Genomic DNA, 287,128 nt, shown 5'->3' with positions numbered 1-287,128 from the left:
TTGCTGTCTCACACTAATTTTCATTTCCTCTTCCTCCCAGTATAGCTATATCATGGTTTGGGTTAAATCAATATTCATGCCTCATGGGATCATGATCATGTAAGTAAAACATAACACTGAGCCAGGTAGTGCATTCTAATGGTATTTCTTTCTGAGCACATTTTTATTTTCCTGGAGTTAGTTATTGCCTTGCTTTTATTTAAAAACAAAAAGTTAGCTTTCTACGTGCCTATTTATATTCCAAATGTTTTAACAGAATTCTCAAATGTCAGCAATACATTTTCAAATGCTGAAATACACCAGATAATCCATTGTTTCCATTTTCCTTTTCTCCTGGCAATTTCCCTCTTCAGACCTTTGCACCTTCCTCTGGAGTCTTGATTCTCTGGACCTGAGTTGTACCTGCCACTCTGGGGGACTCCCTTCACCTTTCACCTGAGTTGTGCAACCTGTTTTCTGTATTGTATAGTTTCTCTGTACACTATGTCACCCAAACACAGTTCTAGTAGAGTCTTAAGAAAGGGAACATGGGAAATAAAATGTTGAGTCCCAGTAGGTCTGAAAATACCCTTTTCAATCCTAACGGTGGACTGGTCACTTTTTAGGTGTGATATTCTAGGTTCTCTCTGAAGTACTCAGGGCATCTTGCCATATGTCCCAGCTTCCAATGTGACCATGGAGGGACCTGATGCTTTTTGAGTTCCTGCCCTTTTTATGTGATCTGCCCTTGCAGGTTGGATACCTGTAAGCTTTTATTTGGTTTCCAGTGTCCTGAAATGTCCAAAGCTGTGCCTTCTTGTGGGTTTTTTCCTCTTCTGGCCTCTCCCAGAGTGAGGGTTCTGACTTCAGAGACAGAGCAAGAGAAAAAGGAAGAGAAGAAAAGGGCAGAGAGTGAGCCTGGTCATCAGAGATGCTATTCTCCTTCGCCGGAAGGAGACTTGCTATATTTTCCTGATCGCTGTGGACAGTGGCTCTGCTGAGTTGAGCCTCTAATGTTTCTACTTTTCTCAGCTATTTTCCATATTTTGTCTTTTTGTTCTATTTTAGGAGAGACTTTTGCTGTCTTCTTACCTTTCTGCTAATTTTTAAAATTTAGATTATTGCATTTTCAATGGCCAGTAATGTTCCTTGTTTCAGAATGCAGCTTTCATTGTGGCCTCCCATTTTGTTTCATGGACAGAACGTCTGTCTAACCCCAGTGCTGTCTCAGCCGATGCTGTCTAATGCCAATGCTTTCTAACCCCGATCCTGCCACCGTGTTTCCCCCATCCTCCCTAAATGCAGGCTTGTACCTTGAACCTTGTGGATATTACTGAGAGCTGACGCCACATGCCAGGAGCTTCCTGGACACAATCCTATCGTTTTACTCTTCTCAGATATGGAAGCTGAGGTATGGAGATGGTGAGTGTCCTGCCCAGTCACATAGCCTGTCACAGCCTGGGCCAGACTCACCGGTAGGGATCCCTTCCAAGCCTGGGGCATCAGCCTAGGAGGCTCAGCCCCTCCCTCCCTGCACGTCCGCCTGGTGTCTCTCACACGTCTTCTTGGTGGGGTGGAAGAACCGTCGCATTTCTCCCTGCAAGGATCCTTCTGAGGCCCCCTCTCCTCGAGGCTCACGCCCCACCCCATCGGAGTACAAGTCACAAGTCCTTCTACCCACCCCAGCTAGGGGCAGACCCCGAGCTGTGACCAAGTGGAGTGTCCCCTGCCTCTGAGAGGTGGCAGTGACTCCTCTCAGAAGCATCATAGGGCTGGGAAGACCCCCGAGTCCCAGTCTCCACTGGCCACTGCAGGGCCTCGTGTGTCACTGCCTGGGAGGTGGAGGTGATATGAGCTGCAGAAGGTGAGCTCTGACAACAACGAGGCGTATCTTTGTTGAGGGCTTCTTGTGTGCCAGGGACCCCTCTTCTTTAGTTTCCTTCACAACCCAGGGTCACCACCATTTAACAGATGGGGAAACTGAGGCACAGAGGTGTTAAGTAACTTGCCCAGGGTCCCACAGCTAGTAAGAGGCAGACCCAGAAGCCAAGATACTCCCACATGAGACACCTGTGACCTCAGCGCAGCTCAGGGGCTGAAGTGGCAGCAGCTGGGAAGGAGCTGGCCAGAGGTGGGAGGGTGCTCTGGCAAAGTCCCAGCCCAGGGCTCCTTCCACCCCTGCATTTCGGGACCTCAGAGGCAGGTGCAGAGGGCTCCTACCACCCCTGTGTTCTGGGGACTCAGAGGCAGGTGCGGTTTTCCAGGGTGTGGGCTCTGGGTGGGCAGGAGTGATGCAGCCTGGGTGGGGTGAACCTGGCCATTTGTCACCCGCTTGCCAGACCCCAGGAACTGGCCTGAGATCTCACAAGAAACCAGGACACTCCAAGATCCTGAACTGGAAATGGTTTAGAGCACTTCTTTGGGTCTGGCTGAGTTACCCCAGTGGGAAAACGGCCTGGGAAGGCTGGGCTTGAGGGGCTGGGGTCAAAGTTGGAGAGTGCCTCTCCCAGAGGAGGGACCTAACTGGGGGGACCCCCAGAGCTCTCGTCCATCGGGTTTTCACCCCTCTGAGCCTCCATTCTCATCTGCAAGGTGGGACCAGTCAGTGCATAGCCCTAGGAGCTGGGCAACAGACCTGGATAGGGACGCCTGGACCCCCACCCTTACCTGCAGGCAGCGCAGCACCACGAATGCCCCAGGGAGCTTGCAGCCTCCCCTCCCCACCTCACCTGCCCACCCACTGGGACCTGTGGCCTTGGGCAGAGGCTGCCTGCGCAGGGCTGCCCTCTCCTGGTTCTGGTGTGCCAGTGCACTTCCATCCCCATTCAGGACTTTCTGTTTCCTGAAAGCCCAGATAATCAGAACCTGGAAAGACCTTAGCAAGGGTCTGACCCAGCCCCTCCTTCCCCCAGGGGAGACAGGGAGGGGTGGAGGAGGTCTCGTTCTGTCCAGGTATCTGCTGACTGCGAGTCCGCTGAGCTCTCTCCAAAGGCAGAGATGGATGTCACCAGGCAGGGGCCAACCTCCCCTGCACACCCTGATTTTCTGTGTCTCCAGGCATCCTGCCCTGGACTGGGACCCACATCGGCAGGTTCAGGAAGGGATGGCAAGAGCCAGTGGGCACACAGGGTGACTGTGGGGATGGGCAGGGGACGCATGTCTAGTGACAGAGGATGACAGTGTCCTTCTTGGCTGGGTCTGGAACTAGCCCTTCCTCACCTGTGTTCCTTGGGAATCTTTTTCCAGGTGGTAAACTAACGCAGTGAGAAAAGTTTATCTTAGACAAATCCTTATGGGTTGTGCAATAGGAATTTCTTCTTTTTTGGAGATCGCAAATGCCCATTTGCTAAATGTCCAGGGGTGGGTGGTCCCACCCCAAGGGCTGCCCATGAGTCTCAGCCTTGTGCTTGGCCAGCTGTGAAGGAGGCAAGGAGCTGGGACAAGAGCACCTCCCTTCCCTTCCAACCGAGTCCTTATGGGCTCCTCTGCCTTCTCCTCTTCCTGGAAGCTGGCGTCCTGGCCCCATGGTCGAGGACCCAGAGTGTAAGCAAATTTAGAATCGAGTACCCCTGGTAAGCTGCTGCAGTTTTCTTGCCACTGTTTATCTTTGAGAGCCATGGCTTAGAGAGCCCCCTGGGCATTCTTATGGACAGACACCTGGACGGACGGAGCCCCAGACCCCTGCACCGCAGTGAGGAAGCAGCAGCACTCGCAGAGTTGGCCTCACAGGATGGGCTACACAGTTCTGTCTGGGAGGCCTCGGGAGACATCAGCAACCTGCACTCCCAGGGCTTTCAGAGGACCAGGGCATCTGTGCAGAAGCTCAGGCCCTGCTCAGGGTTCTTGGAGGACCAGGGCATCCATGCAGAGGCTCAGGCCCTGCCCAGGCCTTCTGAGTGGGCCTCTGTGCAGGTGACAGAGGAATGTCCTGGAAGAGGCAGGAAGGGTGGTCTGACCCTTACCTGCTGGGGCTGCCCTGAGACTGGGCTTATTATCCCACTCCAGTCTTGGCTGTGCACTCTGGGCAGGTACCTTCCCTTGTAGAGCCTGTTTCCTCTCCAGGGAGATGCAGACGATAAGAACAGCGCTGACCCTGCTGGGAGCCAAGGATTTCAGGGGACAGTCTATGGAGGGGTCTGGCACAGAGCAGCTGCTGGGGACATGAGCTGGAATGGCGCAGACCTTTCTCACCAAGCGGTGATGCTGTTGTGGGAAGAGACCCACCTCCCCACTCCCGCCCAGGGACGGGTCACCTGAAGCAAGTATCTACCTATCTGATCAAACAAGGAGGTAACTGATGGCCTTCCGAGGGTCACGCTGTGCCTTCTGGCAGGCAGGTCTCTTGTGCTCTATCTTTGGCTTGGCTCTGGGTCCCCCTTGGAGCTGGCCCCTGTGTCCCCAGAGACCCGTATGTCAGGAGGACTAAGGGATGCACGGATCGGGGTACCTCCCCGTCCACCTCACTCCTCATGGTCCCTCTAACTCCAGCCTCAGCTACAACAATGCGCTCTGCCCAGGCCTCAGCTGCCCTGCGGCACAGTCCTCACCTCACCTGCAGCTCCTGCTCCTACTTTATGCTTCCTCCCTGACCTCTCTGAGATCACTGCTCTGGAAGCCTGCAGCAGCCCAGTGGGCACCCCAAACAAGAAGTGGGGGAGTTTATCCCATGGGGCAGCCCCCAGCCAGTGGAGATGGGAGACAGTGGAGTGGATACACATGCCTCCTTCTAGGCTGAGGATCAGAAGCCCCGGGGCATGCCCCCGCTGCCCGCAGCAGCACCAAGCCTGCGACTCACCCTGTTTCTCCTTCCCTGCTGTCTTGCTCCCAGTACTACATTCCCACTGCCTGGGTCACTTCCCAGGTAGAGCACATGCCCATGCAACAAAACACACATGTCACACACACACATGGGTACACACATGCACACGGACACACACATGCACACACACACCACACACATAGCACACACCACACATATGCACATGGACACACACACACACATACCCCACACACATAGCACACACCACACATATGCACATGGACACACACACACACACCCCCCACACACACACAACCTACACCCCACCGACAGAGCACACACCACACACATGCACACGGACACACACACACACACCACACACACATAGCACACACCACACACATGCACACGGACACACACACAGCACACACCACACACATGCACACGGACACACACATGCACAAGAACAGAGTACACACACACCCCACACCCCACACCAACCCGCTTAACACACACCACACACATGCACACACACAGTACACACACACCCCCCACACACACACAACCTACACCCCACCGACAGAGCACACAGCACACACATGCTCATGGACACAGTACACATGCATGCACACATACACACACCCCACTGACAGAGCACACAGCACACACATGCAGGCCCCCCCACACAATACACAGACATGCACACATACAAGTACACATCCCAGACCCCACCCACATAGCACACAGCACACTCATGCAGGCCCCCACACACACAATACACAGACATACACCCACGTACATGCCACACCCACACATCCCACACATGCATCCAAGCACACAAACACAAATACACATGCACATACGCGTGCACAGACATACACACACCACCTCACACATGGACATGCACACGCTCACACACACACACACATTCTTCAGGCTAAGACAACACTGGCTAAATGTTGATGCAGTGTCTGGGTGTGGCTGTTGGAGGCTCTGGGTCCTCTGGAAAGAGGAAGATGAGTGGGCGTCTCCTGCCTTCTCTTGCTCCAAGGGTGTGGGGGCCATGGGCCCTTCCCTTTCCCAGGTCCCTTTCCTTCCGCGCAGCCAGGCCAGGCCACCCCAGCCCAGCCTTGTGCCCGTGGAGATTCTTCCTGCTTCACCAAGGCGCTGGGGCCCTGGCTGGCCTCTCGGTGATGTTTCCACCAAGCAGCGCAGGGTCCTCAGGTGCCTGTGTCATGGCATGTGGAGTGTGGGTCCTTTCGTGGGATTCAGGCACCTGTCACAGCCCACCTGGAAAGCTGGTGCTTCTCTCCCCGAGTCATGGGAGGGCTCCCTCTGCCCTGTGTCCCCATCCCTGGCTCCAAGTCTGAGAGAAGGAGGCTCTGCCAGCAGTGACCTGCCCGCCTCTCTGGCTCTATCAGCTTCTCTCTGTGATGAGCCCAGCCCGGGCCAGCTCCAGACAGCCATAAGTCCCTGGGCCAGGGGCCTCAGCTGACAGGGAGGTTCAGGGCTGTAGCCCATCTGCTCACATCGTGTAATGACCATGACCCTAGAGTTCCAGGAGGAAGCATCTCAGAAAAGACCCTCGTGGGCGTGGGGAGCTGCCTGCCTTGCCCCCAGGGCTAGGGCCACGCTGGTGGTCGGGGGCCTGGAGCCCCTTCTCCCCGCCAGCCTGTGCTCAAAGCCTTGGCTTTTGGCCAGACCTGGGCATGGAGCCAGGGGCCAGGCGGGTCCACATGCTTCTGTCCTGCACAGGGTTACCGGATTTGGCAGAAAAAGAAAAAGAAAGAAAAACAGGTAAAATTGGAATTTCAGTTAAACAAGGATGCTTATCAGTATAAATATGTCCCTGGCAATATTTGGGACACACTTATACTAAAAAAAGTATTCATTAATTATTTGAAATTTACATCTAACATGGCATCTTGTATTTTTTTCAGGACAGCCAGGGTCCCAAGGGACCCCCACAACCCCAGCCCCACTTGACCCCAGGCCAGATTCCCCTTTGTTTCAGGAGAAGCCTCTCAGGCCCTGAACCGGGACCCGGTCAGGAATTCTGAGTTGGTTAAAGGAAGGAATTATATCTTTTTTTAAAAGAAGAAGCAAATGGGCCTTAAACAGTTTAGCTTTCAAATCTGCCATCTTTATGGGACAGTCTTGTAACATGCGGGGGGCTTTTCTCTGACCATCTCCTGCCATGCATGGTACCCCAGGAGGCCCAGCTGTGCAGAATCCGGTGAGAACAGCGCCCCTGGGGTGTGCCTCCGCCACGCCCCCTCCTCATTCCCAGCTTGGTTTCCTGAGAACGGAGCCTTCGGACGCCCGTGATCTGCAATCCAAAGTCAGGTCCAGCTGGATTTTCACTACTTTGGTTCTAATCTTTTAAAGCTGTCACACCCACATCTAATTAGACAGTTTTTTGTGATTTTTACTGTAAGTAGGCCTCTCCAAGTCAACTTAGTTTTAATCCAAAAAGCTCTTTCTTTTCATGTTCATTAGAAATCAAGACATTTCTTGATTTTATTAAAATAACAAGGACAATCGGCACCGGTGGGGTTGGGAACCCACGTAGGTGACTATCAGAGGGCGCCCTTATCCTCACTCCTTGGGTACCTGGGCTCTGTCCTCAGGTTTATGGAGGGGGCAGAAGACAGCAGCTGAGAAGCAAGTGGGCAGTGAGGGTGGGGAGGGCCGCGTTCCCTGTGGCTCAGCGAGGACAGCAGTGTGGCCGGCCTGCAGGCACGGTGGGCTCTGACACTGACTGGCTGGGTGGACCTGGACCAGGCACTAACACAGGTTCGGAGAGGAGGCAGGCAGGACACAGCCAGGCAGGAGGCAGGCAGGACACAGCCAGGCAGGAGGCAGCATCCGTTGCTGAGACCTAGGACACCAAGGACGTGGGCCAGGGGGATGGGGGTGGGGTGGGCTGTAAGGAGAAGGCCATGTCCCCCATTGAGACCGAGGATGCCAAGGACACAGGACAGGGTGACAGGGGCTGGGATGGGCTGCGAGAAGGCCGCGTCCCCTGCTGGGACCGAGGACATGGGACAGGGTGATGGGGGCGGGGGAGGGCTGCAAGGAGGCTGTGTCACCTGCTGGGACCGAGGACAACGAGGACAGGGGACAGAAGGATGGGGGCTGGGGTGGGTGTGGAGGAGGCTGCCTGAGGGTCCTGGGAGGAGGCTGTACTTATGGGAGAGACAGGTGAGCAGAGGAACCGATGTGGTCAGTGGGGCTGCTGGGAGGGGTGGACAGGTTCCAGGCAGCGAGCAGAGCCCCAATGCCGAAGCAGGGGGCACGTTCCTGGGGCCCTGATGGCGGGCTGGCGAGAGAGGAGCTGGGAAGTGAGTCAGCAGCAGGACCCTGGGCTCTGAGGCCAGACGTGGGAGCAGCGTGGACTTTCCAGAAGCCTCCCTGGCAGCCGAGGGGAGAGTGGTTTGAATATGGCCTGTCTGCTCCGGAACACAGGTCCAAATCTGGTCACCATGATGGCGGTGTCGTGACGGGGCCTTTGGGAGGGGTTTGTCAGTAAAGAGGGGCTGGTGCTTCCTGTCGGGAGTGGGTCGACCCTCTCGGGAGCACGGTTGTTATAAAGGCAAGCTCAGCTGCCTCTCGCCAGGGGACCCCTTTGATTCCCAGCCATGCTGTGGAGCAGCACGAGGCCCTCCCCCGAGGTGGCTGCCCAGGCTTGTACTCTCCAGCATCCAGAAGCGTGAGCTGAACAAACCCCTGTCCTTTATAAATGCCCAGTCTGTGGCATTCAGTGAAGACCAAGACAAGGGGACAGGGAGGAGCACGCAGGAGGCACAGCCCTCCAGAGCCCATGTCCGGGGGGACTGTGTCTTTAGGACTTTAAATCATGAACAAGTGTCTGTGCTTGGCCTGTTCCTCCAGGAAACAGAGGTGGGCTGGGCACAGGCCTGGCCACCCCAGGCTCAGTGACATCCGCAATAGCCCAGGCTTGGTGTTCCCGAGCTGGACAGCAGGGGACACCAGAGACCACCCGATCTCTGCACTGCCAGCGGCGCCCACAGCCCGGCTCTGCCTGGTTGGCTTGGGACCCACCAGTGCCCACCAAGACCGTCTTGTGTGTGTGAGCATGTTCTCGCCCCAGCTAGACGAGACTTCCAGAGGCCTCCGATGCATCCACGATGGGTGGGGACTGTGCGGGGCAGGGGCAGGAGCTGGGGCCGGGGAGCAGAAACCCTGCAGAGTCACCTGGAGAAATTTCAAAACCGCCGAGACCTGGACCCCTTAAATCAGAATCTCACGTTAGGAGGCTGGAAATCCTGATGATTCAAAAGCTCCCACGTGGTCCCAATGTGCCGCCAAGGTTAAGAGCCACTGCTTGAGATGGTGGCCCTGGACCTGCCCAGCACCACCGAGAGACGTGCTGGAAATGCAGATTCCCAGGTCCCTCAAGCGCGTGAATCAGAACTCTGAGTGGGAGGGGGCCAGAAAGAGACCTGCATTTTAACAAGCACTCCAGGGACTCTGAGGTCAGGCCCCCAGGGGACTCTGACCCCCAGGCTGAGAACTGCTGCCCGTGCCTCGCTGCCCAAAGTGTGCTGGGGGACCAGTAGTATCCTCAGCTCTTGGGAGCTGCTTAGGGATGCAGAGCCCCAGGCCCCCCACCTGTTGAATTAAACCTGCATTTTAACAGGACCCCTGGGGAATTCTTACAGTTTGAGAACCATTGCTGTAGAGGCTGTCACTGAACAAGAACAATATACACAATATACACAGCTTGGTGTGCAAACCCCTACAGAGGGCATTCCGGGTGGGCTGCAAGAGAGCAGGTGAGAGAGGAATGATGAGTGAGTGGCCAGGGTGGCGCCCTCCAGGGTGCAGGGGAGCCGGGGCCCTCTGGGTAGGGCCAGGGAAGGCTGTGTCCAGGCCAGCGAGGGACAGGGACCCTGCAGGACCCAGGAAGCATCTTCTCAAGAGAGTGGCCCTGCAGGACCCAGGAAGCGGGACAGTGCATGGCGGTGGGGCAGTGCAAGTGGCAAGATGGACCAGGACAGCCCGAGTGAGCAGCAGAATACAGCTACTGGTGATGCTGGGTGGTTTCTTTTTAAGATTTTTTTCCTTACATAAAAATAATAAATTAAGGAACATACATATACCCAGAATGAAGAAAAACCACATATATACGCCCATAGGTCCACTGTCCAACACCATCACTGCTTACTACTTCTAGAGTTTTTCCACGTATAGTCTTTTATTCAGTCATTATAAAGATACGGTACATGCTATCGTACCTCATCTTTCCTAACACCATAGGCGTATTTTCACATCATCTTCAGACGTGTGGTTATTAACAGAAGGATGATAGGCCCATCCTCTCTGGCAGCCCCATCACGGTCAGAGGTTGCGGCAGGGCCCGGCCCACCCTCACCCTCCTCCCCTCTGCATCTAGCTCCCACCTTCCCTGCTAGACACGGAGGTCCTGGGCCCACCGCCGATGCTGGGCTGTGCATTTTCAGACAGGGCCTCCCAGACTGTTTCCTGGCTCGCCCTCCCAGGCCCTCCCTTCTTCAGCACCTTCCACAGTCGCAGAAGGCCCATTCCTGTAGCAAGCTCACTCCGTGTCTGGCCACACTCCCCCCAACCCAGCTGGACACAGTATTGGCGCTCGAGAGGGGCCCAAGGATGGGAATGCTCAGGGTGGAATCTGGAATTGGATCTCTGGCTTGACTAGATCGAAGACTGGTTCCATTTCCCATGGAAAAGAGGGCACTGTCACCCACCCAGTGCAAAACAGAGCTATAGAGGGCAGGACTTTGGGTGACCAAGCAGCTGAAGCCACGGAAATAAGGACCGTGGGCTTGGTTGGTAACTGGAAAGTGTGCTGCCGAATCTGGGAAAAGACAATGACGAGCGCAGAGCTTAAATTCCCAGCTCAGGGGGCAGGTAAGGAACCAGAAATCTTCTGAGCTGTGCAGGGAAGGGCGACCAGCAGGCCTGGGTCCTCGCCTCGGCACCTGGATTTCAGAGGGGCCACTGCCCCTAAGCTCTATGTGCCAACAAATGGTTGTGCTGAGCACCTGCTTCCTCCTGGGGGTCGGAGATCTGCACATGCACGAGGCAGAGGGGGCTGCACGACCAGCCCTGGGCTCTGAGGTTCTGAAGGGCTCCCCTCGTGGGGAGATTTCACAGGTGACACCACAGCGTGGTGCTGGGGAATGGAGGGCATCCCGTGGGGTCCTCGAGAGGATGCTGAGTCCTACGAGTCCTCCTAGGGCATCTTCCTCGTGAATCATTGACCTGGGTGCTCTTGGGGACCCCGAATACAACTGCCCTGAAAGAATCCATTGCCTCCTGTAGCCACAGGCTCCAGATTTCTGAAAAGGAAACCCAAAATCTAATCTGTGGATGGCTGCCTTACCGTCTGAATTAAATTAACCACCTCTCTGGGTATCTTTGGTTAAATGTATGGCATTGTGTGGGAAAAAATGAGCCCTTAATCATTTGGATGGGGACATGTGGGCAGACTGTGATGAACTCCAGAACCATGGGACACATGGGTGAGGAGCTTCCCAGAGTCCTTAAACAGCCCCCAGCGTGACCAGGAATGACAGGGGAGACCACCACAGCAAATTCGGCCCCTGATTCAGTGGGGGTGGTGGGACCCCAAGGAGCAGGACCAGGAGAGTCTCTATGTACTGGAAAGACAGGTCAGCACAGGGACCGATGTAGTCAGTGGGGCAGCTGTGTAGTCAGAATGGCCCTGCCCACAGAGACCCTTGGTGCTGGCTGCTGGTGTCCCAGGGTGGGGACAGCCTCCTGCCCACCTACAGACTGACACTTTGGATCGCAGGGAAGCTCCCACCTGGAGGTGGAAGTCCATCTTGACCCCACACTTTCTGCTGTGGCTCTGCTCGGTGGATGTCCTGCAGGCAGGTCCCGCTGACCGGGGCTCCTCCTGCCTGCTGGTTTAAGTGGGAGCAGCGCTGGAATTATTCAGCTCCTCCTCACGAGGGAGGAAATCTCAGCCAGCCCCGGTATTGGACGTAGGATCGCTCCTTGCAGAGAGGAAACTGGGTTTGTTTCAAGTACCAATGCTGAATTCAGTCCTAACAATTTCAGAAATGGCCGAGCCAAGATGTTTTTCTCTCAGTTTGAACTTTGGATCAGATTCCCAGAAGTTGACACTCTGATTGTGCCTGCCAGCAGGGCGACAGGAGCCCACGGTCCTCCGGTGGGGATGAAATATTCAGTTTGACTGTTCAGGCAGGTGACGTGTCCTTCCTCATCTGCAGCCCTTCTATAAAGAGGACCCTTGACCTGGCAGCAGAGCCCATCCAGGAGCACGGCCGGCTGAGCAGAGACAAGGTAAGCTCTGGAGAGGCCAGGCAGAGTGGAGGGGGGTGCAATTTCTTAAGTCATGGAAATTAAGGCCAATTGAGGCAGGGATTTCACCTCCAAATAGTGGTTTGAAACCACTGAAATGGAAATTGCTAGGAAAACAGTAAGAATTTTTTTTTAAATCCATGCCATTTTCCCCAGGGCTGCCCACACTGGGACTGGTAGAGGAAGCCAGCCCTGACGGATGGGTGGTCTTGCCCTTCCTGGGTTCATCCTGCTGCAGGTGGGCCTGAGTCGCAGATCAGGAAGCACCGGGAAGATGCAGGCCTGCATGGTGCCGGGGCTGGCCCTCTGCCTCCTACTGGGGCCTCTTGCAGGTGAGGGGCCGCTCTGGAGGGAGGCAGCCACCAGGACCCCCGACAGCCCTCCTGTTCTCTCCCCTCCCGCACGCATCCCCAGGCTGCTGGGAAACCTCAGAGCCCTGCAGTTGGTGTCGGGTGGGCCCAACCGGCACCTGGGTGGTCCTCCTGGGTGACAGCTCTTCTCTTCCTTTGCAGGGGCCAAGCCTGTGCAGGAGGAAGGAGGTACGGTTCTCCAATTTCTTTCCGTTCATTTGCATAAGTAACTGGTATGCAGCGGGGAGAAACTGCTGGGGAGGGCAGCAGCTTCTTATCCCAAGCAGACGCATCAGGGGCCCTGGCTCAGCTCAGGCCCAAGCATGGAAAACACGGCCCTCGAGAGCCAGCTTGGAGCTGTGCAAGCAGAGGGTCTATGAGCTCCTTCCAGCTGGGACCCTGCCCTCCAGCCACCAGGGAACACACTGGGCAGGGGGAGCCAGGGCCCCATGACCCCTGACATTCCCACCCTCAGACCTGGGTTCCAGCCCCCAGGCCCTCCCAACTCTGAGCCCTAGCTCAGTCCAGTATCTTCAGGGCTGCCCTTGCCCAAGCTTTAGGACAGGTTATACGGGGGGTAGCGGAGTGGGGTGTCTGTGCTCCATTCTGAAATCCCAGCAGGTGGCTGCTGGTGCCCCACACCCTCCCCACACAACTCCTTCCTCAAACAGGACAGGCCTTCCCCTCCCTCTCTTCCCCTTCTTCTTCCTCTGTCTCCCAGACCAGATATCCCCAAGGATCTGAGAGGGGACGGGCTCAGGCCCCCACTCTGGGAAGGTTGTATCACTGTGGTAGAGCTGGGAACCATCCACTTGCCTTGAGACCTCCGAGGATGGTGTCTCCAGGCAGGACCATGGGGACAGCCCCCAAGGCAGGTGTTATGTGTCTTTCAGACCCTTACGCGGAGCTGCCGGCCATGCCCTACTGGCCTTTCTCCACCTCTGACTTCTGGAACTATGTGCAGCACTTCCAGGCCCTGGGGGCCTACCCCCAGATCGAGGACATGGCCCGAACCTTCTTTGCGCACTTCCCCCTGGGGAGCACGCTGGGCTTCCATGTTCCCTATCAGGAGGACTGAATGGTGTCCAGCCTGGTGCCCGCCCACCCCGCCAGGCTGCACTCGGTCGGGCCTCCGCAGGCATGGAGTTCCCACAAAAACCTGGCCCCTGCAGGAGTCAGGCCTGGTCTCACGCTCAATAAACTCCGGACTGAAGATGCACAACCAGCGTTGTGGGTTGTCTTTCAAGGACAGCTGTGCTCAGGCCCCACTTACATTATTTCACAAATGAAGCTGGTTTTATTTTGATTCCTGGGGAGCACTTTCATAAACTCTTTCATAAATGTGCAACATTTCCATCCACATTGGCATCAACAAGGGATCTTATATCCTGGGCAGGTTCAGGACTGGCTTTCTGTGTCTCTCACTCATCCATTTCCCACAATGATCCCGGGGGGCGCTGCAGTTCCCCCAGATTACGGGTGAGGAAACTGAGGCAGAGACATGAGGTCACAGCCTGACTTGTTAAGGTCACACAGCCGGTTAGGGGGTAGCTAGATTCTAGTCCAGGCACCCCCGCTCTGGGCCACTAAGCTGGGCAGCACGCAAACCCACAGTCAGGGCTAGGCAGACTCCACACCATGACACACCCCTGGGAGCAGTGCCCAGGAGGCAGCAGGAAACAGAACTGAGAAACCCCACCTGTATCTGTCATCCGTCAGGGACAGCGGGGCCTGGGCAGGCTCTGTCTTTCAGGGACGGCTCTAGGCTTTGAGGATGCTGGGAGGAAGGGGGCTTCACCTGGGGCACCCTGGGGCACTGGAAGACTGGGCAGGCAGCACGATGGTGTCTCAGGGATGGGCCTCCAGCAATAGGATGGCCTCTGCACAGGTGGTGAGCCCCCCATCCCTGTAGGGTGTACAAGCAGACCGTGGAGACCCACAGCTCCACCCCTTAGCTAGTAAAGACCTTGACTTAATGGGTCACTCTTCTTAGTCACTGCCAAGCCCCTGTTCCATCGGACTGACTTTCACTTGGGTCCTTCAGGGTGGCGCACATTGGCATGGCATGAGGCTCACCCAGTATCCACTGCCAGCTTCTCCCTGCATCCCACACTGTCCACTCAGGCCAGGCGGCCCCTTTTCAGGCCACACACACCCCTCACATTTCAGCTCAATTCCTGTCCCTGGAACTACCCTCATCCATGCCGCCCCCCACTCCCCTTCTCTACAGCCTAACCCCCAAACCCACCTCCTCTAAGGCCTGTTAAAGGAAAACATTATTGGAAATTTTCAGAAGTTGTTCTGAACCCTGGAGACGGGTGTGGGGACCACTGCAACGGGATCTTGCAGTGGGGGAGGGAGACCAGGCTCAGCTCCGAACAGCACAGGCAGTGGGGGTTTGCGGCTGAGGAGCAGGTGGGGTCGTGCGGGACGGGACGGGATGCTGGCTCGGCCGACCCCGCAGGGCTTTCGCTGAAGACAGGCCTGGGCCATCAGACATCCTGGGGATGCTGGAGGACCAGGAACCCGATCCAATATCCAGGGTGGGGGGCTCAGGCTAAACCAACTAAGCAGGGCTTTCGCTGAAGACAGGCCTGGGCCATCAGACATCCTGGGGATGCTGGAGGACCAGGAACCCGATCCAATATCCAGGGTGGGGGGCTCAGGCTAAACCAACTTAGCAGGGCTCTCTGCGAAAACTGAACCTGACAATGCAGTGCACAGATGGGCCTGGGAGGAGGTTAGGAGGCCACCGAAGTCTGGCTGAGCAAGGAATCTTTGGCAAAGTCTAGTTCCAGGACCTCTTGCTCTCTCTCCTTCCCTCCCCTGTTCTTCCTCTCTCCCTCTCTTCCTCCAACCTTCTCCCTCCTCTTACCCCTTTCCTTCTCCTTTCCCTCGCATTTCTGTCACATTCTTTTTTTTTTCATTACGGTAAAACTTCACAAATTGTTTCCATCTTAACCACATTTCAGTGACGTTAAGCACATTCACGGAACTGTGCAGCCATCACCAGCAGCCCTCTACAGATCCTTTTCACCTTTCAAGGCTGAAACTCTGTCCCCACTAAACACGAACTCCCCATTTCCCCTTCCCCAGACCCTGATAACCCCCTTCTACTTTCTGTCTCTATGACTCTGACTCCTCTAGGGGCCTCGGCTGAGTGGAATCATGCGGTGTTTGTCTTAGGACTGGCCCGTTTCCCTCGGCAGAGCGTCCTCAATGTTCCTGCGCCTGGCAGCAGGTGTCGGCATTCCCTTCCTTTTAAAGGCTGAGTAATGTTCCACGGTGTGCATGGACCACATTTGCTTATGCACGTATCCATCGATGGGCAGGGACAGCGGGGGACGCTTCCCTTTTTCATTTATTATAAATAGCGCTGCTGTGAACGTGGGGTAAAGACGCCCCTTGGAGCCTCGGCTTTCGGTCCTCTGGGCTTGTGCCCGGAAGGGGAGTGCTGGGCCACGTGGGTGTCCGTGTTTGATTTTCTGGGACCTGCCCCCCTGTCTCCCGCCCCGGCTGCCGCGTCTCACTCCCCGCCGCGGTGCGAGGGGCCCCGTGCCGCGCACCCTTCCACCCGTGTTTTGCTGTTTTTTTTTTGACTCTGGGCGTCCCAGGGGTGCAGCGGCCGTGGGGCCCTGGTTTGCTTTCACCTCTTCATCTGCTCACTGGCCGCGAGTGTGTCTTCTTCAGACAAACGTCTGAAGGTCAAGCCCCGGGCTCCTGTGAACCCGGCCGTCTTTGCGGCAGTCTGAGGCTCCTTCTTTACTCTGGATCTGGCCCCTGGTCGGAGGCGTGCTCGGCAGGCACTGCTCCCATTGCTGGCGGCCCTTTCTCTCCGTGGCCGCCCGGCCGCCCATCAGAGGCGTTGCAGACGCCCGCCCTCGCCAGCGCAAAGACAAACGCCGGTGGCCGCGGACGCGCCAGCGGCCTGGAGCATCACGGCGGGCGGGCACCACAGAGGCGCGGTCCTCCGGCGTCTAGATCTGCCATGTGGCGCGCGCCGGAAGCGGCCCTGAGGCCGGAAGTGGGCCTAGAGCGCCGCGGCCCCGAGATGAAGCCGGCGGTAGACGAGATGTTCCCCGAGGGCGCCGGGCCCTACGTGGACCTGGACGAGGTGGCACGGGCCCGGCGGGAGTCTCCGAGCGTGGGGAGCGGGGAAGGGGGAGCGGAAGGGCGGCGTCCTGGTGCGCGGGTCCCGGGGAGGGGAGGCCGGGCGGGTGGGCGATGGGCGCGGCTCCCGGGCTCCCTGCCCCGCGGAGAGCAAATCCCGGTTTCTCCGAGCACCTGGTGAAAGGCGGCGACCGACCGCGGCGGGAAGCGTGTGCCCTAGCCCGGGGGACCAGGAGGCGCAGCCTGAGGGTTGAGTGCCTGCTGGGTGCCCCCAAGGCCCCCGGGAACACACCCGTGGTCCGAGGAGTTGCGTTTGCTGCTCTTCGATGGCTGCAGCACCCCATGGGGGCCCGCGGTGCGTCTCCATAACGCGGGTGGGAAATCAACCTCGTGTGGGATTTGAGCTCGTGTTAGGGGATTTGGGGGAAGAGAGTGGGCTTTGCTGTGCCTTGGAAGCGAGGATAATTCTCCGACTGGGCCTCTTAATCTTAACTAGAATGAGGGAAGACTGGAGCAGCCGTCATTCCTGTCGGAGCGGAAAAGGAGACGTCTGGCATTTATGTGCTTTGCGTAGTGGCCTCGTTCTTCTTTTTAATTATACAGGATTATACAGTCGTCTTGGGGTTTTGTTGGTCTCTATTGTGTTCACAGAGTGACCTTGTCTGATGTGAGCGTTCTGAGATGGTTTATGGTCATCAGGAGAGCACCACAGCCTAGCTCAGAGTGGCAGGCCAGCTCCTGCATGTCAGGGCCTTATGTGCTCTTTCTCAAAGCTTAGGGGGTACAGAGGTGGTCAGAGGCAGCCCTTGTGCCTGTGGAAGTAATAGCATGGCAGAGCGGCTGATTGCAAATACCAGGTGTCATAGAAAGCCGAAGGCGCACCGACGGATGGACCCTCAGGGCTTTGAGGGGGCTCAGCAAAGGTACAGCTGAGGAGTCGACTCTGTGGCCAAATGCTGGGGGACACATTGGTGTTTGCCAGGTAGGGGGGGGATGAAGGCCCGGCAGGAGCAGAGCCCTGGGTTGGGGGATGCCGACTGGCTCACCAAGGGAAGGGAATGTTGTGTCGTTTAACATGGCTGAGCGTGCAGTGCCAGAGAGAGGGGAGACAGTGGGTAGGGACTCTCTCCCTACCCAGATCATGAAACCATCTGGAACCATGCTAAAGAGGGTGGCTCTGTGCACCCCACTCCCGAAGCACTTCCATTAAACCCAGGCTTCTCAGTCCTGTTTTACAGTCACAGTCCTAGGCGATGTGGAGCCACCGGAGGGCTTTACAGTGGGGAGTGAGAGGCTCCGACTTGCTCTGTAGGGTGGCAGCATTTACGGGTGAGAGGGTAGAAAAATGGGAGCAAGGAGAACAGGAGAGTTGAAGAGGGTGTGAATGAGGCAGATGGAGGTAGGGACAAGCTCAGCCCAGTGTTTAAGTGGTAGAATGCGCGTGGCTTACTGTGGTGATGGGGACAGGGAGGGAGGCTGAGAAGCCAGGGGAGGAGGTTGAGCGTCCTGGTTTTTCTGAGAGTGTCTGAAAGGGAACAAGGGCATGCAGCTACGTGGGGATCAGGGCAGGTCTGAGCAAGCGGCCTTGTGAATGCTGGGGCCAGGGCAGCAGCAGGACCTGTGGCCAGCTGTCCAGGGTGCTGCTGTCAGAGGAATCTGCTCCCTCTGTCGCCGGTTGACTCTAAACAGGATCCAAAATCCTGAGGGCTTCAGATTGCCCAGCTTGGGTTGTGACATGGTTTTTCCACTGCCGTGGAGTTGTGGCAGTGGACGGTCCATAATAGCAGCCGGGCACCAGAACCTCAGAGGCAGAGCAGGTCAGTTTCCTCGGGGAAGTGGTTTCATTCCCAGAAGAGAGAGGGAAGGGATCCTGAGCGGAGGTGATGGGCTCAATTTCGCATGTTTGTGGCCTCTGGCGATGTCCGGCGAGGGATCGGTAAGCTCTCCTTGAGGGGCACAGAGAAGTAGTGGTGCTTAGGTCAGTGGTAGGTTTCTTTTTTAAAGGCAGACAGGAATGAAGGAACAGAAGCCCTTGAGAGACCTTAAAAGTCATTCCTTTGAATTCCTCCCCCTCCCCCCAATACACATTCCTGTGTCTGGAACTAAAATGTTGACTCCAACTTGAGCCTGTTTCCCCTCACCCATCTTCTTTTTTTGTGGGGGTAGCGGCCCCGCAATGCACTTATCACCTGTTCTTTCGGAAAACGCACCTGACATAACCTTGCCTTTCCATTCCCCAGGCGGGAGGCAGCACCGGGCTCTTGATGGACTTGGCAGCCAATGAAAAGGCCGTTCATGCAGACTTTTTTAATGGTAAGGATGCTTGGAATGGGATGCCAGATTTAATCTGAATATTTCTTCTCTAGGTGAAGGCAGTGAAGCAACTTGGTGACATGAATAATTTGGATCATAAGGTGGCAGAGCCCCTGCGCTCCTCTCAGAATGCAGTGCAGCCTCTGTGGAGCGATGACACGGGCTGCGGCCACTGGCAGGCAGCCTTATTTTTCAGAAGAAAAGTAGCATGAGATTGTTCCCTGCTTGCAGCCCAGTAGTTGAGTTTGAGCTCTGGCATGCGTGTTACATGTGCCTGCGGACACCTCAGACTGTAGCCAGGTCTGGCCCCTCACCCCACACACGGCCATAGGAACCCCGTCTGGCCCCCTGTCTCCGCCCTCTCCGGGTAGCCGGTTTCCTTTCCTCTCCCAGCCCACCTGTGTTTGCCTGCCTGGGTTCTCATGCCCTCAGCTGCCTTTGCAGAGGGACGGCCATACTCCAGCTCTTGCCCAGCTCTGAAATCAGGACGCAGGATGCGTTTCCCTCTTGATTTAAGGGCTTCAGTGCCAGTTACCAAAAACATGGGTAAACCAAATAAACAGTGAAAAGCAAATTTTCTGTAACATCTTCAGACCTGCTAGAGGGAATATTTCTCATTCTCTTCTGATTTCTTCAGGCCTTATTACTATAGATGATATTAACCTTTACTAAGGGTTCAAATAATAAGTAAATAAGATAGGTTTCTTACTCCAGAGAGTGAGGTGGCATTTTTCATCCTGGTTTAATCCATGGTGCTTGCCTCTACAGAAAGCTCTTGTTACTAGTTAACAGCTAGGACGTGAGCTTGCCACATCGGTTTCTAACTTAGCAGAGACCCCCTGCCATCCTGAGTCCCTGCTGCTTCATCAGGCTTACTGTCAGCCAGCCATTGCCTGAGGGGAGCAGCCAAGCTGCTGAGTTGGGGTGCAGGCTTTCCCAGGGTGCCTGGCCATGCCCCTGAGGCAGCATTCTTGCTGCTACCAACTGGAGTCAGAACTGGGGCAGGTGACATTTGAGATGAGCCTGGAGAACTGAATAGCATTTATTTCAATTCTTTATGCCAGAGCGAGGTGGGAGAAGGGTGTTGCCTTCAGAGGGAACAAATTGTACAAAGCTGCAGAGCGCTCTCCAAAGCTGCTTTGCGAAAACACCAGCTCACCAGGGCGACTTTGAAGCTTCTTCACGTGGGCAGGATTGGGCAGTTGCTAATGCTGGCACCACACGCTTGCATTTTGATGATCTCCTTCAAAGTCCCATTTATCCTCTGCCAGCCCATTGGTTAGAGGCGATTGCTGTGTTCTAGTGTTTGAGTTCACATGACTTCCAGAGTCAGCCCTTGAATCCTGATGGGAAAGCATCTCTGAGAGGGACCCAGGCCCTGCCCGTCAGGTGAGCGCCCAGCAACCTGAGCATTGTGGGCGCGTGTCTGCCTTTGAGCCACGGCCGGTCAGGGGGGGAACGCGGGAGAGCTCTGTGTCCCCTGCCTGCCCACCCACTAAGTTCACAGAGCACTCACTGTCCCATCAGGCTGTGACAGCACCATGTGTTCAAGAAGCCATTTACTTTGAGGGACCTCTGTGGGCTGTGGATGGGGCTTCTGCTAGGTCCTTTGTACTTGTCTAACAGATGGGTTTTGCTGGGCTGTTACACCCTGGGCACCAGGGTTCTAGCCACGAAAGAGACTCACTCTCTTCCCTCGCCATGTCTTACAAAATTGTGGGTCCAGACAAGTCAGCAGGCAGGGGCTGGACTGTGACAAGAGCCTTGGCAAAGCGTGGACGGCATAGTTTCCGGGAGCACAGCAGAGGGAGGTTTCTCCAGAGGGGGCAGCAGAGCAGAGGTTGGAAGGTGTGGAGTCAGCCAGGCCCAGGACTGCGCAAAAGTGCTCCTAGCCCAGAACCACAACCAGCAGTCGGGAGGCAGTGAGGATGTGGGGGTGCATCAGTGTGGCTGGGGAGCGTCGGGACCCTCTGCAGTATCCAGAGATGCCTCAGGGACGCCACCCTCCCCAGGAAGGCTGGATGCTCTGGTGCCAGCAGGCTCCTGGCTCTTCGCTCTGACCCTCCAGGAGTTGAACCTCCTCTTTCTAGTTCATAATTCATACTGTACATTTTCAGTGCACAGTACATGTGGGTGGGCTTTTAGTTGTATTTTCACCTCCCATTGTGAAAGTGATGATTGCGTGAAGTAGGGAATTTGAAAAACACAGAAGACTAAACAGAAGGACAAAATCTTTCCTGGGGGGCCTGATTTTGATCACCCAAAGCAGGGCACTACATGTTTGCTGTGTTTCTTCCAGTGAGAATGGGCCTTAGCAGATGTTTCTCAGGCTTGAGTATCATTCACGCTCCCTTACTGGAGGCTTCACCTTTCTGCAGCCTAGCCCGGCTTTCTCATGCTCACAGCGGCAGCCGGTTGGTTTCCCTCTGCTCTCAAGGACCCAGCACGTGCCTCCCAGCTTCATCTCTCCCTGGCCCCGGCAGCGAGGGCAGCATCTTGGGTGCCCGTGCACTCGTGGGTGCAGACATGGCACTGGCGTGTCCTGAGTGCTGAGTTGTGGCTGTGCGGTGGTGTCCGTGGGACTCAGAACAGCCCTGCATGCATTTTCTTAGGATTGTCTTTTAAATGAAAGCAAGAAAGCACTCTAGCCAACACTCTCCCCTTGGACTACATGTACGAGCCCTGGTTGGCTGAAACAGAGTCTGTTACGGGAAAAGTCTTTTATTTCATTGGATCATTGACGATTATCTCTGTATTTTGGACTACTATATAATTCATTCTGAAGTGATTTCTTCAGCCCTTACCCTTGTATGTGTAACTACGTGGTTTTGCTTATTTCCCTAGATTTTGAAGATCTTTTTGATGATGATGACATCCAGTGAGATGCCCTCTGGCTGCAGGCGGGGCCAAGCCCTTGGTACAGAGCCGCAGTGTGAGCCTGCGCAGGACAGTTTCAGGTGGTTTTAAAGAACACGTGGAAATCCCTTGAATTTAGGACCTGGTTAACCAGAAAGAAAAGACTGTTCTTAACGACCTAGATGAGGCTGTTCGTCTCTGAACGGGATCAGGTTTTGTCCTCACTCCAATTAAAAGAAAGCAGTGTCACATGCGGAGTGATCTCTTTCTTGCACTTATGAGTGAATGTTGCAGTCCCTAAAAGTCTCTGTGTGTTTGTGTGTGCATGCATGTGCGTGCATCTGTCAGCACGCTGAGAGAACCACATTTGTCTGGTAGCAGATACCTTGTGTTAAGGTGCTGTATGTGCTGGAGCAGGAGGCAGTGTGGCCCGTGCACAGCTGGGCCTGCTGACAGCACTTGGAGGACCTTGCCACGGGGCCGCCCCTCCGCTGTGTGGGCAGGTTCGCACTGTGTGTGTCTGTCAGCACAGTCGTCCTTATGCTGTCCTCTGGCCTTCACGTCAGGGCAGCTGCCCCACAAACGTGAGGCTTAAGAACTAGGATGACAGGATGCGACTGCAGGAGACGCCTTCTACGTGGAAATGCACATTGGTCCATTTCAAAGGAGAGTGTAACACCCATGTGGGAAGAGGGGTCTTGTTTCCTGTAGGCCCAGCTCAGTAGTCGATACTGGCTGTAAAGCAGTGAAGTTGCTGTTTGACATCCATCTCAAAGTGAAGAGTGTTTCTCAGGCCAGGAGACGCCCAGGCCCAGGACTTCAGCAGTTCCCATTTTCAGAGTTAAAGCCCCTCAGTGGAGGGACCTGCTGCCCCCGCTATGGAGAACCTGCTGAAGGGTGTCACCTTGTCATGTTTACAGAAGAGACATTTGTACTGGAGGCCAGGTGAGATTTTAAGCAGAACCGAATGTCAGCTCTGCCTCTTTTTCTCGTGAGTGGTGAGTGGATTTCCACCCTGTCATCCTGATGGAGCTCCTGTCCTTTGTTGGGGCTCAGCAGCTCAGGACTGCCCAGGACAAGCCAGAAGTCCTCCATGGGGCCCGCGCTGCAGCGAGGGCAGTCGGAGCACGGGGTCCGTGGGAAGGCAGGAGAGCGGCCTGTGGTGTCGGAAGAGCCTCTGTCGGGAGGTCTGCACTGGGCTGCACATTGAGGCTGCCGCTTTGTTTCTGAGACCCACATGGCTTATCTGCAGGCAAGGAGCAGGGTTTCCAGCGGCCAGGCGTGCACACCGTCTGCACTTGGAGAGGGTGGGGTTTTTCAGTGCTATGTTCTTGCAATTCATTTCGTGAGAGTTGTTTTTACAGTTTCATGAGTGGATTCCTCAAAGCAAGCATAGAGGGCTCTGTGGGGAACAACTAGGTATTTGGGTGAATTCTGTCGTGATCAGGTGGTTACCCTGCAGTTCCCCCTCAGCTGAGGTTTATCGCAGTCCCACAGGGCCTGCAGTACACAGTGGTAAGGGCTGTGGCTACACTCAGACTGGCCAGTGGCAAACACCACTGCCAGCGAGCTGCAGGCTCCTGCTGAATCCGTTCCTTTCTTTGGAGGGCTGGGCACAGTGGCTCACTCCTGTAATCCCAGCTCTTGGGGAGGGTGAGGCGGGAGGATCACTTGAGGCCAAGAGTTTGAGACCAACCTGGGCAACAGAACGAGACCCCCCTCTCTATACAAAAATTAAAAAAATTAGCTGAGCATGGTGGCACGTGCCTATAGTCCTAGCTATTTGGGAGGCTAGGGCAGGAGCATCACTTCAGCCCAGGAGTTCAAGATTGCAGTGAGCGATGATCGCACCACTGCACTCCAGCCTGGGCCACAGAAACCCTGTCTCTAAACAAAACCAAAAATGTTTCTTTGAGCCTCTGTTTCCTCCTTGGTGAATGGGGATGTCAGCCTCTGGCCTTCAGCAGGAAGGAATGATCCCAGATGAAGAAGAGAGCTGCTGCAGAGGAACTCAGGCAGAGTGCAGATGGGCACACCCCTTCTAGACCAAGGCCTGTGAGCCCGAGAAGCTCGTGTGTGGGCCGTAGAATTTCAGGTTCGCCTTGTCTAAGCTGCTTTGTGAATAGCAGTCTGCACGTGTGTGCATGTCAGTGTCTTCTGCACATGTTGAGACCTGTGTGGGCTCTAGGAGACCTCCCTTTGCCTTCACAGAATCCTTGCAGCTTCTTCAATACCATGAGGCCACGAGCATTGCCACCTGTTTTTCTTCCTCATCTCCCTGTGACTCGGCTGTCACCGTGAGGCTGTCAGGAAGGGTGATCACCCGGGTGATCGCACTGCAGCTGACGGACCCAGCCATGCCCACTCCCGTGGCAAAACTCCAGCCATTGTCAGTGATGTGTCTTCACCTACACTGACAAAGAGGTATTTTCTCGGTTTTTATACCTGATCGCCTTCATCACAGAGACCTCTATACCGATCCCTGCCACATTTAGAAAGCTGCTAGGGGACCGCAGGCTCAGCTGCTGGCCAGATAATGAACCTCAGCAAGGCAGCACAGCTCTGCGGGGAATGCCTGCCTGCGTCTTGGAGCAGAATCGGCCGAGGGCGAGGGAGCCTTCTGGGGTCCTGGAGAAGACGCTTCTGTGAGAAAAGAAGGAAGCACTGTCCATTAAAATCCACGCAAGAGAGGAATTTGTTGGAAGGCTCACAGAAGGACAGCTGGCCCCAGGGCTCAAAGATCCCTGGACTCAACTACTTCCTGTTTCTGCCTGCCCACTGGCTTCTTGGGCCTAGAAAATCTTTCTCCACAACAGTTTCTTTCTCCACCGTGGTTCCAGCAGTTTCCATACTATATCTCTGGTAACACGCCTCCCGGGGTGGCAAAGGGGATTGTGTCCCAAGGGAAAGGCTTGAGGAAGGTCTGTGATTCGCCCACCTTCCGCGAGCTGTGCGCTTTGCCTGCGTCCAGCCCCGGATCAGCACCCGGACTCTCAGCACACCTTGGTGGCATCGTCTTGGCCACACAGCGCAGGTTTTGTGTGAATAATCATTGCCTCCAATTAGTCCCAAAATACTACTCTCAAGTATGTCTTGAATGGTTTTAATGGTTCCTGGGTGATTTTTGAGGGGGTGTGAGTGGCCTGCCATCAGAGATGGCTGTCACTTGGGGGGCAGTGAACCCAGGGAGGGTTGCTCAGCTGGCTGAGCAAGGCAGAGCAACCCTGATCAAGGGATGCCTGGTCCCTTTGTCAAGGTGCTCAGCAGGCATTTCTTTTTTTTTTTTATTTTTATTTTTTAAAATTTTTTATTATACTTTAAGTTTTAGGGTACATTGTGCAGGTTAGTTACATATGTATACATGTGCCATGCTGGTGCACTGCACCCACTAACTCGTCATCTAGCATTAGGTATATCTCCCAATGCTATCCCTCCCCCCTCCCCCCACCCCACCACAGTCCCCAGAGTGTGATATTCCCCTTCCTGTGTCCATGTGATCTCATTGTTCAATTCCCACCTATGAGTGAGAATATGCGGTGTTTGGTTTTTTGTTCTTGCGATAGTTTACTGAGAATGATGGTTTCCAATTTCATCCATGTCTCTACAAAGGACATGAACTCATCATTTTTTATGGCTGCATAGTATTCCATGGTGTATATGTGCCACATTTTCTTAATCCAGTCTATCATTGTTGGACATTTGGGTTGGTTCCAAGTCTTTGCTATTGTGAATAATGCCGCAATAAACATACGTGTGCATGTGTCTTTATAGCAGCATGATTTATAGTCCTTTGGGTATATACCCAGTAATGGGATGGCTGGGTCAAATGGTATTTCTAGTTCTAGATCCCTGAGGAATCGCCACACTGACTTCCACAATGGTTGAACTAGTTTACAGTCCCACCAACAGTGTAAAAGTGTTCCTATTTCTCCACATCCTCTCCAGCACCTGTTGTTTCCTGACTTTTTAATGATTGCCATTCTAACTGGTGTGAGATGATATCTCATAGTGGTTTTGATTTGCATTTCTCTGATGGCCAGTGATGATGAGCATTTTTTCATGTGTTTTTTGGCTTCAGCAGGCATTTCTTAAGTGTAAACAAGCAACAACAGAGGGACTTTGAAAATGACAGAATCCTGGGATCTTTTGGAGAGAAGAGAAAGCCACCCCAAGGGCACTGAGCCTGGTGACTCTTAGGTGGTGCCTTGCTGTGGAAGAGGCATGGGGCCTCTCTCAGATCTCTCCTGTACAGACGCTGATCCCACTCATGAGGGCTCGGCCACCATGACCTAATCACCCTCCAGAGGTCCCACCTCCTAACACCGTCACCTGGGGGTTGGGGGTGAGGATTCGATGTGAATTTTGAGGGGACACAAGTTTCTGAACAGTAGCACCTTGCAATTGGAGGGTGAGCAGACATGGCCCGATGTGGGCAGTGCCACGCCACCCAAAGGCAGGAGCTTGAACACATCTGGGATGCACTACCTGGTCAGGAAGTGTGTGTTTGAGAGAGAGAGAGAGAGACTGGTTAACAGGGGCCCTGGGACTCGACCTAAGCCTAACTGCCTCTGGGTTGTTTGGAATTTCCCTGTGCCTGAGCTGTAAGGTGGGGTCATAATGATGCCTTGTGGGGCTTCCTGGTAGGGGTGGGGGTGGGGGTCAGCGAGCTCCTGTGGGAAATGCTCGGAAATGCTCTGGCAGTGCCCTGCACAGTAGTCCAAGCGCTGCCTGAGTATTCGCCGTTGATTATTATTAGCAAGCCTGTGGGTCCCAGGAACCCTGTGTCCTCGTACTTAGCCTTCCGCTCTCTGTCCTAAGTTCCTGTACCTTGTAGAAATACTTGTCTTCTCATTGGACAGAGTGACTTGTCCCAGGTCACTCAGAATTCCAGAGGCAAACCTACCAGACCTCATTCTAGTGTCATGAGCTTCCTTGTCTCTTCCCAGAGATGTGAACTGAACGGGAGAGAAGTGGCAGCTTTGGACAGAGCGTTTGGGAGCACAGGCCATGGGCAGGGGGCGGAAGCGCTGATGTTTACCAGAGGCAGAGAACATCCGCTATGTGGCACCAACAAAGCAACAAGTGAGGGGAAAATGGGCACAGGACGCTTAAGAGACAGTTTACGGAAGAACCAATCCAAGTGGCTGGGAAGTTATCTAGAGGTGCTCACAACCACAAGAAGCAGGCGAGATGTCAGCGAAGACAGCAAAATATCAGTTTCTGCTCACTGGAGGGGTAAATGTTTTCGGAGTGATGAAACACCATCCATTGCTGATGGAGAAGAAGGGAAGAAGACCACACAGCCATGTATAGATGTGAGGCAGGATGCAGAGAGGTGTGTGTTTCTGACATTATCTATTTATATACACGTCAAATAGCCGTTGTGTTCCTGTGTGTGCAGAGACACATGCTTTTTAGGTGAGTGTCAATGTGGCGTGTGCCCGTGTCTATATGCCCCAATGTCAGAACACCTACCTAGAGTCCTGTGTCGCTTAGTGACGGTGTTCCCTTCTGAGAAATGCCTCATTAGGTGATTCTGTCATTCTTCCAACATCACGGAGTGACTGACACAAACCTAGATGGCTTAGCCGGCCACACACCCAGGCTGGAGGCTGGAGCCTGTTGCTCCTAGGCCACACACCTGCACAGCTTGTGACTACTGAATCCTGGAGACAACCGGAACACAATGCTGAGCATTTGTGTGTCGTGAGACAAAGCGTCAAACCTAAGGATCCCTGTTTGCTCATTTCTGCTTGCCAGCGTCATTTCGCAAAGTCCCTGTGTGCAGTGCTCCAAAGATGCTTTGAAGACAAAACAGGGCAGAGCACACGCCATGCCCACATCTCCCGCCCGAGTCACTGCCTTCCATGTCTTTCCAGCACAAGGTAACGCCTGTGAGTTAGTGATTGTGCCTGTGCGATCTACAACCTGATGTCCTCCTGCACAAACGCCGATGCGATTCTGCTCTCAGGGAACTTCTGAGCAGGTTCATTGTGACTGTGTCCTGAACCCCACCACCTGCATCTCCGCAGTGCACTGGCACCCTGTGCGGGGCAGTTGGACAGGACCTTGTGAAGGGGCCGCTCCCAGCCTGGAGGACTCGGTCTGGAGTCCTCAGAAAGACTTCTGAATAACACTGGTTTAAATGCCTTCAAAGCTTGACTTCTTTTCTTCCATCAACAGTATCTAAACATATCTAAGCCTAGAAAAGGAATGGTTAAAATGTGCTGTTATAATCTGATGAAGCCACTGGTGCATATGCCGTGTATTTTTGCCCAAAATGGCATTATGTGGTACATGACTGTAAAGCAAACATGGACAGATCCAGAGGCAGAAATAGAATACGAAAATATAGGAGACTCCAGAACTCCTATACGAAAATATAGGAGACTCCAGAACTGTACAGTCACGGGCAGACCATCCAGAGAAAGTCAATGAGGAAAAAGCCGACTTAAACACCGCTACAGACCCAGCGGACCTGACAAACATTCTTCCCCCAACCTGTGTGCTCTGCCACCAGCTCCTTGATGGCAATATGGTAATGGCAATGAAACTGAAGATACACAAGAAAGTGGGGTTTGCAGCATGTTTTCCATACGACAAAAAACATGGAAACAAAATGAATGCTCATTCTTGAAAGAGGAAATTATGGTGTGTCCCTACCATGGGGTCCTGCACGTCCTTACTGTGGGGTCCTGCACCCACCAGGCAGAGCGTCCCTATCATGGAGTCCCGCACCCACCAGGCAGAGCATCCCTGCTGTGGGGTCCTGCATCCACCAGGCAGAGCGTCCCTACTGTGGGGTCCTGCACCCACCAGGTAGAGCATCCCTACTGTGGGGTCCTGCATCCACCAGGCAGAGTGTCCCTACTGTGGGGTCCTGCACCCACCAGGTAGAGCATCCCTACTGTGGGGTCCTGCACCCACCAGGCACAGGATCCCTATCATGGGGTCCTGCACCCACCAGGCAGAGCGTCCCTACTGTGGGGTCCTGCACCCACCAGGCAGAGCGTCCCTACTGTGGGGTCCTGCATCTACCAGGCAGAGCGTCCCTATCATGGGGTCCCACACCCACTGGACAGAACATCCCTAACGTGGGGTCCCGCACCTACTGGGGAGAATGTCCCTACTATCGGGTCCTGCACCACTGGGTGGAGTGTCCCTACCACGGGGGTCCTGCACCCACCGGGCAGAGTGTCCCTACCATGGGGGTCTTGCACCCACTGGGCAGAGGGGCTGGAGTTTCAACCACTGGTGTGGAAGGGATTCCACAAAGCCATGTGGCTGGGAAATGTGGGATGCAGAGAGGTAGGTGTTATCTCACATATTCATACCGATTTACGTATACATCGACATTTTGTGTGTGTGCATAGGTGTACACTTTTTAGATGAGTGTAAATGTGGCGTGTGCATCAATCTGTATAAAACGCCACACGCTTGCACTGTGCAGCTCACCTAGGCCCACGGGCCATGGTCACACCCCGTGCATATGATCATACAGGTGTGTGTGTGTATGTGAATGTTTCATGAAAGACTGTGCTTACAGCCCTGTGGGGAAGGATGAACACTAAGGCTGCTGTGAGAACCCACTGTAAAGCACGAGGGCAGGGCAGGTGTTCAGGGGGTGGGTGCAGGTCCCGGACCCCACTCTGGAGGGGCCTGGGGGAGTACGGATGGAGAACCTTGGGAGAGGATGCACAGTCCCGAGGGAAGGGAGGGGCCATTTGGGGTGGGCAGGGGGCCTGAGCATCAGCGAGGGGCTGGGCAGAGGGTGACGTTCAGATGGCTTTTCTCCCCAGACCCAGGGGCTGCCCCCAGCGGGGGTCCCTCTCTATTTCCTTAGATTCCCTGTTTGCAGCTGAAGCAGAGAAGGAAAGCCTGGCCTTCAGGGTCCAGGGCTGTTCATCAGCACAGGGCTGAAAAGAGGGGCCGACTGCAGGGCTCAGTCCTCTGGACTGGAGGAAACCTTGCTGGTGTCAGGGCCCTGGTGGCGCCTGCAGAGGGGCTGTTTGCCTAGAGAATGAGTGCGCCTTCTGGACTGGAAACAGGCAGGTCTCAGCTGGAATCTGCCCCGGACATCAGTGATTTCTGCTCAAGTGAGAATTACGTACATCATGGCAATACAGAAATGAATTTATACATATCCTTCGCCCACTTTTTGATGGGGTTGTTTGATGTTTTCTTGTAAATATGTTTAAGTTCTTTGTAGATTCTGGATATTAGCCCTTTGTCAGATGGGTAGATTGCAAAAATTTTCTCCCATTCTGTAAGTTGCATGTTCACTCTGATGGTAGTTTCTTTTGCTGTGCAGAAGCTCTTGAGTTTAATCAGATCCCATTTGTCAATTTTGGTTTCTGTGGCCATTGCTTTTGGTGGTTTAGACATGAAGTCATTGCCCATGCCTATGTCCTGAATGGTAATGCCTAGGTTTTCTTCTAGGGTTTTTATGGTTTTAGGTCTAACATTTAAGTCTTTAATCCATCTTGAGTTAATTTTTGTATAAGGTGTAGGGAAGGGATCCAGTTTCATCTTTCTGCATATGGCTAGCCAGTTTTCCCAGCACCATTTATTAAACAGGGAATCCTTTCCCCATTGCTTGTTTTTGTCAGGTTTGTCAAAGATTAGATGGTTGTAGATGTGTGGTATTATTTCTGAGGTCTCTGTTCTGTTCCATTGGTCTATATCTCTGTTTTGGTACCAGTATCATGCTGTTTTGGTTACTGTAGAAGGATATGAACAGACACTTCTCAAGACATTTATGCAGCCAAGAGATATATGAAAAAAATGCTCATTATCACTGGCCTCAGGGAAATGCAAATCCAAACCACCATGAGATACCATCTCACACCAGTTAGAATGGCAATCATTAAAAAGTCAGGAAACAACAGGTGCTGGAGAGGATGTGGAGAAATAGGAACACTTTTTCACTGTTGCTGGGACTGTAAAGTAGTTCAACCATTGTGGAAGTCAGTGTGGCAATTCCTCAAGGATCTAGAACTAGAAATACCATTTGACCCAGCCATCCCATTACTGGGTAAATAACCAAAGGATTTTAAATCATGCTGCTATAAAGACACATGCACATGTATGTTTATTGCAGCACTATTCACAATAACAAAGACTTGGAACCAACCCAAATGTCCATCAATGATAGACTGGATTAAGAAAATGTGGCACATATACACCATGGAATACTATGCAGCCATAAAAAAGGATGAATTCATGTCCTTTGCAGGGACATGGATGAAGCTGGAAAACATCATTCTCAGCAAACTTTCTCAAGGACAGAAAACCAAACGCTGCATGTTCTCACTCATAGGTGGGAATTGAACCATGAGAACACTTGGACACAGGGCAGGGAACATCACACACCAGGGCCTGTCATGGGGTGGGGAGAGGGGGGAGGGATAGAATTAGGAGATATACCTAATGTAAATGACGAATTAACAGGTGCAGCACACCAACATGGCACATGTATACGTATGTAACAAACCCGCACATTGTGCACATGTACCCTAGAACTTAAAGTATAATAATTAAAAATAAAATAAAATAAAATAAAACAAACTACCTTTAGTCATTCAGGTCACATAAAAAAAAGAAAGAAATGAATTTATACAATTTGGAGGTCTCTTGTGGATCTGCAGATTGAAGCTTCCTGCAGGGCAGGAGGCCTGGATGATTTTTCCAGCCAGCAGTCCTCGGGTGGTGTCGTGGTGTTTGTGTTTTTCCCCCCCCTTTGGCCATTTTAACTTTAAAATTTATTTTGCTGAGATTCCATTTATCCTGTCACTTGGCAGGCTCACCTCCATGTCCCCAACTGCGTCCAGTATAGCTAAGGAAATGTTGAAAGCACCTGCTAGCCCTCTTGCTGAGGCAGGAAAACCACCAACCCTGCCATGAAAATAACATTTAGAACAGTTAGTTATGTTTTTTATTTATTTAGCATCTTGCCAGTGATCATAACAATCTCAAAAGATCCATTCATTGAAAGCCAGCATTGAGCCCAGCATTCATATTCTATCATTTGATCCTCCGAAAGTTCCCAAGATGGACGTGGCACGCTGGCTTTGCTGATAAACAAACCAAAGCTCCCTGCAGCACAGTGACTCATGCAGCCTGGTCTGGCCGTGTGAGGAAGGACGGGGTGAGGCTGAGAGCAGCAGAGCAGTGCGGGCCCCGTGCAGGAAGGTCAGGCTCAGCTCCCAGGTCTACCCTCTCGAGGTGTGACCTGGAGCAAGTTACCACACTTTTTTGCCTGGGTTTTCCATTTGCATAAATGAGGATTATGACAACACCTACCTCAAAAAATTAAAAATATCTGCTTAGCAAAAAATACTGGAGTGAAGGAACAGACTGTGGTGGGATCTGCACAGTACAGGAATCTGACAGGGGACTCACTTTGTCCAGAACACGTTGCCTATAGCAGGAATTCCCATAAATCAACAATAAAAGCATGCACAGGCTAATGAAAAAGTGGGCAAAATGCATTTGATTGATAACTCATTCAGAAATGAATGTATGCAAATGATCAGTAAGCACCTTCAAAGGATGGCAACACCCTCACTCATCAGAGAAATGCAAATCAAAACCACGGTGAGGCATCACTTCACATTTCTGTCTGCAGTGAAAGTCTAAGATGAAGAATACAGCACTGAAAGTCATCAGGGGTGTGGAGCCTCTCCTGGAACGGTGGCCATAGGTGGGGGTGTAAAAGGATCTGACCACACCGGGGAAAAGTTTGGCAGTTTCCTAAGTGAAACCTGTATCTAACCTATGGAACACCCCTCCCCAGTGAAACCTGTATCTATCCTATGGAACACCTCTCCCCAGCTTCCACTTTTAGGTACCTGCCTAAGAAAAATGGATGCATATGTGCGTGCGCGCGCACACACACACACACACACACACACAGACACAGAGATGTGTCCAGTAATGCCCAGCAGCTTTATTCATCGTAGCTCCACACTGGACACCAGAATATAGAGTCCAGCAATAAACCCACACACGCTTGGTCAGATGAATTGTGACAAAGGGGCTAAGGAAATTCAATAGGGAGAGTCTTCAACAAATGGTATTGGAAGAACTAGATATCCATGTGGAAATATAAAATGATCCAGTGCTGACCTTACACTGTACATACATGTTAATTTGAAATGGATCAAGATGTGAAGCTACATAACTTCTAGAAAAAAAATCGTAGGAGCAAATCTTCAGAGCCTTGCAGAAAGCAAAGACTTCAGGAACCAACAATGTGAACACCAAAAAGAAAGGGAGAAAAACAAACTAGATTCCATCAAAATTAAAAACTTCTCTTCAAAAAGCACTTAATAGAATGGAAAGGCAAACCACAGATTGGGAGAATATATTTTAATACATATATGTGACCATATAAAGAACTCTCAAAACTCTGTAAGAAGACAAACATCTCCCCTTCAAATTGGTCAAACATTGAACAGACACTGTACCAAAGAAGATGTACCGATGACCAGTCAACACATAACAAGACACGCCACATCAAAACTCATCACAGAAATACAAAAGTAACACTGCAATGTGACACCTACTATTATACACCCACTAGGCTAGCTAAAATTTTAAAAGTCCGACAATCCTAAATGCTGAGGAGTACATGAAGCTGTTGTAACTGACACACTACTGGTGGAAGTGTATATTGCACAGCCACTTTGGAAAAGCATTTACCAGGTTCTTATAAAGTCAAACATACACTTCCAGTATGACCTAACAATTTCACTTCGTGACATTTATTTAAGAGAAATAAAAACATATGTCACAAAAAATCTTGTACACAATGTTCATAGCAACTTTATCCATAATATACAGAAACTGAAAAAAAACTGATGTTCAAATGTCCATCAGCAGATAGAATGTGTAAAAAGTATAGTATATCCATCCAATGGAATAGTACACAGCAATAAAAAAGTTAACTACTGATGCAAATATCAACATGGATGATTCTCAGAAACATGATCTCAGCAAAATATGCCAGACGCAGTGGGCCCAGAGGTCAGGGAATGGAGTCAAAGAGAATTATTCTTGAGTCTTAAAAGTCTAATGATTTTTTTTTTTCTTTGGCTAGGCTTCAGACTTGGTTGAGACCTGTCACTTCTTTCTCCTTTCTGCTTTGTCCCTTTTGGAATGGGGATGTTTGTCCTATGCTTATCCAACCATGGTATTTTTGGAAGCAGATAATGTGTCTGGTTTTATAGCAGGAGAGGAATTTTGCTTCATAGTAAATTATACTTTGATTCTTACCTATACCTGGCATAGATTATATTTACATACACTTTTGGACTTCGAGTTGATGTTAGAATTGGTTAAGCTTTTGAGACTGTTTGGATGGGGTTCATACGTTTTGAATATAAGAAGGACATCAGTTTCGGAGTGGCAAGAATACAGTGTTATGGACTGAATTGTCTTCCCTCCAAATTTATTATTTCGAAGTCTTAATCCCCAGTACCTCAGAGAGGACTGTATTTGGAGCTAGAACCTTAAAGAAGCAATTAAGGTAAAATGAGCTTGGGCACGGTGGCTCACGCCTATAATCCCAGGACTACGGGAGGCCAAGGAGGGTGGATCACCTGAGGTCAGGAGTTCAAGACCAGCCTGGCCAACATGGTGAAACCCTGTCTCTACTAAAAATACAAAAAATTAGCTGGGCATGGTGGCACACACCTGTAATCCCAGCTACTCAGGAGACTGAGGCAGGAGAATCTCTGAACCTGGGAGGCGGAGGTTGCAGTGAGCCGAGATTTTGCCACTGTGCTCCAGCTTGGGCAACAAGAGCGAAACTCCATCTCAAAAAAAAAAAAAAAAAAAAAAAAAAGGTAAAATGAGGTTATATGGATGGGCTGATGTTTTTATATGAAGAGGTGATTAGGACACAAACAACACACAAACTGGGGGGTAGCCATCTGCAAGCCGAGGAGAGAAGCGTCAGAAGAAACCAACTCCACTGACCCCTTGATCTTAGACGTCTAGCCTCCAGAACTGTGAGAAAATAAAAGTGTGTTGTGTAAGCCACCCAGTCCCTGAACCTACTTTGTTATTATGGCAGCCCTGGCAAACGAATGCAGGTTGCCAGGGCTTTGGTTGCTGCCAGTTTGGGGCTATTACAATTACAAACGCTATGACCATTCATGTACAAGTCTTTGTATGGACATACACTTTCATTTCTCTTGGGTAAATATCCAGGAATGGATTGGCTGGGTCACATGGTAGATTTATAACTTTTTAAATGGGCTGTTTCCCAAAGAAGCTGTACCACTTTACATTCTCATCAGCAGTCTATGAGAGTTCCAGTTGCTCTCTGTGATCAGACTTTTATATCTTAACCACTTTAGTTAGCATGTTATGGTATCTTATTAGGGTTTTAATTTGTATTTCCTAATTACTAATAATGTTAATAGTTTGTTACATGCTTATTTGCTGTCTATATTCCTTCTTTGATTAAGTAAATGTATGTTAAAATTATTTGTCCATTTGTTTATTTGGTTGTTTTCTTATTTCAAATTATATATATATGTATTATATATATGATGTTAGTCCTTTGTCAAATATAAAATTTACAAATTTACAAATATTTTCTTCCAGTCTGTGACTTGTGCAATAGGTGGACAGCTTCCAATACAGCCCCCGAAGATCCCTGCCTCCTGGTATTCCCACTGTTGTTTAGCCCACTTTCCTCAAAGGTGACCTGGAGTTAGTTATTTTCCTGTAATAAGTAGAATATGGCAAAGGAGATGGTATGTCTCTCCCAGGATTAGGTTGGCTATGTAAAGACTGAGGCTTCTGATTTGAGTACTCTTTCAAAATTATGTCTTGAGGCCTTGAGACATAAGGAATGTTCAACTTTTTCTAGCTGAATTTTGAAATTACTGTGGTCCAGTGGCCCCTCTGTGCCTCCCATTCTCCCCACCATCTACACTTTCTGAACAGGAATGCCTATAGATGTTATCCTGTGCCCGTCTAACCATTGTAATGTTGGATGTTGGGATCAGATAACTTGTCTCTTTGGTTTCACCGTTCTACAGATTGAGAAAAACTGTAATCAGGAAGCTGTAATTAAGAAACTACACCAGAGGAGCCTCATCCACACCTGGACCTAATATATATAATAAGCTTTTAGACTTTGAGTTGGTGTAATAATGAGATAAAATTTTGGAGAATCTTGGTATGGAGTGAATACATTCTTTATGGGGGAGAGAAATAAATCAAATGAATAAAATACAGCAGAAATTATGTATGGTTACTTCTGTTTTTGGACTATTAAAAGGACTGTAGCTTCTGTCTTGAGGTTCTCTCTCTCTCTCTCTCTCTCTCTCTGTCACTGCTTATTCTGGAACAAGTTAACTTCAATGTCATGGGTCAGTCCTTATATGCTGCATAAGTGACCTTGGAAGTAGATTTTCTGAGGCTCGACCACGGCCAATGTGTGAGTTTAGAAGTGGATTCTCCCACAACTGAACCTTGATATGACTGCAGTCTGTGCTGACACTCCAATCAAGAAATACCTTGAGTCAGAACAAAGCTGCTAAGTTTCTCCTATGTTCTTGACACTCTGTTCAACCCCAAAGTTTTGGAGGTAATTTTTTAGTAACAATAGATAACTAATAGCACTATCCTAGTTCCTTCTTCTTTCCATGTAAATGTTATAATCAGCTCATCAATACCCACAAAAAATGCCTGCTAGGACTTTTATTGGGATTGCACTGAATCTGTAGATCAAATTTGAAATAATTGATATCTTAATATTGTAGAATATTCCAATTCATGAACATAGTTTATCTCTCCATTTATGTACGCCTTTTTTAATTTTTTTATTGTTGTTTTATAATTTTCCATAAACTAAACATCCTTTGTTTATTCTGAGGCATTCCACTTCTTTGATTTTATTGTAATTGATACTTCTAAAATATTCAAATTGCAATTGTTTATTGCTAGTATATATAAATATTATTGATTTTGCATGCTGATTTTCAATCCTGAGATTCTGTTAAATTACTTATTTTTCTAGGAGTTTTTTTTAGATTTTTTAAGAGATTTTCTATGTAAAAAATTATGCAGTCTTCCTATTTGAAATTATCTACTAAAGCGAAACATATGTCTCAGTGACCCACCTATTGTTCAGATTTCTTTACATATTTGCAATAGAAATAGTTGCATATGACCATCAAAATACATGCAAAAGATTGCTTATAACAGTCCTTTCAAAAATCAGAACAGCTCAAATGTCCATCAACGACACAAGGAATACATAACCTGTGGTATATTTTTGCAGTGGAATAATACACAGCAGTGGGGAGGAATAAATGACTGCTACCTGCAACAGAATGGGTCACTTTCAAAGGCACTATGCTGAGCCAAATAAGACTGACAAGAGTACACATTATATGATTCCATTTTTACGATGTTTAAAGACAGACTAAACTAGTTTATGCCACAAGAGATCAGAATAGTTGTTAACCCTAGAAGCAAAGTATTAATTGGGAAGGAACATAAAGAAGTCCTTTTTGGTTCTGAAAATGTTTTCTACCTTGAAGAGGGTGGTAGTTTTATGAGGATCTTTATATGTGAAGACACTGAGCTGCATGCTTAGTATATGTGCACTATGAATGGGAATAGATGAGATCAGAGGATCTCATATGAAGACAGTGGCCTTGGATGTCATTGAGGGAGGGAAAATAGATTACAGACACATTTAGGACAAGAACATCCCCTTAGGGGCATCTACATTTAAAGGGCATGAAAAAGAGGGCTCAGCAAAGACGTGTGGGCAGGAATAATCAATGGTGTTTGAAAAGAGCAGGGATTGCCAAAGATCCCACCCACCAAGGGAGGAGGATTGTCAAAGAATAATGGATTAACACACCCAAATCCACTCAGAATCGCTGTCTAGGGTTCATTCATCATCCAAACTGGTGTACCCTTTATCGTTCAAGTGTTCCAGGTAGGCAGGGATATTTCTTCTTAATTTTTTAGGGCTTCTTTTTAAAGTTGGTTCCTCCATAGAAATTTTAGAATTAATTTGTCCAGTTCTATATAAAAATTATGTTAGGGGCCAGGCACGGTGGCTCACACTTGTAATCCTAGCAGTTTGAGAGGCCAAGGCGGGTGGATCACCTGAGGTCAGGAGTTTGCGACCAACCTGGCCAACATGGTGAAACCCCATCTCTACTAAAAATATTAAAAATTAGCTGGGTGTGGTGATGGGCACCTGTAATCCCAGCTACTCAGGAGGCTGAGGCGGGAGAATCACTTGAACCTGGGAGGCGGAGGTTGCCGTGAGCCGAGATTGTGCCATTGCACTCCAGCCTGGGCAACAGGAGTGAAACTCCAACTTAAAAAAAAAAAAAATTATGTTAGGATTAAGATAGTATCAATTGTATTGGCCATGTATAATAGCATAATCAAGGTCTTTATAATGTTGAATAATGTTGAAATCTCCCATCCTTGAACATGGTATAGCTCTCCATCTATTCAATTCTTTCATAGCTTTCAGTAACATTTAAATTTCACACATCATTTGTTATATTTATTCATAAATGTTGAAGAGTTTATATTACAATATTTTACCTTTAAAAAATCTAATATTATGAAATAGTAGAAGAATGGACAAATAGCTCAATAGGACAGAATATAGACTCTAGAAATCGATCTACATATAGAGACACTTGGTTTATGACAAGGTGACACTGTATAACACTGGAATAAAAATGTTTAAAATGTGGTCAGCAGGATAACCATATGGAAAACATGAAGCTGTTAATCCCCTCTATCACAGAAACAAAAAATAATAATTTTATGTGACTTATAAATACTAATATGAAAGACTTAGTGAAAAGACCTCACCAAACTATAAGATAAAGAAGAATATATTTTTGGATCTAATGCAGGCAAATATTCTTTAAACATGCCAAAAAATGAAGTACCTATGAAGGAAATGACTCATAAGCTTATCTTATTGAGCAAGTTTAAGAAATTATGTTAATCAAACTTAAAATCGACATGAGTATAAATATGGAAGCTTCAAAGTGGGAGAAATATTTGCAAGCCATATAACCAAAAACAGGCTCATATTCAGAATATGTGAATAATTTTATGATCAATATGGAAAAGCAAAGCAACACAGTACAAATAAAGGGCAAAACACATATACGTCCTGAAAAAGAATATCCAAACGACTGCTAACTATATGAAAAGCTGATTAAGCTCTACAGCCACTGTAGAAATGAACATGAAAATCGCAATGATCTATGGCCACAGATCCACCAGAACTGCTAAAATTTATACAATGAACAACACGGATTATCCCTGATGATGTGCAGCAACGGCAACTCTCATTCACTGTGCGTGGGAACAAAAATGGCTATAACATTTTAGGAAAACCATTTGGAATTATTCAAAAAACATGAACAATTCCACTTCTAAGAATATTCAGGAGAAATTCATTCACAGCTGGAGACATGTAAAACAATGCAAAATTATTTTAAAAGCCAGTGATGAAAAACAACCTAAATGTCCCACAGTAAGATGGATAAGTGAATTACATTATAAATACTGTGTGGTGAAGCCTTGTCCTGGAATCATATACTGCAGTCTTACTGCGGCAGTGAAAAGCAAAGAACAACTGGAAGAGGTGTTCACATGGATTAATCTCAAAAAGATATAATTGAGCAAAAAAGTGAGTCGAACAAAAAGACAAACTATGTTTCTATTCGTAGAATGTTCTATGAAGAGAAAGTAGGACTAATCTGTGTGTTAGAGTTGGAATAGGAGTTAGTCTTGGAGGTCAGTAACTGGAAGGAGGCATGGCAGAATTACAGATGTGGGCAGGTTTCTGTCTCTTGACCTGGATGATGTTGAATTACCTGAATTGTGAATATGATTTGAATATTTTCCTTAGATATGTAAAAATTTATATATAAATATATATATATGTAAACTTATATATAAAGTGAATGTTGACACTTCTTCACATCTCCATCTGCAGGTAGAAGGGTGGATGCCGTGTCTGGAGCTCTGAGGCAGGACGGCGTTGTTCATGTTCGCGGTGTGACAGGGCGGGAGGCTGGGGGAGAGCCCACATTTGCTTCAGACCTCTGGCCTACCTCTGTGAAAGCAGCACTGTGTGTCAGATCTGAGCCACTCAGAGCCAAGCCTATTCCTGCTGACACCTAAGCCACTTTGGGAGGATGCCTTGGCTATGTGTTTAAATTATTATTATTTTTTGCATGGCACATGTATTGTTCATTCACTGTTCAGAATTTTCATGCCATCTTTCTGGATTCACCCAGAGCCATTGGGTAGCTCCCCACTGGCATTCTGTTGTGTTTCTAACAGCCTCCTCTGTCCCTGTCCTCATTTGTAGGATGCACTGCCAGTGTCCGAGGAGCTCCCGGGGTTGTCCTTATGAGGGAGGGAGAAGGAACGTGTGCAGAGCCGGCCTCAGCAGAGTGATGAGCTTTGCATCCTGCACCCCAGGGGTCTTTCCTGTGACTTTCTCTCCTCTCCACCTCCTCCCTTGCCCAGCAGCCTCTGGGCCCCCAAGGGCTAAGGAATCAGATCGGGTTTGAATCCTGACTCTGCCAGTAGCCATGTGATCTCAGGGAAATTTCCTGATCTCTCTCAGCCCTTTTATCTCCTTCTACTATGTGGGGAAGAGACCCCCCTCTCTCAAGGCTTACTATGAGAATTCAATGACTTCAGGTATCTAAAGCAGTGGGCACAGTGCCTGGCATACAGTATGCCCTAAATACACCAGGGAAGAGAAGACATCTATCTAATAAATCAAAGTCAGAGCCAGCTGCCTAGGGGAATTTGCTTTATAAGAGTCTGGTCCCTTTAACAGAGCCCAAAAAATGACTCTCTAATGGTGGAATTTCAGACAACATAGCACAGAGAAGGGGAAGATCTGGAGGCATAGGCCTCCTCAGCATCATTTGAGTCCAACCAGGAAGACTGATACTTCTTCTGCCCAGGGGCAAGGCTGGTACTGTCAGAAGGTATACTGACCCTCTCTTTAAGGCCATGCCATTGTAACCAGGCAGAGGCCCATTTCAGGGAGCTGGAAGAACACGTCTAATGTGTATTTATTTAATCATCCCTGCCAGAGAGGAAGCAGCTTCCTCTGTGTGGGTGTAAACCAGGGGCTTTAAGAAGCACAACAGTCTTTTAGGACACTAAATCCCTTCCTAGTGCCCCTGAAAAGTCACTTGTCACAGCCCAAACCACCATGAGCTCTCACAGTGGGGAGTTCATGTGTCACTTACCCTCAAAACCCACTTTTGAAGAGGATCCCAGGTGTCTGGCTAAGGAAGAAATTATGCACCTAATATGAGCTTTACCCCTTGTTCTTGGCAGCCCTCATAGTGGGTGACCATTAAAATAAAAATCTGATAAATGGCCACAAGACTGAAATAACGGGACCAGTAAGAAGCTGAATATTCCATCCAATAGTTGATACGCAAATAGAGCCACGTTCTTCTCCCTTGATAGTAATCCTTTTAATTTAAAGCTGATCTGTCAGTCAGCTCTGTGCATGCATAATTCTCAGTAAAGATACGGGACAGCTAAGGTGTGTGTGCCTTTGATTGTTTTAGGTTTCCAATGAAACAACAAAATGCCACTCAATGGATAATTTTAAAACATGCAATGGCTGGGTGTGGTGGCTCACACCTGTAATCCCAGCACTATGGGAGGCCGAGGCGGGCAGATCACAAGGTCAGGAGATTGAGGCCATCCTGGCTAAAACGGTGAAACCTTGTCTCTACTAAAAATACAAAAAAAAAATAGCTGGGCGTGGTGGTGGGCACCTGTAGTACCAGCTACTCAGGAGGCTAAGGAAGGAGAATCGTTTAAATCCGGGAGACAGAGGTTGCAGTGAGCTGAGATCACACCACTGCACTCCGGCCTGGGTGACAGAGCAAGACTCTGTCTCAAAGACACACACACACGCACACACACGCACACAACGTGCACCAACCTAAACTGTGGCTGATACTATGGAAAAATGTCTTCCAGACCAGAGAAAGAGAGAGAGAGAGAGAGAGAGAGAGAGAGAGAGAGAGAGAGAGAGAGAGAGAGAGAGGGAGAGAATGAGCACAGAGTTAAAAGATTAATGAGACAAGAGGACTAGAATGGCTCTACAAGAAAACATCGGCCAGTCGGAGCTGGGGGCAAAGCAGATGAAACCAAGGAAAGCTCTATGGATCTGGGAGCGTCTCTCCAAGTATTTGGTTCATGCTAAAAAATAGAGCACATTTATTAAAAATATTTGCTTATAAACCTTGATCTGAACAGATACACACATCAAGCCAATGAAAAAAGAAAAATAGGTTATCTCCCTGGTATCAGATAGACACTCCTGATGAATGGGATGCCCGTGAAAGGGCTGCCTCTGTGATGCTTCCACTGAACAGCCTGCAGAGTTCAGATGCCACACTTGTCCTGGAGACGCACATCTGAGCCGTGTCTGCCCTGTTCATCTGTGGGAACAGGTGGTCTCCATCAGCCATCTGGGATCATGAGCTTCTGCACGCATGCGCTCCACATGGTGTCAAAGGCTGGCCTTCCAAGCGTTCCTCTGGCACCCTGCCAAAGACATTGAGTTCCTTGTGGTGCGAATCAGTTTTATGGGATTCTTTGTGTTTTCATATCTGTCCCTCGGCAGCAGGATCAGTTTATTTTTGTGGCCTTTTATAAAGTTCAGAGGTGTGTTTGATCCAGCGGTGTGTGGAGGTCAAGCCTGCTTGTTCTCGCAGGGTCTGGTCCTGATCCGTCCACGCACAGGACTCCCATCTTTGGCCATCCCGAGGCTTCTGAGGATGCTGGGGCCACGGCAGTGTGGTGTGTGCGGATGGATATGATCACCATCGGGTTCAGAGTCAACCTCGTAATCCCCAGCCTCGCCAAGACTCTCTCCCCTTCCTCTCTTTTCCTTGAGGTCCTCTGCCTTCCTCATTTCTACACGCCGTTACCATCTTAGTTGCAAACCTCTTCGTCTTCCTTGCCAGGTAAGCCAAGAAGTACATCTAGAGGTGGTCAGTGGGGCACAGCGGCATGCAGCAGAGCCACAGCCTGGCCTGGAGCCTGAGGAAGGTGAGGAGGAGAAGAGAGGAGGAGGGGAGGAGGAGAGGAGAGGAGGAGGGGAGGAGGAGAGGAGAGGAGGAGGGGAGGAGGAGAGGAGAGGAGGAGGGGAGGAGGAGAGGAGAGGAGGAGGGGAGGAGGAGAGGAGAGGAGGAGGGGAGGAGGAAGAGAGGAGGATGGGAGGAGGAAGAGAGGAGGAGAGTGGGGAGGAGGGGGAGGTGTGTATTCAGCCAGGTGGTTTCCAGATGGCACCCGGGGGCTTGTTGGGAGAACCTTGGGGGTGGGGGGCAGCATGGAGGGAAAGAGAGAGGTAAGTTACTATTTTAAACAGACCTATTTGAGGATGCTGTGGAAGATGAGCTGAAAAGAGGCAAAAGCGCAGGCAGGAGGCCCTTTCAGTTCGTGCTCTCAAGAGGCCACCGGGCATGGCAGGCCCTGCCTGGAGTGGGGGAGCAGGGGTTTGGAGGGTTGGGGATAAATTGCACGTCGACATTTTTTTCTCTGACAAGTTTGATCAGGATGCACAAATACCTAACCTCTCTCCCACGAAAACACATGGAATGGCCCAGAAGCCATGCCGGGTGGGAGGTAGAAGGCTTGCCCTGCCTTGGACCCTTCCTTTTGCTGTGCTGGGTCTTCACATGACTGGGACCATTGCACCCTGTCTGACCCTTTAGAGCCCTGGACGCAGAACATGCCTGTCCATCTCTGCATCACACACTTAGTCACTGCCTGCTCATAGCATGCTTTGCAGGGGGATTAGAGGGATGTGAATACATTCCCCAGTGCATCCAATTCCATGTGCAACTGGGGAAGGGTGGGGGCTCCTCACCACCCAGGGTCTCCCTCCCGCCCTCCCTCCAGCCCCCAGGGCACCCTGTCTTTCTCAGGCCACCATCCTTCTCATGACTGCGTGTCTCTGGCCCAGCCTCCACAGGGCCTCCTTCATGTCCTTGTTTCGCAGGCTGTAGATGAAGGGGCCAAGCATAGGGATGACCAGGCTGTAGAAGACAGACACCACCTTGCCCTGCTCCATGGACTCCATAGTCCCTGGCTGGGCATATGTGACAAACACAGTCCCATCAAACAGGGACACGGTCATCACGTGGGAGCTACAGGTGAAGACCTTATGTCACTGGCTGCGGAGGGTCTCCTCAGGATGGTCACTATGACACAGCCAAAGGAGACGAGGACCACAAGAGTGGCGCCCCCATGATGGGCCCACAAAGGCTGAACTTGGTCAGCTCATTGAGGGCCAGGCATGCACAGGCCAGCCGGAGCAGCTGGGGCATGTCACAGAGTGGTCAGTGTGGTTGGTCCCTGCAGAAGGGAGCTGGAACATGAGGCCGGTCTGCATGATGGAGCTGAGGCAGACCCTGCAGTAGGGGCCTGGTCCCAGGATGATGCAGATCGAGAGGCACGTGGTCACTGGGCACCACACCAGACTACAGATGGCCACGAAGCAGTCATAGGCCATCACGGCCAGCAGGAAAGTCTCAGTGGTAGCCAGCAAGGAGAAAAAGAACCGGGCAGCACAGCCTGCAAAGGTGACGACCTTGGACAAGGAAGAGAAGTTAACCAGGGCATTGGGGTGATGGAGGTGTGGCCAAGGTCCAGGAAGGGGAGGTTCCTGAGGAAGAAGTTCATTGGGAAGTGCAGGTGGGTGTCCAGGAGGATGACCATGGTCATGGTGAGGTTTCCCGGGATGGTCACCATGTATAGACCCGGGAACACAGCAAAGAGCAGGGCCTGGTTCTCCAGGCCACCCTCAAGCCCCTTCAGCATGCTCTCCCACAAAGGAACCACTGAGAGATTTCCATTTCTGCGGGTTGACATAACCCCTGAGCAGGGACACGGTGGGGCAAAGAGAAAGTAAGAGGCCATGAGAGGAAGTAGGTCACAGTCTCAGGATCACATGTCCCATGGAGCACAGGGACCAGCCGGTGCATTGCTGGCCACTGTGCAAGAGGCCACCAGCTGCCCTGTTCAGCTTCTGGATGAGCTCACACTGGCCCATAAGGGGGATATTCCCTTCTGTTGATGCAGCTCCCATGCAGGCATGGAGCACTCCCTATGTGGGGAATGTTTCCTCCTTTTGATGCAGCCCCCACACAGGTGTGGAGCACTCCTTGTGTGAGGACATTCCCTCCTGTTGATGCAGCTCCCATGCAGGTGTGGAGCACTCCCTGTGCAGGGACGTTCCCTCCTGTTGATGCAGCTCCCATGCAGGTGTGGAGCACTCCCTGTGCAGGGACGTTCCCTCCTGTTGATGCAGCTCCCATGCAGATGTGGAGCACTCCCTGTGCAGGGACGTTCCCTCCTGTTGATGCAGCTCCTATGCAGGCGGAGCAGTCCCTGTGTGGGGACGTTCCCTTCTGTTGATGCAGCTCCCATGCAGGTGTGGAGCACTCCCTGTGTGGGGACGTCCCCTCCTGTTGATGCAGCTCCCATGCAGGTGTGGAGCACTCCCTGTGTGGGGACGTTCCCTCCTGTTGATGCAGCTCCCATGCAGGTGTGGAGCACTCCCTGTGTGGGGACGTTCCCTCCTGTTGATGCAGCTCCCATGCAGGTGTGGAGCACTCCCTGTGCAGGGACGTTCCCTCCTGTTGATGCAGCTCCCATGCAGATGTGGAGCACTCCCTGTGCAGGGACGTTCCCTCCTGTTGATGCAGCTCCTATGCAGGCGGAGCAGTCCCTGTGTGGGGACGTTCCCTTCTGTTGATGCAGCTCCCATGCAGGTGTGGAGCACTCCCTGTGTGGGGACGTCCCCTCCTGTTGATGCAGCTCCCATGCAGGTGTGGAGCACTCCCTGTGTGGGGACGTTCCCTCCTGTTGATGCAGCTCCCATGCAGGTGTGGAGCACTCCCTGTGTGGGGACGTTCCCTCCTGTTGATGCAGCTCCCATGCAGGTGTGGAGCACTCCCTGTGTGGGGACGTTCCCTCCTGTTGATGCAGCTCCCGTGCAGATGTGGAGCACTCCCTGTGCAGGACATGCGGAGCTGCTGCCATGGGGATGCAAAGAGGCTTCCAGAGCTGAGTGACTCTGGTGTAAGAGCAGTGCTGCAGCCTCCCTGACCCTCCACCCAGGTGCATGCCCTCCCGCCCCCAAGGGATAGCCCACACCTACCATTTCAGCTCACTCATGTATCCAGTCCTGCCCTTTCTGTGCCTCATTTTCCTAACTCACTGATTCAAGAAATGCTCATTGAGAGCCTCCTGCCCACCAGGCCCAGGGCAGAGTGGCCACTCCATCTCCTGGACTCAGAAGAGAGCCCTACACTCCCCAGGCTGATGGGGGCTCTCTCTCCACTGCAGGACCCTGAGCCCCACCTCAGTAGAGTCAACTCTGAGCCTGGACCGCACTGGCATTTAATCAGCTGAGCTTCCTGCATCCTTGAGGATATCAGGAGCTTTCTGTCCATGTGCAGATATTCATGAAGCCAGCCCATAGTCTGAGGACCAGCAGGGCGGCAGCCGTGACACATTCCAGAGATGGCCGTGGTCCCCCTTTGTTCTCACTGCAGCCCTTTTTCTCTGTCCTTGGCTTCTCTGGGCTTGGCTTGTTTGAGCAATAAGAAGCACTGGGCGCCCTCACTTCTGCACCTTCCCGGACTGGGTGCTGTCATGGCCAGACCACACAGGGCTGGGCACTGCACCCCAGAGTGACATTGGTAACCAGTGGGGTTCCATGAAGTCCAGAGGAATGGGGAGAGGTTGGGTGGCTCCCCCTGGCAAGGGAGGAGCAGGAATGTGGGCACGGAGCTGCTTGTGCGTCCCAGGCAGAGGAGCGAGACCTGGGTGGAGATAGATGGTGATTTCACAGCAGACTGCACGTTCTCTAGAGGTCAGGTCTGGGGCTTCATGGCGGGGCTGCCTTGGGAGGGAGTGAGGTCACTGAGAATGGCGGTGTGCAAGCACAGGCGGGCGGGCAATGCTGTCAATGCAGGCGGGACTCTCCCCCGAGTCCCTCTTAGCCCACGTCCTCCTGGGTGGTGCTCTATGACAGCCCAGATACTCTAACAAAAAGTGAGTCAGGTGAAACGATAATAGTGTCATTTTCCTCTCCTGGGACAGCAGAGAGGGCAGGCAGAGCGGTGATGCCCAGGCGGGGTCCCAGGGAGCATGGGGGTGACAGTAGGTGGGACTGGACACCGAGCGGAGCGGGGCCTGCCCTGCACACCTTGAACGGTGGCTCAGGTGACTCCCCGGCTGTAGCCACTGCCCAGGGCCTCCCTCCCCCTCTCGCCCACCCCAGGCCACCTACACTGTCACTCACCCACACAGGAGCAACCACAGTGACCAGAGGGACCTATCTTCCCACAGGCACCTGCAAGTCAGCAGAGTTTACACCTCTCCCCCATGAGGGCCTCAGCTTAGCATCTCTGCGGCTATTTCCCAGGACAGGGAAGCCCCTCCAGGGCCTTGGGTCAGCACCCCCGAGGTGGCCTGGAAGACTGTGGCACCTGAGGAGCTATTGCAGGCGTTATCTGCAAAGCCAGATGCCGTTTCATGTTAGAAGAACAAGCATATACAGTGCCTCCTGCTTGCCTATGAGGCTTAAGGGTTACAGCAGGGACACCAAAAAAAAAAAAAAAAAAACTGGCCATTAACTCGAGCCTGGGCAATGTCATTCTGGGTAATGCAGAGGCACCAGTGTTCTCTGTGACCCACGGTTTATGATGATTTGGCTGGCCCCTGTGTCCCTTCACCGTAAATGCTTGCTACTCAAGTGCGGTTGGGGCTGCAGCACCCACGTCACCTGTCACTATCTAGAATGCAGAATCTCAGGCCCACTGCGTTAAACTCACATTCATGTGGGTCTCCCTGCTTATTCCTCTTCACATTCAGTTTGAAGTGACCCTGGAGCCCAGGCAATGCTCTGCTGAGGCACAGGGAGTGCTCCACGCCTGCACGGGAGCTGCATCAACGGGAGGAACGTCCTCTCACAGGGAGTGCTCCACGCCTGCACGGGAGCTGCATCAACGGGAAGAAACGTCCTCACACAGGGAGTGCTCCACGCCTGCATGGGAGCTGCATCAACTGGAGGAAACGTCCTCACACAGGGAGTGCTCCACGCCTGCACGGGAGCTGCATCAACAGAGCAGCCGGGGCCATGCTCAGGGTTCCATCCCCCGAGAGTGGCCAGGCAGGGCCCACTGTGCCTCACACCCTGGGGACCACACTGTCTCCTGCAATCATCATGACAGAACATGACTCACCAGAGCCTGGGAGCTCCCAGGTGCTCCGTGCCCTGGCCTGCACTGGAGTAATGAGGTGGGCACCAAAGACTCAGAGTTTCTGTTATCACTGAGGATGACAATGAGGTGCCCCCAAGGACTACTGCCCCCTCACACTTCAGCTGTGACTTCCTGTGCAGGGAAGTGACAGTGGGAGGGGCAGAGGTGGCACCTGGGGTCTTAGTGAGCATCACCCTGGTGCTCCACATCCTGGCTACAGGAGGTCCAGGTTTCTGGTGAAAGGAGGGAGGGATGGGCTCATGCACCTCCCCATCCTCACCCCTTTCCCATCTGCTTGGCTCTGTGTAAGGCACTTGGGGTCACTGTGCTGGGGAAGATTCTCTGGCAGGGCTGGGACTCGGGGCCTCCCGTGGCCAATTAGGTGAGACTCTGCCTCTGTAGGGCACCAGGACTCCAAGTTCTCCTGGGTCCTCTGTCACCACCCTGTCTGATCCTCCTTACCCACAGGGCAGGACCAAAGACCAGAAGTCCCTCAGGGGGCCCAGAGGAGCAAACAGGAGACAAGCAGAGGATCTAGGAGCAGACCCAGTGGCCTCAGCAAACTGTCTTCCAGGCACGGATGTGAACTCCTGGGTGCAGAGCTCCTCTCTTGAACCAACCCCTCCTGACCCAGCCCCAACATTCTGGCTGAGGAAAAGTGACCTAATGGGACAATTCTTGATTTGGGGAACTGGATCCCTTGGCTCCACCCCAAGTTCTCCATCCAAGAGCCCGTGACCTTGGGCAAGTCACTCTTTCATTGTCATATATCCAGTAATTAAATAAGGTCATCTCTAAATTCCTCTCTGCATTTTTTATTGCCAGCAAACATGCTTAAAATTCTCTATTTTTTTTTTTTTCGAGACAGAGTTTCGCTCTCGTCACCCAGGCTGGAGTGCAATGGTGCTATCTCAGCTCACTGCAACCTCTGCCGCCTGGGTTCCAGCGATGCACCCGCCTCAGCCTCCCGAGTAGCTGGGATTACAGGCATGCATCACCACACCTGGCTAATTTTTGTATTTTTAGTAGAGACGGGGTTTCACCATGTTGGCCAGGCTGGTCTAGAACTCCTGACCTTAGGTGATCCACCTGCCTTGGCCTCCCAAAGTGCTGGGATTACAGGCGTGAGCCACTGCGCCCGGCCAAATTCTCTATTTCTAAAAAATTCAAAATAAGCACCTGCTTGAAAAAACCCAAGCTATAAAGAAGTGAGTAAGTGGAAAGGGACCTTCCCACCTTTCCCTACAAAAAGTTAGCCCTCTTAACAATTAGTTTGACTCTGCAGGGGTGTGTGTGCGTGTGTGTGTGTGTGTGCGCATGCATGAGTTTTACTTTTGTCATTTAAAAAAACTAGATCACGATACTCATTAGATCTTCAGTTTGATTCTTTTTTCACTTAACTCAATGCCATGCACATCTTAGTTTTTTTCTGCCTCTGAATGGTCTATTGTAATTTGTTTATATATCATATTTATGGGCCTTGGGGTTATTTTTTCCCCTGTCATAAATGATATTGCAAAGCATGTTCATGATGTCCTCATGGTAACATTACCATAGGCCAGCAATTGACTGTCATGCCAATTCTCTATTGTACTCCAAATAATTAGTGCAACTTCTGCCACTGGCACATCAAAACATGGATTTGTCTCCCCTCACTAGTACTTACTATCATCAGTTTAAGAAATTTGTACGTATTGGGAGGCTGGGGTGGGAGGATCAATTGAGCCCAGAAGTTTGAGACCATCTCTACAAAAAATTTAAAAACTTAGCCAGGTGTGGTGGCATATGCCTTGTAGTCCCAGATACTTGGGACGCTGAGGCAGGAGGATTGCTTGAGCCTTGGAGTTCAAGGCTGCAATGCTCTATGATTGTGACACTGCACTCCAGCCTGGGCAACAGCAAGACCCCAACTCTCAGGAAAAAAATGTATGCATCTCACATAGTGTGATGGTTAATTTTGTGTATCAACATGACTGGGCTACTGAGTGCCCAGATACTTGGTCAAGCATTATTCTGAATGTTTCTGTGAAGGGGCGTCAGATGTGTTTAACAATTAAATCCGGCCGGGCGCGGTGGCTCACGCCTGTAATCCCAGCACTTTGGGAGGCTGAGGCGGGCGGACCACGAGGTCAGGAGATCGAGACCATCCTGGCTAACATGGTGAAACCCCGTCTCTACTAAAAAAATACAAAAAAATTAGCTGGGCGCGGTGGCGGGCGCCTGTAGTCCCAGCTGCTCGGGAGGCTGAGGCAGGAGAATGGCGTGAACCCGGGAGGCGGAGCTTGCAGTGAGCCGAGATCACACCACTGCACCCCAGCCTGGGCGGCAGAGCGAGACTCGTCTCAACAACAACAACAATAACAACGACAACAACAACAAACAACTAAATCCATGGACTAAGTAAAGTAGATTGATCTCCATAATGTGGGTGAGCCTCATTCAATTAACTGAAGGCCTAAATAGAACAAAAACGTTGACCCTTCTCCATGTAAGAGGGAATTTCTCCTGCCCAGCTACCTTTGAGCGGGGACATCTGGTTTTTTTACTGCCTTCAAACTTAAATGGAAACTGCAGCTCTTCCTGAATCTCCAGCTTGCTGACTGCCAACCTGCAAACTCGTCAGCTCCAAAACTCTGTGAGTCAATGTCTGACAATACATCTATGTATGTGTGTACATAAATACATGGACATATGCACATATGTACACCATAAGATATACCCATATATTCTGTTTCTCTGGAGAACACTGATATGCATGGCACCTCATTTTAATGAACATAACTGTATTCGTTAGTGTGGCTGGTTGTCTTTTCTATACTTGTGGGCCATTTGTGTTTCTACTTCTGTAATTTGCTCCTGTACATTCACACATTCTGTCTGATGGTGATGCAGTCCTGCTTGGGGACCATGACTGGAATCAGATGGGAACTGGAGGCTACGCCCAGGGAATGCCTCCTTCCCTGCAGACCCTAGCCCCAGGCCCAGGCACACCAGCCACGTCACTGGGGTCAACAACTTGGCAGAGTTGCTTTCTCACCCTGAGGCAGAGTTGTTTCCATTTGTTTTGGTTTGGGGCTTTAAAAGTTCTACCCAGTCTTATGTAGGAGTAAATCCTGGACTCCACACTGGGTCCAGTTCCCTGCTGGGCAAGAGCACTTTCCACATAGTGCTCCATCTTTGCTGTTCCATTGTCTACTTTCTCTTTTGCAATAATGTTTCACTTTCCCACTGGATTGCTGAGTTTCTTCTTATTGAATTTTATGAGCTCTTTACATAAAAGAGCTTTATGGACGCTTTATACTCCTCAGAGTAAATATGCAAGGATATTTTTCACTTCCGCAAATAAAAATGGAGGCTCTCATTTTTCTTGAACCAAGGGTAAGAGAAATACGGCATTTCACTTAACCACATGAAACACTTCAATACAACTTTAATGGCAAGTGCTAATTGACATGAGTTTAGAGTTGGAAAGACAAGAGAGAGAGGTGGAGACTGCGGTAAACGTCAAATAAAGGCTGTAACTACAACTCGCCTCCAGCCAACTATTGCTGAGTATCAACACAGGCTCTGTGTTACCAGGTCTTCTGAATTTCCAAACGAAACAGAAGTCTAGATTTTATATTTTTTAGATACTGGAAACCAATTGAAGATTTTATTTTTATTTCAATAGCATTTGGGGTACAAGTGGTTTTTGGTTACATGGATGAATTATATATTGGTGAATTCTGAGATTTTAGTGTGCCCATCACCTCAGTAGTGTATGACGTACCTAATGTGTAGTTTTTTCCCTGGCCCCTCTCCCACCCTCCCCTTTCTTAGTCTCTAAAGTCCATTATGTCACTCTGTATGCCTTTGCATACTCATAGCTTAGCTCCAATTGATAAGTGAGAAAATATGGTTCTTGGTTTTCCACTCCTGTGTTACTTCTGGCCTCCAGCTCCACCCCAGTTGCTGCAAAAGACATTATTTTGTTCCTTTTAGTGGCTGAGTAGTATTCCATGGTGTACATATGCTACATTTTCTTTATCATAAGTCAATGGACACTTAGGTTGGTTTCACATCTTTGCAATTGAGAATTGTGCTGTTATAAACATGTGTGCACAAATGTCTTTTTCATATAATGGCTTCTTTTTCTTTGGGTAGATACCCAGTAATGGAATTGCTGGATCAAATGGCAGATCTACTTTTAGCTCTTTAAGGAATCTCAATACTGTTTTCCATAGAGGTTGTACTAATTCATATTCCCACCAGCAATGTATAAGCATTCCCTTTCTCCTACATCTGTGCCAACATCTATTGTCTTTTGACTTTTTAATGAAGGCCATCCTTGCAGGAGTAAGGTGGTATCTCATAGTGGTTTTAATTTGCATTTCCCTGATGATTAGTAATGTTGAGTATTTGTCTATATGTTTCTTGGCCATTTGTATATCTTCTTTTGAGAAACGTCTATCCATATCTTTGCCCACTTTTTAGTGGAATTATTTGTTCCTTCTTGCTGATTTGTTTGAGTTCGTTATAGATTCTGGATAGTTCTTTATTGGATGTGTAGTTTGCAAATATTTTCTCCTATTCTGTGGGTTGTCCGTTTCCTCTGATGATGATGATTATTATTATTATTTGCTGTGCAGAAGCTTTTTAGTTTAATCAGGTCCCATTTATTTATTTTTGTTTTTATCACATTTGCTTTTGGGGTCTTAGTCATGAATTCTTTGCCTAGGACAATGTCTGGAAGAGTTTTTCCAACATTGTCTTCTAGAATTTTTATGGTTTCAGGCCTTATATTTAAGTCTTTGTTCCATATTGAGTTGATTTTTGTGTATGGTGAGAGATAGATAGGGATCCAGTTTCATTCTTCTACGTGTGGCATGTCAGTTTTCCCAGCTCCATTTATTAAATAGGGTGTCCATTCCCCAATTTATGTTTTTGGGTGCTTTGTTGAGGATCAGTTGTCTGTATGTATTTGGCTTTATTTCTGGCTTCTCTATTCTGTTAAATTGGTATAAGTACCTACTTACCTACTTTTATACCAGTACCATGCTGTTTTAGTAACTATAGTCTTGTAGTGTAATTTGAAGTCTGGTAATGTGATGCCTCCAGATTTGTTCTTTTTGCTTAGGATTGCTTTGGCTATTTGGGCTCTCTTATGGTTCCATATGAATTTTTGGATTGTTTTTTCTAATTCTGTGAAGAATGATGATGATATTTTGATGAGAATTGCATTGAATCTGTGCGTTGCTTTGGGCAGTTTGGTCATTTTCACAATACTCATTCTTCCAATCCATGAGCATGGGATGCGTTCCCTTTTGTTTGTGTGATCTATGATTTCTTTCAGCAGTGTTTTGTAGTTCTCCTTGTCGAGGTCTTTCACCTCCTCAGTTAGGATATTCCTATGTATTTTATTTTATGTTATTTTATTTTATTTTTTGCAGCTGTTATAAAAGGGATTATGTTCTTGATTTGATTCTCAGGTTGGTCACGGTTAGTGTATAGCAATGCTACTGATTTGTGTACATTGATTTTGTAACCTGAGACTTTACTGAATTTGTTCATCAAATCTACAAGTCTTTTGGTGGAGTCTTCGGGATTTTCTAGATATACAATCATATCATCTACAAACAGTGATAGTTTGACTTCTGCTTTTCCAATTTAAATTCCCTTTGTTTTTTTCTCTTGTCTGATTGCTGTGGCTAGTACTTCCAGAACTATGTTGAATAGAAGTGGTGAAAGTGGGCATCCTTGTCCCTGTTCTCAGGCAGGGAGATGCTTTCAACTTTTCCCCATTCAGTATGATGTTGATTGTGGGTTTGTCACATATGGTTTTCATTATTTTGAGGTAGGTCCCTTCTACACCTAGTTTGTGGAGACTTTTTATCATAAAGGGGTGCTGGATTTTGCCAAATGCTTTTTCCATATTTATTGAGATGATCTTATAGTTTTTGTTTTTAATTCTGTTTATATGATGTGTCACATTTATTGACTTGCATATGTTAAAGCATCCCTGCATCCTGGGGATGAAACCCACTCGATCATGATGAGTTATCTTTTTGATGTGCCTTTGGATTCAGTTAGATAATATTTTATTGAGGATTTTTATATTTATGTACATCAGGGTCTATAGTTTTCTTTTTTGTTGTTGTTGTTATGTCCTTTCCTTGTTTGGGCATCAGCATGATACTAGCTTCATAGAATGATTTAGGGAGGATTCCTTCTTTCTCAATCTTTTGGAATAATTTCGGTAGGATTGGTACTTTTTCTTTGAATGTCTGGTAGAAAGCCGTGAATCCATCTGGTCATGGGCTTTTTTTTGTTGGCAAAGTCTTAAATTACTGATTTATTCTCGCTGCTTGTTTTCAGTCTGTTTAAGGTTTCTATTTCTTCCTTATTTAATCTAGCAGGGTTGTATGTTTTCAGGAATTTGTTGATCCCTTCTGGGTTTTCTTATTTATGTGCATAAGGATCTTCATAGTAGTCTCAAATGCTCAAATGATCTTTTGAATTTCTGTTGTGTTGGTTGTAATGTCTCTAGTTTCATTTCTAATTGAGCTTATTCGGGTCTTCTCTCTTCTTTTCTTGATTAATCTAGTTAATGGTCTATCAATTTTGTTTATTGTTTCAAAGAACCAGATTTTTGTTTCGTTGATCTTTTGTATTTTTTTTTGTTTGAATTTCATTTAGTTCTGCTCTGATCTTTGTTATTTCTTTTCTTCTTCTAGCTGTAGGTTTCGTTTGTTCTTTTTTCTCCGGTTCCTTGAGATGTGACATTAGGTTGTCAATTTCTGCTCTTTCAGACTTTTTGATGTAGGCATTTAGTGCTATAAACTTTTCTTTTAGCACTGCTTTTGTTGTATCCCAGAGGTTTTGATAACTTGTCTCAGTATTATCATTTAATTCAAAGAATTTTAAAATTTTTGTCTTTATTCCATTGTCAACTCATTCAAGAGCAGATTACTTAATTTCCATGTATTTGTATAGTTTTGAGGGTTTCTTTTGGAGCTGATTTCTATTTTTATTGCACTGTGTTCTCAGAAGATATTTGATATGATTTTGATTTTTTAAAATATATTGAGACTTGGCTGGGCATGGTGGCCCATGCCTATAATCCCAACACTTTGGGAGGCCAAGGCGGGTGGATTGCTTGTGCTCAAGAGGTCAAGACCAGCATGGGCAACATAGTGAAACCCCATGTCTACTAAAAAAAAACATTAGCCAGATGTGGTGGCTCATGTCTGTGGTCCCAGCTACTCAGGAGGCTGAGGTGGGAGAATTGCTTGAGTCTGGGAGGTGGAGGTTGCAGTGAGCCAAGATCTCACTACTGCACTCCAGCCTGGCTGACAGAGTGAAATTCTTTCTCAAAAAAAAAAAATGAGATTTGTTTTATGGCCTATCATATGGTCTATCTTGAAGAATGTTCCATGTGTTAATGAGAGAAATGTGTATTCTGCAGATCTTGGGTAGAATGTTCTGTAAATACTGTGGAATCTATTTGTTCTAGCATGTCATTTAGGTCCATTGTTTCTCTATTGACTTTCTGTCCTGAAGATCTGTGTAATGTTGTAGTGGTGTACTGAAGTCTCCCACTGTTATTGTTTTGCTGTCTATCTCATTTCTTAGGTCTAGTAGTAATTGTTTTATGAATCTAGGAGCTCCGGGGTTAGATGCATATAAATTTAGAATTGTAACATCTTCTTATTGAATTGATCCTTTTATCATTACATAGTGACCATCTTTGTCTTTTTGTTCTGTTATTGTTACTTTGAAGTCTGTTTTGTCTGATATAAGAATAGCTACTCCTGCTCACTTTTGATTTCCATTTGTGTGGAATACCTTTTTTTCACCCTTTTACTTTGAGTTTGTTTGAGTCATTCTGTTGTTAAGTGAGTCTTTTAAAGACAGCAGATATTTGGATTGTGATTTGTTATGCATTCTGCCATTCTGTATCTTTTTTTTTTTTTTCACTCTGTTGCCCAGGCTGGAGTGCAGTGATGCAATCTCGGCTCGCTGCAACCTCCTCCTCCCAGGTTCAAATGATTTCTCCTGCCTCAGCCTCCCAGACCATTTACATTCAATGTTAATATTGAGATGTGAGGTACTGTTCTCTTCATCATGTTAATTGTTATCTACATGGTTTGTGTGTGTGTGTGTATGTGTGTGTGTTATTGTTTTATAGGAACTGTGAGTTTTAAGCTTTCAAGAGGTTCTATTTTGGTGTATTTTAGGCTTTTGTTTCAAGAGTTAGAACTCCTTTTAGCATTTCTTGTGGTGCTGGTTTGGTAGTGACAAATTCCATCAGGATTTGTTTGTCTGAAAATGACTTCATTTCTCCTTCATTTGTGAAACTTAATTTTGTGGGATACAAAATTCTTGGCTGACAATTGTTCTGTTTAAGGAGGTTGAAGATAAGACCCCAATCCCTTCTGGCTTGTAAGGTTTCTGCTGAGAAGTCTGATGTTAGTCTGATAGGTTTTCCTTTGTAGGTTATCTGTGGCTTTGTCATACAGCTCTTAGAATTCTTTCCTTCATGTTAACTTTAGGTAGCCTGATGACTATATGCCTTGGTGAAGATTTTTTTTGCAATAAATTTCCCAAGAGTTATTTGAGCTTCTTAAATTTGGATATCCAGATCTCTTGCTAAGCCAGGGAACTTTTCTTCAATTAGTCCCTCAAATAAGTTTTCCAGACTTATTATTTTCTCTTCTTCCTCAGGAACACCAATTATTCTTGGGTTTGGCCACTTTACATAAACCCATATTTCTTAGAGACTTTGTTAATTTCTTTTGGTTTTTCTTCTTTGTCTGATTGGGTTAATCCAAAAGCCTTGTCTTCGAGCTCTGAAATTCTTTCTTCTATTTGTTGTAGTCTATTTTTAAAACTTCCCACTGCATTTTGTAATTCCCTCAGTGTGTCTTTCATTTCCAGAAGTTCTGATTGTGTTTTCTTGATGATATCTATCTCTCTAGAAAATGTTTATTCATATCCTGAACTGCTTTTTAAATTTCCTTATGATGGTTTTCACTTTTCTCTGATATTTTGAGTAGCTTAATAACCTTCTGAACTCCTTATCTGGTATTTCAAAAATTTCATCTTGGTTTGAGTCCGTTGCTGGAGAGCTAGTGTGATCTTTTGGATGTATTATGTCACCCTGTTTTGTTATATTACCAGAGTTATTTTTCTGGCTTCATCTCATTTGGGTAGACTATTTCTTCTAATTATTCTTGAATTTATGTTTGGTTTGACTGTATTTCTTTGTTTTTAAATTTCTTTTTTCCCCCTTAAGGATGAGACTTTAATGCTTATAATTAATTATAGCCTGATTCAGTTCTTGGTACATTCAGGAGTGAGGCAGACTCTGAAATTCCTTGGTTACGGACGGCCTCAGTGTCTTGGCCTTCTTGAACGTGGGTTATAGTAGTAATGAACTGGTCGTGTAGACAGACTCAGGACCTCCTGGTTAGCTAGAGTGGTGCAGGCAGAGGTGATAGCTGAGATTGCACAGCGGTTTTCTCCTTCCTGGGTGAAGTGTTATTCTACCAGGAGATGCTGTCCTGGACTGTGTTGATTGGCCTTCAGCCATGAGGTGGTGCTTGCAAAAGAGCAGCAGTGGGATTTGTGCTCGCCTTAGGTTTGCCCAGGGAGATACTCTGGTTTCTTAGGCAATGGGCGGGGTCATGTAGCTCCCAAGAGATTCTGTCCCTTGTGTGAAGCTACCAGGGCAGGTGGTGGGGCAAAGCCGGGGGGTGGGGGGCTGGACGGGGCGGGTTTGCGCTGATGCTCCCTGTGCAGGGTAAGCAGTAGCCCCTGTGCGTGTCGGGGCACGGGAGCGGTCCTCAGGCCGCGGGTTTGACATTCCAGGGGGAGCGCTGCTGTCTCTGCAGCACAGAAAAGTTTGTGCAGGGAGTGGGGAGTGGCAGGCGGTGGCCAGCCCCACAGTTCCCACGCACTTGGAGAGTCGGATCCACTCCCACAGTGTTCGCTGGCAGCAGCGAACTGAGTTCCAGTCAGCCTGTAATCAGACCTTCCACTGCCTGGAGTCATAAGCTTTCCCCATGGAGATAGCAACCGCCGCCTTCAAGCCACGCCCCTCCCTGTCTGCTGCAAAGGTGGGCGTCCAGCCCCTGCACCCGCGGGCCCTGCGCCCGAGGCTCCTGCACCGGCCGTCCCTGCACCCTGGCCCCTGCACCCTGGCCCCTGCACCCAAGGCTCCCGCACCCGTGGTCCCTGCACTCGAGACTCCAGCACCCACAGCTCCTGCACCTGGGGCCCCTGCACCCAAGGTTCCTGCACCCAAGGCGCCCGCACCCGTGGCCCCTGCACCCCAGACTCCCGCATCCGCAACTCCCGCACCTGGGGCCCCTGAACCCAAGGCTTTTGCACCTGGGGCTCCTGCATCCGCGGCACCTGCACCCAAGGCTCCTGCACAGGGGTTCCTGCACCCGGGGCCCCTGAACCCAAGACTCCTGCACCCGCAGCTCCTGCACCAGGGGCCCCTACACCCGGGATGCCTGCACCCACGGCCCCTGAACCAAAAGCTCCTGCACCCGGGACCCCTGCACCAAAGGCTCCCGAACCTTGAAACCTGCTTTTTACCCTCTCCCACCTGGGGTTATGTCGTGAAACGCCACCATTGGGAGCTTCTTTCAACCTGAGACCACGCCTGAAGTTCTTGGCTGTCCGCAGGGTCCCCTGTGAGGAAAGTAGGAAACGACTGATCTTGGTCTGCCTGGGCTCTGGGAGTGCAGGAGAGGTCTTCCCAACGCAGCTCCTGCTTTTATATCCCACCACCCTTCCCAAGTCAGTTCCTGCTCCGGGTGGGGTTAGGGCCTTCCTTCTTGTCCTCCTGGACTTTCGGGGTCCCCAGGGGTGTTGTGTATCCCAGAGGCAAACTCCCCCCTCACACTCGGACTCGCAGCCCCTGCCTGACTCACAGGGTGGGCTGCAGCCTCACGCTTCCTTCAAAGGTCCCTAGAATCCTGCGGTTTTCCCGTTCAGCGATGGCATCTCTTGTTGAAAAACATTTCACAAGGTGAATCTCTACACACTTTTGTCCTTCCAAGCGGGAGAGATGTGCTAGCGATGCCCCTAATCCGCCATGTTGGGGTGAAGATTTTATTTTAAATACTGTGTGGCCAAAGAAAATACGTCTTTGACCCAGACTCAGCCTGCAGGCTGCTGGTTTTCTGTTCATATCAGAGAGTATGTTGGCCCATGATGTACCAGCTCACAGACAAGGTCTGGATGAGCTGCCGGTGACATCAGTGAGCACAACATAAAGGAATTTTAAAAGGTATCAGCAGGTCATTTGCACCACACAGGATAAATATTGTGTAAAATACAGATAAATGTGTTAAGTACGCTTAGCATTGCAGGAAATTAGACCATCACTTTTTATAAGATAGGAGTTCTGTAACAATAGGGAGAAATAGAAAGAAAATTCATAGAACTAAGAGGATTTCAGAGCCAAAATAGGTATTTAAAAGTTTTGCAATGGAAACAGCATGGTGTGGAAAGGGATTCCTGGCATAGAGAAAAGTCCTGAGTCCATCCTGGTGAGTGTACAGAATAAAGAAAGAGAGACTTCTTAGAGCAAAGTAAGTAGAATTGGAGGACAGATACATAAAATTCAATGTGAAGTTAACAAATTTTGAAACAGAGAAACCAACAATGGAAAAAAATATTTTCAGAAAGATAGTAGAAGAGAATTTTATAGCATTGAAGAAAGAGCCACACTGAGAATTGAGTTTTGGGAAAAAATTGATGCAGAAGCCAACTCTGACATGCACCCTAACAGCATGATGGTGATGATGAAGATAGAAAATTTAAACATATGCAAAAGTAGAGAGTGCAGTATAATGCACCTCAAGCAGCCACCACCCAGCTTTCATGGCAACCAACTCCTGGCCAATCTTGCATCCTCCCTACCCTACACCCACAGTCTCTGTAGTATTTTGAAGTAAATATTAGACAAATAGAGTTTTATCTATAAATATTTAGCATGCATTTCTTTAAAAAGACCATTTCTCCTAAAAATATCTACCATACCTAAAGAAATATAATTTCTTAATATCAAATATTCATCAGTGCTCAAATGTTCATTTTCTCATTAATTAAATGTAATAGATTTTAAAAATAGAGCTTGTTTTACTCAGTCAAAAATGGTTCACACTCTGTGACTTGTATAAGGCCCTTTTAATATGGGCTGACTTCTCTCTCTCTCTCTCTCTCCCTTCCTCCCTCATTCTTTCTTCCATTTTCCATCCTCTCTCCCCCTTTACCTCCCCCCCTCCCCCCTTCATCCGTGTACGTCTGTGTCTTGCTTTAATGTATTTCCTTAAGAAACTGGAGTTTCATTGATAAGCAACTTCGGCAAAGTCTAAGGATATAAAATGAATGTGCAAAAGTCACAAGCATTCCTATACACCAACAACAGGCAAGCAGAGAGCCAAATCATGAATGAATTCCCATCCACAATTGCTACAAAGAGAATAAAATACCTAGCAATAGAGCTAACAAGGGAAGGGAAGGACCTCTTCAAGGAGAACTACAAACCATTGTTCAAGGAAATCAGAGAGGTCACAAACAAATGGAACATATTCCATGCTTATAGATAAGAGGAATAAATATTGTGAAAATCGCCATACTGCCCAAAGTAATTTATAGATTCAATGCTATTCCCATTAAACTACCATTGACATTCTTCACAGAATTTAAAATTCATATGGAACCAAAAATGAACTTGTATAGCAAGACAATCCTAAGCAAAAAGAACAAAGCTGGAGACATCAACAGGCCTTAAACTATACCACAAGGCTATAGTAACCAAAACAGCATGGTATTGGTACAAAAAGAGACACATAGGCCAATGGAACAGAAAAGAGAATTCAGCAATAAGACCACACGTCTACAACCATAGGATCTTCGACAAACCTGACAAAAATGAGCAACAGGAAAAGGATCCCCTATTTAATAAATGATGCTGGGAGAGCTGGCTAGCCATATACAGAAAACTGAAACTGGACCCTTTCCTTACACCTTATACAAAAATTACTCAAGATGGATTAAAGACTTACATGTAAAATCCAAAACTATAAAAACCCTAGAAGAAAATCTAGGCAACGCCATTCAGGACATAGGCACAGGCAGAGATTTCATAATGAAATTGCCAAAAGCAATTGCAACAAAAGAAAAAAGTGACAAATGGGATCTAATTAAACTAAAGAACTTCTGCACAGCAAAAGAAACTATCAACTGAGTGAACAGGAAACTTACAGAGTGGGAGAACATTTTTGCAATCTATCCATTTGACAAAGGTCTACTATCCAGAATCTACAAGGAACTTAAACAAATTTACAAGAAAAAAACAAACAACCCAAATGCCCATCAATGATAGACCGGATAAAGAAAATGTGGAACAGAATAGAGAATTCAGAAATAAGAGCTTCTGCATAGCAAAAGAAACTATCATCAGAGCGAACAGGCATGAAAAACTATGCAGCCATAAAAAGGAACAAGAACATGTCCTTTGCAGGGACATGGATGGAGCTGGAAGCCATTATTCTCAGCAAACTAACACAAGAACAGAACACCAAACAGCACAAGTTCTCACTTATAAGTGGGAGCTGAACAATGAGAACACATGGATACAGGGAGGGGAATAACACACACTGGGGCCTGCTGGGTGGTGGGGTGGGGGAGGGAGAGCATTAGGAAAAATAGCTAATGCATGCTGGGCTTAATACCTAGGTGATGGGTTGATAGGTGCAGCAAACCACCATGGCACATGTACACCTGTATAACAAAGCTGCACATCCTGCACATGTACTCTGGAACTTAAAATAAAAATAAAAATGAAAAACGAAAAAAAGAAAAACTGGAGCTTTGTTATATAGATTTTCCAACAGTTTAAGCTTGCCAGTTGTCATTCACCATGTTCCTCTGCTGGGCGTATTTCCTGTAAGTTGCTAGTTGGATCTGGAGTCTTAACGGGATTCGAGTTAGTGCTGTTGTTTATTCATTTGTTTTTATTTTATTTTATTTTATTTTTTGAGACAGTGTCCTTTTCTATCACCCAGGCTGGAGTGCAGTGGCACAATCTTGGCTCACTGCAACCTCCATCTCCCAGGTTCAAGCAATTCTCCTGCCTCAGCCTCTGGAGTAGCTAGGATTACAGGTGTGCACCATAACGCCTGGCTAATTTTTGTATTTTTAGTAGAGACGGGGTTTTGCCATGTTAGTTAGGCTGGTCTCAAACTCCTGACCTCAAGTGATCCACCCACCTTGGCCTCCCAAAGTGCTGGGATTACAGGCATGAGTCACCATGCCTGGCTGTGTTGTTGTTACTATTATTATTCGCTGATTACTTTATGGGTGGCAGGGGGCTCTTCGGTTCTGTTTTTGTGGTGTTATTGGTCATTACGATCACTATCTATTTTCATTAAGTCACCATGGCCTGTAAATGATGACAGCCTAATTCTTTTTTAAAAAATATTTTTAACTTTTATTTTAGATTCATGGGGTACATGTGCAGTTTTGTTACCTGGGTATACTGCATGATGCTGATGTTTGGGGTATGATGGATCCCATCACCCAGGTACTTAGCATCGTACCCAGTATTTTTTCAGGCCTTTTTCTCCTCCCTTGCTCCCCCTTCTAGTAGCCCCCAGGGTCTATTGTTGGCATCTTTGTATCCATGAGTACTCATTGTTTAGCTCCCACTTATAAGTGAGAAGATGCAGTAGCTGGTTTTCTCTTTGTGCATTAATTCTCTTAGAATAATGGCCTTTAGCTGCATCCATGTTGCTGCAACAGACATGATTTCATTCATTTTTATGGCTGCATAATATTTCACGGTGTATATTTACCACATTTTCTTCATCCTATCTAACACTGATGGGCACCTAGGTTAATTCCATGTCTTTGCTATAGTGAATAGCACTGCGATAAACATGAGTGCATATGTCTTTTTGGGAGAATGACTTATTTTCTTTTGGATATATACCCAGCAATGGGATTGATGGGTCGAATGATAGTTGTTAAGTTCTTCAAGAAATCTCCAAACTGCTTTCTACAGTGGCTGAACTAATCTACATTCCCACCAACAGTATATAAATGTTGCCTTTTATCCACACCCTTGCTAGCATCTATTATTTTTTGACTTTTAATAATAGCCGTTCTGACTGGTGTGAGATCGTGGTAAGATGCTATTTCTATCATTGCCTCTTCACTGGAGTACCTATTTCTCAACTCAACGCCTCTGTGAACATAAACTACCCTCATTGGTGATCTGGTTCCTCAGTGATAGGAAAAGCAGGATGCTTGAGTCTTGCTCTCTGGGTACAATTTCTAAGACATTGAATTGTTGCATTAGCATCTTCCAATGGTGATTAAGTTTTTTGTATTGTTATGAACTCAGATTCAACATACTTGATGTATTTCAGTCTATTGCAGTTATTATTATTATTATTTTTAGACAGAGTCTCGCTCTGTCACCAGGCTGGAGTGCAGTGGCATGATCTCAGCTCACTGCAACCTCCGCCTCCCGGGTTCAAGCGATTCTCCTGCCTTAGCCTCTCGAGTAGCTGGGACTACAGGCACGTGCCACCATGCCCAGCTAATTTTTGTATTTTTAGTAGAGATGCAGTTTCACCATGTTGTCCAGGATGGTCTTGTTGTCTTTACCTCATGATCCTCCTGCCTTGGCCTCCCAAAGTGCTGGGATTACAGGCGTGAGCCACCGTGCCTGGCCTGCAGTTATTACTCTTGCGTATGTTAAAACAGTTCAATTTTTAGCCAGCGTTAGAACAGTTCAATTTTTAGCCAGTGGGCACCTCTTCAAATTGGTCTGAATCCTTTTGACATGGCCTACTGGTCTGTGATAACTCTTTTGCTTCTAGGAGGGCATGCTGTCCTTACTTGTAAATTCCTCTGAGGATCCAGATAACTTTTAGTGTGCTTGCAAATCACAACTGCCTGGCTGAATGAGCTATTGAACTTACTTCACTGGCTTATCTGTCTCAGATTCCTTACTGGATCCTCCTTTTCCTGCCTTCTGTTTGTGGCAGTGCCCAGAACTTAGTCATCTGTTGTTTCCTCTTTGCTGTCTTGGTGACATCAAGTAACTTCATGGCCTTATAATCTCATTCTACACCAACACTTCCCAAATGTATACCTTCAGAGTGGACTTCTCCCCCCAACTCCAGAATCCTATAGATCCAGCTGGCTACTCAGTGTCTCCTCTTGCATGTACAAGACTGGCATGGCCAAATTGAGCCTGTGATTCTCCTCACCACCACTAACAGCCCTCCCCAAACCTGCTCTTGCCATCACATCAGTGATAACCCCATCCCTCCAGAGACTCAGGCCAGTATCTCTGGGGCCGCCTTTGGCCCTTGATTTGCCTTCGCCCCTCTTCTGTTCTGTCAACAAAACCTATCAGCTCCAGCAGCCCCATGTCCTTTGGCTACTGCCCCAGTTCAAGCGCTATTATCTTTCCGTTGGATTCCTGCAATGGCTTCCAGCTGGGGTCAGTAACAAACAGATAAAACCTGCTAACCTGAAGTCAGACAATGTCCCTTTTCTACTCAAAACCCTCATAAGGCTTAATGTCTCACTCCGGGTGACAAACCGTCTAGGGAGTGGGGGTGGGGAGTGCAGAGTGTAGGATGCCTTGGAGCTACACCACACCCTAACCTGCCTGGCCTCTTCTCTGCAGCATTCCTTCTCCCTGGCACAGGCACACCGGATTCTGGAACATCCCTCAGACAAGCCTGTCCTGCTCTCCTTAGGGACTTTGTATCTGTGCTCTGTCTTCCTGGAACGTCTGCTCGGCTGTTCTCTCACCGTCTCTGTTCTTCTCACCTTAGACTGCTCAGCACCAGGAACTGATGTTCAAGGCTGCAGGCATTTGTGATGATAAGAGGAAAGCCACGGAAGCTGGCCAGACCCTAGCACTGGAGACTTGAATTGGCTTCTGATATGTTTTAAGCGTCCCTGTGGTCTAAGCCATTGTTGGCTATTTTACAGATCTGTTTGTATACACTACATTTCCAAATGTACGTACATTTCTTACTAGACTCTCCACACTTAGATTATTTCTTTTTAAAAGTATTCTAGTTTCTGAATGTAGACATCTTTTAATTTCTTTATATGTACACAGATATGAAGGTTCATGTACATGAATACATTTTTAAAGACATACTAAATTCTTACAGTTGTTTTTAATTGTAGTGATGTTTTGTGCAGTCTTTTTAAAATTTTTATCTTTTTAATTGGATCATTTCCTTCTCCAGTAACAGTCCCTGACTTGTGATCTCAGATCACCCATATTAACAATCCAGCTTACATTATTATGTATAATATGTCTGTACCTAATTACATGATTATTTAGAAAACATTATTTGTGTATATATCTAATCTCAATATGTATATATTTGGAGGTTTTGGGTCTTTTGAGGTGCAGATTCAGTGCTTTTACCAAAATGGGATCATATTAGAAACACTTCTGCACTTCAGATTTTTTTTCGTTTCCATTCAATTATAATTTATGAAAATCCTTCTAAGTTGACTAGAAGAGAGGCAATTCATTCTTACCAGTAGCTAATGAATTTTAATATGGTGTTCCTATGCTATAATTTATTAAATAATTCTCTTAATTGTGGGTCACTAATTTTATTTTCAGTTTATTTGCCACTATAAACAATGCTACAGCAAACATCCTTGTCCACAGATTATTTAATGGGATAAGAATATATACATTTTTTTCATCAAAGTTGGTTTTGATTTATTGTTTTAATCATGGTACTTTATCTACTTAGACAAAAACGTTTAAGCTAATTTTCCTCCTTCTTGAAGTGGATCTTATATGAGTACTTTTAGAGGATGTCTGTTAATAGCAAACTTTATTTTTTCTTTTCTTTCTTTCTTTTTTTTTTTTTTTGAGACAGAGTCTCCATCCATTGCTCAGTCCGGAGTGCAGTGGCATGATCTCGGCTCACTGCAACCTCCACCTCCTGGGTGCAAGTGATTCTCCTGCCTCAGCCTCCTCAGTAGCTGGGATTACAGGCACATGCCACCATGCCCAGCTAATTTTTTTTTTTTTTGGTATTTTTAATAGAGATGGGCTTTCACAATGTTGGCCAGGCTGGTCTCGAACTCCTGACCTCAGGTAAAGACAGAGCAGGAGCTCTGTCATCTTGGACAAATACCGCCACTTTAAGTTCCAGCTCCCTTCTAGCCTCATGTACTTCAAGCAAATCACTTCTCTTCTAACTACAAGCAGCCAGAAAGAGCAGACAGTAAAACACAGATAAGACAGCTAGGGCACAGGGGGAGGTGAGGGGAAAGTCTCTTGGGTAACTGCCAAACTTCATCCTCATACAATGGGCCCCAGTAAAACAGTGGGCCTTAATAAGCGTATTTCTTTCCTTTCAGGCACACTAAGATAGGGAAGCTAAAAGCAGACTCACTGCAGAAAGATGTATGGGAACAGACACACAACTCTCCCTCCCAGATAAGCACAACAAAGAGACACAGAAACAGTCCAAGCCTCTGATAAATGCTCCCACCCTGAATCCTTAAAAACTCTTATCCTGTAAGAAAGTATTCCTCTAACCTAACTCGGCAGAAGGCACCTCTCATGTGTGTTTTCTCTAAAATAAATCTGTCTTGACTGGTGAGCTGCCTTTTGTGTTTCTTTCCTCTTTCTTTAATTCTTTCAGGTAATCTGCCCACCTCAGCCTCCCAAAGTGCTGGAATTAGAGGTGTGAGCCACCATGCCTGGCCTATTTTTTCTATTTTGGAAAAAAGTGTTCATATTAACATGTTTTACTGAAATATATTTCAGATATACAATTGTTGGTTGAAAAGTGTTTTCAAGTAGCACTGTGAATACAATTTCCCTCTATTTACTGGCTCCCATTGACGCTTGAGAAAGTAGTGTCATTTCAAGTGATATTACTTAGGAAGGTTGCCTGTATTTTCTCTTTGGTTGTTTTTCTCTCTAGTCTCTGTTCTGCAGTGTGTGTTCTATGGTGTATGCCAATATGTGCTTTTAAAAAATATTTCTTTCTTGAAATTTTCTGGGATTTCTGATGCTGAGTCTTAGTGTCTACGATAAATTATTGACCATTAATTCTCTTTAAATATTGATTTTCACTCATTTTCTCTCTTTTGTAACTTCTGTTAAGTGTATGCTTGGCATTCTCACTTCATATTTCAGTTCCATAATACATATTTACGTTATCCATTTCTTTGTTCTTCTGCCCTGAATGCTCTGTAATTCCTCTAGATAGATCATCCATTTTACTAATTCTACATTCAATGCTGTCTACTCTGCCATATAACTTATCTATTGAGTTTCTAATTTTAATAATTGTATTTTTAATTTCTAGAACTCTTTTTGGCATTTCCCCCCTAATCTTCTGGATCATTTTTGAGCGTCTCTTGCTCTTTACACAAACTTTTGACCCCTTTTTGCCTATCTTCCTGCTTAACGTCCTTCCTTCTTTTTTCTTTTTTTAAATTTGTACTTCTGGCACAAAGGCATGGATTAATTAAACTATTTGGCTCAGGACACACTTTCAATATTTGCATAGCTTTCTGTTTTGTGGTTTTAAAACAATATTATAATGAATACTTGTGAACTTACCATTTAACTTATAAATCAGAAAATTATCCTTCTCCATTGGTATCCTGTATTCTGAATTTCAGGCTTATAATTCCCTTGCTTGTTTTTCTTTTGTTTTCTCCACCCCACCCCCACCCCACCCCTTGCTGCACCTAGCCCCATCTCATACACACACATACATTCACACACTTAGTATTGCTTATATTCTAGCTTTCTAACTTTGTAACAATGCATTATGCTTTCTGTAATCTTCTGGTGCTTGCTATTTTCACATTGCATATGTCACTAAGATTCGTTCTTTTTTTGCCTAAAATGGAAGTCTACTGATGCTCAGAGCTGAGAAATAGTTTATTGCTTAGGAAATATTGTTGGAGAACACAACGTATTCACTTCTTTGTTGATGGATACTTGGGTTACTTCAGGCTTTTTCTTCTTTTTGTTTTAATTTTTGCTAGTACAAGCTGTGATGTAATGAGCACTCTTTTAAATCTAGAGGAATTTCTGCATTGTAAGGTAGGCAAAAATATAACTTTAAAGGTAATGCTAAATTGCTCTTAAAGTGTTATATCAATTTATATTTTTACCAACAATGCATACAAAATCCCATTGATCAACATAATCTTTAATACTTGCTCAAGTTTAATTCTTTATTTTTGGCTAATTAAAGAAGTATAAAATACTTTTTCATTGTGGCTTTCGTTTTCATTGACCAATTTTTATTTCCCTTCTTACTCTTCTCCTTCATGGTTTTTTTTGGGGGTATTCTTGTCTCCTTGATTTTGTAACCAATTTGACAATTTCCATTCAAAAGCCTACTAAAATGTTGATTAGATTTGTACTAAATCTATAGGTTTTGAGATAATTGATTTCATTGTCATGTTAACTCTTCCTGCCCATGAACATGGAATGCCTGTCTTTTCATTTAGGTCGAAGTTCAAAGCCTTCAGTAAAGATATAGAATTTTTGAGTCATAGGACTCATATGTATTTTATTAGATTTACATTTCCACTATAAATATTATTTTCCAAAGTGGCTACAACGCTTTGCATTTACACCTGTAATGTATCTGGAGGCTGAGGCAGGAGAATGGCGTGAACCCAGGAGGCAGAGCTTGCAGTGAGCTGAGATCGTGACACTGCATTCCAGCCTGGGTGACAGAGCAAGACTCCATCTAAAAAAAAAAAAAAGAATCCTCACCAACACATGGTGTTACCTATCACTTTAATTTTAGCCATTTTACTGTGCCTGGAGTGGTGTATCATTGTAACTTGCATTTCCATAATGACTAATGATGCTGAGAATCTTTTCATATGCCTATTTGCCATTCTTATGTTTTCTATTGTGAAATATCTGTTCAAAGCTTTTGCCCATTTTTAACTAGGTTGTTTGTCTTCTTGCTATTGAGTTGAAAAGTTCTTTATATATACTAGATATAAGTCCTTTATTAAATATGTCTTCTGCAAGTATTTTCTCTTCATGGCTGGACTTTTAAAATGTATTTTGTAAAGCAAATATTTTTAATTTTAAAAGTCCAAATAATCAAACTCTCCCTCTCTGTAGCTTCTACTCTGTGGTCCTATCAAGACATCTTTGCCTAACCTAACGTCTCAAAGATTTTCTCTTTTACTTTTTCTAGATGTTTTAAAGTTTAGCTCTTATACTTAGGGATTTTATCCATTTGAGTTAATTATTGTTAAGGTTGATGTTCTTATTGTTTTGTATGTTGATATCCAAGTGTTTCAGCACAAATTTTTGAAAAAACTATCCTTTTCCTCATTGATTTACTCTGCCAGTTTTGTCAAAAATCAATTGACCAGGCCGGGCACAGTGGCTTACGCCCATAATCCCAGCACTTTGGGAGGCTGAGGTGGGCCTATCACCTGAGGTTGGGAGTTTGAGATCAGCCTGACCAACGTGGAGAAACCCCATCTCTACTAAAAATACAAAATTAGCTGGATGTGGTGGCACATGCCTGTAATCCCAGCTACTTGGGAGGCTGAGGCAGGAGAATCGCTTGAACCTGGGAGACAGAGGTTGAGGTAAGCTGAGATCATGCCATTGGACTACAGCCTGGGCAACAAGAGCAAAACTCCATCTCAAAAAAATAAATAAATAAATAAAAAATCAATTGACCATACCTGTGTAGGTCTATTCTGTAACCTTGATTCTGTTCCAGGTACCCAAACAACATTGTTGTGATTATGTTAGTTTTTACAGTAAGGACTTAAATCAAGTGGTTTAAGTCCTCCAAATTTTTAATTTCTCTTCAAAACTATTTTGGCCACTCCATGTTCTCTGTATTTCCACAAAAATTACAAATTCACTTGCTAACTTCTATTAAAATGTCAGGTGTTATTTTGACTGTAAGTGCAATTAATCTATTGGTAATTTGGGAGGAAATTTGACATTTTAATACTATTGAGTCTTTTGCTTATTGAATACAAGATACATCTCAATCTATTTCGGTAGTCTTTAAATTTTCTCAGCCCATATGAAAACTTTAGGCCCAGATAGATTCTCTTGTAAATTCTGCCAAACATCTAAGGAAGAAATAATGCCAGTTCCACATACATGCTCCCAGAAAATTGGAAAGGAGAGAACATTTTGCTAATCATTTTTTTATGTCAGCATTACCCCACTTGTAAAACTAGAAGTGGGGTAATGCTTTTGACAAGTGTGTTAATTTCCAAATATTTGTGACTTCTAAAACTATTTTTCTGTTTGACTTCTCATGTAATTTTATTATATCTGAGATCATGTTTTGTATGATTTCAATCTTTTAAGTTGTATTTAAACATTTTTTGACCCAGAATATACCCTGTCTTGGTGACTGTTTCACATGTACTTTAAAAAATTTTGTATTCTAGTATTGTGGGTAGAATGTTTTATAAATGTTGGGTTGGTTTATAATGTCATTCAAGTTTTCTACATCCTTGCTGATTTACTGTGTATTTGTCTTCTTGAATTCTGAGATAGAGATTGCTGATGTCTCCAACTGTAATGGAAGATTTGCTTATTTTTCCTTTCAGTTCTATATGTATTCATGTATTAGGATATTCTGTTATTAGATGTATGCATATTTAATTTGTTATGTCCTCTGGAAAAATTGGCCTAAGTGGTTATAACATTCCCTCTCTATCCAGGGTAATATTCTCCATTTGACATTCTAATACTAATGTACCCACTTCATGTGTTGTTTTTATTGTCACTTGCATGGTACACTTGTCTGTCCTTTTACTTTTAGCCACTATGTGTCTTTACATTTAAAGTAGATTTTTTAAATGGCATACCATTTGATATTACTTTATTTATCCATTCTAATAATCTCTGCCTTTTAATTCTAGTGTTTCTATATATGTACTTAGTGTAGTTGTCAATATGTTTTAATTTAAATCAACTGTCTTACCATTTGTTACTATTTATCCATCTGATTTTCCCCCTTTCCTGTTATTTATTTTATTTTATTTTTTATTTTTATTTTTATTTTTATTTTTTTGAGACGGAGGAGTCTCACTCTGTCGCCCAGGTTGGAGTGCAGTGGCACTATCTCGGCTCAGTTCAAGCTCCGCCTCCCAGGTTCACGCCATTCTCCTGCCTCAGCCTCCTGAATAGCTGGGAGTACAGGTGCCTGCAACCATGCCTAGTTAATTTTTTTTTTTGTATTTTTAGTAGGGACGGGGTTTCACTGTGTTAGCCAGGATGGTCTCGATCTCCTGACCTCGTGATCTGCCCACCTCGACCTCCCAAAGTGCTGGGATTACAGGCGTGAGCCACCATGCCCGGCCTCCTGTTTTTTTTTTGGATTGAGAATTTCTTAAAAACTTATTTCATATACCCTACTGGGTTATCGATACCACTTTGTTTTAGCTTTTGGTGATTGCTCTGGAGTTTACAATGTAAATACCTTTAATGTATCAAAGACTACTGTCAGATTATATTAGATTCTCTTCCAGACTTTTTGTTATTATTGTCACATATTTATGTCTTCATATGTTATAAACAATACAATACAATTAATTATTTTCACTCTATTAGGCTATTAATTATCAGAGGACAAAGACATTGCCATATGCATCTTTCCCAAGCCTTTGGAAAATGCCTAGAACACAGTGTGCTTTAAATAAATGTTGATTTAATGAAGGGAGAAAGAAATCACCTTCCCGACCCACATTCACAACAAAACGCTGTCCCCCTGCTGGGTCCTCAGGGTGCTCTGTCCCTCTCCGCTACTCTCCTTCACATGGCTGTGTGTTTCTGGCCCAACCTCTTCAGGGCTATTTTCACATCATTTTTCGCAGACTGTACATGAGGGGTTGAGCGTTGGGATGAGCAGGGTGTAGAAGATGGAGATTGCCTTGCCCTGCTCCATGGACTCCACAGGCCCCAGCTGGGCATACATGACAAACACAGTCCCGGGAAAGACAGTCACTGTAGTAATGTGAGAACCACAGGTAGAGAAGATTTTGTGTCCCCTAACTGCAGAGTACATCCTCAGGATAGTAGCTGGGGTGTAGCCACAGGAGACGAGGACCACAAACATCACACCCACCATAATGACCTAGCAATCCCATTACTAGGTATATACCCAAAAGATTATAAATCATTCTACTATAAAGACACATGTACACGTATGTTTATTGGGGCACTGTTCACAATAGCAAAGACTTGGAACCTACCCAAATGCCCATCAATGATAGACTGGTTAAAGAAAATGTGGCACATAAACACCATGGTATACTATGCAGCCATAAAAAAGGATGAGTTCATGTCCTTCGCAGGGACATGAATGAAGCTGGAAACCATCACTCAGCAAACTAACACAGGAACAGTAAACCAAACACCACATGTTCTCACTCATAAGTGGGAGTTGAACAATGAGAACACATGGACATAGGGAGGGGAACATCACCCACTGTGTGTGTGGGCCTCTTGTGGGGTGGGGGACTCCGGGAGGGATAGAATTAGGAGAAATACCTAATGTAGATGATGGGTTGATGGATGCAGCAAACCACCATGGCACATGTATACCTATGTAACAAACCTGCATGTTCTCCACATCTATTCCAGAACTTAGAGTATAATAAAAAATAGAAATACAAATAAAATAAAATATTATACTTTAATATATTACTTTTTTCTAATCTATGAACATGATCATGTTGTCTGCAAATAATGGTCATTTTGATTATTTTCTGAGTCCTATTTTTGCTATCCCTGGGCCTTTAATTTACATTGTAGTTAGTTTTTAACTTGGTGCACTTGCTGGGAACTCCAACACAATGTTGCATTTAAGTGGCAATAGAAGATGTTGCATCCTTGACTTGTTTTCAATTTTAAGGAAAATACTTTCAATATTTCAAAGTAGAAGTTTTGGAAAACTCCTATTCCTGGTTTGCTAAGAGTTTTTTTCAAAATGAATGTTGAATTTCCCCAGATGCTTTTACTGCAGCTATTGAGATGATCATATGAATTTTCTTTTTTCATTCTGCTGATAATTTAAGGTACAAAAATTGATTTTTAAGTATTTAACAACCTTGCATTTCTGATGTAAACACAAGTTGGTTGTAATATATGATATTTGTCTATATGTATATGTGTGCATGTAAGTACACACACACACACACACACACACACACACACACACACACACACACACGCAGGGTGAGACTTTTAAGACTTTTGTTTTTTCCTTTCTTTGTTTCTTTTTTGAGACTGGGTCTTGCTCTGTCACCCAGGCTGGAATGCAGTGGTGCAGTCACAGCTCATTGCAGCCTCAACCTCCCAGGCTCAAGTGATCCTCAGCCTGCCAAATAGCTGAGACACAGATGTGCGCCACCATGCCCAGCTTTTTTTTTTTTTTGAGAGAGAGAGACAGGGTCTCCCAATATTGCCTAGGCTAGTCTCAAACCTCTAGGCTCACGTGATCCTTTCGTCTCAGCCTCCCAAAGCATAAGAGATTTTTTTGTTTGTTTATTTGAAAAATTTTCCATCTGTATTCATGAGAGAGGAGGGCCTGCAATTCTATAATGTCTTTGGCAAATTCAGAAATCAAGATAATGCTGGCCTTATAAAATGAATTCATTAGTGTTCTTTCTATTTCTAATCTTGGGAATGCCATGGTCATGTTTCTTTCTTAAAAGTTCAGGAAACTCATTGGCAGAGTTTTCTGGGTCCGGAATTAATACACATGCAAAAGTTATAATTGTGAATTCAGGGTCTTTGCTTTCTGTATAATCGCTCAGCTTTTTAATTTCATCTTATGTTGGCTTTGTTAAGGTTGCATTGCTGTAGAAATATTTGTCCTTTGCATCTAAATTTTTGGTTGATCTGATGTTGCTCATAACATCCTCTCACCACTGTTTTAATATCTGTAGTCTCTGTGTGATGCCCTGTTTCATTCCTGACGTTGGTCACTGATGCTGTTTTCTTTTTGCTTAATCCACCTGGCCATGTGTTTATCACTCTCATTAACCTTTAAAAAGAATAAATTTTAACTTGGTTGATCCTCTATATTGTGTGTTTATTTCTTATCTTATTAATTTATACTCATCATTATTTCTTCCTTTCTACATTCTTTGGGTTACATTTGCCCTTTTACTAATTTCTTGATATGGAATGTCATTGAAAGAGATAGTTGTCTTTCATAAGAAGATATGAATTTTTTTCTGTTGTGCCTTTTAGATTTTCCATAAAAATTTGGTTTTCATAATCTTAACTGACATATCCAACTATCATTTTTTGGTAATAAATATCTTACTTGAGGTTTCATCAATTTTGGAAAACTCTCGCCTATTGTTTTTTCAAACATTGCTTCCAGCTCATTCTCTCACTCCTGCACTCAAGGACTGCACTCTTACATATGTTAAGCCTTATTACCATATTATTCCCTATGTCTTTTCTACTTTTTCAGCATTTTAAAGTTCTTTTGTCTCTTCATGCTTAAGTGTGGATATTTTCTTTTGATCTATATTCCAGTTAACTAATTCTCTCTACAGCTACATCTAATCTGTTGTTAAAATGATTCATTGAGTTCTTAATTACAATTATTTTATTTTTTAATTCCTGAAACATACTAATCATACTTATTTTGAAGTACATGTCTGATGGATTCTGTGAATCTGCTTCTAATGGTTACTGTTTCTCCTTGTTTTTTGTCATTTTCCTGTGAGACTGGTTACTTTTGATTACTTACCAAATATTGTATATCTTAAAATGTGTGGATAATTTCAGGCTCTGGATGATGTCATCATCCAGACAAGCAATCTCTGACCACACTAATTCAATCAGAAATTGATAAGATTTGAATTTGGGAGATAGCGTGAAACCTTGTGAAAGCTAGTCTGCTTTTAGTTTACTGCTACTTCTAGGATATTGCTCTTCAAATGCCCCTCTATTAGGTGCCAATTTTTGTCCAATAAACCCATGAATGCTAGTTACTTTTCAGCATCTCAGTAGCAACTTTAGCCGTTGCCAATCTTCACAAAGGAAAAAGCCCCAATACATTTTATCTCACCTATCTTGGTTTAATCTACATTTCTATCTCAGTCCCCTAATCATTGCTATCCTAGTCACTAATTATTTTAAACAATGTAAAAATATTTTTAAATATTTCATATTTCATCAGGAGGATTTGTGTAGTTTTTCCCTTCCATTGCTAGGAACAGAATTCCCGTTTTATCATTTTCCATTCTTTTCTTTTTGAACTTTCTGTGTCATTTTGTTTTAAATATATATCATCAAAAAACAAGGAGTTGTTTGTTTGTTTTACCATTCTGGGAGCCATTTCCTCTGAATAGGCTAATTTACTACATTTATCTTTGTTGGGCTTCTGATATTTTTAAACTTATAACTCATATATTTTCTTGTATTTTGTGTTGGCCATCTTACTTACTTATTTTCTTACTAATTTTTGTACAAATCATTGAGTTTTTTCTTCCACTTTTTATTCTCAGTATTTGTATATTACACATTTATTTCTATTTTTCCAGTAGTTACTCTTACATTTTTAATATATATGTTGAATATATACTTTGTATTGATGTCTGGAGTGAACCAGAATCTCCATTCCTCAAGAAACCCAGAACATTAACACGATCTTCCCCTTAGACCACCTCCCTAATATTAACATCCTTCAGCAGCTTAGATTTAAAAATATAAACATTGTATTACATTCTGTATCAAAAGTCATGAGGCTTAAAATATATTTTACTTTTTTGTTTTTCACCATGATCTCTTTTACCTGTCTTCATCTTTCTTGAAAACATTTACTTTTCTGGAATACACCATGTACAAGTGTCTCATTGTTTATTTGATAAAGGGGATGGGCCAGAATCTTGTCTTGTGATGTCTGTGCACACATCTGGGGACATACCTTTCTCTGTCTCCAGTTCCTGCAAAGCACCACTCTTTAAACCTGTGGATAGGCACCTTCCTATACCCTATGAGAAAACTGGGGAGGAGCTGGCTGATCTAGATTGGTCCAAAAGTAGCTCCCAAGAGCATCACCTGGTGGATGGCCCAGAGTCTCTTCCTGTGTCCTGCATCTGTTCATACAGCCCCGCCATGCCCACCCCTTAGCAATCTTCTGTATACATTTGGGGCTTTGTACTGTATCGCTTACTCCACAGATTTTTTTTCCTTTCTGAAGAATTCTTCAAAATGCCTTCTTGCTGATGACATTTTTTCTTGATTTTCCAAATGATTATGGATTTATTACATTCAGAAACTATCTTTTGTATTATCTACTGGGATCTGGTGTGGGAGAGAGAAAAGAAAATATGCGTATTCAGCCATCTTGATACAATACGGCTTTAATTTGTATAATGACATAATCAATGACACTTATGTCAGCCAAGTATTTTGATATTTATTATGAATTTTTTATTACCTTTCAAATGAATTAAAGCTGTCCTTTGCTATCTGTCTCTATTCTAGTCCTATAAGAAGTGAGTCAGCCATCATTTTGAACTGTTTACTAAGAATCCCAGTGCTTGTTTTTCGCAACCTGAAAGTAACATACTCCCCTGGGGTTCTACCTTCAAACTAACTCTGTGCAGACTAACAGGCAAACTAACAAGCTTGAAACTCTTGCCTCATTAAGGAGTTTCTAATGAGCTAATCAAACATGGGTAGAGTTTGGCCAAAGAAAGGCCCTTAGAGAATCTGGATTCTGAGACAGAAAGGAGAGGGAAGTAAACCCTGGAGACCTCAGCCTAGACAACATGAAGATCCTAATGAGCTGGGCCTGGCTGGCAGCCGGCTCAGTAAGCACATGCAGTCAGACAGCAGATCATAAGGAGCCTGGGCTTTTGGCCCCAGCCTCTAGTGAGATAGCTTGGCCAGCTGCATCTTCTAAGGGATTCAAGTTGCCAAACCACCCGCATCTGCAAAGGCAGGCCTCACCATCCATAGGCCCAGATGAGCAACCCATCCCCACGCAAAGCTCCCCCTTTGTCTAAGCCATCAAAGCACTGGGGTCCACATAGCTCAATATCTCATGGGACTAGAATCAGAGAACCTGGAAATATTCGGAAGTTCACTTAGTCCAATCCCATCATAAAATGAAGCCTAGACAAACTAAAATTTTACAAGCTGCTTGCATTTTACAAGCCACATAAATTCCAATGTCACTCATAAAGAGAAAAGGTGCAAAAATGACAAACGTTTGAAAAAGAACAATGAGGCGGGATTTTTTTTCAACCAGATGTTGACATTTATTATAAAAGTAGTGATTTCTGGTGCTGTTGGCTGCCTAGAAAGTCAGCCATTTCGTCTGTTATCAGGTGATTAGCATCGCCACCCTTCCATGACAGAGACCAGACATGCAGATGCCAGCGCTCTGTCCCCCTTGCAGCTGGAGTATCCATATTTGATGCAGTTGTGATTCATCATTTGGAAATCATCTGGGAAATACTTTCCTCCTGATCAAAAGCGACAGTAGGGCAAGATAGACTCTGTAGAAGAGATTAATGCTGTCCTTTAACACTGATTTCCTTGTGTGATGTTGTAATAGAATCCTTGTTGATAGCTGTTGCATATTCACCCAGAATAAAGACAGGAGCTTTCATCCTCCTGCAAAACACTGTGGTCATGTAACCAAGTTGCGGTTAAAGTAGTATAGCCAAAGTGTCACACAACAGCGTCCCAGAACCTTCCAAAGACGCAGCACGATATGTCTGCTGCCCTCTCGTTTTTCTCTTCCTTTAGCCTGCTATTTATTAGGCAGATGTCACCATGTGGAGCCAGGACTTCAAGTTCAACATTGGTGGAGCAAAAAGGCAGAAAGAATGTGAGTTACCATCATGCACCAGTGCTGCACCACCTGCCAGGAACTTCACATAAAAATAAACAACCCTGGCCGGGCGTGGTGGCTCACACCTGTAATTCCAGCACTTTGGGAAGCTGAGGCGGGCAGATCATGAGGTCAAGAGATTGAGATGATTCTGGCCAACATGATGAAATCCCGTCTTTACTAAAAATACAAAAATTAGCTGGGCGTGGTGTCACGTCCCAGCTACTCAGGAGGCTGAGGCAGGAGAATCACTTGAACCCAGGAGGCAGAGGTTGCAGTGACCCAGATTGCGCCACTGCACTCCAACCTGGGCAACAGATTGAGACTCCGTCTCAAAAAAAATGACCCTTTCTTTTATTTAAGCCACTGTTGTTTGGGTTTTCCATCAATCACAGCTACTTGAACCATAAGTAACAGGACTTTTCTCCATGTGCCCTTCCTTTCTGTCTGTGACTTTGTGGGAGTGAGGTATGATGTCTGGAGCTACAGTAGCCATCTTCATGCCATGAGTCAACCACCCTGAGCATGAAAGTCAACACTCTGAGGAGGGGGGAGGAGGAGGAAGAAAAAACCTGCACCTCTGAGCACTTGAAACAACCTTCAGACCAACTAGTCCTGGGCTTGTTATGCATGGTAATAGCACTATTAATTTTAAACTACTTTTAGTCAAATATTGGTTACTTTCAGCCAAAAACATCCTAAATAAGTCAGATATGTTAATTGAAACTAAATTGTTAGTGGAGAAATAGACAAACAGATCAGTAGAACAACCTCTAGAGTCCAAAACAGATGTTTGTAAACATGGGATTTCAGACCAGTGGAGTTTGGGGCAATAGGCTTTTTACTTGGGGGAAAAGTGAGAATCCTACCTCAAATAATACAAAGAATAAACTCCAGATGGATTGAAATCAAAATATAAAAGTAATACAAATAAATAGAAGAATATTTTTATGGTCTTGGAGTAGAGAAGTTTTTTTTATAAAGCTACAAATCTTAGAGGAAATAAAAAAAATTTAAGCTTCTCCATAATGAAGGACACTACAGATGAAGTGGGTAGATAAATAGAAAAACCTGGAAACAATATCCAAAACATGGTAGGTGAGTGAAAAATAATTATTGGGATATATCGAGAATTCTTACACATCAATAAGAAAAAGATTTTTAAAAAACTAACTGGAAGGCCAGGCGTGGTGGCTCACACCTGTAATTCCAGCACTTTGGGAGGCCGAGGCAGGTGGATTATGAGGTCAGGAGATCGAGACCATCCTGGCCAACACGGTGAAACCCCATCTATACTATAAAATACAAAAAATTAGCTGGGCGTGGTGGTGGCCACCTGTAGTCCCATGTACTCGGGAGGCTGAGGCAGGAGAATTGCTTGAACCCGGGAGGTGGAGGTTGCAGTGAGCCGGGATCGTACCACTGCACTCCAGCCTGGTGACAGAGCAACTCCATCTCAAAAAAAGAAAACAAAACAAAACTAACTGGAGACGGACAAAGGTTAGAAATGCACAAATATAGGAGAGGAAATACAAATGAACGATCAACATGAAAAGATTGTAAGTCTCAATGATAAACATCAATTTTCCGTGAACAAAGTAAACTATGAGGTTAAATATGCTCAACCTCAATGAAGAGACATTAAATTTCAATGATTGGGGAAAATAAAACCTGAAATAGTTATGTTTTGTTCATAAGTTTGTCAAACATTAAAAGGATCACTGGGACCTGGTTTTTGATAAGAATGTCATCTTCACTTGGTTATCTCAGAGATCTCTCATAATGGACCTATCCAAAAAAAATCCTCTCTTAATCTTTCCTTCCCAATCTCTTCTTTATTTCATTTCTGGATCTTCCACTCATCACTCAAGCCAAACATCTGAAATTCTTAAAAAAATCTTTTTCTTTCTCTTATAATATCTAACTTATTTCCAGTAATAACCTGCATCATTAAGACATTTAAAAGTGGAAACAAGGCCCAGCACAGTGGCTCATGCCTGTAATCTCAGCACTTTGGGAAGCCGAGGTGGGCGGATTGCTTGAGCTTAGGAGTTCGAGACCAGCCTGAGCAACATGGCAAAACCCCACCTCTACAAAACATACGAAAATTAGCCGGGCATGGTGGTGCACACCTGTAGACCCAGCTACTTGGGAGAATGAGGTGGGAGGATCACTTGAGCCCAGGAGGTTGAGGCTGCAGTGAGCTGTGACCATGCCACTGCACTTCGGCCTGGACAACAGAGTGAGAACCTAACTCAAAGAAAAGAAAAGAAAAGCGAAAACAATAACACAAGTTTTAACATATGTAGGATAACTTCATTCATGTTAGAAATATTCAATACATACCCATGTGAAAATCAATGTATATAAATGCAAAGGCAAATAACTGGGTGATGTAAGTCTATTTACATCACTTACTTCTGCCAAGGATAATGGGGAAGGAAAAGGGAGATTGGAAAGTAAGAGGGGGCTTCAGTGTCTTATTTCTTATTCTTATAAATTTATAGACTTCTTTCCATGTGACTGTGTCTCCAAGAAATAAGATAGCTGAATCAATAAACTTATTGTTTTAAAAAATATGAACTACACAGACAGTTACAGCTGTTATGACAATTCCCCATAAATACCCAAACCCATTTTCCATTTTTTATTTATATGTTCTAAACACTTTGTTGCATATTCCTCCAGATTTTATATTTCTGGGTGCCTATCTCTGTGTCTGTCTGTTATTTTCTCCCTCTTTTTCTGACAGAGTCACAGTTTTTCTCTATATGGGTGGACTACAGTTTATATGCTTTATTTAACCAATGTCCTATTGAAAGATTTTTTTTTTTTTTTTTGGCAGGGTCTCACTCTGTCACCCAGGCTGGAATGCAGTGGCCCGATCTCAGTTCACTGCAACCTCTGCCTCCCGGGTTCAAGTGATTCTCCTGCCTCGGCCTCCCGAGTAGCTGGGATTACAGGTGCACATCACTACGCCCGGCTAATTTTTGTATTTTTAGTAGAGATGGGGTTTCACCATGTTGGCCAGGCTGGTCTCGAACTCCTGACCTCAGGTGATCTGCCTGCCTTGGCCTCCCAAAGTGCTGGGATTCTAGGCCTGAGCCTCCATGCCCGGCCGCTACTGAAAGATTTATAAGTTGTTTCTTATATATTTATAATTTGTTTCTTATATTTCCATTGTTTCCTAAGGGACTGCAACAAAAGTCTGTCTGCACCAGAACAATGATTTTTGGAGGCGAGATTCATAATAATAGATGAAGAGTGTCAGAAGGTAGGTTCCTTTTACAAGGGCTGATAAATTATCCTCCAAACATGAAATGCTAATTAACACTTCAAAGTGCTGAGTTGGCCTATTTCCCCACAACCTGTGATGATTAAATTTAATTAGTATTTTTGAATTTCAGCCACTCTGACAGGCCCGAAGAAAAAATAATACTTCAATGTTATTTGTCAAACCGTATTCACTTAATTTTAAGTGATGTCAATCATATTTTCTTACATTTATTGGCCACTGATAATTCTTTTTTTGAAGTTTTAAATCATATTCCGTGTTTATCTTGGAATATAGAAGCTGTTGGAAAGTTTACCTCTCATGAATCAATTTTTTAAAATTACTAGAAATTTGAACAAATGATGCTTGACTTGGGATAAAACATCAATTTAAGAAAAATAAATGTTCAAGAAACACAGCAGTGAATAATGAATTCAGAGGCAGGACTTCCAAAATGGTGGCATGAGGGTTTCTATAAATCTGATCCTCCAGGCCAGGTGCAGTGGTTCATGCCTGTAATCCCAGCACTTTGGGAGGCCTAGGCGGGCAGATCACTTGAGGTCAGGAGTCTGGCCTGGCCAACTTGGTGAAACCCCCATCTCTACAAAATATACAAAAAAAATTAGCTGGGCATGGTGACAAATACCTGTAATCCCAGCTACTCGGGAGGCTGAGGCAGGAGAATTGCTTGAATCCAGAGGTAGAGGTTTCAGTGAGTCAAGATTGTGCCATTGCACTCCAGCCTGTGGGACAGAGACAGATTTGTCTCAAAAAAAAAAAAATTTCTCCATTAAAGTAACAAGAATACTGGCAAAATTATCAAAGTCAACTTTTTCAAAATTCCAGAAATTAGCCAAAGTTCATGACACTCTGAAAAGTGTTTACAAAAGAAAAATGACTGAAACTTGGTTAGAATAGCAAGGGCTATGGCATTTTAACTTGGTATCTCTCATCTCATCTTTCCCACCACCATGGTGTGGTAGCCTGGAAAACCAGCAGCCTTGCAGCCACCAAAAGGGAAAGGCTGGTTTTGAAACTTCTCAAGAAGACAACCCTAGAGCATTGTCACTGTGACCTGCAGTTCCCCAAGAAATCCGTATTTATGTCATGGCTATTGGATCTGACCCAGAGAGCTCAGTTATACCCCTAGGGCATTGTTGAAGAGTCAGCAGCAATTGTTTACCTTTGCAATTGCCTAATACTGCAATATCATTATTTCTAGGGCAAATAAGAACTCAATTAAAAATTTAAAAGAAAGACATGGGGTGTCAGATATCCAGAGGCTTTGAAAAGCTCCTATATATTCCTGGGGATCTAGAAGTCTGCATACAAGCATATGTCTGCATACCTGCCCAGGAAAGACTAGAGGAGCCCAGTCAGTCACCTCTGGCTGACCTTGAGGCCCTGTATAAGCAGAAAGTAAAGGTTAAGACAGATTTGAAGGAGTGACTCTAACACACACAGATACCCTTAGGAAAGGGTGGAAGACTTACTGGCTGATGGCATTTAAGAAAATCTAAATGAACATTGACTGACAATTATGTCAAGGTAAGTCAAGGGTGACTCTTAGAAAGCCAAGCTTAAAAATAAAAACCAAAATTTAAAAAATACCCAGAGGCTTCAGTGGCCATAAACTGTAGAGAAAACAGACTCTACAGAATAATCTGAGGAAGGTCATCAAACAAACAAACAGCAACAAAACCACCTACAACAAACCAAGGGTGGGCTTATACCAGAGTTGTCACATTATATTATTTAAAATGTCAATGTATCAATGAAAAATGATGAGACACAAAGAAACAGGATAGTATGTCTCACACAGAAAAATAAAGTTGTCACTTAAAACTGTTCTTAATGGTACTTAGATGGTGGTTTGTCTAAAACTTATTAGACAAACACATGAAATCAGCCACTGCAAACATGTTCAAAGAACTGAGGAAAATCATGTTTAAATAATTCAAGGAAAGTATGTACAATGATGTCTTATCAAATGGAAAATACCAACACAGAGATAGAAATTACCCATCATATTATTATATATAATATACATATATATATAAAGATATATATATATATATAAAGATATATATATATATATATAAAGATATATATATATATATATATATGTATATCCCCAGATAGAAATTTTTGGGACAAAAAGTACTATAACTGAAATAAAAGAATTTACTAGAGGTGCTCAACTATAGAAAAAAGAATCAGCAGACTTGTAAATGGGTCAATAGAGATTATTCAGAGTAAGAAACAGAAAGACTATAGAATGATTAAAAATAATCAAAGCATCAGAGACTTACAGGATACCATCAAGTGTACCAACCCATACATACTAGGAGTCCCAGAAGGAGAGGAGCAAATTAAGCATAAAAAGGATTTGAATAAATAATGGTGGAAAACTTCCCAAACTTGATGAAAAACATTAATCTATAAATAGAAGAAGCTTAATGAATTTCAGTTACAATAAATCCAAAGGGATCCACTCCTAAACATATCATAGTCAAACTTTCAAAAGCCCAAGACAATAAGAGAAAGCAGCAAGGCAAAAAATGGCTCCTCGTATATCTAATACTCAATCAGATTAATGCTTAACATCATCAGAAATGATGAAGCCAGAAGGTAGTGGAATAACATATTCAAACTGCCAAAAGAAAAATTATGTAACACTGGAATAACCTAATATAACACTGGAAAAACCTAACATAACACTGGAATAACATGAAAAATGGCATCTGACTTTTCCTTGTACACAATGGAGGCTAACAATGGAACAACATTTTTAAGGTATTGAAAGGAAAACACCGTCAGCATAGAATTCTATGTCCAGCAAAAACAGTCTTCAAAATGAATGCTAAATGAAGACATTATCAGGCACAGAGAAGCTGAGATCATTTGGAACCTTCAGACCTGCACTAAGAGAAATTCTAAAGGAAAATCTCCCAGCGTAAAGAAGTTGATATTAATTGGAGCCCCGAATCTTCAATGAAGGAATACACAGGACTTGAAAGGGTAAGAGTGAACATATGAGCAAAGACAAAATAATTTTTTTAGAAAGCAAAAAACAAACAAACAAAAAGTTCAGGAGGGGAGTACATGAAATTATACAAATGTAACATTCCCATATAGTTCATCTTATAGCATAGTATTAATTGAAGATAGACTGTAATATGTTAAAGGTACGTATTTCAACTTCTAGAATAACCCCTGAAACTAACTGTATTAACTTCCTATTGTTGCTGTAACAAACTCTATTATCTTACAATTCTAGAGGTCATAGTCTAAAATGGGTCTTATGGAACTAAAATCAAGGTGTGAAAAGAGCTGCATTTCTTCTGGAGTCAATTCAGAAGAGTCTGAATTTTCCTGTGTCCAGAAGTTGCCCACGTATCTTGGCTCTTGGCTGCATCACACTGGCTTGGGTTTCCACCATTATAACTCCTTCTGTGACTCTTGCCTTCCTCTTCCATATTTTAAGGACTCTGCCATCACATTGAACCCACGAAGATAATCCAGGGTAGTTTTCCTATCTAAGGATCCTTGTCTTAATCACATCTGCAAAGTCTTTTTGCCATGTAGGGTAACATCAGCAGATTCTGGAGATTAAAATGTGGACATCATTAGGGGAATATTATTCTGTCTACCACACTAACAAAAGAAATGTAGCTAAAATATCAATATGGAATATAAAGCAGAACATTTTAGAAGTGCATAATTTATCCAAAAGAGGAGAGTAAAAGAGAAACAAAGAAACAATGAACAAAGGAAATAGAAAGACATTAAAATGGGAAACTTAAGACATGTCATTTATTGTATTAAGTGTAAATTGAGTAAATACTCTACATAAAAGAGTTAACTTTATTTTTAAAAAGCATTTAAAAATTTTAAAATACATAACTTTGCTTAAAAGAGGCAAATTGTTTTGAAACAATGAAGTTGAGTGCTGTTGACTCAACTACTCTGTGCTGAATTCAAAGAGATCTGTCTCATTTCCTTAGCAGTTTCCTGAGCTCTAATAGATAGGAACAAGCATCTTTCTCCTCAAATATCCATTGCAAAGGCTGAAAAGTATTAAATTAGCATTTTCCCTTTCCCAGGAAGAATGGGGGATGTAGGCCAAGCAAAGCAGAAGAATTTTCCAAAAATGCTTGACTGTGAAATTCTCAGCCCAACACAGGTTGACCAGTCAAAATAATTTTCATCCTATAATTAGCTCCAAAACTCCAAGACTAAATAGACAAACTAAAGTAATCCTTGTGGTTAATATTGCTATTGCATTGCTTAGAAGGAAAGCTGTTCCAATAGAATTCTCTCTTTTTCTGAGAGCAGGAACCTAACAGAGATCCAAGGAACATTTAAGTTTAGCAAAAGGTTATTTCAGAAAGCTAGCAGAAAGGAAAGTTAGTGGAAAGCAAATCGGCTCAGACATTTTGTGGTGCTTATCCATATGTTCGCCTGCATGGAATGCCTTACCTTTCTGAAAAATGCCCTCCCGCAACACTGTGTGGTTTGAATGGATGCTGCCATCTTCTGACACGTTTGGAATCTTTGTCACTTGTGTTTTGCCAGAAGAAGGTACCTAACAGCAAGTGGGGCCTAGAGGACTTCCTTGAGATTTTTTGAAGCTCATAACCAGAAGAGCAACCCCCCGAGGAGGTGAAGTAGGATAAACGAAGCATGGAAACTGTTGGCAACTTTTTTGCTGTACAAAGAAAGATCATCCGGGACAAAAAAGGCCAACTGATTAACAGACTGTATGAAAGTCGAACATCCCTTGAGCCTTGCACCCAGGTACCCTTGAGACCAGCTGGTCACCTGCTCTGCCTGCCGTTCCACAAACCTTCCAGCAAATTCCTATTCTTCAATGTCTTAGTTGCAGTTGGACTCCCTTCCTTTCCAAGGCAGAATATATGATATTTTTCTCATGAGCGACTCTTCCCCAAGACACCAAATATTTCTCTCCACCTCAGAGGTGACTCTTTTGCAAGTAGTTAAGTCATTCCAATTAGAGCTGAAGACCTCATACTATGATTTGCCTTTCTGATGTAATGTTTACTTTCTAGCTTCTGAGCTCATAATTGACAATGACATTACTTTTATTTGCAGCAGGATTTCTAGATGTTGCAAAAATCATTAATGGGTTTCTTTGATTTAGGTAGTTATAAAAAGTGAGAAAAACTAAAATGGCCTTTTTTGTCTGTGTCAAAGACTGCCAGTATTGAAGATGACTGGAATTGTAATAATAGTATGCCAATAAATTCAACAACATATTATTTTTAAGATAGAGACAGTGTCTCACTCTCTCACCTAGGCTGCAGTGGCGCAGTCATTACTCACTGCCACTTTGAACTCCTGGGCTCAAGCAATCCTCCTGCCTCAGCCTCCTGAGTAGCTGGGACTACAGGTGCGTGCCACCAGGCCCAACCGAAATTCAAAAACTTCAATGAAAAGTCCAAATATTTTAAAAATGTACCTAATCAAAACAGAAACAAGCAGAATAGAAAACCTGAAACAGCCACGCATCTATTAAATACATGGAATTTGTAAAGAAAACCTTACCAAGAAAACGCCAGGACCATGTGGTTTCACTGAAATTGTTAACACAAAATTTAATGACAAATAACACCAATCTTACAGAAATTGTTTCAGACAATAAACGAGGTGCTGTTTTCCAACTCATGGTTGAAGCTGGTAAAACCCTGCTATCAAAACATGAAGAAGACGCTACAAGAGAAGGAGACTTCAGACCAAGCCTTCATTAACATAGACAGAGGCACAAGAGTCTCTAAAAATATTAGCAAACAAATCCAGCAATACAAAACAGGGCATCTCATCATGACCAAGTAGGGTTTCTTCCATGAATTCACCATTAGAATACCCATAATTTACCATATCAACAGAATGAAAGAGAAACACCATACCCCTATCATCTCAATAAATTCAGAAGAAAAAAGGCCTTTGACAAAAATTCAACACACATTCAAAGTAAATATTTCAGAAAATAGGAACAGAAGAATTGAATAAAACTGTCTCAAGCCAGAAAAAGAGCATTGACAAAAACTTAAAGCTGACATCATGCATGATGTTGAAAAACTGAATGTTTTTCCGCTAAGATCAGCAATAAGGCAAGGATATCTGCTTTTACTACCTGTAGTTAACATTGTGCTGAAGCCTTCAGCAAATGCAGAAGGCAAGGGAAAAAAACGCATAGAGATTGGACCAAAAAAAAAAGAATTTAAATGTTGTTTATTCACGACACAATTTTCTACATATAAAATACTCGAGAATCTATAATTCAACTATTAAATCTAGTAAGTAAATTTGGTAAGGCCATGAGCCATGATTATACAAAAATGAACTGTTTTTCTGTATATTAGCAACAAACAAATAGGAAAAATAAAAATTTTAAAAGGTATGGAAGATGCCTACCCTAAGAACTGCAAAACATTGGTAAGATAAATTAAAGAAGTCCTAAATAGAGAAATGTATGATGTCCATATTATTTAAATGTGAATTCCCCCTAGTGATCGCAGATGGAACCATCAAAATATAAAAATTAGTAAAGAGTAATTGAAGTATTAATAAGTAGGTAAACAATTATTAGCTGTTTGAACAATAAGAGTAAGGACACATACTTTAAGATTTATGTAGAATTTTGTAAACGTTGAGAAAGATGAAATGAAATTAAACTATTTTAAAGTTCTAACATTATCTTAGTGGTAATAAATATAATTATTCTTAATAGATTGTAATAAGAGAATAATGCATGTTGTCTTTTGTAGGATAGCCAGAAAATAATAAAGAATATATAAAAATTTAATAAAGGAAAAATTGAAATACAAAAAACAATTCAAGTGAAAGTAGATAAAAGTAAAAGTAGGGGTATAAAAGACAGGCCAACTTTTAAAAAATAGGCAAAAGATGTTAACAAAATTATGTCAGCATTTACATTAAGTTATTTAAGTATTCTGTTTAAAAGACTGAGATTATCAGGTTGGCTAAGACATACCTTAAATATAACAACACAGGAAAAATGGAAGCAGAAGTAAGGGGAATATCTATGTCATAAAGTTAACCAAAAGAAATCTTGTACAGCTATAGCAATATCAGATGATTCTACCTTAAAGCGAGAAGCCATTCAAGAAATAAAGAGAAATGTTACAATGATAGAGGTGGGTTTGTATGCTGTGCAACCTAGGCAGGTTGTCTTACAGCCCTTTATGAGCTCAGAATTTCTTGGCAGTGATGGAAACTCACCTGATGCAGTATCCACCTGAACCACTTAACATTATCCTTCTGGTACCTGGGAATAGGCAAGGGGAAATGATGCAAGCATGAAGTTTATACATTCTCCCATATCATGAGTAGTAAACTCTGTTCTCTACCTTCTGTCGGCATCCATGAAAGTGTGGCAGACTTAATTGGTAGCTCATAATTAGGTAAAATGTCAAATTCTTCACAATTCCTGACAAATATGGATGGCCAATAAACCCATGAAAACATGCTCTACATTGTTAGTAACTAGAGAAAAGGAAATTAAAATCACAACAAAATACCTGGCACATTCACTTGAAGAGCTAAAGAATGGCATTACTAAACCTAGGTTAGGATGCAGAGCAGCTAAAACCCTCATATATTGTTGGTAAGAATGTAAAATGGTACAGCCCATGAAAAATTGTATGTAAGTTCAAAATACAATTTCTGCATAACCCAGAAATTGCATGCCTTATTTATTTATCCAACAGAAATAAATCTCTGTACACACAGATACATACACAAATGCTCATAACAGCTTTATTCATAATAGCCAAAATATAGAAACAACTCAAATACCAATCAACAGATACGTAGATTAAAATATGTGGTATATTTATATGCTGGGGATACTATTCAACAATAAAAAGGGAACAAATTATACACCCAACAATATGGATGAATCTCAAAAACATGTTGAGCAAACGAAGCCATACTGTATGATTCCACTTACACAAAGTTTTAGAAAAGGCAAACATAAATCTATAGTGACCAAAAGCAGATCAATATTTCCTTGAGCAGTGGGTAGAGATCATTTGCTGCAAATGGACATAAATGAACTTTTTTGGGATGACTGAATGTTCTATCTTGATTGTGGTAGTATTACACAATTTTATACATTTGATAAAATTCATAAAACTCTACACTTAAAATAGTGTATTTTAATACACTATAGCTCATAAGGTTGTATCAAAAGGAACATTCCAATAAGAAAAATCTATAGCAATTTGATACTTGGTCAAATATTATAAGTTCTCCCACCACACACACATGCACACACACACACACACCCCACACAAAAATATTCAGGTTAATTTATTCTTATTTCCATTGTTTCAAGATAATTTGTTAAAGAGGCTATCTTTCCCCATCAAACTACCTTAGTACTTTTACCAAAAATCAATTTACCATTTATATGTCGTCAAATTCTGAATCATAGCATATTCTATACCACTGGACTACATATCTGTCATCATGCCAATCTCACCCTGACTTTATTACTGTAACTTTATAGTAGGTGTTGAAATCAGGCAGTAGATATCCTCCAATGTCGTTTTTCATTTTTTTTTTTCAAAATGGTTTGAACTCTTCAAGGTCCTTTCCTTTCTATACAAATCTAGGGTCAGATTTTCAATTTGTGAAGCCTGCTAGTATTTTTTATTGGGAGTGCTTTAATCTATGGATCCATTTGGGAAGAATTAATATCTTAACAATATTGAAATTTTTAATCCATGAACATGGTATATCTTAGTTTAGTATGGTATATTTTATTTTAGGCCTTTGTCATTTTCTTTCGGCAATTTGTTTTAGTTTTTGGTGTTTCTCTTATCAATATTTTGCAGTACTCAGGCTGAGAATTGACAAAGCAGTAGGGTCTTCTGGCCCAACAACTGGTTGGAGACCCAAAGTCATATGTACATGTGTGGGGAAAAATGGCCGAAAGGTGAGACTAATTTTTCTGGGACCCCTTGACACAGGAGTCCAATGCACTGTGGCTTCAAACCTGTTCGTAAAGTCCAAATGGGGGCTACAGTTAGACTGAGTAAATTGGACACACTAAATGAGAATCCATAGAATTTCCAGAACTCATAGAGGTTATTAATTTGAAACAATATAGAACACCTGGTAGACAGATAGAGATTACCACTTTAATTGACAACAGAAGCTGGAATGGTTATAAAGAGATTGTTCTATAGCTTTGTGGGGCCTGTGGAAAGGTAGATGGATCATGGACACTATCGGTAGATAATCAAGCCTTAAGTAAAGTGGTGAAGCCAATAGCTTCAGCAGTTCTTAATGTGGTTTCAATAATGCAAAAAAATACAGCAAGCAAAAGGAGATTATGCTCAGTGACTGGTCTTGGAGGTGCTTTTTTCTCAATCTCAATCTCAGAAAAGAGCCTTTCATGTAGAAAGGATCTCAATTTACATTTATTGTACAGCTACAGGGTTGTTTGAATTTACCAGCTTACTGCTATGATTTAGTTAGAAGAGATTTCAAACTGATGCAGGTCTTGAGTGTAATAAAACATAAAAAATTGATATTGCAATAATATCAGAAACTGAAAAGCAAGCTAGAACTGACCTAAAGAGGATGCTGATACACGTGACTAACAGAGGCTCGTTGATAAATCCAACAACAATAGAAGGACATGTCCAAAGGGTGAAATTCTTAGGAATAACATGGGCAGAAACCACTCTTGACACTCCACAGGCAACTAAAATTTCATTGCTGTCATTGCCTACCCCTGGAACTAAGGAACAAACACAGTGCATGATTGGGACATTTGGATTTTCAAGGATGCATATTCCACAGCTGGGAATGTTGGTAGCTCCAATCCATGACACTACCTGAAGGAGGCCACATTTGAACAGGGACCCGAACAAAAAGCAGTAGCTCTATCGATGTTCTTGAGCCCTAATGAGACACACTCAGACCTAATTCCGGAATTATCTGCCACTCACACTGCATGCAGGAGCTCATAGCTAAAGCCTATGAGTGCCACCCAGTGGCAAACACAGGGATTTTGAATCAGAATATTTCCAGATGCATCAATATGACATAGACTATTTGAGAGATAATAACTAGTTTGCTATTGGGCATTCATTGACACTGCCTCTGTGATTGAATGACAGGAAACAATCTTGAAACCTGAAATGCCCATAATGTCTTGGGTGATGTCAGAGAAATACTCTCATCAGGAGAGCAATTCCCAGAAGAGTTCCAGAATAAAATGGAAATGGTTTACACAGGAGCATGCTACAAGGGGATGCCTGGAAAGTATTCATTGTATTCACAAAACAGCAGCCTCTTTTCCTCTGTGGCTGACTTTAGGACCACCTGAGGGACTGCTAGATCCCATTGCCACATGGGAGGTGCCCTATGAGCAGCCCTGGACAGGTGGTCCTAAGTCAGTTACGTTTCCTCAAGAAAGAGCCTAGGAGAGCCAGAGTGACACCATTTTAAATCAACTCCATCTTAAAACTAGCAAGGAACGCTCCTTGCCAGTCATGACCCACGGTCCTAAGATGTTTACAGCTAAGGAGGCAGCTTGGTGCTGTCTGCAAAAACACACTCCTGCAACAACAGAAAGTCCAGATGTGCTGATGCCCATAACAATATAGGCTTTCTAGATAATTCTAGCTATGCTTTGATGGACTCACACACAAAAATGTTAAGGACAGTTTTCTTTAAATCAATAGAATAGTGCATTTTGTCATGCTGTCAGCTCACCCGCACACAGACACAACTTAGCTTAGTCATTGCGTGGACGAGACACTTACATAAGAAAAACTTAAAACAAAGCTGAGGTGCTCCCCATCTTGCTTCCTTTTTTTTTTTTTTTTTTTTTTTTTTCAGACAGAGTCTTGCTCTGTCGACCAGGCTGGAGTGCAGTGGCGTGATCTCGGCTCACTGCAACCTTCACCTCCTGGGCTCAAGCAATTCTCCTGCCTTAGCTTCCTGAGTAGCTGGTACTACAGGTGCACACAACCACACGCAGCTAATTTTTGTATTTTTAGTAAAGACAGGGTTTTACCATGTTGGTCAGGCTGGTCTGGAACTTCTGACCTCAGGTGATCCACTCACCTCTGCCTCCCAAAACGTTGGGATTACAGGTGTGAGCCACTGCGCCCAGCCCCCATCCTGCTTTCTGAGGATGCCCTGCTCTGTAACAGAGCAGCTTTCAATGAACTCTCTTCTTACTGCACTCTGTGACTGGCCTTGAATTCCTTCCTGCGTGAGACCCAAGAACCCTCTCATGGGGTCCAGATCAAGACCCCTTTTTTCCAGTAACAGACGCAACTAAAACCAGGTGAAAGGCTTGAGCAGGTACATCAGGGAAGGAACCAACTGGCCAAGCAGCAGTGAGCAGGTGCCAGTGTTATTAGCAACGAGAGGAATGCACACTGGAAACACAGGCAGATGCCCAAATGGACAATAAAGATAGAAAATGTGAGATTGTCCATGTTGTGTGGATCGATATTCATTTGTTCTGATTGCCAAACAGGACGCCAGCATACAGATGCACTCCAATGTGCTTATCCATTGACCTGCTGACGGGCAGCAAGGCCATTGCCAGCTTTGGGAGATGAAGGATGGGGCTGCTATAAACATTCGTGTGAATGTAGCTTTTGTGTGAATATACGTTTAACGGAAGCTGTGAGACCATTTTCCAGAGCAGCAGTAACATTCTGCATCCACACCAGCAGCGTGCGAGGCCCCAGCTTCCCTGCCTCCCAGACAGCACGTAGTGCTGTCCCTGTGTTTTATTTCAGCTACTCTGATGGGTGTGCAGTGGTGTCTCATGATGGCTTTGATTTGCATTTCCCTTGCGGCTAATGGTGATACACATCTTATAAATCCTCTTTGATAAAGTGTCTGTTCCAGTTGTCTGCCCATTTCTTTTATTCTTTTTTCTTTCCTTTTGCTTTCTTTCTTTCTTTCTTTTCTTTTTTTTTTTTTTTTTTTGACAAGGTCTTGCTCTGTTGCCGAGGCTGGAGTGCAGTGGCACAATCACAGCTCACTGCAGCCTCTACTGCCCTGCTCAAGTGATCCTCCCACCTCTGCCTCCCGAGTAGCTGGGACTACAGGTGCGTGCTGCCACACCTGTCTATTTTCTTTTTTTGTAGAGATGGGGTCTCACTACGTTGCTGAGGCTTCTATTTCTTAATTGAGCCCTCCTTTGCTCTGTCTACTAGCCTTCCTGAGAGTCAGAAAGACCTTGGCAAGTTGGAGTATTTCTTTACAGGAATGCCAACCCTCCCCCACTGCCTTCTCCTCTCTTGCATTGGGCTTCTCTCCAAACAGTGTAGCTCCCAGACTTCCTAGGCAGGGACAGGCCTCTGGGTGCTCCCATTTCTTCTGCCACCAGAAAACTATCTTTTGGAAATATTTGCAAGACAGACCTGTTTGGGCTAAGACTGATACAATGATGTTTATGTTGGCTGTATATTTGAGAAAAGAAATTACTATCTTATGTCAGAAACTCAAATTTCCTTATCCCCTTGACAGTGACAACATTCCTGGATTCTGGAATAGAGTATGGTCCCTCCCTGTCCATGTTCCCTGGACCAGGTCATGGCCATTGAGTCTAGAAAATGCCTCTGTCCCCAAGCAGAAGTCACACCCCTCTCTGACCCCAAAGAGAGAGGGTAGCAGAAGTCGTGGTGGGAACAGGGCTGTATGGGTGGACTCTGAATGGACAGGGGAGGAAGGTTGGTCAAGCGGCCTGAATGTCTGGACAGGGCACCAGAGATGGTCAGCAGTAAATGGGGTGAGTTTCTTACCATCCAGGGTTGGGGCCGCTCCTCAGCCAGGCACCATCCCACACATAAGATTCCAGGCTAATTGGGAGTGTGGGGCAGTGACTTCTCCGTGGCAGGATAATTGGACCCTGGAGTCCCCACATCTGTGCACAACGGGGAAGGAAGACACAGCCCCTTCTTCCCTGGTGCCGCCTACAAACCAGCTCTCAAGACTGGCCGGGCTGCCTCAGAGGCCGATGGGCCACAGGTGCCAGTGGGCAGGACAGAGGGAAGTGCTGGGCTGCACCAGGCTGAGGACAACCACCGTGACTCCCGCAGCTCTCCAGGGTAGGTTCCTTCTGCCAGTGAAGTGACTGGGTCTGGGGGGCAGCCCCAGGATCTGATCCCTCAAGGGCAGTGGTCGGGGTTGAGATCCCTGCCCCATGACTGGCCCGGGACGTGACTGCACAACGTGGGACTCCCCCTCGTAGGGCCCTGCCTCCCACCTCAGCTTCCTCTCCCTCTGCAGTCTGAAATCTTCACCCAGGGGCACAGGCATAATTCCCGTTCCCATGTGCCCACCCTCTGGCTTGCCTGCCTGACCCCCAATGTAGAAAGATGGAAGAAGCCACTGCAGGTCTGCTCACCCCGCATCTGTGCCAGGCATGGCATGTGGGTGGCACCTGCTCTGCTCCGCGCCCTCCCTGCCTGTCCACCACACACCGCCTCTCCCTCCCTCCTGCTGCAGCCTGCTGAAAGCATGCTGGCAGGCACATTTCCGAAAGTCCATGTTCCCTGGGTCTCATGCCAGTGACCGGCTGCAGGGCCTGAGCAGGCAGGGCTGTTCTGGGGGGCAGGCGCGGGAGGTGGCGGGCTGCAGCTGCTGCCAGAACACCCACCTGTGCCTGTGCCCTCGAGACGCGGAGGGACCAGAACTCAGGTGGAGGACTGCCCCTTGCCTGCTCCACCTCCTCCTCTCTGCTCTTCCTGCTCACTCTCTGTCTTCCTCTCTCCTCTTTTGCCTACCTCATTCGAATTTCCTCTTATCCCATCTTTGATGAGGCTGAAAATGACAGGAGGTTTTCTTCGCAATTGGGAGGTTTGAGGGCTGCGAGAAAGGCAAACAGACTCAAAAAGCCCTGAGCTTCGCTTCCTGCAAACATGGTGCTCCAGCCAAGTGGATCAAGGGTGCCAGGGAGGCGTCCGTTCAGAAGCAGGACGGTTCCCCTGACCCTGATCCAGCCACGGGCCTGACCAGTCCCCCTGCCTGACTCCCACAGGGAGTGACGGCCCTGAACCATCACATGAGGCCCCAAACTCAAACCTGTATCCAGTCCCAGACCCAACCCAAACTCCATCAACAACTGGCAGCTAGGGGGTGCCCCTCATCCCCTCACATTGGGCCTGGGCCAGACTTCGCCGTCTTGGTGATTTTGGGGACAGGCGTGACAAGGGATGGGCAGGAAGACGTAGGTTTCTAAGACCCTCCACCCCCTAGACCTTGCTGCCGTGTCCCCTCCAGCCGCACGCTCATCTCCACTGCAGCCAGAAGCACGCGTTCCAGGCATCCTCCCCGGGGACAGATCTTCCCCAGAAACACGTTCTGGAGGACTCTTGTTTGGTGTTTGTACTTTCCATTGTGATATTAACTCCACAGAACTGGGTTCAGAAAAGCTTTCAAGTAAAATACCTACTTACACTTCAAGATACCAGAAATAAAAGGATGAAATGTTTTGGGAAATGGTAAATTGCGAAAGTACACCAAATTGTATCACTGTTTTCCTTCCTCCTGAGAGGCATCTGTTCCTGCTAGCTCTGTGCCACTTCCTTTCCAATTCTGCCTGCCCCATTAACATTGAGCTTCTGCCCCCAAACCCTCCCTGATATGTTTTCCCTCTGCCGTTACCAATGGCCTCCTACCTGCCTATCAGGCTCTCTCCTCTTGGAGGAGCCCCCGTGTCCTGGCTTGGGTCACACGTCCCCGAGTGTCTCCCCACGTCTCCCACCACCTTCACCAGCCCCTCTTCTTCCTCCTCTTCCTGCTTCTAGAGGGGGAGGCTTCTCAACTTTTATTCTTGCCCTCTTAGTCTTCACATTTTCCTTGGTCAATCTCATTCACATCCCCGCAGGCAGCACAGATTGACTTCCTGGTGTCACTTTCGATTCTCAGGGACCCAGCCAGAAAGCCTCGTTGAGGCTGCCTTCAGCACACACTGGACAGGTTTGCCCTTCCCACGCCTCCTGCCCTGGCCTGCGCTCCTGCAGCCTCTTTCCCTGATGACCTCAGGGTCTCTGCACGGGCTTCCCCTCCTCACCTGACTCCTCCAGCCTGATCTCAATGCGGTGGTCAGAGTCAGCCATTTACAGTGTGGGTGGTGCCATGCCACTGCCATCAGAGTGAAAGCCAGCGTCCTCACCATGGTCCTCACCACCTCAGGCTCTGAGTGGGCTCCTTCTGCTCTTGGTTGTCACTGTCTCCTGCCACTCCCTATCACTCTGCTGCAGCCAGCCTTGCCCCAACCCTCTGACCCCCTTCTTGCACTCCCCAGCCTGCAGCCTTTGCACCTCCTTTTCTCTCCACCTACGTGTGTCCAACAGACAGCCACAGGCTAACTCACATCTTCTTTGAGACTCTGCCCTGGTGTCACCTCCTCTCTGGCACATCCCCACCAGCACCCCCCAGCCCACCCTGACCTTCTGTTCCCATCCACTCACCACCTTCCACACTCTAAATAATTTCCATACATATCATGGGTATTATTTATTTTTCTGATTATTTATTTTTCTGACTTCTTTCCTGCCTTCACTAGAATTTACATTTCATGAAGGCAAGAGTTTGGGACTGTTTTTTTCTCCTGATTTATCTCAATTGCCTGAAACAATGACTGGCACATATTAGACACTTAATAAACCTTGGACCGACCCCCTACACATCTTGACATCTGACCTCAGTCTCTGGTGGGCGTTCTGGATGTCAGGGGTACTCCTGGAGCTCTCTACAGGGTGTCCCATAGGCACTGCAAGCCCAGCATGCCCCAAACTAAGCCCCTCATCTTTCTCTCTCTCCTCAAGTGCACTTTCCCCCTCTGCAGGGAAACCCTAATGAAAGCAGAAGCCTGGAGGCGCCCTGAAATTCCTCATCTCTGGGAGCAGCTAACAATAGCATCGGGAGCTCAAGTGAGCCCATCAGGAAGAAGCTACGTCTGAGGCAAGTCCTGAAGGGCAACTGGCAGGGTAGCAGTGGGGACTGAATCAGCACGGTGCTCTCATGGCACTGAAGGGGTGCCTTCTGCAGCAGCCAGGGATTCCAGGAGGGGCAGGAGCAAGAGAGGCAGTGAGGCCATAGAAAGGCTGACTCAGGAGCAAGGGGCTTATGCTAAGAACATGCGATGGACGTGGCCAGGAGAGAGGTCTGTGTGTCATTCCCTGAATGTCATTCCCTGCTACTGGGATGATGGATCAGACAGAGTCAGGAGAGACTGGAGGAAGACCAGTGAGACAGCAGTGACAATAATCCAGCCTAGGAGGGACGGAACCTGAACAAGGACAGGGTGGATGGCAGCCCATGAGCGTGGAGACAGCAGACCTGATTCTGGAGGCATTTAAGACGTGGGGCAGAAGGACTCAGGCGTGCTCGGGTGTGGAGGGAGGGGAGCGGAAGAGTCCACACTGGAGCTCAGTGGGGCATCCGGGGGGCATGGGCAGCCGCACCACTCCCTGAGAGGAAGAGCACGGGGGCAGGGGCTCCTTGGCCAGGGGAGGTCTCGAGTCATTGGCTGGACACAGGAGTTGGTTCTGCAGAGGGATCAGGGGCAGCCTGGGAGTCGTCAGCTGGAAGTGACCACAGGAACTGCAGGGGTGGGTACGTTGTTCTGAGTGTGGACGGTGGGGACGGAAGGCTGGGGCCACAGCGCCAGACACTGAAGGAAAGGGGAGCAGAACAAGAGCCAAAATGTGGGCCCAGAAATGAGCAGAACGTTGCTGCCATCTGGGGACAGCCAGTCCCCGAGGTGCAGGGCGACAGAAGCCACATGGCAGTGGGAGGAGGGAGTATAACTGCCTGTGAGTCTTTATGTATGAGAGGAAGGGGCCTCATCAGAGGCATTCGTGGGAATGTGCACCCCAAGAAGACAGGGGACATGGGGACCCAGAGGTATCTGAGTAGGAGCAGAGACACATCATTGCCTGCCTCGCGCCCTGCTCTGCAGCTGCAATCAGGTAAGCAGTGGGCAGACGGGGCAGGTGCTCCCAGAGAGAGGGGCCATGCTGTGAGCAGGGTGCATCTTGCACTGTCCACAGGGTGCATTGTGAGTGCAGGACCTTGAACGATGTTGCCTCAGATCTTCCAGCTTTTCAAAAGAAACCAGATATCGGTGCCTCTGTGTGAAATGTTCTGATTTTCAAAAACAAAGGTCAAAGTGAAAGTTTTAGAGAATTGTCCTTCTGAAACGTGCAGGATAAATGACATCCCAATATACTCAATATACAGGCGTGTGAGGAACGGGCTTGAGAGGTGCTCAGAAGCCACTGGAATTCTCGGTCTGCCCCACCATAAAATCTGTCTCCCTATTTATGTTTAAGAAGCGGTGGCTCATGCCTGTAATTCCAGCACTTTGGGAGGCTGAGGTGGGCGGATCACCGGAAGTCAAGAGTTCGAGACCAGCCTGGCCAACATGGTGAAATCCCGTCTCTACTAAAACAGACACAAAAATGAGCTGGGCACCTGTAATCCCAGCTACATAGGAGGCTGAGGTGGGAGAATCGCTTGAACCCAGCAGGCGGAGGTTGCAGTGAGCCGAGATCATGCCACTGCACTCCAGCCTGGGCAACAGAGTGAGACTCTGTCTCAAAAAAAAAGAAAAGTCACAAATAATCTTTAATTGGATTATTCTTTAAAAATCAGTGCTGAAAGGAAATCAACGAGCAGGCTATGCGTGTCAGGCCCACGGGCTTCCAGCTTGGGCTCTACCCTGTCGCGTCCACAGAACAGCAGCTTAGGAGAGGCTGGAGGACCGGCAGGCATCGCAGGCTCTGTCCATCTGAAATGCACTTTCTGATGTAACATATGAAGAACAGAGCCGGTTGGTTTTTAGCATGGGTTTAATGAACTATCTTGACATCACGTTTAACACAATCCAGGCTTTCCTTGCTAATAGTATCACAGAAATCCTCAGCTCTGACGTAGGGCTTTCTATACTTTCTCTACGCTGTTCCATTGACTTTATGGTGGTGCTCGTTATCTTTAATATTTATTTTATTAAATTATTCTTTTATTTTTATTGTAGTTTTTCTATCCAAAATAGAAACGCCTCTTCATTAACCTGCTTCTCTTTCCTTCTTCCTGAATTATTTTAGCTATTCTTATCTGTTTATATTTCCAGATGATTTCAAGAATTATTTCATCCTGTTTCAAGAAAAATATAATTTGGTGAGATTTCAAATAGAATTGAGTTAAATTTCAAAATTGATTTGGAGATATTGACATTTTTACAATATACTTTTTTTAATCTAAGAATATTCTAATTAGTCATTGTTGGTATATAGGAAGACTAAATTTTTAATATTCATTTTGAAATCCCTTAATTATAATAGTGTAGCAGATTTTTCAGCTTAAAAGTCCTGCCATCTGGAAATAATGATAATTTTGTCTACTTCTTTATTCTGTTCTGTGGTAGCTAGTACAATGGCACATTGTTACGTAGCAGTAGTTACAACAAAGAGCCCTGTCTCAATCCTGACCTTGGCGGAGCAGGAATGATCCTGGTATTTAGCTGTGGGGATGCTGTAGGCTGTTGGTTGAGGCTAGTATTATTTATCATGTTAGGAAAAATCACTTCTTTGGGGATGACAAATGCATGAAAGTTTTGGGAGAGTTTTTAATCAAAGCCTTTTAGCATTAGCTAGACTTCAAATGCGATCCTTTCAGCAGATTTGCTAACCTCAAAGTCTCTTTGCACCGCTGAAATAATCATGCTAGTGCAACGTGAGCTCTTTTAAAGTGCTGCTGGGTCCTAATTGCTGACATTTTATTTGAGTTTTTTAAGTATAGTAAAAAAGAAAAAAAATCATCGATACCTAGTTTTTCTTCCCTGCAATCTTCATCAGGCTTTTGTATCAGGAATTTGCTATTTTGTAAAATGAATTGGGACTTTCCCATGCTCTCTAAGGGTTTACCTAATGTAGGAAAGATCTGCTCCTGGCATAGCTAGAAGCTGGGCATAGGCAAAGTATCTGGGCCTGTCGGTTTTCTCTGAAGCAATTTTAACATCATGATGCTGTTGAGCTTTCTGTCTTCACTCGGTTTTCTCAAAAATAGACCTTTTTCTTGCCTTTAACAGTCACTCTTATATGATTGCTTTTAATTATCTTCTAAGCCCCCAGTCTTCCTTGTCATCTGTAAACTGAAGCTGGAAGAGGACCACTGAATAAAACACATATTAGGTGCTTAGTAAATAGCGCCAACCCTTCCCCTGTCGTTTGGTAGGTCTCCATCTGCAGTTTACTCTTTTTTCAGTCTCTGAAATTGCGTTGCATGCTCATATTTTCCTGTTCATTAAACTAGAGTTTCATCTATTTTACTGTCCTCAACTCTAAGCCTACTTCAGAACAAGTTTTTGCTGCTATCGATCAATTCTATTATTTTTTCTAATTCATAAAAAATGATCTTTATGCCACTGTTTTTAGGGAAATGTGTTATCTGTGATTCTGCTTTGGAGACAGATTGAACATTTTTTGATGCCATTGCCGATGATTTCTCCACATTTTCTAAACAAAAGTGTATATTTTCTCAGGGTCGTGAGTTTATTATCCCTCAAATCAACATTTCAAAAATTTTACTATTCTAATTCGAATACTTGGCATTCTAATTTGTTTTTACCTTTGAGATCTGTCAAGTAGTGAGAGGCATGTACTAGAGTCTGCTGCTGCTACTTTATTTGTCTCTTTTTTTTTCTTTTTTCTTTTCTTTTTTTTTTGTCTCTTTGAGACAGAGTCTTACTCTATCACCCAGGCTAGAGGGCAGTGATGCCATCTCCACCCACTACAACCTCCGTCTCCCGCATCCCTCCCAAATAGAGAGCTTCCATCAGCCCTACAGCCCGCTCGCACCCAGCCCGCATCCCTCCCAAATAGAGAGCTTCCATGAGCCCTACAGCCCGCTCGCACCCAGCCCACATCCCTCCTCCCTCATGAACACAGCAAGTGCAACCAGGAGAGACAGTGTGGAGATGGGGGTAGGTGTGGGGTGATGGGAGCCCAGAGGACGGCCACAGCAGAAGCAGCCAGAGTGGGGACGGGGCTGGGGGGCATTCCAGGTGCAAGAAAGGACGTGAGCAAAGGGCCAGGGACTCCACTTTACGCAGTTCTACGACGTATACTACTGTGGTTTAAACTCATTTTGTGTTTAATTGGTGTACTTGAAAGAAAGCTGTTTTATTAGATTTCATTAATGTAACTCCTATGCACAATATTGCTACCATTTATGGAACGAATACTGCATGCCAACATGAACCAGGCGTTTTAACAACTCCCTACATTTCCTGTGTGTTTTCTTTAAAGATCTGTTGAATTCATATTACTTATATTCTTAATCATTTACCTACTTATTCATGCTCTAACAGATGCCATCAATATATTTCTATTTCATCTTTATTTTCGGTTTTCTTTTCTGTATTTCAATTTCTCTGCTATTTGGGGAAGCAAACTGCTGTTGATATTATTCTGTCATTTCTGATCCATCCTCTGTTTTCATTAATTATGATATCTGTGCAATATCATAATTGAAACTTTTGTCATTTTTAAAGGCACACGATACGCTGCGCAATACACTTTATTCTCATTCAGTCATTTAATCTATGTGTGTTTTTCAGTATAGATTTGGAATTATGGTCTGGGAAAATGTTGACTTATTGAATTTTTAATCCAGTGCATAACTTTTTCTTTTTAAAGGAGAATGTAGTAATTTAAAAATAAGTAATGGATCACTATTTTGAATAAATAATACACTCACGTGAAACAAAATTCAAAACACAGAAAAAGGGTTGCCATAAAAACATTTCCCTGCCATCTGTGTTCCAGTGACCTGCTCTGCCCCTCAGGACAGTGAGTGTCCCCACCACCTTGTACCTTCACAGGTCGTCTGCCCTATTTACATACTTTTACTTGTATGAGCGGAGGCATACGATCCGTGCTGTTTCGGACATTTAAAACTGTGGCTACAGACCTTGGAAACCATTCCATATCTACAGACGGACCTGCCCCTTCTTTTCAGCGACCACACAGTGTTCACAATAGGGATGTGACAAAACTTACTTAGCCCATCCCTTATTAATGAACAATACAGTGGCTTCCAAGTCTTTTGCTTATTAATTTAAATATTTGCTTTAGGTTCGTTAAACCAACCTATGCCCTATATCCCTGTATTTCCTTCTGAAGGGGTCTTCTCTGCCTTTTTTCTGAATAATACTATTTATTTTGTGACTTTTTGTTTTCATTGCCTGTTAGTGTAGTGTCACAGGGCAACCAACAACTGAATCTACACATCTTTATAATTCAAATGTTCTAGCCCATGTCCACATGGGTTCACTGCTTCTGTTGTGGAAACCGCATTGGAAGGGCAGCGGCCTTGGTGTTAGAAGATTCCAGTCTGTGTCCTGGTGCTGCCCCGGCCCTGGGTAAGTCCATGAACCTTTCTTTTTGGGTCTCAGACTTTCCATCTCAACTTAGAGATGTAAGCCTTGTTTTTCCCAGGACTGTAGTGAGGATTAATGGATGTGTTTTATATAAAAATACACACTCAGGTGTGGGTGGACGGCTCCTCCCTCAGCCACAGGCCCCTCGAGAACGTTCTAGACTTCCTCCTCTCTGCTGCCATCTGTTTTCTCTCTTCTGGGATTGCATTGCAATCTCTCCCTTGCTGATATTCCCCTCAGATTGACAGGGATAAGGATGTGACCACTTTCCCTTCTTGGCCTGGGAGGCTCCGGCTGCCGCTGTGGATGTGCCTGGGTCTGGGATCTGGCCAAGTTGGACCCGGGCCTCACCCCTGCCATGGTGTCACTTCCTCCTGTAAAATCAACCCTAAGACCAGGTGACAGGTCATATATCTACCAATTTAGAAAGAATGCATCAGACTCAAACAATACATCCAGAAGCCTGGGGCAGTCAGGGCTCATCCCCTGGAGGACACCGGACACCCTGTGGATCCCCTTCATGGTTATTAGGTCCCTTGGAGAAGTCCAGGTGGTGAAAAATAGGACACAGCTTTGAGAGATGAGGGAGACTGGTGGTGACAGGCTCAGGAGGGCATTCCAGACCCAGTGTTACAGGCTGAGACCTAGAATCTACATCATCAGAGGTTAGTGCTTAACATGTATCCGGGTGGGGAGCTGCTTTTGCTCCCCACTGGTGCTCTGGGGAGCCACGTGGCCTCTCTTTACACCAAAACTCCCCATCCAGGTCCAGCTCCACTCTCCCTCTGCCCCAGCTGCCCTGCAGCCCTTTCCTCTTGCTCTTTGATGTTTTGTAGGCCTGCAGCTCCCAAGCACAGAGGCATGAGTGGGGAGAATGTCACCAGGGTCGGCTCCTTCATCCTGGTGGGCTTCCCCACGGCCCTGGGGGTGCAGTACCTGCTCTTCCTCCTCTTCCTGCTCACCTTCCTCTTTGTCCTGGTGGAGAACCTGGCCATCATCCTCACCGTCTGGAGCAGCACCTCCCTCCACAGGCCCATGTACTACTTTCTGAGCTCCATGTCTTTCCTGGAGATCTGGTACGTGTCTGACATCACCCCCAAGATGCTGGAGGGCTTCCTCCTCCAGCAGAAACGCATCTCTTTTGTCGGGTGCATGACGCAGCTCTACTTCTTCAGCTCCCTGGTGTGCACCGAGTGTGTGCTTCTGGCCTCCATGGCCTACGACCACTACGTGGCCATCTGCCACCCGCTGCGCTACCACGTCCTTGTGACCCCAGGGCTGTGCCTCCAGCTGGTGGGCTTCTCCTTTGTGAGTGGCTTCACCATCTCCATGATCAAGGTCTGTTTTATCTCCAGCGTCACGTTCTGTGGCTCCAACGTCTCGAACCACTTCTTCTGTGACATTTCCCCCATCCTCAAGCTGGCCTGCACGGTCTTCTCCACCGCAGAGCTGGTGGATTTCATCCTCGCCTTCATCATCCTGGTGTTTCCGCTCCTGGCCACCGTGCTGTCATACTGGCACATCACCCTGGCTGTCCTGCGCATCCCCTTGGCCACCGGCTGCTGGAGAGCCTTCTCCACCTGCGCCTCTCACCTCACCGTGGTCACCGTCTTCCATACAGCCTTGCTTTTCATGTGTGTCCGGCCCCAGGCCATTGATTCCTGGAGCTCCAACAAGCTCATCTCTGCCGTGTACACTGTTGTCACGCCAATAATTAACCCTTTGATCTACTGCCTGAGGAACAAGGAATTTAAGGACGCCTTGAAAAAGGCCTTGGGCTTGGGTCAAACGTCACACTAAGACAACTAAATGTCCTAGAGTAAAATCTGTAGTGATGAAACAACATTGTATATGGCACTTTGTGCTCTTTAAATTCATTTTTAAGTTAAATTTAACAAACCTACACAACTAAGTGAAATTTAACAAACCTACACAACTGTGCACAAGTAACAAGCCTTCGTCTGCATATGTTTTCACAAAAGGACCGTGCTCGTGGAACCAGCTCCCAGATCAAGAACTAGAAGCTGCCTTCACGCCCTCTCCCAGTCATTATCCCTCCTCCACAAAAAGCACTATCCTGACTTCCAAAACCAGATGCTAGCATTGGTGTTTCTGAGGGGCTTACACATAAAGTATGTGCCCTGTTATGTTCAGCTTCTTTCATTCACCGTGCTGCTTGAGTGAATCCTTGATGTTTTTGCATGTAACAATAATTCATGCATTCTCATTGCTATCCAATATTCATAATAAATAATACATTTATACTGTATAATACACAATGCATAATACATTTATACCGGGATAATACATATACTGGGATAATGCATATACTGTATTATGTATTATATACACATAATACATTATGCTGGGAGAAACCCTGTCCCACCTGTCCCAGCAGGTGTGAGCCACTGTGCTCATCCATAATTTATGTATCTAAACACAGATAAGGTAAGTAAAAATATAATGTCATAATCTTATGGGACCACCATCTTATGTGCTGTTCAGGTCATCATTCACCAAATGTCATTGTGTGGTGCACTACTGTGTCAGTTGAGAATATTTGTGCTGGCTTATTTCTGGATCCTCTGTTCTGTTAAATTGATCTACGTATCTATCAATATCACACCCTCCATCCATACCACACAGTCTTGATTTATATGTAGTAAATCTTAACACTGGAAGAGTGACTCCTCCCACTTTATTCTTCTGTTTCAAAACTACTGTGGCTATTGTACAGCCTTTATATTTTCATATAAATTTTATAGTAAGCCTGTCAATGTCTACAAGAGAACCTCGCTGAGATTTTGCTAGAAATTCCATAAAACCCAAAAATCAATTTGGGAAGAACTGACTTCATTACTCCGTTGAGTCTTTCAATCCATGAACATAGTAAACCCCTCCAATTATTGAGGTCTTCATTCTTTAAATCAGTGTTTTGTACTTTTTAATATGCAGATTCTGTGTGTGTTTTGCTGGATTTAGACCTAAATATTATATTTTCTTTGAAGCAACTGTAAATGGTATTCCATCTTTTATTTCAGTTTCCATCTGTTTGTTGTTAGTACATAGGATGCAGTTGATTTTCATATGTTGACATTGCAGCCTGCAAACTTGCTGCGCTCACTCATTAGTTCCAGGAGTTTTTTGTAGATTCCTTCGGGTTTTCTATGTGAACAGTCATGTCAACTAAAAATAGACAGTTTTATTTCTTCCTTTCTGATCTGTATGAATTTTATTTTTTATTTTTTGCCATATTGCATGGCCTATTACTAGAACTTCCAGTGCTCTGTTGAATAAGAGTGGGCAAAGCAGATAGCCTTGCCTTGTTTCCTCCTTAGAAGGCAAGCATTCAGTCTTTCATGATTAAGTACAATGATGCAGAGTTTTCATGCATGTGCTTTATCAAGCTGAAGCAGCTCCCCTTTAGTCCTTATTTGCTGAGAGCAGTTTTTGTTTTTATCATAAATGAGTATTTAATTTTGTCAAGTGATGCAGAAAACTGCATCAGGCAATCTGGTCATAGATTTTGTCTTCTTTCACCTGCTGGTAAGGTGTATTACATTGGTTGATTTTCAAATACCAGATTAGCCTTGCATCTTCTGAATAAACCACCTTGGGTTGTGGTGTATGATTGATTTCATATAGTGTTGGATTCAATTTGCTAACATTTCGGTAAGGATTTTTGTGTCTAAGTTCACGAGAGATATTGGTCTATTGGGGTCTGAAGTTATTTTCATGCTAATATAGTGTGGACGTCAAAGCGACCTCCTAGAGAACATTCCTAGCTCTCAGAACGTTCTAGCTGGGGAGGGAAAAGGGAAAAACAGGGGCGAGAAGCGGAGGGACGGGGAAGTATATAGTAATACTTCCCTTGAACAAGTAAAACTGTAATGCCCAACCTGGTTTTTACTAACTGTTTTCAGACTCTCCCTTTTCCTTTAATCACCTAGCCCTGGTTCCACCTGAATTGACTCTCCCTTAGCTAAGAGAGCCAGACAGACTCCATCTTGGCTCTTTCACTGGCAGCCCCTTTCTCAAGGACTTAACCTGTGCAGGCTGACTCCCACCACATCCAAGAATGCAACTAACTGGTAAGATACTGTGGCAAGCTACATCCGCAGTTCCCAGGAATTTGTCCGATTGATAACGCCCAAAGCCCCGGGTCTATCACCTTGTAATAGTCTTAAAGCCCCTGCACCTTGAACTGTTTACTTTCCTGTAACCATTTATCCTTTTAACTTTTTGACTACTTTACTTCTGTAAAATTGTTTTAACTAGACCCCCCCCCCCACTTCCTAAACCAAGGTATAAAAGTTAATCAAGCCCCTTCCTCGGGGCTGAATTTTGAGCGTTAGCCGTCTCTCGGTCGCCAGCTAATAAAGGACTCTTAATTCGTCTCAAAGGTGGTGTTTTTCTAACTCGCTCAGGTACAACAAAACATCCATGCAAATAGGTTGTAAGAAGTTATGTCTGCGTGCTGTGATACCTAGAGGAACCACTACGAAAACTATACATAATGATATTTCCCAAGACATTATCAGTAAATCAAGATGGAATTCTAAAAAAATGTACTGTATCCATTAGAAGGTACAAAAAAAAAAAAAAAAGGCAAAGGAAACAAGACAAAAAACAGCAGACATGAACCCTAAAGCTTGTTAAATGGATTTCAGGGGCCCCCCAGGATCTAAAAACCAGACCCTCCTGCGTTGGGGACCGGGAATCCGTATTTTTGACAAAAAGCAATTCTTCAATTATAGAAACATCCATAGAACCCGCCTTAGTTTACACAGCTGCATTCCCACTGTTTTACAATCGCATGATCATTTCTGAAAAGTTGAAAACAAAGTTAAAGAATATTTAAGGGGTTAAGAACAAAAAGCCCGAGGAACACAAAAGATTATAAAAACCCTTCCAAACAGCAGGCATACTTGGAAGGAAACCTCACATGCAAGGCTCCTACGTGGAGTCCAGAGCCCAGGTCCTGACGGGAGCACATTTTAAGAGATGGACTTGCCAGCGCGGTGGCTCACGCCTGTAATCCTAGCACTTTGGGAGGCCGAGGCGGGTGGATCACGAGGTCAGGAGATCGAGACCATCCTGGCTAACATGGTGAAACCCCGTCTCTACTAAAAATACAAAAAATTAGCCGGGTGTGGTGGCGGGCGCCTGTAGTCCCAGCTACTCGGGAGGCTGAGGCAGGAGAATGGCGTGAACCAGGAAGGCGGAGCTTGCAGTGAGCGCGATGGCGCCACTGCACTCCAGCCTGGGCGACAGAGCGAGACTACCTCAAAAAAAAAAAAAAAAAAAAAAAGAGATGGACTTGGAGCGTGTGCTTTTGTTTTCTATGCTATTCAATGTGTTCACAGCAGGTCCCCTGGATGAGACCACTTAGCCTTCAGCTCCGGAGGCGACCCAGGCCGGCCTTGCCAGGTCCCTCTCCCTGACAGGCGCCCCGCGACAGGGGTCCCACCCTGTCCCTCCGCTCCTCGCCCCCTCTTTTTCCACTTTCCCTCCCCAGCGAGAACGTTCTGAGAGCTAGGAATGTTCTCTAGGAGGTCGCTTTGACGTCCACACCGCGCCTGGGGGATTCTGCGGGGAGCACACGACCCTGGGACGAGACGCAGAAGTCGCTCCACGCCCTGGGCGGCCTCAGCTCCCGCGACACCGCAGCAACTCAGAACCCAGGCAGGGGCCGGGCAGCCAGCATGCTGCCCCCACCTTCCCCTCCAACTCCCACCTCTCAGCCCTCGCCCCAACCCGCAGGACCCTGGCAGCCCGCTGGCGGTCTCCGCGGAAGCCCCCGAGGGCCTCGGCGCAGCCCCGCCCCCTGGAAGGTTCCCGACAGGCGCCGCGGGCACCCCGGCCGTGACGTCACGGCAGCGCGCCGGCCGCGGGAGAGGGCCCCGTCGCGACCGCGTCCCCTTGGGTCCTTGATCCTGAGCTGACCGGGTAGCCATGGCCTTGCGGCTCCTGAAGCTGGGAGCGACGTCCGCGTCCGCCCGGGTCGTGGCGGCGGGCGCCCAGCGCGTGGTGAGCGGGCGGCGGGGTGGCGGGGTGGCGGGGTGGCGGGGTGGGGAGCAGTTCCACATCTCCCCCGGCCTCTGGCGGCGGCTCCCAGGGTCGCTCTCCGGGTGGGTTTGGGGGACCCCTCCTGCCTCCGGAATTGTTTGGTCTTTGGTCGTGGACAGACCTCAGGGGGCCACGAGCTTCTCCAGGCCATTTTATCTCAGCTTTAAGCAAAACGCTGGAGCGCGGAGGTGATAGGCCCCGAGGCTGCCCTGATGCGGGAGGCCCGTGTGCAGGTGGCAGGCCGGGGGCACGCGCGCTTGTCATTCGGTAATTCACGTAGCAGCCCTGTCAAGAGCCGTTTAAAGGTCGGGCCCTGCTAGGTGCTTGGGTGATGCCATGTTGAGCAGACACGGAGTTCAGTGCTTGTGTCCTCTTCCTTTTGCCTTTACTCTTACTGACTACTCTCATTTCTTAGCACTTTGCCCCCACCTTCTTCAGTGAAATTGTTTCATACATTTGTAACACAGTTGGATTGCATTGTCACATTCTGCCTTACATCTTGGGATCCTTCTACCTAATGCGTTTTTAAAAATGTGCATACATTGAGCGCATTCTTTGTGCTATAAGGTTCTATGGATTTTTTCTTTGTGCTATAAGGTTCTATAGGTTTTGGCAAGTGTGTAATAGCATGTCTCCACCATTATAGGTTCGTGCAGAGTAGCTTCACTGCCTTAAAAAATTCCCCTCTGCTTTACCTATTAAACCCTTCTTTTCCTCCAACCCCTGACAACCACAGATCTCATTAACATTTCCATAGTTGCCTTTTCTGGAATGTCATATAATTAGAATCATACAATATATTGCCTTTTCAGACGCCTTGAATACTTGGAAATATCTATGTAAGATTCACTTATGTCTTCGTGGCTTGGTAACTCATTTCTTTTTAATCACTGAGTAATATCTCATTGCATGGATGTACTTCAATTCATTCAGCAATTGAAGGGCGTCTTGGTTGCTTCAAGTTTTTGTCAATTATGAATAAAGCTGCTGTAATCGTGTACATGCAGATTTCTTTTTGGAAATACATTTTTATATCATTTGGGTAATACCTGGAAGAGTGATTACTCATGTAGTAAGACTAGTTTTCTAAGAAGCTGCCAAGCCATCTTCCAGAGTGACTGTGCCATTTGACTCCCACCAGAAGTGAAGGCTCTCCTTGTTGCTCTGCCTGCTCGCCAGCATGCGGGGTTGTCGGTTACTTTGGATTGCTATCCATTCTGATAGATGCGTAGTGGTATCTTGTTTTAACTTTGGAATATCTCATGACATACAGTGTTCATCTTTTCATATACTTATTTGCTATCTGCGTTAATTTCATTTGCGAGAGGTGTTTACATCTTTTGCCCATTTTTAAATTGGGTTGTCTGCTTTGCCTTGTTTTGTAACTTGTTTCTTCCTTACTCTTCAGTTATCAAATCAAGATCGAAAAATATCTTGATATTTTATATTCTCCTGTTTTATTTAAATTTCACTATAAAGTATTTTAATATTTTTGTGTTTTCCTGAGTACTTAGTATTCCATAATATGGATATGCCTTAATTTTTTTAACTATTCCTCCGTTGTCGGACATTCAAGGGTTTCTATTTGCATTTTTGATGTTACATCATACTTCATTGAGCATCCTTATAGGTCAATCTTACGTATATACTCTTTGAATGGATTCCTAATGCTGTAGACCCAGTGTCCTCTAGGTTTCATTACCATTAGCAGTTTAGGATGGTACTCATTGTCTTGTCCTAACTCTGTAATCATTTTTTAAATTATTTCTCATTTTGACACATGAAAAACTAATGTTTCCTTGTTAATAGTCTTTTTTTTTTTTGTAGCAAGGTTGGCCACTTTTTCATGTGGTTTTTGGCTATATTTTATAATTTTAAAATAAGCTGTGCGTTTTTATTCTTTGTTTTCTTATTGTTCTGTACAATTTCTGTATATAGTAAGGTTATTATCCCATCATATCTGTTGAACTTTTTCAGTTTGTTTTACTTTTGGTTATGTTTCTTTTCTGTTTTTGGAAGGAATGTTTTCACTTTAGTGTGGAGAATAAATTGGGATGCTGGAGACAGGCATTGAAGCAGGCCTTTGCCTTGTAGATGAGAGGTGTGAAGATGTCTAGAGTCAGCACATGGCATAGGGAGGTGATGCAGTGTCCAGAGAGTTTGAAGAGTTAGGATTTTGTGTGTAATTCTGCAGTTGAAGGAAGGAGAAAGGTATCAAAGACGACACTCCAATTTGCTCTCTTTTGCTTGTTAGGTAGTGGATATTCCCTGCTGTGAGGGAAAGCAGATTTGGGGGCTAGGGTATGGATGTTGCATTTCACCTTGGCTCTGTTACCTTCAGGTGCCTTCAGGACATCTAGGTGGAGCTGTTTAATAGGCAGTGGGGTAACTAGGTCAGGACCTGGGGACAGAAGCTTGGATTAGAGAAATGTTTTTTATTCCCTTCCCTTCACTCCTGAGCTTCCCTCCATCCCTGTCTTTCTTCCTTCCGTCTGTCCGTCCATCCATCCATCCATCCACCCCTCCCTCCCTCCCTCCCTCCAATTTTTATTGAACATAGTAAACATATTTAATAAAAATTTCAGACATTGTTCCAGGGCCTGAGGATTTAGCAGTGAACAAACAGACAGTATATCTGCCTTTAACGAAACTTACATGGACAGAGTGGTGGGGGATAGACAGATAATTAAACAAATTAATAGGCAATAAAGATGTAGATGTTGGCATTTTTATCACCAAGAGGTTTCTTGGTATTTTTACCTAATAGTTACTAATGCCTACAGGAACCAGAGTGGTCACAATGTGCTGCTGTGTGATTTTGTGTTTTTCAGAGAGGAATTCATAGCAGTGGGCAGTGCAAGCTGCCCTATGGAATGTGGCATTTCCTACTTGGGGATAAAGCAAGCAAAAGACTGACAGAACGCAGCAGAGTGATAACTGTAGATGGCAATATATGTACTGGAAAAGGCAAACTTGCAAAAGAAATAGCAGAGAAACTAGGTATGATTTTATGTTACACAGAATGATACCTTTTTCTCAGATATATGGTTGCTTATTTCACTGGTTTTTCAATATTAATATTAAATAATATTAAATATTTAATAATTGGGCCTAAGGTGGGTATTTTACATTTTTGTTTATTGAAAAAGCTGTTTTATAAAACGAAACAAGAAAAAGCTGTTTTTAATCTTTTATGTTTGGAAAATTTGTGAAAATCCATGCTGGTTGTCAATTTGAATTGGAATTTTATGTGGGCAGTGTAAGCAGGGCACTTCCACGTAAACTGTCATGTTTGAACTTTGTGACAGCCTCTGAAATAGAGCTGAGGATGGTACTCACTCACAGATGGGTGTACTCCTGAGTGAGCAGATGCCACATAGCTGGGTCCCAAAGCCAAGGTTAGAGCCCCTTCCTGACTCCTGGTGCTGCTGAGTATCCATTGTACCTTTCTGTAGCACCTGCATGACAGCAGCTGCCCGCTAGAGGGGGCTCCTGTAGTTACAGGGAGCAGTCCTTTCAGGAGGAACCTGGATAAGGGCACTGTGCAAGCTCTTTCGCTCACATGCTTGCTCGTATATGTTGTGTGTTCCCTTCATACGTGATGAAACCCAGGCATGTAGGTGACTTTCTCTAGGTCTTTGGCGCCATCCCCGGCGGTGAGATTCGGGCGGGCTGTGTGTTTTGGCTAGTCCCCACTGCTCCCTGCGGGGAGTGAGTGATGTGCATCAGACTGCATCCGACTGTTTCTCTTTTCAGGCTTCAAGCACTTTCCTGAAGCGGGGATTCATTATCCAGACAGTACCACAGGAGATGGGAAGCCCCTCGCCGCCGACTATAATGGCAACTGTAGTTTGGAGAAATTTTACGATGATCCGAGAAGCAATGATGGCAACAGTTACCGCCTGCAGTCCTGGTTGTACAGCAGTCGCCTGCTGCAGTACTCGGATGCCTTGGAGCACTTGCTGACCACAGGTGCAGTATTTCTGGGCAGATAGACTTGTTCTGTACTTGAACCCTATTCTAGAATTCAACCACGTTAAATTGCCACTGAGTCGAGCTTTCCTTTAAGGGTGTTTGATGAGGTGAGTTCTGTCTTTCCAACAAGATCATGAATTTCTTGAGATTGTGTTATTTTTGCTTCAGAATTAAATTAATTTAATGCTGTTTCACTATGGATACTGGAGTGAGATTTACGGATTGTATAGAATTCTCAAGGCACTGCTTTAAGCTTCTATACTTACCTATTCATTTATATATGAAATGCGTCAAAACAAAAGGGAAAAGAGAGCACAGAAATGTCCAGGAGGAAACGGGATCACACTTATGAAGACTGTGCGTGTGCCATGCAGACAGAGATGTGGATGCCAACAACATAGGGTGTCCTGGAGGGCCCAGAGATAGGCCGGAATCACCATAAAGCCACGAGGCAGACGTGAATCTTGATAAGATGACGGGGGAGGCAAAACACACAGGGTCCCATAGGCCAGTGCAGTAGGGGAGGATGCTTCCCTTGAAGGTGTCCAAAGCAGAAAGGAAGAGCTGTGTACTGGGGAGCCTGGGAGACAGAAACAGGGATCAGAAAGTATAGTTAGGAGAGGAAGGGAAGGTGGATGAAAGGGCATGAACATGGACTACTTGTGTGCAGAATGAGGTTAGGGTCCAGCAAGGGGTTACTGTAATCATCCTGGGAAACAGCAGTGCATGCTAGACATCCTGAGAGTTGGACCGCAGATGCAGTGCCCATTTTTGGTCAAAGCTACCATGCCACGGCGGTCCTCAGTTCACAGGTAGCAGCAAATGGCACATCTGTGTGCGGAGAGAGGGAGATGGGTGGATTCTTAGGGCCTTCATGTCTGTTTTATATTGCAGTGCTTGCTGCTTTCGTTGATTGGCAGTGCCCCTGATGAGCTTCTCACGCACAAGCTCAGCCGCCACTAGGGTTGGCTTCATGGGGTCTGAGCCGTGAGAACAAGAATGTGGTTTTCACTGGGAGTGGCCGGCTCACGGGCTTCTTCTCAGAGCTGTGCTAGGAGCCGCTGCCTATGCTCCTTCAGATCTCCATGGATGCAGTGTGTGTCCATGACACGTATCCACACAGTTGTACGGCGGTGGAGTTATTGTCTTGCTTTTTCAACATTTTATTAGTGCTTCTTTTTTTCTTATATGAACGTAAACCCTGATCTTGGTTAGTGTTACTCCTAAGAAAACAATGTGGTCTGCTGTTTCTGGTTTGAGGTTCTTTACCAGGAGCCAATCCAGGAGCTGATGTCGTAGCGTGGACTTCACACTGACATCCGGGCTTACTCCTCGTTCTTTTTAAAGCATTCTTCAACCCTGTCTTCTGACTACTCATTTCTTAAAGTGAAAAAGAAACATTTTACTTGTTAAATAAAACCTTGCTTTTTTTGGTACTATAGTAACCTGTTTCCCATTTAGAAAAAAAAAGTGCAGCTTGCTCCCATCTCAGTATTCTTGGGGCAAATTGGAACTGGGTTAATGTATTCATTAAATATTTAGTGCCTGTCTGCTGTGTGCCAGACCCATTCTGGGAGCTAAGGGCGCCACAGGGAGGGAAGCCTGTGTTTTGGTAGAGGGATGAAGACTCGATGTGGAAACAGGAATGTCTTGCCCCAAGTGAGTGGTGGCTGCTCTGAGGAAGGAGGCTATGGGGAGAGGCTGGGTAGGAAGATTAGGGGAGGCCTCTGCCCAGACACAGCAGGGCTGACTGCAAGGAGGCTAGCTGGGGACTAGTGCTCTGAGCTGCGCAAGTGTCCGTCGGGGCTGCTGTGATAGTAACACAGCCAGTGAGGCTGGGAGTGGACAGAGGTGAGGTTGAGAAGTAGCCCAACATCAGTAGACCTGACTGGAATGGTGGGGGCAGGAGCAGGATGGGGGTGGGCACCGTAGGGGTGGAATACATTATTTAAAAACAAGCACTTTTTGTATTAACTGGATGCTTTCTGTTATAGCTGACTTAATGAAATGATGTTATATTGCTCAAAACTGAAAAGATACTTCAGTTTTTGAAAATGATTTCCCACTTACAAATATGTTTATGTTCTTTCCAGTATTTTGGTGTGGAAATGGAATTGTAAATGATTGTTATTTTCTTTTTTCTGAAATGCAGTGATCAGTTGACAGTGCTTTGCTATCTGTCTGATTTTCAATTTCTGTTTGCCTATGTTTAAACAGGACAAGGTGTTGTGTTGGAGCGCTCCATCTTCAGTGACTTTGTGTTCCTGGACGCGATGTACAACCAGGGATTCATCCGAAAGCAGTGTGAGTCAGCATTGCAGACCCGCTTCTGGGTGTGTGGTGCAACTTTGCAAAGGCTGTGATAGACTCACCTTGCACTTACTGTGTTTATGAATGTCTGTTAGATAGATGAATAAATGCCATTACTTAATCGGTCTCCGCTGGAAAAAGGAGCTTCCTAAGTATCTTCCACCCTTTCTCCCTCCTGAAATAGGTGTCTTTTGTGCTGTCATGTCTCCCTGTGAAAGCAGATTGGAGCCCTGGACCTCAAACACACGCAGCTTAAAGTGCAGCCCCCACAGCCTCCCGTTAGAACCTCCCCCGCTCTTAGCTTGCCCTAGCAATACCTAGGCTGTAGCTCTAATTGTAACAGACTTTCCGGTTTCTAGTGTGTGATTTTGATGAATTGGGATGTTAGCCCTGCCAGTTGCCAGCATCATCAGAGTGCTTCCCTCTGACACGTTGCCATTTTTCAGGACAGTAGCTTTGTGTTGCTGTATTGGGGAAGGTCTGACAAGTGGCAAATGGAAAGGAACAAAGACCCCCTGGTTTGAAGCAGGCTGACCTTGAGGAGTCAGCCCTTGGGGTTGGGGTGTCTGTGACTAGGACTGTGTTGGGCGGTGCGTTGAATAGCCCTGGTGGACAGTCTGACTGACGGCATTTTCATCTGTAGACTGGGGTGGCTGGAGCCAGTGGAAAGCTGGAATCTGGGAGCTCAGAGGAAGTACTGTTGATTAATGAAAGAGGAGGCCGAAGCAAGCCAGGTGACGATTCTGTGGAGGCGCCTGCTTCTGGCTGCTTGTGTGTCCTGGTGTTGCCGGTACTCCACCTGTGAGCTTGCTGCCCAGAAGAGCACTGCAAGCCCTTGCTTCTGATAGGGGCTGATCCTCCCTGGACATGCTGAGCAGCGGGTCAGGTCACCAGCAAGTGTTTCTGGAGTGCCTGTGGTGTGCCAGGCTCTCTTAGGTGCTAGGGATATGAATGTGAAGAAACTTAAGACAAGGCTCCCACGGGCCCGGGGTTGGGGGCTGTTGGACCAACGGGGATGGTTCATTGTAATAAAGTGTACTTAGCAGCTCCTGAGCATTACTCCTGGGTGCTTTGGGGGCATGTAGGAGAAATGTGTAACCGGCTGGGAGATGGGATAGTGTCAGGGACAGCTGTTGTGATGAATGGCCTGTCATCTGTAGCACAGTGGGAGTGAGGGAGGTGTGGGGATGGTGGAGAAGCCTGCGTGTGCCACAGGCTGGTGGTGGTGTCCTATAGTGAGGGCTGGGTGCTGGGGGAGAATGATGCTGGATGAGGCTGCACGAGGAAGGAGCTGCGCCTCGGCGAGGATGCTTGGCTTCTGTCCTGAAACTAGTGAGGGACCACTGGAGGATTTTTAGCATGGCAGAGACGTGGTTAGATGTGAGTTTAAAATGGTTGCAGGCCTTCATCTGAAGGATGCATTTGGTGAGGAGAGACGGAAGGGGAAGGAGCCTATCTGGGAGGAAATTGGGGTGGGACAGGCGTGCCCAGCAGGGAGGCTGCACTGGGCAGTGGGAGTTGCCGCTCAGGAGGGACACTGGGCAGGCCTGGGTGGGTGGTTTCCTGTGTGCACAGTGGGGAGTGGCGTGGACCTGCCCTGGCTAGTGGGCCGCTAAGGGGGAAGGACACACAGGGGCAGTGGACCGATATGGCTTCATGTTTGGGCGTTGGATTCCTGAGTGTGAGGTTCCCATGGCAAGGTGGCAGGAGACACCTGTCAGCATCTGCTGAGTGTCTGCTGAAGTCTGAGGATTGGCCTGGGCTGGAGTCTGCAGGCGTTGGGGGTCCAGCACTGACCGTGAGCATGCTTTCTTTGAGAAAGCCCAAGGGGTGATGGGGTAGGGCTGAGACCAGATTCTTTGGGGACCATTTCTGGGGTGATGAGACCGCCACTGAGGGATTGAAGCCGAATGATCAGAGGTGCACAGGAGGAAGCAGAGGGGATGTGGGGAGGGTTGGTTGTTGGTGTCACATGTGCTGTGACTCTGATGGGAACTGAGAAGTGACTGTCACGTTTCACCTTTCGGGGGCTGGTGACGTTAGCCAGAGTCGTTTGAGTGCTGGGCTGGGGGAAAGCAGATCATGTTGGCTAAAGGACAGGTGGCATAGAGCAAGATGGGAACCACCTGAGAAGTGGGTGTACTGACAGAAGTAAGAGTGAGGGTGGGAAGCAGGGTGAGAGCAGACTTGGTGAAGGGAGGTTTCACCTCAGCAGCAGGAGAGACCGGCCTGCTACCGGTCCAGCAGTCAGGAAGCAGACCTGAGGTCCCGTGTGCTCTGCCTGGCTGCGGGTTTGTGTTTGTATGCTCAGGCAAACGGTACTCCACTGGCAGCCTCCACCCTTTGCTTTGTCACACCTCCTCCTGGGTGGTCTTCCTTGTTCTTTAGCTCATGCCGTTCCTGACCCTGAGCCAAAGGCTCGTCCCACAATTGCCTCTAGAGTGAGGTTACTAGGAATGCTCACTGGAACTTTTTTTTTTAATTTAATTTTTTAAATTTTTATTTATTTTGAGACTAGGTTAGGAGACTGGCTAATGTTTGTATTTTTGGTAGACATGGGATTTCACCATGCTGCTCAGGCTGGTCCTGAACTCCTGGGCTCCAGCGATCTGCGCCCACCTCGGCCTCCCAAAGTGCCAGGATGACAGGCGTGAGCCACTGTGCCCAGCCCATTTCCTTTAAAGCAAAATAGTTGTCTTTCTGTGGATCCTAGCATGGCCGTCTGTCACTTCTGGAAGGTTCCACATGTGAAAAGCTGCAGAGGGGATGGCTTCTCAGCATGGCCTCTCCACATGCACTGGCGTGCACTCTCTGTTGGCTTCTGGGAGGTTGGGTGTGCAGGTGCAGAGTGCTCTGAAGAGCGGCAGGGTTCCCTTGGGTGGCACGGGCCCTGCGGGTGCCGTCTGGATTATGCATTCTGTGTAGTGATCACTTTAGGAGAATTATTCCTCAGCCTTAGCTGCTTTCAATTTCATTTTGTCACTAAATCTAACTCAGTAGATACTTCTGTGCAGCTGATTGTACTTACTGAACCGGGATAAATGTAGCTTGATGATTTTCAGCTGAGTTATTTGAAAAATAAAGTATTTAAAGCTGTTCTTTATTCTTCAGAGAAGACCAGACTCTTGTATCTATTATTACTATGAAGAAATATAGTAGCACGTATACTATATACCTGCAACATATACACTGCAAGCATATGGAATATATTTCAGTTCAAAGATCACTGAACTGTGACCTCCATCTTGTGTGACCTACGTCTTGCCTCAGGAGCAAAAGTGAACCCTTAAATGTGGCTAAGATGTGCTAAAGATCTGTCTTTTAGGATGATTAAGGTCACAGTTTAAATGCTGGTATTTTACTCTGTGTAAGTAGCTTAATTTCTCTGGGCCTCAGACCTTTGGTTTGTAAATACAGTGGAGGCGACAAGCCCTGTTTGCAGGGTTGTGGGCACCACAGCTGCTGTCTGCACATGCCCTGTGGCACCTGGAGCACAGTCACATGCCATGTGTGTGGTCAGTGCTTAGAACTGTGACCGAGATAGGGTTTGTAGATTGGTACGTGGCTTTGAGAATTGCGTGTATGTTTGCCCTTTTATTCAAGTAGGAGTGTGTTTTGGAAACCCGTGTGGGGACTGGTAGGTGACAGTGCCCCTTTCTCCTGTGTGCCAGGTGTGGACCACTACAACGAGGTGAAGAGCGTCACCATCTGCGATTACCTGCCCCCTCACCTGGTGATTTACATCGATGTGCCTGTTCCAGAGGTCCAGAGGCGGATTCAGAAGAAAGGAGATGTAATGCAGTTTTCGATCAAAGGCCAAGCATCTCTATTTTGAATGTAGATCAGCACTAAAAGCCCTGTTTTAATAGCATTTATACTAATTCCTACCAGTCCTCACGAGGAGGGTGACACACACCCTGTTCCCACTTGAGAGAGGGCATCTGCAGGGGTGGAGGGGAGACCCCATGGCTCGGCCTGGTGCCACAGCCTGCGGGCCTGCCGCCCACCAGTGCTCTGCGGTCCCACTGTGGTCCCTGAGTCCCCTCAGCTGTTTAAACTTGGGAGGCTGGGGAGGGCCTCCTGGCAGAGCGTCCTCCATCCCTCTGTCACGTACCTTTCTGTTCTCTGATGAGGTTTTTGTGTCCTATCGTTTTCTTCCACATTGGAAACAATTTCTAATATCCCTCATCGCTTCAATCTATTTAACGCAAATCGTGCCTCTCCCCCTTTTTCTTACTTACCAGTTCTAGAACAGTAGAGCAGTGATAGCCACACACATCCATTTACTCTTTGTAGTTTTCACTGGATCTTAATTAGGTGGCCTCGAAGCAATGCCTTTGAAGTGACCCTGTGGCCGTCGGTAGCTCTGTTGGCGGCTTGATGGAGGATCCTGAGATGAAACAAAGACCGTCTTTGCCCTATGGCGAGTTCTTTGTTTTTTTTTTTTTGAGACAGAGTCTCGCTCTGTCACCCAGGCTGGAGTGCAGTGGCACGATCTCGGCTCACTGCAAGCTCCGCCTCCCAGGTTCACGCCATTCTCCTGTCTCAGCCTCCCAAGTAGCTGGGACTACAGGCGCCCGCCACCACGCCCGGCTAATTTTTTTGTATTTTTAGTAGAGACGGGGTTTCACTGCTTGTTTAATACTATATTATTTTTTCCTGGAGGAGAATATGGTCTCCTTTTTGATACTGTGATGAAAATGCAGGGCTACCTGCCTGTTCCTCACTCTGATGCCCATCCTCAGTGCCGGAATTCTTGTAGGTGCTCAGGAAATACCTCTCTGGATGGTGGGTTCTTGTCAGGGCAACAGTAAAGCTCTGGTTATTTTTTGCTGCTCCTGAAAGATCCATGGGACTAACTTTCCTTCTCTGTTGCAATAGTAGAAACAGCGAGATGTCTATGTATGCCTTTCTATTGCCACTCTGGAACTTTTATTGTTTAAGCATATGCTTGTAAGTATGTTGTATAGCTAGACTTCTAAGAACTTTCCATCAAGTGGCAAAAGGAGGGAACTGCAAGTTCAAAATGTTTGTTTCTCAGTGGACTAACTGGACACCTTTGCTTATTATGCTGACATTTATTGAGAAAAACAAAGTCATACATTTAACATTCTCTAGATAATTCTTTTGTTATCTGGGAAAACAGTATTTCAAAAATAATTCTGAGGTCTAAAGTAGAGCTGTCAACTTTTTAATTTTTCCAAGTAAAGTCTTCAATACTGTCATCAGCTAAAATTACCCCATTTTATAAAAGACATCACATTATCAGTAAGTCTGTGTTCTTATTTTGATTTTTATTTCAGTGCAGTCTGTGTCTCAGTATTGCACCTTTTGGGAATAACTGATGGGAATACCCGAAAACCATTTCTAGATTCTAAGAAAACAGTCAAAGTGATCAATAACTACATATTTTATCAAGTAACTTCAGGTCAGATTTCTGAGACGGTTGTGTTATGTTGCATGTTATGGGCTTATATTACACTAGAGTTTCTTTTATAATCAGTTAACATTTAATCTTATTCTACTTGGCACATAGCTAATGATAGAGATTTAGAATCGTATCACCTCTTTTATACTTCTGTTGATTTCACTCACTCCTCTAATACAGAGCACCTCCTATATGCAAGGCGCCTGTGCCAGGCACCTAGGAGGCTGCAAAGATGAACGAAGATGGTCTCTGCCCAGACACCAAGTCCTTATTGGAAAATAGAACTCCCAATTACTGCCTTTCCCCCTTTTGACGGAGCAATGAAGTGCAGCATTGCCTGTATCATCCTTTCCCTGTGCCCCGTCTCATTACTGGAATTAATACATGTTCAGTAAATATTCTTTGAATGATAGGGTTTTTCTTATTTTGAACAGCTTTAATGAGGTATAATTTATGCTCCATAAAATTCACCCATTTTAAGGGTACGACTGAATGATTTTGGGTAAATTTACCAAGTTGTTGCCACTCTTGCCATAATCCAGTTTTAGAATGTTTTCATCATTTTGTAGGTTGAAACCGCAGGCCTATTCATTTCTTTCTTCCTTCCTCTCTCTCCTGTAAGTGTTGATTGACCATCCACTCTGTACTAGACCCTGCTTGGTGCTAGGGACGTACCAGTGAGCAGGGTGGATGAGGTCCTCACCCGTGAGCTCATATGCTGATGGGGGAGACCTACAGCAAGCAAGGAGATAAATAATAAATACATCAAATAGAGGTAAATGATGTGAAGAAAACAAAACGGGCTGAGAAGATAGTGTGAAACTGTAAGGAGTTTTAAATTTTAAAACTTGCTACTCATAATTAGATTTTCAAGTTTCTGAAATTGGCATAGTGCATTTCAGATGACGAGAGAGGTGACAGCCGTAGAAAGTGGGAGAAGTGGTTGCGGGGAGATGGGTGAGCGATGGAGGTGGCGAGCAAGTTGGAGAGATGCAGGGAGAGTCAAGTGACAAGAAGAGAGTGTGCTGAGGACAGATGGCGGACAGACAGGCCGCTGCCTCCAATTTTTGGTGCTCTTTCATTCCTGCACTCAGGCATGAGGCAGACAGGAAAGACAGGCAGTGCTGCTTCATAACAGGCATCTTTCTTGCCCTAAGTATACATCTTAGAATGTGTGGAGAAAGTCACGCTATGGGAGCACTTCGACAGGCTCAGGTGTTCACTGTAGTAGAAGGAGAATGACTCTAGCTGATGTTGGGACCCTTTGCTGTCACCCCGCAGTCCCCACAGTGCCCGGTGTGAGTTGTAAGAAAATGGTGCTCAGTGATTGTCTTCGCATTTTATATATGCACAGGTCAAAGAAAATGAACTCTAAATGTTTCCCGGTTTGATTTTTCTGCTTTTGTTTAGCCACATGAAATGAAGATCACCTCTGCCTATCTGCAGGACATTGAGAATGCCTATAAGAAAACCTTTCTTCCTGAGATGAGGTGAGCCAAACACACGACTGATTTACGGGGCTAAAACTTCTTCGCCACTCGTTTCTTAGGCCCCAGCAGCCCAGGGAGTTTTCTGTCTTATTTACTGCAGTGGATATTGTCTGAGATGTTTAATCTGATGTTTATAAATAAGAAAAACAGGAGACATTTCAGTTTGATTTTTGTGGGGTTTATTGGTTTATTTGTTTTGGTTTGCTTATCTTGTCAGTACTTTTGCTCTGCTATATTTCTGAAGTTTTTTGATGCTAGAAGTAAACCAAGCTCTATTCCATGACGGGTTTTACCATAGAGAACTTGTGTATTTTTACTTCAGGTGGCAACTAAACATTCGTGTTTACCTAGAAGGATTGATTGGAAGTGTATTCATGGAGAAAATTCATGAAAGATAACACATTCTCTAGACATTCTTAATTGATGTCCTTGAGAGATGTTTGGATTAGATGGAGTGTCCTTGAGAGATGTTTGGATTAGATGAAGGAAACACCACCAGACTGTTTTTCTTTCTTTTCCCCCTTTCTTTCTTTGTTGAAAGCACATGGAAAATATGGTTTCACTCATCCTATGGCTTGTCATTCTGCGCTCCTTGGGTATATTCGTGTGTAAGGAATGTCTGCCACACTCATTCACGTCCAGTTAAACTCAGATTGTTTGAATAATGCTTGAAATAAAGATTTTTATACTATTTCTCATACTTTTTAAAACCCTAAGCCTCTTTTGGTGCCTAAAAATCTCATGTTCTTGTTGTTTAAAATTTCAAAGTAACTGTGAAGTTGTGAATAAAAACAAAAGTATAGCAATTTTAGAAAAAAAGTTTTATTTTTAAATTTATTTTAGTTAAATACTGAATATTCACAATGAACAGCCTTAGAAGATAATATTGTTAGACCGTAGGTAATTAATAATAAAATCAAAAGTGAATAAGAGAAATGTTCTATTCAGGGAGTTTTTTCTGTACCGTAAGTATTAACGTTTATGTCATCTCTGCTTGTTTGTGGTGAGCGTTTCTTTCTTAGGTGGTAAGAAGACAGGGTGGCCTCTGGCTTCCTTTTAACCTGTTGTACTGCCCTATTTCCAAGGCCACAATACCAAGGGAAGTATCTAGAGCCAACGTGAATAAACAGCATAAACAGAGATAGTTGACCCTAGAGTTTCAGGCTCAAAAATTACTCTTGGAGATCTTCTGGCTTCAAAAACATCACTGAGAAAGAGCTTTGTCGTAAGTTCTCAAATGGAGTTTCTAGCTACAGCATCAGCAAAATAATGGCTGGTTTCAGCCTGCGCACAGGGCAAGAGTTTCTTTTACTTTGCCGCCCTCATAGACTCGTTAAGCCTCAAGCATTTATTTCTTACCACTTGGTCTTGCTGTGTTTTTAGCTCCTGTTTTAGGAACAGATACAGTCTCTGTTCATTGTTAAAGTAGATCTTATCTGACAGCTCAAGCCGTATGGATTGATGGGAGCCACTTGATGTAGGGGTCATTTGTCACACATTGAAGAATGAGTACCAGATGTACTCTATGCAGTATGCATTATTTTAAGTGCTGAATTGTAGACCAAGATCAAACTGCAGCTTTGTGATGGACTTGGATCTTAAAAGTTTTCTCATAGAAATTCACTATGAAATTTGGCTGAAACTATTTTGTGTAAAATTGCAAGAAACCTATGACGAGTTGTATTTTAAAATTTATTGGCCATTAGCATTTTAGAATTCAGGAGTTATTTTCCAACAGAAACAATATTAGGTTTCCCGGGCTTGTATATTTAAACCATTGTTTAGTTAAATACTGAATATTTTTATTGTTAGATCTTAGGTTAGACCTTAGAAGACAATATTGTTAGATCATAGATAATTAATAAACAGTAAAATCAAAACTAAGTAAGAGAAATGTTTTTAGTTTTAATACTAGTATTTGAAATAAAGCAGATTGACCTGACAAGATGATGGCTCCGTTGAAGTTCTGTGTCTCCTGTCTTTGAGCAGTTCCTCCTGTGTTAGCCCTTCTCTCTGTCACGTGCTGATATATGGTGATGCTTCACTGTTTTTGTATTTGTTGCTTATGAATGCATAAAGAGCATTGCAGCCTTTTCCAAAATATTTGTATTGTGGGATTTTAAGAGGTACAATGAGCTAACTCTCATAGGAATGTGTATTTTCTGGCTTTGTCAATATTTATGACCCAGATCTTAGGCGTACATGTCTTTCTCCTCATTACCTTAATTGTGAATGTGTTAATGAGTATGAGTATCAACTTAGTTGCACAAACATTTGGCCATTCCCGTGTTCAACATATATTTATTTACTCAGCTCCAACACTGCTAGCTCCCAGTGTCAGTGTTAGCTGAGACACAGAGGTACACAAGACAGGGTAGGGAAGGCCTTTCTGAGAAAGAATCGTCTCCTCTGAGATTTCAGAGACAGGAGGAGGAGCACTGAGTGACCAGCCTGACATGTAGCGAGTTTTGTAACTGTCTTTATTGTTTCAGATTGTTCTAAGGTGGGTGAGGAGCTGGGGAGGCTCTGGAAGTATTGAAGTAACTTGTGGGTTCAGTAATACAGCTTGTGGCTCTCCTCGGCCCTGAGCGACCTATAGGAATAACCGCCATTGAGGTCACACGTGAACTGCTGGCCCAGCCCTTTATGGGGTTTCCTCCAGATCCCTGACTCCACACTTGATACCTTCTTATTTTAGGCGTCCTTTCACAAGGCACCTAAGTGGGAATGAGAGGCAGGTGTGACTGGACGGAGGCGGTTTTATTTGTCTGTTGCCGAGGTTGTTAGCATGCTGAATCGGGCGCACAGAAGATAGAAAACAGACTCTCCAGGTTGCTCTCATCAGGTAGTTTGGGGTCTGGAGCTCATTACGGGCAGGAGCCCTGTCTTCCCCACCTTCCGTACCCCACACAGCACCTGGCTCCTGGTGGGGCTTCAGCTAATGTCTGTTCAGTTCTGTGTGTTGAACGAAACTGTCACATCGTCCTGATCTCTCATGACCACTCTTGTGCAAATATGTCAAATAGTTTGTGACCTTTCATATTGCTGTGTGAGAACAAATAATGTTTCTGTGCCAGCCCTGTTCATCAGGGATGTTTAAGACCTCTGTCTCCTATACACTTCAGTTGAGTATTCACTTAGGTGACTTGCAGAGGGAATTATTCTCCTTTGTCACTTTGTGCCTTTCTCTTCGTAATAACAATGGGTAGCTGTAGAGGTTCAGGAAGCAATACAGCCAGTCCTGTAATTAGCGTGGCCTTTTCCTTGCCAGCCCTAATGGCAAATGCAGTAAGTTACTTTCCTCACTGTGGATTTATTGTTCACTCTGCTTACAGTTTCTGACCATTTATGTTGATCTTAAGGGTGCTGTGAGGAGTGCAGTGATCTCGTTGCAGTAAGAATCTATTATCCAGTTGTATGACTCTGTGAATTGTGAGTTATAGACTTGTGTGGAACAGATGTGTTACTGAGTGATTGTAGAGCTTGAAGACTTTTTTCTTTTTCCTACGCTTTGGAAGTGATGTGAGTCAGTAATGATGAGACTTAATAAAATACAAGCACTTTACCTGCACTACGTAATTTAATCAACCAGTGGTCTGTTGAGGATGGTCAGCACAGTTGGTGAAGTTTGTTTGGTACCATTGTAGGGGTCAGATGCTGATTTCAGTATGAGAATAAATAGCTTGTACATTCTTGGAGTATTTACTTACCCTGTATGTTTACATCCTAAATGTGTGGAGGGTGCTCTGGTGTAAAGATGCCTTCTGCCTGTGCTCGGTTAGGCCCTAGGCTTTGTTGTCCTTCCCTGCAGCGGGCACTGCATTTGGCGATGGTATGTGCAGCTGCTGGCATGGCTCATGTACCTTGCTCCTGTGGACAGTGATGGCTGTGGGCTGTCACGCCCTTGGCTTGGGGGCAGTGTAGTCAGGAGAAGGGAAACGAGGAAATGGTCCTGCTGTTGTCACTGTCAAGCCAGCCATGAGAACATTCTGGCTTCTTTTAACATGTCCTTCTGAACCAGTCAAGCTCTAATGCACTCTCACATGCCCAGCACAATGCCCAGTGCAGAGAATGTGAGGTTTTAAATTTGAGCAGGAGACTTTAGCGGTATGTATTCATTTGTACATTTAACTTCAGCTTGGAAAAGTTTACACTGAATTTCATCTTGTTTTTTCTTACAGTGAAAAATGTGAGGTTTTACAGTATTCTGCAAGGGAAGCTCAAGATTCAAAAAAGGTAAGAAAATGGTTGAAAAGTTGAAAGTTATTCCTACATTTGATTCATGTGTAAGGTTCTTGCAAATCAGATCGTCAGTTAGATTCCCACTGGTCTTAACAAACATCACTGTTTTATCACCTGAAAGCAGTGCCAGTCAAACCCATCATCACACTCCCCTGGCCATGAGGTTTCGAGTTTCTTTCAAGTAATTCGGTTTCTACGATCTGAAAATTACAGATGTCACAGAATCTTGGGTCATCCACTCCACCATTTTTATTAAAGAGATGGAAAATTGAAAGTTGGATTAGTTAATGGGAAAGATTTACATGTAAAGATAACAGTTTTCCTTAAATTAGTGTGTTTTGTGAAAGTCTAGTAAATCTTGGTGTAGTTTTCAGGGAACTTTATGAATAACAGCCAGACAAACATTAAAACATCTGAAGAAGAATAACGAAAGAACATTTGCCCTCTCACATACAAAAACAAACTATACGATTGTAGTAAGGAGAGCACTGTGGTGTTAATGCAAGAATTAATAAACAGCTTAGTGGAACAAAACAAGAGTCCAGAAACTTGTATGCACCTGTGTGTAAGTATCTTCAGTTTGGCAAAGTTAGTTCCTTAAAGGATAATTACAAAAATGAAGTAGAGGAAAATTGTTTCCTAAATGGTACTGAGGCAAATGAGCATCCATTTGTTAAAAAACAAGTTTTTTATTTTGTATTTTATATATTAAGCATAAATTACTAAAAACAAAACGAGGTGTAACAATTCTAGAAGAAAATACAAGTTTCAAGATCTGGTCTTGAAGTGTGAGTGGTGCCCGGGTAACAGAGAAGCTTTGCATAGTTGGCTGCTGGGGTGACAAGCACGCTTCAGTTGCCTCTCAGCATTGGGAGGATGAGAAGAGGGAGGTTAACTGAGCTTTTCTGCACAGAGTAGCATTCTCCTTGCAGAGGGAAGCCCTGCATTCTCGCCCAGGCTCTGCTACTACCAGTTGTAAAGTTCTTTTGAGACCTTGGTTTATTCTCCTCAGACTGATTAAATTACATTTCATTTTCTCCTCCGCCTTCTGTTTCTGTTTTTAGAGTATTTATATACCTTTGAGAGACTGTTTAGGTGGCATGTATCTTAGAAGAAGAATAATACATTTTGTCTCTAATACTATGTTATTTGAGTTCGTTTTTGAATTTACTCAAATTCCCGAAACTGAGGGTTCATGAGTTTGGCCTGTTGTGAGGAGAGAATGCGTATGGAAAGATTACTCCTCTGGAAGGTCAGACTGTGTAGACAGCCAGCCTTGAGGCCGGGCACCTAGATCATTAGGTCTCTCTAGGTAATGGGTTTGTATCTTATTTTGTCATTTTGAGGGGCTAGGTTTTGCCTTTTAGAAGGAACTTACTTGGGAAGAAATGAGCAGCCTGTCCTGAAGGCTGATTTTTCTCCCCTAGTCTTCATTGTTCTCACCTGTCGTTTTCTCCCAGCCTGCAGGGTAATGTCTGTCCTACTTGATCCCTGAGTGTTAGCTAGGCAAGGCCATACTGTGATGCAACACTCAACCCCACCATTTCATTAAAGGTCAGCCAGCTTCACTTCCATTCTGACTGTTACGGTGTGATTCTTCCTGCCAAATATTCATAGCTTATAATGTATTAAAATGTTACCTCTTGGCCAGCCATGGTGGCTCACGTCTGTAATCCCAGCACTTTGGGAGGCTGAGGCAGGAGGATCGCTTGAGCTCAGGAGTTTGAGACCAGCCTGGGCAACATGGCGAGACCCCATCTCTACTAAAAATACAAACATCAGCCAGATGTGGTGGCGTATGCCTGTAGTCCCAGCAACTCGGGAGGCTGAGGTGCTGAGGTGGGAGGATTGCTTGAGCCCAGCAGGCCAAGGCTGCAGTGTGCTGTGATTGTGCCACTACTTTCCAGCCTGGATGATAGAGCTGGACCCTGTCTCAAAAAAAAGTTATTTCATTTAAATTTCTAAAATGGGGTTCTCTGTTTAAATTGGAATTTTTCCTGTCTTAGGTGGTAGAGGACATTGAATACCTGAAGTTCGATAAAGGGCCGTGGCTCAAGCAGGACAATCGCACTTTATACCACCTGCGATTACTGTAAGTGCATCTGTGTGGGGGCTGCTGCATGTCTGGGGTCTACTTGCATGATGGGGAAACTTAGGGAAGTTTGAAATAATTATGTTTCAAGTTAGGTGTTAGCAGCACCAACCCAATACTTAGAGGTATTTTCTCTTCCAAACAGCTCCTGAACCCCCTGGTCTGATACTTAATTTATTGAGTGCCATTATTAATTTAACAGGTATTTTGCTTCCACTATGTGCAACACCATTCCAGATTTAAGAGATATAGTGTCAGATAAAATTCTTGATGTCTTTGAAAATGTGTTTTAGTAGGGGAGACAGAGTAAACAAATAGATAAAACTGCGTCAGGTCACAAAGGCCAGGGAGAGAAGTAACCCTGAGTAACAGGGTGGTGAGTAGCTAGGGGTGACAAAGGGCCTCTCTTGGGATGAGGCCTAAGTGAGGCCAGGATTGGGTCCTGTGGGCTGTGGGGTGAGCAGAGGGCAGGGGCTCGGCAGGTGCAGAGGCTCTTGAGGCAGGAGTGTGGTGGGAAGGTGTGCCCAGCAGCCAAGCCAGTGTGGCCGGAACAAGTGTGGGGAGGGGAGGCCACAGCGGAATGGGGCACGACTAGGAGGGGAGGCCGCGGTGGAAGAGGGCAGGACTAGGAGGGGAGGCCACTGCAGAAGGGGCGGGACTAGGAGGGGAGGCCACTGCAGAAGGGGGTAGGACTAGGAGGGGAGGCCACGGCAGAAGGCGGATAGGTCTTGGTGCGTTTGGTGGGTTTTCTTCTGATGAGATGCCGTTTGGGGGTTTGAAGCAGAGGAGTAATGCGATATGACATATCCATTCAGCTATTGTGTGGATTCTTTGGTATCTATTAAATGAAAAACAAAAACCATACTGATTAGGTAAGGTTGAAAAAAGCTGTCTTCATCTGCACCACTCTATTGAAACTGCTGCTGCCAAGGAGACGGCCTCGCCGTTCCAGATGTGGCAGACCCTTGTCTGTCTTCATGCTGCTCCCTGGCCCTGGAAGCAGCACCGCTGCCCCTCTTCTCCACTCCCTTCTCCTGGTTCCATGCCCCCCTCCTCCCCCACTCTCTCACTCCTCCACCAGCTGCTGCCCTCTGGGGCCGGGGTCTCTTTTTCTGGTTCCTTCTGCCTGCTGCCGGGCTCTGGCAGGCACAGTGACGCCGGGCAGTGTCTCCTCCGTTGAATTCAATTTCTTGAGGACGTACCTAGTCACACAGCTGTGGATAGCATGGATACCACCGTAGGTCTTGGCCCAGACCTTTACCCTGCACACCCAGCAAATATCCCTCGGCTGCCTCTTGCAGTGTCTCTGTGCATTGACCTTCCCACCGGTGATCCCCAGCTCTGCCTCTTCTGTCCTGGCTGGTGCTGGCCACCCGGGAATCTCATCATGCTTGGGTCTGTCCTCCACCACCCACCCCCTGCTGCTTCTCATCACTGCAACGCCCAGTTCCTGGTACGGGCCTCATATCCAGCGTGCACTCAGGAGATGTATCTGGAGTGAGTGACTTTGATTTCTTTTAGGGCTATAAATTCTACAAAATTCAGAGATGATTTTGTAATGAAAAGTGCTGTTGTATCATAATTCTGATTATTTATAAATCAAGATTGGAGTAATTTGAGGGTCTTTGACTTGTGAAAATGCAGGAAACATGAGTAGCTATTTGGGGATCTGCCTTTTGTGTTAAGTCTCGAGCCCTTGGCCTGAGCCTGCCCTGTGCTGCTTCCTGCCTCTACCCAGGATGCTCTGCGCATACTGCACCAACACTTTGCCTCTCGAGGGCCTGGAGGCACAAGGATGGCCGGGGCACTCAACTTCCCTCTCCTCAACGTTTGGAAGTAAATTAGGAAGTTGGTGCCTACAGATGGCAGCTCTGTTCTTGGCCCTGTGATGTTGGTGTTCTTAGGCCGTTGGTGCTTACCTTCTTTCTCTACCTGATGGGATGTGAGTGATACAGTAGTCTCCTAGGATGACCAGAGGGACAGCTGGCTCACTGCACATGTCACTAAAAGTTCACTGATCAAAATGTAAACAGAATGTGTAATAAGTTTACTTCTGGCTAGGCAGCGTTCACATCTGTAAACCCAGCACGTTGGGAAGCTCAAGCGGGAGGATTGCTGGAGCCCCAGAGTTTGAGACCAGCCTGGGCAATATAGTGAGACCCCATCTCTACAAAAAATTTAAAAATTATCTGGGTATGGTGGTGCATGCCTATAGTCCCAGCTACTTGGGAGGTTAAGGTGGGAGGGTCACTTGAACCTGGGAGATTGAGGCTGCAATGAGCTGTGTTCACGCCACTGTACTCCAGCTTGGGCGACAGAGACCCTGTCTCTCAAAAGAAGTTCGCTTCTGTTTGATGTTTTTAGTACAGCATTAATAAGCAAAAAATAGGTTTACATTAAAAAAAAAAACTAGTCATTCTACTTAGTTTGTTAATTCCTGCCCCACTGTTAAAATAGTATTTGCAAAATCAGTTTTCTAGTTAGTGGAATGGATACTGAAGGGTGAGCGAGGTAGGCATACTGTGGGGTCCTCATGTCAGACTGAGGAGACGGGAAGGGTCAGGTCAGCCCTTAGCTGGCTGTGTGACTTGGGACAAGTCACTTTATCTGCCTGTGCCTCCATATGTACGATTATGGCAGTGAAGTAGAGTGCTAGGCCATGTGTATTGAAGGAAAAAACAAATATAAATTTCATATATTCCATATATTGACTGCTGTATAAAATGGTGTTAATCTAAAAGTAGCTTACTGAAATGATTGGCTCTCTAGAAAGCCTTTTTAAAGGAATCTAGCAAATCTTCCATTAGAAAGTAAAACAAACAACAAAACCTGCTTTCCTTGTCTTTTTTTTTTTTTTTTTTTTGTGTTGAGTCAGAGTTTTGCTCTTGTTGCCCAGACTGGAGTGCAGTGGCGCAATCTCAGCTCACTGCAACCTCTGCCTCCCGGTTCAGGCGATTCTCCTGCCTCAGCCTCCTGAGTAGATGGGATTATAGGCATGCACCACTATACCTGGCTAATTTTTTGTATTTTTAGTAGAGACAGGGTTTCGCCATGTTGGGCAGACTGGTCTTGAACTCCTGACCTCAGGTGATCCACCTGCCTTGGCCTCCAGAAGTGCTGGGATTACAGGCGTGAGCCACTGCGCTGGCCTTCCTTGTCTTTCTGAGCCATTACTAGGAGATGGAAGTAAAGCACAAAGCACTGCTTTTGGCCTCTGAATAAATATTCTGCGTCCTGGAGACAATGGCCAAAGGTTACAGTGCCTACTCCAGGTGGACAACACATTTCAACCTGAGGGCCATGAGTTTGCTGATTGACAGGGCGACTGACCAGAAATTAGAGGGGTCCTCTGAGGTGTCTGAATGTAGAAGTTTCTCTGAGTCGTTGAAGTCAGCTGATTATTCCCTGTGCAGCCATTTTTGTTGCAAAGTCAGTGTGTGCTTTGCTGTGAACTGTGGCAAGGGCCATCAAACATTGGTTCATTCCGAGTAATTTTAACTTTAGGACAGGGATGCGTAGGTGATGGATACCAAGAGGAGAAAATAAAAGTATATTTCTGAGAAGAAAATGATTGTTGTAATACCAGAGACTCACCATTTCATAACCAGGTCAGAAGGACCCCTTGAGAGGGACTCAGCCACTCACCTGTCACTGTGCCCCTGGGCAAGGGGCCTAACCTCTCTGAGCCTCTGTCTCCTTGTTGTAAAGGAGGAAGAAAATAGAAGCTACCTCATAGGACTGTTGTAGGGATTAAATGTGGGAATAATTTGAAAGGCTCAGAACAATGTGTATATATCATAAGTACTAAAGTTTTAGGGACTATGTTATGATACTGTTTATGGTATATTATTATACTCTGATTGTAGATGCATGATGTGTTTACATTTCTCCATTAATATTTTTGTTCTTTAATACTAAGCTTTTTTTCTTTTACTTTTTAAGTAGTTTTTTTGTGATCTTAGAAATAATTTACATTAATTATCCTCAATTCACGCTTTATGGAAATCTACAGTGAAGTTGAACCAACCCACCTCCTAAAGACAACCGTGTTGAAGATGCTATTCATATTTTTTTCTGTGCATGCCCCAGTGCAGTTGATTGTTGTAAGCCAGAGTCCCAGTGTGCCCCGCCCCTTGGTGGGAGAGCTGACCTTCCGAGTGATGTGCTCACCACCCTTGCAGGATTGAGCACCACAGGGCTTAGCACTGCTTTGTGTACGTAGTTCTGTGTTGCTTAACGACAGGGATATGTTCTAAGAAAGGTGTCATTAGGCGATTTCATCATCGTGAAAACATCATAGTGTGTGTTTACACAAGCGTAGATGCTATAACCTGCACACCTAGGTGGTATGGTGGAGCCTGTTGCTCCTAGGCCATAAACCTGTACAGCATGGTACAGTACTGAATACTGTTGCCAGTTGTAACACAACAGTAAGTATTTGTGTATCTAAACATAAAAAATAATATGGTATAAAAGGTGAAAATGGTCCACCCGTCTAGGGCATGTACCGTGAGTGGAGCTGACAGGACTGGCAGTTGTTCTGGGTGAGTCAGTGAGTGAGTGGTGGGTGAATGTGAAGGTCTAGGACATCACCGTACACTGTGGTAGACTTTGTAAACAATGTACAATTAGGCTACACTAAATTTATATAAAAAGTTTTTTTCTTCAGTAAGAGATTAACCTTAGCTTACTATAACTTTCTTTATAAACTTAAATTTTTTTCTTTCTTTATATCCTTATTCTAGAAGTATTTTCTGATTTTTAAAATTATTTATTTTTACTTTTTAAACTTTTGTTGTTGTTGTTGTTAGTTAAGATACAAACACAGTGGCCTGGGCCTACCCGGAGTCGGGAGCATCTGTATCACTGTCTTCCACCTCCACACCTTTCTCACTGGAAGGCCTTCACGGGCAGTAACACGCGTGGAGCTGTCACCTCCTGTGACAATGATGCCTTCTTCTGGATGCCTCCTGAAGGACCTGCCTGAGGCTGTTTTACAGTTACTTTTTTAAATAAGTAAGATGAGTACTCCAAAAATCACGATAAAATGTCTAGTACAGTAAATAACCTAAACCAGTAACATGGTCATTGATGAGAATATCAGGTATTCTGTACTGTACATAATTGTATGTGCTGGACTCTTCCACGACTGGCAGTGCAGTAGGTTTGTTAATGCCACATCACCACAGACACGGGAGTCATGCGCTGAGCCACGGCACTGTGACAGCTGCTGTGATAGGAAGTGTTCAGCTCCATTAGAATCTTGTAGGGCCACATTGTATATGTGACCTGTTGTGGATGGAAACGCCATGCTGTGCATAACTGGAAACCGGCAGGAACCTGTCACCCGGTACAAACAACATGGGTTTCACAGGAAAGCCATGGGAAGGCTCTGTTGTGCACTCTCCATCAGTATAACTTCGTGAATTTGCCGTAACATTTCCATTTTCCCAAAATTCAGCTTTAGCTGCAGCTGTCAGGTTCCTCGTAGGAAACAGATGGCACATTTGACCAGAGAACAGAAGAGAGTTTAGTAAAGGAACCATTGATAAAGAGCAGGGCAGGGTTGAGGGAAGCAACAGGTTGGTGAGACACCCAGGCTATCCACAGTGGGAAACTGGCAGTTGAGGGCGGGGGCACTGGGTTTTGGAGTCCAGAGCTGCTGCTGCTGCTGCTGCTATGGAAGAGGCTGTCCAGCATCAGATGGAGCCCAAAGGGCATGGGGAACCCGCATGCAGGGAACCAGCAGAACAACCATCCACCCAGCTGCACTTGAAGTCAGGGGGCAGTAGAGCCCCTCGGATGCAAGGAGCCAGCCTCTGGGCACAGAGCACCTTGGAGGAATGGTAGAGAGGAGATCTAAAGGGCCAGGTGGAAAACAGCCCCAGACTGTCCACCCAGGGAATGCAGAGGACGGTCGGCATTCACTGTTGTTCTCTGTCCAGAATGAAAACGTGCATCCCTACGTGGAACAGGGGCAGCCACCATGTCATTGTGCAGTGATGACCATTCATAGTCTTGAGTTGGTCACTGCAGGTGTTTTTCATATAAAGTAGAGGGGGAAAGAAACAACCTGCCACAGAGTTCCTGGAGTCCCCGCTTCTGTGGTGAGTTCGGAGACCCAAGTTCACTTTGGTAGCTTCCTTGGTTCCCACAGCCTCCTCCCCTCTGCCAGCAGCTCAGCTCCATGTGGTCCTTACCTGGTGCAGCATCCTGAGCCTGTGTGCTGTGGGTTGGAGCCTTGGGGGCTGCCCTCTGTGATAGCTGCCTATCTCTATTCAGAATAAGATTTATCACAGTGAATGAGGACAGATACGCAGACAGATCAATACAAAAAAAGACATGTTGGACTCTGGAGAAATCCATGCACAGGCTCTTCCTCCTGTGAGGGACACTGACACATTGATTGAGCGACTTTCTCTAGCAGTGAAAAATACAGTAACATATGGGCAGTATTTCTGCCTGGAAAGCCCTTTAGACACTCAGTGCCCGTAATTTTTACTGGGGGCTGGTCACGTAGGAATCCTCTGCTTCGCAACTACTCAACAGACTCCCAGAAAGAAGGCAGGTGTTCTCCATAACTCCCATCGTACCCTGGTAGGGCTGAGTTTGCTGCCCAGCCTCATCAGCATGGGGCACTTTTTAGAAGCTGAGTTTCCAGAAGCCAACCAAGGGCCAGCCTCGCAAGGAGGCCCTGCCACAGACAGCAGCATAGGCCTGCTCTGTGTGTGGCAAAGGAAAGGCTTTCTGAGAGCGCAAGAGCTGTGCTTCTGGCAGAAAAACTTCAGGCAGGGGAGGCAAATCCGAACCTAGGAGATGTGGTTTTTCACCTTGGGCAGAGCCTGGGATTTTAACAAGACCGAGGTTTTGTAAGAGAGGGGCAAGGGAACTGAGCACAGTCAAAATCGCATGTGAGTAGTGGTGAACCATGACGCTTAGTCTGGGTAAGGAGGAAAGTGAAGGAGGGAGGGGTGAGGGGACTGAAATGACAAAGTGGATGAGAGGCCAAAGGCACACCCTCTTGGAAGAGAAAGTCGGGAACAAAGGTTGAATATGGAATCAAATCACCTGCACTTCTGCCACCACAGTGCCAGGATTAACAGTTGAATGCAGGTTCTTCCAGTCTTTAAATATGTGTGTGTGCATAGATTTCTAAATTTATCTTGTGTGTATTTTTGTATTCTACTTCCAATATTTTGAGCATGTTCCTGTTTTGTTAAACATTTTAAAATTTGATTTTTTCATGGCTCCCCATATATGCTGCACTTACCATTGATTGAGATGCAAATCAGGGCTTGGCAAACTGTTTGGCCTGTGGGCCAGATCCAGCCGTCAGCTGCTAAGAATGATCCTTACGTTTTTAAAGGATTGGAAGGAAAAGAAAGGATTATGTGATGGAAACTGTATATAGCTCTCAAAGCCTGGTATTTGCTATCCGGCCGTTTACAGAAAAAGTTTTGACTTCTCCGACACTGCATAATCTGCATAATTTGCTGTTTCTTTAAAATAGATCTCTTGGATTATTTCAGTTTCTTCATGTTCATAATACAGTAAAGAGCATGTAGTACCCCTTCTTGTTCAATTTCAGGTTACTTAAGGTATAAAAGTGGTCAGAGTATATGAACGCATTTTACAGCTATTGAGTTTTTGCAAAATGATTCTCTGGAATATGTGTACCAGTATTCATACTTGGACCTGGTCCTCTGAATTTCCCTGTAAAGAATATAATTAAACAAAATGCAAACAAAAACTTTCGATTCTGATACCCATACAAGTATTTGTTTTACTTTGCATTTTATAAACACTAAACTTCAATTTATATTTTTATTGGCTATTTATTTGCTCTTTGTGAATTTTCCCTTCATATTTATTAACTTTTTCGAAGAACCAGGTTTTTGTTTTGATGATTTATCCAGTTGTTTTGTTTTATTGATGTATACCCTAGTTTTATTATTTTTTCTCTGCTTTCTTTAGGCTTCACTTGTTCTTTTTCTATAGATTCCTAAGCTTATTGATTTTAGATCTTTTTTCTTTTCTAACATAGTCAGCCCTTTGTATCCCTGGGTTCCACATCCTTGGATTCAACCAACCTTGGATCAAAAATATTTGGAAAAAAAAAAAGCCAATAAAAATAACACAGCAATAAAAAAATAATAAAAATGTAAAAATACAGTATAACAACTATTTATATAGCATTTACATTGTATTAGAGATTATAATACTATATTATTGTATTACATTGCATTAGGTGTTATACATACTCTAGAGATGATTTAAAGGGGGGGTGTCCAATCTTTTGGCTTCCCTGGGCCACATTGGAAGAAGAAGAATTGTCTTGGACCACACATAAAATAACACTGACGATAGCTGATGAGTTAAAAAAAAAAAAAAGGCAAAAAAACTCACAATGTTTTAAGAAAGTTTATGAATTTATGTTGGGCTGCATTCAAAGCTGCCCTGGGCTGAATACAGCCATGGGTTGGACAAGCTTCATTTAAAGTGTGTGGGGAGTGTGTGCATAGTTTATATGCAAATACTGTATGATTTTATGTAAGGGACTTGAGCATCCTCAGATTTTGGTATTAGTGGTGGTCTGGGAAGGAAGCCCTGGAGAACAGAAGAATGGTTGCATATGCATCAGTGCTGTCAGTTTCCCTGTAGGTGCTGCTTTTGCTGTATCACACAAATGTGGATAAGTTGTATTTTTATTTTCGTTCAAAATGTTTTAAAAAATATTTTGAGACTTTTTCTTTGACCCACATGTTATTTAGAAGTGTGTTGTTTAATCTCCAGGCATGTAGGGATTTTCTAGGTATCTTTCTGTTGTTGATTTCTAGTTTAATTCTCTTGTGGTCTGAGAATACACTGTGTGTGATTTCTCTCCATTTACATTTATTAAGGTTTTCTATGGCCAGTGTTTCCTATCTTGATTAGTGTTCCAATTCAGCTTGAGAAGAGTGTAGATTCTGCTGTTGCTGGAGTGTTGTATAAATGTCAGATTGAGCCGATTGACGGTGGTATTCAAGTCATCGGTATCCTTACTGATTTTCTCTCTGCTGGGTCCATCGGTTACTCAGAGTTGGGGTCATCGGTCTCTTTACTGATTTTCTCTCTGCTGGATCTGTCGGTTACTCAGAGTTGGGGTCATCGGTCTCTTTACTGATTTTCTCTCTGCTAGATCTGTCGGTTACTGAGAGTTGGGTTTAAATTTCCAACAGCGCTGGATTTGTCTGTTTCTCCCTTGGGTTCTATTAGTTTTTGCATCATATATTTTGAGGTACTGTTGTTAGGTACATAGTTTATTATCTTAGGTTATTATCTTCTTGAAGAATTGGCCGCTTTATCGTTATGTAATGCCCCTCTTTTTCGCTGATGTTTGTCCTTGTTTGAAGTCAGCTCTATCTGAATTTAATATAGCCACTGCAGCTTTCAATTAGTTTGGGCATGCTGTGTCTTTTTTCCTCTTCTATCTCGAGTCTTTAGTTTTCTTGTAGATAGTAAGTAGTAATTGGGTCTTGTGTTTTAATCTACTCTGACAGCCTCTGTCTTTTGATTGCTGTATTTGGACCATTCACGTTAGAAGTGAGCGTGAAGATAATCAAGTTCCATTTTACCATGCTTTTCCCTGTTTTCTGTTTGCTGCATTTGTTGTTTCTCGCTGCCTCTTTTTCTGCCTTCTCTGGATTTCATTGAGCATTTTATAAGATTCTCTTTTATCTTTTCCCTTAACATCTTGATTGTACTTTTAAAAAATGTTTGTAGTGGTTGCTGTGAAGTTTCCAGTATACATTTACAACCCATCTAGGTCCACTTCGTGATGGTGCTGTTGCTCCATGGGGCTGCAGGTACCGACGGCACAGTCTTCTTGGCTCCTCCTGCTGTCACTGTGACATGGCTGCCATTCCTTCCACTTTTCTTTTTTTTTTTTCTTTGAGACAGAGTCTTGCTCTGTTGCCCATCGCCCAGGCTGCAGTGGCATGATCTTGGCTCACTGCAGCCTCCCCTTCCTGGGTTCCAGCAGTTCTTATGTATCAGCCTCCCAAGTAGCTGATACTGCAGGCGTGCACCACCACACCTGGCTAATTTTTGTATTTTTAGTAGGAATGGGGTTTTACCATGTTGGCCAGCTAGTCACAAACTGCTAATCTCAAGTGATCTGCCTGCCCTGGCCTCCCAAAGTGCTGGGATTACAGGCGTGAGTCACCGCACCCGGCCTCTTCCACTTTTTATAAGCTATAAAATCACTCAATTCATTGTTGCTGTTAGTCCAGGAAAGGCCATTGATTTTCAGTTTTTTCTTATTGGAAGGATGGAATTTACAGCTTCCAGCCTTCACCCTTTGGAGCTGAAGCTGGAAGTTCCCTCTTTGTTTTTTAAAACTCTGTTAACATTTTGGACTAGATGCCTATATTTGTGTGTGTGTTTGTAAATTTACCTAAATGATATACTCTATTACTCAAAACTTTGCTTTAAAAAACCTCCACCTTCTCTTTAAACTGCTCTATTGCAGCGGTCCCAAACCTTTTTGGCACCAGGGACCAGTTTCATGGAAGGCAGTTTTTACACAGACTGGGGCGGGGATGGGTGGATGGTTTCAGCATGATTCAAGTGCGTTACATTTATTGGGTACTTTATTTCTCTTATTATTACATTCTTATATATAATGAAATAATTCTGCAACTCACCATGATGTAAAATCAGTGGGAGCCCTGAGCTTGTTTTCCTGCAACTAGATGGTCCCATCTGGGGGTGATGGGAGACAGTGACAGATCATCAGGCATTAGATTCTCATAAGGAGCGTGCAAACTAGATCCCTTGTTTGCACAGTTCACAATAGGGTTTGTGCTCCTGTGAGAATCTCATGCCGCGCTGGTCTGACAGCAGGTGGAGCTCAGGCAGTAATGTGAGCGAGGGGAATCGGCTATAAATACAGATGAAGCTTCGCTGGCTTGCTCGCTCACCTCCTGCTGTGTGGCCAGGTTCCTAACAGGTTGCAGAGGTTTGTGGCCCGGAGGCTGGGGACGGGACCCTGCTGAACCATGTTTTGCTGTTATGTCTGAAATCTCAGTTAACAGTAGATGTCAACACAGCGTCTGGAAGGTGTTTCGGAAATAATTTGTCTGTTCCACAGCACTTCTGTGGGGCGGGACTCCCTCATTTTACAAGGAGGAGACCATGACTCGAGGGCTCAAGCCTGCCAAGGTTGTGTGACTGTGTGGGGCGTCTCACCTCTCGGGCTGCAGGAGCTAGAGCTGCTGCTCTCTGCATCCTCTGTGCGGTCCTGTGCCCTGGGCCATCTTGCCTTCCCTCCTGCCGTCTGTTCAGGCTTGAATCCTGGTGGAACCTTTGACTCCTCCGTCAACCATAATCCTAGCTTGAACCCTCCTTTTTCCCTGCTGACCCCCTTATCCTCCCCAAAGTCACACCCTGCAGGTCAGTGTGCCACTTTCAGTGACTTCTCTCCCTTGTCTCTAACACTGCTGCTCCCCTTGGTGTGTAATCCCCTGGTTCTTGGTCTCTGTTCCTCTGCCTCTTTATTTCTTCATCCCACTCCCACCAGGTTTATTTTTTTAAAAAGTCACAGTGACCCCGTTTTCTCTTTACTGGAATCTTTGAGTGGCCTATCTTCATTTAGTCATAGGTCTGAATTTCCTTTCCCAGAATTAATTCAGAATCCCAGTCTGCCCTGGTTCTGCGTCTTCTACCAGGATACCAGGCAATCTCCCAGGCCCTTCTTCCACCACCACCTGCCCAGTAGTTACCTAGAAATCCTAGCAGTCTTTAAAGCTTGGACGTAATCACCCTTTTTTCTCCCTGACACCTTCTCTTAACTCTTGTAGGCTGTTACTTACATGAATGTATATGGTATCCTTGTTTGTTAGTATTAGCTACTGCTGGGCATCATATGACATCTAACAAACTTACGGAGACAAGGGATTGTGTCTGACTTGACCTCCCTGTGGTAACAGTGTCATTTTCTAAACACAGTGTGAAATGTGTGTTGATTCGATTCTGCACCATTCATGTAGTTATTTAGTTATGTGCTTATCGGAGCATAGAGAAGGATCCTGTAATTCCCCCATAGTGTATCAATTATAGCATTCAGTTGTTTTAATCTAGCTCACTATGAATGGTTTTGTCCTTTTTTCTCCTGGTATTTTGCCTTTCTTCCTCCCCAAAGATGTTTCATAAGTTTACAATATCAATTGTGTTTATTTTCATTTGAGTACCATTTCTCAATTGAGGGACTCAAGTGATAATTATGACCAATTTTCTAACATAATTGTTGTAAACATGCCGTTTACCAGTGACATTCATTTTATCCATAACCTGACCAAATTACTGGTTTAGAACATTTCTGCACCATCTCAGTTACGTGTTGCCAGTGTCTAATTATGTGTATGTGTATAGCTATGCTTGTGCTGAGAGGCAGTAATTGTATTTTTCAGTCTTGTTCATATCCACATCCCTAACTGACTGGCGCCTGCTTGGGCTGGTTTCAGTCCAGTCAGGACCTCCGAGGACACGTCAGGCCTCCAGCTGTGCAAGCTCCTCTCAGACCATCCCTGCTTCTCCAGAGCCCAGACCTTCACACCCACCGTCTTTTTGCTTAATTGCTAAGATTTTTACATGACTCCTGGAGCACGTCTTTTTAACATGAAATTTCAGTGCTACAGAAACTGTAGCATGTGAGTTTGGTATCAGAAGTACAGTGTTTCAGATAGAACTTTGCAATTCAGGAGAAACTGAAAAATAGGGTTTGGAAATGTTATAGGACAAAGTGTTGACATTCGGTTAATTGGGAAACAGCTTGAGTCATAAAACACTATTTACAATTTTATTCTTTTTTCTGTGTTCCTGCCTTACTCTTGTTTTAAAATATGTGTCCCAGCGCCTCATATTGTAACCAAGCTCTAGTATATTTTATATTCTTCTTTAGACAGTGACTTATGATATTAAAAGGATATATTATCCTCAATCAGTTTTGAATTCTTCTTAATGAAACTAAGTGCTTTGTGAAGAGAATATTTTCTTTCACTGCCTTTTGCTTCCTGAGTCATAAAATGATTCCTTGTATCTTTATTTCTTACTTAAATTTAGGAGTTTACTGGAGATATACCATGGACTCTTCCTAGTAGTCATCATTAAGCTCATAGTAATAAATTGAAAGGGTAGTTTGGTTAGGTATAAATAAATTGTAGAATCATTGCAACAGATTCTTTTTTTAATCTTCAAAAATAGTTTGAAGCGTACTTGTTAAAAGATTTTCCGGGACTACATGTAATGTTGCCAAATTGAGCATAGATGGCGCTGTTGCTCTCTATACTACACATGGTCCAGGCCACTGATTGCTTTCACATTTTCTAGCATTTTCTTAGGTTTTTCAAACTGTAAAGAGAACCATGTCACCTCCCTACATTGATATTTGTTAACATTTAAAATATGAACTTCATTTTTAGTTGGAATTTCTTATTGTGAGATCACTTCAAAAATTATCCTTATATTTGTGTTAACAGTAAGAAGATACGTACTTGTAGATTATTGACACATGCATGGAAGTGTTTAGATAGAATGCATAAGGAAAGCTAGCAGCAGTTTCCTCTGGAGAGGGAAATTGTAGTCTTACAATTAATGCAGTCTTACAAAATACAGCAACTTTATGCCCTTCACAAACTCTGTTTTGCTTGCTTGAGTTTTTAAAAAATATTTGAGTATCTTTTGGCAAGTAAAACCAACTTAATAGTAAAACTAAGAAAACGATCTTATCTGTAAGTATGTACATTACAGCCATTTGCCTACCCATGTGGAAACGCACATAAATACACTTAGGAAAGCAAACGATCATTGTTATCCTGGCAGCAGTTTCTTGGAGGGGCATTTGCATTATTGGATCACTAACCGTGTACAAGCGACGTGGTTTTTACTAGGATGATCCTGACACTATACCTACCATCCACTCATCTTCAGCTTGCCGCAGGTTCGTAGCTCTGTGGCTGTCTGTGGAAGCATGATTCGTGGATCCCATGAGCCTTGGGTTCTGGTCAGGTTGTTCTGTTTGTGGGAGAGCCTACCTGGGTACCGTGGGGAACAGGCCTTGGGTTTGCTTAGTGGGCCTGGACTGTCTCACAAAGTCTGGCCGAGAGCCAGATACACTCACATAATTTCCATTTGAGCCATTACAAATGAGAAACGTCTCCTGCTTTTATAACTCAGTAATGGGAATGTGACTGTTGAAAATAATTATTTTCTTTGTTTTGAGCCCTTAAGAAAAGAGACTTTATTTTAATGTTTTTTTTTCCCAAAAGCTCAAAAAATGCTTTTTAAAAATCTTTAAGTATAGTGGTTATATTCAGACTATATTTAATTTAAAATAAGCAAATTGTAACAGTATAAATATTTTAACATTCAGCAAAATGAAATGATAAAGCTAAGAGACTATCCTATGATTTTTATATTTATTGGTGCCAAGAAAAGTGGAGAATTAGACCTTTTACAAGCCGTGGTACAACAGACCATCCTATGTTGGCCTCAGCATGCAGAACAGAGCAGTAAGACGCTGGCTGCAACCCCAGAGGGACTGAAGCTCCTCACCGTTCCTGCCCCAAGATCCACTCATCTGGAAAACTGTTAATGGGGGCATGCTTTGTGTGTAGCACTGTCATATAACCATTTGCTTCTAGCTTTTTATTCCTGCTATTCCTGTGTTTAAAGCACACTTTGCCTCCTTTTTCTATGTCTCCAAAACAGCATCCATTCCCAGAAGGTCGTCCTGTGTAGGTACTGAGGCTTTTAAAAGATGCTACCTCAGGTTCTGAGAGTAATATTAAAAAGCAGCTCCAGATCGACCATGTGGTCTTTGGGAGGAAGGCTTTGCTTCTGGGATGATTGCTTGGCAACCAACAGCATTTATTGGGATGTATAGATTTTTTTATATGGATGTTTAAAAAAAATCGGACTTAAACTTCTTTTATTGTATTTATTTTGATGGTTTGGTGTGATCCACATGTGTCTTATTTTTTAGGGTTCAGGATAAGTTTGAGGTGCTGAATTACACAAGCATTCCTATCTTTGTCCCGGAAGTCACCATTGGAGCTCATCAGACTGACCGTGTCTTACATCAGTTCAGAGAGGTAAGACTGTGGAAATGGAGAAAGCTGGCCGGTGGATGAGTCTGCAGCACCTGGGGACAATGCAGTCACTTCTCCAGAAAGGGGTTTTTGTTGTTGCTGTGTTTTGTTTGTTTTAGTGAAGGAGCCTCTTTTTCATTGAAATAATTCTCCCTTTTCCCCGTATTTCTGTGTGGAAAGCTGATGAAGTCCTCAGATGACAGCCCCAGAGCAGAGATGTTCTTCTGGAAGGTTCTTCATCAGGCATATTATCTTGATAGGAGAACACTCTGTTCATCAGCTGTTATGTCAGTTTCTTTACTGTCAAATGTTACTTCTGGTATTTTCTTACTCTTTGTCTGTAAATAATGAGGGTTCCATTTCTGCAGAAGGCCCTTAGGCCATATGGGAGGACATAGGGAGGGCAGGCAGAGCTTGGGACAGACAGCGAGGGTGGAAGTTGGTAGGGGCAACTGTGTCATTGATCATCTTATCCAATTGCCATACCTTCTTAGTGAGTCATTTGTTCTGGCAAGATTCCATTAGGTTCGAGGCGTGTGTAAGTTTTGCTGGGAACCAGCGGGTGAGTTGCAGCCTGCACTGCAAATCCCAATGTCAGTGGACTGGGAAGAGCACGATCCATATCCGTGGCAGTGGTGGCTGTGGTTTGTTATGGGTAAAAGTGAAATAGTTGTATTAAATCAGAACTCCAAGCTATGCCTTCAACATGTAGATGAGTTGAAATCTAAATCTTTTTGCATTACTATAATTGTCTGAGTTGATATGAGCAAATTGCCTGAAGCACCCACTGAAAGTCTGAGTAGATCCCCTTGCTTTCTTTCTTACTCTACTTGGCATTTTCTTTTAAGTAAATTTTTTGGATTGTTTTGGAAGTGGTTTTATTCAGTGTGAGGATTTGGGGAAAACACATAAAACCATAAAGATATTTCTCAGAGGCACCGGCGGTTAATAATCTGTGTTCACCTCCTTCTGTCTTTGTACACGTGTGTGAGTGTGTGTGCTGTTTCTCCCTTTCTGTCCTTGTACACGTGTGTGAGTGTGTGCTGTTTCTCCCTTTGTCCTTGTATACTTGTGTGAGTGCGTGTGCTGTTTCTCCCTTTCTGTCCTTGTACACGTGTGTGAGTGTGTGCTGTTTCTCCCTTTCTGTCCTTGTACACGTGTGTGAGTGTGTGCTGTTTCTCCCTTTCTGTCCTTGTACACTTGTGTGTGTGTGCTGTTTCTCCCTTTCTGTCCTTGTACACGTGTGTGAGTGTGTGCTGTTTCTCCCTTTCTGTCCTTGTACACGTGTGTGTGTGCTGTTTCTCCCTTTCTGTCCTTGTACACGTGTGTGAGTGTGTGCTGTTTCTCCCTTTCTGTCCTTGTACACATGTGTGAGTGTGCTGTTTCTCCCTTTCTGTCCTTGTACACGTGTGTGAGTGTGTGTGCTGTTTCTCCCTTTCTGTCCTTGTACACGTGTGTGAGTGTGTGCTGTTTCTCCCTTTCTGTCCTTGTACACTTGTGTGAGTGCGTGTGCTGTTTCTCCCTTTCTGTCATTGTACATGTGTGTGAGTGCGTGTGCTGTTTCTCCCTTTCTGTCCTTGTACACATGTGTGAGTGTGTGCTGTTTCTCCCTTTCTGTCATTGTACACGTGTGTGTGTGTGTGCTGTGTCTCCCTTTCTGTCCTTGTACACTTGTGTGAGTGTGTGTGCTGTTTCTCCCTTTCTGTCCTTGTACACATGTGTGAGTGTGTGTGCTGTTTCTCCCTTTCTGTCCTTGTACACGTGTGTGAGTGTGTGTGCTGTTTCTCCCTTTCTGTCCTTGTACACGTGTGTGAGTGTGTGTGCTGTGTCTCCCTTTCTGTCCTTGTACACTTGTGTGAGTGTGTGTGCTGTTTCTCCCTTTCTGTCCTTGTACACATGTGTGAGTGTGTGTGCTGTTTCTCCCTTTCTGTCCTTGTACACATGTGTGAGTGTGTGTGCTGTTTCTCCCTTTCTGTCCTTGTACACGTGTGTGAGTGTGTGTGCTGTTTCTCCCTTTCTGTCCTTGTACACGTGTGTGAGTGTGTGTGCTGTTTCTCCCTTTCTGTCCTTGTACACTTGTGTGAGTGCGTGTGCTGTTTCTCCCTTTCTGTCATTGTACATGTGTGTGAGTGCGTGTGCTGTTTCTCCCTTTCTGTCCTTGTACACATGTGTGAGTGTGTGCTGTTTCTCCCTTTCTGTCCTTGTACACGTGTGTGAGTGCGTGTGCTGTTTCTCCCTTTCTGTCCTTGTACACGTGTGTGAGTGTGTGTGCTGTTTCTCCCTTTCTGTCCTGGTACACATGTGTGAGTGTGTGCTGTTTCTCCCTTTCTGTCCTTGTACACATGTGTGAGTGTGTGTGCTGTTTCTCCCTTTCTGTCCTTGTACACATGTGTGAGTGTGTGCTGTTTCTCCCTTTCTGTCCTTGTACACGTGTGTGAGTGTGTGCTGTTTCTCCCTTTCTGTCCTTGTACACGTGTGTGAGTGCGTGTGCTGTTTCTCCTTTTCTGTCATTGTACATGTGTGTGAGTGCGTGTGCTGTTTCTCCCTTTCTGTCCTTGTACACGTGTGTGAGTGTGTGTGCTGTGTCTCCCTTTCTGTCCTTGTACACTTGTGTGAGTGCGTGTGCTGTTTCTCCCTTTCTGTCCTTGTACACGTGTGTGAGTGTGTGTGCTGTGTCTCCCTTTCTGTCCTTGTACATGTGTGTGAGTGTGTGTGCTGTGTCTCCCTTTCTGTCCTTGTACACGTGTGTGAGTGCATGTGCTGTTTCTCCGTCTTTGAGTGGGGCTCTGCGGATTTGCTGCTTCCCTGGCATCAACGCTGTAGCTGGTGCTTTGCTTGCTGCTCTTGTGTAGGCCAGAAAACCCACACTTGGTGTTCGTTCCCTGTCTCTGCTTTTGAGTGGCCAGGTCCTGTTGCGTCTGTTTCACAAGTGGCTTCGCTTCTTCCTGTTGACCTCCAGGCTGCCATCATTCCCACCTGAGCTTGTTCGGCAGCTTCCTCTTGGTCTCCTTGGGTTTAGTCTCTGCCCTCAGTCGTTCTCCAGTAAGGCAGAAGCAGCCGTGATCTCAATGCAGAACCCACCATCTCAGTCCTGTGCCTGAAGTCCTTCCTTTCCTGTAGGAGGTGTGTGTTAAAGTCTGCCACTCTTTGTAGATTTGTGCCTCCTTTCCGTTTTGTGAGATTTTGTCTCATGTATGTTTTAGGGCTGTATGATTCGATGCATACAAATTTAGAATTGCATTGTTAGCAGAGTCACCCTTTTCATGATGATATTTTCCTCTTTACCTTTAGTGGTGGTTCTTACTGTAAAGTTCATTCAGTATTTATGTAGCATCTGAAACTTTCTTTTGGTTAGTATATGCATGATGTAACTTTTTCTTGTCCTTTAATTTCAAGCTTTCTGTGTCTTTATATTCAATATGGATACCTTGTAATTTGCAGTTATTTTTAAATGTTTTATTAGTCTGAATATTTGGGATATTTATCTGTTCACATTTAATGCAATTACTGATATATTTGTAAATAGTTATCTTACTGTTTTATATTTTTTCTACCGTCCTATGTATTATTTTCTTCTTTTTTTTCTTTATTCCATTTACCCCACCTATTTCCCTACTACTAGTTATCATTCTTTTAATAGCTTTTTGTTACTAACCTGATAATTAAAATATTTATCTTTGGTTTAATGATGTTGAAGGTCAATTAGCTTTCCAGTTCCAGAGCAGAGTGCCCACTCGCACGTTTTGCATGATCTCGGTTGTCTTAATCCTGCACACGTGTTAGCCCCACAGGCACCTGCGACTGTTCGGAGCTGTGCTCAGCAGCTCTGCCTGCGCATTCGCCCCACGGCTGCCCACCCCTTCCCTGGGCGCTGGGCCTGCATGTAGCATCCTTGGCCTTCTGCCTGAAGAAGTTTTTGCTAATAATAAACTCTCACACTTATTTTTTAAAATGGTCTTTATTTGATCATCATTTTTACCTATTTGTTTTTTTTTGGTTTGGAATGTTCCAAACTAAAAAAAGAAAAATAACTTTTCCTGAACCATTTAAGGTAAGTTATTAACATGATGGTCTGTTATCTTCAGACTCTTGAATGTGATGGTTCGCCGAGTGTGGTCTCGGCGTCAGGATCATTTGAGCTGCTGTTGGGAATGCAAGTTCTCAGGCTTCAGTCCAGGCCTCCTGGACTAGACACACAGGGGATGGGGCCCAGACACGCATTCGAGCGAGTCCTCCTGTTGATGCACAGCGCCTGGTTTGAGAATCGTGGCTTGAATGTGTAATTCTCACAAACAAGGGTGTTCTCCTCCACAACCCCAGGACAGCTGTCAGAGTCAGGAAATGAGCATCACGCATTACTGCTGTCCAGTCCACAGGCCCTTTTCATGAGCATCATGCGTTACTGCTGTCCAGTCCATAGGCCCTCTTCATGAGCAGTCATTTATCCTAGCCATGTTCTTCTGAGCAAGAATAGCCAATCCAGGGTGATGGCCTGCATTGAATTGTTTCCTCTGCTACATCTCTTTGAATCTGGATCAGTTCCTCAGGCTTTTCTTGGCATTCAAGACCTTGACATTTTTGAAGACTACAGAACGGTTACCTTGCTGAATATCCCTCCATGTGGTTTTGAGGGATATTTGGCATATGGTTCCCATTTGTCCCATCACTGCTTTTGTTACCTTTATTGCTTGTTAAGGTAGTGTCTTCACTATAAAGTTATCTTTTACTCTTAATATTTAGTCAGTATTTTGAGGGGGACGTACTTTGAGAATATGTAAATGTCCTCTTCCTCATCAAACTTTCACTCAGTAGTTTTAGCATCCATTGATTTTCTTGGCTAAATTATTACTATGATGATTGCCAAATTATAATTTTTTGTTTCTGTCGTTCTTTCTGTATGACCAGGTAGTGTCCTACTAGAAGCAAGTAGTTTCCCTTCTCCCCATTTATTTATTCATTGATTTCCATATATCTCTATGGACTCGCAGATTCCTGTTTATTCAGATACATCTATACTTGTTTCTGTGTTTCTATTTGTTGAAAACTGAATACACACCAGTGTCTCCAGTTGCAGTGCAACACATCAAGGTTCATTTTAGTGCTCTCGTGGTCCATATCCTTCTCAGATGATGAGAAAGCCAGCCCCCGTCATCTAAGTGTATTTACCTGCCGGAATCCCACGGGGCGTAGCTAGTCTCCTGTCTCTGCTACCATGGCGTCCCTAATCCCTGCCACCCAGGCAGGTGCAGGCAGGCATTCTCCAGTCCTGCAGAACAGCTTTCCATTTGAACTTGAAGGAAGGAAGGCTGTCTTCATTCCTGCAGGGTTGTTTTCATTGGGTATTGAGTTTTAAATTGCCAATATTTTCTTTCAGTGCTTCCAAACTTCACTGTTTTTTATACTTCTGGCTTTCGTGTTTCTAATGGTAGTTCCTCTTTCGAAGATATTTCTTATTTCTCTGGCAGGTTTTTTCCACTTCTTTTTAAAAGAGATTTTTCTGACTTGGTTTTATGCATTTATACTCTCTGGGGTGTGTGTTGTGTAAGTAGGTGTGCATGTGCGTCTGTACTCACTTGGCCTGAGGTTCATAACACTCTTTGAGCCTTTGGCTGGTGTTCATTGTCTGTAGCACTTTTTTTTTTTTTTTTTTGAGACAGAATCTCACTCTTGTCACCCAGGCTGGAGTGCAGTGGTGTGATCTCAGCTCATTGCAACCTCTGCCTCCCAGGTTCAAGCGATTCTGCTGCCTCAGCCTCCCGAGTAGTTGGGACTACAGGCATGTGCCACCATGCTCAGCTAATTTTTTGTATTTTTAGAAGAGACAAGTTTTCGCCATGTTGGCCAGGCTAGTCTCAAACTCCTGATCTCAGGTGATCTGCCTGCCTTGGCCTCCTGCAGTGCGTCTGTATTACTCTTGCCGTATTTTCTCTCTGCTCTCTTCCTGGTTCCAGTTGGTCATATGTTGGACCTTTTCACCATACACGATATTCTTCGTGTGTCTGTCTGCTCCTTTCTGTATTTCTTGTCTTTTTTTTTTTTTTTGAGCATGCATCAGCCTAGATGTGTTCTTCTAAACTGCCTTTCAAGTTACTAATCATCCTTTCAGCTCGTTCTAATCTGTTGTTAGACCTGTATTTCTTATACTTGAGTTTTGAATTTTCATCCTGGTTTGTTTTTGATTCTAGAGTTTTCATTGTTATAATTTCAAGTTTACTGCTGATATTATTTTGTCATCTAATTTCTTAAACATATCACAAAGTTACACAGAATTATCTGATAATTGCAGTATCTGTGTCTTTTGTAGGCCTGTGTGAGTGGTCTGGTCCCTCACGTTTGGTTTGGGGTTGTTTAATCTTGGCGTTTGGTGGCCTCATCATTGGTGTTTTGTTGTTTTCCAATGGCAGTCATTTTTTGTGGAGACTTTGCCTGGAGTCATCTCACCCTGGAGAGGATGCGCTTTACCGTCTTCTGGCAGGCATGGAGGTCAGGGCAGGTCCCCTGAGAGCACTCAGGAAGCAAGCTGGTGACTCTGGGCTTCCGTTTTGTGAGGTCTGGGGTGTTTCCAGCTTGCACTTACTGAGAGGCCGTTTTTGCCAGGGTCCCTTCTTTTTGTTGGGTCCTGAACTGCATGTTTGGCCCCACAGTGCACTCCTGCTGCTGAAAGCTCTGCTGGGCTTCTCAGTCCCCGGCTCTGCTGGTGGGACCAGGGAGCGCCTCAGGGACAGGAACATGCAGCCCAGCTGTGTTTGCTTCTTCTCTGGACCTTGGCACCCAGGGCCCTCCCTGCCCTGTTGCCTTTATAGCCTGATGTTGCCTTTGTAGAATTCTTTTCTACATTGTCCCGTTTGGTTGTTCAGGAGGGGACAGATGTGTTAGCCGTTTTAACAGTTACATGGTGAGCTCACCTAGCAGTTTTTCATCACTGTGTTTTATGTGGTTTTGTCTACTTTTCAGTTTGTGAGCATTAAAGAGAATCTAAGAGAATCTATGATATTGGGCTTGTGGTTTGAATTAAATGTTTAGAAATGTTAAAATTTTGAATCGTATTTAAATGACTGGGAAAATCCGATTTTTAAATTTCTAAGCATTTCAAAAAATAAACTTGAATTTTTAGAACAGTTTTAGATTTACAGAAAAACCGTGATGGTAATAGTGAGCTCTCATATCTCACATCCAGCTTCCATTTTATTAACTTCTTCTGTGAGTATGGTACACTTGTTATAATTAATGAATTATTAATACTTACTGGGTTTTTGTTTTTCGTTTTTTTTTGGAAACCGAGTCTCACTCTATCGCCCAGGCTGGAGTGCAATGGCATGATCTTGACTCACTGTAACCTCCACCTCCCGGGTTTAAGCGATTCTCGTGCCTCAGCCTCCTAAGTAGCTGGTATTATAGGTGCCTGCTACCATGCCCAGCTAATTTTTGTATTTTTAGTAGAGATGGGGTTGCACCATCATGGCCAGGCTGGTCTCAAACTCCTGACCTCAAGTGATCTGGCCACCTCAGCCTCCCAAAGTGCTGGGATTACAGGTGTGAGCTACCAAATTCGGCCCTTATTGTTAACTAAAGCCCACACTTTGAATTATTCAGATTACCTTAGTTTTTCCCTAATGTCCTTTTTCTGTTCCAATACCCCGTCTAGAATATCACATGACATTGGGTCCTCATGTCTCCTTAGGTACCTCTTGGCTGTAACATTTTCTCAGACTTTGTTTTTAATAAGGAGTGCTGGTGAGGTATTTTGTAGACTCTCCCTCAGTTGAGGGTTGCCGATGTTTCTCGAGCGATTACATTGGACTGTGTGTTTTGGGGAGGAATCCACAGAGGTGAAGCATCAGGGGCACTTGCTGTCAGTGCAGCCTGGCACCGTGGCCCTGACCGTGGGCTCCTGGCTGAGGTCGTGCTTGCTGGGTCTCCACTGGAAGCTGCTCTTCCTCTTTCCAGAAAGCCCCATGCACACCACAGCCTTTATGTTCCTTTGTTGAGTAAGAATTGTCTGACTGTTTAGAGGATTTTGTTTAAGGAAATTCGGTTGCTTGATATTAAAAAATGATCAGTTGAAATTAAATAGTAATAGATAATAATGACCATTTCTGTAAATTCATAGAATTCCTTTTGTCCATCAGAGACATCAGCAGCAGTTCTCATTGCATTTCCTTCTGGAAACAGCATTGTGGGGATACCTGGAGGTGAATGAACAAAGCCCCTCTGGGTTTCATGTGCACCTGTTTCAGATCTGGGAAGGTTTGTGGCTTCTCACAAAAGGCTCTCTGCATGGGTTGCAGAGCTGCTTTCTAGATTGGCTTCTCTGGGCACTGGGGAAAGCTCCCTGCCCTCTGGTAGTCCCCTCCCTCCTGAGCCTGTGCTCAGGGGGCCCCTCAGGGAGCTTCATTCTGACCTGAGTGACTTCGGTAGAGCCCTTAGCAGACAAGGAAGCGAATACTGAAATGTCTTGTGTGAAGCCTTCTGTAACTCCTTGCGCACACCCCTGAGAGAGTGCAGGCTTTCCCCAGGAGTAGGAGGAGATGGAGGGTTTTTATTTCTAACAAAAGGCCCCACCCTGGTGAGAGCGGCTTCCTTTTATCTGGCCACCCGACAGATAGCTTGTGCTAGCAGCAATTTCCATCAGATGCTGAGCGGAAAAAACAACTGTTGCTCTAAAAACACGTTAAAAATCAAACCCTAACTATAAAACCCATTTTCTCCAACTCTTTTCCTTCTTTTGAAAACAAATACTAATGGTGTAATAGGAAGGCAGATGTTCATGAAAATGTAGTTTCTCTTGGATCATTTGTGTTTCAGGTTGCCTTCATCTCATTCCTGTCTAGTTCAGCTGGAGACAACAGGCATAGCTAGAAAAACGGAAAGTGTATAGGAAGAGAGAGGGCCTGGAGACAGGAATGTGTGCAGGTGGAGGTATGTCTGATCTCATCAGAAAAGACGGAGAACATGCCAGAGCCCAAGGAGCCATCAGTCTCTGACACCTCAACTCGCAGAGGCCACCAGGCAAAGACAGTTGAAGTTGTTTTTAGTTGGGTCACAGTTAGAGGTTCTGAGGTTTAGCAAGAATTATTGTGATGTTTGAATTGCTAACAAAATTAAATGCTGTTTTCTATAATTACACGTTAGAAGAAACAGTAAATACAATCAAGACAAGAATCAAGCTTTTTAGAAAAGAGTTCAGGTTTTTCTTTATGAAAATTGCAAAAGACAAGTAACTAAAGAAAAGTAAAGTCAGCCTTTGTCAGAGGCGAGGTGAACAGAATTGTTTCATCTAACCTTGTAGCTGGGGATCCCCTACCCGCAGCGGGCTGCGCAGAGTGCAAGAGAGGGTCCTGAAGTGCTTCTCACTGGTCTTTGGAGGTGGGAAGACCTTCTCATCGGTCTTCAGGTACACGTGTCAGGTCACTGGTTTGCTGCAGGGGAGCAAACAGCATTTGAGGACATTCCACAGAACGTGTGACTATTAGAGCAGAAGGTATTTGGCAGCCAGTTATTTCCTGGAGCAAGTGGAGGCCATGGATGCCTTTTCATGGCAGTGGTTCTTAGAAGCCCATTACCCTGCTAGGCAATTTCTCGCTTTCTGGGAGACTTTTTTTTTTTTAATGTTGAAAATATGTGTTTTAGCCAAATTCTGCCACTAACATGAGAATTTCTATAATCCCAATTAATTTTCTAAAAAAAATAAAATTACTAAAACTATGCCTTATAATTTCATGAGAAACTTAAAATATACTTGCACTGTGCTTCTGTAAATAGGTGGTCTGTGTATTGTAACACGCCCAGGACGTTGCATGCGTGTTTTATGATGGGTATTGTCCTTGTTGATACCTGGAGGTTAGGAGTTATTAGGTAGCACTTCTGATTCTTGGAAAACGAGTAATGCTTTGACCTTTATTCTTTAGATTAAGGATTATAGTCTTCGTTTTTCTTCCAGGATTTTCCTGATTTTTCTGACTTTAGTGTTTTTGTAGTTTTGTGAGATGGGTCTAGATTTGAATTTTTCTTTATGCCAGTGCTATTTGCATCTTGTTGGTAGGATCTTATTCCTTGTTGGTAATTCCCCCATTGCTTCTCTTTCTGTAGACATTTTAAACCTAGTTACATTATGCTCTGTCTCTGGAGCGCTGCTCTGGACGCTGTCTGATCTTGTTCGTTGTTTCTTCTTCTTCTCACGCATGGTGGCTTCTTTTCTTGACTGTGTTGGAGACTTTGGGTCAGAGCTTCTGCCCTGTGGGGCTCCCTCCATGGGCATTTGGTGAGAGTGGGTCCCTCCTGAGTCAGGTTGCCAGATGAACTACAGGATGCCAAGGTAAGCTTGAACTGAGAGCAGCTAGTATTTTAGTATAAGTATGTCCCAAGGTTTTTAACCGGGTATCCTATATGATTTCCCAGTCCTGGCAGCCCTACTCCTGAAAGGACCCTTTGCTGCTGCCAGGCCTCAGATTCCTGAGGAGCAGGGAGGGATTGATGGCACCTTTGTTGCTTGTGGTATTCCAGGCCCTGGAGGTAATGCAAATTTCAACCCTCGAACCTGTGTGGAGAGAAGCTCTGGTTATGAATTCCCAGTGGAGAGTGGTTTCACCACTGGGTGCCAGCTGGGGTCTCCTTGCTGGCAGGAGGCCTTCTCCCCGCACTGAGGTGTGGCCCTTCAGGAGTCACCTCACAGGGACACCAGGCCGTGTCTTGTGGCTCTCTGCAGCTCTTGGGTGTCCTGAGGGCACCGCGGCTTCAGCTCACCACTCTGGCTTTTCCACTCACTCTTCCTTCTTAGCCCTTTGTGATTTCTTGCGGAGCTCAGCTGTACATGTAGAAGCATTTCCAGAGGTTTTTATATCAAGAAGTTTTTCTGCATATTAGGGCTGCTGTTTTGCTAGAAATGGAAGGCTCCCCTATTTTTCTTTATAGCTGGAAACCCTGTTTTGGTGCTGGTTCTTTCTGTAGCCATTCTGTGGAGGACCTGTCTGAATTAGAAAGTCTACATTTTGTATACTCAATAGGTGTTTACCCAGTGAACAGTCCCCCAGAATGCAGAATTGATTAAATCCCCAACCCCGAAGGCACAGAAGGGAAACCTGGCTGATCAAAGAATTCTTGCCTTTTAATTTAATCTGAGTTCTATCCCAGAGATAGAGTCAGGCATCTTGGGAGTGCTAAGGTAGTAGGAATGACAGTTTATCCCAATACCTGCTGCCAAGCCTGACATTTCAGACCCCCTGCCCGACAGTGTCATCCCAGTGTCCTACCACTTCTGCACTTAGCCCTGATTAGATCTTTATCTTGCCAGGTACTGTTGTAAGCATTGGGGCCACACCCGAGAGTGAAGCCAAGCCCTGCCCTCATGCAGCTCACCTCCTAGTGGGCAGGGAGAACAGATGATAGACAGGTAACAGGGTGCCAGGGTCTTGGAGAAAGCACAGCCGAGGAGGCTGCCATGTGGAGAGAGGTCTCAGGCAGCTGACGCAGGGGACTGAGGGATGTGGGGGTGTAGGGGAGCAGGCGCCACAGGGGAGTGAGGGATGTGGGGGTATAGGGGAGCAGGCACCCCCCGGAAGGCAGGAACAGGTGGACATGGTCTGGAGCTAGAGAAGAGCCCGTCATGGTGAGGTGTGATGTGGGTGGGGTGAGCTTGAGCAGGGAGTGAGCTGAAAAGGCAGCAGGCCAAGGTCAGCCGGGGTCCGCAGCTGCCACGGGGACCTCAGTTCAGCGGTACTCCTGGTGAGGTGGTGGCGTTGGTGCGCCGGAGAGTGGCATCATCTGGGTCTCAGGTTTAAAGGGTTGCTCTGCTTGCCGCGTCGAGTATCAACTGTGGGGGCAAAGGCAGAGGGCCAAGGCGGTCAGGGAGGGTCCTGGTGGTGCAGGTGAGAGTGCTGGTGCTATGGGCGGGGGCGCTGAGAGTAGGCACTGTCTCTTTTCCCGAGAGCCCCCACTTAACAGGGGCATTGTTGCCCCTCCTTGCCCAGCCAAGTTGCTTCTTGCTTTTTAGGTTTTCAAAATTAAGCAGACTATTGCTGAAGGATTCCAGCAGAGGGAGTCAGGGAAGAGGTGCAGGGTGGGGAGCGGGCTGCTGAGGGCCTGGTGGTGGCCTTTCCTCACCGGACGGTGGAGCCCTGGGCCTCTGCTGTGTTGCCTCTCCTGCAGAGTTGTGTGTGTGACTGGAGGAGAGGGGTGGAGCGAGTTCAGCCAACACTGGGGTCTTGCTGTAAAGCACATTAGAGACAGGTAGTGGCAGCTGGGTGGGGGGGGCTGTGGGGTGGGGTTCTAAGATAGGAATTTGCCGTTTGTAACAAAGGAACTTTGGTGTAAAGGCTTTAATTTAGGAATCCCAGGCATACTTCCTCATGGATCTTTTCCTGACCCTTATGCTTAATTTAATTTACTGATGGATGGATGAGCCCAGAAAGGGTTACACAGGAGAGCACTTCTCAGGGAGTGGTGTGACGCTGGGGAGGCTCGCCCACCGTGTGTCTGAGCTAATTTCTGAAATCTGTTTGGAGCTTATATATTGAAACAAAGCCGTTATTCTAACTTTCACATGAAAAGAGCTCCATGTCTTTTAAGATACTTTTTATTAGAGCTCAAGTTCTTTTATAAGCAGAAACTCCTTTTTTAGGTTTCTAAAAAGCATACAAACGGTGGGAAGACAGAATTCTTCCCCAAATCACCTGCAGGTGGTTCGCCCACACCTATTTCAATAGACCTTATTTTAGCAACTCACCTTCATCAAATGGTTCCAAAGTGTTGCAGCCTAGTTTTAACAGAACAGCAGCTCTTCCTTTTCAGACGCATAGTTTTCATAACATTTAATTAAATTTTGCAATTGCAATGACAAGTACAACTGGCGTCGCTGCTGGGAAACAGACCACTGACTCATACCACTTGGTGGGAGGGACAGAAGTGCCTGCGGGCCAGTGGGAGCAGGTCCTGCCACTTGGCGTCCTGTGTGGGCTGGCTTGTGAGTGGTCCAATCGGGGTTGGTCAGAAGAGCTTTCTGCTGAAAGGAAGAGGAGCTGGTGAAGAGGACCAAGCTCGCCAGAGTATTAGGAGGCAGGCCAGACTGTGTGGGCCCTGGGCGCCAGCAGAGGAGCCTGTAGAGGAGCTTCAGTGTCTGTCAGAGGCTGCAGGAAGGTCAGGGGTGGTGAAGGTTGACCATGCCCAGGATACTGCGTTGATGACCAGGTCATAGGTGAACCTTGAGAGAAGTGTCGGGAGACTGGTGGGAATTAGAGATTCCATCTTCTATAGCTTGTTATTTTGTCTTGTTTTTAAGGGCTAAGGCATTCTCAGTGTGTTTATAGGCAAAAGGGTAAGTGCTTGTGGAAAGAGGGAAAAGATGCAAGAGAGGAATGGGACCGTTGATGGAGCAGGGATCCCAGAGGCAGGGGGGCCTCTCGGCTCATCAGAGATCCCAGTTCACCAAGCAGGCGTGGCCAGGCCAGATCACTGTTTGTTTCATAGGACCCCAACCTAGTCTGCTGAAGGGAGGCTGGAGGGGGTGGGTGAGGGCTCTTTCCTCCCATGAGGAGGCACTCTGTTGGATTGGCCATGTGTGGAGTGGAGGCACAGAACCTACATCCAGGGTGCTGCGAGGGTAGTGAGAAAGCCAGCTGACCCATGCTGGGTGGTTGACCAGGCCCAGTGACCACGTTGGCCATTGTCATTGAAGCATCTCATTCCTTGATTAAAATCCACTGGTGCTCTTCACATCACAGGGCCAGTTCCAGACAGTAGATTACAGCCATTTGATGTGTCATATTTACGTTCCCCTAGCGTGAAAGCAGCAGTTTGTGTGCTTAACATTATAAATATGCATGGTTGAACATCCTGGATGTGATGGCTAATGAGTCTCTCTGGAACAGATTGATTTTGGAGATGTCTTGACTGACCTTTAAGGGGCACGGTCGTCCAGCTGTGGAGCACTCGTGGAGTCAGATCTCCACACAGTGGTTCATGTCCCTGTGAATCCTCTCACCTGCGTGAAGGGCCTGGCTGCCTTTTCTAGGTGTCTGGGAAGCCTGCTCTTTCCCATCAACTGCACCCTTAAATGGGGACTCCAGAAACAGGAGCAGTGTCAGGGGCGAGTTAGAGGGCCTAGCACTCCACACTCAGGGACAGTGGCGGGACGCTGGCAGGAGCAGTGGCAGCTCATGGGGCTCCGGATCCCAGGTTCCTGTGCTCGCCCACCTGCACCTGCCAATGGATGGGTGACTTTGAACAACACGAGGAGACAGCAGTTGGGGTCCAGTGGCCTTCGTTACTGTTAGGAAGAAGCTCCAGTTGCCCATTCTAGACTTGCTGTCTCTTTTGTCTGTCTTTCCTTATCCCTGAACCTGGCTTCCAGTCTGAGTTTAGGGAGATCTGCTTGGCGGGGGAAGGTTTCCCAGCTCTTCCTGTGGCTGGATGGAGTCAAAGGCACCAAGACCTGAGTCTGGGAGGGGTCCAGCCAACTCATTTTTCTTCTTGGGGTTCTGTAATTTTTGCTTTGCTTGCCCTTGTGTAATTATAAGAGGTGCACAGCTGCTGTTTGGGTTGCAGTTGTCTAAATCAGTGGTGCCCCGGAAGTTGCCAGTGTTCTGGGAGCTGCTCTTACTGAGAGATTCATGTCTTTTTACTGGAACTCCTTCCTAGGGCCACTCTGAGCTCTCTCAGCTTCTGCCACAGCTCATAGTTTCTGGCTCCGCATGGTGGAGTCGCCTCGCCTTCTGCTGTGGCTCCTCCTTGTCACTCTTCAGTACACTCAAGAGTGGTTCAGCCTGTCGGCAGGAGCTCCACCTTCCCTGTGCATTCATCTGGCCCCCATTTCACCGCAGTCGGTGCCAGACACTGCACCAGGGCTGGAGACACAACCCAGTTTCCACACCCTGGAGACTCGGCAGAGACACGTGCGCAGAGGATGCGATGGAATCCCAGAGGCTGTGGGGACCCGTGAGAGGGTAGGGATGTGCGGTAGGTTGCTGTGTCTGGGGTCTCAAGACTCGCACCTCACAGGATGGGTATGAGTTTGCCAAGTAGAAAGAGTCTTGGTGGGGGCAGTTGAGGGAGAAGGAGGATGGCTGTGAAGGCTGGAGGCTGCAGGGCATGGCCGGCAAGGGCCATGATGTAAAGGGAAAGGAGATAGTGGCCCTGGGGTGAGCATGATGTGAAGGGAAAGGAGACAGAGCAGGTGGGGAGGGTGACGAGTGGGGCAAGATCGCACAGGGTCTCAGGGTGGACTGTGGAGCTTACTTTTCATCCTGAGCCACGTGGGGGTTACAGCAGGCCTGAGATTAACCCGAGGAGTTCAAATATAACAGAATCAGAGAGCGTTGCACATTGTTATATAACCAAGTCTTGAATTGCAGTGTAAAGAACTTCTTATCAGCATTGATGGGATAATTAAGAAAGGTTGTCAGAGATGTTGGAATTTGAACCAGAATTTAAGATTCATAGATACTGAGGATTTATGGGCTTTATTTAGAGTAACTTCTTGACTATTAGAAACCCTATCAGATAAATTTTAAAACAGAGACCCAGAACTCAAGGTAAGACTACTAAATGGATGATGTGGAGTGATGGTTAAGATGACATTTTCCTGGCTGGTGCTGTGGCTTTGGTTGGGAACAGCGAGAGATACAGAACCGACGGTCTGGGATCCAGGAGGGTGGTTGGCAGTAGGGAGGAAGTGTGGACACTTGATCCAGGAGGCACTTAGGATTAATCCAGCAGCCATGGCCTGCGAGGTGGGGAGAGGCTGGTGGAAGGAAGGATTATGGGCTGGGGGCTGGAGTGTCATGGGCTGAATAGGACCTGACAAGAAGGGGAAAGAGCAGAGAGACTGAGGCTGAAGAGGGCACCACTTCTGCTGCTGATCACAGTGGTAACAATACCAGGTCACCCCGAGCACCTTCTGTGTGCTGGGCACTATGCTGTTGCCACAAGAAAACACTATTATTCTTATTCCCATTTGCAAATGAGCAGTTGGACACAGTGGCTTTCTGAGGTCCTGCAGCTTCTGGGAGGGCAGGACTCACATTTGGGCAAGTGTGGCCGGGCGGCCATGCTGCTTCCCATTTCCCTGCTTCTTGCAGGGCCCCTGGGGTGAGCACCATGCACAGACTAAGGTGTGGGGGTTGTATTAGGCTGTTCTCGCATTGCTATAAATAAATGTCTGAGACTGGATAATTTATTTAAGAGGGTTTTATTGGCTCACGGTTCTGCAGGCTGTACAGGAAGCATAGCAACTTCTGCTTCTGGGGAGGCCTCAGGAAACTTACAATCATGGTAGACGGTAAAGGGGAAGCAGGTACATCCTAATAAGGCAGGAGCAAGAGAATGGGGCAGCAGAGTGTCACATATTTTTAAATGACTAGCTCTTTGGTGACGGAGGAGTGTCACATATTTTTAAATGACCAGGTCTTGTGTGACCTCAGAGTAAGAGCTCACTCATCACCAAGGAGATGGCCCAAGCCATTCACGAGGGATCCGCCCGCATGATCCAAACACTTCCCACCAGGCCCCACCTCTGACACTGTGAGTTACATCTCAGCATGAGATTTGGAGGGGACATCCACACTCTCATTTGATGAACATGCTGGTGACACGGGTACACAGATGAGTAAAGAAAGACCTTTTTACAGCAGAGTGGATCTTAGATTTTCATATGAATAGAAGGGTTTATGATTTTTGGTTTTGTTGATCCTGTGACCTTGGAGTGTTTGTCCTGTCACTTGTCTGGCTAGTGTCCTGATGGCTCTCAGGCACCTGTCCACACTCTAGGCAACACCCAGCGCTAGGGCACTGATGCCTCAGGAATCCGAGTTTTCATCTAAAACAGCGTTTTCATTGGATGCAGTGGCTCACGCCTGTAATCCCAGCACTTTGGGAGGTTGAGGCGGGCGGATGACTTGAGGTCAGGAGTTGGAGATCAGCCTGGCCAACATGGAGAAACCCTGTCTCTTCCTAAAAAACACAAGAATTAGCCAGGCGTGGTGGCGAGCACCTGTAATCCCACCTACTTGGGAGGCTGAGGCATGAGAATCGCTTGAACCCAGGAGGCGGGGGTTGCAGTGGGCCAGAATTGCCACTGCGTTCTAGCCTGGGCAACAGAGTGAGACTCCATCTCAAAAAAACTAAAATTAAATAAAAATAAATAAGTAAAGCAGCATTTTCAGTGGGGCATGTGTACCTGGGGTCTGAGCAATATATGTGAACATGTTTTTCCTTAGCGACCCTCCTCATTTTGTGCCCGGAATTGACCCTGTGTAAGTTCATGAAAATACTGAATGTGTGCAGGACAGGCTGCTGATTTTTTAAAGTCACGTTTTAAACATTGTATCAGGTCACGTTTTATTTCTGTACAGCCCTTCTTTGGATTAGACAAACTGTGATTTGGTTTCTATTTTACCAGTTCAGTCTCTTCTCAATGGAAGGAAGCCAGATGCTGTTAAGATACTGCACTCCCTCCTTGAAGCTGATCGTGTCCAAGATAGTTGCTAGGACAACAGAATCTTCTGTTTTCTCGCCTGCTATTTTTGTTTCTTTTACTATCTCAAGTTGTTTTCATTTTCAGTATTGAGTTCTCCCTTACCATTTTTTAAAATAGAGATGTTTTTATTAACTTTAATATGTTAATACTGTATGTTCTTGCCTTTATGAAATTCACCTTACAGAAAGGCACTAGGATCAGTTTACCTAAACATGCGGGAGACGGAAGGCCAGACGTGACTGCTTTAGATTCCTCATGACATTCAGACCTTACTTGGAACTCAGTTTGGTATCTAGTTGTGTTAAAATACAAATTTTCAGTTTATAAGTTACTTAATTAGGTTTGAAAGTAAATGCGTAATGCCTTCAGTGTTCTCTCCACTTTGTGCCCTGCCACCTGCACTGTGGAAATTAATCATAGAAACTCAGCGTTAATCCGTATGCCCGAGTTATTTACATCTCTGTGTATGGAAAATTATCAGCATGTGTCCCTCAAAGAAGATGATGAGCATAAAAGGTGATCTTTACCAGGTCCATTGGTTTGTATGTGATTGCTGTGGTATGTGGTATCTGCTTGTCTACTGATGGAAAGTGGTAAGATACTGTCTTACATGCAATCTGGAAAACCAAGTGCCCTGACTTTACAGTGTGTTACATATGATTGTATTTACTTTAGAATTTTTAGAAAGCATACCATTTTCGGGTTTAAAACAAGCACTTAGGTTAGGAGCTTTTCTATTATTCACAGCTAATAAGAGTTAAGGAGGATTAAGACATTTGAACTATTGTTAATACTCATTGCAACAAATATGACAGCTAAATAACGATATATTTGTAGGAAGCTATAGTTTTATGTGTTAAAAAATAGAACACACATTTTCAAAATAAAAATATGGTTTTTGAAAGTTGACTGTTAAAAGATTTTTTGAAAATTGATGCCAATTTTGTTATATTCGATTTGTGTTCTACAGTAATGGAAATTAAGGGAAATTGTGTATCAGAGAAGTGTCTTTAATATCTATAGTGCTCTTCTTTAAAGTTAATGAAAAACTCCAAGCAGAATTGATTAGCATTTATATGTTATAATGGAAAATAGGAGTTGGAAACTGGAATTTCCAAATCACCCCAGAACTGTGCAGTATTTTGAAGCTCCTTAGTGCATCTAGAGAGAGGGGGCCAGTCATGCCGGGCATAACCCATTGCTTGCCCCAGCGGAGTGAAGCCCACCCAGTACACAGGCCATCACTCAATCGTTTTTTTGTTTAATTTATATATTTACAGTAATACAATAAAGGGTTTGTTGCTGGAATATACACATATTTATTTATATGTATAATATTTATCAATATATTTACAAATATATGTATACATGTACACACACACACACACACACGTCCTTCATGAAAACTCTTTCAGCTGGGAAACTGAGCATCCTTGAATGTGAGGTGACTACTAGGATATAAACATCCCCCAAGGGAAGTGCTTTGAGTTACATAGGAAAGGACCTGCAGAAAGATTGGAGTCACCTTTATCCGGGTAGAGTGGACTGTGGACCATAACCTAACAGACACCCAAGAAATCTCATAGCTGAGACCTTGAGCAACATACCTTTACTATATATATGCTGATTGACAGATAAATGGAAAATTGGAGGGAATGAGGGGAATTCAGTAAAACCTCGTATAAGTAGTATGTGATCGAGGAAAGAGCTTATTGTGTTATTTTTAAGAGTTAGCACACTAAAAGTTACAATTTAATTCAACAAATATTTACATGCTGTAGTGGGAAAAAGATCCTGGACTTGATCATTAAAAGATCGGGGCTCCACTTTCAGCCTGCCACCAGCTAGCCACGTGACCTTGGGCAAGTCAAGTCTCTGAACACCCTGTCTCTTTTAAAACAGAGAATGTGCCTTCCTTTACCTCATGCTGTCAGGGTCACAGGAAATAACACTAGTAAAAAGGTTTCTACTTAGAGGCTGCCCACTAATACCAGTAAGTGTATCAGTGATTGCATTGGATGTAACTTTTTGATGAGTACCAAAGGAAAAGTCAAAGGACGAAGGGAGCTCTGAGAAGGAAGGGGCATTATTTCATGGCAGGATTCGAGGAGGCAGAGGTGGCTCAGGACAGCACTTCAAAAAGAGTGAGTGGCATAGGTGTTCAGTAGAGAAAAGCCATGGCCTTGGCCAGGAATAGCAAGTCAGCTGCCACACTCAAGGAAGACCTACTTGGAGACCCTTGCGATGTACCTGGGCGGGGAGGTGCTTGTTCAGGAGGTTTCTTTGGCTTTCTCCTGAATGACATTTCCTGAGATATATCTACTATCAAGTTAATCACATTCACTCACCAAATAAGTTGTTTTCTGCTTTCTTCTTACAAAGTAGCATTTGAGAATGTTTCTGTGTGGCACTTCTTTCATTACTGTAGTTCTCTGATAAGTAACTGCCTAGAGCAGTAGTAGGGCTGTTAAGTGTTAGAGGCTGTCTTTGCAAAAACTGAAATAATGACACAGAGAAGTTTGTCCATAAAAGGGAATGACTCAGTGACATCTGTTGTTATTAGCCAAACCCTGGATAGGAACTTTCTTAGAGGGAGGTGAGGTGCCCTCTCTGGCTGAACTACCTGCTCCTTCTTACCTTACATTTCAACCATATATAATAGCAGGTGAGATTCACATTTACATCTTTTCCTAAGTTCTTTTTAGAATGGTTATGTACTGTAATTCCATCTTATTTCCTTTGTGGCCTTACGAGCTACCCCTCTTTATTTCATTTCTGATGATTACCGTAGGGTTTCACCACGGGCAACTCTAACTTGTCACAGTCAATCCACACCTTGTCAGCATTTAACCGCCTCACACAGAATGCAGGTATCTGGCCCGAGGCCACAGCTGTTCCTGCCCTCTGTGTTCTTTGTGCTGTTATTCTCATATACTTTCACAGAAACCACACAATGGACTGTTGTGATTTTGGCTTTAAACAGTAAGTTATCTTTTAAAGAGATTGAAACAATTTTTTAGTCTTTTAGTCTTTTATCCTTCCCTCTACCATTTCTGATGTGCTTCATTCCTTTGTGTGGACCTGAGTTTCCACCCGGCATCATCTTTCTCCTGTGTGAATAACTTCCTTTAGCAGTTGTTATAGAACAGGTCTGGGAGCAGTGAATTCTATTAGCTGTTGCTTTTCTGAAAATATATAGTTCAACTTCATTTTGTTGAGTATTTTCTTTTGATATAGAATTCTAGGTTGACAGTTTTTTTTTTCCCCTCCAACACATAAAAGATATTCCATTGCCTCTTGGCTTGCATAGTTTCTAATGAGAAGACTGCAGTTCTTCCTAGCTTTGGTTCTTGTCCCTGATGAACCTTTTTTCCCTTTGGTTGTTTGTAAGATTTTCTCGTGATCTTTTTCTTACTCATTTTTCATAATTTAATTATGGCATGCCTCTGCGTGGTTTTCTTGGTATTTATCCTGCCTGGGGTTTATTGAGTTTCTTGGGTGGCAGGATTATCATTTTCAGAACACATGGAAAGTGTTTGGTTATTATTTCTTCAGATTTTTTTCTATCCTCCCCCTTTTGGGGACTCTTATGTATCCATGCATTAGGTGACTTGCTATTTTCCACAGGTCCCTGTGACTCTGTCCATTTGTTTTTGGCCTTTTTCTTTCTGTGCCTAGTTTTGGATAGTTTCTGCTGCTCTGCCTTCAGGCTCACTTATCTTTTCTTCTGTGGGTGTATGATATGCTGTTAATTGCATTGTGTTGGTTTAGGTCTTCCAAGAATCAGAAGCCAAGAGATTAGATGTCGAAGAGGTCTGTTGGAAGAAAACACCTTTGAAGGATCAGGGAGAGGAAGTCTGAGATGGCAGGAGAGCCTTTGCTCTTCCTTGCGGGACTGTGACAAGAGACAGGAAGAAAGAATCCAGGAAAGATTTGGCCAGGCTGATGAGTGTCCTAGAGCCAAAGATGCCTGTCAGGGAGTCCCATGTCCACAGGAACAGCTGGCACCAGAAGCTCTTCTGTGCTCCATCACTGACCAGGCACATTCTGTAACGTGCGTGGCTGTGGCACGAACAGGCAGGCAGCAGATCCTGAGGCTCAGCAGATGCAGGGTCAGGAGAAGCAGGAGCGTTACAGAGGAGCACACTTTCCTCCCTGCAGTAGGAGCTCGGCAGAGCACATTTTCATGGCCACCACACTTATCCAATAGCATTGTGTTTTAGGAATCCTGTTTTTTAGCTCTAGAAATTCTGTTTGGTGCTTTTTATGTTTTCCAGTTCTCTCCTTATGTTTTTCGTTTAATTCTTAGAGCATACTGAACATTTTTATAACAGCTGTTGTAATGTCTTTGTTTCCTAATTCATCGTCTTTGTCAGTTCTGAGTTGGCTTGATATTTTCCCCTTGTTATGGGTTACATTTTCCTGTTTCATACGCCGAGAGATGTCTCATTGCTTTGCCATACGTAGCAAATTTTACGTTTTTGAGTGCTAGATCTTGTTCTATTCCTTTGAACTGTGTTAGAACTTTTTTTCTGACAGCAGTTAAGGTACTTGCAAGTCAGTGTAAACCTTTTGAGGCTTGATGTTTCAGCTTTCTGGTGAGCCTGCAATGGGCTTTCTTCAGGAAGGGCTTAGCCCAGTATCAAGGCATGGCCATGGGGTCCCTGTTGAATGCTGCATGCGTGCAGCGAGAGGCCCCTCTGCTCTGGCCAGTGGGAGCTCGCCAACTCTCAGCCCTAAGTGAACTCTGGGAGTCATCTGCTTGCAACTCCCTGGAAACTGTTCTTTCCCAGAAGTCGACTTTGTCCAGCTTTATGGAGTTTTACCCCCTGCACACACTGATGGCTACTCAGCCAGAGACCGAGTGGGTCCCCTGTGCAGATTTCTGGAGCTCTTTTTCTGCCTAGGCCCCACCCCTTTAGAGCTCTACTCCGTAAAATCTAGTCACTGTGTCCTGCCCAGAGTCAGATGCAACCACCAGACTCAGTTTCTCCAGTTTCTAAATGTATCTGGCTGGGAGGCAAGTACAGACCCTGTTACTGCCTCATGAAAGGAAACTGTTGACTATTACTTGGCCTGGTGCCTCTCACTTAGGCCCTAACAGTATAACTGATTGCCCAGGAGCTGCATAGTTCACGTTAACTGAAGTCTGGAGTGTATTTCGGGAGGGGGCATTTTTCCATGTCAGGGCTTCTTTAAGACCACAAGGCTGAAGTCTGTGCTCGCTGCTCGGCGGAGGCCGTGCTCTGCGCATTGCGTGCATTTGCTGCCTCCTGCCTCCTCCTGAATGGCCACCTCTTCCCTGCTGATCCGCACGCTGTCTGCACCTGAAGCCTCTCTCCGTGTTGGTCAGGTAGGATTTCTCCACCCTTTTCGTCCTCCATCACCTTCCATCTTCTACTTTGGGCTTCTCCCACATTCCAACTCGTTTCTAGGTTTTTCTAGCCAGAGAAGAGAGGACTGGCTTCGTTCATCTCTCTCAAAGTAGTTAGGACACAGCATTTCACCAGTAGAAGGAGTTTCCTTCATTAGAATGAGTGACTGTGTGTGTGTGTGTGTGTGTGTGTATATCTTTTTTTTTCCTTGACTGATTTCTGTGCGAACAGCTGGCATTTGAAGCACTGTATAGGGCATGTCTAAATTGTGCACCCAAGAGAAGAGCCTGGGAGAAGCCTCATTGTGCGGCCTTGGCCCTCATGGCACAGATCCCAGGTTGGCTGTAGCATTTAGAAGTGGACACTTTTCTAACATCAGAACTCATCCAGTCCTTACGTTGAATCACACAAACTCAGTGGCGTCACTTTGGATCAAAGAACAGCACGTTTCAGCTGCCTCTGCGACCTCACCTGGAGCTAGGGAATCGCCCTGTTCCCTGCTGTTGCCAGGCACAGGACCTGGCACCTGTGGGCACTTAGCCAGCACAGGACCTCGTACCTGTGGGCACTTAGGAAGTAATCGTGGGCTAAGTGAACTTAAACCACGTCGTGGACTCAGCTTTACTGTCTTGTTGTTACCTTCCTGTCTTTCTTAGGCCAGTGATCAGCAAAGGTTTCCTTTAAAGAGCCAGAGAGTAAAGGTTCCCAGCTCTGCGGGCCACACAGCCTCTCTCAGCCGCTCGGCTCTGTGCTGTGTGAAAGCACCACCAGCCAGTGTGTAAATGCATGGGCCAGGTTGTGCCAGTGAGGCCTCATTTACAGAAGCAGTCAGCGGCGAGATTTGATCTGTGGGCTACAGTTTGCCGACCCGTGCATGAGGCAATAAAAGGCCAAGAGCCTGGTATAAATTCATAACGAGAAACCAAGGCTCTGAATCAGCCCCGAAGTGTAAGCAGCAGCATAATGATCTGGAGCAGCATCTTGGCGTTATTAAATTCAACCCATTCCGATGGCTGCGTCAGCATCTATTGCTCTGTTTATTGTTTTTCCTTAAGCAAGCAGTTCCATTTCTAGAAATTTATCTCAAGCACATAAATCTAGAGGGGGCACATCGGTGTTATTTATGACGGGAAAACTGGGAACAGACACAGCCCTAGGCTGGAAGAGGCACAGAGTGATGTACAGCGTGGGCCAGTGGTTAGGAGCAGACTCAGGAGCCAGGGGACACGGCTCCAATTCTAGCTCTGTGAACACACTGGCCGTGTGCCACCCTCAGCAAGTTACTTAATCTCTCTCTCTTAGGGAAAAAAAAAAAAAAAAAAAAAGAAATCCTTGCACATGCTGTAAAATTCAAAAGATGAGAGTAATGTTCCTTCTTTGTTCCCCAGCCGCCCAGGGCCCCTCCCTCAGGCAGCCTGGTTCAGGTTTCTTTGTAGCCTTCCAGTTGGTGGGGGAGAGGGTAGCACCTGTGTGTGTGTGCCATTCATTCACCCTCTTAACTGTGAGGGTCAGGAAAATCATCATGTTAGTTTACATTAAGCGTGGACTTCTGACACACAGATTTGCACGCAGATATTTGGGGGAAATCACGAGTGGGTTTGATGAGAGAGTGTCCAATACTGTCTCTTCTCCAGTCTTTCCTGTATATGAATCAGGATGCACGGGTGGGAACAAGTCCGGTCCTGTGGGGTTTTCCGGGAGAAGAAAGTACAGATCCACATTCCCAAACAGGCTGGGCCACATCCCCAAGCAGGCTGGGCTGCAGTGTGCACACCCTCATGTGTCATTTTGTATCTGCTAGTACAAATGTGCACACCCTCTGCAGCCTGGAATGGAAGCCCACCCTGCTCATCCTCCATGTCTGGGCTCCATCGGGGGCTGGGGGGCGGGGGGTTGTCATTTCCAGCCCAGCCCCCCGTGACCAGCAGCTCTTAGGGAAAGAACTTGGTTTCTACACTGAGTCAGCCCAGGTTGCCGGTGACTGGGCGGGGTGCCTCCCAGTGCACTGTCTAAAATCCCTTCCCAGCTCCACGCCTCGCCCTGGAACACTCCGGGTGGGCCACCAGGGACTGACACACGCCAGGGTCACGGGTGGGGGGCAGCTTAGCTGCTTGGCTCTGGAAGAGGACTTGGAATGTTTGGCTTTGTAATTTATTGAGGTTTTTTTTCCCTTCAGTAAACTTCCTTTTTGATTTCTAATGGAAAATGGAATACAGGGAAAGAGCCTCCTGAAAGTGTTAAACTTATCAGAGCCCTGTGAATCTAATGAGTCCAAAATGCCTTGAATTCAGAGATCCAGTGAGGGAAACTCCGTTCGCATTGTACAGTAGAGGGGATTGCAGAGGATGAGCATTGGAGGGGTTTGTTCCTTTTTCTGTTAGGCGCTCTTTCTTCTTTTGCTCCTTAAGGATTCTTGGTTTGCTCACCAGGTATATACTCGGCAGAAGCCCTGACTTCTGACAGGAGGAAAATGATTTTCTTTTCATTTTAAAGTGGGTGTACGGCCTTGATAGTTCACCTGAGATAGCTCACCGCTTGCCCTTTCCATCTCAACCTTTGGACGCACAGCCACACACATGGGTGTCACGCACCCAGGCACCGTGAACGAGCAGATCCGGGAAAGCGTGGCTCGGGAGGAAGGTCTGACGAAGCCCGTTGCGGCTCCCGGAGTGAGGCTGCCCTGCGAGGGAACGGGCTTTGCTGCTTTCCTCCCTGAGGCGTTATCATGCGCGTTTTCTCATGTGATGAATGAGCACTGGGTTTTGGGGCTGGAAGGCTTATTTTAAATTAGCAGATACAGACGTGAAGTAGTAATGTAAACAAAGTGGATGATTTTGCATTTTCCTGGTGTGAGATGCTGCAAATGAACCCCTCCCCGCCACATGGTTCTCTGTTGGCCTAAAACACTGAAAAGAGACCCCCAGGATCTGAGAACCCTCCTGGGTATCAAAGTCCAGTTAACTGCTGCCCGAGAAGTCCAGACACAAACTTTCCGAGACAATTAATGGCCACTGGCTGGACTTAGCAGGTTTGGTATTCTGCTAGTTTCTATTATCTGCTCTGATTTAAAATTCTATTTGCAAAGATGAAAACGGAGCCAGACTGTCCCAAACCCAGCCCTTCCTCCGTCAGTACTGCTGTGAACAGACCTGCGTGGCTGGTCCTGTGTTTGGGTAAAACATTAAATGACAACTTTAACTGAAAAACCCTGGGGAAGCTGACCCAGGGCGTCTTAAGAGAGGTGCCTGCTGGCCGTCGTGTGGGTTTGCAGCAGGTTGGTTAAACGGGAAAACCTTTCAGGTGATCTTTTGTTCAGGTGTCAACTTTCTGTTCTTTGGGCTTAATTCTGCAGTTGGTCCTTTAGGGAAAAAGAAATGAATTTCTGGCAGGATCACCTCTCAGATGTGGAACCAACTACAGCGTTACCGTTTCCTGGCTGCCGCAGTCGTGTTTGAGTGTGGTTCTGCTGGAGGTGTCCTCGCCGGCAGTGTTCCTGGAGGGCCTTGCTGCTTTCACAGCTCTCTGGCCTGCCCCTCCCTCTGGGTTTGTGTTCTTGGGGTTGACCCACCCTCTCCTGCATCCTCGGCCTGTTCCCCTGCACAGTTTTCTTCTTCCTGGTGTACAGAGGTGACCCGGTATCTCCCATCATAAAAAGCAGACACCCGGCAGGAGTCGTCTGTTGCTGCTGCTGCCAGCTACCACTCTCTAGCGGCTTAAAACAGTACACATGCATCCTCCTAAAGTTCTGGAGGCAGAGGTTCTAAAATCAGGGTGCAGGCGGGGCTGGCTCCTTCCGGGGGCTCAAGGGGAGATTGGTGTCCTTTCCCTTTCCAGCTTCTAGAGGCCGCCCACATTCCTCAGCACCTGGCCCCACATTGCTGTGGCCGTTGCTTCCATTGTCACATCTCCTTCCCTGATTTCTGAGGACCCTAGTGATGGCCTGGGGCCCACCCAGACAACCCAGATGATCTCCCAGTCTCCTGCTGCAGAGGCCCTTTTGCCAGGTGAGCTCATGTGTTCACAGGTTCTGGGGGCTGGGCATCTTGAGATAGAGATCTCCACCACTTCTTGATGCAGAGACCCCGCCTACCAGCCCCCTGCACATGCATGGGCGTGCAGGCATAGACATACGTGCCATTACCTGGCATGTGAAAGGTGGCCCAGGCGTTGTGTCCCCTTCCTCAGCTGCTGACTGCTTCCCCGCTAGTGTGGTCTCCTCCCACCCCGTTCCTCCTGTCTTCGTGCAGAGCTAGTGGCCATCTGGTGACCGTGACGCGGGGCCCCATATGTCATGCGTGGTCACACCCAGCTCCTCCGGTGGCCTGTGCGCCTCACTCCTCAGTCCCTCTGCAGCCTCAGGCCTCGGCCATGCAGTGCTGCTCTTCAGCCTCTTCTCTTGTCCAGCACCCTGGATGGTCGGCTCACGTGGCGCTGCCTCCCTCAGTTACTGGGAGGTGGCTGCACAGCCCTGTCTTCTAAGCCACAGACGCAGGTTTCCAACTGCCCACGGGTCATCTCTATGGGGCAACCCGCCATGTAGCCCCCACACCCTGCACATATTCTATAAGCAGGCCCGACACTTACCTTCCCTGGGGCTGACCAGCTCTTTCTCTCTGTCACCCAGGCCTTCCTGACCCCGTCAGGCCCTTTGAGGCCAGCCCCAGGTGCCCGTCACTGCTCCCCAGTCTAGAAACAGCACCCACAGCCCGTCTGACACAGGTCACACCTTACGCCAAAGGTCTTGTCAGACCGTGAAGCCAGAAAGTCACGCCCCTCTCCTGCGGTCTTCCTGCCACTTGCAGACACCTGTAGTTCGAGCAGCAGTGTTGGGGGATCCCCCTGACCCTGGAGGGTCCCTCACTCTCCTGACGCCTCCCTGGACTCTGCCAGACTAGCTGCCTGCGCCCCCTGCTGGGATCCCACAATACCAAACCCCCTGGGCTGTCTTGGCATCACTAGCTGAATGACCTGGGCTTTCATCTCAGTCTCTCTTCAGATTTCAAACTCCTGAAGGAGCTGGGTTTTTCTTTTTTCTTGTGTGTCCCAGAATTCTCCTGGTACCCAAACAAAACCGTCTGTATCCACACTGTATCCTGGGCCAGAAAGCTGGAGGCTGGCTGTGCCACCCGCCACTCCCTGCCTTTAGATGGGCATCGATGTAGTTAGGATGTCTGTCCCTCCACATCTCACGTAGAAATCTGATCCCCTGTTGGAGGTAGGGTCTGGTGGGTGGTGTTTAGTTAGGTCATGGGAGTAGATCCTTCATGAATGGCTTGGTGCCCTCCTTGAGGTAATTAGTATGTTCTCACAGAGTGCACGTGGGACCTCTCATTTTAAAGTATATGGCAGCTCCCACCCACCCCCCACCCGCCTCATGCTCTTGCTCTTGCTCCCGCTCCCACCATGTGGCGTACCTGCCCCTGCTTTGCTTTCCACTATGATTGGAAGCTTCCTGAGGCCTTCCCAGAAGCAGATGCTGGCACCATGCTTCCCACACAGCCTGCAGAACCATGAGCCAATTAGACCTCTTTTCTCTCTGCATTTCTCAGCCCCGGGTATGTCTTTATAGCAGTGCAAGAACGAACTAACAGAGCACTGGCCCCTCCACTTCCAGGGCCCACTTCGCAGCTGTGCACCTAGGAGAGGAGAGGCTTTCTGGGGAGGAGGAAGGGTGGCTCCTGGGCCTTGAAGATCCTACTCTGCCTGTCCTGTGTGTGAGATGGCTGGTCTTGGGGCGACCTGTCTGCTTCTTCATAAGATGCGTTGTGTGTTCGTCTGTCACTGCGTGGCCACTGTGGCAGAGGCCAGGCAAGGCACATTTCAGTGACTTGTGATCCAGGCAGCCATGGCTGTGTGGATGGCTATGAATGCCTGCTGCTGATTAGGATAAAGGAAAAGCTGATTCTTTTAAAAATGGTTTTAGTACCTGTTCTTAAGGGCAGAATTTGGAAGGGGTGTGTGTGTGTGTGTGTGTGTGTGTGTGTGTGTGTACACAAATTGGCTGTGTGCCCATGCTGATTTGAAAATATGAAAAAACTCATCATTTTCCCACCTGCCATCGCTGGGCGACACACACCGTGCTGGGCGCTTTCTCCTGGCTCCGCAACGAGGTGGTCCTGCGGAGCAACACTCCTCTTTCCGCCTCAGCCAGCCCTGTGCTGGCCGCCTACCCTCATGAACAGGCGCCTTTGTGCTGGCAGGGGCTCTTGTTGCCCCCCAGATCTCCCTGTGCCCTGTGAGGTTGGCCTCTGTGGACCGCCACCTGAGCCCCTGACCTCTCCCAGATGGTGGGAGAAGTGGGGGCTGTAACATCCTTTCTGCAGCTCCGTCACTGCCAAGCTCAGCCCCCCGCTGTCCTCTCTGGCAGCATCCGCTCCTCCTGGGCTCTGTCGTCCTGTCGCTCCTGGATGTTCAGTGGCTCCCGCTAGGGTCAGTCCTGCAGTGCTTCCTCCTCCTTTGCTGGTTTTCCTGAACCCTGCCCATGTCTACTTAAAAGGCCTGGATGAAACTCACTTTCCTACTCTGCCAAGGGCCCCTTACAGCCAGCGGCCCGGCCTCTGCAGGCCCTCTTCAGAGGGGATTTCACCCGGGGCTTGTTCAGAGAGAACTCGGTGTTTCAGATGGTGAACTGTGGTTCCTGGGCCCCAGCCCCACCCCTGTGTCTTCGTGGCTGTCCCTGCTCAGGGCCTCCCCTAAGTGCCACCCATTGCTCTCTGTCCCCCTCCCGTGGCTCTTGTCACCCTTCTGACATTAATGAGAACACTCAGTGGTTCGTTTCCATTTGTGGCTCCCAGCCCTAGGACAGAAGCTCCTGGCAGGCAGGGCTGGGTTGTGGTTTGTGTACCTGTGGCATCCTTGCACTCACAGGAGACACCTGCCACAGATCATGTGCTCACCAGCATTGCTGAAGGAACCCGTGAAGTACAGGCATCTGCCGGGTAGACATTGAACTATGAGCTGGGGAAACATTCATTCACGTTAAACAGAATGCACCAATGCCTTTTTCCCCCACAGCTGCCGGGCCGCAAGTACAGCCCTGGGTACAACACCGAGGTGGGAGACAAGTGGATCTGGCTGAAGTGAACGGGCCGCCTTCTGCTCCAGCTGCGTCACAGTGATGGCCAAGCTGCATCAGCCGCACTCTCCTGGACGCCATATAGCTTTAAGATCGGGGGAGGGTAAATAATGCAAAAATTGCACAGTGGAAGAAGTGGTCTCACAAAAAGCAATCCATCCTGTAGTATAGGTAATGGAGTTGGGGGAAGCAGCTTCCATTCTGGATGTTTGGAACCCTTTAGCTTTGTTCTGGAATGGCCCACCATTCTCACTGGAAAACAGTGGTTTGCTGTGAAAGGCCAGCTCTCGGCGGCCCCTGTGGTTTCAGCGCTGCCGCTCTGTGTCATTCCGGTTGTGTACATTGTTTTTCTTCCGACTTCCAGAAATAAAAGTGTTTCCATGGGACTTTCCCCATCGTACGTCTGTGTGCGTGCGGGCACGTCGAAACTGCACACGTGCACACACGCTGCTCTGGGCCCTGACTGTTTGGTGTGGTGTGGTTTAATTGAGGCTTACATTATGCTGAAGAGTTTTTCTAAAGGCCTACTGTATTTATTTTAGTAATGTGCTACATTAGAGTAGAAAAAATAAGAACGTGAAGAAGAAATAGCGAAAGGAGAAAATTACCACAGATTTACAGAACGATATGTTTTAAGAGAGACTTTGAGAAAGATTCACGTGGCCGTCCTCAGCGTCTCAAACTCCTTTGAAGGGAGATTTGAGCTTAGGCTGTTGATGACATAAGATGCAAAAGCAAAATAATATACTCTCTTTATTACCCGGAAAATCAAGTTGCCAGTCAAAACTGAGAAATGAGAAAGAAAATCACATTTCTTTATTCATCTCTGTTGAAGCCTGGAAAACCAAAACAAGCTGGTTGTGGTTCAGCATCATGGTTTAGGAATCAAGCTGCCAGTTCTGAGTCCTACTGAACTGTGAGTTTTCCACTGTAAAGCTCCACTGTGTCCATTATGGTAGCTCCTAGCCACATGTGGGTATTGAAATTTAAACGAGCTAAAATGTAATACAGTTTAAAATTGGGTTCCTTGGTTGCACTGGCCATAGTTCAGGTGTTCCACAGCCGCCCATGGGCAGTAGTTCCAGTGCTGGTGCAGAGGACGATGCTCTGCTCCCCGCGGAAGCTCTACCAGGCCTCGCTGCTGCGGAGCATGCGAAGAAGATGCACACTCCTTCCCTCCTTGCATCCGCCTGCCTTTTTCCCTCTCCCCTTCCTTCCCTCCTTCTTTCCTCCTCCTTCCCTCCCTTCCTTTCTTCCTTCCATCTGTCCTTGTTTTCCTGCCTTCCCTTCCTCCCTGCCTCCTTCCTTCCCTCCTTCTCTTCCTTCCCTCCTTCTCTTCCTTCCTTCCTTCCGTCTGTCCTTGTTTTCCTCCCTTCCCTTCCTCCCTCCCTCCTCCTTCCCTCCTCCTTCCCTCCTCCTTCCCTTCCTTCCTTCCGTCTGTCCTTGTTTTCCTCCCTTCCCTTCCTCCCCTTCCTCCTGCCTCCTTCCTTGTTTTAAGAATTTGAAAATAAAGTTTCCCAGGAGTTTTGAATTGGAGTCGAGATTTAAGTGGCTGAAGTTTTGCATTTCACTAAGAAACCAACAGCTTTAATCATGAAATGAAAGCACAGCTGGGCATTGGGCCAGTCACAGAGTGTCTTTTGCTCTGAGCACTTCACAAACCCATTGCGGAGGGGAGGAAAGAAAAAGAAAGCCATCTTTAATTATCTTAGCTGTTCCTAATGTCTTTGGCTGCAAAGAGCTAGCTGTTTCCTTCAACCTTGGTGGTTGCACGGGTAGTGTCCTCAGCAGTGAGAGGGCAGGTCTGCCCTGTGGTCAGGATTGCCCTTGTGAGGGGCAGAGCTCTCCAACCATGCAGGGCTCGGTGTTGGCATGGTGTGGACTCGGGTGCTCTGATCGTCCCCTGCGTTTGTGTCTGACCCTGTGTGGTTGCATTCCCTTGATGGAGTGGGAAGTGTGTAATTTGTAGTGCTGAGGACATTCGTCTGTTTGATTTTCTGGTGTTTTCAATGACATGCATGTTCAGCAGAGAAAGATGAATAAACACTGTCCAATTCTTCTCTCCACATAGAAGCCTCAAGAAGAGGTGAGGAGATGCCCCGATTTCCTTATTTCAGAGCAGTACGTGAGTTCGTCTCACGAAAGCTCTTACAACTAAAACAACAGCAGCAACAAACCAGGATCAGAATAATCATGCATTTTCCAAGATTCCACGTTGGACTTCTCAGTGCTTTGGAGATCAGGAAATAATCATGCTGTTGCAGCAGTATGGTTTTGTGTCTGGATTTTATTCATACAGGCATGTGTTTACAGGCATGAGAATTCTGTATTGAAAAGAAAGTCCTTGTTTTTTTCTAACTTATCTTTCTGTTCCATCAACTGTTAAAACCAAATTGTTAAGAGCATTGAGCTTCTTAGGAGAGATTACATGCAGCTACTTAGGACCACCTCAGCAAAATGGGGTTGCCTGGGTAGATAGCAGCAGCAGCTCACCAGCCCCACGCTGCCAGGCTGCTGGCTGCTGTCCACCAGGCAGCCGTGGAACCTCCATGTTCTGCCTAGGTGTTGTGGCAAGAACAGCAGGGAAAGAGGCGGCCGCCTCCAGGCCACAGGTGGACCCAGGGACCTTCAGTTACGCCGCTTCAATTGAATTCGTGGTGGTTTCTCTGCTACAGCAGAAGTGGAAGAAGCTCTTGTCTTGTTTGGCATTTGTCCCATTTTTTGGCTAATAATTGGCTTTGAATCTCTCTGTGTCCTGCTTACCAATTATAGCTTTCTGGATTGGCTGTTCTTAGCAGTGCAAATGTCAATGCAAAGAAGCAAGCAGGTGGCTACTTTCTGGGAAGAAGCATAGTCCGTGCTCACACTGGATGCGAATCTGCAAGATTTGGGGGTTTGGCAAAATAGGGGTGGAGGGAAAGCTGCCATGGCTGTTAGAAATTGGGGCTTTTTGAAGAAAAGCTTGTGTAGGCAGCAGCCACTGGCTGGCCAGAATTCCATGAATGGAAGCAGGTGCCCGAGTGATCTGGGGCTTTCCATCTGGATATAAATAGAAGCCGGGAGCCTGAGGCTTTGCTTTAGGAAAATCATGAGCCAGAAAACAGAGGAGGTGATTGTCAGTAGTCACCTCACGCCGCTAGTGTTTTCTAATACTCTCTCGAATTGTGCAAAGCAAAGGACCTTATAACAGCAACACACCTGTGACTCGAAGCAGCGAGCTTCCCTTGGGAAAAGGAGCCTCTTCTCAGCAGAGGATCCCAGCCTTTCTGTCCTTCCCCATCGGAATGCCAGGCTCTGTTAGTTTGGATGTTGGACATTGCCACCTGAATTCCAGGAGGCCGGGGAGCTCCAGTGATGGACTTGTCCCCAAAAGAGTTGTGCTGTTCTCAGAGCAATAAATGTTCCACTGAAAGTGTCTGTCCCCTGGCTCATGCTGGCTGCACTTGCTTGAAGGAGGCTGATTTAAGGGTTCTAATAGGAAGACAAATGAAACTATCAAATTTTATGTTTAAGCATGTGAGTAAGTTTGCTCATTTGCTTTTACTATTGATGTATAGTTTTAAAATTCTTAATTTAAAAATTATTTTAATAGTAAATTTTTCACAAGTGAACACTTTTTATCTTTAAATTAAAATTCTGAAGCTCCCTAGTTAGTTAGATCCAATTGCTGGTTACATTTTGGGAAGCTCTCATTTTAGTGCTATGTAGTTTCACTGAATAAACATGTTTTTAATGAGACTATACCTGGTGATTATATTAAAAATCCCAGCTTTTAATTTGTAAAAAGCTGTTTCCTCTGGCATGTTACGCGTGGTAGTGTGGGTTTTCTTACAGTGAACATTGATGGGGCCTCCTGCATCCCGGGCAGCATCTCAGCGCTGGACACGTGGCAGTGAGAGCAGAAATGCTAGCGGTGGCTGAGGGGCGAGGCCCAGGTGGGAGCCCCTGATGCAGGGTTGTGCATGTGCAGAATCTGAAAGCTGTGAGACTTGACGAGCCCGCAGTGGAGGAGGGTGTCTGAGCCGCAAGGAGGGTCTGGCCTGAGCTGCAGGGCACCCCGCCAGAGCCCACTGTAGGTGTTGGAGGGCTGAGGAGAGTGCAGAGGGCCTGGGAGGCGAGGGAAGGAGTGAGGTGGCCAGGCTGGGTCAGGTGCTCCACACGCGTCAGGGAGAGGAGGACCTGCAGTGACTGTCGACGTGACTTTGGCAAGCTCTGTGTCCGCAGAGCTGGAGCTGAGCTGGCTGGGGCAGGAGTCACAGTGTGGGAAATAAGGAAGAAACAAGCAGGTAGGGTAGAGAGCCAGACTACCATCAAAGCATGAGTTTTCTGCTGCCCGGCTCCGCCGTGACGCCACTCCTCCCACCAGAATGAGTGCGTTTGTCTCCACACTCTCCCCTGCTTGTCATTGAGCTTTGTTCGGTTTAGGAAGCACGAACAGAAAGGTGGCTGTGACAGGCAGTGGGCTGGAAAGTGCATTTCCACCGGTCTGCCCTCTCCTGGGACAAGGTGAGCTTGGTGCTTAGCACTGGGCCGTCCCGACTCCAGGAGCAACGCCAGTCCTCCAAGCACAGGAGGCTTTTCCTCCTCTCAGTATTGCAGCACGCAGCGCACAGCCCTTCTGTCCAAATCTGGGAACCTGAAAGACTGTCGGAATCTTGCTGTTTTAGATGTTGTAAGAGGAGCGGGTAGGACCCCACGCGCTCAGGTCCCACGCTTTGGATCTACCCCCTCTGCAGCCAGAGGGACAAGCAGCTGCTGTGCTGGTCATGACCTCATCCCGTGTGTGACGATGGCCACTCACGTCTTCTCATTCTACAGAAGTTATCACCGTGCGTCAGACTTTTATTTGGATTTTGTACGTCTTGCATGTATGGTGGGGATGACCGGCCCCACCTCCAAGTGTAGGCGCTGGAGCCCCTGGGGACGCAGCGCTGCTTGTTCCTGACAGATGGGTTGCACCCGTGGGAGGGGTCCAGATGTGTCAGCTCTTGGGAGTCAGTGATGGGTGTACCGGGAATGGCCTGGCGTGCATTTCCATTCAGAAACTCCTAGTCCCTGCCTGGAACCTGGCTCCTTTTGCTGTTTTTTGCCCCCTTTCCTGTCCCTTTCCTGGGTGGCTGGTCCCTGCTGTCGCCCCTGCCTCCCTGGCTGCAGAGCTTTCCTCTGGAGGACTCGACACAGAGCCTGCGCCGTCTCTGACTCCAGGCTCTGCTACCCTGCTCCACTTTGGTCTCTCAGGTTGGAGTTGAGGTTGCATCTGCTGAGAGCCGTGCCCACAGGTGAGGTAGCATCAGGGTCCTGAGCCAGTCCACTGTCCCCTGGCTGTGGGTTTGGAGCTGCCAGCCACCCTTCCCTGAGAACCCAGCCTATGACTCGGCTCCCCTTGGGCCTGCCCCATCTTTCCCTCCTGCCCTGGTCTGTCCTGCGGCCCCCTCAGTCCTCATGGCCAAGTCAGCCAACAGCAACCCACACACAGAAGCCACTTCTGGATGGGTGTCTGGCAAGGTGTGGGTCTGAATTCAGCCTTTTGCCTCGCGTGCCTACCCCTGTGTCCTGGGCTCTCCAAGAGCCACCTTAGGCAGATGGGGAGTGGGTCTGGACCACTGAGCAACTGGTCATTCTGCACCAGCTCCTGAAAGTCCCTTGTGGACCAGGACCCTGATGAGGACAAGCTCTTAGCTCAGAACAACACAGAATCCAGCGCTGGCCATAGGACGGCTGTCTAATGGTCCTTCTCTAGAAACCTCTCTGTGCCATTCTGAAAGTGGAAAATGCCAGCATTGGTCATGTGACCTTCCACAGCTGACTATTTTCATGGTCTCTCCACCCACTCTGGCCCCTTCGTGTTTTGTGGAGAGAATAGCAGACCTCGCCCCCCACCCCAGCGTTAAGAGGTGACTTAGACACCCTCACCTTGAAGTTTTCACATGTTTTCTATCTGTAGTATTTGTATACTTCACACGAAGCCTTATTAGTGGATAAATATAATAAACTCCTTCCTATTGAAATAAAATTTGAGAAGAACATGGTATGTGCCAGCCAAAGCCCAAATTCAAATGAACCCTTCTGTGAAGGGGAAAAATCAATCTTGTTGAGAGAATGTAATTTAGATGCAGAAAGAATCCCAGCTGCCTAGAAATCCCCGTTGCCAACAGCAGGCGAAAGGAACCACCCATGTGAGGGAATGTCGCAGGGCAGCGGCAGGTCGGGCGGCAGCGCAGCAGCTGTGAGAACGCAGGACTCTCACTTCCGGGCTGTGTCGCCAGCATTGGCAACCAGTCGTCACCTGCCAACAGCGCCACCCAGTTGGGGCAGCATGGATGGTATTGGTCGGGCTCTATCCAGCTGTTTGTTAGCAGTGAGTACAAAAAAATAAAAAAATGATATTTTTTAGCTGGTCAGAAATGACTTGAAAGACCTCAGACTGTTGAGTTAACTTAAAACAGCCCCTCCTTTGCATCTAACAAAGTAATAAAATTGTGTGTGTTCGTCTAGTGGGTAAATATGCAGCCTCTGCTGTTTCAAGGAAAGTGAAAGGCTCCGCAGTATGTGTTATCTTGCCCTCCTTAAGGCATGCTTTTCCTCTGAATGTCCTTGGCTCAGAAAGCTGGTTGTCAGCGAGCTTCACTGGGGTCTCTGAGGGGACTTCTCCAGAGGAGCTGGTGAAGGAGCGCGTGAGGACACAGGAGAGCAGCACCTCTGGCTGGCACTCTGCCCGGCCGGGCAGGTTGAGCCCACTTTCACAACCCTGAGGCGGTCACAGCCCGACCGTCAGGTGGAACCCACTCTCACAGTCCTGGGGTGGTCACTCAGCTGGCCTGGCAGGTGGCACCCAGTCTCACAGCCCTGAGGCAGTCACAGCCTGACCGTCAGGGGGAACGAACTCTCACAGTCCTGGGGTGGTCACTCAGTGGTCCCGGCAGGTGGAACCCACTTTCACAGCCCCGAGGCGGTCGGTCACTCAGCCTAGCCCAGCCCAGCAGGTGGAACCCACTCCCCACTGTCACAGCCCTGAGGCGGCGGGGGCGTCCTCCACCTCGCTCTTCCTGGAGAGACGCCAGTGTGTGGGTTTGGAAGTGGAGTCTATTTTAAGTTTGCAGTTCCTGAAGGAGCCTGTGTTTGCTGTGCTGTCTCCACATGGTCACAGCCTTGAAGCCTCCAGCCTTTTAAGGGCAAGCCTCTGCCTGGCTGCCTGTGGTCGGGGCAAGCCGCTACTTACGTTGGCGGTGCCTGTTGAATTTTCCAACCTAAGAGGGCACAGGAGGTGGTGGAAGGGGAGTGGAACTAAGGCGGGGGACTTGAGAGCAAACTGTGAGTGTCCAGAGCTGTAGGAGGTTCGGAGAAGACACCGAGGGCTCCTCCTGCAGGGTGAGAAACTCTCCTGTTTCTGATTGCCTCAGGCACCACCATGCTCAGGTCACCCGGCAGGCACCCCTCCCTGGGGCTGAGCCCTGATCAACGCGGAGCAGTTTCCTAGGGCTGCGGTAAGCAGCTGCCTTGCACTTTGCGGCTAAAGCAGCACAGATCTATTATCCTAAGTTCTGGAGGCCAGGAGGCCTCCAATCAAGGTGTCAGCAGGGCTGGTCCCTCCTGCAGGCTCCTGGCCTTCCCAGCTTTCCTGGTTTCCTGGCCTTCCCAGCGTCTAGAGGCTACCTGCGTATATGGTCTTGTGACCCCTCCTCTAGTCACCTCTCCTCTCTGCTGGCCCCTGCTGCCTCCCTCGTGCACGAACCCCTGTGATGACATTGGGCCGCTCAGTCCAGGAAACCCCCCATCAAGATCTTCAACCCCATTTGCTCAGCCCCTTTGCCACCCGAGGTCCCATGTCCCAGGAGCTGGGGATCAGGATGAGGCTGTCCTTGGGGCCCTGTTCTGTCCACCACAGTCCCCACCTTGGGCCGACAAGAAGGCCCTGTGGAGACTGGCAGCCACAGGCCCTGCTCTGGGTGGCCCTTCAGCTTCTTCTCACCTCCCACGTGGCTGGAGAGGAGGGTCTCACCCACCACAGAGATGGGCCTTCTGCCTCAGAGAAGGCGTGGAGCAGCGGGGCTGGCATCGGCAGCTGTGCCTTGCGTTTTCTGGCAGCTGTGAGCAGCCCTGCCTTGCCAGCTTGGTCAGCAGAGCCTTGCGTCTGCCGTGGGCTGGCTGCACCCCTCCGGGGCCCTGGCCCAGGCCCATCCCTGTCCCCACATGGTGCACACCGTGGGGAGAGGTGGACATAGGCTGTCCCATGTGTGGTGACAGGTGGTCTCCATAGCCATGTCTGGCACAGGGTTGCCCATCCAGGTGAGGGAGGCCTCTGGGAGGAAGAGAGGGGAGGCTGCTTTGTCCATCGTGGAAGTTCAAGAAAACCAGAAAAACCCCTACAGGGGTACCTGGAAGCTGTTGGTGCTCAGAAGCTCTTCCCACCTACAGATCTTGTGATGGGGCCTGCAGGTGAGTGCCCACCGGCTGCCAAGGAGAGCCTCAAGCCGCACAGTTGGGGCCCTGCCGGCCAGTGGGGGTAGGTTTGCTGCGGGCTGCACAGTGCTGGCCTCCTGAACCCTTCACCTTCCACAGACAACAGCATCCTCATCTCTGCCCAGGAAGTCTGCTCCTTTCTCCTGGGACCCCCTCCCCACTCTGCCTTCAGAGCCCTTTGTGCTTTGGCCCCCACCCTGCCAGCCCCCTCCCTGCGTCCCCCTCCTCACCACCCAGTCCTTCATGCAGTCTTTCCTCTCCCTGGGCTTGCAGGTCTGCCCCACCAAGCCCCCATCCCAGGACGCAGCCAGGCTGTCTGCCCTCTGCGAGCAGGTGTGGCACATGTGTTGCTGGTTCATCCCGTGGGCTCACAGGGCGGCTCCTGTGCAGACCTCTAGTGGGTGTGGGACTTCAGGCAGCAGCCTTTGGCCCCTGCCGGCCCACACCCCAGGACCCATGCCACAGCGCCTACCGAGGGAAAGAGACCAAAGGGCATGCACCATTTCAGGTCTCGAGAGGGACAGAGCCAGGCAGGAGCCTGGGCAGGTGTCAGCAGGGCCCTCATGTGTTCCTGGGTCCCACTGTCCTTCCCGCTGCCCAGGGCATGGCCAGGCCGGAGGCCTCGGTGTGCCATTGGGACCAGGCCTGGGAACCCCTCTGGCTTGTTTCCCCTTTTTAGTTACACAAATACTTAATGATCACTTCTTAAAATTTAGGAATTTTAGGAAGGAACAAGGAAGATAGCTTTAGAGTTATATACATTTTCTTTTACTTGCCATTAGAGTCTTCCTAGACCCTGTTTTTTAAAGATGCCTGACTCCACGCCCGGCCATGACCAAGCCTGCCGCCCCTCCATCATAGCTGCTTCTCAGTGTCCGGCACATCCTGTACTGGGTGCTGAGGGGACCAGGGAGGGTGTGGTGAGAGGAGGACCCTGACCAGGCATCCCTGGGATATGGCTGCCCAGCACAGGCATTTTTTCTTTTATGGAGGCTCAGAAGTGAGGCCTGAGAACACAAGAGAAACGGCCTCGTTAGACCCTGGCCCCACTTTCTTCCCAATCTCAACCACCTTCGACGACTCAGTCATCAATGTCTGTGTCTCTCCCCCTGCTGTCCTCTGTAACCCACGGGTGGCTGATGCAGCCATTGTCCCTGTCTCCAGGGCAGCAGCACAGGAGCGTGTGGCCCTCCCGAGGCCCCTCCCGCACGCCCTATGGGCACCCCGGGTCCCATCGCTGCAGGATTCCCTGTCTCAATAGTAGCCTCTCCTTCTGATGTCTTGTGGTCAGATGTTTGCTGGAAAGGGCCACAGAGCCCCAGCGAAAATCCAGACTCAAAGATGAGACTGAAACGGGAAGTGTCAGCATTGTTTTAGGGTTTTTCACTTCAAAAGCCAATAATCCTCTGAAGCAGGGCCCTTCTGCACTCCTTCCAGGCTCAGCAACTACCTGACAAAGGAATGAGGGGCTGAAGCGGAACGTACTGGAAGCCCTGGCCAGCAGGTGGCCAGTGGGACGCTGACTTGAAGCCTCTTTGAAGCAGTCATGGGAGCAGTGGGAACAATTGCCCCGTAATTGTTGGACAGTGTCACACAACTAGACAGGCACCTACTTGAATCACAGAATGGAGCTGTGTGGTGTTTCTGTGACACTGGGATGAAGCTGCAGGCACGAGCAGGGGTCTGCACAGCCGACCACAGGGACAGACAGGCGTGCGGCTGCCACTCACCTGCACGTGGTGGCCATGTGACATGCACAGGCCCTTACACCGCCCCAAGCTCCTATCCGTACCAGTGTTGGAAGAAGCCGCTCAATCAGCAGTTGGTTTGCTTTGATTTTACCTTAAAATCCTGACGCTATCTTGGTCATAATGAGCTCTCATACATCCGTGTGTGGGGTCCTTACACCGAGGACACCAGGTCTAAACACAAGTGGGAAAGGTCAATGTTTACATCTACACTTCAGATGCCTAAAAACAGAGTCTTCGGGGAGCAAGGAGGAACCGTTCCTCAGATTTCCAAAGGTCATGCCCCGAGGGGGCAGCTTGGTGGACTGGAGCCGTCTGAAAAAGAAGGTGGTGGGTCGGGTGCCCTGAGCCTCCTGCTTGGGCCAAGGCATACCCACAGGAGACCTCTTGCCCGCTCACGGACTCGGGGGCCTGAGGGATCCCTGAGGAAGCTGTGAGTGGTGGGCAGCCGTCTGGCTGTAGGAGATGCATCATCTCAGCTTCTTTATAACAGGGCCAGCCTGTGCTGCTGAGGGTGGACCAAAGCCACACAGCATGGGGCGGAGGAGCTGTAAGGACTGGAAACCTTTCTAAGTCTCTGCCACCACTTGGTGAGCCCACTCTGAGGTGTGCCCCTCCCTAGATTCTCACAGCAAGCTTGGCTGCAGGTGGGGACGGCCTGATTCTTCTCCCATCATGTACGTAAGAAAATGGGCTCTGAGGGTGGGACCTCCCCAGTCTCCCAGATGGAATGTGGCGGGTCCAGGTTCAGGCTCAGTCAGGGCTCTCCTGAGAACAGGACCCACGGATGAACAGATGTGGAGACAGTTACAAGGATTCTGGAGGCTCAGAAGCCCCAAGATCTGCTGTCTGCAAGCTGGAGACCCAGGAGAGCCAGTGGTGCAAGTTCCAGTCCAAGGGAAGACCAACGTCCCACCTCAACAGGCCAGTGTCAGGTATGGTGGCTCACGCCTGTAATCCGAGTGCTTTGGGAGGCTGAGGTGGGAGGATCGCTTGAGGCTGAGTTGGAGATCAGCCTGGGCAACATAGATGAGGCCTTGTCTCTTCAAAAAGTAAAAGTGTGGTGGCACACGCCTGTTATCCCAGCTACGTGGGAGGCTGAGGTGGGAGGATTGCTTGAGCCCAGGAGTTTGCACTCCAGCCTGGGCAACAGAGAAGACCTTGTCTCTAAAAAACAAACAAAAGCAAAAAACAAAAAACAGGCAGAGAGTGGGAATTCTTTCTTCCACCAGCTTTCTGTTCTTTCCAGACCCCCAGTGGACTGGAGGATGCCTGCCCACGCTGGGGAGTGCCGCCTGCCTTCCCGAATCCACCAGGTCACATGATGATCTCATCCCCCACAGATACACCCCAAAAATCATGTTTGACCAAATACCCGGGCAGCTGTACTCCAGTCGGGTTGGATGTCTAAAGCTGATCTGTACAGTTGCTAACTCGCTTCGCCCTCCGAGCCGTGCATCTCACTCCTCAGACACAAATGCTGGTGCTCATTCCTGCCCCAAGCTCCTATCCGTACCAGTGTTGGAAGAAGCCGCTCAATTAGCAGTTGGTTTGCTTTGATTTTACCTTAAAATCCTGACGCTATCCTGGTCATAATGAGCTCTCATACATCCGTCCCAAAGAGGGACATGTGTCCATTGCATTCGTGGGGTTAAAGCAATGAGAAAGCCTGCAAGGCAGGAAGCTTGGGGTTGGGGGCTCCAGGGGAGCAAGGAAGGGTCGGGGGCCCCAGGGGCAGAAGGGGGTGCCCTGTGACTTCTGAGACACTGCATTTGAAGTAGAGAGCCTTCTCTTCTGGACTCCTGCTCGCTTTATCTTTGTATGAACTGTTCCCTGCAAAATAAATACACAGGCCTCTGCTGGCTCCTGCCTAGGCCAGGATGGCTCGAGGCTTGGTGAAGTCCCCAAGGAGGGAGGGCCACCTCGGCTGGCTCTAGTTTTTTCTGTCCCAGACACACTGGAGGTCTGGATTTGTGGAAGATGAAGGGACATACTGAGTTGCATCGTCAGGCTGGCATCTGAGCCGCCTTTGCAAGCCCTAGTTTGTCCTTGTATTTGGAATGCTGGAGGCTCGAGTCAGGATCCGGGTCCCATCGACGTGTATTTGTGCTTTCAAGATGGCTGGGGCTTTTAGCCTTGGCAGCTTTGCTCGGGCAGGCCTGCTGCTTTTTACATTGGGTTTTCCAGCGACTCCACTTACAGCTGCAAAATGGACAGTGGGCTGTAGACCCTGAACAACGTCAAGTGAGTGCATGTTTTGAACGCCTGTTACTTTTCCGTTGCCACTCATGGAGCGGAGGCTGTGGAGATGTCGGTTACTTTCTGTCCCCTGGGGGCTCAGGACCCAGCTGCAGAGCCAGCCTTGAATGAGACCACAGGGAGCCTCTGAACAGGGCGTTGAGGGGCCAAAGGGAGAAGAGCAGCCTGGAGGCCATTGTCCGGAGCACAGCCTGGCTTCGTCTCTGGGATGCGTGGCTGAGGCTGGGAAGAGGGACGTGTGGGCAGGGCCCAGGAGGTTCTAGCTCTTAAGTGTTGGTGGAAATGAGCTGCTATTTCCCTAAGAATTGTGCACAATCCTGAACCTTGCTGCCGTTAACTGAACCTCTGGACTTTTGCTCCAACAGCTGTAGTGACGACAGAGCTTGTCCCCCGACCTCACCTCCTCCACCTCACCACCAGAGGATGTAAATTGGCTAACTTGGCCTTGGAAGACCAGCTTGAAGGGCAGGGCCACCTATGCACATGACCTCCATGTTCACCCAGTGCCCACGCTCAAGAAGGGCCCACACTTGATTTAATGTTCAGCTGTGGCCGTCCTGAAAGTCTGAACAAGTTTTGGACCAGAGCCTCCTGTTTTCGTCTTGCACTGAGGCCCACAGGTTATGTCGCTGCCGTGGGCGTGTTGAGGCACCACCCCGTGCTTCCTGGAGCCCTCATCCCTCTTGCCATCTGGCAACAAGAGCTGGGCTGGCCTGTTGCATAGTCTTTGAGGCCTTCAGTGGATGGAAGAGCTCACGGCAGCAGGAAGGCCGGTGTGTGAGAGGAGCCCCGGGGAGGAGCCTCACAGGACCCTGGGCCTGGAGGCCTGGGGCTCGGCGGGGAGGGCGGGGCTTGCTCTGGGCCTCAGAGAGTCAGGAGCCGTCCCTGTCTGTGTCTGGTGCGCAGAGAGGGCGGGGCTTACTGGGCCCTGGTGAGGCAAGGACTGTCCCTGTCTGTATCTGGTAGCAGAGAGGGCGGGGCTTACTGGGCCCTGGTGAGGCAAGGACTGTCCCTGTCTGTATCTGGTAGCAGCTGCCTCCCGGTCTTTGTCCAGCTTCTTCCTTAGGCCGAGCATTTGGCTGTGGCTGCAGGAAGCCCAGCGGGGCGTGGAGAAGGCAGGCACACAGGACAGTCACTGAGCCATTTTCCTCTGTGGGCCTCAGTAGCTCTGTCCCTGGGGGCTCTGGGAGCTGGTGTGGGATGTAGGCCTTAGGCACCTGCATTGGTATAGGGCTGTCCTGGTATGACTTCTTGGTATTCCCAGGCTCGGATGCCTGCTGCCAGATAATGTCCAGGGCCTTGGTCCAAGCAGTGTGAGCAGGCCGGACGGCCCCAGATGGCCTGGCCTAGGCCTCCAGGGATTCTGTCCCCATGAGGAAGGGGCTGCACTGCAGCCTGGATCCCAGTTCCTTACCCAGGATCCCACCCACACTACCTGCTGAGCACCGGGCTTCAGGACTGAGGAGCCCCATGGGAGGCACAGCACCCGCCACCATGGGGTGGGCATCCGTCTTCTGGGCACTGCCCTGGCACTTCACGCAGGGTTCCCTCCTTCCGCCAACCCTGTGAGGCCGTGGCCTTATCCTCATTTCACCAAAGGCAGCCTGAGGTTCAGAGAAGTTAGGCAGGACATCAGAGACACACAGCAGGCATTTCCAACATGGGGCCCTCTGGCCCCAGAGCTTGTGCTTGCAGCCTTCTCTCTGCCTGCAGGAACCTCACTCTGACTTTCCCCAAAATCTGACCAAAGGGAGTGAGTGCATTTAGCACACCTGGGCACACATCCATGTCAGGCGTGCCTGACAAAACCTCGGTCCTGCCTCCTTCAGGGAGGTCCTGCACCAGCGTCAGGAGCCGTTGAACTCAAAGCTTTTATGTGGACAACAAAGGGATTCATCGAGATGAGCTGGAGCTGGGCTGGAGAAGGTGTAGCGTCCATCAGCGTTGACCTTGATACCTGAACGATGTAGGGGTGTTTGTGATTGCAGTGATCCCTTGGGCTTGAGGCTCACTCCATGGCCCTGAGTGCAGTGCCTGCGGGGAGGGCCCCAGAGGCATCACTGAGGGGTTTGCAGGCCCAGCACCTCATACAGAGCATGCGGGTTAACGAGCTAATTCCATAGAGGGTGGCAAGGGACAACGTCTTCCCCTAGTAACACACTATCCTTCAGAAACCCTCCCAGCTCATCACTGCACCCATCTCCCCGTCTGCTGGGGCCGGAGCTGTGGTATGGAGTGCAGGGCTCATGACCACCTGGGATTTGAGTGGCTCGAGTGGCCAGGTGCCGCCTGGGAGGGTGACGGAGCCCCAGCTGGGGCTGAGGAGGAGCAGGTTGGAGGAGCATGCAGCCATCCTTCCTCGACTTCGAGAAGTCGCTGGAGCAGGGGCCAAACACGCACAGCTGCCAAGGTGTGGCCCCTCTCTCTGGAAACCTGCAAGGGACACGTCTGCCCTGGAAGCCTGGGCTCCCTGTTCAGAACGGAATCCCTGGGGCCCTCCTCTCCTGTCCTGATCTGGGGGTGCAGCTCATTATGTGAGGCTCTGGGCTGCTTCCTGTCCGCAAGCGGATCCCGTTCTCAGCGCAGTCTCTTCTCCCACCCTCCTGCTCCAGGCACCTGGGTTGCACACAGGGTGCTTCTGGCTTGCAGTCCCGGAGCCTTGTGGGCCCTTGCAGCCTGGGGACGGCCTTCAGGGGGGTCTGGAGTGGTCCACTGCACGTTTGGCCGTGATGCCTGGTTGAGCTGCAGCACTTCTCTTGGTGTGCACATTCATTGTGTGTTTAAAAAATACAAAGTAACTGGGTGGAAGCTCTGGAGATGCCTCTGCTCTGACATGCTGGCTTTCATCCCAGGGCCAATCGATCCATTCCATGAGAAAACTGTTCATGAAGGCCCAGTGTGTGGCCAAGTCCTCCCTGGAGGGAGCCTCAGCCCCCAGGATCCTCCCAGCCTGGCCATACGGGGTAGACTGCAGCCCTGACGGGCTCGGTGGGGCACAGGGAGCCTCGCGGTGCAGCCTGCGTTCCTGTCGGGGTGTCCGCTCTTCCCCGGAGGGGCCTCCCAGTGTCTTTGAAAGGAGCCGGAGCGATGCTCAGAGGTGAGGAGCTTGGTCTTGGTAGCGAGGAGGCTCTGATTTCCAGTCTCCACTCAGCAGCAGCGTGACTTTGGGCAAATTGCTGATCTGTGAGCTCGTGTCTTCCTGGCTGCAAAGCAGGAGGAATGATGGCGCTGCTGCCGCGATTGTGCAAATGAAGGAGCCCAGCGTCTGCAGAGCGGCCTGCTCAGCGCCTGCCGGTGACCTGAGAAGTGGCTTGTCATTTCCTCCCCAGTCAGGCCCTCCTGCGGGAGGGGTGCCGGGGCTCTGATGGCTGTACACGTACCTGGGTTTCTGTAGAGGGTAGAGAGAGGAGAGGCAGGGAGGCTTGCCTGGGAGGCTGCTACCAAAACCATGGAATTCTGTCTCGGGGAGGCACCTTGCAATAAAGAAGCAGCCTCCACAGGCCCCCTGGGAAGTCACCCCCATGGCTGTGTCTGGAGATGAGCTCTGGACGGGGTGCAGCCTGGGAGGGCCAGTGTGCCCCCCACCTAGGGTGGTCCTGCAGCCTTTGCCTTCTATTGCTGATGGTGGCGGGTTGGCCGAGCTTTGGGGACCAGTTCCCTCCAAAGTTACTATGGCCCCAAGGCTCTGGGGACAGGGGCAGGTGGCTCTGGGCGTGGACAGAGCTTGCTCCTTGAGCTGGAAACCCTGTCTAACGAGCGAGCAGAGGCCCTGGGGCCACCAGGGGCTGTCGAGCTGCACTCTCTAGGCTGCCAGAGGCTTCCATTAGGCACACTGGTGTTTGATTTTGTTTCCTTGGAAGACCTGGAGTTTTTGTCTGTTGTGAGTCATTTTTCTTGATCCGGGCTGCGAGTTCCATGAAGAAAATCACTTTCAAACAGATTTGGAGGAAACTGCACCTCCTCGCTTGTCCAGACCCGGCCTGAATTCACATGGAAAGGAAGTCATTTCCCCCATGAGCTCACTGAGAGTCTGACAGCACTGTGAGGGGAGGTGGCCAGCCAGGCACCCAGCCTGAGCCGTGACCAGAGGTCTGAGCCAGAGGTGCAGCCTTGGGATCTCAGCCTGCGGCACTGGCCCTGGGGCCACACTCAGCATGGGGGACACCAGGCTGGAGCAGAGGCCAGGCCCAAACAGCTGCTCTGCCCCCGGGGACTTTGGCAAAGCTGCTGCCTCCGTGAAATGATGGAAAGATCTAGGCTGGCCCCAGGTCCTTTCTGGCATGGCCTCAGGATCTTGGCAGGAGGATAGCAATGCCAGGAGGGGGTGGGCTGAGTCATGTGCCTTCTCTCAGGGGCCTGGCTGCAGTGGTCAGGGGCAGGGCGGCTCATTGTGTGGGCACCAGTGCCCTGCACCTGGGGGAGGACCAGCAACAGGACTAGCCAGGCGGCTGCAGGCCCTTAGGACACAGGGGAGGCCCAGGATGTATGGGAAGGAAGGAGCAGAGCATCTGAGTCTGGGGACATCTCGGGATAGGCACTGCCCCCAGCAGCCTCAGCTTCCCCCCATAAAAGGGACAGACGCTGCCCCATGCCTTTAGCTCCATCACTGTCCAGGGACAGGGACTAACCCTAGACCCGTCACCCCCAAGGAGCCTTGGGCTGCAGGTCCAGCTCTGCAGAGGGGCTGCAGGGAGCATCCAGGGCCCATACTCATCTGCTCATCTCTCAGTCTCTGTGTTTATGGAACACCGGGGGATGCCAGTGCTGTGCCAGGAGGGGCGGTCGGTGCTGAGTGAGGCCCGCTTCCCAAATCAGACACATTCTTATGAGACTAAGATTTGTCCCTGCTCGTGGACATTAAAAAAATGTCAAAGACAGCAGGATTAAGCGGAATCACAGTGTCCTGCCCCCAGCCCCTAACAGAATAGAAAGGAAAAACTAGAAAAATAATCCCAGCAGAAAACAAACAAGGCCATACACTTTGAAAATTTGTAGCCAAAGACCAGGTGTGGTGGCTCACGCCTGTAATCCCAGCACTTTGGGAGGCTGAGGCGGGAGGATCACTTGAGCCCAGGAAATTGGGGCTGCAGTGAGCTCTGATTGCGCCACTGCACTCCATCCAGCCTGTGTGGCACAGTGAGACCCCATCTCAAAAAAAAAGAAAAATTAGTAGCCAATAAAATAAGCAAAAGATTTCAGAGTAGAGCAGAAGGCAGATTCGCGTGGCTCTGACCTGCCGCCAAGTCTGAGTCCCACTGGTACACAAGCGGAGCCCCAGGCCGCCTCTGTGCTTGGGATCTGGAGACAGGGAGTCTTGCAATGCCTCTGGCAGACATGGGAAGATAACTGTGAGTTGAAACTCTCCGTAAGAAGTGGAGGCTCCAGGGATGCGTTGGCCTGTGGGCATGGCCTGAGACCAGGACTGGATGCACCACTCTCCCTGTGATGAGGTGAAGCCAGCTCTGGTCTGGGCCGTTTCACAGGATTCCAGAAGCAGGAGCAGAGCCTCAGCATTTGAACGAACCTTCTTCCACTTCGGCTGAGCTCCTCCTGCCACCACCATCCTTGCAGGCTTCCTGAAGGTGGCCTGAACACAAACTGCCTGGGCTTCCTGTGGCTGAGAGGGGAAGACGAACCTTTGCCAGGTTTTGTGGAAAGAGTTAAAACCCCTCCAGTGCTGTGTTAAAACATATGAGGACCCAGTCAGAGCTGCTCGGGCTTGAAGAGAATGGAAAGGCAGGGAAGGGGAGGGCAAGTGACAGGCAAACGTCCCACAGAGGAACCCGTGACTCAGTGCTGGAGAAGGGACCACAGCATGCGTGAGATAAACATGCGGAAGGCAGAGGACGCACAGCTCGTGAACAGAAAAAAAAAATATTCCTGTGCTTTGCCTAAGAGAACAGTTTGATAAGAACATGAATTCAATAAAATAAATGTCAACAATGTATAAGACTAAGAAATGAAAATAAGATGTCAGACCTCAGGAAGCAAACAGAACCAAAACAGTGTCAGTACCGAACCAATACATTTCAAACAGCAACAAACGACATAGCAAGGCTGAAATTGCTATTGACAGAAATCCATCGTTCTCCAAGTGTGGCTCCTGGACCAGCGGCCCCAGCCTCCACCTGGGAGCTTGTCGGAAATGCAGGTGTCTAGGCTGCACCCAGGCCTGCTGGCTCAGGCACCCTGGGGGGTGGGCCCCAGCAGCATCTGTGTTTAGCAAGGTGATTGCAGCGCACACTACCGCGTGAACACCACTGCCCTAGAGGAAAGGCTGAAGACAGCCACAGTAAGTAAAGGTAAACGTGGTAGAGGGATGAAAACTGTTATGAACTTTGTATATGTAAAACTAATTTATAGGAAGGTGGACAAAGGCAGTCCGGCAAAGAATCACTGGTGTTCAGACCAAAGTGATTCCAAGTGAAATAGTTTGTGCACACATGGTGTGATCTTTCAATATGCAGAATCCATTTGTTTTTCTCATTTCAGAGGATTTTAAAATCTAAGGTCCATACTGTTTTGGTGCAGAAAATTCACTAGTTTTACTTTCATTTGCTTATGTTGAAAACTGATATTAAAATAAATTAAATGTAATTTAAAATAGCATTGATAGATCCCATTTCATGAAAGCATACCTGTCTTTCTGTTGATACACAGGCATAAAAATATCAGGATGTTGTTCACTGATGTAGATGGTTTTTCTGAAGAGAGGAATTTGGAATTTTTTCCTTTCTTCCTTGAACCTTTTTTTTTTTTTTTTTTTTTTTTTTTTTTTTGTGAGACAGAGTCTTACTCTGTTGCCCAGGCTGGAGTGCAGTGCTGCGATTTTGGCTCCCTGCAAGCTCCGCCTCTCAGGTTCAAGCATTTTCCCACCTCAGTCTCCTGAGAAGCTGGGATTACAAACGTGCGCCATCATGCCCAGCTAATTTTTGTATTTTTAGCAGAGATGGAGTTTTACCATATTGGCCAGTCTGGTCTCCAACTCCCGACCTCAGGTGATCTGCCCGCCTTGGCCTTCCAAAGTGCTGGGATTATAGGTGTGAGCCACCACGTCCAAGGAAGGAACCTCTGACACCGAGGGTGGAACAGCCGCAGTTCTGTGCCCCCGGTGCATTCACATCATCGGGCGTGGGAAGTGTCTGTCCCTGTTTGTGAAGATACTTTACCCTACGTGCCACTCCCATTGCCCTTGTCCAGGGAGGCTAGCATTCCCTGTGCTTGAGAGATCTTTTTGTTTGCATATGTTCTGACACAATGTGTTGTTTCGTGTGTTTGCATTTTTAAGGAACGTAAATGGTTATGGGTCATACGTCTATTGCCTGTGTGTTTTCACTCAACACTGCCTCTGTAAGCTCCTTCCTTGTTGCCGTGGGTGCATCTGGCTTGCCTGTTTCTGCACCTTGTAGTGACCTTGCTGCTGTCCAGTTTCGCTTACCCTTCCTGGGTGGTGGGTACCCAGACGGCCTGCAGTGCTGCAGGAAGAACCTCCCACATGGAGAAGAATATCTATGGTTCACAGAAAACTGTGCATTGCCTAGAGGACACTCCTCAAGGTTATTGGATTCTACTCTGTCATCATTTAGAACTATCTTATAACTCTGTTCCTTGTAGGTCACTGATAGCGGTACAAAAAAATTCACATAGACGGGAATGTTCTGTGCTGTGTAGTGGAAATCCAGTGAATACCTCCCATCCCCAGGAGAGAGCCTGGTTTGCCTTCACTTGCATATTGATGTAAAGTAAATATCTCTGATCTCTAAGTGTGGCTATTCTTTGGATTCTGTTTTGAACTGGTGATAACATCTGTCTGATACCTTCCTTGATAAGTGAATAGACTAAATTTCAAATGTGTTCCTTTTTATATTTCTATGAGAGTCATGATTTTACTTTTTTTCTGAAAATTAGCTTTTAACACACATATCTCCTTATGGATCTGTGTAGAAATTTACTTGGAGAAATTTATCAAAGAATAGCATTGCTGGATGTGCTGGGCATTACTGGTGTTCATCAATATTCAATCCTTGCCTCCTTCTGGAAACTCAGAGCGTACTTCCAGCAATGTGGCTCATTCTGTCCCCAGGCTGGGAATAGCCGTGACAGTGTCATTAGTGGGCCAAAGCAATGACAAGCCATGGTGAGATCCTTATGCCACACACTCTCTTCCCTTGCCACAGTGACTGCCAGTGTTTTAGCTCAGGGCTGGCAAACTGGCCCGGGGGCCACATCCCACTCACCACCTGTTTTTGTAAATAAAACTTTATTGGAACACAGCCGTGACATGTCATCTGTGGCTGGTTTTGCCTGGAGTTGAGTATTTGTAACAGAGGCTGTATGGCCTGCAAAGCCGGATGTGATGTCTTTACCCTCCAGCCCTTTACAGAAAGTTTGCCAACCCCTGTTGTGGATGGTGGAGCTTTCAGCCACCTGGGTTCCTCAGAGGCGGTGGGAAGCAGAGCCTACCCCCAAGTCATACCAGACACCTGAGCAAGACATGACCCTTCCCCAGGCTGAGCTGCCAAGCCTGGGCAGACTTGTTGCTAGGCCTCTCCTGGTCAGCCCTGACTGAGTAGGGCTGGCTGCCGCATGGAATCGCAGCTTGGCCTGCACTGCAGTCAGTTCCAGGAGGGGCCATGTGGCCCTCGTCTCCCACACCTGGGATTATCAGCGTTCTGACTGTCCCCAGGGCCAGGCATAGCTGTGCTTCCAGTGGGTAGTGCCCTGTTTCCATGTGCCTGGCAGCCCCTGGATTTCTTCTTTCCATTGCCTGTTTGCATCCTTTCCTTCTCTTTGGCTAGGATAGCTGTCCCTTCCTTGTCGATGTGGAGAAATTCCTTTCCTATTTGGAAACTTTAGACATTACAAATAACCTCTCACCATTTCTTGAATATTCTGCATGGGTCAAATCCTTCATAATGAACTTGTATAATCTTTATCCCCCCAAAATGATTCTCCTTAAAAATGCAAAAGCAAACAAAAAGTGTGGCAAAAGCAGAAATGCCTTCAGCAATGGCAGACACGTTGGAGTACGCGGGTGGCCCCCCAGGGAGCTGTTTCCACTGCAGCTGCGTCACTTCCTGGGACAGATGTGGGCTTTGCTCCTTTGTGGTTCTACCCCTCTCTCTCCGCGAGTTCCACTCGCCCTCCCCACAAACCCAGGAGCATTTCAGCAGGTGCCCTGCTGGGGCTGGTTTGAATAAGTCACCTCTTTGGAAAGTGTCCAGAAGACACTGGCTGGCATGTTGGGGCTCACCAAGGCAGGAACCCGACAGACCCCCAGGCCTCCCTTTCCACTCAGTGAGGATCATGACAGTGCCTAGGGCATGAAACGCGGGCAGCTGGATCCTGACTGTCCGCGGGTCCGAGGATCCTCCCCACGCCTGGGCGCTCAGGGCCACCAGCTTACGTCTGCCTAAGCCCTGCGAAAGGAGAGCATTGTGGGGCCTCCTGAGGCAGCGTCTTTCCGCCGAGCACTGTTTCCCCCAACCCAACGGCTAAACAGGAACCAAGCCGTCCGCGGGGGCCGCTGACCCTCTGGCTGTGCTGGGTATGTGTTGTTCAGCTCATGCACTTGTGCACCGATGCTCGCTGGATGGTGCATTCACCGCGCCGTCTTCTCTGTGCCGTTTGGGTGAAACTTCCTTACTCCCGCCAGGATCTGCACCCTCCCCTGCCTCGTTTCCTAGCCGCCCCCGTTTAACTGATCCACAGGTCTCCTATGCCGGCATCTGCACGAGTCCACCCTGCAGCCCCCCAGGGCAGCTCATGTGAAGACAGAGAGGAGACTGAGATCCAGAGATCATGGCAGTGGATTAACCACAGCTGCCCGGGAGCAGACCCCACTGGGCAGGAAGAGACGCTGCCCTGGAAGTAGCTGCCTCCCAGGGCATCCTGGAAGAGGCATCCTGAAGCTCACACACACAGAAGAGCTTCTCCATTCATCATACAGCCTCTGACAAACCAGGAAGCAACTGACCTATTGCACAAGTTGGAGACCAAAAGCATAAACCCCGTGTGTGTCAGTGGCTGCCCAGGCCAGCGGCCACCTCAGTGCAGGTGAGGTCTATCCTCGGGGGGGGGCCTGTGCAGTATGCGGAGTGGCGGAAGGTGTGGGACGGCCAGCCTGGACAGCCGGTGTCTGTAGTGGGCAGAGCACTGCCATTGCCACACTACGGGTTTATTCCATATCACGGTGCTGTGAGCTACATGCTGTTATCACCCCCATTTGCAGATGGAGAAACTGAGGCCCTGACAGATGGGGGAGCTGTCTGAGAAGAGAAGTGGGGGCTGCTGGGGAGTGGGGTGCTGGGGCTGCGGCCGAGCACTGGGCTCCCTTCTCTTATCCCCGAGGCTGTCCTGGCGTCAGGGATGCAGGGAAAAGGCCACCAACCAAACAGAGCCACAGAAGCACAGCAGTGAGTATTTGTGGCTGCTCTCCAAGGATTTAAACCATGGCTCGGTGGCCCCAGCCAGTGACAGTGTGGCACATTGGGGTGCTGTGAGCAGTCATGATCAGCTGTGAGGTGTGTTACAAATAATTTGTTACATTTAAAGTCGGGCTTCCACCAGAATAGCTGTAATAAAAAGGTAGATGGTAACCAACGTTGACAAGGATGTGGAGAAACTGGAACCCTTGTGTGTTGTCAGTGGGGTGTAAAATGGCCCTGCTGCTTTGGAAAACAGCTTGGTGGTTCCTCAAAAAATAAATGAGTAGAATCAGGTGAACTCAAGAACACTGAACGCACATGTCCTCACAGAGTCTTGTACATGGATGTTCAGAGCACATTATTCACAGTAGCCAAAAAGTGGGAGCAGCCCACGTACCCGTCAGCTGACGACTGGATGAGCGGACTGTGGTGTATACACGTAGCTGACGACTGGATGAGCGGACCGTGGTGCATACACGTAGCTGATTGGATGAGCGGACCGTGGTGCATACACATAGCTGATTGGATGAGCGGACCGTGGTGTATACACATAGCTGATTGGATGAGCGGACTGTGGTGTATACACATAGCTGATTGGATGAGCGGACCGTGGTGCATACACGTAGCTGATTGGATGAGCGGACTGTGGTGCATACCCATAGCTGACGACTGGATGAGCGGACTGTGGTGCATACACGTAGCTGATTGGATGAGCGGACCGTGGTGCATACCCATGGCAGACTCATTAGGCCATAAAATGAATGAAGCTGGGATCGAGGCCACCGCGTGCATGAACCTTGACAACAGCCACAAAAAGCACATAGTGTATGATGCCAGTTACTTGACATGTCCAGAACTGGCAAATTCAGGAAGACAGTAGATGAGTGGTTGCCAGGGGCTGGGAGGAAGGGGAACGGGCAGTGACTGTCCATGGGCATGAGGCATCCTTTTCAGATGATGGAAATGTTCTAAAATCATACCGCAGTAGTTACGCAATTCTGTAAATTTCCTAAAAACATCATTGAGTTGCATACTCGAAATGGGTGTATTTTATGTTATAGAAGCTATGGCTCAGTGACGTTGCTTTTAAAAACTGATGGCAAAGTAGAGTGCGTGGGCTTATGTTGGCAGGTTCTTGACCATTTTGCAGTCACAGCTGTGCGGTGAGCGTCTCTGGGGTGGCCACTGCGGACTGCCCCCAGCCCTCCCCTCTGCTCCTGATTGGTCAAGAGGGGGCATGTGGCCATGGACACACGAGGGGAGGGCAGCTGGGGCTTCCAGAAAAGATTACATCACTTGTACTTATTTCTTTAAGACTTATTTCTTTTTTATTTTTATTTTTTTGAGACAGGGTCTCTCTCTGTCACCCAGGCTGGAGTCCAGTGGCGCGACTGTGGCTCACTGCAACCTCCGCCTCTCAGATTCAAGCAATTCTCCTGCCTCAGGCTCTCGAATAGCTGAGATTACAGGCATGCACCGCAACACCCGGTGCCTGGCTAATTTTTTTATTATTAGTAGAGACAGGGTTTCGCCATGTTGGCCAGGCTGGTCTTGAACTCCTGACCTCAGGTGATCCACCCGCCTGGGCCTCCCAAAGTGCTGGGATTACAGGCATGAGTCACCACAACCTGGCCAAGACTTACTTTTTTAAAAGCAGGTTTAGGTTCACAGCAAATCTGAGCGTAAGGCAGGGATTTTCCCCATGCCCCCTGCCCCACACTTGCATCCTTGTTCCCCACCAGAGTGTCCCTGTCCTGGTGTGTGAGCCTGCACTGACCCGTCGTCATCCCCCAGCCTGCAGTTTACTTTAGGGCCCCCTCGGTGTTGTGCCTGCTATGGGTTTCAGCAAACGCATGATGACACGTATCCACCGTTTCAGTGTCATGCAGAGCAGCCTCCTGCCCTAACGGCGTCTGTGCTCTGCCTGTTTATTTCCCTGCCCCCACTTACCTTTAAGGAGACACCAGGAGCAATGCCCATTCTCTGCCTGGGGACACTGCCGCCTCTACCATGTCCCGCTGCCCTGCCATCCTGAGGAAAGCCAGCAGAGACCCTGGCAGATCCTGGGGCCTGGAAGCTGCTTGTGTGAGTCAGCATGCACAGGGCATCTGCTGCCCACACCTCCACTTGGCCTGACCAACAGTCACTGTTCACTCTCTTCCTGCACCCTCATGAGTGCTCTTGAACAGGAGAAGTTCTGGGGCTGGAGCCACAGCTGCCCTTGTAATAACTGCAGGATCCCAGCACCTGGTTCAGGCTGCCCAGCCCTGGGGGAGCCAGGAGTAATAACAAGGTCTGTATTGAGAAGCACCTTCCAGGAATTGCAACACAGGGCGTTTCTGAAAACAACAGTTTCCCTGTGTGTTAGTCTGTTTTCACACTGCCAATAAAGACATACCCAAGACCGGGTATTTTATAAAGAAAAAGAGGTTTAATGGACTCACAGTTCCATGTGGCTGGGGAGGCCTCACAATCATGGCAGAAGGTGAAAGGCATGTCTTACATGGCGGGAGGCAAAAGAGAATGGGAGCCAAGAGAGAGGAGTTTCCCCTGTAAAACCATCAGATCTTGTGAGACTTACTCCCTACCATGAGAACAGTATAGGGGAAACCACTCTCATAATTTAATTATCTCCCACCAGGTCTCTCCCACAACATGTGGGAATTATGGGAGCTACAATTCCAGATGAGATTTGGGTGGGGACAGAGCCAAACCGTATCATCCCGATCAGTTATGTCAGTGGGAGTGAGACAGGCAGGGAGTCCCCGTCCTCAACTCTGTGGGAAAATATTGCGCACCATGAGCTGAGCGATGGAGACAAATGCAGAAATGGGAAGTGCAGGCTGCTCCCTGAGTCCCGATCTCTGACCCCCACACGGCCCTGTCGGCCTGCAGGGCCCAGGGAATCCGGTCAGCAATGAATTGTAATTTTCCCATCCAGTGGCACAGGTCACCATCCACATTACAAAAGTGGATTTTCACTGGATGAGCTAAAATCTGTTCACCAAATGTGTTTGAGCGGCCTTTGGGTTGGCTCTTACTTTACACTTAACACCACAGGGCAGGCAGGGAATGGGGGAAACGAGGGCCTTCCAATACTTGCCCAGGTCCTGCAGGGCAGGGCTGGCCACAGAGGGAGGCACCCCGTTCAATTTTGCATCCTGGGAACCAGCGCTGAGGGACAGCCAGGAAGGACATGGCAGGTGCTATTTCGGACCAGAGGCGAGAGAGAAGGACTCTCCCGGGAAGAGCAGGCAGCGTCCATGCAGGGGAGGCCTCCATTCCAGGGGCGCCAGAGGTGGTTCCGAGGCTGTGGGTAAGGCAAAGTGGGGAGGGCCAGGCTGGTGGGCACGTGGCAGCTGCACCAACTACACTCCTAGGCCCCAGTGGGAGCTTGGATTGAAACCTGGTGAGCGAGAGGGAGTGGGGTTGTCTGAGTTGCAGGCCCATGTGTGGAAAACGGGTGGGGGCGGAGGTGGCTGGTCCATGCGATGGACAGAGAGAGCCAGAGAAAGGAACGAAGTGATTCATGCTGCACGGAGGTCACAGAACGCTGCGCTGAGACCTGTCAAAGGACAGACAATCGCAGCTGACAGGACGAATGAGGTCCAGCGCCCTCTACTGCTCTAGGATGACTCTGCACTTACTAATCACGTGCAGCTTCAAACAAGGAGGATGTTGAATGCTCCCAGTACAAAACAGGGATAAATGTTTAAGATGATGGGTAAACGAATTGCCCTGATCCGATCACTGTACATTATATGGATCCAAACATCATGAGTATGTACAATTCGTCAATAAAAAAATAAAATGAAAAGGTGATGAGAAAAGAAGCCAGACGTCAAGGACCCCATATTGTTACAATTCCTTTCATGCCAAATGTGCAGAGTGAGATTTGGTTTGTGGTTCATCAGGCTGGGGGTGGGGGTGGGGAGGCAGGAGGTGGAGTGGGAACTAGGAGAAGGTTAAGACCCACCTGCCCCCCACTCCCTCCCAACATGGCAGTGACTCTGCTGAGAAGTGGCTGGTGTCATCACATGTGGGAGGCAGAGTTCATGGGACAGTGTGGAGACTAGGATCCAGGGCAGGAGATGGTGCCTATTAGTTTACTTAAATCTGGCCAGGCGTGGTGGCTCACACCTGTAATCCCAGCATTTTGGGAGGCCAAGGCAGGAGAATCGCTTGAGGCCAGCAGGAGGATCGCCTGGGGCCAAGAGCTCAAGACCAGCCTGGGCAACATGGAGAAACCCCACCTCTACAAAAATTAATAAATTATCCGGGCCTGGCAGTGTGCACCTGTAGTCCCAGCTACTCTAGAGGCAAAGGCAGGAGGATTGCTTGAGCCCAGATGTTCAAGGCTGCAATGAGCTGTGATCGTGTCACTCCACTCCAGCCTGGGTGACAGAGTGAGACGCCCTCTCTAAAAAAATTCAAAATACAAAACTGGATCATTCAAATCTATGATCCAATCCGCTTATGGAATGGTGTTACCTTGATTAATCTCTCTTCCCTGTAATTTTGGGACATGCTCCTGTTTCACTGACTTCGTTCTGTACAGGGCCCTACATATCATTCCTTAGATCCTTGGAGCACCTGATGCCTGTCAAAGCCTTTTCACGCACAGGGTTTTACACGACACTCCCCGTAGCCCTGGGAGGAGGCTGCAGGGACTTCCTGCAAATGTAGCTGTGCGTTAAGTTGGAGGCTCTGAGAGATTCCGCCACTGCACTCCAGCCTGGGTGACAGAGCGAGATTCCGTCAAAACAAAACAAAACAAAAAAACAAAAAAAAACATGGAGGCTCGGTGGCTTGGCTGTCCCAGCCTACAGCAGTGGTGGCAGGACTGGCAGGATCAGCTGGCTCCAGGTCGCTCCCCAGGCCCGGCTGCAGCCTTTGTCCTCAGGTATAGACACATCATTAGTGTGGCCTCGGATGTCCCCAGGAGACAGCGAGACAGGGAACTCCTGGAGGGTAGAGATGGAGGCCTGAGCTTGGAGCATCTCTGAGCAGTGTAAGAGGCACCCGAGGCAGATGGGATGGAGGGATATGGCCTGGGTGGGCAGAGTTCCTCTGTTCCTCGACTGCTGTTAGCCTTGAGAAGGGCAAGGGCTCCCAGCATCCAAACTGCTTGCCTCCTGGGGGTCCCTCCCCAGCCCCGTATCCCTCACCCCAATGTGTCCTGCTACTGCCTGGGACCTGCCCCTGTGCTGGGAGGTGCTGAGATGCCCCCACCCCAGGCCCTGCCACGGGAGACAGACCACAACCTACACGGGCTGCCGTCACTTGTCATAGCCTGCCTTCCCCACTGAGGGCCGCTTCTAGCGTGTACGGTGGAGTCTCGCTCATAGTGTAGGCTCTTAAAAATGGTTTGTAAATAAATGGATTAATAAAGCCTATTAAATACTTTGATCAGAGGCCGGGTGCGGTGGCTCACACCTGTAATCACAGCACTTTGGGAGGCTGAGGTGGGCGGATCACGAGGTCAGGAGATTGAGACCATCCTGGCTAACACGGTGAAACCCCGTCTCTACTAAAAATACAAAAAAAATTAGCCGGGTGTGGTGGTGGATGCCGGTAGTCCCAGCTACTCAGCAGGCTGAGGCAGGAGAATGGCGTGAACCCGGGAGGTGGAGCTTGCAGTGAGCCGAGATCCCGCCACTGCACTCCAGCCTGGGTGACAGAGCGAGACCCCGTCTCAAAAAAAAAAAAAAAATTCTTTGACCAGAGAGTTTCACTTTTGGAAACTTATCCCAGAGGAAGACCTAATTTACAAAAGGGCTCACAGCTTCATTTTCTAAAATAGCAAGAAACATGTAAGCAATCTACACGCCTGTGGGCTTGCGAGGGTGCCGGAATTAATAGATTCTCGGTGCTAAGAGGCAAAAGGGTATTTGGGTTTTTGTTTCCCATTTTTTTCCCAAAATATAAAGATGTCTATTCAATAAACATGAAAAAGGAACCATGTGTGATTAAAGGAGCAGAGGTGCAGGCCGGGCGCGGTGGCTCATGCCTGTAATCCCAGCACTTTGGGAGGCCGAAGAGGGTGGATCACGAGGTCAGGAGATTGAGACCATCCTGGCTAGCACGGTGAAACCCCGTCTCTACTAAAAATACAAAAAATTAGCTGGGCGTGGTGATGGGCGCCTGTGGTCCCAGCTACTTGGGAGGCTGAGGCAGGAGAATGGCGTGAACCTGGGAGGCGGAGCTTGCAGTGAGCCGAGATCGCACCACTGCACTCCAGCCTGGGCAACAGAGCGAGACTCCATCTCAAAAAAAAAAAAAAAAAAAGCAGAGGTGCAGATGAAGGGCGGCTCTTCAGAGCCCAGCACTGTGAGTGTGATTTGTCCAGAGGGATGGAGGCTCTTGGGGAGCCCCAGGGCAGCTGTCTTCTCACAGGACGTTACAGCCTGGGGGCCGCTATGGCCTGTGGGCCAGCCTTCTCATCTTACTGAGCTTGTATTCATTCACTAAGTAAACACTGACTGGGCACCTGCTGTGTGCCAAGCACTGGTTTGGGCACTTGGAGATCTGGAGGGCACAGTGCAGGTGGAGACCCTGCTTGGTGGAAAGATGCTGTGGCGAGGCAAATGGTGTCCCCAGAACATGTGTCCAGCTGGGACTTGTGAATGTGACCTCATTTGGAAAAGGGATCTTTGCAGATATATTAGTTAAGGATACTGAGATGAGCTCATCCTGGCTTTCGGGCACACCCTCATCCAATGACAAGTGTCATCGAAGGAGACGGAGGGGGCTGTGTGAGGACAGGGGCAGGGGCTGGAGCGACGTGCCTGCATGCCAGGGGTGCTGGGCACCTCCAGAGAGGCCCGGAACAGCTTCTTTCCTGCAGCCCTGCAGACATCTTGATTTCTGCAGAAGTGAGAGAGACTACATCATGTGGATTAAGCCGGTCTGCCCCAAAGAGCTCATGCCTGTGGCCAGGGTGAAAGTTGCTGTTCAGATGCTCACAGGGAAAAGCCAATGGGACCAGAAGCACTCAATTTAGCAAATCAAGTCACTGCTCTGCTCAAAACCCTCCGAGGCTCTCACGGCCCTAAAAAGCTAAACGCCATTCTCCACAGGGCCCTACTGCCCCCTCACCTCCCTCCCTGCCACACCCCTCCTGGACCCTGCCCCTCCTCCTGAGCACGCTGTACCCGTCCACCAGGACCCTGCGGCCTCCTGACCTGCCTCCCTGCCACACCCCTCCTGGACCCTGCCCCTCCTCCTGAGCTCACTGTACCCGTCTACCGGGGCCTCCATGCCTGCTGTTCCCCTGCCTGGAACTCTTCTGCATGCCCTCTGGTCCGGCTCCCGGTGCATCCTTGCCTTCCACCTCCCTGTTTCCCACAACCCCACCCTGTGTACCTTTCCTTCCTGGTGCTCACCACTGATTGGCCGGGTGCCACCTGTGAGTCTGTGGAGCTCTTTGGGGGCGGCAGGCAGGGTCAGCAGAGGCTGCGGACAGCGGGGTGCAGAGGGACTGGAGCCACTGCCTGCAGACAGGCAGGACCGTCTTTCTGCTTGGTGTGACCTGGTCATTTCTCTCAGCGAAGTGGCGATCAGGACGGGATCCATGGGGACGGGGTCAGGAAAGGTCTCTGAGGAGGGCATCCTGGGAGATGATCTGCATGCACGGCTGAAGGAGGAAATTTGCAGGGGGTGTGAAGGTCATGGCAAAGGTCAGAGCAGGGGCAATGGAGGAGCAGGGCTGGCGGAGGAGCAGGGGCGGTGGAGAAGCAGGGCTGGCGGAGGAGCAGGGCAGTGGGGGAGCAGGACTGGCTGAGGAGCAGGGGCAGTGGAGAAGCAGGGCTGGTGGAGGAGCAGGGGCGGTGGAGAAGCAGGGGCAGCGGAGGAGCAGGGGCAGTGGAGGAGCAGGACTGGTGGAGGAGCAGGGGCAGTGGGAGAGCAGGACTGGTGGAGGAGCAGGGCCGGTTGAGGAGCAAGAGCAGTGGAGAAGCAGGGGTGGTGGAGAAGCAGGGCCGGCGGAGGAGCAAGAGCAGTGGAGGAGCAGGGGCAGTGGAGGAGCAGGGCTGGGGAGGAGCAGGGCTGGGGAGGAGCAGGGCTGGGGAGGAGCAGGGCTGGTGGAGAAGCAGGGCTGGTGGAGAAGCAGGGCCGGCGGAGGAGCAGGGCAGCTTGCTAGAGCAGCAAGGGCTGCCGCACTTCCCGGGCTTGTGAGGTGCACTAGCCTCCCACAAGAAGGAAAATCACCACTGATTAAATAACGTTGAGAGGTAAGGAAACACTGCCATGGCTTGTTTATTTTGCATTCCTTGCAAGAGCTCTTTTTGACTCATTTTTTCCTTTTTATGGAGGCTCAGGAGTGAGACCTGAGACCACAAGAGAAATGGCCTCGTTAGACCCTGGCCCCTCCTTCCCATTCTCAACCGCCTTTGACAACTCAGTCATCGATGTCTGCGTCTCTCCCCGGTACCGTCCTCCGTAACCCATGGGTGGCTGATGCGGCCATTGTCCCTGTCTCCAGGGCAGCAGCCAGGCCACGGGTTGGTGCCAGGCACGCACATCACTGCAGCGTCAGGGCAGCGTCTCGCCTGGGTGGCTGCATCCCGGCTTTGGAGACGCCGGGTGGCGATCTTGTTACGATCTCGTTAGCCAGATGCAGCGTTCTCTTCATTTTTAAAGAGCAGTGGGAAGGCACGGGAAGGGGTTCAAGCCTGCTTTGGTTCTTGTCTTCAGCTGACTGGGCGCCAGTGGGGAGCACTGGACAGAGACAGGAGTAGGTGCAGGAGGAAGAGTTGGGGGCTCCTGACGTCGGGAGTGGGATCCGGGTGGCCGCAGGGCGATGGGAGACAAAGCGTTTCGGAGTCAAGCCTGGGAGGATTTGCGGAGGATCCGCTGATGGGAGGAGTGGGGTAAAGGAGCAACCACACAGGCTCCGAGGTTGGGCCTGGGCTGCTTGGAACAGGGATACCACCTGTTTGGAAGGGACGCTGCAGGGAACGCAGAAGGGTCTGACATCCATGCACAGAGGGACCTGGAACGGGATGTCCGGTGGTTGGCTGGGTGCCTCTGGAGCAGGTGAGGCGGGGCTTGGAGACAGCTTGGGAATCACAGGTGAGAGTGTCCCCCAGGGTCCTGGATGAGGTCACCTGTGGGGAGAGCATAGTTGGAAACGAGATGTCGCTGTCACAGCTCCAGGGTGGGAGACAGGAACTGCATTAAACCCAGCAGCGGCTCGCGGTGGGCCAGGGCCGAGGAGTCTGGCGTGGATTCGGGGGATTTCCTGCCATGAGGAACTGACTTCACAGAATAATAATCATAATAGAAGTAATTTTCAGATCGGAAGTGGTTTTCCTTTTTTCCTCTTTGTGTTCTGTTTCCAGCTCTATATTTCATCTTGTCTTTTGACTTCTTTAGTCATGATTCATGGAATTCATGTGCTCCTTTATTTCTTGGAAAACATAAAAGCAGTTGAGGTATACATTTTCTTCTGTTATGGAACAATTATGCCTTCAAAGTGGCATTGGTACCTGCCTTTTTTTTCTGTTACATTTGTTTTCTTCTTTTGTTATTATTTTTTTTAAAGTCCTGGATTCTTTGTACAGACCTTCTGCCCCTTACTCGCGTTTGTGGTAGGTGCTGTGCTGGGGTCTGCTGTTTTCCCATGTGGGATGGGAGGGCCCTTCTTGACTTCAGTCCCTGTTTACCTGGGTACTGGTGTTTTGTGTCTTTGCTTTTAACTTTTAATTTGATGACTACACATGCACAAGAAATGGCAAATGCAGCATGCAGAAGTCCCCTGTGCCCTTGCCCAGCACCCCCACAGCCACTGTATTGGGGTACCAGGGACCTGACAGTGATGGGCCCACCAGCCTTGCCGAGTTTTTGCCAGCTTTCCTCACACTCATTTGTTGTTCCATGTGGTTTTATGGAATTTTGCCACCTGTGGCGGCTGCCACGCTGATGTCATCGTGTGAATCTCCCTCAGGCTGTCCCCAGTTGCCACCCAGGCTCCTCCCCTTGTCCCACCCCTAACCCTGGCAACCAGGAAGCTGTTCTGCAGCTCTGTGATTTTGTCATTTTGAGAATTTTGTATAAATGGAATTGTGCGGCATGTGACCTTTAGTGATTAACTTTTAAAATTCAGCCTAATGCCCTTGAGCCCCCTCCAGGCTGTGAGTGTGGCAATACAGTCATGCTTTGCGTAATGACAGGGATACACCCTGAGGACCGCACCGTTAGGTCGGTGAGTCAGCCAGTGGGTGGGGAGTGAACGTGAGGGCCTGGGACATGACTGTGCACTGCTGCAGACTTTGTAGACATTGCACACTTAGGCTAAACTCAATTTATCATTAAAAGTTTTCTTTCTTCAGTAAGCTAACCTTAGCTTACTCTAAGTCTTTTACTTCATATACTTTTTGATATTTTTTAACTTTCTGACTCTTTTATAGCATTTACCTTAAAATACATGTTACAGCTCTATATTCTTTCTTCATATCCTTATTCTATAAGTTTTATTCTATTACTTTTTTAACTTTTAAAACTTTAAAAAATGTACTAAGGCACAAATGCACACATTAGCCTAGGTCTACATACGGTCAGGATCATCCATGTCTGATAGGGTATAACTGTGTCCCCACCCAAGTCTCATCTTGAATTGTAGCTCCCATAATCCCCATGTGTTGTGGGAGGGACCTGGTGGGAGGCCGTTGAATCGTGGGGGTGGATCTTTCCCATGCTGTTCTTGTCGCAGTGAATCAGTCTCATGAGATCTGGTGGTTTTATAAAGGGAAGCTCCCTTGCACACGCTTTCTTGCCTGCCACCATGTAAGACGTGTTTTGCTTCCCCTTCTCTCTCCACCATGATTGTGAGGCCTCCCCAGCCATGTGGAACTGTGAGTCCATTAAACCTCTTTCCTTTATGAATTACCCAGTCTCGGGTACGTCTTTATTAGCAGCATGAGGACAGACTAATACGACGTCACTGTCTTCCACCTCCACCTCTTGTCCCACTGGAAGGTCTTCAGGAGCAGTAGCACACATGGAATTGTTCTCCCCTGTGGTAATGTTGCCTTCTTCTGGATACCTCCCGAAGGACTTACCTGAGGCTGTTTTACAGGTATCTATTTTTTTTTTTATAAGTAGGAGGAGTACACTCCAAAATTATGATAAAAAGTATAGTGTACTAAAAATATAATCCAGAAATATCGTCAGTTATTTTCATCAGTATTATATGCTGTACATAATTGCATGTGCTAGACTTGTATATGACTGGCACACAGTAGGTTTGCTTACACCAGCCTCATCACAGACAGACTATGACATATGCTGGCTACAGTGTCACTAGGGGATAGGATTTCTTCAGCTTCATTATAGTCTCATGGGACCACTGTAGCATATTTGGTCTGTTGTTGACTGAAGCATTGTATGCTAGTTTTTTCTGTTTATTGCTGAGCTCACATTACCAGTGTACCACAGTTTGTTTAACCATTCACCCATTGAAGGAAATTGACATCGTTTCCAGATTTTGACAATTATGAATAAAGCCGCTATAAACATTGATATACAAGTTTTTGTGTAGACAGAAAGTTTCATTCCTCTGGTGTAAACGCCCAGAAGTGTAATTGCTGGATCATAGGGTAAGTGTATGTTTAATTTTTTATCAGAGACTCCAAAATGTTTCCCAGAGTGGGGTACCACCTTACATTCCCACCAATGATGTGTGAAGGACACAATCTCTCAGCATCCTCGTCAGGCTTTGGTGTGGTCTCTATTTTTAATTTTAGTTGCTCTGAAAGATGTATAGTGATATTTCATTGTGGTCTTCATTTCTTTAGTGACTGGTGATGTTAACATGTTTTCATGTGCTAATCTGTATATCCTCTTTGTGAAATATCTGTTCATGTCTTTTGCACATTTTCTAACTGGACTGAGCTGATCATTGTTGAGATTTGAGACCTTCTTTATGTATTTCAGATTTTGTCCTCTGCCAGGTGATCTCCCACCTTGTAGCTTGTCTTTTCATTCTGTCACTAGGGCTTTTCACAGAGCAAAAACTTAAATTTGCATGAGGTCCAATTTTATGTATATTTTTAATTGATAATACTTTACGAGTCAAGTCTTAAGAATTCTTCACCTAACCCTAGATCTCAAAGATGACCTTCTCTGTTGTTTTCTGCAAGTTTAGTAGTTTTACACTTTACATTTAAGTCTGTGGTCCATTGTGAGTTAATTTTTGTACATAAAGGGAGACTTAGGTCGCAGTTCATTTCTTTTGCCGATGGATGTTCACTCACTCCAGCACCATTTATTTGTAGAAAGACTATCCCTTCCCCATTGAATTGCTTTTGCACCTTTGTCAAACATCAATTGGAAGTACTTGTATGGATCTGTTTCTAGGTTCTTTATTCTGTTCTCTTTTCTCTCTGTTTCTCTATAGTCTTGATTACCGTAATGATGGAGTAAAAATTAAAATCAGGTAGAGTGATTCCTCCCACATTTTTCTTCTTTTTCAAAATTTGTTTAAGCTAGTCTAGTTTATTTTCCTTTCCATATAAAATATAAGATATGCTTATTCACATCTGCACAGATTTCTGCTAGGATTTTAATAGGAACTACACTAAGACTATAGATGAATTTAGGGAGAATTGAGTTTTCCAATTCATGAACGTGATATTTCTCTCCATCTATTTAGATCTTATTTTACTTATCTCATTAACATTTTGTAGTTTTCAACATACAGATCCTGCACATGGCATGTTTATTTATACATAGGTAATTTTTTGAGTTATTGTAAATACACTGCATTGTATTTTTAATTTCAGTTTCTATGGGCTCATTGCTATTATACAGAAATACAATAATTTTTACGTGTGTTGTTCTTGTATCCTGCAGCCTTGATGAACACGCATTAGTTCTAAGAATTTTAAAATAATTGAGGGGAGATAATTTCTATGTATACCATCATGTCATCTGCAAATAAGAAGAGTTTTTCTTTATTTTTTTCCAATCTCTATGCCATTTGTTTTCCTTTGTTGACTTACTACTCTAGTTAGGATTTTTGGTCCTACATTGAATAGGAGTGGTAATAGTAGACATCTCCAACTTCTTAATGATATTCAGGATCCGAGTCTTTTATCATTAAGTGTTATGTTAGCTGTGATTTCTTTTTTTTGGTAAATGTTCTTTATCGAGTTGAGGAAGTTCCTCTCTCTACCTGTTTGCCGAGAGGTTTTTTTTTAACATCATAAATGAGTGGGTTGACTTTTGTCAAGTACATTTTCTGCATCATCAATTGATATGATAATGTGAGTTTTTCTTCCTTACCTGTTTACCTGTTGATGGTGTATTATATTATTTTCAATGAACCCTACTTTGCATTCCTGCAATAAAACCCACTTGATTGTGGGGTATGATTCTTTTTTTAATGTGATGTTTGATTGAATTTGCTAGTGTTTTGCTGGGGATGTTTGTATCTAAGTTCATGAAGGATATTGATATTTTTCATTTTTGTGCTTTCTTTTTCAGGTTTTTATTAAGGTAATACCAGTCGCATAAAATGAAAAAGGATATGCTTTTTTCTCTTTTATTTTCTGGAAGAGACTGTGTATAATTGGCACTAATTCCTCTTTGAATGTTTGGTAGAATTCTCCACTGATACCACCTGGGCATGGAGACTTTTAAAGAAGTGTTTAAATTAAAGATTAAATGCATTTTATATTGGATGAGCTGTAGTTTTCAAGTAATTGATCCATGTCATCTAAGTTGTGAAATTTATGTGTGCAGTAATGTTTGTAATATTTGCTCCTTTTAATGGCTGCAGGGTCTGTAGTAATATCACCTGTTTCATTTCCAGCATTGGTAATTTGTGTCTTCTCTCTTTTTCCTTTGTCTGTCTTGCTAGAGGTTTATTAATTTTATTGATATTTTCATGGAAACAAGTTTTTATTTTCTTGATTTCCCTTATTTTTCTGTTTTCAATTTCATTGATTTCTGCTTTTTAATTTTCTTTTTCTTTTTTTTCTTGCTCTGTGTTTATTGTGCCCTTTTTCCTAGCTTATTTGTGTAGGAATTCAGATTATCTTGGCACTTAAATTATTGATTTGGGACTCTTCCTCTTTTCTAATGTAAGCATTTAATACGCACCCCACAAATTTTGATGTGTGTGTTTTTATTTCTATTTTTTCTGTATTATTTACTTTTCTTCTAGGATATTTCTTGAACCCATGTATTATTTATAAATCTGTTGTTTAATTTTCAAGTGCTTTGAGATACTCCTGTTATCTTTTTGTTATTGATTTCTTCTTTGGTTTCCTTATGGTCAGAGAACATATTTTGTATGGTTTCAGTTTTTTTTATGAACCAGGATGTGGTCTATTTGGGGAATTTTTCATAGGTATAGAATGTATATTATGCAATTTGAAGTGCAGCAGTCTAGAATATTAGATACTTTTGTTTGATAGTGCTCAGTTTTTATGCATCTTTGCTGATTTTGTGTCTAGCAGTTGTATTGCTGACAGAAGGGTATTGAAGTCTACAACTTTATTTGTGGATTTGTCTATTTCTACTTTCAGTTTTTGTGTTATGTATTATGAAGCTGTGTTGCTCAGTGGCTATGTATTTTGGATTGCTGTGTCTTCTTGCATATTGACCCTTTCATCATGATGTATGTAATGGCCTCTTCTGTCCTTGGTAATTTTCTTTCCTCTGACACCTACTTTATCTGATAACGTATATAGCTACTCATACTTCTCTTCTTTTAAGCCAACATCTGCCTCCATCCTTTACTTCTAATTTACCAGACTTTGATGTTCTTGAGCCATGGCAATGCCAGTTGCTCCTTGGTTTGCAGCCTCATGGTAATCATTGTCCTTTCTACTTCGCAAAGGTGTGGTATCCGTACCCTAGCATCTTACCTGCTGGCACACTGCACACCTGTGATGGGGCCGGGGATTCTTAGGGTGCTTACGGCTCCAGGATGACACCTGGGGTGGAAGCCCACTTCACTCTCCCTCACAGTCTGCCTCATCAATTTTAAACCAGGTGTCCCTGGAATCATAGCTGTCATATCATGTTGGTACAGGGGCTGGGATGAGCCCAAGGACCAAGGCATTGTGGCGTAGGAAAGTCAACCTGATGGACGACAGTGGTAATGGCAATGCCCAGCCTCTGATTTTTCCCAGGTGGCACCGCCTCTATCCCCTGAGAAGTCATTGTCCTGTCTAGAGGAACACATGGTCACTATCTGAGAAAGACATCCATGTGTGGGAGAAAGACCTGTCTCTGTGTACCTGTCATGGAAGGTGGAGGTAGGGCAGGGTCTGTGAGTGCTCCTCTCTGTCCTGGGGTCCCTGATGCCTTGGCCTGCAGCTCACTGCCTGCCTTGAGCCCCTCTGAGCCTGGGTGGTGGCATTGAGGGCTCCCAGGCTGCCCAGCCATAGTCAGCAGAAAGGCAGACTGTGGGGTTGGCCAGCTGAGGTGCCTAGCTGCCTTTCAGCACAGAATCCAAGTCACCCAAAGATAACTGGCCACTCCAGAGCAGAAGTGGGTATAAAGACAAAGGGACACTCAGGACACTTAGCAGCAAGGTAGGAAAAGCTCATTTAGGGGCAACTGCTTATAATTGAGGGGAAAATGGAAGGAAGGGAGGAAGGAAGGAAACAAGCAAGGAAGGAAGGAAAGAAGGGAGGGAGGGAGGGAAGAAGGGAAGGAAAGAAGGAAGAAGGGAAGGAAAGAAGGAAGGAGGGAGGGAAGGAAAGAAGGAGGAAAGGAGGGAGGGTGGGGAGGAGGAAAGGAAAGAAGGAAGGAAGGACAGAAAAATGGAGGAAAGGAGAAAAGGAAGGAGAGAGGGAAGGAGGGAGGGAAGAGGGTGAGGAGGATGGACCTGAGCAAAGAGCCAGCAGTGTCCCGTCCCCACCCTGCCCCCAGATCTGGCTGAGCCTGGTTCCGTGAGGCCTCACCCAGAGGGAACTGGAGCTCCATCCATAGAACCTCACTAATGTCTGACCCGGCCTCATCCCGGGTCTCCTCGGCCTGGCCTTACAAGGGGATTGTAAAATGCGCCAGTCAGTGCCCTGTAGTAGCAAGAGGTTTGTAAAATGCACTAATCAGTGCTCTGTAAAAACGCACCAATCAGTGCCCTGTAGCTAGCAAGAGGTTTGTAAAATGGGTCAATCAGCGCTCTGTAAAAGGGACCAATCAGTGCTCTGTAAAATGGACCAATCAGCAGGGATCCTAAAGGTAACCAATCATGGGGAAGATTGAAAAAAGGGCACTCTGATAGGACAGAAATGGAACATGGGCAGGGACAAATAAGGGAATAAAAGCTGACCACCCCAACAAGTAGCTACAACTTGCTTGGGTTCCTTTCCACGCTGTAGAAGCTTTGTTCTTTCCTTCTCCACTCTTTGGGTCAGTGCCACCTTTAAGAGCTATAACACTCACGGCAAAGGTCCGTGGCTTTGTTCTTGAAGTCAGTGAGACCACAAACTACCGGAAGGAACCAGCTCCGGACACAGCAGGGTTGGGCCCAGTGAGGTGCAGCTCACTCGCCTACCTACACGGCTCATGCCGCGGTTCCTGCAGGTTGTGACCTGCCCTAAAGTTTCCTTAGGTTCAAGCCACCATATTGATTTGCAAATAATATTGGTTGATTGACAAACGATCACACAGTCCTGTGGGACAGGGGCTCTGGCTCTTGGTTGCTCTGTCCACAGAACCCTGTGGCTGTGTGGAAGACGCTGCTTCTTGGACAATCATCTCTAGGCATTCAGCCTTCCCCAGGATACCTGAAGAGAGACAGGAGAAACCTGCCCACCTGGGGAGACTCAGAGGGGTTGCCCAAGGATTAAAGGGGGCAGCCAATGACCAGGCACCTCAGATGACCCCACCCCTCCGCCTTCTAGGAACTGTGTTCATCTGCATCTGCCAGGCTTTCTTTCAATAGCAGGTGTGGCTGGGGCTGATTCTGCAGAAAAACCAAGAAACAAAACCACAGCGCCTCCATCGCCGTCACGCAAAAGGCCTGGGAGCCCTTTCCTTAAAGGCCACATCCCTTCCTTTACCTTCAGAGTTGCTTCCTTCCAGAAACTGTGTGGAGCAGTTGGATGTTGGGCTCTAGGGAAGTTAAGGAGACGGAGACACAGCTCCTTTTGGCAAGTGGGGATGCTATTTAAGGACTCCCGTTCTCAATTTTTAGCTTAGGAGAAAACACTTTAAAAATAGTCTGCGGCTCCAGCCCCAAACTGGCTGTCTGGCTGCTGAAGCCTTTTGATTTTCTCCCCCTCGGATGCTCCTGTCCCTGGGGCCTCAGCCTCCAGGATCTGCCCCAGGACGGGGCTCAGCAGGCACTGTGCCCAGTCCCCATGGCAAGGCGACCTTATCCACGTGTCAGTCTGGGCTGCTGTACAAACTGCTGCTGATGGGATGTCTCAAAGGACATTCCGTTCTCAGCTCTGCAGGATGGCAGTCCCAGGTCAGGGTGCTGAGGTGTTCTGTTCCTGGGGAGGGCCCTCTCCCCACCTTCCTGCTGAACCCTCACACGGGGTTGGAGAGAGAGGAAGCAGCATTCTGCTGTCCCAGTCCCATCATGGGGCCCCACCCTGTGACCCCACTGAACCCTGACCACCTCCCAAAGGCCCCACCTCCAAATCCCATTACGCTGGGACCAGGGCTTCAACATATGAATGGGGGGAAGCACCCTGGGAGCAGGGTGAGAGGGTCCCCAATCTCACAGGTGCTGGGGCACACACAGTACTGCACCTTAATTTCAGGCCTTGGACCGTGGCTATCCTGATGGGGAAGGACTGGCGTAGGCAGGAGCACTGGCCTCCTTGCCTCCCTATGGCAGAGCTGGGCGGCCCCACCCCTCCTTCCGTAGGGGCCGTGTCTTCCCCCACGTTCTCTCCAAATGGCAGGAGAACTCAGAGTTCATGGAAGATGTGTTCAGGGAGGGGTGAAGTGTGGAAAGAGGCTGCAGGTGGAGAAGCCCTTTGGAAAACGAGGTATTCTCAGGGATGGTTTTGTTTGTGTGTCAGGTTTTCTGAGAATGTGATCCTCTTAGGATGGGGCCTCACAGTTTCACAGGAATTACTTGGATTACTGTAGGAAGAATGCTAAAATCACCCATAACCCCACACCCAGTGGCGGGCACTGCAGGTGTTTTGGTGAATCTGTTTCTGTATGAGCCTTAAGGCTACGTTTGGTTATTCCTTCACTCACCCCGTTCCGCATGCCCACTGCGTGTCAGGAATCATCCTGGGAGCTGTAAGTGCAGCAGAGAACAAAGCCATGAGGACGCCCCTGCCCTCGAGGAGCCAGCATTCTAGAAGGAGACAGAAGTAGGCTAGTCGAGTAATTCAAGGAGCCATGAAGGTCAGGGAGGGGCAGAGAGTGAGGAGGGAGGGGTGATTTCAAGCAGGGGTGGGAGGCCCCAGTGCAAAGGGGGCATGAGACAAACCAGGAGAAACAAACCATCAAGAGAAAACAGCCCGAAGAGGGGCAGGGCTGTTGTTGTCAGTGGCTCCAGAGCTGCATGCCGTCTGTGCCCCCGAAGGTCCACATGGTGGCTGGAGCAGGGACTGGAGTCCTGTTCTGGCTTCCTCCTCAGCAGTGGGTGTCAGTCTGTCCCACCTCGGCCCCTCTGCTGCCTCCCAAGATGGTGCTCAGATCTGGAGAGAGAAGTGCCACCTCCCATCCCTGCTGTCTTCAGATCTTGTCAGGAGTCTGCCCTTTATGGGGTGGAAGCAGCCGGTTACTGTGTCCCTGCCGTTGGCCTCCCACCTGCCGTGAGTGGGGATGGGAAGACGGACACTGGACGAGCAGGAGGAGGGTGAACTCCATCAGAGGCAGCTGGACCCAGACCTGGAGGAGACCCTGCCACACGGGCCACCCCTTCCTGAACTGGCTGTGTCCTTGGCAAGCCCTCAGCGTGGAGAGCGAGGACACAGGGGTGGGAGCTGACATGGGTAACCAGTCATCATGCGTGGTCCCAATGCTGGATTTCCATCTTTGTTCTGTGAGGGTGAGGCACCAACTCCACCCCTACCCACACCTGGGAATAAAGTGGAGGAGAGAGAACTTGTGAATGGTGGAGAGCTGTTCTCCAGAGCTGGGGGCTTTCTTAGGGTCTGTGGATGAGGCTGCCACTGCAGGAGGGGAGGGAACTAAGGTATGAGATTGTGTTCATGGGTGGGAAAGTGATTTTGCCAAGTCAGGTTTTCCTTGGCCTCTGTGTCAGGGTCTGTCCTGGGGAGACAGGATTGGGTTAGCACAGGGGTGGAGGGGCTCAAGAGGAAGTCTCCGCTGGTACTGAGTGCCAGGCCTGGCGTGTGGGGGCACCTGAGGAGGCCTCGGGTTCAAGGCTCCTGCAAGGGTGGGCTTCCTGAGATCAAGGGCGATGGGGAGCATGTATGTCCCGTGTCCAGTCCTCCTTGGTGAGGGCCTCCCTGGCCTGTTGCTGCCCGGGGCTGTGGGACCTCAATGGAGAATACCCAATGGTGGGTTTTCCTGGCAACATGGCAGGTGCTGGCCATGTGCCAGAGCATGCATGGTCCAGCTGTGGCACCCTCCTTGATGCAGAGGGTCCCTCAGGCCCCAGAGCAGGTCCAAGGAGGGCAGAGATCCCATAATTCAGGCCCAGGCAGCAGAGACAGAGGCCCTTCCCCTGAGGACCAGGAGCGGGCCCACCTGGACAGCCCAGGCCTCCTCTCCCCACCTGGAGTCCAGGGCTGCTGGGCTGCCGCCACACCGTGACTGGCCCTGTGGCTCCCATTCTGCACTGCAGCCCAGGGCTGGGGGTGCTGCTCCTCTGCTGAAACCTTCTCAGGGCTCACATGTCACTGGTACCTGCCATAGCTGCCATCTTCCCAGAGGGGCTCTTGTTGTGGGAATCAGGAGGATGAGAGAGACCTTGGGGTAAAGCAGGAGGATCTTTACTGAGTGCATTCAGAGCCAGCGGACTTAACATCTGGAAAACTGGGCCTGGAACAGAGACAGCACATGACTTTTATATACACTTCAAAAAGGGGGTGGGCTAGCTTGAAGCAGGCTTACAGTTACAGTGGTGTGGAAGCAAGGATACAGAGGCAAAACAATTAGTCAAATTGTGACAGGTTCATAACTCAGGATTACACATGACTGTTGCTATGCAACCCAGATGTCCATTATCTAGGTTTTCGTATCTGTGTATGTGTGTGTGTTCTGTGTGTGTGTCTGTATCTCTGTGTGTCTGTGTGTATCTGTATATTTGTGTGTGTCTGAGTATGTATGTGTGTGTTCTGTGTGTGTATCTCTGTGTGTCTCTCTGTGTGTATTTGTATATTTCTGTGTGTCTGAGTATATATTTGTGTGTTCTGTGTGTATGTGTATCTCTGTGTGTCTCTGTATATTTGTGTGTGTCTGTGTATGTATGTGTGTGTTCTGTGTGTGTATATGTGTGTGCATCTCTGTGTGTCTCTGTGTGTGTGTCTGTATATTTGTGTGTGTCTATGTGTTCTGTGTGTGTGTATGTGTATCTCTGTCTCTGTGTCTGTATATTTGTGTGTCTGTGTATGTGTGTGTATGTTTATCTCTGTGTGTGTCTGTATATTTGTGTGTCTGTATGTGTGTTCTGTGTGTGTGTATGTATGTGTATCTCTGTGTGTGTGTGTCTGTATATTTGTGTGTGTCTGTGTATGTGTGTGTTCTGTGTGTATGTATGTGTATCTCTGTCTCTGTGTGTGTCTGTATATTTGTGTGTGTCTGAGTATGTCTTTGTTCTCTGTGTGTGTGTGTATGTATCTCTCTGTGTGTGTCTCTTTATGTGTCTGTATATTTGTGTGTGTCTGTGTATGTGTGTGTGTGTGTATGTTTGTGTATCTGTGTCTCTCTGTGTATATTTGTGTGTGTCTGTATACGTGTGTGTTCTGTGTGTGTGTGTGTATCTCTATGTGTGTGTGTCTGTATATTTGTGTGTGTCTGTGTATGTGTGTGTTCTGTGTGTGTTTATGTTTGTGTATCTGTGTGTCTCTCTGTGTGTGTCTATATATTTGTGTGTGTCTGTGTGTGTGTTCTGTGTGTATGTGTATCTCTGTGTCTCTCTCTGTATCTGTATATTTGTGTGTGTCTGAGTATGTATGTGTGTGTATGTTTGTGTGAGTATCTCTGTATGTCTCTCTGTGTGTGTCTGTATATTTGTGTGTGTCTGTGTATGTATGTGTGTGTTCTGTGTGTGTGTATGTGTATCTGTGTGTCTCTCTGTGTGTCTGTATATTTGTGTGTGTCTGTGTATGTATGTGTGTGTTCTGTGTGTGTATGTGTATCCCTGTATATTTGTGTGTGTCTGTGTATGTATGTGTGTGTTCTCTGTGTGTGTGTATGTGTGTGTATCTCTGTGTCTCTCTGTGTGTGTCTGTATATTTGTGTGTCTGTGTATGTATGTGTGTGTTCTGTGTGTATGTTTGTGTATCTCTATTTGTGTCTGTATATTTGTGTGTGTCTGTGTGTGTGTGTATGTGTGTGTATCTCTGTGTGTCTCTGTGTGTATCTGTATATTTGTGTGTGTATGTATGTGTGTGTTCTGTGTGTGTATGTGTATCTCTGTGTGTCTGTATATTTGTGTGTGTCTGTATATGTATGTGTTCTGTGTGTGTGTATGTTTGAGTATCTCTGTGTGTCTATATTTGTGTGTCTGTGTATGTATGTGTGTGTTCTGTGTGTGTATGTTTGTGTATCTCTGTCTCTGTGTGTGTCTGTATATTTGTGTGTGTCTGTGTATGTGTGTGTTCTGTGTGTGTGTGTATCTCTGTGTGTGTATCTGTATATTTGTGTGTGTCTGTGTGTGTTGCCTGTGAACTCCGTTTCTCCTGCTGGTCTGGGGAAGTGAAGGTTTCTCAGATCTTGCCAAGCCCAGAGTTTTGTGCTGTCCTGTGCTAAGTCCACGTCCGCCTCAGTTCCTGGATAACGTTGGTGTTAGTGAGAGAAGACAAATGCCCTCCTTGCTTAATATAAGGCAGGCGGGGGGGATGCCTCTTCCACCTGCGGGCCCCTGCCCACCCTTGTTCCACCTGCTGGAAAGGGGAGCTGCTGAGCAAACTGACCAGAGAGTGGGAGAAGCTGAAGAGGCCACACATGTGGATGACAACAGGACGCTCTTGGCCACGTCCTCCTGCACGCCGAGGTGATGCCCCTTTCTGGCATCTGCACACATGTGCACAGACACTGGCCTTTGCTTCAGGTGCTGGAACATGCAGCCTGCCAGATGGGGTGGGATCCCAAACTGCATCCGGTTGAGCTCGGGGACTCTGCAGTGTTGACAGATCAAACATGGTTGAATACTACAATTTTCCGGTTCAGCCTGTAGTGTTACAGCAACAGGAGGCAGAAGGCCTGCACAGACGTGAGCCTGACGCATACATGCAGGAAAGGACCCTGCCCCTTGGGCCGTGTGGCCCAGAGCTCCCCGCAGTATTGAGATGTCTGCGGTGGTGGCAGACAGCCCCAGGGGGAGAATCACTTGGAGGCGTCTGAGGTGCAGAGCAAGGCCACGCCACCCACCCAGCATGTGTGCTGAGCCCCTTAAAGATGAAGCTCTTGGCCAGGGTTCACCACGTGACCACAAGGCCAGCCCGCCCATCGTGGCAGAGTCCTGTAGGACCTGTCATGTCCTCAGGTTGCGTGGGCCGAGCAACAAGCCCGCGCAAGATGGAAGTGGTGCGCCTAGGCCAGCGTCCTCGGAGGAAGGGAGTAAGCTAAGCACGAGTGGCCTCACCCCCAGTCAGCTACGACTCCCACCTGGGTCACTCCCCACGGAGGGCAGTCTTGGCTCACGGTACAGCCCCACAGAGGGCAGTCTCTTTCAACCAGCTGGCAGAGGAGGAAGAAGGCTGGGCATGGTTCAGGGATGGGTCAGCTTAATCATTGGATGCAAGCCAAATGTGGGCTGGTGGTTATCCTACAGCCCCGCTCAGCAGTGGCCCCGAGTGGCAGAGGTGGGGGAAATCCTGCCCGTGCCAGAGCTTTGGGCAGGGCACCTGCCACCTGCTTTCCACAGAAGGAAAGGAGCTGGAGGGGAGTACGCACGTTGACTCGGGCAGCTGGGAACAGCTTGGCTGGCTGGACCAAGGCTTGGAAAGACTCGGGAACTGGAAGATCAGGGACAAGGAGGTCTGGGGTTGAGGCAGCACGTGGACCCGATGGAGTGACCTGAATGTGAAGATCTATGGATGGACATTGACACCCAGGTAGACAGGATGACCTGGCCAGTTGACCACCACCAGCCTCTGTCACCTGTGTCCTCAGTGTGACATAATGGGCTCCTGGGCGGAGAGGTGGTGGTAACAGGGATAGGGGTATGTGTGGCCCCAGCATTGTGGGCCCCAACTCATGGAGGCTGATCCACCTACTGCCAGATGTCCAGCCTACGAGCAACAGACACCAATGCTGAGCCCCCACGTGGCACCATCCCTGGGAAAGGCTGGCCAGCCGCTCAGTGGCAAGTTAATTGCATCAAGGGCATTCTGCCCAGGAAAGACCCCAGAAGGGTGAGCAGCTACTCTCGCCTGGCTCCAGCGTGTGTTCTGGGTACAAGTGTGTCTTTTCTGCCCTCAGGGTCTGGCCAGCACCACCAAGTAGGAGCTGACCCAGCGTTGGCAGGGGCGGCAGGAGGATGACTATCAGCTACAGCCTGGAGGCCAGCTGCAGCTCGGCCCCACGAATCCGCTTCCCACCCTTCCTCTCCCAAGCGTTCTGCCCAGGATGGGAGCCTAGCCAGAATCCTGGAGGAGATGTTCCAGGTAGGCAGCCTTATTCTATGGAGCCAGGGGAGCCCAGCAGGACCAGAGGTGGGTGCAAAGTGCTGGGTGCTCTGTGTGCCGCCCAGACCCTCCTTCAGGACTGAGGCCTGAATGTTCCAGCTACAGGAGTATTGGCTTTGGACGGTTCATGCCTGAGTCCTTTAGAAAGTTCTGTGGGCACGAGGGGTGTGCCTCCAGCGAGTGAGCAAAGCTGCGCCTCCTCTCTGGGGCAACATGCAGCTGGTGCCTGCTAGACGCATGGTCCCAGCAGCTGCCCTTGTACACAATCCGAGGAAACCCCCCAGGGCTGTTCCAGATTCAGAGCTGCCAGTGGGGTCCCACTGGAGTCGGTGCCTCCCCCACTTCCTTGAAGCTGTGATTCTTGTCTCAGTCTGTTTCTGGGGAATCTGGCCTGAAACTGCTGGTCACCGAGGGCGTGGACTGGGATTTCTGGGTGGTGTGTGGTGTGTGTGTGCACAAGAGAGACTGGGGGATGGGCTGGGGGAAGGAAGAGAGGAAAGGGGAGAGAAGGAGCAACAGGGAGTAGGACACACACACACACACACACACACACACACACACACACTCGTCTCTCATGTTTTGATGTCTGGGCTGGGCTGGCTTTGTAAGTGTTTTTGGGTGCTTTTATGCTTTGTCTAACCTTGGAAAGGTTTGAATCACGCCAGCAGCTCTGCCGTACTGAAACTCTGAAGGAATTAACCGGTGGAAGGCTCAGGGTGTGACCCTTTTCGGGGTATGTTGAGCAAGGCTGGAGGATGTACCTCTCAGGCAACTTCTCCTTTCTTGGTTTAAGCAAAACCTGTCTTGTTAGATGAATGTGCATGCCCTAGTCCCCCAGGGTTTGCAGAGCTGGTGGCAGGGAGAGAGGGCTCCTCATTCTACACAGAGGAAGGGGAGCCTGCTGGAAAAGAGCAAGAAAGAGTCGCCCGCCGCCCTGGGGGACGCAAATTTCCTGCAGCAGCCTAGGGGCTGGGATAGTCCTGAGCCGCTTCTCCCAGGTCAGGGTGTGAGCCAGGATTACACACACAACTCCCTCCAGGGAGGGGGCGACAGTAGTGCGTGGTGTTGCTTGGGGAACTGGAGGACACATAGGGCCCATTCCAAGGGGACTTGAGTTTCTGGCAGGAACGAGGCCCCAGCGTGCTGTGACTACGGCTGAGTGCCCTCTGCCCAGCAGACCCACTAGGGTGTGTGTGGTGGCTCGAGACCACTGGAGGTGCTCTGGGGAAACACGCAGTGTGACTGTGGTGGGGTGGCTGGGCTGCAGCCTCCTCTCTGCCGGGCACTTGGAAATAGGACTCTCTGCTCAGGACGGAGCGGCCCCTGCCTCCAACGGAGCTGTTGGACAGCTCACGAGGAGGAGCCGGGGGCTCCAGAAGGAAATACTGGACTTCCTGCCATGGTGGGCAAGGTGGCTTCAGTGATTGCTTTTGGAAAAGGCTGATATCAACATTTGTCTCTCAAGCTAGTGACACTGGTCATCTCGGTCACATGATTATTATTTTCTTCTTCCACTTTCATTTTGAGTTCAGGGGTACAGGTGCGGGGCGTGTGGGTTTGTTGCATAGGTAAACGTGTGTCATGGTGGTTTGCTGCACAGATCATCCCATCACCCAGGTACTAAGCCCAGCATCCATAGCTACTCTTCCTGATCCTCTCCCTTCCTCAACACCCCCCCAGCAGGCCCCAGTGTGTGTTGTTCCCCCGATGTGTCCGTGTTCTCATCATTCAGCTCCCACTTACAAGTCAGAACATGTGGTGTTTGGTTTTCTGTTCCTGCATTAGTTTGACTGAGGATGATGGCTTCCAGCTCCATCCATGTCCCTGCAAAGGACATGAGCTCATTTCTTTTTATGGCTGCATAGTATTCCATGGTGTATATGTGCCACATTTTCTTTACCCAGTCTATCATTGATGGGCATTTAGGTTGATTCCATGTTTTTGCTATTGTGAATAGTGCTGCAATGAACATACACGTGCATGTGTCTTCATAATAGAATGATTTATAATCCTTTGAGTATATATCCAGTAATAGGATTGCTGGGTCAAATGGTATTTCTGCTTCTGGATCTTTGAGGAATCACCACACTGTCTTCCACAATGGTTGAACTAATTTACATTCCCACCAACAGTGTCAAAGCATTCCTTTTACTCTGCAACCTTGCCAGCATCTGTGTCTTTTGACTTTTTACTAATAGTCATTCTGACTGGCATGAGATGATATCTCATTGTGGTTTTGATTTGCATTTCTCTAATGACCAGTGATGTTGAGCTTTTTTTTTTTCATATGTTTGCTGGCTGCATGTTTGTCTTCTTTTGTTTGCCTTTCTTCTTGCATATTTGTTTAAGTTGCTTGTAGACTCGATATTAGATCTTTGTCGGATGGGTAGATTGCAAAATTTTTCTCCCACTCTGTAGGTTGCCTGTTCACTCTGATGATAGTTTCTTTTGCTGTGCAGAAGCTCTTTAGTTTACTTAGATTCCATTTGTCAATTTTTGCTTTTGTTGCAATTGCTTTTGGCATTTTTTTTATCATGAAATCTTTGCCCATGCCTACGTCCTGAATAATATTGCCTAGATTTTCTTCTAGGATTTTTTTGTTTTGTTTTGCTTTTGTTTTTGAGATGGAGTCTTGCTCTGTCGCCCAGGCTGGAGTGCAGTGGTGCGATCTCGGCTCACTCCAACCTCTGCCTCCTGGGTTCAAGCAATTCCCCTGCCTCAGCCTCCTGCGTAGCTGGGATTACAGGCACATGCCACCATGCCTGGCTAACTTTTTTGTATGTTTAGTAGAGACGGGGTTTCACTATGTTGGCCAGACTGGTCTCGAACTCCTGACCTCATGATCTGCCTGCCTCGGCCTCCCAAAGTGCTGAGATTACAGGCGTGAGCTGCCGTGCCCGGCCTAGGGATTTTTAAAAAATAGTTTTTGGTTTTACATTTAAGTCTTTATCCTTCTTGAGTTAATTTTGTATAGGGTGTAAGGAAGGGGTCCAGTTTCAATTTTCTGCATCTCCGTCACATGAATATTAAGAGCCCACTTTGGTTTTGTTTGATTTTTCTAGGGTCCATCTGTTTTGGTTTGGATTTTCTCAGAAGCAGCCCCTAAGCCAAGGATTCTAATGCAAGAACTGTTATTTCTTTGGGAGGCGCTGGAGGAGGCAGTGGGGTGACATGAGGAAGAGACCAGCCAACAGAGGGCATGTCATTAAGTCAGAGTCAGCCAGCGGGGAGCTTGGGAGCCGGCTCAGACCACACCTTGGAGTTAGCTGCCCAGAGAGGATGCGGGAGCTGGGGCACCAATCCACTGACTCTGGGCACTTGGTGCTTGGGGGCTCCTCCTGGGGCAGGGACTGACCCTTGTCACTCCAGGTTTCCAACAGGGAGGTAGGTGCAGGTGCCACGATGGCTGTCGTGGTGTGCAACCCCGTGGGAAGGTGGGCTGTGGAGGGCACTGAGGGCCTGGCCCCTTCTCTAACTGAGACCTCTCACGCTCACTTTCTTTTCAGTGTACCTCATGTATTGCAAATAAGGGAGTGATCTCTGTTAACAGTAAGTTCATCCCATTTTCTTGTCCTTTCCTAACAGCGCATTGGTGGACATTCTGCCATCTTATTTAAGGTTTGCTGAATTAAAGGCCTGCCTGCTATTTCTTTGTGAAAGTCACAAAGCAAGTCAGGGAGCCCTCAATCCCCATGGGACAGGACGGGAGCTGCCTTAGCAATGGGCGGCACTGTCAGGCTGGGGTGGGGCCCTGACTCTCAAGTCTGGGAGCACTGTGCCCAGGGGCAGGGCCTGCAGTCTCCAGGACACCTTTTCTTTTTCTTTTGTTTTTTTAATTATGCTTTAAGTTCTAGGGTACATGTGCACAACGTGCAGGTTTGTTACGTATGTATACATGTGCCATGTTGGTGTGCTGCACCTGTTAATTTGTCATTTACATTAGGTCTATCTCCTAATGCTATCCCTCCCCCCTCTCCCCACCCCACAACAGGCCCTGGTGTGTGATGTTCCCCACCCTGTGTCCAAGTGTTCTCATTGTTCAATTCCCACCTATGAGTGAGAACATGCAGTGTTTGGTTTTCTGTCCTTGCGATAGTTTGCTCAGAATGATGGTTTCTAGCTTCATCCATGTCCCTACAAAGGACATGAATTCATCCTTTTTTGTGGCTGCATAGTATTCTATGGTGTATATGTGCCACATTTTCTTAATCCAGTCTATCATTGATGGACATTTGGGTTGGTTCCAAGTCTTTGCTATTGTGAATAGTTCCGCAATAAACATACGTGTGCATGTGTCTTTATAGCAGCACGATTTATATTCCTTTGGGTATATGCCCAGTAATGGGATGGCTGGGTCAAATGGTATTTCTAGTTCTAGATCCTTGAGGAATTGCCACACTGTCTTCCACAATGGTTGAACTAGTTTACAGTCCCACCAACAGTGTAAAGGTGTTCCTATTTCTCCACATCCTCTCCAGCACCTGTTGTTTCCTGACTTTTTAATGATCGCCATTCCAACTGGTGTGAGATGGTATCTTATTGTGATTTTGATTTGCATTTCTCTGATGGCCAGTGATGACGAGCATTTTTTCGTGTGTCTGTTGGCTGCATAAATGTCTTCTTTTGAGAAATGTCTGTTTATATCCTTTGCCCACTTTTTGATGGGGTTGTTTGATTTTTTCTTGTAAATTTGTTTAAGTTCTTTGTAGATTCTGGATATTAGCCCTTTGTTAGATGGGTAGATCGTAAAAATTTTCTCCCATTCTGTAGGTTGCCTGTCCACTCTGATGGTAGTTTCTTTTGCTGTGCAGAAGCTCTTTAGTTTAATTAGATCCCATTTGTCAATTTTGGCTTTTGTTGCCATTGCTTTTGGTGTTTTAGTCATGAAGTCCTTGCCCATGCCTATGGCCTGAATGATATTGCCTAGGTTTTCTTCGGTTTTAGGTCTAACATTTAAGTCTTTAATCCATCTTGAATTAATTTTTGTATAAGGTGTAAGGAAGAGATCCAGTTTCAGCTTTCTACATACGGCTAGCCAGTTTTCCCAGCACCATTTATTAAATAGGGAATCCTTTCCCCATTTCTTGTTTTTGTCAGGTTTGTCACAGATCGGATGGTTGTAGATGTGTGGTATTGTTTCTGAGGGCTCTATTCTGTTCCATTGGTCTATATCTCTGTTTTGGCACCAGCACCATGCTGTTTTGATTACTGTAGCCTTGTAGTATAGTTTGAAGTCAGGTGGCATGATGCCTCTAGCTTTGTTCTTTTGGCTTAGGATTGACTTGGCAATGCGGGCTCTTTTTTGGTTCCATATGAACTTTAAAGTAGTTTTTTCCAATTTTATGAAGAAAGTCATTGGTAGCTTGGTGGGGATGGCATTGAATCTATAAATTACCTTGTGCAGTATGGCCATTTTCACAATATTGATTCTTCCTATCCATGAGCATGGAATATTCTTCCATTTGTTTGTGTCCTCTTTTATTTCATTGAGCGGTGGTTTGTAGTACTCCTTGAAGAGGCAGCACACCTTTTCATCAAGAAGAAAGGAGGAAGCACCTTTAGGGTTGGGTGCAGGGCAAAGCGTCTGGGCCAGCATTTCCGGGGGCACGCTGAATGGCTCTTGCCATCCATGGGGTGCACTGCCATTTTCTCTAAATCTTGGGCTGTTCTCTGTGTTTTAGCAACAGGTCGTCTTCATGTTGTCCTGCCTGCCTTAGCAATGGGAGGCACTATAAGTGTGGGGACTCCATGAATTGGCGTGGGGGCCCCTGTCTGGTGTTCTCAAGGCCTGGGGTGCTTCAGGAGCCCTTGTTGCTCTGATTTCAAGGGTCAGCTGGGGTGCTGAGGTGAAGGTGCCCTGAGTATCCCAGAAAATGGCCTTGGCGTCTATCAACAGGGCGTGGTCAGTGCCTAGACAGTCAGCAAGGCACAACTGAAGCCGCAGTTTTGCTAAGAGCTTGAACAGTAGATGATTAAGTGACTTTTAATTATATACTGACTTCCTTCCGGGTAATATTTCCAACCACCTGGAGGGCCGGGGGTTCTTGTTAAAAGGTGTGCTGGAGTGTGAAATATCTAGGCACAGAGCAGGGCCCGCCCAGAGCCCCTGAAGGTCGTGGGCTCAGCACACATCTGTGGCCAGGGCTGCTTCAAGGTCCCCTGAGCACTTTGGAGGTATCACCCCTCAGGGCTCCAGGAATTCCTTAGGGGAATTCTGATCCCACCACAGGAGGCCAGGCCTCCTGCGCATGGGACAGGACGGGGGCTGCGATCTCTTTTTGCAGCATAGGGGAGGCCGGCCTCCACTTGGGAGGAGACCTCCTCTCCCACCTGGACTGCTTCCTCCCCTCCCATCCCCTCCCAGGCTGCTCCCCTCCCCTCCCCTCCCCTCCCCTCCCCTCCCAGTCTGCTCCCCTCCCTTCCCCTCCCCTCCCCTCCTCTCCCCGCTTCTTCTTCTTCTTCAGAGATAATTAGCCTCATCCCTTGGCAGATCTGCAGATGCCTTCTGTCCTCTGTCCTGGGCCTACCTCCTTTCCTCGGAAGCTCTCCCTCTGATGGGGCTTGTGTCCAGGATCCAGGTCTGTTAACAGATGGGACCACGCAAAACCAGGGGAAGAGCAAGGAAATCCGACTGACCTCAGGCTTTGCTGCGAAAACCCCCAGACGTGGCAGCATCCCGTGAAGAACATGTCAATCAGCATTGCTCAGTGCGGAACCGACAGCAGGTGCTGTTGGCCTCACACGCGTGTAGACGCACATACCCCCCCACCACACACACATATGCACGCCCTGCTCCACCTCGGTAGCCGAGAGTCCCGGTGCAAATCTTCGAGGCTGCTGAGGAGCCCAGGAGCACATGTGGCGCCTGGAAATCCCCGGAACCTAGACGCCCTTTGAGCCGGGAGGACCAAGAATGCCCACTGGAAGTGCTGCCCCTCCTCTGTCCTCTGTGAGACTCAAAGGGTTGTCCTTCCGTGTGGTGGCCGAGGAAGCCCCCTTCCCACACTGTGCGCTTAGAGGGGTCTTCACACTGCATGGGGTAGACGGGACCCCAACAGGCCCGGGCACACATTGCGTTCAACCCCCTGGGCTGGGAGGGATCCAGTGAGTTTATACCCAGCAGAGAGGGTAGAACAGCAGTTTCCAAAGATACCCTAACCTCTGCAGCTTGTGAATGGGAACTTACTTGGAAAAAGGGTCTTTGTAGCTCAGTTAAAGGTTTTGAGATGAGACCCTCCTGGATTAGGGCTTCCCAATGACAGCTGTCTATATAAGAGGCAGAAGAGCAGAAGGCACAGACACAGTGAGACGCCAGTGTGAATGCAGAGGCGGGATCGGAGCCATCCCACCACAAGCCAAGGAAGCCTGGAGTCACCAGACACTGGACGAGGCAGGAGGGACCCCTCCCCTAGAAGTCTCCGGGAGAAGACAGCCGTGTAGACACCCTGACTTCAGACTTCAGCCTCAGAGCTAAGATAGTGTGTCTGCTGTTGTAAGCGCCCCGCCTGATGTGTGGCCAGGTGTTATGGGGGCCCCAGGACACTGATGCACCAGGCTGGGGTGGGGCCCTGGCTCTCAGGTCTGAGGGCACCGTGCCTAGGGCAGGGCCTGCAGTCTCTAGGGCACCTTCTGAACAAGAAGAAAGCAGGGGCTGGGCATGGTGGCTCACACCTGTAATCCCAGCACTTTGGGAGGCTGAGGCAGGCAGATCGCTTGAGGTCAGGAGTTCGAGACCAGCCTGGCCAACATGGCGAAACCCCAACTCTACTAAAAATACAAATATTAGCTGGACATGGCGTGTGCCTGTAATCCCAGCTACTCAGGAGGCTGAGGCAGGATAATCGCTTGAACCCAGGAGGCGGAGGTTGCAGTGAGCCAGAATCACACCACTACACTCCAACCTGGGTGACAGAGAGAGACTACGTCTAAAAAATATGTATAACAAATAAATAAATAATAAATAACTAAAAAGAAAAAAGAAGAAGAAGAAAGGAGGAGGCACCTTTAGGGTTGTGTACGGGGCGAAGTTTCAGGGCCATTGTCCCCCGGGGCACACTGGAAGGTTCTGGCCATCTCTGGGGTGTACCACCACTTTCTCTAAAGCCTGAATTTCTCTGAGATAGGCCCCCACCCCTCCTCCTCTTGCCCCCTTTGCCTGGCCTCCTGTAGTTCTGTGTTCCTGGAGTGACCCCATGCGCTCAGGACAGCCTGGGCTCCCTGGGATGGGCAGACGCCTGCATCATCCAGGGCGTCTGGACTCTGTGTTGCCCCTCTGTTACCATTGCCCGCCCCTGGTTCTCTGCAGCCCTGAGGCCAGGCGGCCCCTGCCCCACCTGATCTCAATGACATAAAGTTCTCCCCTGCATGGAAGAGCTTGGGACCTTCTCTACCCCACTCTCAGCCCAAAGTGATTCTGTTCCAGCAGGGCCCGGTTAGAAACCGGCAGCTGCCAACAAAAAGGACCCATCTGTGAGAAGGGAAGAAACTGGCTTTTAGAATATCTTGACAATGGGGCAGGAAATTGCAGGAAGTGGGAAGAAATGGCAGAGCTGGGACACATTTTCCAAACTGCAAAGATTTTCTGAATATACATATAATAGGTATAATTGACATTCTTTTCCTTATAAAATGCTTCCAGATGATCTCCTTTCCCCTTTTCAACAGGGCAGCGTCCAGCCTTATTTGTCAGGCATGCTCACGCCTTATGTCTGGCCTTATAGAAAAACAGACTTTCACCCAGAGCCTCACTCCAGAAGCATCAGGAGCTGCCCTGTCCTGGGACATGCAGAGCAGCCCAGGGAGGGCAGGGACTGTGGGATCATTCTGTCCATCGTGACTGCAGGTTGGCTGGGCTGAGGTGGCCAAGGCCCTTCCTGGTCACCTCCAGGTAAAATGCAGAAGGAGCCTCCTCACCCTGAGCTCAACGTAATATACAAGCCCCCCATGCTGACGTTCTATGGCCACATTCCTGAAAGGTGTTTTAGGGTCCAAAGCACTCATGAGAAGTCTGGTTTTCTAGAGAAATGTTCCTTAGTGGGGAAGGAGCGCACGTCTCACCAGCTGCCCTGTGTCATGTTCAGCTGTGAGCCCGGGAAGCCTCGGAGCCTTAGGGTGACCTCACCAAGCAGGGGTGAGGTGAGCTGGGTCAGACGAGAGCGTGCTCTGGATTTCCACCACAGCCACTCATTGCCCATGTGAGTTCCGGGCCTGCGTTTCCACGTCTGTGAAACAGGCATGTGTCTGACGTGAAAGGGCGTTGTATGGATTGAGTGCAATGGCCAACTGCAGCCCAAATATCGGCTGGGCTCCTGCTGTCTCTTAGTTTTAATTAAAATCAAGTCAAATCTGCATTCAGGGGAGCAGGAGCCCAGCCCCCTTCCGCAGGAATCCTGGCTGTTTCCAAGGAGTGGCTCTCAGGGCCGCTTTGGGTCTGGACTGCAGGTCCGGGTGCTTTGTTTGCCTCAGGAACCACCCTGTCGCTAAACGGTGTCACCAAATTACCTTTGCCTAAGGTCCCACAAACAGCGCACACCAGGCATGCACAGAACAAGGCCGTTCCCACTCAGGATGAGAAATGTATTTTAGAGCACAAGCCCAGTCCTGTGGACACAGAGTGTACAAGTGTGTACAGACATACCTTTGGGGTATTGCGGGTTCAGTTCCAGACCACTGCAACAAAGTGAATGTTGCAAAAAGGTAAGTTGCACAGATGTTTTGGTTTTCCAGGGCATATAAAAGCTATATTTATACTGTACTATAGTCTATTCAGTGTGCAAATAGTATTACGTCTCACAAAAACAATGTGCATACCTCACCTTAAAAATACTTTATTGCTAAAAAATGCCAACAATCATCAGAGCCTTCTGCAAGTTGTAATCATTTCACTGCTGGAGGGTTTTGTCTGGAGTTGGTGGCTGCTGACTGCATAGGGTAGTGGCTGCTGAAGATTGGGGTGGCTGTGGCAACTTCTTAAAATAAGACAACAATGAAGTTTGCTGCGTCTGTTGACACTTTCTTTCGTGAAAGATTTCTCTGTTGCTTGAGATTCTATTTGATAGCATTTTATCCATAGTAGAACTTCTTTTAAAATTAAAATTTTAAGTTTTAAAATTGAGAGTAAATCTCCCTGCCACTGCTTTATTAACGAAGTTTATGTAATATTCAGAATCCTTTGTTGTCATTTCAGCAACGGTCACGACATCTTCACCAGGAGTAGGTTCCATCTCATGAAACCACTTTCTCCGCTCATTCACAAGAAGCAATTCCTCATTCACTCACGTTTTCTCCTGAGATTGCAGCAGTTCCGTCCCATCTTCAGGCTCCACTTCTGATTCTAGCTCCCTTGTCGTTTCCACTACATCTGCAGTTGCTTCCTCCACTGAAGTCTTGAACCCCTTAAGTCACCTATGAGGGTTGGAATCAACTTCTTTTAAACTCTTGTTAATGTTGACATTTTGACTTCCTCCCATGAATCAAAAATGTTCTTACTGGCATCTAGAATGACGAATCCTTTCCAGAAGGTTTTCAATTGACTTTGCCCAGATCCATCAGAGGAACCACTATCTATGTCAGCTATAGCCTTACAAAATGTGTTTCTTCAATAATGAAACTTGAAAGTCAGATCACCCCTCAGTTCATGGGCTGAAGAATGGATGTTGTATTAGCAGCTGTGAAAACAACATGAACCTCCTTATGCCTCTCCATCAGAGCTCTTGGGGGGCAGGTGCATTGTCAGTGAGCGGTAGCATTTTCAGGGGAATCTTTTTTTTCTGAGCAGTAGGTCACAACAGTGGGCTTAAAATACTTCGTGAATCATGCTATAAAGAGATGTGCTGTCATCCAGGCTTTCTTATTCCATTTATTACTAGTATTATTTTGGGGACAAGGTCTCACTCTGTCACCCAGGCAGTGGCGTCATCATAGCTCACTGCAGCCTCAAACTCCTGGGCTTAAGCAATCCTTCTGCCTCCCAAAGTGCTGGGATTACAGATGCGAGCCACTGCCACCCAGCCATTGTTGTTTCATTTGTAGAGCATGGGGGAGTCAATGTAGCATAATTTTTAAGGGTCCTAGGATTTTTCAGAATGGAAAAGAGTGTTGGCTTCAGTTTGAAGGCACAGCATAATGCCCCTAACCAGAGAGTCAGCTTGTCCTTTGAAGCCCTGCATTGACTTATCTCTAGCTATGAAAGTCCTAGATGGCATCTTTTTCCAACAGAAAGCTGTTTCTTCTACATTGAAAATCTGTTGTTTAGTGTAACCACCTACATCCATGTTCTCAGCTAGATCTTCTGTATAACTTGCTGCAGTGTCTCCATCAGCACTTGCTACTTCACCTTGCACCTTTGTGTGATGAAGATGGCTTCTTTCCTTCAGCCTCCTGAGTCAACCTCTGCTGGCTCCAGGCTTTGCTTCTGCAACTTCCTTCTCTAGCTTTACCGTCACAGAATTGAAGAGAGTGAGGGCCTTGCTCTGGATTAGGCTTTGGCTTCAGGGAATGTGGTGGCTGGTTTGATCTTCTAGCCAGACCACTCTCCATATCGGCAATGCCAGGGGATCTGACAAGGTTCTACACCCACCCATCAGTGTCACTCAGCTTTGCTGGGCTATGTGGGTGACTTCCCCACCCCAGCCCACACACATAGGTTTTTTTTTTTCTATGGAAGAAAAGACCACCCAATGAGAAAAGCACAGGTTACCTACTCAGAGCTTGCTATAGCAGGGAGGCAGCCATTATCACCTGCATTAGGCAGAGACAAAGATAAGCAGAGGAATGGGGAAGCTTCATGGTAGGAAAACGGGGAGGCTCAGGTGTGCCCTGGCTAGAGGCCTGTATTAGTCAAGGTTCTCCAGAGGGACAGAACTAATAGGATAAATATATATATATATATATATGAAGGGGAGTTCATTAAGGAGTATTGACTCACACGATCACAAGGTGAAGTCCCACAATAGTCTGTCTGCAAGCTGAGAAGAAAGTCCAAGTCCCAAAACCTCAAAAGTAGGGAAGCCAACAGTACAGCCTTCAGTCTGTGGCTGAAGGCCCGAGACCCCCCTGGCAAACCACTGATGTAAGTCCAAGAGTCCAAAAGCTGAAGAACTTGGAGTCTGATGTTCAGGGGCAGGAAGCATCCACCATGGGAGAAAGATGAAGGCTGGAAGACTCAGCAAGTCTGCTCATTCCACTTTCTTCTGCTTGCTTTATTCTAGCCTCTCTGGGAGCTGATTAGATGGTACCCACCCAGATAATGGGAAGATAACTTCCCAGGCTAGTGACTTTGTAAGATGGGTGGGCCTCCCGGCCTACTGACTGTGGATGATTGGTGGGCTTCCCGGCTGGTGACTGTGGATGATGGGTGGGCTTTCTGGGCTGGTGACTGTGGATGATGATGGGTTTTGTGTGCTGGATGCTGCAGGTCGTGGAATTCTGTTTTTACATCTGGGCTGGACATTGTCCATTCAGCCTCTCACTCCCTTAAGTGTTGCATTGAGGCCCAGGAGCTTCTCTACCCTCAGGGATGTGCAGGGTGGCCCAGTGGCTCATTGCTTTGGCTCTGATGTCCACCTGCCTTACTAACTGACTTTGTTGAGTTGGAGACTTGTTTTGCCTAGAATAAAAATAACTATCAACCATTTTCCAGGTACCTGGCCTGGAAGCTCTAGTGGCACAGTTTTCTGTTTCATCCTGGCAATTGTGGAAGGGACCATCACACCCCTCTGTCACACCCCTCCATCACAACCCTCCACATTCCTCCACCACACCCCTCCACACCCCTCCACCACACCCCTCCACACCCCTCCATCACACCCCTCCACACCCCTCCATCACACCCCTCCACACCCCTCCACACCCCTCCATCACACCCCTCCACACCCCTCCACCACACCCCTCCACACCCCTCCACCACACCCCTCCACACCCCTCCACCACACCCCTCCATCACACCCCTCCACACCCCTCCACACCCCTCCACCACACCCCTCCACACCCCTCCACCACACCCCTCCACACCCCTCCACCACACCCCTCCATCACACCCCTCCACACCCCTCCACACCCCTCCATCACACCCCTCCACACCCCTCCATCACACCCCTCCACACCCCTCCACACCCCTCCATCACACCCCTCCACACCCCTCCACACCCCTCCATCACACCCCTCCACACCCCTCCACCACACCCCTCCACACCCCTCCACCACACCCCTCCACACCCCTCCATCACACCCCTCCACACCCCTCCATCACACCCCTCCACACCCCTCCATCACACCCCTCCACACCCCTCCACACCCCTCCATCACACCCCTCCACACCCCTCCACCACACCCCTCCACACCCCTCCACCACACCCCTCCACACCCCTCCATCACACCCCTCCACACCCCTCCACCACACCCCTCCACACCCCTCCACCACACCCCTCCACACCCCTCCACCACACCCCTCCACACCCCTCCATCACACCCCTCCACACCCCTCCACCACACCCCTCCACACCCCTCCACCACACCCCTCCACACCCCTCCATCACACCCCTCCACACCCCTCCACCACACCCCTCCACACCCCTCCACACCCCTCCACCACACCCCTCCACACCCCTCCATCACACCCCTCCACACCCCTCCACCACACCCCTCCACACCCCTCCATCACACCCCTCCACACCCCTCCACACCCCTCCACACCCCTCCACACTCCTCCATCACACCCCTCCATCATACCCCTCCTTTACACCCCTCCATGACTCCCCTCCATCACACCCCTCCATCACACCCCTCCACACCCCTCCATCACACCCCTCCATCATACCTCTCCATCACAGGCTGCCACACTCCTCCACACCCCTCCATCACACCCTTCCTTTACACCCCTCCATGACTCCCTTCCACCACACCCCTCAATCACAACCCTCCACATTCCTCCATCACACCCCTCCCTCACACCCCACCACACCCTCCATCACACTCCTCCTTTACACCCCTCCACACTCCTCCATCACATCCCTCCATTACACCCTTCCACACCCCTCCATCACACACCTACATCACACCCCTCCATCACACCCTGCCACACTCCTCCACACCCCTCCATCATACTCCTGCATCACACCCCTCCGCCACACCCCTCCTTTACACCCCTCCACACCCCTCCATCACACCCCTCCACACCCCTCCATCACACCCCTCCACACCCCTCCACCACACCCCTCCACACCCCTCCATCATACTCCTGCATCACACCCCTCCATCACACCCCTCCTTTACACCTTTCCACACCTCTCCATCACAGCCCTCCATCACACCCCTCCACACCCCTCCACACCCCTCCACACCCCTCCACACCCCTCCATCACGTCCCTCCATCACACCCCTCCACACCCCTCCATCACGTCCCTCCATCACACCCTGCCACACCCCTCCATCACACCCCTTCACACCCGTCTATCACACTCCTCCATCACACCTCCATCACACCCCTCCACACCCCTCCATCACACCCCTCCACACCCCTCCATCCCATCCTTCCATCACACCCCTCCTTCACACCCCTTTACATGTGGAGAGAAGGAGACAGGGCTGGCACACTGTAAGCTCAGAAAAATGCTTGCTGTGCTTTCGTATGATGACAGTTATTCTTCTGTGGTCCTTGCCCCATCTGTGTAGGACTTTGTTGTGCACTCGTGAATGTGGTTTCCAAGATGATGCAGAGTTGACACCTGCATCTTGCTCTTCTCACCTTGCCTGTGATGCAGTGGCACTAAGTAGCAGGAACCTGCAATCACAGGACATGTCCACATGCTCACCAGTGCAAGAGAGGGAAGGAGAGGAAGGAGAGGCATTCCTGGAGAGGCGTTCCTTGCCTGCCCCTGCTGGTGCCCTCTTCGGGTCTGATCTCTTTTGGGGTTGGAAGCCCCAGGGTTCAACCTCACCAGGAACAAAGCTCGTAAATACGGCATCAGCTCCCAGTCCTGGGAATTCACTTGTGGGCCGGGGGCTGACAAAAAGAGCAGAGTGTGTGTAGGCAGCTCCCTCGGGGCCACCTTCCTGATTCTGGAGGCTGGCAGGCAGGGGCAGCGCCTCCTCCAGACAGCCCCGGGTGCAGCCTGAGCGCCTCCTGAGTGCTGTAAGGGACTTGGCTTTCTAGGTGCTGTAGGAAATGCCATTGTAGACTTCAGAGGAACACGTTCTCTCATTTTATAACCTCCTTGGTATAAACATCGTGATTTTATTGCAGAGTATTGGGAAGTGGAGGAGAAATGCCCATGACTGCGTAACCCTGAACAGTCCTGACTCCATTTGTGAGCTGGGCCCTGGGTGGTTCTGAACAGTCCTTGCTCTTGCTCCGTCTGTGAGCTGGGCCCTGGGTGGTTCCTGCAGTTCCATTTTCTCACAGAGCAGGCAGCCTGGCTCTATATTCCAGCTTAGCCAGACACCAAAGCCATTCCAGTTTTCCTGGTAGGGATGGTTCCTTCTCCCGGTGTCCTGCTGATGAAAGGAAGAGGGATCCCAGAAGGGAAGGAACTGAAGGGGTGCGGGAAGGGGCTGTGTGCCCCAGGGGATGCGCGTGCTTCTGGAGCTGAGGCTGGGATGGCAGAGGGAGGGGTGAACCTGGCTCGCTCCCACTACCAGCCTGGGTGCTGCAGTCTCTGGGGGCTGAGTGACCTCCAGGGCGGCCATCAGTCTTCAGGGCCTCCCAACAGCAGGGTTTGGTGGCTTTAGGTCTGGGGACAGGCAGTTAGGTAAGAAGAAGAGGAGGAGGAGGAGGGCCCAGGAGAGGAACTGAATTCAGAGGGAAGCTGCCGGCCTGGAATCCGGAAGCCTGGGACGCTCTTCGGCCCTCCAGCACTTCATCAAGTATGGATGCTTTTCAAAATATAATGGACACTTGTCAATAACAACAACAAAAATAGTCAGCTTTTCCCCCTTTGGTTTTATTAATCTGAGGCCATATTTAGGCAAATCCAATCTACTCCTGTGTCTAAACTTGTCTCTAATTTACATGTGTGTGGTACGTGCATGTTAATTTTTTTTTTCACTTCAAGAAAAAGTATGATCTAAAAATGTATTTTTTCCCTAAAGAGTCATGGGAAGAATCAATTTATCACAAATAATTTTAGTGATAGAATTTCTAATAAAAATAGGATTTTTCTTGAATTTTTACTAAATAAAAACTTGAATAATTAGCTACTGCAATGTATAGAGTTACATCTTCAAGAAAGAACATTATAGTGTGTCCTACATGCTGGGAAATTTTCCATATTGCTCGAAGAAATGAAAAGAAGGGATACGAAGTTGAGATAAAAAGTGATTTCCATGCCAAAGCTCTCATGTGTGGATCATAGTTCAGTCTTCATTAACTGCTTACTAATTTATTGCAAAATAAGGTAATTATTCAGTGTTGAAAATATAATTCCTTATAAACTGAAAGAAAATATTTGTTTAAGGAATACATAATAAGTACACACACATACACACATACATATGTTATTTTCCTTCTTTCTGTTATAGAACATTTAAAAAACTTCTTAAAAAGTAGGATAAAATGATGAACCTCTGAGATTCAAACATTTTCAATATTTTGCCAATCTTGTGCCAACTATTCCCCTGCTGTTTTTTTCTAAAATACATCAAATCCCAAACATCTTGTCGTTTGACTTACAGATGACTTGGTCTGCATCTTTCACGGATCGGGCATTTTCCCCACGTAACCACAACACATATGACTATCCTTCACTCTAAACTAAGAAGACTTCCTTTACCTCTATAGCATCAAATACAAGTTCATATCCAAGTTTCCCTAATTATCCGGAGATGTGTTTTTACAGTTGGTTTGTTTGAATTAGGAGCCAAACAAGTTCGCATTTCCGATGATGGAACCTGTTTCAGCCTCTTTCCTCCCTTCCGTGGCCCCACTGGCTGGTTGCAGTGACTGGGTCATTGGCTGCAGTGCCCCCAACCCTGGATTTACTGTGTCCTTGTGGCGTTGTTTAACATGCTCCTCTACCCTTGAATTTCCTGTCAATTGCAGTTAAGACGAGGGTACTGCTAGCTTCACAGGTGTGCAATCTCATGGGGCCTCGCACTTAAGAAGGGCTCTGTGCTGGGCTTAATGCTCGGCCAGGTCTGCCCTGAATCTTGATACCTTTACCTTTGAACTTGTGTTTTGGAAGCACTGCACAGCAGGGGCAGGAGCACAGGAGATTTGCATGATATGCACGTCTGCCATTCCTTGCCTCTCCATTCACACGCGGCATTGGTGACACAGTGAGCACAGAATTCCAGTGACCCTAGGATGCATGGGAGACCAGCAGGACTCGAGGCCAGGAACAGGTCACTGTGTGTGTTTGCCACTGAGTCTGTGGGAAAGCCACACCTTCCACATGAGTCCACTTCAAATGTAGAAAGAAGGCAGTGGCCTTGTGAATAACACCAACAACCAAGGACCCTATTGTACTTTTTCTTACTTATTCTACTTTCCTGTATTAGCCAAGCACTTACACTGAAAACAATGCATGGACGGAAAGAAGACAGGAAAAGCCACAGTTCCTTCTTTCAGTTCTTCCATTTTCACCAGTAAGCTGCAGGCAGTGTCAAGAAGGCAGTAGCGCGGCCAGTATCGAGAAGTGAAATCAAAACCCTTGATTTAGTTTTGCACAGCACTTCCACTGTTCAGGTAAAAATTAAATATACATACATATGTGAGCTACAAAATAGGAATCGTGTAATCTCTGTGTTTCTGCATGGGGATCTAATGCTTTTATATTTGTATTTAAAACTGACATTGCACAATATAAAATGAACAGTAAAATTCAGCTAAAACATAAAAATTGAAATTTTCTTTACTTAGGATGACCTTAAGTAGCAAATAACAATGGTAAATTATTCGAGAGAACAGAGGAAAAGGAAAAGTTTTGTTTTTTAACACTGTTAAGAGCAGTTTTCCCTGTTTTGTGAACAAGGGACTGTGTGTTTTCATTTTATAGTTTCTCCCCTAACCTATCACTTTTGAAATTGCTGCCCTGGCTTCAGAACCTATGAGTGTGGAGTAAAACCCCACCTACACCTGCACAGAGCTCAGGCTGCCCTCCTCACTCATATGCTCTGTGGTCACTGTCCTCTTCGTCTCTAGGTCCCAGCAGACCAGGAGCACAGATGGGTCAGCCTACTCAGTTCTCCACTGGGCTCCCTGTTCTCAGAATGGTCTGTGCATGGAGAAGACTCCTAAGTGCCTGGGAATAGGTAAGTGAGTTGGGGCAGAGGCCTGGCAGGCATCCTGGAGAGGGAGGATGGGACGTGGACTGGGTCAGTGATGGATGGTGAGGATAAGGAAGAGAGGGTGAAGGCAAGATTCTTCTCTACAGGGCACTGAAAGCCAGTGCCCGGCTAAGATAGATGTGGGGGTGAAGGAGAGACTGGGAAACTGGGTTCTGGGTTTCTGGTTTGGGCGACTGGGTGGATGGGGTGTCTTTACCTGAGCTGCTTCCTGAAGAAGGGGTCAGGGTTGTGGGAAGAGACTTCGTGTTCCACTTGGGACCTGCTAAATTTGAGGTGCCTCAGGATCGTGCCTGTAGCCATATTCATCATGGAAGAGGGCTCCTGATTTGGGAGTTGGTGGCTCATATGTTTCAGCCATAAAAAGATATGACATTATCAAAAGACAGCCATGGTGAGAGAAGAGGCCAGGGTCAAGGAGAGAATGTTGGTGAGGGAGAAAAGGGGACTCCATAGAGAAGGTCAGAAGGGACAGCCACAGAGACCGAGGAATGCAGGAGGGGGCATTGGCAGTAGAAGCTGGCGTGGGGACTGTTGACAGAGCAACAAGGCAGAGAACAAGAGGAGCCAAGTCCTGAAATGGCCCATTGGGACAAGGAAGAGGACCCAGGCTGGAGAGCTGTGGAGGAGGCAGAGGAGACAGATCTTACTGACAGATCCGGTGTTGGGGACTGATGAGAGGGAGATCCAGAGGAGGTGGCAGGAAACTTGCAAGGCTCTCATCCTGGGGAGGAGGTGGAAGCAGAGGACAGGAGGCAGGGAGAAGGAATGAGGCTGGGATGATGGAGCTGAGGACAGGAGGCAGGGAGAAGGAATGAGGCTGGAATGATGCAGCTGAGGACGGGAGGCAGAGAGAAGGAATGAGGCTGGGATGGAGCTGAGGACGGGAGGCAGGGAGAAGGAGTGAGGCTGGGATGGAGCTGAGGACGGGAGGCAGGGAGGAATGAGATTGGGATGATGGAGTTGAGGACGGGAGGCAGGGAGAAGGAGTGAGGCTGGGATGGTGGAGCTCAGGACTACCTGACTTTATCTAGGCACCTTCCCTGCCGTGCTCCCCACCCCCACTGCGTGGTTTGAATGATGTGTGTCCCCTCAAAATTCGTGTTGAAACTTAACCCCCAATGCAGCAGTGTTAAGAAGTGGGGCCTTTAGGAGGTGATCAGGTCCTCATGAATGGATTAGTGCCTTATGGAAGGGCTTGAGCAGGGCACTTCTACCCCTTCCATCTCTTCTGCCACGTGGAGACACAGCAGTTCTCCCCTCTGGAGGACGCAGCCATAAGGCTGCAGAGAGCCGCCCTCACCAGACACCAGACCTACCCTGATCTTGGACTTCCTACCTCCAGAGCTTTGAAAAATAATGTTCTATTCTTTTTCTATAATCTATCTAGTCTGTAGTATTTTGTTACAGCAACACAGATGGACTAAGACAATCACAACAGCCACATTCATGGCAGGGCTGCCGTATTGGCACAGACTCCTCCCCCAGGCTCTCTGATTGGCTCAGAGATGGGCACATGGTCCATGCTGGGCCAATCAGAGCCCTTCTGTGCACATACTTCCGGTCCTCTCTGCAGATCATGATCCAGTTCTCTACTGTGTTCTCTGCTGTGCACCCTGTGCTGCTGCTGGCCTGATTGAGCCGCATCAGCCCACCCCCTGCCCTGGCTTCCTTTTGGGTTTGCCTGGTGGTGAATCTCAGCAGGGGATCAGAGGGGCAGAGAGTACTGCCAGGGCAGGGTACTTACTCTTGGCTTCATCCCAACTAGTTTCCTGTTGCTGGCTACAACCCCCAGTGAGGGTCCCGGCTCCCCAAGGCAGCCTCTCCACGTAGGCGTTCAGGGCCAGGCTCTCTGCCCTCGTTCCTTCAGGTGAGGGAGGCTAACAGCCTCACCGTTGCTGGCCTCCAGAAATGATGCTGTCCGCTGTGGTTTCCTTGCCCCCTGCCTACACATTTGTACATAGTCTCTTTACCAATTCCTTCTGGGATAAACCTGACTCAACTGTGCCAGCTGGTTTCTGCGAGAACCATGATCTCCCCCTTGGCATTGGAAACAAAGCTGAGAAAGAGAAGTCATGTTTTGCTTGGGTGGTGGAACTAAGGACATGTCCACTGTGTGGCATAGGTGGGCTGTGGGTGAAGTGGATGAAGGCGATACAGAGCGAGGACGTGGCCTGAAACCGAGAGCAGCATTCTCCCTTCCCTGCTTCCATCCGTTCCTGGTCTGCGTCCCAGCCCTGGTACGTAAGGCTGTCCCAGAACCCCTGTAAATTCACTTTCCTGTTAAATGATTCCAGATCATTCGGTTATGTGCAACCAAAAGTCCTCACCCATACGTCATCATACAGCATTAAAGCTTCAGGCGACTTGGGTATGTTTTTAAAACAAAAACATAAGAATTTTTTTCTTCCTTCTAGCTACCAACTTACTCACAAACCCAGCACTCTATAAAATGTTGATTTCAGGTACTGTTAGAGAAAGGTGGTCGTTAGCAGAACTTAGCAGGGATGACTCAGGCCATGCACCCTGGGCACTGGGGAAGCATCATCCTGTGAAGGAATCCAGACATTCGAAGAGTTTACAGAGAGAAAAATCGATGACGGGACTACAGCCATGCCATCACGTATCTGAGCCACAGCAAATTTAGCAGAATTTCTAAATTCTCCCTGCTTATCCTTTCACTCACCTGACCATCTGACATCCATCCTGGGCCACTAGGTCCTGCTGGTGTCTGAACCGGTCCAGCCTTGTATGGAAGGCATTGATGCTTAGTGCTGGAGCACACAGGAAGGACTGTGAATGAGAAAACTATAGTCATGCATCACTTAATGACAAGAATATGTTCTGCAAAAATGCATTGTTAGGCAATTTCATAATTATACGAACATCATAGAGTGTGCCTGCAGCTCCCCTAGGTGGTATAGCCTATTACACACCGAGGCTGCATGCTGGATGGAGCCTATTGCTCCTAAGCTGCAGACCTGTACAGCATGTGACTGTGCTGAATACTGCAGGCAACTGTGACACAATGCTAAGTATTTGTGTATCTAAACATAGCTCAACATAGAAAAGGTGTAGTAAAAATGTAATATGACAATCTTATATGGAACTGCCACCGTATATGTGGTTCGCGTTGCCTAAAATGCCATCCTGCAGCACAGGACTGTCCTTCTGTGGGTCAGCTTTACTCTGAAATGTCTGTGTCTTAACCTGTAACATTCAACCTGGACAGTGAAGAACTTAGTACAAGATATGGTGCACGTAGTTTTGTCCTGGCCAAACTTTGTTTTTCAGGTACACAGAGGCCATTGAGAATGTTGAATAATAACTGAAGTTATGCTTCCTGCGGAGATGGTACTAAGAAATGCTGTATTCCAACACTAATATTTGTGTATCATTGCAAGGGGGTCCTGGACCCTAAGCCAAGGACCCTGTTTTGATCAGTCTCTTCATGTGAGGGCTGACTGTGGGGCCACACATTGTGATGGATCAGGAATATCTTTTTTTTTTTTTTCTTTTCAGACAGAGTTTCACTCATTCAGGCTGGAGTGCAGTGGCGGGATCTCGACTCACGGCAACCTCCGCCTCCCGGGTTCAAGCAATTCTCCTGCCTCAGTCTCCCCAGTAGCTGGGATTACAGGCACCCACCACCACACCCGGTTAATTTTTGTATTTTTAGTAGAGATGGGATTTCACCACGTTGGCCAGGCCAATCTCAAACTCCTGACCTCAGGTGATCCACCTGCCTTGGCCTCCCAAAGTGCTGGGATTACAGGCATGAGCCACCATGCCTGGCCAGGAACTCTACTAAAAATACAAAAAATTAGCCAGGCGTGGTGGCGGGCGCCTGTGGTCCCAGCTACTCAGGAGGCTGAGGCAGGAGAATGGCATGAACCCGGGAGGTGGAGCTTGCAGTGAGCCGAGATCGCACCGCTGCACTCCAGCCTGGGTGACAGAACGAGACTCCGTCTCAAAAAAAAAAAAAAAAAAAAAAAAAAATTGAGTATTTATCTTATAAGCAACAATCAAACATGTGCTACTGCTTTTTTAAAATGTTAAATGAGAACTCAGCAAAACTTCTCCACTCTGAGGTATTCCAGATCAACTCTGGAGTCTAAAAGCTCTGACCTAGAGAGACACCTTGAGTCAACAGAGACCGTAGGCATCGCAGTGGGCTGCAGAGGAGGCCAGGTGTCCTAAACAAACACATTTGCCAAGCCACCTGTTTGCTTGTGAGCACCAGGAGCAAGAGAGGAGCAGGGATACCCCAAAGTTCTGCTATGGCTTCGTCCCTCTGCTTTATTTAAATGCAGTGGGGTTCAGCATGGCTGTTAAACACTAGGTGATTTTAGAAGTAATGCAACATCCGCTTGTTCCTCCAAATCAGAGCTGTGATCCTGCTCGCCCACTGTCTGTATTTCAGCTGCCCAGGTGTCAGCTTATCATCTTTTCCCGCAGCCTTGTCATCATTCTCAGTGAATTCCAACATCTCCTTTTTACCACGATTCACTGAAATCACAAGGCGCATGCTAGTTCTCAGTGTCAAATCCTCCATCTTCCACAGAAGTGCCCCTTTCTTCCATTCTTCTTATGCAAATGTAACATTCTCTTCCAGTTCATTTCTCTAACAGTAACATTTGTTTAATTCACAAATTAATTCTTGTAGACATGGCTGTTGAATGACCCCGATTGGAAGTGACTTGTCTTGCTTTATGTCCTAAGACCATCTTTTTGGCCTCTATCCATCTGAAGGCAGCTGCATCAGGCCTTTCCTTTCGTATTCCGAATGGGAAGCTGCGGCCCCACTCTCTCCAGGCTGTCTGCGCCGCCCGCTCCCTGTTGGCTAGCACATTGGAGAGGGCAGCCAGGCCCAGGGCAGCTGTGACTGCAGCCGTCTTGCCCTCCCATCTGCTTCAGCAGAGCCCATGCTGGCTTGGAACACAGGACGGACAGCTTCTCCGGGACCCTGGTTCCTGCCCCTGACCTTGGGATGTCACCATCAGCAAATCCCCAAAGGCTCAGATTGACAACTCCTATTAGGATTCCATCTGCTCATGCTTTAATGTTTTTGACCTGGGAGAGATGAAGGCTTGTTTTTCCTGTGTCCACTGTGGGGACATCAGTGGGGAGCTGGCCCCAGCCCAAGCCTGTGTTCTGCATTGCTATTATTTGCAAGTTAATATAATGATTTGAGCCAAAATAAACTCAAGACAGGCTGCAGAAATTCTGCAAGTTATCTAAGCAAGTGTGTGAGGTGCATCTGATCAAGCCCTTACTGAGAAGGGTGGGTGCCCAAATCCTGCCATTTCCCACTCCTGCTTGGGGAAGGAGCCCTTATGGGTCACTGTGGGGATGGAGTGGGACCGGGGGATTTCTGCCAGGGGCTGCTAATGGTGCGAGGGGTCGGGGCTCTGACTTGTCCTGCCAGAGTCCACCGGAGAAAGCTACACTTTCAGTGTTTGAGGGGCAGGATTCTGACCCTAAGGAAGGTGAGACAAGGCAGGAGTCAGGGTTGGGATCCTTCCAGCAGGCGTTCAGGGCCAGGCAGACACGTCCAGTGTGAGGCCAGGTCAGGCATTACTGAGATTCCAGCCATCCAGTGGGTGGGTGAATGGGCTGTCTTTTAAATGGGTGTCCTGTGGAGCCAGGATCATCCAGCCTTTGGGTGAGATGGAGCTGGGCATGTTTTGATCTTTGCTAGGGTTATTAGAATTCCAGACCAAATTACGGCCAATGCCCAGCACCTGATGTGTATTATTGTTTGCTACCCAGGCTAATCTCATGTTTCTACAGTTACTTTCCATTCTCCTCTGTTTCATTGTAGGAATCTCGATAAGCTTTTTAAATTTTTTTCAGGCATAAGTTATTTTCCCATTGATGTTTTGCTGTGCTCATTAGGCTAACTCTTTTTTTTTTTTTTTTGAGTCAGAGTTTCACTCTTGTCACCCAGGCTGGAGTGCAGTGGTGTGCTCTTGGCTCACTGCAACCTCCACCTTCTGGGTTCAAGCGATTCTTCTGCCTCAGCCTCTTGAGTAGCTGGGATTACAGGCATGTGTCACCACACCCAGCTTATTTTGTATTTTTAGTAGAGATGGGGTTTCACCACATTGGTCAGGCTAGTCTCGAACTCCTGATCTCAGGTGATCTGCCCGCCTCAGCCTCCCAAAGTGCTGGGATTACAGGCATGAGGGCTCTTTTTGTATGTTTTATTTAAGTGTCCAACTCAATGGTTCTTAACACATTCAGAGATAAATGCAACTGTCTTCGTCTTTTTGTGCTGCTGTAACAAAGTACCACAGGCTGGATAATTTATAGTGGACAGAACTTTACCAGCTCACAGTTCTGGAGGCTGGAAAGTTCAGTTTCAAGGTGCTGTCAGCCTTGATATCTGGTGAGGGCCCCAGTCTGTGCTTCCAGGATGGTGCCTTGAACACTGTGTCTTCCAGAGGAGAGAAACACTGTTCCTCACATGGCAGAAGAGTGAAAGAGCCAGGAGAGAACTCACTTCTGAAATACCTTTTATTAAGGCGTCACACTCACCCATGAGGGGACATGCTTGTGACCTAATCACCTCTTAAAGGCCCCACCACCCAAACCATTACATTGGCAGTTAATTTTCAACATGAATTGTGGAGCAGACAAACATTCAAAGCATAGCAGCAACCATCACCCATTTCTAGAAAATTGTAAGAAATCCTATGCCCTTTAGTATCGACCTCACTATTTTCCCCTCCCCTCACTAAGCAACTGCTAATCTACTTATGGATATTTCTTTGGGAGTGGATTTTTTTTCGCTTAGCATGATGTTTTCAAGGTTCACCTGTGTCGTGTTAGTACTTCTTTCCTTTCCGTGGCCAAACAGCACTCCATTGTATGGGTATATCACATTTTGTTTATTCATTTATCAGCTGAGAGGCATTGCTCTTTCCACCTTTTGCCTGTTGTAAATAATGCTGCTATGAACATTAATATATGAGTTCCTGCATGGACATGTCCTCATTTCTCTGGGGTATTTACCTAGGAGTGACATTGCTGTGTTATATGGTAATTCTCTGTTTAAGTGTTTGAGGAAGTGTTGTGCTATATTCTAAAGTGGCAGCACCATTGTCCATTTCCACCAGCAATCGTAAAGATTCCCGTCTCTCCACATCCTTGCCAACACTTGCCATCCTTTATAAGTCCTTTTTATTTCTGTAAGATCAGTAGTAATATGTCTCCTTTATATTTCTGATTATAGTAGTTTGAGTCTCTTCTCTTTCTCTCTCTCTCTCTATATTTTTTTTTTTGGTCAGTCTAGCTAAGGGTTTGTAATTTTTGTTGATCTTTGCAAGGAAACTGGTTTTGGTTTCACTGATTTTTTTCTATTATTTTTAAATTTTATATTCCACTAAATCCCAATCTAGTCTGTATTATTTCCTTCCCATTGCTTCCATAGGTTTTATATGTACTTTTTCCAGTGTCTTAAGATGTTAGAAAAATTTGAGATATTACTACTTTTTAAATACAGTCACAGTCATAAATTTCTAAGTACTGTTTTAACTGTTTGAACCCCATTAGTTTTGATATGTTGTGTCTTCATTTTCATTTATCTCAAAGTATTTTTATAATTTACCTTTTGATTTCTTCTTTTACTCTTTAGTCGTTTAAAAGCGTTTTATTTAATTAATACATATTTGCAAGTTTCACAAGTTTTCTCTCCATTCTTGACTTCAATTCCATCAGGATCACAGAATATACTATCATTTCCATGCTTTAAAATTCTTTGAGATTTGTTTATGGCCTAGCATATACTCTCTCCTAAAAAAATGTTCCATGTGCACTCAAGAAGAATGTATGGTTTACTGTTGTTGGGTGTGGTGTTATATTGAAGTCTGCTAGATCTAGTTGGTTTATTGTGCCATTTAAATCTATTTCCTTGTTTATCTTCTACCTAGCTGTTATATCTGTTGTTGGAAACGAGGATACTAAAATATCCAACTATTATTGTTGAATTGTCTAATTTGCCCTTCATTCCTGTCAGTTTTTGCTTTGTGTGTTTTAGTGGTATAGTGTTAGGTGCATATATGTGTATAATTGTTGTACCTTCTTAATGGATTGAGCCTTTTATTGTTACTATTTATCCCTAGAAACACTATTGTTTTAAAGTCTATTTTGTCTGGTATTAGTATAGCCACTCGAACTTTCTTGTGGTGCCGTTTGCATAATATGTCTTTTTCCATCCTTTTCCTTTCAATCTATATCCTTGACCTAAAGTCCGCCCTATGTGGACAGCATGTCATTGCTAGATCTCTTTTTTTCTTTTTGTAATCATCTGACCATCTCTGCCTTTTGAATGAGTTGTTTAATCCATTCAAATTTACTGTTCTAATTAATATGGTTGGATTTATGTCTACCATTTTAATTTTTGTTTTGTATATTTTATGTATTTTTTGTTCTTCATTTTCTCTGTACTGCTTTCTTTTTCATATATATGTGACTATTTTCATATATATGTGACTTTATGTATATGTGACTTTTTTCTAATGTAACATTTACATTTTTAATCTTTTTTTCTATAGTTTTAAATGTTGTTTTCTTAGTGGTTGCCGTAAGTCTTACCATATACATCTTATCAGAATCACCATTAAATTTACAGTAGCTTAATTCCAATTAGATGTAGAAACATTTCTCTCTCTCTCTCTCTTTTTCTTTTTAAGATAGGGTCTCACTCTGTCACGCAGGCTGGAGTGCAGTGGGCTAATTATGGCTCACTGCAGCCTTGACCTTCTGAGCTCAAGCAATCCTCCCACATCAGCCTCCCAAGTAGCTGGGACTACAGGTGTGTGCCATCATGCCCAGCTAATTTTTGTATTTTTTGTGGAGATGATTTTTTGCTATGTTGCCCAGGCTGGTCGTGAACTCCTGGGCTCAAGCGATTGCCTGCCGCAGCCTCCCAAAGTGCTGGGATTATAGGTGAGAGCCACCGTGCTTGGCCAGAACACTACTCATATATATTATATTTTTCCTTTTTTGTGATATTATTTTCATGCAGATTACATCTATAAATGTTACTAACCCAACGATATGCATTGTTGTTATTATCTTATACAATTTTATGTTTCTTAATAAAACTGAGAGGGAAGGAGAGCAAGTATGTATTTATAGCTTTTGTTATATTAACTTCTATTTACTATTTCTGGTACTCTTCATTTGTTCCTATGGATTCAAGTTACTCTCTGGAGTAATTTCTTTATCCCAATACAGCTTTGTTCCCACCCACCTCTTTTGTCCTGTTATTGACAAGTATATTACATTTCCATATGTTATGCACCCCAAAATACATTATATACATACCATTTTATACAATAGCTCTTTTGTTTTTTAAAGAAAGTTATCAGGAAGAATATACAATTACCTTTTAAATCATTTAAGATAAGAAAGGAGAAGTAGCATGCATTTTACTGTCTTTTATAGTTGCATAATTGTATTTACTGGTGCTTTTTTTTTAAAATGTGAATTTGAATTACCAACTGGGGTCACTTGCTTTTAGCCTGAAGAACTTTCTTTAGTATTTCTTGGGTATGCTACCAATAAATTCTTCCAGTTTTACTCATTTGGGAATGTCCTTATTTCATTTTAATTTTTGAAAGATAGCTTTGCTGCATATATGATTTCTGGGTGACAGTTTATTTCCTTGAGAATTTTAAATATATCATCCCATCACCTTCAGTCCTCCATTGTTTCTGATGAGAAGTCAGCTGTTAGTCTTACTGTGGTTCCTCTGTAAGTGAGAAGTGGCTTTTCTTTTGCTTTTTCAAGATTGTCTTATTTTCTTTGACTTTCAGCATTTTTACTATGACGTGTTCATTTGTGGATCTCTTTGTGTTTCTTTTACTTGCAGTTTGTTGAGCTTTTGGATGTATAGATTGATGTTTGTCAATATATTTGGGATTTTTTTGTTATTATTTCTTCGAATCTTTTTTCTGTTCCTCTCTTTCTCTGTCTCTCCTTCCCCATCTCTGCCCTACCCCCAGTTTCTGTTACTCTAATTATGCACATGTTGGTGCACCTAATGGTCTTATACATTTCTCTGAGGGTCTGTTTTACTTCATTCTTTTTTCTCTTTGATCTTCATTTTGCATAATCTCAATAGACCTATCTTCTTCAAACTTGTGATTTTTTTCTTCTCCCAGTTTAAATCTACTGTTGAGACCCTCTACTGAATTTTTTAATATCAGTTTTTATACTTTTCAGAATTTCCATTTGGCTCTTTTATTAAAAAAAAAATTCTATCTATTGATATTCTCTCTTTAATGCAACATTGTTCTTATACCTTTATTTTCTTTTTGCTCATCACCAACCTGGGAGCTAGCCCAGGCTAGGCCAGGTGCATGTGTAATAACCAAGTGGAGTAATGTACACTCCCCAGATCTTGGTAGCTTAGCATGCAGTGTAATATTTGCAGGCACACAGTCTACTGCTGGTCCAGCTGAGGGTCCCAGGCTCTGTCCCCACATGGAAGCTCCTCGTGGCAGGGGCCTGGCCACTGCAGGCTGTGGCTCCTCCGCTCCTGCCTTTGGAGAGCCTCTTCCCATCACTGTGGGAGGAGACAGCTGGAGGGAGAGCTGCAGCTCCTCAGTGCTTTCTCCCAGAAGCCACACGTGCCTCTCCTTTCCATGGCCCTGTGGCCAGGGTTAGCAGCCAGCAGCATAGTCTGCAGAGGCTGGCGCAGAGGGACTCAGTCTCCATGTGCCTGAGGGAAGGAACTGGACACTTGGAATACTGTCTGCATCCACTGCACTGACACTGGGCATCACCATGGTAGGCCCCCAAGTCTGGACACAGCCTTCTTGAATCCCCCTCTTTCTATGTAATGATGAAGCAAGGCTATTCATGCTGAATTCTCCCTGCTCAGGACAGTGCCTCTCTCCTGGTGACTGCCAGCAGGGCAGAGGGTGGTGTCTGTTCTATTGTGGGGAAATACTTTTGCTTAGCATTGCAGTGGGAGTGGGTTTTTACAGCCTGGTGGGGCAGCTGGTGGGCGATCATCCTAGAGATCTTATTGTAAAATCATCTTCACGCCAGCACCACCTCCCTGCTTAGCCTTGATGACTGCACAAGGGGCTTTCCTCACTTCCAGCATGTGCTGCTGTGAACCCGCCTGGTCCTCTGTGTGGCTGCCACCCTCAGTGGGGTTGGGGTCCTGGGTTGGGGCTGTGTGTCCAGCTCTGGGGAGGCTCCCAAAGCAGGGATGGACTCCCAGGCAAACAGCTTGCCCTGGCAAATTGGACAGTAAATGTGACCGGGTACTGGGTGTCCATCCTACCTCAGATGCCCCTGATCCAGGGCTGCTGACCAGGGAGGAACTGGACTATCAGGGAACAGACACAGTGGCAGGAGCCCCTCTGTCGGTTGCCACACCCTGCTGGCCCCACAATCCATGGAGCACCGAGCCTCTGCTGGTCCCCCGGGCTCTGTCCCACCCAGGTCCTGAGCCTCTTTGTTCCTGGCTGCACACAGAGGGGCATTGCCAGGAAGCCCTGGGATGCCTGAGAGGCAGGGTTGTGTGCCATATGGAGGGAGCAGCAGTGTCAGGCCTGTCATGCGTCTGTCATACATGTGTGTTACTCATGGAGTCACAGACTGGGGAGGAGGGCCCTAGAGTTCTTCTTGTCTATCTGCCCCTTCTGCAGCTGAGGATACTGAGGCTCAGCACAGGGGCGTGCACCTCAGAGTGACTCAGGTGAGAGGACGTTGATCCCGGGTACCGGGTATGTTGGTGGGCTCCAGGCATCACCAGCAGCACCTGCTCCTCAGATAAGGCCCCAGCCTGAGGGCAGAGTTGACCTCCCCCAGTCCCACCAGCACTTGGTGGGCCTCCTGCCAGCCCTTGTCACAATCTGCTCATCCAATGGTCCTCCATAGAGTATGAGAAACAGAGCTTGGCTCAATGCCATCTTGCCTGGACCTCAGAGGACCCAGTGGTCCAGACTGGATATTGTGGGCTCCCAGGATAGCAGAGCCACCTCCCACCCTCTTCCAACTGACCCCAAGCTCTTGTTTCAATCCTTCAGGAGACAGGAAGCTCTCTGCCTGCAAGTCTTACAGTTCACGTGCTGGAAAACGCTGATTAAAACCTTCTACTCAGCTGCTGTCTGACACTCAGACCCCAGCCCACAGCCCCTCTTTGGATTGCCAGCACATAGTGCCTGGACCAGGGCAGGCTCTCGGAAATAGTGGTTGAATGATGCACCCAGAAAAACCATCGTGGTCTGTGGTCATGCCCAGCCCTCAGCTCCCTGCAGTTCCTCAGCCTTCCTTCCTGGATGGGTCCCTGCAGGACGGGCCTTCAAGAAGGAGCCCACAGGTGCACACCTGCCACCTTGACTTGGAAGATGTTCCTGAAGTCGCCACCAGATGGAGCACCTGTTGGAGTCTGAAACGTCTCCCGCTCATCCCTATGCTTTGGGTCAACAGTGACTTTAGCATTGACTCAGTAAAGAAGAGGGTGGCCTGTTCCTGGGCCAAACAGGGATCCAAAGACTCACAGATTTCGTTTTTTTCCAATAACCAAGTATCTCACACGCAGAGACAAGTGCGGAAGGTAGACGTCACTCACCTGTGCCCACCACCAAGAACTAACCAGACTCGCAGTTCAGGGAGTACTCTGGCCACCCCTGTGCTATGAGGCTTCGAGGCTTTCCCAGGCGGTGGTGGGGTGACCTCCAAGTGCAGGTGCCCACAGCTGGGCAGTGTCCCCATCCCCTTCTCCGGCTGTCTTGGGACACAGGGATCCGGCCTGAGGGAGCCTTGTGTGTTTTTCCACTTCCTTGGTGCGGGACCTGCAGAAAAAACAAGGCTGAGCACCCGCCTCTGTGCCAGCTGCTGCTGTTCCTTTTGTTTTTGGTTGTTTTTGTTTGTTTGCTGTGGCTTGCCTGGCTGTTTAGGGAGACTATTGGCATTCGCTCCAGGAAATCCTCTCTGGGATGGAAGTACTTATTCACGCAGGCGGCTGGATCGAGGGAAGCACAGTTTCCAGCAACTCTGCTTGGTTATGATTAATGGAGATAAATCTGCCCAAGAGAAGCTAAATTTAGCCAAAAGTTGAGCCCCCTGCTTCCGCACTCCGCCCTCAGGCACAGGCAGAGTGTGTGTTGCTGTTGGCCAGAGCCCAGATAACATCAAGAGGTGGAAAACAATCCCCAGAAATCTGAAAAATGTAGAACAAGGAAAGAAAATGTTCAATCCATCAAAACAAACAGAGATACAATCTCACCCCCCTTGGTTTTTGTACCACTGGGTTTAGGGGAAAAGAAAACAAGAGACTGAATTAGAGAGATATGCATTAAAAACACAAAAAGATTGAAGACAGGAACAGAGTGCTCCCGCACAGGGTCACAGGGCTTGAGAGACCCTGGACCCTCAAGTGCAAGGCTCTGGTGGGGCAGGGCAGTGGGCAGGAGGGAGGCCGGGTTCCCCAGGGTCCACGCCAGGTGTCCCTCAGCCCTGGCTTCCCTCCCTCCACGCGTTGCGTGCTCACCTTTTTCTCTTCCCGACCCTGGCTGTTTCGATAATCTTCAGGCTTTGAGAGTGAATTCATTACTCCTGTCGTTTATCCCACAAAGATGTACTGTGCTGGGCACAGGCAGGGCCTGGGCCTGCAAAGAGGAATAAGATGGTCCCTGATCCCCAGGACTCGAGATTGCTGGGAGGGCGGCCCAGATGGAGGTGGGAAAGCTGGAGGTGGCGTCTGGGCTGCCCTCTGGGTCTCCAAGCAGGTTCTGGGGTTGCAGGGCTCTGTGAGCTAGGGGAACCCTGCTGGCATGCTGCTCGTTAAGATCATGCTTCTGGTGGCTTCATGTCTGGTTGGAATGCTGGGGGGCGGGCACTGGGAAGCATTAGAGCCCACGATTTGGGCCTTTCTTGTTTTGATTTCGGGTAGTACACCCTTAGGAAACACTTTGGGGGCCACAAGCACCCTACAGATGAAGTATTTTATTATTTTTAATAACTGATCATGAATTCAGGGACCATGAACCGTCCGCCTGAAGAGTCAGTATTGCAGAAAGTTTGAAGCATTGAACTCACATTTCAGGAGTGCTGGGTCACTGTGATGGGCTCTGGGGAGTGACCGGTGAGTAGCAGAGGGGCACAGTGAGAGGTGACGAGTTCCTGAAGTTCCCTCTCCCCAGGGGCACTTGGGGCCTCTTGGTGGGTGCTCCAGTAGGGCCCTGGGGGGACACACTGATGTCCCCTTGCTGGTGGGGTGGAAATTGTCCCTTCAGGGTGTGCAGGGCAGATGCATCCCTCTCTTAATAAATGGTGATGTGGCAAAGCTCCAGGGTGAGGCACTGAGGGGTGCTGACTTCTAGGAGGATTTGTGTTTGGAGAGTTCAGAGCTAGGCCTGAAAAAATCTGCTGTCACTCCAAGACATTGCACCTATGCCAGGAGTTGCGGCTCCCTGAGAGCTGGTGTCTGACCCAGCAGGTCACCTAACCCCCAGGGGACCACAGGTGGGGGGTGCAGGAGCAGCAGGGGCCCCCAGCTCATGGCCCCACTCCTGGAAATCAGTGCATGGGGTGGGGGGCTGGGGCTGCTCTTCTCTTGTGTTTATCACATCACAGCTGCCTTTAAAATAGAGGAAAATGTCTCCTCCAAGCAGGAAGAGTAACTTTCCACTGATTGGCCGTTCTCTCTGCTCTCTCCCTTTGCACAAGCTCTGCCTGTAGGTTTCAATGAGTTCTCTGTTCCTGAACAAAAATGCAGCTCAGAGTGACCTTCCTTTCTCTTGTAGAAAGTTTAATCTTTTTACACATTTATGGTAGGCAGAATTCTAAAGTGGCCCAAAGATTTCCACCCCCTATTGTACCTGCCTTGGGTGATTTCCTCCCCTGGGATGTGGCAGACCCTGTGTGATACATGACATGGCAGTGAAGATTTTTCACAAATGTAATTAAAGTCACTAATCAGCTGGCTTCGAGTTCACCAAGAGGGCAACTATTTGGGTGCTGATTGAAATCGCCTGAGCCCTTCACATCTGATTTGAGGGGTGAGAGACGGGAAAGGAGGGACTCAGGGTCAGAGACTTGTGCTCCTGCAGCCTGGAGGAAGCTGCGCTGTGGCCTGCAATAAAAGAAAAACTTCAGCCAAATTAAATTTAAAAGAGTTTAATTGAGCAATGAACAATTTGCGGATCGGGCGGCCCCCAGAATCACAGCAGATTCACAGAGACTCCCGCGCAGCCACGTGGTGGAAGATTTATAGACAAAAAAAGGGAAATGACGTACAGAAATTTGTAGTGAGGTGCGGAACGGCTGGACTGGTTGTAGCTCGTTGTTTGCATTATTTGAACACAGTTTGAATACTCAGCAGTCTATGAAGTGTGGCCGCTGGGATTGGCCAAGACTCAGCTATTGTTACAGGGAGGCATATACTCCTAAATTAAGTTTTCAATCTTGTCTGACTTTTTTTTTTTTTTTTTGAGATGGAGTCTTGCTCTGTCGCCCAGGCTGGAGTGCAGTGCAGTGGCGCGATCTTGGCTCACTGCAACCTTTGCCTCCCAGGTTCACACCATTCTCCTGCCTCAGCCTCCCGAGTAGCTGGGACTACAGGCACCTGCCACCACGCCCGGCTAATTTTTGTATTTTTTGGTAGAGACGGGGTTTCACCGTGTTAGGCAGGATGCTCTCCATCTTTTGACCTCGTGATCTGCCCGTCTCGGCCTCCCAAAGTGCTGGGATTACGGGCCTGAGCCACTGCATCCAGCCTCTTGTCTGACTTTTAAGCCAGGTTACAGTTCATTCACAAGGACTCAAATATAGAAGTACGGAGTCCATCACAGGCCATATTTAGTTTGCTTTAACACCTGGCGAAGGAGACCATGAGCCGAGAAGCTGCAGGCAGCCTCCACAGATCAGAAGCAGCCCCAGCTGACAGCAAGCAAGAAACGGGACCTCAGTCAAACAGACGCAAGGCAACAAATGACCAACATCCCTAATGAGACGGACAGGGATTCTGCCCCAAACCTCCTCACAGAAGGCAGCCCTGCCACATCTTGATTTTGGCCTTGTGAGACCCTAAACAGAGAGCCCGGCCATGTGGTGCAGAATTTCTGACCCATAACACTGTGAGCTAATGAGTGTTGATTAAGATGCTAAGCATGTGACCATTTATCACTCGGTAATGGGTGACTGTTACAAAAAGCAATGCAAATCTATGGCACCCAAATTAGAAAAATCAGACAGGAAAAAAAAGAAAGAAAGAAAGTGCAAACCACTAGTAATGAACCATCTAGACATGACTATTGTTAATATTTTGCTGAATGGTCCTCCAAATATGTCGTATGTTTAATTTTCTCTCCCCCACTATGTATCACAGAATTATGGAGCTACAGTTGACATGAATAAACTGCATGTTTTAGCATTGTACAGTTTGGTAAATTTGCTGTGTGTTTACACCCACGCAGCCTTCACTGCACAGGATGACGACCATGTCCACCACCCCAGGAAGTCTCCTCACACTGCTCTGAAGTCTCTTTCTCCCACCCTGTCCATCTTTCTGTCACTATCCATTAGGTCGCACATCCAAGAATTGTATATCAGTGCAGTCACACAGCATGCACGCCTTTATCTGTTAGTCTTAAAAATCTTTGTGTTTCATTGTGGATGGTTTCTATTGCTGCCTTTAGGTGCAGTAATCTTTTCACCTGCAACCTTAAATCTTCTGTGGATCCCGTTCTGTGTACTTTTCATATCAAACATTGCAGTTTTCATCTCTAGAATTTTGATTTTGGGCCTTTTTAGTGTCTTTAATGCTCTATATAATGGAACCATCTTTCCCCTCACCCCTTGGACATATGGAGCTGTAAACAAAATATAAAATTCTAAGCCCCCCACCTGACGAATGGACCCTCCCTCCCCTTGGCCAGTGGAATTCTCAAGTTAACCTGAAAAATTAGTTCAGGCTGTGGTGGGAAGGTGGGGGTCAGGCATGCCTCCTTCTACCCTCCTCCCGTTTTAATTCAGGCACAGCTGACCAGCATTAACATTAAAACAGAGACCTTCAGATTTCAGATCTTAAGACGAAACAGACTCTGTAGCAGTAAGATACCAAATTCCAGCCCGACTCTAGTATAGCATCACTCGACAGATTGCAGGCCCTGGAAGAAATGGAAGTATTTTACCCCAAAATATATTTCTTTGACATATTTTGAAACGGCCCTGCAAAGCTGTCTCGTGGGGAAAGTCTACATTCTGTAGAGAATCCTCATTCTTTTCTAGGTCTTTTCCCTGATCGGGGAGAAACCCAACAGGCTGGCACCGTTTTAGGTCTGCTAAGAGCTCTGAAGCCTGCTACCTGGAGGCTTCATCTGCATGACACAACCTTGGTCTCCACAACCCCTTATCCTAACCCAGACATTCCTTTTGATTGATTCCAGGTCTTTAGCTAATGACTCTCAACCAATTGCCAGTCAGAAAATCTTTGAATCTGCCCCTGCTTCCAGTTATCCCTCCTTTCCAGACCAAATCAGTGTACATCTTACATGTGTTAATTGATGTCTTATGTCTCCCTAAAATGTATAAAACTGAGCTGAGACCCGACCACCTTGGGTGCATGTTCTCAGGCTCTCAAGGTGCCATGTCACCAGCCATTGGTCACTCATATTTAGCTCAGAAAAAAATCTTTTCACAACTTACAGAGTTAGAATCTTCTTGTCAACAGAGCAATGTCATACAACTACCTCAGTGTCCTTGAATCCCGAGCCCATGACTCGTGCCCACTAAGGTCAGGTTCCATTGACTTTTCTCATCATGAGAGATCACATTTTCCTTCTTCCTGACAGGACTGGGCATTTTTAATTGGATCCAGACATAATGAATCTTACCTTGTTGGGTGCTAGGTATTTTTGCATTCCTATAAATACTGGTTTGTTCACACATGCTCTGATCTCTGCACTACCGAACCCTTGAGTGGGTCCCTTCATGGAACCTGGCGTTGAACTCTGTGCAGCTCTCTCCTCCGTCATAATACAGCCCCCTCCTCAGATGTTAGACTCTGCCTTCTCAACCTAGGGAGTCCTGCAGGCTGGGTCCTCTCCAGGCAGTAAGCAGGGCCGTGACGGGGCTCAGCTCATCTTTGTTTTCTATTTCTCAAGCATAACGTCCTTGATTTCCTCATATCCAGAGTCCTGAAAAGTGTTCTTTCCTATATTGTGTCTATTTTTTTGTTGTTGATTCGGACAGACGGGTAACTCAGGTTCCTGTTATCCCATCTCAGCCACAGCAGAAATATTGACATATGTTTTGAAAGAGGTAGACTCATACCAGGCTTCATGTTTTGAAACCTGACCACGATGCCTGGAAATTCAGTTTTTGCTCTTCTAAGGGTTATAAGGTCAAATCAACAAACCCGTGTTCTCGGCAAAGCTCCGTTCCTCACCTGTGACCAGGAGTGAGGCAGGAAGTTGCCTGCACTGAGTGTGAGAAGTGGCTCCGGCTCTGATAATGGCGGTCCCAGATGGTAAGACGAGTTCCTTGCATGGGGGCGCAGACCAGGACTGGCCTGGGGAGCCCTCCGGAGTCCCAGCTGCTATCACAGCAGAGGTGTCCCCAGGGGCTTTTATTTCCAACAACACTTCAGTTTTCCTCTCACATTTATTCTTACAGGTGAGCTCCAAGATCTCCAAAATGCTTTTCCAACTCCAGGAAGAATCCTCCTCCTAGGATTGACAAGGGGTCACACTCTCTGCTTATAGTGAGCCTAAAGCCTCCCCACCCTTCCCTGCCTCCTCCGCAGGGCTGCCCTGTCATCCACACTCTAGGCGTTGCTGCCCAGCCCCTCCTCAGCCCTGCACCGACCTATGTCCTGATCTGTCTCTCTCTCTTTTTTCTTTTCTTTTCTTTTTTTTTTTTTTTTGAGCTGAAGTCTCGCTCTGTTGCCCAAGCTGGAGTGCAGTGGCATGATCTCGGCTCACTGCAACCTCCACTTCCTGGGTTCAAGTGATTCTCCTGCATCAGCCTCCTGAGTAACTGGGATTACAGGCGCCCACCACCACGCTTGGCTAATTTTTGTATTTTTAGTAGAGACAGGGTTTCCCCATGTTGGCCAGGCTGGTCTCGAACTCCTGACCTCAGGTGATCTGCCTGCCTTGGCCTCCCAGAGTGCTGGGATTACAGGCGTGAGCCACCGCACCTGGCTGCTCTGTCTCTTGAATGGGATGATCGCGTGCCTCAGACCTGCACACACCTGGCCCTGGCTGTGCCCACTGGGGACAGCCCTTCTCAGCGAGGGATGCTTACCCTTTCACTCCATGAAGAGTCCTTGTACTCTGAGCAGTGTGAAGCAGTCAGCAGATCAAACCCAGGCAGAACAGTTTTCAGAGATGGGAAAGTGAGTGGGATTTGGGGGGCAGAGGTCCTAGAATCAACGTCATTAACTTAGTGGGTGGTGAGTTAAAAAGGCACCCCATGGGCTTACCACAACTTCGTTTCGTATAACCTGTGCAACAACCCTCATCTGTGTTCTGGACAAGGGTGTCAGGGGATGAAGGGCTAAATATCAGAGGCACACAGCTGGGAAGCATCAGACCTGAGATTCGGTCCTGGGCTGTCAACCACCCTCTGTAGGGTGGGACTTTGGGCCTCAGTTTCCCCATCTCTAAATGTAAGCCTGCCCTGGAGGGCAGCCGTAGAGGATTCACTGGGATGGACCAGAGATGGTGTGGCATTTATGTGGACTCTGTTTTGTGAGTTGCAGATGCCACAAAAACCAGTGACCACACCTGGGGATGGGTTTGTACATTCCTGCCTCCACTGGGGATCATCCAGGCCACTGAAGTGACCCAGGTCCACGAGGTCCAGCAGCATTTCCTTCAACACAACAGCCTCCAATCCTTGCTGCTTCCCACCGTGGGCAGCAGCCAGTTCTCTTCCTGCATCCCCCGCCTCTTGCTACAACCTTGGCTTCTCCAGCAGTGTTAATGACCTCCATCAACGGGAGACTTGAGACTCACTGCCATAGACAGAACCCAGACAAGAGGCTGGCATGGAAGCTAGGACAGTCGTGGTCCTCAGGGAACATGCCGGCAAGGGGAGCAAGTGGGCCCAAGGTGGGCTCCATGGATCACAGGGTGAGGGGCTGCGCAGGAGGCCTGGAGAGCCGCACTCGGGCGTGGGCAGGTCTGAGAGCTCAGGGGCCTTCCCCTGGTTCCCCTGTTCATTCTCTTATTCCCCAAATCCTTGATGAGCGACTGTTAAGTGCTAGGCAAGAGGGGTCAGTAGGGAAGAGAGAAACCTCTGCCCCTGAGACCTTGCGTTGCAGAGGGTCATGCAGACGGAACACAGGAGCGCATAGGAAATAAAATGACTCTAGAACTGAGTGCTGTGAAGCAGGAAGGAGGGCAGTGGGGCGGGGAGGCAGGCAGGGAGCACACCGTGCAGCTGCAGCGGCCAGGAGAGGCCACTGACAGGGGACCCGAGTCCGAATCCAAATGGCGGGGAGGAGGCAGCTGCACACGGCTGTGGGAAAAGCCTTCTGGGCAGAGGGGGGAGCAATGCGAAGAGTCCGGAGTGAGACCAAGATGGTGATGGGACAGGAGGAAGTTCTGTGGCCAGACGGGAGGGCCCAGGCAGAGGCAGGTGGGTCGGCAGGAGGGAGCAGAGACCTGAGGCTCAGGGTGGTTGGAGGCCCTGGGGGCTCTGTGAGCAGCGAGGTCTCATGCTGTCGTTCACGGTTTTAAAAGTTCGCTGTGGCTGCAAGGTTACCAGGGGAGACGAGGCAGAGAGAGGGGCACCCTCACATACCTGATGCAACAGAGGGGACGGGTGCTTTGTTCTGACACTGTTTCCCAAACTCTTTTGTAATGAAAATGAAGTGAGTTGAACATATTAGTCTCATAACTAGAGTGAACCTGTCTCATGGCCACAGAAGAAACCTCGCTTTTACATCTCTCCAGGTTCCGGACAGCGCATTGAAAACCCTCTCTGAAGTTCCTGCCGCTGACCTAGACAGCCGGCCACACCCAAAGCCACCCCCACACACGGCACCTGCTGTGGTCCCACCATCCTTTCCCTGTGCTGTCCAGAACAGAAGGAAACAGCACACCCAGGAAATCTTCCAAATGAGCTTCATTTATAACTCACTGTGCTAAAAACTGGAATTCTCTCCAGCTTCAATTCGAGCAATTGTGTAATCACTTAACTACAGCAGTGAAATCAAATGAGAGAAAATTCAATATTAGCTCTTAAGAGAGATGGAAATTGGGTTTCTGGATCAATAGGAGACACTCTAAATCACAGTGACAAAAATATTCTACTTGCACTGTCTGGAAATCAAATAAGATGTGACAATTTAGTAATAAGATTCACACATTATATAATATACATTTATAAAACACTGTCCTAAAAATCATCATCTTATTAAGTCTCCATTTGAGATATTGTGTAATCACTTACATAATAGGAATAGAACTAAAAGAGAAAAAAATCAAATTTAGAAGTCAAAATTCTGGCTGTGTTTCTGGGTTATTTTAGTGAGTTTATTAGCAATAATAAAGATACCGTAATTACGCTAGTTATAAATAGGATAAAATGTAAGTAACTCACATAAGTTATTTAAATACTCTGAAGTTATAGAACATTATGTCGGAATTAGAATATGAGCAGTTTCCACTTTAGCCATTGAATAGTCACTTAATAGCAATAAAATTAAAAAAGAAAAAAAAAAACAGCCGGGGGCGGTGGCTCACGCCTGTAATCCCAGCACTTTGGGAGGCTGAGGCGGGCGGATCACAAGGTCAGGAGATCGAGACCATCCTGGCTAACACCGTGAGACCCCTTCTCTACTAAAAAAAAATACAAAAAAATCAGCTGGGCGTGGTGGCGGGCGCCTGTAGTCCCAGCTGCTCCGGAGACTGAGGCAGGAGAATGGCGTGAACCCGGGAGGCGGAGCTTGCAGTGAGCCGAGATCCGGCCACTGCACTCCAGCCTGGGCGACAGAGCAAGACTCCGTCTCAAAAACAACAAACAAACAAACAAACAAACAAACAAAAACAGGCTGGGTGCGGCAGTTGCTCCCTCCTGTAATCCCAGCACTTTGGGAGGCTGAGATGAGAGGATCCCTTGAACCCAGGAGTTAGAGACCAGCCTGGGCAACACAGCAAGACCTCATCTTTCCAAAAACATTTTTAAAAATTAGCTGTGTGTAGTGTTGAACACCTGTCGTCCCAGCTACTCAGGAGGCAGAGGTGGGAGGATTGCTTGAGCTCAGGAAGTCGAAGGCTGCAGTGAGCCGTGATTGTGCCACTGTGCTCCAACCTGGGAAGCAGAGCAAGACCCTATCTCAAAAAAAAAAAAAAGAAAAAAAAATACAAGAGGAAAAATAAGAATTATTTAGAGAGCAAAGCGTCTTGCCATAGTTCTGGATCTTAGAAGTGGGTATGCTGGAAGTGGGGTCACTGGAAGGTGACTCACCTCTGCTGAGACACATTTCTCTGCTCCCCAGTGGAGGAGGTTCTGGGCCAAGGACATCCTTTCGGGGAGAAACTCGTGGTGGGTGTCTTCCCCGTCTTCTGGAATCGGGGGAAGGATAGAGTCTTCTTCCCAAGAGCTGCCCGCTGGGGACTCTCAGGACGCTCTGATATCTGACAAGAGAGGATGGAGCTGGGTCAGTGGCACCCCTTTCCTGCAGGACAGTTGGATCAGAGCAGCCCAGGGCAACCCCCAGTCCCATGGGAGGCATTGGATCAGGGCAGCCCAGAGACACCCCGGTCCTGTGGGAGGGTTGGGTCAGGGCAGCCTAGCCGAGGGGCATGGGAGCTGAGGCTTGCCATCTGGTGCAGGCTCTGAGTAGGGCTTGGGGGGGTCTGGTGGAGGCTCTTGTTCTTGGGCCTGATCCTGGGAGGGGCTACACCTTGAGCCCTGGGCCCTGACCCCCCACCCACTGGGGCCTGGTGCTCCTGCTCCTCTGGGTCCTATCATCCCCATGGTTCTCTGCTGAAAGCCCCACAGCAGCATCAGGGATGTGAGGATGCCTCAGGAGCCCCTCGATCCTTCCTCCATAATGTATCTCAGAGCGCATTCTCTTTCTTAGGCTGTGCAGGTGTGTCTCAGCCCAAAGTGCTCTCAACTCATTCGCATGAGCTTTTCTCGCAGGGAAAGTAATCTGCCTTCCATGATGGCCAGGGATTCTCTCTAGGGTTTCTGGAGGATTTGGATGGCATGTTATGCATCCAGCTTTTCCCAGTGCGGTGATCTTGCCATGTGCCCTGGAGAGTCCCCTCTGTCCTCACAGGGCAGACGCTCTCCATCAGTATCTGCCAAATGCTCTTTTCCTTGGTGCAGGTCGGGGGTCGGGGAGGGGGATGGGGGGATGGGAGGATGGGTTTTCCTTGGTTCAGGTCGGGGATGGGGAGGGGGATGGGGGGATGGGGACATGAGGCTTCACGGGAGCTGAGCCTCTCCCTTCTGACAGTGATTTTCTGAGTGTGGCAAAGCAGTCCGAAGCATGGGGATTTCTCATGTGATCTTCTAAGGACGTCGATTTTATTTTCTATAGTTAATTCCTTCTTCCTCGAGAGTTTCAAATCAGTATTTAGCTCAGCTGCACCAACTGTGTCTTCGGAACTCCTTTTGATTTATCTTCCACGTGGTCTCTGTTCCCATGAATTTGTTCCGTGCCATCCTGAGCTCCCGTCCCCAGCCCACGAGGTCCCCTCTGTCTCTCGTCTTCCCTCGGTGTGCACCCAGGGCTTGCTCTGTCCGCTTTAGAGGTTCCAGTGTTGTCTCCACCACACAGCACATTTACTCTCTCTCCCCTCCGCTCCTTCAGCCCCCCAGGGAAGCAGCTTCAGGCTTCCCTGAAGAGGGGGATTTTCTCCTAAAGGGACGGGCAGAGCTGCCTGGAACTGTTCCTCATTCTTGTGACCGATCTTCAAGGATGCTATGGTGTCAGCTACTTGATTCTCATGGGTCTGGCCACATTGGATCTTTCCGGAAATGTCAGCCATCAGTGCGGGTTGCCCTAAATGTTGAGAATTGTCTTCTCATTTTCCTTTGTGGAAGGGATCCATTTTATGCCCAAGGGGCGAGCTGGACCTTTCTGGCTCCTGGATGAAAGCCTCCAGTTTTCATAGTTTGATGCTGGCTTCTCTAACCTGGGTGTGATGAGCTAGGGAGCAGGGCCTGGCTGGGCCGAGTTGTCCCTCCAGGCGAGCCTCAGGTAAGCACAGCAAGGGTGAGATGGCGGGATTCTGGGTGTATTTGAAGGTAGGGCATCAGGATCTCTGGGTGGATTGGATCAGAGATGTGAGAGAAGGATGCTGACTCCAGGATGCTCTATCGGAGTGACTGGTGTCCCAGTTAAGGCTGCGTGTCCAGGATTCTCCGTCGGAGTGACAGGTGTACCGGGTGAGCCTGCGTGTCCAGGATTCTCCATCGGAGTGACAGGTGTCCCGGGTGAGGCTGCCTGTCCAGGATTCTCCATCGGAGTGACAGGTGTCCCGGGTGAGGCTGCATGTCCAGGATTCTCCATCGGAGTGACAGGTGTCCCGGGTGAGTCTGCCTGTCCAGGATTCTCCATCGGAGTGACAGGTGTCCCGGGTGAGGCTGCCTGTCCAGGATTCTCCATCGGAGTGACAGGTGTCCCGGGTGAGGCTGCGTGTCCAGGATTCTCCATCGGAGTGACAGGTGTCCCGGGTGAGGCTGCCTGTCCAGGATTCTCCATCGGAGTGACAGGTGCCCCGGGTGAGGCTGCATGTCCAGGATTCTCCATCGGAGTGACAGGTGTCCTGGGTGAGGCTGCGTGTCCAGGATTCTCCATCGGAGTGACAGGTGTCCCGGGTGAGGCTGCGTGCTGCCCTGAAGGTGATGCATAGCCTGCACGTGTGTTTTCAGTGAGCCTGGGCTGCTCAGAGGCATGTCGTCTTTCCTCCAGAAAGGCGGACACTCCATGGCCTGTTTGCCTCTGTGTGAACCTAGTCAGATCTCACCAGCAAACAGACCAACAATCGCCATTAACAATGCCATCCCCGGTGCCCTCAGGTCCCTTGGCAGCACGGCCAACACCCGGCAGCACACTCCCAGGACCAGGGTGACCCTGAGCATCGCGGGCTCCGTGACCCTCCTAGGTCCTGAGGCCCCATGGACCGATGGTTTCCCACAGCACAGTGGAGGTCCAGGTGTCAGAGACAGGGAGGGGCTGGACAGGCCTGAGGTGGACTCTGCACATCTGGGGTACCCAGGAAAGGCCAGAGCCTCAGACGACCCTGGCGATGGACAACCTGTGTTGGGGGTTGAGGGGGTGAAGGTGGAGGATGGCTGCACCCCACTGCTATGGAGGCAGGGGCCCCTGATCAGAGCAACCAGTTGGGTCTGGGGCTGGTACAAGTGGCCTGAGTTTGGGACCAACTTAAGTCCCCAGGACAGAACACGGCCCAGACTGGAGGGCATAAATTGAGGACGAGGGCCTTCCAGGGAGCCCTGAGGTCCTGGAGAGCAGCTTTGGAGCAGCAGGGGCCTGTGTGTACACAAGTGTGTGCCTGCGAGTGTGGGTGTGTGTGTGTGTGGTATGTGTGAGGAGGGATGTGTGTATGATGTGGTATGTAGAGATGTGTGTGTTTGGTCAGCATCTAAGTGTGTGGTGTGTGTATGTGTGCATATGGTATATGTATGCATGTGTGCAGTGAACATGTAGGTTCCTGTGTGTGCATGTGTAGGTATACGTGTGGTGTGTGTAGGTATATGTATGTGTACATATGCGTATGGTGTGTTGTGCTTGTGTGTGGTGTGTAGGTATGTGTAATGCATGTGTGTGGTATGTATATGTATTATGTGTGAATGTGTGTGTAGGTGTGTGTGATATGTGTAGTGTGTAGGTTATGTATGTGTGTGGTGTATATGAATGTGTTGTGTATGGTGCGTATGTGTGTATGGCTGGTGTGTGTGTATGTATGTGGTGTATGTAGGTGTGTACATGCAATGTGCATGGTGTGTGTCATGTGTGCATGTGTGTGGTGTGTGTATGCATGTAATACGTCTGGTGTGTGTGTGATGTGTGTTGTGGGTGTGTAAGTGTATGTGTGGATGTGGTGTGTGCAAGTGTGTATGTGCAATGTGTGTGGTGTGTGTCCTGTGTGCATGTAGATGTGTGTGATGTGTCTGGTGTGTGTGGAGGTGTATGTGGGTGGTGTGTGTGGGTGGTGTGTGTGATGTGTGTACTGGTGTGTTCGTGTGATGTGTGTGGTGTGTGTGTGATGTATGTAGTGTGTGTGTATGTGGTGTCTATGATGTATGTAGGTGTGTGATGTGTGTGGTGTATGTGTGATGTGTGTGGTATATGTGATGTATGTGGTATGTGCGTCTGTGTGGTGTGTATGATGTATGCAGGTTTGTGTGTATGTGGTATGTGTGGTGTGTGGTGTTTATAATGTATGTGGTGTGTATATATGTGTGGTGTGTATGTGTGTGCATATATGATATATGTGGTGTATGTATGATGTATGTAGTTGTATGTGATATGTGTGATGTATGTGGTATATGTGATGTATGTGGTGTGTGTGCATCTGTGTGGTGTGTATGATGTATTGTGTGTGGTATGTGTGCTGTTTGTGTGCATGTGTGGTGTTTGTGTGTGCATGGTGTGTATGATGTATATGTTGTGTATATATGTGGTGTGTATGTGTAGTGTGCTGTGTGTATATGTGATGTCTGTATGTGTGGTGTGTATGATGTATGTAGGTGTATATGTGGTGTGTATGGGTGGTGTGTATGTGTGATGTTTGTGTATGTGTGATGTGTACAGTGGGTAAGTGATGTGTGTGTATATGTGTGGTGCATAGGATATATGTAGGTGTATGTGTGTATGTGGTATGTGTGATGTGTATATGTGGTGTGTATGTGTGATATGTGTGGTGGGTGTGTATGTGATGGTGTGTATACTGTATGTGGTGTGTATATGTGTGGTGTGTGTAGTGTGCTGTGCTTGTGGTGTGTAGGGGTGGTGTGTGTGTATGTGTGATGTGTGTGTATGTGGTGTATGTGGTATGTGTGATGTGTGTTTATGTGGTGTATGTGGTATATGTGATGTACGTGGTGTGTGTGCATGTGTGGTGTGTATGATATATGTAGGTGTATGTGTGTATGTGGTGTGTATGCGTGATGTGGTATGTATATGTGTGATGTGTGTGTATATGTGTGGTGCATATGATGTATGTGAGTGCATGTGTGTATGTGGTATGTGTGATGTGTGTGGTGGGTGTGTGGTGTGTGTATATGTGTGGTGCATATGATGTATGTAGGTGTGTGTGTATGTGGTATGTGTGATGTGTGTGGTGGGTGTGTATCTGTGTGTTGTGTCTGATGTATATGTGAGTATGTGCAATGTGTGTGGTGGGTGTGTATATGTGTGGTGCATATGATGTATGTAGGAGTGTGTGTATGTGGTTTGTGTGGTGTGTGTAAGTGATGGGTATGTAGTATGTATGAGTGGCGTGTGTGTTGGTTGTGTATGTGTGATGTGTGTGGTGGATGTGTGTGATGTGTGTGGTGGGTGTGTATCTGTGATGTGTATAATGTATGTAGGTGTATGTGTCGTGTGTATGTGTGATGTGTATGTGTTATGTGTGTGGTGGGTGTGTATGTGTGATGTGTGTGGTGGGTGTGTAATGTCTGTGTATATGTGTGGTGCATATGTATGTAGGTGTGTGTGCATGTGGTATGTGTGATGTGTGTGGTGGGTGTGTGATGTCTGTGTATATGTGTGCATATGTATGTAGGTGTGTGTGCATGTGGTATGTGTGATGTGTGGTGGGTATCTATGTGATGTGTGTGATGTATGTAGGTGTATTTGTGTATGTGGTGTGTATGTGTGATGTGTGTATGTGGTGTGTGTGTGTGATGTGTGTGGTGGGTGTGTATCTGTGTGATGTGTGTGATGTATGTAGGTGTATGTTGTGTATATGTGTGATGTGTGTGGTGGGTGTGCTTATGTGTGGTGCGTATGATGTATGTAGGATGTGTATGTATATGTGTATGTGGTATGTGTGGTGTGTGTGTTGGTTGTGTATGTGTGATGTGTGTGATGTATGTAGGTGTATGTGTCGTGGGTATGTGTGATGTTTGTATCTGGTGAGTATGTGTGATGTGATGTGTGTATCTGGTGAGTATGTGTGATGTGTGTATATGTGTGGTGCATATGATATATGTAGGTGTGTGTCTATGTGGTATGTGTGATGTGTGTATATGTGTGGTGCATATGATATATGTAGGTGTGTGTCTATGTGGTATGTGTGATGTGTGTGGTAGGTGTGTATCTGTGTGATGTGTGTGATGTATGTAGGTGTGTCATGTGTGTATGTGTGGTGTGTATCTGTGTGGTGTGTGTGATGTGTGTGGTATGTGTGATGTGTGTGTGGTGTGTAGGCCTGATGCATGTGGTGTGTATCTGTGTGTATCTATGTGGTGTGTGGTGTGTAGGCCTGATGCATGTGTGTGTATCTATGTGGTGTGTGTGTATGTGGTGTGTAGGTGTGATGTGTGTGTTGTGTATCTGTGATGTGTGTGTATGTGGTGTGTAGGCATGATGTGTGTGGTATCTGTGTGTGATGTGTGTGGTGTGTAGGTGTGATGTGTTTGGTGTGTATCTGTGTGATGTGTGTGGTGTGTGTAATGTATGTAGGTGTATGTGTGTATGTTGTATGTAGGTGTGATGTGTGTCGTGTGCATCTGTGTTGTGTGTGGTGTATCTGTGTGATGTGTGGTGTGTGTGTATGTGTAATGTGTGACGTGTGGTGTTTGATGTGTGTGGTATGTGTGACGTGTGTGGTGTGTGATGTGTGTGGTGTGTGTGTGATGTGTGTGGTGTGTATCTGTGTGATGTGTGTGGTGTGTGTATCTGTGGTGTGTGATGTGTGTGGTATGTGATGTGTGTGGTATGTATCTGTGTGATGCATGTGGTGTGTGTGGTGTGATGTGTGTGGTGTGTATCTGTGTGTGGCGTGTATCTGTGTGGTGTGTGTATATCTGTGTGGTGTGTGATGTGTGTGGTGTGTGTGTGATGTGTGTGGTGTGTATCTGTGTGATGTGTGTGGTGTGTGTGGTGTGTATCTGTGTGTGGCGTGTGTGTATCTGTGTGGTGTGTGTGTATATCTGTGTGGTGTGTGATGTGTGTGGTGTGTGTGATGTTTGTGTGTTGGGGTGCAAGGGCTCCCCCGTGTTCTGGATCCACACAACTAAGGAGAGTGGGCTTCAAACCTTTACTTTTATTTTAAACAGGAAATGTCCCTGTTGCCACTGAGGCTCCCGGGACGCTCGCTGTGATCACGCGAGCAGAGAGACGGAGGAAGGAGGGAGGGATGGATTGAGGATGGCGAGTTTCTCCCTCCCTGCCCGAGTCCAGCTGAAGCTCCGGGAGGTGCCCTCCGAGCCGGGTGCTGGACCGTGCGTGGGCAGCGTGCGGGCCCCGAGCGCTCCTGAACGCCCGGCCGTCTTCCCGGCGCTCGGGATCCGTAGTGAGGGGCGGAGTGCGCGGAGACGGTGACGGGGAGCAGCCCCAGGTGAGCAGGTGCTGAGGGTGAGTTTGCTGGAGGCTGAGCTGAGGGATGGGGAGGGAGGGGGAAGGGAGAGGCTCTGCTTAGTTCAAGACCTCGGGGTGGCCCCCGTAAGAGCTGAGCGGGGTTCTGTGGGAGCCGGGCCCGGGCCTGCGTGGTTGAGGGCGAGGCCGCTTCTGGGGCTCGGGGCTGCGCCCTGGGTGTGATGAGCGGGAAGCAGAGGTTGGCTGGGCCGAATCATCCCTCCAGGTGAGCCTCATGTAAGCGCAGCGAGGGTGAGGCGGCGGGATTCAGGGTGGATTTGAAGGTGAGGCGTCAGGATCTCTGGGCGGATTGGATCAGAGATATGAGAGAAAGATGCGACTCCAGGATTCTCCATCGGAGTGACAGGTGTCCCGGGCAAGGCTGCGTGTCCAGGATTCTCCAGTGGAGTGACAGGTGTCCCGGGCAAGGCTGCGTGTCCAGGATTCTCCAGTGGAGTGACAGGTGTCCCGGGCAAGGCTGCATGTCCAGGATTCTCCAGTGGAGTGACAGGCGTCCCAGGTAAGGCTGTGTGCCGGGGCTGGAGGTCCCGGTCAGCCCCGGCCGCCATGAGAATGGAACTCAGAGGAGCTGAAAACACCAGGCATTCATTTATCAGCCTGGAGGCTGGAAGTCCAGGATCAGGGTGGCAGCTTAGACGGGCTCTGGGACTTGGGCTCTGGTGCCATCTTTACCGCACTCCCGCATGGCGGGGAGAGAGTAAGGCGGCTCTCCAGGGTCCAGCCCAACACGAGGGCTCCACCCTGACCTCACCACCTCCCGGAGGCCACCCCATCCTGACACCATCACCTTGGGGTTGGGTTTCAACTTATGAATATGGGAGGACCCAGGGAAGATCACTTGACTAAGAGGCAGGAGACCACAGGGGAGTCTTGGTTCTTCCCCAGGTGACCCTAGAGACGTCCTCAAAGCGCTCTGGGTCTCCATCTTCTTGAAGTCGGCCTGCACTTCAGGCCTCTTCCTCTGAGCTCCCCCTACCCTCCATAGCTGCAGCACTCGCTGGTCGCCCTGGATGCCAGCCTCCGGGAGCAGAGTGAGGACATGGTCTCCAGTCCTACTGCTCCTCCTCTGCGCTTGGCGCAGATGGCCTGCATACTGCTCCCCTCGGGGCACCTCCCAGGTTCCGTTACCTCAGTGTGTGTGAAAAGAGCAGCCCTCCAGCCCAGGGGCAGCAGGATAGAGGCTCAGCTAGGCCACCAAGGAGCTGGCTCAGGTCCGAGGAGCTTTGCAAAACCTCTCTCCAGTTTCTTTCATTTGCTGTTGAGTGCATTTTTTTTTTTTTTTTTTGAGATGGAGTTTTGCCCTTGTTGCCTAGGCTGGAGTGCAATGGCACGATCTTGGCTCACTGCAACCTCTGCCTCCTGGGTTCAAGCGATTCTCCAGTCTCAGCCTCCCAGATAGCTGGGATTACAGGCACATGCCGCCATGCCTGGCTAATTTTTGTGTTTTTAGTAGAGACGGGGTTTCATCATATTGGTAAGGCTGGTCTCGAACTCCTGACCTCGGGTGATACACACGCCTTGGCCTCCCAAAGTGCTGGTATTACAGGCATGAGTCACCATGCCCGGCCATGAATTCTTTTTATTTAAAAGCTAACAGGATTTTATTTTCCTCTTTTCTTACCATCTTTGATGCATTTTTTCAAAGCAAAATTTATTTCTAAGGTGTATTTCTTCTCCCTTGAATGCTCTTTCTCCTCCCCATATTTATTTCATATCCAATCAATATTTATTGAGCCTTTTCTCTTTGCCTGGCATATAAAGATTATTAAGAAGATGTTCATGGCCTCGAAAAAAAAAAAACCAAGTTATTAGCAAGGGAGACAGGTTGAAGTCACTGTGGATTAATTCACGGTAAATACAACCTAGAATACTTTCTCCTACCAACCCCACTGTATCCTCTAGGATACACAACACCCGTGGATATAGATAAAGCTGGTAAAAACAAACAAACAAAGCAAACAAGAACTTGTCGAGGCATACTATTTGTAAAGGATTGTGTTATGTGACTGTTGTACTTTATATCATTTGTTTTTTATCCTTCCTTTTCCTCTCTTTTTTTGCCTTCATTTGAGTTAATTGGTTGTTTAGTAGTTGATCTAGGGTTTAAATAAACTGTTTAAGTGGTTGCATTCTACCTTCAGATAGTATCATACAATTTTATGCATACTGTAAGATCCTTACAAAATGTTTCCATTTCTCTGTCTCATCTTCTGTGCTGTCATCATCCTTCATTTTACTTCTACCTGTGTTATAGACCCCACAGTATATTACTATTATTATTTAAATTGTCAATTGTATTATAAACAAATTTAAGAAAAAATTCTTAATTTCCCAATAGTCACCATTTTTTATTCCTTTGTGTAGATTTAAGTTACCAGCTGATAATATTTTCTATATACGTTTTTCTATTGCATGTATAATTGCAGAATATATTTTGTTTTCTACTATGACAAGTGACCACAAACTTAGTGACTTTAAGAAACCCCACACGTTTGTTATATTACAGTTATGTAAGTCAGAAACTTAACATGCATCTCACCGGGCTCAGATCAAGGCATCAGCAGGATGTACTGCTTTTTATATGTTCTGGGGGAATCTGTTGCCTTGACTTTTCCAGCTTCTCCCACATTGCTTGGATCCTGCTGCCCTTCCCCCATCTTCGAAACCAGCAACCTTAGGCTAAGTCTTTCTCACAATGCCGCCTCACTGGTTGTTTCTTCCAATTCCCTGTTTCAGTTGTGAGGACGCTTGTGATTGCATTGGACCCACCTGAATATTCCCAGATACTCTCCTTTATTTAAGGTCATCCGTTGGCAACCTTAATTCCATCTGCGAACTTAATTCCTCTTCTCCATGTAAACTAGTATAGTCACAGGTGTTGAGAATTAAGATGTAGTATCATTGGGGTGGCATTATTCTGTACATCATGGTCAGTCTTTCTAGAGATTTGTCATATTTTTAATCTTTCCAAACATCTCTTTGATTTTCTCTACTGCTTTCCTGATTTCAATTTTACTGAATTCAGTTCTTCATTATTTTCTTTCTTCTCCTTTTTTGAGTTTAGTTTGCTCTCCTCTTTTATAGGTTCCTGAGGGAGGAGATTAGATTTTTAAATGGATACTTTGCTTCTTTTCTAATGTATGCATTCAGTGCTATAAATTTCCCTCTCATGTGGCATTAGCTCTGTCACAAACGTTTTGATATGTTGTATTTTCAGCTTTATTTATTTGGATATTTTTTTAATTTCCTTTGAGACTCCCTTTTTGACCTATGAACTATTTTTGAGGGTGCTGTTTAGTTTTCAACTGTCTGGAGAATTTCCTGTTATCTTTGCGTGACTGATCTTGAGTTTGATACCACTGTGGTGGGAACACATTCTGCATGATCAATTCTCTTACTTTTGGTGAGATTTGTTTTATGGCGCAGGATATGGTCTGTTCTTACTACGTGATCCTTGGACACTTGAAAGTATATTCTGTCGTGATTGAGTGGAGTGTTCTGTAAGTATCGATGATATCTTACTGATTAATGGCGTTTTGAGTTCTTCCATATTCTTGCTTTTTGTCTCATTTGTCTATCAATACTTGAGAGAGAGGTTCTAAAGTCCCCAACTCTAATTGAGAGTCTATTTCTTCTTTCATTTCTATCAGTTTTTGTTTAATGTATGTTATATCCTGGTTTTTGGCTCATACACATTTGGAATTGCTGTTTTCTTGAGCAACTGACTTTTTATCATTATTTAAGGTCCCTCTGTGTCTCTCTGTCTTTTGAAGTTTCTTTGCTATAAAGTCCACTTTAATATTTATGTAGTCACTCCTGCTTACCTTTAACCAATGTTTAGATGGTACATGGCTTTTATTACTTTATTTTCAACTTTTCCATATTAATATACATTTTTATAGTCAGCTTATAGTTGGGTCATAGCTTTTTAACTTCCAAGCTCTGCCTTTTAATTGGTGTTTTGAGACCATCTACATTTAATGCAAAATAATTGATATGTGAAGGCTATGATTTCCATTTTTGTTATCTATCCTGATTTGCTTCTATGGTTTCTTTTTATTGTATTTCCATGGGTTACTTAAACATTTTTAGTATTCAGTTTTGATTTATGTGTAGTGTTTTTGAGTGTACATTTTTGTATAGCTTTTTTATTCAGTTTTGATTTATGTGTAGTGTTTTTGAGTGTACATTTTTGTATAGCTTTTTTATTCAGTTTTGATTTATGTGTAGTGGTTTTGAGTGTACATTTTTGTATAGCTTTTTTAAAGGATGTTTTGGGAATTGCCTTATATGTACATAATGTCACAATCTACTGGTGTCATTGTTTCAAGTAAAATATAGAAGCCTCCTAACCCTTTACATCACTTTAACCTCTTTCACTTATAATGTAGTTGTCTTAAGTATTCTGTCTGTATACATTTAGAACCATATCAGAGAATTAGAATTTTTTCTCAAATTGCCAAACATAATTTAGAAAACTCAAGAAGAAAAGGAAAGTCTGATGTATTTACTCCAGTTTTTTATTTCACTTGTCTATTCTTCCTTCATTCCTGATCTCCAAATTTCCTTCTTTTATGTTTTCATTTCCGTTTAGAAATTTTTTTTTAGTCATTCTTTTAGAATGCATCTGCTGGTGATACATTCTCTTGTTTGCTCTTCCTCTGTGATGTCTTGATTTCCCTTTCATCTCTGAAGGTTACTTTTACCAAATATAGGACTCTAGATAGTAGTTCTTTTCTTTCAGTATATAAAAATGTTTTGCCATTCTTTTTTTTTTTGGTCCCCATGATTTTTGATGATAAATTCACTTGAATTGTTTTCTCCTATAGGCAATACTTTTTTTCTGTCTATAAACTTCCACACTTTTTCTTTGTCTTGAGTTTATAAGTTTGACTATGATGTGTCTTTGTTTGGATTATTTTGAGTTTATTCTTTTTGGCATTATTTCAGCCTCTTTTGCTAAGTTAGGAAAGTCTGGGGCACTGTTTCTTCAAGTACCTTTGTTAGTCCCACCATCTTTGTCCTGTCTTTCTGGGGACTCCGGTGACCCAAACATTAGATCTTTAGTTACAGTCTCATAGGTCCCTGAGGGTCTACTATTTTTTTAGTCCATTTTTTTTCCTGTTGTTCAGATTTTCTTGTTTCCAGTTCATTTATTTTCCCTTCCTGTCTCCTCCAATTTTCTGTTGGGCTTATCTACTTATTTTTGTAACATTTTAGTTATTGCATATTTTTAAGCTCTAAAATGTTCATTTGGTTATTCTTTGAATCTTTTTTTTTTTTTTTTTTTGAGACATTGTCTTGCTTTGTCACCCAGGCTGGAGTGCAGTGGCACAATCTCAGCTCACTGCAGGTTTGACTTCTCGGATTCAAGTGATTCTCCTGCCTCAGCCCCTGAGGTAGCTGGAACTACAGGCATGTGCCACCATATTCAGCTAATTTTTGTATTTTTTGTGGAGGTGGGGTTTCGTCGTGTTGTCCAGGTTGGCCTTGAACTCCTGAGCTCAAGCAATTCACCCGCCACGGCCTCTCAAAGTGCTGGGATTACACGTGTGAACCACCACACCCAGCCTTTGAATCTTATATTTTATTGCTGGGACTTCATATTTTGTTTGCCAAAACAAGTTTTTAATTTATTTCAAGCATACTTGTAATTGTTTTTTGAATATATTCTTAATGGCTACTTTAAAAATCTTTGTCAGATAACTCTTACACCTATGTCATCTCACTGTTGGCATATTTTGATTTGCTTTTATTGTTCAGTTTGAGATTTTCCTGGGTCTTGCTATGGGAAGTGATTCTCAATGGAAATTCATGCTTTTTTGCATTATGCTAAGGAAACTTTGATTTAAATCTTCTGTCTTAGCTGACTTGCTGTGATACTTCTTTTGCAGGGGAAATGGAGAGGCTGCCTTAGTATTGCCAGCTGGAGTTCCGGCTCCCCACTAGATCTTTGATGGTACCTCTCTGTGTCAGTGGTAGTACCTGATGTGTAGAAATTTATTTCATAAATGACATGTCAGTTAGGATCTTTACAACCTCAAGTAACAGAAAATCCACCAACATGATTCGAATCGTCAGGATATTTATCATTATGTTGACAAGAATTCTAAAGTTAAGTAGTCTCAGGATTGTTCTTTCAGCTCAGTAATGCCATCAGGCACTGTCTCTTTCTTTCTTCTGCTATGAAAATTCTCAGCCTTATGCCTACATCGCACTGGTCCAGAAATCATGTCTCCATTCCACATCCAAACAAAGGGAGAAGAGCAGCACTAGGGAGCTCTCCCCTCACATCCATCCTTTTCTTAGGAGGAAAAAATCTTTGCCAGAAGTCTTCCTGCAGTTCTCTGCTTACATCTTTTTTGGCATAGGGATGTCAGTGTCATAGGCCCAATCCTTGTACAAGAATGAGTATCTGATAAAGGGGATTAAGATTTTCAAGATCTGTTAAAAAGCATTATAATGTATCAACTGAAATTGGCAGAACAATGTACTCTCCCTAAGTACATGGGATCTCTTCCTGCCTCCTGACCCAATTGACCATCTCTAGGAGGGAAGAAGAAATGGGGTTGGGGGACAACTGTTGGGAGGCAAAAAGTCACCGGCACCATCAGCAATGCACTCATTCTCCTTTTGGAACAACTTCTGTGTCCATTATCTCTTCTCCAACATCAAAACCTAACTACATACCTAACTAAGCCCTTCCACATTGGAGGGCTTCAGCACACAGTACGTGCTTCCAAAGACTGTACTTGCTCTGATTGTGGTCACTTCAGGTGGGTCATCATGTAGATGTGTATTCTAAACCTCAGCATTAATTCACATCCTAAGACACGATGCAAGGAGGCACCTCCAAAGGCAGTGGGTGCAGGGACAGGCAAGGAAAGACACTTCCTTTCCACAGGATTCATCCTGACTTTCCTTTCTTGGGTCAGTCTGAGGCATACCAAGCCATGCAGGTTTACATGAAGCCAGTTTTGATGGGGAGACAAAAGAATTAAGTTCATTACTCCCCTCCTTATTTGTCTCCTTATCGGCACTGACAAGGGCATCCATCATTTACTCTCTCTAGCTGTGTCCAGATGTCTCCACAATTAGGATTCAAGAAAGGCAAACAAAGGCACATTCACCACTCTTGCTGCTGACGCTGAAAGAGGCTTGTCAACTGAGATTAGAGGGGGAGTTGCAAGGCAGAGGAAACAGATGGGGAAATGAAAGGACTCAGAGAACAAGAAAAGTGCCAGGGAGATACAATGGGAGGAGGCGCTGGGACATACAGAGGATGTCTGGGGAAGAGAGATAGAGAAGGAACAAAACAGAACTACCTGTGAAAGGCCAAGGAACCTCTTCATCCTCCTTCCCATCCACCCAGCTCTGCATATAAATTTCTTACAGAGAGGACAGAACTTTCAAAAGATACAAAAGGAGCAGTGTTCAGGGTCAAGAACAACAGTACAATTTTGTTGTGAGAAAAATATAAGAAAAATAAAAATACAAGAAAGTTATTGACATTTGAAGGAAAAGGAACATTTTGCCCAAATGTTGCAGAGGATTGCAGCATCTGGTCTGTGTTAGGTGGGATGACCCTAGCAAGACCCCTGGAGGTGATGATTCCCTGCCACCCAAGTTAATGACCTGGAGGTGATGTTCCAGGAGGCGATGACTCCTGGAGATGATGACTCCCTGCCACCCAAGTTAATGACCTGGAGGTGATGTTCCAGGAGGTGATGACTCCTGAAGGTGATGCCTCCATCTCTCAGAGTTGATATCCTCTGCAGGTGATGCTCCTGGTAGGTGATATACCCATGAAGGTGATGACTCTTGGAGGTGATGCCCCCATCCCTCAGAGTTGATATTCCCTGGAGGTGATGCTCCTTGTAGGTGATATCCTGTTGGAGTTGATGCCCCCTGGAAGTGATGGCTCCCCCAGAGTTGATGTCCCTGGAAATGATCTTCCCTCAACTTGATGTCCATGGAAGTGATGTTCCATGGAGATGATGTCCCCCTGGAGATGATGCCCCCTCAGAGTTGATGTCCCTGAAGGTGATGTCACCCTGGAGTTGATGTCCCTGGAAGTGATGTTCCTTGGAGATGATGTCCTCCTGGAGTTGATGTCCCTGCAAGTGATGTTCCTTAGAGATGATTCCCCATGGAGGTGATGCCTCCTGGAGTTGATGTTCCTTACAGGTGATGTCACCCTGGAGGTGATGTCCATTAGAGGTGATGTTCCTTGGAGATGATGTCCCTTGGAGATGATGTCCCCTTGGAGATGATGTCCTTGAAAATGATGTTCCTTAGAGATGATTCCACCTGGAGGTGATGCCCCCTGGAGGCGATGTTCATTAGAGGGAATGTCCCCCCAGAGGTGATGTCCACTGGAAGTGCTGTTCCTTGGAGATGATTCCCCCTGGAGTTGATGTCCCTGGAAATGATGTTCCTCGGTGATGATTCCTCCTGGAGGTGATGCCCCCTCAGTGTTGATGTCCCTGGTGGTAATCTCCCCCTGAAGTTGATGTCCTGGAAGTGATATTCCTTGGAGATGATTCCCCCTGGAGGTGATTCCCCCAGAGGTGATGTCCCCCTGGAGATGATGTCTTCTGGAGGTGATGTCCCTTGGAGGTGATGTTCCCTTGGAGATGATGGCCCCCATCAGAGTTGAGGTCCCTGAAGGTGTCTCCCCACTGGAGTTCATGTCCCTGGTGGCGAGGCCGTTCACAAGTGAAGCCCCCTGGAGGTGATGTCTTTTACCAGCTACTGAGTAAGACGAGGGGGTGCTGGCCTCCATGTGCCATGAGGCTCCATGGTAGAGCTGCTTCTGGTTGGGCCCTAGCATTACCTGGCTTCATGCCCCAGAAAGTCAGTTCTTCTCTCTAGTATCCCATCCTTCTCTGGAACATGATGGGTGAACATTAGAAGTGTGACTTACAACTGGCTCCTGCCACTCTTTTCAGCAGCTGCCCTGCCCATTCTGCACAGTGCAAGCCTCCCAGTTAACATCCTTGTCTTGCCCCTGCCCACCTCCATGGACCCTGCAAGCAGGAAGCTTCACTTGTTCAAGGCCATGGAGCTCTCCGCTGGGCTCGACTCAAACCACCATAGGGCTCTCCCTCCTTGCCTGGAGCCCTTCCCACTCAGGCATGAACCTTGGCTTCACTTCACTTGCCAGTGATCCTGGATCTTGGAGGCCATAGGATCCGCTGGGGAGTAGTGAGGACCTAAAGTGAGACCACTCAGCCCTCATGCAATCACTGGACTAAACCAACATCTCATATTACATCAACAACATGGTACATGAATGGAGAGGCTGAGGAAGCTGGACTTTCCTTTTTCCTCCTTAACCACAAGGTCGTGAACATGAAAACTGGAGCTGACCAGAGTGTCAGGGAGTCCTCTAGCTTCAGAGACGCAGGAAATCCAGCCAACCAGGGCTGGAACCAGCCAGAGGCTCCTGGGTTCCTGAAGCCACAGGGCGGGTGCTCTAGAATTGCAGGCCAGAGTCCAGGTCACACCACCTCCTGGCAGAATGGGCCAGTCGGAGGGGGAGCCAGCGCTGTGGAGACTCAGCCTGTGTCCACCCAGCTCTCAGCACTAGGATGGAATGACACCTACGATCCCAAACAGCCCTGCCGGCTCATGCCATCCCCATTTGACAGACAGTTGTGGGTTAAATTATGTCCCTTCCCCCCAAATTTATGTGCCCTGATCCCTGGTGTCTGTGAATGTGTCCTTTTTTTGGAAATAGGATCTTTGCAGATGATCCAGTTGTCAGCCTAAATAGCAGACAGAGAGTATCTCTAAACGAAAATGATATTTATTCAGGAGTAAGTTTTGCAATAGGAACGTGGTGGGCATTGTCAGGGAGGAAAAGTAAGACAAGAGTTTTAAGAGGAGAAATGAGGAGGATTACCTAATTGTTTTGAAACAATTATCCTTGGCTCCAAAGATCAATAACAAGGGTGGACAGGCAGTTGCTGGCCAGATGTCCTTGCAGAAGATTTTTCTCTGTGTGGTTGCTGTGGCCTTTGTGCAAGGCTATGTTTTTTGCAGAGTATTTTTTTTTTGAGAGGGAGTCTCGCTCTGCCTCCCAGGCTGGAGTGCAGTGGCATGATCTTGGCTCACTGCAAGCTCTGCCTCCTGGGTTCAGGCCATTCTCCTGCCTCAGCCTCCTGAGTAGCTGGGACTACAGGCGTCTGCAACCACGCCCGGCTAATTTTTTGTAGTTTTAGTAGAGACGGGATTTCACCATATTAGCCAGGATGGTCTTGATCTCCTGACCTCGTGATCCGCCCGTGTCGGCCTCCCAAAGTGCTGGGATTACAGGTGTGAGCCACCACGCCACGCCCTTTTGCAGAGTATTTTTGGTAGTTCTCTTCAAGCATATGTGCATGCAAGGCTGTGTTTTTTGCAGAGTATTTTTGATAGTTCTTGTCTTCAAGCATACGTGCATGAGAACCCTGCCTTCATGTCCCACCCACGTCCATTTGTCAGGGCTTGACACAAGTGACTCCATTTGGATTCTGACAACTTTCACAAAGTTAAGATGAGGTCATTAGGGTGGTCCCTAATCGAATATGACTAATGATTTTATGAGAAGAAAAATTTGGACACAGAGATACACACACAGGGCGAATGCCATGTAAAAATGAACGCAGAATTCTGGGTGATGATGTGTTTATAAGCCAGGAATGCCAAAAAGGACCAGCAAGCTGCCAGAACCTAGGAGAGAGGCTGGTAACAGATTCTTCCCGACAGCCTCAGAAGGAACCAACCCTGCCGACACGCTGATCTTGGACTTCCGCCTCCAGAGCTGTGAGGCAGTAAATTTCTATTATATGAGACATCCAGTTTATGGAACTTTGTTATGTCAGCCCCAGGACTCTAATGTGCAAAGACCCTGCAGCACAGGGCCACCATGTGACCCAGGCAGTTGGAGCATAACGGACAGGTGCCTCCCACCCTTGCCACGCTGACAGGAGCTGGTCAGGTCGCCTCACTCCCTCCAGGCATCCTCTCCTGGGTGAGCTGTAGACCCAGGGATCCATTCCTGTCTTTGTTGCCGGTCCCCTGTGAGCTAAGTCTGGGTCTCCGACCTAACCTCTGTCAGCATTTTTGTAAAACCATCTTTTGTGAAAGTCGGAGATGCTGCAACTCTCATGGTCCTTCTGCTGAGGCCCAATAGGTGGGTCATGCTGATGTTGGTGCTGCATAGTCCATTATTGTGAACATTCCTGAGTCCACCCAAGAGCGAGGCTCAGGGTTCAGTTCTGGGTGTGCCGAAGGGGATAAAGCAGGCTCGGCCACCCTCATGGGAGCCTGGATTCTCCCTCAGAGACACAGCAAAGGGAGGGGCTACACATAGGTGGGCATATAAAGGAGTTTGATGCTGCCGATGAGCTTTAAGGCTCTGGGGTCAAAAATGAGTGTGGGGTGTGTGCACACACATGCCTGGCTTCTCTAATACTGGATGCACCTGCACCTTGGAGGGGTCCCAGCTCACAGGCCAACAGCAGGAGGAGGTGGAGAAATGGCCTCAGGTCTGGTGACAAAACACCAGGGCAGTGGAAGGCTGCAAGTACACGTTTTTCATGTACACTGGAATAAAACTGTCAGCCTTGTACTTCCTTTGCCAATTTCCTTTTTAAGGCAAGGGAAACAGAGCCAGCTGTGAGCCTAATACAGCAGGACATTTTGCTCGGGTACCAGTGTGGTTTACATCAAACTCAGTGGGATCAGTATGGGCTTAGGTTGTCAAGGGAACCTAAGATCCCTTTTGCCACCCAGAGCCTGTTCAGAACAGGGGACACCTAGTCATGGAAAATGGCAAAATTATCATAAGATCAAAGAGCAACTTGTCGAAAGGACCTCTCTTCTTCCAGGGAAAAATCAGACTAGATTGATGGACAGCTGGGAATCTAGCTCTGGTTTGATTCTTAGATGAAGGAGAGCCCGAGGTAAAAATCAGAAAAGAGACCACATTAATTTTCAGGACCAAAAAAGTAGGAAAAAATAACTTTTTCTGAACAGAATGTTCTTGGTTGACAGGGATGCCTATAAGTGAGACCAGCCTGGAAGGCAAGGTTGTGTCATGCCTGGAAGCCAAAGTCCCTGGGTAGTCCCAGCGCCCTTTTTAACCGCTGGGCAACATGGGGAAGGCACGTGGCTTCCCCGGGTCTCCCTTCCCTTCCCTGTGTGCTGGTGGACTGGGGCGGGAGGGCCCCTGATCTGCAGGTGCCAAGGTCCCAGACTCTCCCCAGGTGGAGCCAGGCTCTGCCTGATCAGGGGAGGAGGCTGCAGGATTCTCATCCTCATACTGAGCTGGAAGGAGCTGGGTCAGCAAGGAATGGCCTGTTCCTCAGCCGGATGGTGAAGAAAGTAAGGCAGCATGAGAGGCCTGCTTGACACTTTTATCCATTTTGCTACTGGGATTCCCAATCAGATTTTATTTTTCAAAAGTGTTTGTGCTAATTGTTTGACAAATATGAAATTAATCAGAGTTCAGCGGTGTAGCTGACATGAGCTGTGTGAAAATCCAAATCTTGCCTATGCACCAGTAGACATCAATTAAAAAATTATAGTACAAAAACAGATTGTGTTTCAAATCCCTACAAAAATGTGTCCTTAGAAACATGCCTGAGAATTGTTTTATGGAGAAAGTCATACAGATTTCCTGACAGACGAGGACAAGAAAAAATCGAGAAGGATGCCATGTCATAGGAGGGAAAGACTCCTTGTTGTAAACATATCAGTTCACCCCAAATTAACTTATAAAATCAATGCAAATCTAATCAAAATCGCAAAAATGTAATAGAAAAAAAAAGAGTTTTCAGAGGATGTCAGCAAGATGGCTGATCAGAGTTACCTACAGCATCCCCTGCCCCACAACACACACAAAAAGTACCAAAACAACAAATAAACAACTGTATTTCAACCAGCGTGACTGAGGATGTACACTGGAGAGCACCAGGGCCGTGGCACAGTCTGTGGAGCACAGAAGCCCAGGAGAGCACCGTAGAGACGAGAGCAAGGCATCCTGCTTCTGCCACACTGTGTCCCCCGCCCAGGACTGGCTCAGAGTCAGGGCCAATTTCTTCTTACGGGGAATGGAGATCCACAGCACTCCTCATTGCTTTCACAAACACCAGCAATCCTTGCTACGGGAAGGGCCTCCAGTCCTCACAGGCCCCAAATCCAGTTTGGAGAGTAGCTGGGACTTGTTACAGTTATATTACCTGAGTAGGAGCCTGAACTGCGTGCCCCCAACCCTGTTACCTAAGCTGCTGCAACTCAACACCATTTTGAAACTGAACCTACTAATAGGGTATGCCCGGTCCTGGGGATGAGTAGCAACCAACTATATCCATCCTTCAGGCCCTACTGTCACTCTACCATGTTCACACAGGTGCCTGCAGTACCTCGAACCCAACTTCCCAGAGCCTAGCCCAGACAGAACACCTGAGACCCCACCCAGCATCTGAACCCATGTGGCACACCATCCCCACCCCACCCCACCCAGGGAACAGGTGGGCCTGCACAGCAGGGCAGTCACCCAACAGCTGGCTGTTCACCTCACCTACATGCACCTGAAATGCATAGCCAGTCAGCCCTCTGAGCTTATGCATGTCTCTGCATAGACCAACAGACAGCCCTGTGATGACCTTGCCCTGCTGGGTAGATTGCTATAAAGCCACCTAGCCCTACTGCATCCACATGTACCTGGCCCAATATCCAGTCCACCAGCAGCCCTGTTTCCCTAAAGAGACAGCACATACACAGTTTCCTGGCCAGCCATGCCCACGCATGCCTGAGTCTTGCATTTAAGTCACCTTTTCTTGCTTCCAGAGAACCCAGTGGACAGCTTTTTGTCCCTCCATATCCGTATGTGCCCAGCCCAACAACCAGCTCAGCACTCCCTCCCCCAGCAAAACCACACCACTACCATCACAAACTCCCATAGCCTGCACCACTGAGGCAATCACAGACCTTGATGATGAAGATTATTATATGATATGAGGAAACTATATGACAGCTGCCCTACTGAGTCCACCCAGAACCAAAGCCTACATCCTAGGACATATCTACAGAAAATGTCTTTCCCTATGAAACCTACTCCATAAAATTGGAAAAAGTGGCTATTCCACTAGATGCACAAATATCAATGTAGAAACATGAAAAAGCAAGAAAGTATGGCATCCCCAAAGGAACACAATAAATCTCCAGTAACAGACTCCAAAGATAAGGACATTTGTGAAATGCTTAAAAAGAATGTAAAATAATGATCTTAAGGAAACTCAGTGAGCTACAAGGGAACACAGACAAATCAATAAAATAGTTTTAACAATTTCATGATTGGAATGAGAAATTCAATAAAAAGACAGATAACATAAAAATAACCATATAGAAATCTTGGAGCTGAATAATTCAATAAATGAAGTTAAAAATACAATTGGGATTTTCAACAACAGAGCAGATGAAGCAGACAAAAGAATTTCAGAACTGAAAAACAGGGCATTTGAAATAACCCAGTCGGAGGGGACAAAAATAAGTAAGAATAAAAAAGAATGAAGAAAGCCTACAGGACTTATGAAACAACAACTAAGCAAACACATATTCATGATATAAGAATGTCACAGAAAAAGAATGAAGAAAGGTACAGTAAATTTATTTAACAAAATAATAACTAAAAACTTCTCACATTTCAGGAGAAATACAGACATCCAGATGCAAAAAGTTCAACAGTCCCGAATTAGATTCTGCCCAAAATGACTCTCTCAGAGGCGTATTATAATCAAACTCTCTAAAGACAAAGAGAGAATTCTAAAAGCAACAAGAGAAAAGCATCAAGTCACATATAAGGGAATCCTCTTTAGATTATTAAGAGATTTCTCAGCAGAAACCTTTCAGGGCAGGAGAGAATGAGATATTCAAAGTGCTGAAAGAAAAAAAAAAGCCTGTCAGACAAAAATACTATATCCAGCAAAGCTATCCTTTAGAAATGCAGGAGATGTAAAGACCTTAGACAAGCAAAAGCTGAGAGAATTTATTACCACTAGACTGGTCTTACAAGAAATGCTTAAGACAGTGCTACAACTGGAAACAAAACTGATAATTACCATTATGAAAAAATATGAAAGCATATAACTCACTGCTATAAATACATTCATAATCATACTCAGAATACCCCAGTGCTATAATGCACTGGGTACTATTATAAAGTTTTTTTTTTATTTCCATAGGTTTTTTTGGGAACAGATGGTGTTTACTTACATAAGTAAGTTCTTTAGTGGTGATTTGTGAGATTGTGGTGCACCTATCACCTAAGTGATATCGTGAACCAAAGTTGTAGTCATGTAACCCTCACCCCCTTCCCATCCTTTTCCCCTTAGTCCCTAAAGCCCACTGTATCATTCTTATGTCTTTGCATCCTCATGGTTGAGCTCCCACTTATGAGTGAGAACATATGATGCTTGGCTTTCTGTTCCTGATTTACTTCACTTAGAATAATAGTCTCCTGGGCTGGGTGTGGTGGCTTGTGCCTGTAATCCAAGCATTTTGGGAGGCCAAGGTGGATGGATCACCTAAGGTCAGGAGTTCGAGACCAACCTGGCCAATATGGTGAAACCCTGTCTCTACTGAAAATACAAAATTAGCCGGGTGTGGTGGTGCATGCCTATAATCCTCACTACTTGGGAGGCTGAGGCAGGAGAATTGCTTGAACCTAGGAGGTAAAGGTTGCAGTGAGTCAAGATCATACCATTACACTCCAGCCTGGGCAACAAGAGTGAAACTCTGTCTCAAAAAAAAGAATAATAGTCTCCAGTCCCATCAAGATTGCTGCAAATGCCATTAATTCATTTCTTTTTATGGCTGAGTAGTATTCCATTGTGTATATGTACCACCACAGTTTCTTTATCCACTCATTGATTGATGGGCATTTGGGTTGGTTCCACATTTTTTGCAATTGCAAATTGTGCTGCTATAAACATGCATGTGCATGTATCTTTTTCGTATAATGACTTCTTTTCTTCTAGGTAGATAGTAGTGGAATGGCTGGATCAAATAGTAGGTCTACTTTTAGTTCTTTAGGGAATCTCAACATTGTTTTCCATAGTAGTTGTACTTGTTTACATTCCAACCAGCAGTGTAGAAGTGTTTTCTTTTCACTACATTCACACCAACATCTGTTATTTTTTTATTATGGGCATTCTTGCAGGAGTAAGGTGGTATCGCATTGTGGTTTTAATTTGCATTTTTCTGATCATTAGTGATGTTGAGCATTTTTTCATATGTTTGTTGGCCATTTGTATATATCCTTTTGGGGATTGTCTATTCATGCTCTTAGCCCATTTTTGATGTTTTCTTTTTTCTAATTTGTTTGAGTTCCTTGTAGATTCTGGCGCATTTAGGCCATTTACATTCAACATTAGTATTGAGATGTATTATTCCATTCATTGTGATATTTGTTGCCTGTAAAGCTTAGGTTTTGTTTATTTGTTTGTTTTCTGTATTTTATATGTCCTGTGAGAGTCATGCTTTAAAGAGGTTCTGTCTTCATGTGTTTCCAGGATTTGATTCAAGATTTAGAGCTCCTTTTAGCAGTTCTTGTAGTGCTAGCTTGTTAGGGGCGAATTCTCTTAGCATTTGTTTATCTGAAAAAGACCATATCTTTCCTTCATCTATGAAGCTTTGTTTCTCTGGCTACAAAATTCTTGGCTGACAATTGTTTTGTTTAAGGAGGTTGAAGATAAGGCCCCAATCCCTTCTAGCTTGTAGGATTTCTGCTGATAAATCTGCTGTTAATCTGATAGGTTTTCCTTTATAGGTTACCTGGTGTTTCTGCCTCCCGGCTCTTAAGATTCTTTCCTTCATCTTGACTATAGATAATCTGATGACGATGTGCTTAGGCAATGATCTTTTTGTGATGAATCTCCCAGGTGTTTTTTGAGCTTCTTGTATTTGGATGTCTTGGTCTCTAGCAAGACTGGGGAAGTTTTCTTGATTATTTCTCCAAATATGTTTTCCAAACTTTTAGATTTCTCTTTTTCCTCAGGAACACCAATTATTCTTGGGTTTGGTCATTTAACATAATCCTAAACTTCTTCAAGGCTTTGTTCATTTTTTAAATTCTTTTTTCTTTATCCTTGTTGGATTGGGTGAATTTTAAAACCTTGTATTTGAGCTCTGAAGTTCTTTCTTCTGCTTGTTCGATTCGATGGCTGAGACTTTGCAGAGAGTTTTGCATTTCTCTGTGTCCTTTATTTCCTTAAGTTGTGACTGTTTTTTATTTATGCTATCTATTTCTCTGAATACTTCTCCCCTCATTTCTTGTGCCATTTTTTTTCCCCTTAAATTGGACTTCACCTTTCTCTCATGTCTCCTCATTAGCTTAATAATCAACTGTCTCAGTTCTTTTTCAGGTAAATCAGGGATTTCTTCTTGGTTTGGATCCATTGCTGGTGAGCTAGTGTGATTTTTTGGGGGGTGTTAAAGACCTTGTTTTGTCATATTACGAGAAGTGTTTTTCTGGTTCCTTCTCATTTGGATAGGCTTTGTCACAGGGAGGATCTGGAGCTCCAGAAGGCTGCAGTTCAGATTCTTTTTTTTTTTTTTTTTTTTGATGGAGCCTCGCTCTGTCATCCAGGCTGGAGTGCAGTGACGCGATCTCAGCTCACTGCAAGCTCCACCTCCCGGGTCCATGCCATTCTCCTCCCTTGGCCTCCCAAGTAGCTGGGATTACAGGTGCCCGCCACCACGCTCGGCTAATTTTTTGTATTTTTAGTAGAGACAGGGTTTCACTGTGTTAGCCAGGATGGTCTCGATCTCCTGACCTCATGATCCACCCTCCTCGGCCTCCCCAAGTGCTGGGATTACAGGCGTGAGCCACCGCGCCCGGCCAAGGCTGCTGTTCAGATTCTTTTGTCCCATGGGGTGTTCCCTTGATGTAGTGCTCTCCCCCTTTTTCCTAGGGATGTGGCTTCCTGAGAGACAAGCTGTAGTGATTGTTATCTCTCTTCTGGATCTAGCCACCTCGCAGGGCCACCAGGCTCCAAGCTGGTACCGGGGGTTGTCTGCACAGAGTCCTGTGATATGAGCTATCTTTATATCTCTCAGCCATGGATACCTGAACCTGCTCCGGTAGAGGTGGCAGGGGAGTGAAATGGACTCTGTCCTTAGTTTTGGTTATTTAATGCACGATTTTTGTGCGGTTGGTTTCCTGCCAGGAGGTGGCAATTTCAAGAGAGCATCAGCTGTGGTAGTATGGATCAGGCAGTGGACAAGCCCTAGAACTCCCAAGAGAATATGCCCTTTGTCTTCAGCTACCAGAGTGGGCAGGGAAGGACCATCAGGGCGGGCCGGATTAGGAATGTCTGAGCTCAGAATCTCCTTGGGTGGGGCTTGCTGAGGCTGCTGTGGGGGATGGGGGCGTGGTTCCCAGGTCAATGGAGTTATGTTCCCAGGAGGATTACGGCTGCTGCTGCTGCTGCATCATGTGGGTTTTCAGGGAAGTGGGGGGAAGCCAGCAGTTATAGGCCTCACCCAGCTCCCACACAGCCCAAAAGGCTGGTCTCACTTCCACTGTGCCCACCCCTCCAACAGCACCAAGTTCGTTTCCAGGTAGTGGGTGAGCAGGGCTGAGAACTTGCCCCAGGCTCCCAGCCTCTCAGCTTAGAAAGCAAGCAGGTCTTTTGTGCCTCCCCACCTGTTGAGTCTGCACACCAGATTTATGCCTTCCCCCAAGTTCTGGCCAGGAGACTTCAGGTTTGTTTGGAATTGTTATAAAGTTCAGACAGAGGTTTCTTTTTCCCTGTGGTCTTTTCCCAGTTTCTCTGGCAGCCCTCCCCCAAAACCCCTGTGAGACAAGTCAGAAAAGGCTTTGCTGGGGACCCAGAGAGCCCACAGGGCTCATACCACTGCTTCCTCTACCCCTGTATTTTGCTTGTCTCTCTAAATTGACTCAACTCCAGGTAAGGTCAAATCCTTCTCCCATGATCTAGATCTTCAGGTTCCCCAGTGAGGGTGTGTGTTCTGGGGTGGACAATCCCCCTTTCCCACTTTCACAGCTTGGGCGATCACGGTGTTTGGGTTGTCTCCCAGGTCCTACAGGAGTAATCCACTTCCTTCAGAGGGTCTGTGGATTCTCTCAGCTTTCCTGGTGTATTCCTGCAGCAGTTCTGGAGCAAAAGTTCACAATGCGAGTCTCCACATGCTGTTCTGTCTGTCTGAGTGGGAGCTGCAATCTAGTCCTGCTTCCTATCTGTTATTTC

At 47.2% G+C, this 287,128-nt stretch overlaps 4 protein-coding genes across 10 annotated transcripts; all 4 read left to right on the top strand.

The window, feature by feature from the left end:
* Positions 1-11,833: 11,833 nt before the first annotated feature.
* On the top strand, positions 11,834-13,663 carry OTOS (otospiralin). 2 transcript variants are annotated; one of them, XM_055379932.2, is made up of 4 exons: positions 11,834-12,073; positions 12,330-12,423; positions 12,604-12,630; positions 13,335-13,655. In XM_055379932.2, the coding sequence occupies exons 2-4, from the start codon at positions 12,366-12,368 to the stop codon at positions 13,517-13,519; spliced, it is 270 nt and encodes an 89-aa protein (XP_055235907.1). In that variant the 5' UTR covers positions 11,834-12,073; positions 12,330-12,365; the 3' UTR covers positions 13,520-13,655. The 2 variants fall into 2 exon arrangements, with proteins under 2 accessions (XP_055235907.1, XP_055235906.1); XM_055379931.2 differs by lacking the exon at positions 11,834-12,073 and having other exon boundaries at positions 12,248-12,423; positions 13,335-13,663.
* Positions 13,664-14,925: 1,262 nt separating this feature from the next.
* On the top strand, positions 14,926-21,969 carry COPS9 (COP9 signalosome subunit 9). Of its 2 annotated transcripts, none has more exons than XM_055379933.2 (3): positions 14,926-16,555; positions 18,792-18,864; positions 21,709-21,969. In XM_055379933.2, exons 1-3 carry the CDS (start codon positions 16,430-16,432, stop codon positions 21,744-21,746), a joined length of 237 nt encoding a protein of 78 aa, XP_055235908.1. In that variant the 5' UTR covers positions 14,926-16,429; the 3' UTR covers positions 21,747-21,969. The 2 variants fall into 2 exon arrangements, with proteins under 2 accessions (XP_055235908.1, XP_055235909.1); XM_055379934.1 differs by lacking the exon at positions 14,926-16,555 and adding an exon at positions 16,564-16,906 and having other exon boundaries at positions 21,709-21,769.
* A 75,897-nt stretch (positions 21,970-97,866) lies between these two features.
* Positions 97,867-105,741, top strand: LOC101146821 (olfactory receptor 6B2). Its single transcript, XM_004033446.3, has 3 exons — positions 97,867-98,254; positions 102,600-102,708; positions 103,563-105,741. The coding sequence occupies exons 1-3, from the start codon at positions 98,068-98,070 to the stop codon at positions 104,524-104,526; spliced, it is 1,260 nt and encodes a 419-aa protein (XP_004033494.2). The 5' UTR covers positions 97,867-98,067; the 3' UTR covers positions 104,527-105,741.
* A 2,828-nt stretch (positions 105,742-108,569) lies between these two features.
* NDUFA10 (NADH:ubiquinone oxidoreductase subunit A10) lies at positions 108,570-254,707 on the top strand. 5 transcript variants are annotated; one of them, XM_055379013.2, is made up of 11 exons: positions 108,593-108,756; positions 111,627-111,795; positions 112,552-112,767; positions 114,988-115,074; positions 118,752-118,873; positions 121,919-121,998; positions 126,180-126,234; positions 128,247-128,332; positions 143,355-143,463; positions 238,158-238,267; positions 250,354-254,707. In XM_055379013.2, exons 1-10 carry the CDS (start codon positions 108,682-108,684, stop codon positions 238,251-238,253), a joined length of 1,095 nt encoding a protein of 364 aa, XP_055234988.1. In that variant the 5' UTR covers positions 108,593-108,681; the 3' UTR covers positions 238,254-238,267; positions 250,354-254,707.
* The last annotated feature ends 32,421 nt before the right edge of the window (positions 254,708-287,128 follow it).

This window comes from Gorilla gorilla, chromosome 11, assembly GCF_029281585.2.
Source record: "Gorilla gorilla gorilla isolate KB3781 chromosome 11, NHGRI_mGorGor1-v2.1_pri, whole genome shotgun sequence".
NCBI lineage: Eukaryota > Metazoa > Chordata > Mammalia > Primates > Hominidae > Gorilla > Gorilla gorilla.
This window is presented reverse-complemented; position numbering and strand designations above follow the sequence as displayed.

What these genes read in the sequence shown, in the direction of transcription:
- OTOS (XM_055379931.2), top strand. Translation starts at nt 12,291, where the DNA reads ATGGGTGGTCTTGCCCTTCCTGGGTTCATCCTGCTGCAGGTGGGCCTG. An exon ending in CCTACTGGGGCCTCTTGCAG is followed by an intron (nt 12,424 to 12,603) that starts GTGAGGGGCCGC and finishes CTTCCTTTGCAG; the next exon opens with GGGCCAAGCCTGTGCAGGAG. An exon ending in GCCTGTGCAGGAGGAAGGAG is followed by an intron (nt 12,631 to 13,334) that starts GTACGGTTCTCC and finishes TGTGTCTTTCAG; the next exon opens with ACCCTTACGCGGAGCTGCCG.
- COPS9 (XM_055379934.1), top strand. Translation starts at nt 16,666, where the DNA reads ATGGGCGCGGCTCCCGGGCTCCCTGCCCCGCGGAGAGCAAATCCCGGT. An exon ending in GCACCCCATGGGGGCCCGCG is followed by an intron (nt 16,907 to 18,791) that starts GTGCGTCTCCAT and finishes TCCATTCCCCAG; the next exon opens with GCGGGAGGCAGCACCGGGCT.
- LOC101146821 (XM_004033446.3), top strand. Translation starts at nt 98,068, where the DNA reads ATGGCAGTGGGAGGAGGGAGTATAACTGCCTGTGAGTCTTTATGTATG. An exon ending in TGCTCTGCAGCTGCAATCAG is followed by an intron (nt 98,255 to 102,599) that starts GTAAGCAGTGGG and finishes CAAATGTTCTAG; the next exon opens with CCCATGTCCACATGGGTTCA. An exon ending in TGGTGCTGCCCCGGCCCTGG is followed by an intron (nt 102,709 to 103,562) that starts GTAAGTCCATGA and finishes GATGTTTTGTAG; the next exon opens with GCCTGCAGCTCCCAAGCACA.
- NDUFA10 (XM_055379012.2), top strand. Translation starts at nt 108,682, where the DNA reads ATGGCCTTGCGGCTCCTGAAGCTGGGAGCGACGTCCGCGTCCGCCCGG. An exon ending in CGGCGGGCGCCCAGCGCGTG is followed by an intron (nt 108,757 to 111,626) that starts GTGAGCGGGCGG and finishes TGTGTTTTTCAG; the next exon opens with AGAGGAATTCATAGCAGTGG. An exon ending in GGATTCAGAAGAAAGGAGAT is followed by an intron (nt 118,874 to 121,918) that starts GTAATGCAGTTT and finishes GCTTTTGTTTAG; the next exon opens with CCACATGAAATGAAGATCAC.